General features: G+C 41.6%; 16 protein-coding genes and 1 long non-coding RNA gene across 37 annotated transcripts in view; 3 read left to right on the forward strand and 14 right to left on the reverse strand.

The window, feature by feature from the left end:
* Window positions 1-4,752: 4,752 nt before the first annotated feature.
* Window positions 4,753-6,857, reverse strand: LOC144525438 (uncharacterized). Its single transcript, XR_013502686.1, has 3 exons — window positions 6,756-6,857; window positions 5,924-6,013; window positions 4,753-5,424 (listed from the first exon to the last, which is right to left on the reverse strand). It is a non-coding gene; the product is annotated as an uncharacterized LOC144525438 (long non-coding RNA).
* A 1,039-nt stretch (window positions 6,858-7,896) lies between these two features.
* atp6ap2 (ATPase H+ transporting accessory protein 2) lies at window positions 7,897-14,834 on the reverse strand. Of its 2 annotated transcripts, XM_078262256.1 has the most exons (9): window positions 14,726-14,834; window positions 12,556-12,686; window positions 11,824-11,952; window positions 11,613-11,708; window positions 11,363-11,500; window positions 10,961-11,014; window positions 10,717-10,866; window positions 10,501-10,620; window positions 7,897-8,783 (listed from the first exon to the last, which is right to left on the reverse strand). In XM_078262256.1, exons 1-9 carry the CDS (start codon window positions 14,799-14,801, stop codon window positions 8,589-8,591), a joined length of 1,089 nt encoding a protein of 362 aa, XP_078118382.1. In that variant the 5' UTR covers window positions 14,802-14,834; the 3' UTR covers window positions 7,897-8,588. The 2 variants fall into 2 exon arrangements, with proteins under 2 accessions (XP_078118382.1, XP_078118383.1); XM_078262257.1 differs by lacking the exon at window positions 10,501-10,620.
* Window positions 14,835-19,316: 4,482 nt separating this feature from the next.
* bcor (BCL6 corepressor) lies at window positions 19,317-57,125 on the reverse strand. Of its 3 annotated transcripts, none has more exons than XM_078262260.1 (14): window positions 57,027-57,125; window positions 43,110-43,191; window positions 39,652-42,816; window positions 38,155-38,211; window positions 37,528-37,687; window positions 36,127-36,468; window positions 34,739-35,026; window positions 33,037-33,350; window positions 31,563-31,847; window positions 24,912-25,078; window positions 24,320-24,465; window positions 21,198-21,275; window positions 20,907-21,060; window positions 19,317-19,916 (listed from the first exon to the last, which is right to left on the reverse strand). In XM_078262260.1, exons 2-14 carry the CDS (start codon window positions 43,110-43,112, stop codon window positions 19,586-19,588), a joined length of 5,490 nt encoding a protein of 1,829 aa, XP_078118386.1. In that variant the 5' UTR covers window positions 43,113-43,191; window positions 57,027-57,125; the 3' UTR covers window positions 19,317-19,585. The 3 variants fall into 3 exon arrangements, with proteins under 3 accessions (XP_078118386.1, XP_078118385.1, XP_078118387.1); XM_078262259.1 differs by lacking the exon at window positions 57,027-57,125 and adding an exon at window positions 52,552-56,966; XM_078262261.1 differs by lacking the exons at window positions 38,155-38,211; window positions 57,027-57,125 and adding an exon at window positions 52,552-56,966.
* Window positions 57,126-60,514: 3,389 nt separating this feature from the next.
* LOC144525441 (cyclic AMP receptor-like protein A) lies at window positions 60,515-105,681 on the reverse strand. 4 transcript variants are annotated; one of them, XM_078262262.1, is made up of 13 exons: window positions 105,515-105,681; window positions 102,297-102,349; window positions 99,996-100,050; window positions 98,853-98,909; window positions 98,692-98,752; window positions 96,330-96,417; window positions 93,507-93,596; window positions 92,996-93,034; window positions 88,023-88,101; window positions 84,883-84,930; window positions 80,422-80,504; window positions 69,299-69,446; window positions 60,515-62,657 (listed from the first exon to the last, which is right to left on the reverse strand). In XM_078262262.1, exons 1-13 carry the CDS (start codon window positions 105,593-105,595, stop codon window positions 62,490-62,492), a joined length of 1,050 nt encoding a protein of 349 aa, XP_078118388.1. In that variant the 5' UTR covers window positions 105,596-105,681; the 3' UTR covers window positions 60,515-62,489. The 4 variants fall into 4 exon arrangements, with proteins under 4 accessions (XP_078118388.1, XP_078118389.1, XP_078118391.1 ...); XM_078262263.1 differs by lacking the exon at window positions 98,853-98,909; XM_078262265.1 differs by lacking the exon at window positions 69,299-69,446.
* Window positions 105,682-107,999: 2,318 nt separating this feature from the next.
* LOC144525442 (mid1-interacting protein 1A-like) lies at window positions 108,000-109,586 on the reverse strand. Its single transcript, XM_078262266.1, has one exon. It carries the CDS (start codon window positions 109,359-109,361, stop codon window positions 108,870-108,872), a length of 492 nt encoding a protein of 163 aa, XP_078118392.1. The 5' UTR covers window positions 109,362-109,586; the 3' UTR covers window positions 108,000-108,869.
* An 8,286-nt stretch (window positions 109,587-117,872) lies between these two features.
* tspan7 (tetraspanin 7) lies at window positions 117,873-139,149 on the reverse strand. The gene is made up of 8 exons (XM_078262268.1): window positions 139,016-139,149; window positions 131,337-131,525; window positions 130,934-131,008; window positions 130,725-130,820; window positions 130,311-130,466; window positions 129,978-130,061; window positions 122,888-122,973; window positions 117,873-120,704 (listed from the first exon to the last, which is right to left on the reverse strand). The coding sequence occupies exons 1-7, from the start codon at window positions 139,079-139,081 to the stop codon at window positions 122,905-122,907; spliced, it is 735 nt and encodes a 244-aa protein (XP_078118394.1). The 5' UTR covers window positions 139,082-139,149; the 3' UTR covers window positions 117,873-120,704; window positions 122,888-122,904.
* Window positions 139,150-143,875: 4,726 nt separating this feature from the next.
* katnal1 (katanin p60 subunit A-like 1) lies at window positions 143,876-158,977 on the reverse strand. Its single transcript, XM_078262269.1, has 11 exons — window positions 158,890-158,977; window positions 158,177-158,350; window positions 157,528-157,688; window positions 154,466-154,634; window positions 154,212-154,333; window positions 153,999-154,104; window positions 149,345-149,503; window positions 149,102-149,228; window positions 148,685-148,819; window positions 147,445-147,571; window positions 143,876-144,581 (listed from the first exon to the last, which is right to left on the reverse strand). The coding sequence occupies exons 1-11, from the start codon at window positions 158,893-158,895 to the stop codon at window positions 144,383-144,385; spliced, it is 1,485 nt and encodes a 494-aa protein (XP_078118395.1). The 5' UTR covers window positions 158,896-158,977; the 3' UTR covers window positions 143,876-144,382.
* Window positions 158,978-161,126: 2,149 nt separating this feature from the next.
* LOC144525445 (ras-related protein Rab-33B) lies at window positions 161,127-163,792 on the reverse strand. 2 transcript variants are annotated; one of them, XM_078262271.1, is made up of 2 exons: window positions 163,517-163,792; window positions 161,127-162,159 (listed from the first exon to the last, which is right to left on the reverse strand). In XM_078262271.1, the coding sequence occupies exons 1-2, from the start codon at window positions 163,772-163,774 to the stop codon at window positions 161,719-161,721; spliced, it is 699 nt and encodes a 232-aa protein (XP_078118397.1). In that variant the 5' UTR covers window positions 163,775-163,792; the 3' UTR covers window positions 161,127-161,718. The 2 variants fall into 2 exon arrangements, with proteins under 2 accessions (XP_078118397.1, XP_078118396.1); XM_078262270.1 differs by having other exon boundaries at window positions 161,127-162,165.
* A 3,004-nt stretch (window positions 163,793-166,796) lies between these two features.
* Window positions 166,797-169,494, reverse strand: kbtbd7 (kelch repeat and BTB (POZ) domain containing 7). Its single transcript, XM_078262272.1, has one exon. The coding sequence runs from the start codon at window positions 169,105-169,107 to the stop codon at window positions 167,236-167,238; it is 1,872 nt and encodes a 623-aa protein (XP_078118398.1). The 5' UTR covers window positions 169,108-169,494; the 3' UTR covers window positions 166,797-167,235.
* Window positions 169,495-170,817: 1,323 nt separating this feature from the next.
* Window positions 170,818-171,629, reverse strand: LOC144525845 (p53-induced death domain-containing protein 1). The gene is made up of 3 exons (XM_078262909.1): window positions 171,609-171,629; window positions 171,318-171,481; window positions 170,818-171,052 (listed from the first exon to the last, which is right to left on the reverse strand). The coding sequence occupies exons 1-3, from the start codon at window positions 171,627-171,629 to the stop codon at window positions 170,818-170,820; spliced, it is 420 nt and encodes a 139-aa protein (XP_078119035.1).
* An 805-nt stretch (window positions 171,630-172,434) lies between these two features.
* Window positions 172,435-184,840, reverse strand: slain1a (SLAIN motif family, member 1a). Its single transcript, XM_078262286.1, has 9 exons — window positions 184,194-184,840; window positions 182,342-182,478; window positions 179,532-179,639; window positions 178,017-178,127; window positions 177,658-177,807; window positions 175,825-176,169; window positions 174,711-174,899; window positions 174,212-174,545; window positions 172,435-173,321 (listed from the first exon to the last, which is right to left on the reverse strand). Exons 1-9 carry the CDS (start codon window positions 184,643-184,645, stop codon window positions 173,246-173,248), a joined length of 1,902 nt encoding a protein of 633 aa, XP_078118412.1. The 5' UTR covers window positions 184,646-184,840; the 3' UTR covers window positions 172,435-173,245.
* Window positions 184,841-185,699: 859 nt separating this feature from the next.
* On the reverse strand, window positions 185,700-195,466 carry scel (sciellin). Its single transcript, XM_078262287.1, has 24 exons — window positions 195,349-195,466; window positions 194,018-194,049; window positions 193,057-193,129; window positions 192,673-192,735; window positions 192,456-192,527; window positions 192,332-192,364; window positions 191,782-191,817; window positions 191,541-191,603; window positions 191,387-191,455; window positions 190,519-190,587; window positions 190,359-190,412; window positions 189,519-189,587; window positions 189,363-189,416; window positions 189,227-189,268; window positions 189,059-189,133; window positions 188,908-188,970; window positions 188,761-188,811; window positions 187,794-187,862; window positions 187,655-187,705; window positions 187,492-187,554; window positions 187,323-187,394; window positions 186,821-186,929; window positions 186,233-186,335; window positions 185,700-186,108 (listed from the first exon to the last, which is right to left on the reverse strand). Exons 2-24 carry the CDS (start codon window positions 194,034-194,036, stop codon window positions 186,092-186,094), a joined length of 1,389 nt encoding a protein of 462 aa, XP_078118413.1. The 5' UTR covers window positions 194,037-194,049; window positions 195,349-195,466; the 3' UTR covers window positions 185,700-186,091.
* A 2,264-nt stretch (window positions 195,467-197,730) lies between these two features.
* On the forward strand, window positions 197,731-261,739 carry mycbp2 (MYC binding protein 2). Of its 12 annotated transcripts, none has more exons than XM_078262273.1 (83): window positions 197,731-198,451; window positions 200,716-200,791; window positions 205,931-206,146; window positions 207,625-207,778; window positions 208,047-208,243; window positions 208,863-209,105; window positions 209,786-209,857; window positions 210,730-210,826; window positions 210,974-211,047; window positions 213,238-213,376; window positions 213,569-213,645; window positions 215,190-215,394; window positions 215,509-215,673; window positions 215,873-216,031; window positions 216,173-216,377; window positions 216,500-216,645; window positions 218,162-218,272; window positions 218,633-218,737; window positions 220,898-221,017; window positions 221,150-221,231; window positions 221,576-221,693; window positions 221,874-222,232; window positions 222,447-222,619; window positions 222,981-223,106; window positions 223,638-223,765; window positions 224,130-224,221; window positions 224,324-224,458; window positions 224,616-224,699; window positions 224,806-224,902; window positions 225,026-225,218; window positions 226,081-226,364; window positions 226,901-227,122; window positions 227,327-227,518; window positions 228,851-229,057; window positions 229,179-229,316; window positions 229,480-229,658; window positions 229,752-229,894; window positions 230,017-230,117; window positions 230,217-230,435; window positions 230,557-230,779; window positions 231,729-231,847; window positions 232,029-232,116; window positions 232,276-232,325; window positions 232,444-232,616; window positions 232,839-232,983; window positions 233,109-233,315; window positions 233,839-233,894; window positions 233,988-234,103; window positions 234,323-234,420; window positions 235,642-235,758; window positions 236,493-236,633; window positions 240,943-241,167; window positions 242,238-242,370; window positions 242,454-242,579; window positions 245,926-246,126; window positions 248,529-250,163; window positions 250,281-250,450; window positions 250,784-251,031; window positions 251,139-251,306; window positions 251,918-252,075; window positions 252,168-252,367; window positions 252,581-252,730; window positions 252,831-252,991; window positions 253,212-253,368; window positions 253,511-253,735; window positions 253,834-253,899; window positions 254,200-254,439; window positions 254,538-254,627; window positions 254,723-254,803; window positions 254,886-255,152; window positions 255,864-256,147; window positions 256,287-256,383; window positions 256,993-257,112; window positions 257,210-257,311; window positions 257,398-257,526; window positions 257,664-257,796; window positions 257,901-258,004; window positions 258,832-259,020; window positions 259,113-259,220; window positions 259,427-259,636; window positions 259,718-259,825; window positions 260,109-260,274; window positions 260,400-261,739. In XM_078262273.1, exons 1-83 carry the CDS (start codon window positions 198,180-198,182, stop codon window positions 260,513-260,515), a joined length of 14,205 nt encoding a protein of 4,734 aa, XP_078118399.1. In that variant the 5' UTR covers window positions 197,731-198,179; the 3' UTR covers window positions 260,516-261,739. The 12 variants fall into 12 exon arrangements, with proteins under 12 accessions (XP_078118399.1, XP_078118403.1, XP_078118406.1 ...); XM_078262277.1 differs by having other exon boundaries at window positions 240,943-241,059; XM_078262280.1 differs by having other exon boundaries at window positions 240,943-240,978.
* Window positions 261,740-262,295: 556 nt separating this feature from the next.
* fbxl3a (F-box and leucine-rich repeat protein 3a) lies at window positions 262,296-271,074 on the forward strand. Of its 2 annotated transcripts, none has more exons than XM_078262288.1 (5): window positions 262,296-262,376; window positions 263,655-264,036; window positions 264,193-264,315; window positions 265,043-265,214; window positions 266,183-271,074. In XM_078262288.1, the coding sequence occupies exons 1-5, from the start codon at window positions 262,297-262,299 to the stop codon at window positions 266,821-266,823; spliced, it is 1,398 nt and encodes a 465-aa protein (XP_078118414.1). In that variant the 5' UTR covers window position 262,296; the 3' UTR covers window positions 266,824-271,074. The 2 variants fall into 2 exon arrangements, with proteins under 2 accessions (XP_078118414.1, XP_078118415.1); XM_078262289.1 differs by having other exon boundaries at window positions 262,309-262,600.
* Window positions 270,007-278,302, reverse strand: cln5 (CLN5 lysosomal BMP synthase). Its single transcript, XM_078262291.1, has 4 exons — window positions 278,097-278,302; window positions 277,232-277,406; window positions 276,392-276,617; window positions 270,007-274,015 (listed from the first exon to the last, which is right to left on the reverse strand). Exons 1-4 carry the CDS (start codon window positions 278,198-278,200, stop codon window positions 273,528-273,530), a joined length of 993 nt encoding a protein of 330 aa, XP_078118417.1. The 5' UTR covers window positions 278,201-278,302; the 3' UTR covers window positions 270,007-273,527.
* A 535-nt stretch (window positions 278,303-278,837) lies between these two features.
* LOC144525454 (glutamine amidotransferase-like class 1 domain-containing protein 3, mitochondrial) lies at window positions 278,838-283,562 on the forward strand. The gene is made up of 4 exons (XM_078262294.1): window positions 278,838-279,077; window positions 279,991-280,162; window positions 282,514-282,712; window positions 283,048-283,562. Exons 1-4 carry the CDS (start codon window positions 278,883-278,885, stop codon window positions 283,241-283,243), a joined length of 762 nt encoding a protein of 253 aa, XP_078118420.1. The 5' UTR covers window positions 278,838-278,882; the 3' UTR covers window positions 283,244-283,562.
* acod1 (aconitate decarboxylase 1) overlaps window positions 283,210-287,110 on the reverse strand; it is a 42,116-nt gene continuing 38,215 nt past the window's right edge. The window contains exons 1-5 of one of the 2 annotated variants that reach the window (XM_078262292.1): window positions 286,566-286,653; window positions 286,211-286,372; window positions 285,654-285,743; window positions 285,350-285,549; window positions 283,210-284,662 (exon numbers count right to left, since the gene is read on the reverse strand). In XM_078262292.1, coding sequence (XP_078118418.1) covers window positions 283,702-284,662; window positions 285,350-285,549; window positions 285,654-285,743; window positions 286,211-286,372; window positions 286,566-286,577 — 1,425 coding nt within the window. In that variant the 5' untranslated portion in view covers window positions 286,578-286,653 and the 3' untranslated portion in view covers window positions 283,210-283,701. Of the gene's footprint in view, window positions 284,663-285,349; window positions 285,550-285,653; window positions 285,744-286,210; window positions 286,373-286,565; window positions 286,654-287,110 lie in introns of those variants that run through there. The other variant, XM_078262293.1, reaches the window with a different exon arrangement.

The following is a 287,110-nucleotide window of genomic DNA, read 5'->3' on the forward strand; positions in this document are numbered from 1 at the left end:
TTTGGAAGCCATTGTTGAACTATTTACTCCACTACATTTATGTGTAACTTTTATTTAGGCTACCTTTTGTTACTAATATAATCAGATTAATAATACAAAATATAATCAACAAACAAATTAAATTTATATCAAGATAAGGTATTTTAAAATATATTTTATATAAATACATTCAGACTCTTTAATACAACATCATAATGTAGCACTGCTAGCTGTTTCTGCAATATGAGCCATCACTGGACAATATTCTGCACTACACTTTATTATTTATTACTCTGTGTTACCTCCAACTGTGCAATATTTCATTTCTATTCATCCGCACCTTACTCATCTGTATATAATTTATACATCAGAACGTATGTATCTAGTTTCAGTCAATTAGCTCAGTTATGCGATATGACTTATACTTTTGACTTGGTGAGCTTCCAAATGACAAGAGTTCCACATCTTCCTCCATTCGCTTCCCTGTTTAACATTCTCCACATTTCTGAGCGAAACACAGAGCGAACCACTTTTTTAAATCGCTGATATACCCACATTTTTAAGTTTATCAACATAAATTTTATATGGATACGTTCACAAAGGCCTTGCGGTGGTAACGCTTACATCATTTGACTGATACCCCTTATCTGTCTCTGTCTCTCTCTGTCTGTCTCTGTCTCTCTGTCTCGGTCTGTCTGTCTCTGCTTGTTTGTTTGTCTGTCTCTGTCTGTCTGTCTCTGTCTCTCTCTGTCTGTCTCTGTCTCTCTGTCTCTCTGCCTCAGTCTGTCTGTCTCTGTTTGTTTGTCTGTCTCTGTCTGTCGGTCTGTCTGTATCTGTCTGTCTGTCTGTTTCACTTTCACAGACAATTGAATTGAATACTACTGGCAGTAATATGAACATTAGTCTATATCTTTTGCGTTCCACTTCTGTCTGTCTGTCTGTCTGTCTGTCTGTCTCTGTCTCTCGCTGTCTGTCTCTGTTTGTTTGTCTGTCTCTGTCTGTCTCTGTCTGTCTCTGTCTCTCTCTGTCTCTCTGTCTCGGTCTGTCTGTCTCTGTTTGTTTGTCTGTCTCTGTCTGTCTGTCTGTCTGTGTCTGTCTGTCTGTATCTGTCTGTCTGTCTGTTTCTGTTTCTCCCTCCTTCTGTCTGTCTCTCTCTCTCTCTCTCTCTCCGTCCTTCTGTCTCTCTCTCTCTCTCTCTCTCTCCCTCCTGTCTCTCTCTCTCTCCCTCCCTCCTTCTCTCTCTCTCTCTCTCTCTCTCTCTCCCTCCTTCTGTCTCTCTCTCTCTCTCTCTCACCCTCCTTCTGTCTCTCTCTCTCTCCCTCCCTCCTTCTGTCTCTCTCTCTCTTTCTGTCTCCCTCCCTCCTTCTGTCTCTCTCTCTCTCTCCCTCCCTCCCTCCTGTCTCTTTTTCTCTCCTTCTCTCTTCTCTCCTTCTCTCCTTTCTCTTCTCTCTTTTCTCCTGTCCTTCTCTCTTTCCTCTCTTTATTCTCTTCTCTCTCTTTCTCTCTTTCTGCTTGTTTGTTCTAATGCAATGGATATGGCCGATAATAAGTCTTTTTAGTCAATTTATTTGAACTTCCACTTTTGACAGTATTACAGTTTAGCTTCCAGCTTTTCTACAAATGTATTTCAGCTCTTAACTTATGTGCAGTTCAGCTTCCAACTTCCAAGTTTTTCAGCACTGTATTGCAATGCATTTGAGACTTTTCAAACAATTTGTTCTATATTTCTGCATTTTCATCAATGTTTCTCACAGCATTTGTAAGTCTTCCATACTTATTCATAATTTCAGATAGAAAATAAATTAGTTTATACATTAGTGGTGTTATTCAACTTTTTAATGAAATTCATACTTATTAAACCGATTTCCACTTTTTCAACTATTCTCACTACTTCAACTTCTTACTGATTTAAGCTATTCACCCAGTTTAGCTTTAGCAATTCAGCTATTCAGCATTCCCACGCATTTTCTGCAGGAAATGCATTTTCTAGTTCATTCATAGTATTGTGCTTATGCTGCCTGTTCTGTTGATTAAATCCATGCTGTGTAGGCCTGCGTGTAGCAACTAAACTTAGCAGAAAAAGTAAGGAAATTTGTGTTTGGTAGATTATTTCTCTGTGGTAACAATGCTTTTTGGCAATAAATCTTATACCGTTGGAAAGCCTGTTTAGTCCCCTTTCAAATGGTGCCCCATTTTTAAGGAACATGCATTTGTGGGATGAGCAGCAGCGCTGAGTATGTGGGTTGCGCCCATTACAAATTTGCCAAATCTTCTCTGCCAATGCCAAACAGCTTATTCTGCCATTGACTCGTTTGGTGTTTGGTGGATTGGATGATTGAAGTTTGAAGAAACAAGACATATTGGCAATTGAACAATTTATTCATTTCACAAACAGGAGCCTCAGTAGCGTGTGGAAGAACCATACACAGCCACAACAGCCTGGCACCTCCTCCTCATGCTGGTCACCAGCCTGGTCACACACTGCTGTGGGATGGCATCCCATTCTTCAACCAGCAGTCCTGACCTCAACCCCATTGAACACTTGTGGGATCAGCTTTTTTTTTTGTCAGCATTTTGACAATACTATACATGGATTTCTCGGCAACGTCATCACTGCTTGCGCACGCAACCGGGGGGGGACAGAAAGAAAGACGTGTTTCGTGTAGCTAGTAGTAGTAGCAGCATAGCGTAAATCAAAATGCCAAGGAGTTGTTGCGTGGTTAATTGTACAAACAGAGCCAGTGATGGGTGCCTGATATTTAACATACCTAGTGGGGAAGCGTGCTTTTGCAAATAACCTCCGCCGGTTTTTGGCTTGAATCCATAAAAAGGGCAGATTGGGGTCATATGCAAGAGTCAGGCTCCCATTGTATCAATCAGAAAAATTGCAGGTTGTTCAGTTAAGTGATATCTACCTGTCAGGGCTGGAGTACTCGAGTCCGGACCATAGACAGTTAAAGGTCCGGACTCGAGACAAGTTTAGACTGCTAGCTAAAGCTACGCCGATGTTTTGCTAACGTTAGTGCAACAGCGTTAGCCAGGTGCTAGGTAAATATTACGACTGCCGTTTTTTATATCTGCGTCCACGTTGTCAACATAAGACCTGTGGCGTTAGTGCTCCTTTCGTACCATACTTTTATTGAATGAAATATTAAGCTTCGCTCCTACGAGATGGGTGGGTTTTTATTACGTTACACACAAAGCTAACTGGCTATCGTTAGCCTGAATGTATGCTAGCGGACATTAGCTAACGTTGCCGAGACAGCGACAGTAGAGTTTCGGGAAGCTAACCAGGATAGTGTTGTCGCCCTCTCGCCCACAATCAACCTCTGCTGCTAAAAACAGTCAACCTGTAGTGATGTTTTGAAATGGAGACACGCATAACGTACCTTTTCCGTATCCTTGCCATTATTTTAAGGCATAAACCAACCATAGGGGTACACTCAGGGGTAACCCTGCTGCTAACATTAGCTATTAAATTAGCCTAAAATGATAATTATAGCCATACATGTATATCACAGTAACACTGCAAAATTAAAGACAGAGATCCAACTAAAATCAAGTTTTATTGAGTCAGCAGTTATATACAAACAATAAGGAAAGCTTTAATACTTTGTACTTTGGTTGTTGCAGTAGCGGACCAGCTCACCAACCTGGCTTTCTGCCCCTGGTATGCGCACGCACCCTGTAATGTTTGTAAACAGGAAACCCGTGTATTGCAACAAGTGTTGATTTTGCACTGCCCCCTAATGGCCAAATATAGTTTCCTGTTGAATGTGTCACCTGATTCATTAGGGATAGCTTCAGTGCATGATGTAGGGGGTGGATTGTCCTAATGTGGGTCACTGCCTGATATGCGGCACCTAAGCAAATGTACTGGCTTAACATGATCTGGCTTAACTATTTTTCTATTTTTAAGATCTTAAACTGGATTTTATCACATATTATACAGTAGATCTGGACATATGGGGCATCAATGGGAGAATCGGGTGAGGCATTTTACAGGAAACCATATATGACCCCCTATGGGCAAGGTCAAGTCTGGAATTTCTATTGCTATTCTATAAACCAAATTCTGGATATTTTACAAAATTTTAAATTGTTATATTTGTTGTTAGCTGGGTTTTTAATCCAAAACTGTACTGTGGATGTTTGCAAAGGGGTGTCATCTTCACCTCACAGTGTGGTAGGCTACAGGCCCTGCGAATTTGTGACTTTTTAAAATGAAAGTTACTCTGATCTGCAGAGCTGTCATTTAAATACACAAAATATGCACAAAGAAAGCATAACTAGGCAGAAAAGTTTGCAGAACACGATCACTGTGGACAAGCCGTGTGATCTGCACTGATCTGCAGAATGGCTCGATGTTGCGATAAACACTGCCACCCAATGGCTGAAACAGGCATTTTTTAAGGTGGAATTGAAACTTAAGGAGACTTGGAGGCGAATGTGGAGCCAACTTCATCTTTTTTAAAAACCCTTTTTGCAAGGCATGCTTTTAAATCAATCAACATACCAAATACATAAATGCACATTGGATAAATGTACAATTAGATAATGTGTTAGTCAGAACAGGAAAGGCACAGATGTAATTAATAACATTAATGATGGATGAATTCCATTTAAGTGTACCTAATCCCTGCTATATTTAGTTACAGCTGTGCCTTTTCTAGTATAACAAGTCAAAATGTCATGAGAAATGTTTTTTCATTTCTTGATCATTAGCCTAATAACAATTATCTAATGCAAATATGCAAACATCACCCCTGTAGCAACTTTTTGTATTATTCATTTATTGATACAGCAGCAGAAACATCAGGCCTGCTCAGCCCCTGGAGGGAGGTTGGTGAGTTAGCCTTCAAACACTGCAATACATAAATACAGGCCTTTCTCATCGAGAACATGTTGACTAACCAAATAAATGTAATAACAAACGGCTCCATTACAATCAGGTGCCTATTATACTGTGTGTAGCTCACCAGGAAACCTTAATGTAAAAGAGAAATTGTTATTGGTCGCACCTGTTTTTTAACTATGGTAAGTCAAAATGTCTGCTGTGAAATAGAATGTGTTTCATTGGGACCTGGACATTGGCCATTGAGTACAGCATGGACACTGGAAAGCAGTGGAAAATGTTCTTTGTATTGTAGTCAATAAGGGTGTGTTTGTACAATTTTTGTTTTGACAAAATTAATGTTGACCATTGCATGTAGATGGTTCTGTAGGCTATATAGGCCTACATGAAATCATCCAGGATAATGTATTGTTGTGGGGACCAAAGGCCCAGTGTCCAGCATAATATTTAACATCAGGAGCCACATTTCTGCAAAGCTGTCTCCGAGGACTTCCCTGAGCCTGCTGCTCCACTGACACCTTCATCAGGGTTAGGGCTCAGTGCAACCGCTGGGGCGTTTCCTCTCGATTCATGTCCCGCTCTCGTTTCAGCTAAGTAGAAAAGAGAAACCCATGTGATGCAGTGACATGTACATGTATTTCTATACAGGTATAACATTGTGGAATAATCTGCTTTCCCTCAAAATTTTAAATATCAGAGGGGCTTTTAGACATCAGGTTAAGGCATTTTTATGGAATAGAGTAACCAATCTTTTTAATTAGAGTAGACTGATTATTTTATGTGATCTGTGATTTTCTGATTTTAGAATGCTCTTGAACCTGTTAAATGTTATTGTCTTTGTCCTGCAATAGGTCTTTGTCATGTGTTAAATGTTCTAAAACCAAGGACCATGTTGGAAATAAGTGTTCACACTTTAACATGTTATCCTTTGGATTATGTTGTCTGTCAAATCCAAAATAAATCAAATCAAATAAAAAATAACATAACATAATAACAGTTATCTGCATATTCTTCAGATTTTTCATACAGGGTTTATTCTTTTCAACTAGTCTTTAAACTCTTCCCAAGTTATTTCCGTTATTGTCTTACCAATAGCACTACATGGTGTTATGATGGGCTTTTCCAGTTGCTCTCCTGCAGCAATGGAAGCCTGAATCCTCCTTACCACGTAGATGCTAGCTGGAATGTGAAATAAAAAAAAAGATATACTGTAAATAAGATAATGCCTTACAGAATCATTATGAACACATTACCTGTCTTCACATAGGCCTACTGTATTCAAAGGTGAAGGAAGTACTCAGTTCGTATAAAAGTAGCAATACCACATGTAGAATTACATAGTCATGCATTGAAAATTTTACCTACAAGAGTATTAGCATCGAAATATAGTATACTTAATAAAAAAGTAAAAAGGGCTAATTTCGGTGTAATTATTGATGCATTTATGTGTGTAGGTTATCACTTTAAAGATGCAGCTGGTAAAGATGGTGCTAATTTTAAGGATGGAAAGTAACTAGTAGCCTAACTAAGGTTTTAGAATAAATTAGTGGTGTAAAAAAGCAGACTACAATAGACTATTTCCCTCTGAAATGAAGTGAAGTAGAAGTATAAAGTAGCATAAAATAAAATTACTCAAATAGAGTAAGCCTACAGGTACATCAAAAATGTACTTAAGAACTTTGGTAAATGTACTTGGTTACTTTCCACCACTACTTATATTTGCATCTGTTCACATGACAAAGCCCGTAAACATACGTAGGAAAACAAAGCGATAGATAGCAGTCTGTAATGCTAACCTTCGGTGGAATACAATGTAAACACCAGTATCTCCTCATCGTGGGCGCGGTCATCTAAGGTTTTAATCATAGACTGTAATGCAGTCTATAGTTTTAATACACAAAAAACGATAAACAAATCCTACCTTTTATTAGCAGTCAGACCATGGTTGTTTGTTTCCTGTTATAGGTAAGATAACCTCGTCCGTTGGTTGAAGCAAAAGCATACTACTGCGGATAATACGAGGGGCGGGACTTAAAGCCCCGACCTGCATTCTGATTGGCTGAGCTGTTACACAATATATCGTGATGGACATGAGTTTTATCCATAGAAAAGAGAATGAAGATTAGTCAGGAAGGTTAGAAACCTTATCAATGATTATATAAAATAAAATAAAAATTCTTGGTAACACTTTAACAGGTCCGTAATTTACTTTGGTACTAGTAACAGAAAACAAACAAGTGATACTGTTTGCATCGTGTTTTTAACAGTCTTTAACAGTGTAACATTGTGAAGATATGAGTAAGAAAAAGGAGAAATAAAATAAGAAAAACAAGTAAACAAAGGGATTTAGAAATTGAGTGGAAAAAAACAGACTGCAATCAAGGAGAGGACTCTAAATGGACATCAGGGATAGTCAGGGGACTCCAAGTTAATATACCATCGTCAGATCAGTGTCTTATACATTTTATAGCTTTTTGTTTTCTGAATTATTGTAAAAAAGAAAAAGGGGGAATGTAAGTACTCAGAGCCTTTACTTAAAATACCACAATTTAAAAATGACTCCATTACAAGTAAAAGCCCTGCATTAAAAATCCTACTTAAGTAAAAGTACATTAGTATTATCAACATAATGTACTCAAAGTATAAAAAACACTTTGTAGAATAATGCATGTTACTGTTGTAGCTGGTTGAGGAGGAGCTACTTTTAACTACTACCTATATACAGTTTTGTAGTTTACGGCAGTGGTTCCCAATCTAGGGGGCAGGCCCCTGCATTAATCATAAGATTAATCTGAGGGGTCAGGAGATGATGGGTAATGGGTGAAAAAAACTAAGCTTTTTTGTGAAACATTAACTAATTTTACATCAAAGCATTTGAGTTTGGAGGAAAATGTCTCTTAGGTGGAACTGCTTCTAAAACATGACATCTAACTACACTTGTAAAGGTTTAGAAGCAAAAACAAAGGTTGTGAAAAAGGTTAAAAGTTATTTTGAAAGAGTACAAATAGGATTTTTTCCAAAACCAAGCTAATGCTCCAATTAATGAAATGAAACACTGCTACTTTAAGTGAGCACAATTCAGAGTGCTCCATGTAATCATTTATTGTCAGGCATTTTATTGCAATTTACAGAGCTTAATTTATCCTTGTCCATTCCTAACAACCCAACAGAATGATCACATTCATGTAATCCAATATGCATTTACCATTTGGAATAGAAAGCAGGGTGAAACCTACCTGGAATAAACACTGCACAAATCTTTTTCACAATTACAGTACAGCCGTTTCTTACACGGTTGCATTTCAATATATACACACAGATTTCATTTAACTTAAAACGGTTTCACACAGCAAGACAAGCACAGCAATTTCACACAGGAACCAGACTCTTTCATATTATTACAATAGCTCTTTACAATAAAAAATACAGTTATATAGTTGCAATCACCAGGGGAAACAAATGAAACTTAAGTTAGTGAGAAATTAACGTAGTAAGGAATGATGTAAGCTGAGGTTGAAGGGAGGGAGTCAGAATTCTTTTCAGTGGAAGATATATTTACGTAGGCAAGTTTAAGAACTACTACTGTAATGTTGATGTTTTTTGTACGTTATCCTGCCAGCATTGTAAACAAGAGGTGACTCAGTATTACGCTCTTCCTCCCATCAAGCTTTTTTCACTAAACAACACCTCACACAAAACACAAACATTCACTAGAAGGATCTAAGAGGATAGCTGGAGTGTTGATAGTCAGGACTTAGTCCATCCTGATCTTCTGGTTAGTCATCCTGTAGATGATGCTGTCATATCCTGGGTCCATGTTCCACAGGTTGTAACCGACAACAATAACGGCAAGGGCCAGAGCGATCATCAGCCACAGCACAATGTTGAAGACCACAGCATAATGGAAGTTGTACTTGTAGGCCAGGTTGTAAGGGCTGCCAGGGTTACTCTGCAAAATGAAAAATCCAGAAAGGTAGATGCATAGGTTAATAAATGTCAAGGAGGGCAACATCTAATAAGATCCATTCACAAAACTATTAGGACTCACCCCCTACCAACTCACCCCTGTTCCCCTTACCCCTTTTAACTAGAGTGGCTGATCAAAGCATTCTTTGGTTCCAGACCTAAGTCATAAAAACCAAGAAGCATGGATTGAAACTGGGACTATACTTCCCACAAGGGGTTAACAGCAGTCCTACCTTAAATATGAACGACTTGGGTTTTGATTTTTTGGTTCAGTGTCAGATTTCACCCGTTGATAACACCACCACAACTCAAGACACACGCATTGTACTTGATCAGGCCATATTGTAGTTTAAATTATGCTTCTCAGAGTAGGAGACTACAGTTGTTGAATAGACTCCTTTTGCAGCAGACATTTTTGACTTGTCAAAGTAGGAAAAGTACAAGTCAAACAAGTTTTTTAACATTGGCTCAGTTCCTTCAAGTGTCCTTTTAAGGCATGACAGTGAGCCAGCAAATACTATACCAGAGCCGTGAAACTAGCTCACCTGTGCTTTTACTGCTATGACATGTCTGCTGAGGGAATTCATTTTACTAAAGCGTTATACACCAAAGGGGTGCCCAGCCCTCATCTTACAAGACTCTACTTCCAATTACATACAGAGGCAGGAGAAAAAGAAAGCAAGCACACATATAGCACGATATCCACATAAGCCAAACATCCACTCAGTTGCCAGTTCATTAGGTACACAAAATTTTCATATGCGTTTTTTCGTACCTGTCTTACTAAAAATTTGTCACGCACAGAAGTGCACACTGAGTCTGATGCATATTATTTAATCTGTTGTGAAAAAAATAAAAAATACAAAATATGACGCTGCTGTCGCTCTGCCTCTCTCTCCTTCTCCCTCACTCCATCCCTTGCCTCGCTCCGTTGACAGTGACGTTACCTCGCTGGCTGTCCTGTCCTCTCTGCCTGCGTCTTGTTGCATTGCAGGCACCCCGGCAACCTGAAAGAGTTGCGCTGCCCTCTCTCTCTGTTCTCTGTTTTCTCTCTATCACCACACTGTTGCTCTCCTTTTTCTGTCTGTGTTCTGATATTCCCCTCTTCCATTCTCCCCATCATAATCCTACTGGATATTACCATCTGACCTGTTGACAGTTATGAAATGATACGTTGCACTCTGCAAGCGTCTTTCTGTGGTGCATTTCTGGATAGGATCATCTTCTCCTTGTCAAAACACTTTTTTAATGACGGACGAAATTGTCAGAGGCAGTGTGTAAACATGATTGCCACAACAGTGAGGTTGTATTTATTTTTTAACGTCCGAAAATTTCGGACTCAGTGTGCAAGGACCTTAAAAGTTGTTTCTAACATTCAGCTAACTTATTTATAATGCGTTACAAATCATAACTAAGGGGCAGCCTCTAGCTCACCCAGTAAGAGCATGCGCCCCATGTAGGCTGAGTCCTTGGCAGCGGCCCGGGGTTAGAATCAGACCTGCGGCCCTTTGCTGCGTGTCAACCCCTCTCTTTCTCTCCCCCTTTCCTGTCTATACACTGTCACTATCAAATAAAGGGGAAAAATCCAAAAAAATTATCTTTAAAAAACCCCCAAAACAAATCAGAACTAACGCCTGAATGATTGTATTTTTTTTTCTGATGTCATTCAATGAAGTTCAGCAAACAGTTAAGTGGCTTACAATCTGTTTGGATTCCAGGATCGAACGGGACTTCCTGGTTAAAGGAGCCTCAAAGGTCTTAACTGTAACAACCTCCACCACAGCGCTGTTGCCATAGAGACCATACACATCCTCTCCAAACTACAATAAAAAAGACACGTATTATTATATACAGAAGTTAAATAAAAAAAACTGATAAGATTCTGTAAATAAGGCCTATAAAGACCGTCTCCTTACTTTTTGCAGAACAGAGGCGAGAATGGCAGTGGCATCACGGTACTGGGGAGAGTCTTGGCCATAGAGTCTGCTGAGCTCCTCCAGACCAGATAACTCCAAGGAGTACAGGTCAGGAGAGTGGTCCTTCGCCAAATGTCTGTGTCTCTGCAGCTACAAGAAGGGAAGAAGACAAAGACACTGCAGCCACAATGCATGAACTTTTTTTTCATTTTCAGCCTGATATCAGCAAACCCTGACGACTTACCAGAGCTGTGATATCATGCAGCACTTGGACCTCAGACAGGAAGAGCAAATCAGCCTAGAAAGCAGAAACAGTAAAGAGGTAAGAAAAGGTAAAACAGACTTCCAGTGGGCTACTTGATACATTTCAAGGACTCAGGTTGACAAATAAAACAATCAGGTAAATCTGGTCACTTTATTTCCAGAACTCCCAGGAATCCTAGGTATGATATATTTGATTAAGTATACTAGCAACATATGGTGAATACTGTGTGCTAACTGCACGAGAAAATGCATTTTAACACCCTATGTAGCAGGTAGAGTGATAGTTTGTCTTTGAAAAGTACATGAAAAAAGAAAAATGGTGGTTGTGTCTAAAAAGTCAGTACAGCCTTGTGTGGGTACGATGTTGCTGTTTGAAACTGACCTCTGCATTTCTGCTGAGGGAGTTGAGCGGCAGGGAAGCCAGCACAGAGCCATCCTGGGACAGACGGGCACGGATCTGCTGCAAGGTGACTGGTAGGTCCTCAAACACAGCATTGGCCTTGCCGAGCATATACAACCTCTGAGAGAGAGAACAAACAGATTTTCTTTTTTTAAACAACCAGATGAGCCTCTTAAGAGTGATGTCACAGATGGTGAGTATGCCCTGTTCAGTCTCAGTATATTTGCATTACCTCTTCACTAGGGGCCAGCTGCAGCACTACAGGGGTGTCCTCCGCAAACAGAGAGTGTACTGTCTCTGCAACACTATCCAAGTTGAAGGGTACCGGCTGCAAGGAAGAACAAGATCCAATGACTAACGAAGCCAAATTACATTGCATACTTCAGTAACATATTCTATTTGATGTACAAAACATCATAATGCCACAGTGCAGTCTAACTCACATTCTCCAAGGGGTAGGAAGCCACACTCTGAGGCAGAGCCAGGCTATCAACTCCTCTCACCACCACCAGTACGTTAGCCCGGGGACGCTGGAACAATGGACCAGCCTGAAGGCCTGGCCAGGACAGATCCTGTACAAATGAACACACGTTGTAAAGGCTAGGCCAACATAATCATAAGCTTACACCTGTTATAACTATTTATTTTGGCCGCCTTAAGCAAGTTGTCAAAACAACACTGACATATCATCTTTTAAGTTGATATGGTGAACTTGTAAGCAAACAGTTGCTTATTTACAGTTACGGAAAAACATTATCATTCATTTGGAGTTGTGTTTCTGGCTAAGTGGCAAATGTAAGTCCACCATTAACTCTCTTTTAGCTTCGATTTAGGTGTCTATCAACTCCTGAAGGAAACATCTGGCTCTTTAGCTGCTCTAAATGCTCCACTATGTTCACCAGCTATTTGCTAACTGTGTATGTCTACCGTTTGGTGCTGAGCAGGTAGTGTACAGTGGGCTTTTTAGAGCTATTTAACTAAAAAAAAAAATATATAAGATGCCAAAAGAGTAAAAAAAAACAGATGCCATGAGAGTGAACCATAACTGTAAAGTTGCGGGTCGGAGAGCTAAACAACAAGCTTAAAAGGTATTTTAAAGCTCGGTAAAGCTGAGAGGAGCTGCATATTTGCAGAATGTACTAAACTTGTTAAGCATTCAATAAATAAAGAAGCACCTCTTGAACAGAAAAGCCCATGGTTAAAGCCACCAGGTCAGGGATCTTCTCTCCAGAGACAGGCCAGTCTCCTTTCTGGAAGGACACAAACTCTGGAGACTGCAGCACCGTTAAACTGTCTCCATGTACACCTATGACAAAAATTAAAACTGTCAATCCCAGTAAAACATGTGGAAAATTAAGAATTGACCAAGAGTACAAATACTTCACAACCTAACAGACTTGCAAAAAATATTGCAAGTTCACAATTTCTCAGTATAAAGTAGTGCCCTCAAAAATTCTCACGACAGGAAGAAAAAGTAGTGTCCATGGCATGAACAATACTTTTTGCTTTCAATCCCACTTGCAATGCTTTACCATTGATAGATGTGAATATTACAGCACGTCACCTGCCATCGATGGTGCAATACGATAGTGACCCATTAAGTGTCCGAAACCTCTGTGTCCTCCTCACCATAGAGTGAACTATTGATTATTTATTATGTAGGGAATAATGAATGACTGAAAGAGGAGGTGAACACAGCGTTGCTTTTGTGGAAACTTTGTTAATATCTATTATTTTCCCAGAACTCTGGCTATTCAAGGTTTAAAGTAATAATAATAATAATAATTTATACTTTATTAATCCTGCAAGGGAAATTACAATGTTTTCACTCTGTGTTGTTGTTATTATTATTATACACAGGCCTGAATTACTGTACACACACATGCTCAGTACCTATACATGCACTGATGGAGAGATGTCAGAGTGAGGGGGCTGCCCATGGCGCCCCAAGCAGTTGGGGGTTCGGTGCCTTGCTCAAGAGCACCTTGGCAGTGCCCAGGAGGTGAACTGGCACCTCTCCAGCTACCAGTCCACCACCATACTTTGGTCCATATGGGGACTTGAACCAGCTTAACATACCCATAATGAAATCGTATGACAAAAGATATTTTTATTTACCCTTTTGACAACTCAACTTTATCAATAACACTGGGAAACATAATCCACTGAGAGATATCCATTAATTATAATGACATGGCCTGGGTATTGTTCCATATTTTATTGTTTATTTTTCTAATAATTTTTCTGTTTCCTGACTTTTGCAGTATTGCTTTTTATTTTACTTTCTCTTACTTTGTTTATTGTTATGCCAGAACACCAAGGCCAATTCCTTGTATGTAAAAACCTGCTTGGCAATAACCCTGATTCTGATAATGCTCTTCCCCTTTATCCTCATATGCTGTTTGCAATAATAGAAGTAGGCCTTTTAAATGAGAAGCTGTCACTTATGTCAGTGTAGTGTTATGAATAAAATGTTAATTTTACATTACAGCAAGCACCAGTCACAGCCTGACTGGATTTTACGGGCCAGACTAGAGAAAACACTAACTTTAAAGCGACATGAATTGAGGCATAAACTCGTGACAGAGAGATGATGACTGTTAAAGAGGAACTACCAGTTTACAGCCTCTCACATGACAGCACAGGCTTTCGTGAATTAGTAACCACCAACCAGTACCGAGGAAGCAAATAAATGTACATTTTCTTTCATTTTTTACATGACCACGAACAATTTGTGAACAGTCCGAGCAAGAAAGTAACGTTACATATTCTCATCTTTACTGCTAGCGTTCACAGTTTGAAAGTTTCTTTTTTTCCTAGGATAGCGAAGGTATTGGGAAGGAATGACCCGCTCTATTCTCGTTGTGATTGGCTGGTATTCATTGTCTGCTCTAAATGGGTTGGTTAGGTTTAGGCAAGAAAAGTGGGATTGGTTAGGGTAATGTCAGGGTAAGCCAATCAGAGGCAGAGTAGGGCGGGACATGCCTTCGCAATCCTGGGAAAAGCAGTTTGCTAATGCGTTAAGTGTTAGCAACAAGCTAAGAGTATTATCTTCAGCTTTTAACGGCTTGTTGAAAGCTCAAGCCGAACCAATGGTCCAATACTACAAGTATAGTAATATTATCTCATACATTCCCATTCATTTACGTAAGGCAGTATTATAACGTTACCTAGCATAATGTTTTATCAGTAAGCTAAACGGCGATGCTAACGATGTTCCAAGCTAGGTTGTCATTTGCAAACAGAGTGGATAACATTACATGACTCGGTTTATGTTATATGTATGTGAGAAAAAACACATCCCAAACCGTGAATCTTAACCACCCATCGTTGTACATTTCTTACCGGTTGTGACAAGGAAACAGAGGGAAAACGCCGCGGAGAAAACAGCCTCCATCCTTCGCCAGCTTGTCAGCGACATCTTTCTCCTTGGCGCAGCAGAGATCAGCTGACCTGATGTCACAATACCACAAAGCACGATGGGAGAATATTTGTGTGTATATCTATGTGTGCTATTGTTGTTTACCAGTATCTTTGTAGCCTATATTACATTTTGTCAATAAAATAAAAATGGATAGTACTACACATCCAGGGTACTATCATTTTTTATTTTTCTCTGTAACTTAGTAGTTAAGTGCATTAACATTCTTTATCAGAATCTTTTAACTCAAATATTTTTAATTTATCAGACAAAATAAGCTTATTTTTATGGCAAAAATACAACATCCAAACCAAAAATAAATGTATGAGAGAGTAAAGACCTGTGACTTAACAATAGACATACAAATGAACTATAACCACAGGAGAAGATAAATACTGTACTGTAAGACCACCACCATTGCTATGGTATTGTGCAGGGCTCTCAAATGTATGTATTTGTATTCCTCTGATAGGATGTCAAGGAGCAGTTCAAATGTAGGCTACTTTGACAAGGAAAAAGTTACAAGAAAAAAGCATCGGCTCGGTTGGTGCCCTGAAATAGTCCAAACTAGTTGGGATCATTTCAATCACAAAGAAATCCCCAACTGATAACAAAAACTTGTCTGTATGACTGAAATTGTTATTGTGTTTTGGTAGGTGTTTATATGGACTGGAGCAGCACAGCTTTATCAACATTTTTACAGACTAGTATATATTTTAATATGTATTTATTGACTACAAATCTTTAAATCTCATACATCAGTTAATTCACCAAAGGTTTTGTCTGGAGCAAGTTAATAATGCAGAGAAATCTACATGAACTATACACTAACAACCACATGAAGCTGCACACAAACAATCCTTTTTAGGTCTACCTGCTCCCATTCTGGTGCATTTTACTGACTATTATAGGAGAAAAGAAATTTCACAATAGAGGGTGGGTGATGATGACCATGAAATGTAATCCTCACAATACCTCACCTATATGATATCCATTTAGAAAACCATAATAGCTGGTTATAAAGGGCTTGTGTTCTGAACATCCTGCTGTTCAGTAAAGAGGGAGGTTAGTCAGAGAGGCACTCTTGAGGTTAAGTGTGGCGCTCCTGCACCTTCTGCCTTAGTATATTGTTTTTGTGTTTGGACTGAGAAACTAATGTCTGCCAGACTGAACTATTTTCAGCATCTCAATTAGATGTGTGACAGCCTCTTGTCACTCCATAACCTTTACCTGGTATGTGAAATGGGCCAACTCAGCTTAGACTTCACTCCCTAAACCTCTCTGAACTTGGCTGCTAAATAAAACAAAAATTATTGGGGCACCCTGATAGCTCACCTGGTTGAGTGTGTGCCCCATGTGCAAAGGATCAGTCCTTACAGCAGCTGCCCAGAGTTCAATTCCACCCTGTTGCCCTTTGCTGCATGTCATTCCCCATCTCTCCACCCTTACATGCATCAGCTGAAAAAAAAATCTTTAAAACAAGCATTCTTAGTTGTTCTCAACATTTAAAAAAAATCTTAAAATCATCCCAGAGCCTAATGATGATTTTAGTCTGCTTTACCTCAGAGGATTTCTCCAGGAGTTTATTTGTGGCCCGAGGGGCTGGATTGCCCATGTCCCATTCTAAAGCTCCATTGTCAGCTTGTGGATTAGCTCAAACCCCCCTACATTTTGGCCTGGCTCTTGGCAGCCTGCCAGAGATCTCTTTGCATCCACTCTGCAGAGATAGAGCAGTTGGGAATTTAGTTATATTATACTTATGGATATCTGCCTTGTGTGGCTCTCCTTTACTTCAGTTTTGTTGAAGCTCAGCTATATCGTCATGGTGACAATTAGCTACTCATATAATGCATTCTGCAGAACCTCCCCTCTCTACAGTCCTTACAGCCACTGAAGTCCAGATCTTGAATGCTTGATTGAACAACAGTGGTGATCTATAGACACTGAAAGCATATTCAGGATGTTATGCAGACATTGCCGGATAAGCCTACTGAGGGGCCTTGGGCCAGTCTTGTGCCCCTCCCTAACTTTACGTTCCTCCCACTCTCTGTACTTTGTGAATGTACCCAGTCACACTCTTTATATGAACCAGTACTCCAAACTGGACTATACTACATGGCCCCAGGTTTTTCCTGTATTAAATTATGTTTGTGGTTTTGAATAAACCTGTTGATAGTCTATATTTTTCATCCCATGAAAGAACAAAACCAAAAATGCATTCCCGATTCTCTACCCTGTATGTGGCTCAAAACCTATTTGTTCCTCCACAGACAATCTTTTAAAATAAATGTTACTTAAACTAGAGTTAGAAGTTATTTTGTATATAATCAGACAATGGTTACACAGACAGAACTTGTTAGTTGGATCAATTCTGGGTTTTGGTCTTTCATTAGACATCATTTTAAAACTATATTTTGACACAGGGCCAAAAGATCCAGTAATAATCACCAATTTAAAGGGGTTAAATGTGATTGGCACTTAATTTGCAGTGTTGGGGAGTAACGGAATACATGTACCGGCGTTACGTATTCAGAATACAAATGAGTAACTGTATTCCGTTACAGTTACATTTTAAATAGTTGGTATTTAGAATACAGTGACATTGTTGAAATCAATGGATTACATGACGATACTTCTCTGTTTCACGGGTTTATTCACTCTCGCAAACCCCAATATGAAAACGAAAAAATTAGCTATTTGCGTGATCACTGATAGAGGTACAGATGGAGCCGGAACCGGCACAACAGAGTCAGGGCAGGAATGCGTTTCTATCTTGGAAATTCAGGAGAAGGGAGAACGAAATATAACTGTGCAGTGCAACCTCTGCTTGCCAGCAACCAACTTCCTTTCAGCGTCCAAATTACTCCACCTCCAACCTGAAGAAGCATTTTAAAGTTTTGTTTTTTTTTATTAGCCAAGGGTAGTCGTCTGCTGTAGTTTTACTGGTCACTTTGCTATTTTATAGTTGACGTGCGACTTTACATTCTCCTACGTGCTGATTTACTAGCCCCAGAGCCGTTAAAAGACTAGCCCCGTTTGACATGCTAGCTAACGTTAGCTAAAATTAGCTCGTGGTAGTTTAGACTACGGTTAGATTTTTGTAGTATGCAGTTCGGGACTACAAATACAACAATCTGCTTGTTCAGGTACACATTCAGCCAGTTGGAACAGAAGAACACGCCAGAATAGGCCTGTTTAGTCAGCTGTATGTGATGGCCACATTCCTACACTTATAAAATGCAATTCAATGTGGAAGTAATCCAAGACAAGTATTCAGAATACGTTACTCAGATTGAGTAACGTAACACGTTACAAATTACATTTTTTGGCTGTAAAGGAATACGTTTTGAAAGTGTCCTTCCCAACACTGTTAATTTGTACTTGACCAAACACTGAAACAAAGTGAACATGAGGCCCACTTTGCCTGCGGCTAATCCCACCTTGAGAAAACTTATTCTTTTGGTCAGTTACATTAAATAATAATGTGGGTATTTTAACATTTTAGTGATCGTGCCACATATTTAGTACTAAATAGGTATCATTTAAAAATAAAATCATGCCCTACACAAATGATTAAGCACTCATTAAGTTCACCATCCAGTTACAGCTTTTGCACACTAGAGGACACTGCAAGCCACAAGCTTTTCAGCATAGAGGGGCAGCAAATGGGAGTTGGGGATTTGTTCACTCATGGCTGTAGCAATACATTGCATGACACCAACAATACAAAAATATTCCAAGAGATGGCAATGTAGTATTGTGTTGTTGTGCACACCTTGGCAACATACAGGAGTTACATACAATAATTAGGCTAGAAGATTCAATTTGACAGAGCAACTGGCAAAACTTTAGTTCTCACTGCCCAATAATTCAACACTGACAAAAGAGGTGCAGAATACACGTTTCATCTTGCAGTTTGTATATTTATTTTAAAGCAACTTCTTTTGTAAAATATAAATACAAATGAGATATTTTAATTACAAAGTTAAAACAAAAAAGAACACACCAAAATTACTTTACTGCAGTAGCCTCCCTGTTATATACAAGCTCTGTGCCGAAGGGTAAATATCAATATTATCTTAAAACTTTATTATACAAACTGTTTTTTAGTTTTGCATGTTAAATTACAGACTAAACAGGAAGCAAAATTTTAACATTAAAAAAAAGATACAACAAAATAGCCTGAGGCTCAAGCGAGCGCTAAAGTCAGAAGAGAAAAAAAAGACTAAAACAGGACATCATGTGCTTCCTATAAACAAATACCACATTCAATAGCACAGTCTCAGTACTATCCTGTACAGCTACACACATGCACAATGTGCTGCGCGCTCACACACTCCATCCAATCGCTGACAACACGACTACACTCTGTTGCCATACAAAATCTTTCAGAGGAGTCGTGAGCAACATCCAAAAGAAGAAAAAAAAATCTCTTGATATTTTATATATACTTTATATATATATATATATATATATATATATATATATATATATATATATATATATATATATATATTTATTTATTTATTTATTTATACATATATTAATTTATAAAAATAAGACCATTATTAAGTCACAAATGTATTGATTCTCAGTTAACGGAGGGAAACTTTCAGCAGCCCGATCAGCCAGCAGGTCAGTCCATCTGTACAGTGCTGGTCCAGAGCAGGGTCGAAGCGTGCAAACTAAGAGTCAGGCTAAGGCATATCATCATAACCCCTGGTTGGTTTTTAAGCAAACTGCAGTCGTAAAGGATCAAGGTCCGGGTTTAGTGGCTCCAAGGGTCAGGATGAGCCCAACTTCCCAATAGCCTTGATTTTGTCCTTCAGTTTGTCCCCTGGGTGGTCCCAGCGGTCGTCAAGACACTCCAGTGTGGAGCCCAGAAGAGCAGCCAGCTCAGCGCTGTCTTCCACCAGGTCCAACAGGTCCTTACTGTCTGCATGGAAGCCTTCCAGCTCCTCTGGGCAGGAGAAGAGCTGTGACAAAGAGGCCTGCCGGTAAAACTCTGCCTCTGCCACTGTCACCACCTCCATGTGGGGGAAAGCCTGTCGGAAACCGCGACCAGACATCCGCAGGCGACGAAGCACGTCGGACAGTAGCAGCCAGTTTCTTGGCCTGAAAGAGGAAATCAAGCAATGTTTAGGTATGAGCAGTGTTGGGCAAGTTACTTTTAAAATGTAATTAGTTACAGTTACTAGTGACTTCTTCCAAAAAGTAACTAAATTAGTTACTCAGTTACAAATTATAAAAGTAACTAGTTACTTCAGAAAGTAACTATTGCATTACTTTCAAGTAAATTTTTAAATGCTCAAATGTGACCCCACCTCCACCCCTCTTTAACGGAACTTAAATACATGTGCATGTTCAATTATTTATGATAAATCTGAATATTATAATGAAAATGGACACTTAATACAATACATTATTAACAGAAACAATGTACACAAATCTAAACGATTTTAATGTTGCTGTGGTACAAAGTGAGACTAGCCTCCAATCAAATGCCATGTATGTAGATATTATGTTTATATAGTGGATCGATACAAATAACACAATAGATGTTTGAATTACTTAACACCGACGTGGATAGGCACTTTTGCCCAGGGCATAATGTGCATTTCACGATTACATTCGTTCCTTTAATTTCTTGGAGGGAAAAGTAATGGCTATACTTCCATTTAGAGAAGGCTACTTTTGGATTATTTGGGCTCCCCATACCCATCTCTCATTGACTGACTCGCTTGTGTTGTTCGTTGTGTGTCTGACTATGCATGCTTTCGAACACCCGCCCAACTCTACCTCTGATTGGCTTACCATGAAAAGTTACTCAACCTCAGCCAATCGTCAGCATTTATGCGCTTGTCTCGTGCACTGCCCACTAACCAAGGAAGAACAGTTAAAAAAGTATTTCAATTATAGTAACGCGCTGCATTTTTTGGCAGTAACGGCATTATTAAGATGGGAAGAGTAATCAATTAGATTACTCGTTACTGAAAAAAGTAACGCCGTTATTTATAACGCTGTTATTCCCATCACTGGGTATGAGGGCAGACAGAGAGGCACATTTCTTTTAAATGGGAGTTTGCTCTCGAGATAAAAGCTCACCCCTGGGAGAGGGACACCTGGATGTTGTAGCAAGGCAGCAGAGGGCGGTCAGAGAACTCAAACTCAAACACCTCCCTTTTATCATCCTCATCCTCATCCTCTGGGCCCGGAGGGTTGGCCAGGATGTCATAGACACCGCCCTCCTCGCTCAACTCTGACACAAAAAAACAAGAATAAATATTAGTGAGCATCTCTATTATCATAAAAGACATGTATCACTCAAAGCTAGATGGCATTGAAGATGTGTAAAAAGACTGTGTAAGCACTAAAACAAACACACAGAGTACTCACCACACACAGCACTGCCATAGAATTCCCAATAAAGCCCCGGGTCGTCATCTGAGCGGCCCTGAAGGTCAGCAAAATAATCTATGGAGAGAAGAAAGAAGCGAAGCCTGTTATTCAAGAGCTGGAGCCTCCGGGACAGGCAACGAGGCAAATACAATTGCCCTTTAAAACTACAGCAGAAAAATGGATAAAGAGCACAGTAAAATAATAGAGGAGGAGGGGCGGTGTCAAGATAGAAAAGAGAAACAAACAGAGCAAATGTTTTGTGGAAGCAGGGGTGGGGGTGCTGATGGTCAGGGGCCAGCGGCTGTACCACGGGGGAGGAGAGTGACTGTCTCCGCTGGGTTGAGCTGGCTCAGTTCAGAGCAGGGCTGCCAGGAATCAAACAAGAACCACACACAGTTGCTGTGTACACACACACACACACACACACACACACACACACAGAGCGAGAAACAAACAAGCAGAGGGAGCTGGACACACACACACACACACACACACACACACACACACACACACAGCTGGGCTTTGTGCCAGTGCTGAGGCGTCTGGCGTGTGTTTGGAGGGATTAACGGCCTCCAGATGAGTGGGACCAGGTGGAGGGAGGGCAGAAATCGCTCGCTCCACTCATTTTCTACGGTGCTCGATCTCCTGCGCTCCCTGCTCTGTCAATCTAGCAGCTATCGATCTATCAATCCAGGGTCTTTTCAAAATTCTACACCAGCTTTCCAGCTGTCTACATATAAAATCTCCCTTTTGCACTAAACCTGTTCACCCTTCTGTCAACTGTGAACTTACACCTGTTCATTTTCACCCTGATCTACCATCTTTTCTCCTGTGTCTTGTCTCTTTTAGCCTCTGGTGCGTCTCAGATAAATCGGTTTTAACTAGCTAGATGTTCATGTAATATTAAGCAGCTGGCTACAGAGGAAGCGCGTGCCTGTGTATGCTTTTTATTTCCTCCTCCTGTACGCAAACTCGTGTTGTCACAACTTAACTGCAAACATTCAGACAAGCCCTCTCCACCTTCACGGCCCAAATACAGACGACGTTAGACCGTAGCGTGGCAGCCTTGTGAAAAGACACACTCAGGCGCTCACACGCACAAATACAAAAGCAGAGTCTCCAGCCAGAGTGAAGCCCATTTCCGCACGTACACTGAGCAAACACAGTTGGCGTTGCTAAGTAACCAGATAGAGGAGCTCAGAGGCAGCCGCACGCACCCCGGCGGGCTGAGACTCCCTGTCTAACAGGTGGTCGAAGGAGGAGGAGAGGAGCAGGGGGGAGGGTGCCGGAGGGGAAATGGGATGACAGAGACAGACATGTCTCGTAGCGACGGTTAGGAGGTGGAGGATGAGGATTTACAGAGAGGGACTCATACCAACAGGTTTGCACAGAGGTCAGAGCATTGAAAGAACAGCAAACAGTGAATAAGGCAAGATTTGGGCATTTTGGAACTCCGTAACGATCTTTTCAACAATTTAATCTTGCCCCAGCTTGATATCCACTCTTTGGTGTACCTGTTGTCCAAAAACCCTTTCATCTCATTTAATTCACTTTTTTCTAACATTTGTGATTTTATAATTTGTGGTCAAACATACACATTAATATTTAAATGTCCTGGCTTTTGCATTCCACTTTGTCTGCACAAGGGAGGAAACCTTCAACAACTGCACTCATTGCAAAACAGTTACCGCATAACATTAGTGCATCTAATAAAGCAAGACGTATCAGTAAGTATGTATGTGTGTCAGTGTTTGAGGGGGAAGGTAACCTGCACGTCACACGCCACATGCAGAACACTTTACAACCGTTGACTCTTCTCCTGCTTCTTAGCTACATGATTGCTGGATATACCAAACTAACTTTTCTTCCTTTTCCTGGAGCACAAGCGGATAGCTGAAAGGAACATCACGACTGTTGTGTGGAATAAGGTTGGCGGAAAAAAAGGCCCTACGCTTTTCAGTGTCCATTATTAAAAGCCAGACACTGTATAGTATTAAGTTGCTGTGAGCTGTAGCCTACATTCGCCACTTCTAAACAGAGGCAGAACATAACGTAATCTCGGAGATTATTCCTTCACAGCGCTTCGCAATGCGAGAAAATCTCAGAGCTGAACCGGGCAGACACAGCAGTTTTCATCACACTCACCCTGGGTTGGGTTAATTAAGTCTACTGCTAACTTTTAACGCTTATAACATTACCGTCGCCAATATACCCCCGCGAATCAAATCCCCTACTTCACCGTTAACTGTCAAGTAGGGCTGCAGCTATCGATTATTTTAGTAATCGAGTATTCTATTGATTATTCCATTGATTAATCGAGTAATCGGATAAGAAATACTTTTGTTTAATTGAAGAGCAATAATATACAATAGTTTGGTTTAATTTTCGGAAAAAGCTACATTTGTATTGCCTATATTGCTTACAATATCATCTCTCAAAAAACTAAATCTATTTAGTGCAGTTAAGTGCCATATTACATTGTTTTTAAAGAAAACATTTTCTGAAATGCAATAACAACCTTAAACTAAGGCATACATTAAACATACATAAACATTACCTTAAATTGTGCAACTTAACTTTCAGAACTACAAGTTTCAACCTGAGACTGATCTGTATATAGGCCTATATGTAAATATTAGTTCTACTCAAACAGTTTTCATTTATATATTTGATTACAATGTCACACAGTTGCACAGTGGTGCGCAACAATCAGCTGATTTTCTGAAGGGATAGTCAACAAGTCAGCTCTTTAGATCAAATTGCGGTCACCACTACGTATTTTCTTGTCTTTGTTTTTGGTAGTTGTTGTGTTTGGTGTAGTTTCATCGTTCATACGACTCTGTGATTTACTTTTGTCGGGTCCGCTTCGTGGGACGGATGATTAAGTTAGACTCAATGTTTTCTGTTGAGATGCTGAAGCATTGACGTCGTGCTATTATTGTGGTAAGCTAGTTCGATTTCACAGTAGAACCCTGTACAGAGTTTTTTTTAAATTACATTTGAACTGATTCCAAACTTTGGACACTTTCGGTCGTTTTCTCCTAGCCGTCAGTCTTCATGGCATGTGTCACCAGCAGCGTCAGCCCGGTACTAGATTGAAAAGCCAGCAGGGATCTTACCAGTGAGGAAGCGCTCCATGCTGTCGCTGTGGGTCATCTTGAGCAGGCCACGGCCAGAATATGTGGCCAGGGTGGGGTCAGCACCATAAGACAGCAGGACTCGCACAACGTCCAGGTGGTCATTCTCCACAGCATCGTGAATCGGTCTAGACACACAAATGTACATTCACTTTAACAATAACCAGGAACAGCACTGACATTTGTATGGGGGGGCACGGAAGGCTTGTATCATGTGGACGCGCCGACAATTTTGTTGTCATTACTTAGAATTCCTCATGGGGGCGGCAGATACTACGCACTATAGCTTTAAGACCCGTGCACACGTTTCCTAAAACAGACCCCCTACTGTACATTTTAATAACACAGCGATGAAAGCCCTAGCCTTCCCCATTTAAAACTGCAGCTCAAATCAGTGCCAGAAATGTTGCTATGCGCAAACTCAAGTGACTTACCTGATGACTAAACCCTGGCTTTCCCTATTAGAATATGCCGAAAAAAGCCACAATCAGTGTTTGCATTGTGGACGAGACGCGGTCATGCAAGCAGAAGTTTGTGTAATTTTGTGTGCATATGATTGAATGCGTTTGTTTACCTGGTGCCGTCCTGTGCACTGCAATTGATGTCGGCCCCGTAATCCAGCAGGTGTTGGACTATGCTGAGCCAGCCACGTGCGCATGCCTCGTGGAGAGCACAGTAACCGGCATAGTCTCTGTGATTCACCTCACATACTCTGTTCTCCAGACAGTACAGTACCACCTCCTAAAGAGAGCCAACACAGAGAGAGTAGGGTTTAGTGTGTGAGATTGTGTGTGTATGAATTTATGTCTGGCAACAACCCAAGCAATACAAGACCAAACACACGAGTGAGACGAAGCAGACACATACGCAAACAGTCCTTCCCTTTACAGTTCCTGTGGGAGAGAAATTAGGGAAAGGAGGAACTGAGTGTGTTCCTGTGCCGGACAAAGACACACTCACACACAAATGCTCGATAATACTAGAGCTGGTGCCAAAACACATTGAGGAAACTAAGTGTGACTCAACTGCATTTAGCCTGCCAGATTCTGCTCGTGCACGTATGTGTGTAAATGTGTGTCTGTATACCATGGTTGGGCTGGGACGCCACTGTGGCAGCCAGTTACGATGGTTGGGCTCTGAAAACAGCATAATGGAAGCGGAACAAAGAGATTTGATAGAGGCGCTCAAGAGCTGGAAGCGTTTCCTCTGGTCTAGGGCTGTGACAGTTGGGCATCCAGCACTAAGTAGTCAGACTGGTTTTTATTGGACAGGACCAGCGTCTGCTGCAACCAAACAGAGAGGAGATAGAGAGATAGGGAGCAGTCCAGCAGTGTGTTGATATGGGGCTTGTCCGAGTCAAACAAGTCTGTTTCAACACTGCGGGTATGTGTTTGTATATGTGTGGATATGCAACTGTGTGTGTGTAGTGTATATATATATATATATATATATATATATATATATATATATATATATATATATATATATATATATATATATACACACACACACACACACGACTTATACACCCAGACACAGTCATACTCCGTCCTGCTAACAGTCCTGTGCCGAGGGGAGGAAAGCTGCTCATCTGAACCTGGAGAATGACTCCAAACTTCCATTTCTATGCTAATTCTAGCCTGCCGTCTAGTCCAAGAGTCTCTCTCTCTCTCTCTCTCTCTCTCTGAGGAGGGACGGAAAAGGCAGGCAACAGAGAGAAAACAGGCTGACAGAGGGATAAGAAGAGGGCTAGAGAGGGCGGAAGAACGGGCGAAGAGAGAGGCAACACCCTAACAGATGACAGATTAATTTATCCGTTGATGAAATCTGCCAGAGCTGTCCTCTGGGCTGCAGCTGATAATAACAAGAGATGAAAGGGTGGGGTGTAGTCGGTGGTATTGCGAAGTGTGTGTAGGAGAGACAATGAGGAAAAGGGGGAGAAGTGAAAAGCGGGATCGAGAGAAAAGAAATGAGCAAGTGTGAGCAAGAAAAAGTGCGAGAGAGAAAGAGAAACGTGGGGGAGCGGGACAGCGCTCCAACTGGTTTTCGCTCGCTGCCAACACTCCCTTTGCCTGCTGGAGAGAGATTCAGGAGCGCTGTGCCGAAGCTCCCCTCTGGGGGATTCCACTCGCACTGTGTGTGTGTGTGTGTGTGTGTGTGTGTTTGTGTCTGCATGAGTGTGTCTGTCTGTGTGAGTGAATGAGAGCAAGTGTTGGAGAGACTGACGGGTAGAGAGAGTTGATATGCAGCTTGCCTAAGTGTGTGTGTTTGCACGTGTATTTTTGTGCCCCTGACGAGTATGTGCGTGTGTGGCTGTGGAGGAGGCGTAGCGCTAAACCTCCGAAGCCATGTTTAATATCGCTGGGAGAGAGCGAGGAGCTTAGCACGAGAGCCCCGGCTACACACACACACACACACACACACACACACACACACACACCACTCCCCCCCTCCTCTCTCTCGCTCTTTCCCTGCGTCCTCTAATCTCCCCCTCTAGAATGCTTCCCTGCGCTCGCCTGCAATCAATGCATCACTCAGACATTTAACCCCTTGCAGCGCTGCCTTGTACGTTTCTAAAATACAACAGGTGTGTGTGTGTGTGTGTGTGTGTGTATAAATGCATATAACATGTGCAGGCGATGCATGACTGGCTTTTCCTGTGCGATAAAGAGTCAAAAGTTTAAGCAGTAAAGTCGATGCGTGCCTAGACAAGTGAAGTGTGTGGATGTTTGTGTGGATGTGAGAGTGTGTGTATAAGAGTCAGCCTGCTATTGAATGACTGCTGTGGTAACAGAGCAAGCCCAAGAATGTAGCCTGCGATGATCTCAGAGTAAATTAATTCACACTGCCAAAAAACAGAATAATCACCAGTTTTTATATATAATATTCGGTCACTATAAAAGCCTCAGTCTCAATCAATAACCTGCTCTGCATATTAATGCTCATCAGATACATACAAACCAAATGATCTAACCAGCATCATTTAATTTGGGTGGGTACAACCTTTGCTGACTGTTTAAGTGTGTTGTCATACCAGAACGTTGTATCGCAAAATTAATTCAAATGTATTCGCGAATACAAGTTGCTGAAAGCTTGGGGACATACTCATGGGGCTGTGGTTGGCAAGCTAACCACTAACAGTGTTGGGAAGGATACTTTCAAAACGTATTCCGTTACAGAATACATGCCCAAAAATTTAATTTTACTCAGAGTAATGTATTCTGAATACTTGGATTAATTCCACATTGAATTGCATTTTCAAGTGTAGGAATGTGGCCATCACATACAGCTTACTAAACAGGCCTATTCTGGTGTGTTCTTCTGTTCCAACTGGCTGAATGTGTACCTGAACAAGCAGATAGATTTTTATATTTGTAGTCCCAGACTGCATACTACAAAAATGTTAGCTAATTTTAGCTAATGTTAGCTAGCATGTCAAACGGGGCTAGTCAGTCTTTTAACGGCTCTGGGGCTAGTAAATCAGCACGTAGGAGAATGTAAAGTCGCACGTCAACTATAAAATAGCAAAGTGACCAGTAAAACTACAGCAGACGACTACCCTTGGCTAATTAAAAAAACAAAAAAAACAACGTACTTTAAAGATGCTTCTTCAGGTTGGAGGTGGAGGAATTTGGACGCTGAAAGGAAGTTGGTTGCTGGCAAGCAGAGGTTGCACTGCACAGTTATATTTCGTTCTCTTTATTTAATGTGAAATCCTGTTTGAATTTCCAAGATAGAAACGCATTCCTGCCCTGGCTCTGTTGTGCCGGTTCCGGCTCCATCTCTACCTCTATCAGTGATCACGCAAATAGCAAATTGTTTCGTTTTCATATTGGGGCTTCTGAGAAATGCACGGAGTTGCCTTAATTTATTCAGAGTGTGAATAAACTCGTGAAACAGAGAAGGATCGTCATGTAATCCATTGATTTCAACAATGTAACTGTATTCTAAATACCAACTATTTAAACTGTAACGGAATACAGTTACTCATAATTTGTATTCTGGATACGCAACGCCGGTACATGTATTCCGTTCCTCCCCAACACGGACCACTAACATGTTACACACTACAGTAGCTTGCCTACTACTAATGTGATGGCACCAGCTAGCCAAAATAGCTCGCCCAGCTAGCTGGCTTGCAACCACGCCAACGAGTTAGAAAGCTAGCTAGCTCGGTCGCTAACTGTTAAAATGTTTAATTCAAGTGAATGTTTTTGTTTCCTCCACTGTTCTCGACTAGCTGCAGACCACAACGCATTTCTATTGTGTGGAGTCGTTAAAACTCCGGTAGAGCAGATTTACATGAACAATTTTAATGGGTTAATACAGCTAATATGATAGCTTACTTCCTATATTTTTTGTTCCCTCAAAGTTCGGTACTGTCAAGACTGCTTGCTATTGGTCAAAGGCGCAAATTTGCGAGTCAAAGTTCACCAAAGTTGAACTTGAAAAGTCAGTGTGGATTTACTTTACATGCAAATCCACTAACTGCTTCATTTTGGGTCCAGAATTTTGCTATCATGTCTGGTCTGACTGGGCACTTTAAACGCAATCTAGTTTTTCTCTTTGCTTGGATCATACATGGATTTGAGAAGAAAATCAGAAGCGATTCATCTGAGCAGAATTAATGACAGATTGCACCTTTATCTGAGCTTTCAATGGGCAGAGCTGAGGGGCCCCGGCACGAGGGGAAGAGGGATGAAGACATCCGCACAATCTCTCCTCATTACCATTTCAAATGCTCAGAGAGCGAGGCAGAGGAGGAAGAGAGAGAGAGAATAAAAGGGGAGTGAGGGAGGGGAGGAAGAAAGAGAGAGTGGGCTTTCATGTGCAGAGGCACGGATCGCAAAACTAAACGAACATGAAATATGCACAGTGTCGGCCGGGCATCGGGAACAGAATAGTGCGTGTGTTTTAAATTACATGCATGTGGGCATGAGGTGATTCTGCATGTGCAGGTCTGTACACAGAAAAGAATGCCAGTGTATGCGTTCACAGGGTAACAACCGCTGTTTCTCTGTATGTGTGTGTTTATAGTGAGGATGTAGGCTGTGTGTGTGTGTGTGTGTGTGTTGATTCTGAATTTGCATGTGCCGATCTGTGTGTGTGGGCGACAACAGCGAGTGTGGCGAGTTGTCTGTGTGTGCAGCATATGTTGGAAGAACACGTCAGGATGCCTGTGCATGTGCTTATTGGGTCATAACGGGTGTTTCTCTGTGCGTATGTGCTGGTGATCAGGATGTGAGTTGTGTGTGTGCGTGCCTCCGTCTCTCAGGCTCTCATATCTCTCTGCCTGTGTGCGATAAGCCCAGAGCTTGCAGCGCTAAAACACTAGTGTGAGACAAGCGCTCTGCGCATCTACAGGCTTGTATGCAAGTGTGTGTGGGGAGGTATGCATAAATTGATGTGTCTCTCTGTGCACGTCCTTGTGTGTGTTTGTGCGAGAGCCCCAGGGGTCTGCCCCAGGCTTATCACACACAGGCAGTGAGAGACGAGCTTCCTGTGTGTGTGTGTGTGTGTGTGTGTGTGTGTGTGTGTGAGTGTGTGAGTGTGAGAGAGTAGAGAGAGAGAGAGAGAGAGAGAGAGAGAGAGAGAGAGAGAGAGAGAGAGAGAGAGAGAGAGAGAGAGAGAGAGAGAGAGAGAGAGAGAGCGCGAGTTGTTTGCGCAGCGGTCAGTGCCTTGTTTGTGTAGTCTCAGGTTTTCTCCTCCCTCCACCCCTCTCCACACGCGGAGCGCAGGAAGGGAAAAATGCGAAGGGGCTACGAAAAAAAGGAGAGGGAGGGAAAAAAACGTTCGAGAGAGATGCATAAATCAGAGAGACGAGCCAGCTTCTCTCCAGCACGGCTGACTGAACCCTGCTGCTGCTGCGCTGCACCCTGTGCATGTACGTGTGTGTGTGTGTGTGTGTGTGTGTGTGTGTGTGTGTGTGTGTGTGTGCGCGCGCGCGCGAGGGAGAAAAACAGCCGCCGCCACTGCTAACCACAGTCACCACGGCACATTAGAGGGCCATTAGAACGCGATTATACTCCCAGTGCTTACCTCTCATTCACACTCTTGCTCTCTCTCACTCACACATATTTAAGGACACACACACACACACACACACACACACACACACACCTACCTCATCATCATAAATGTGTACAACAAACACACACAACCATAAAGCAACCGGTTAATGAGCAACAAAAGATACCCACACCTATTTACAGTTCTGTGAAGATACCTCTGCTGGTGATAAAAACACACACACACACACACACACACACACACACACACACACACGACAGGGTGGACACAAACAGCACAATCTTCAGCTCAAGTGGTATAAAAACCACTTGGATCAATAAATCAATTTGTAAAATCTGTCAACAAAAAGGGGGGGGGGGGAAGATAACATTTAGGCTCCAAAACAGAAACACAAGGGATGAGGGAGAGCGAGACAGCGGGCCATCCAACTTTAATTAAAAGCTTTCAGAGCAATAGGAGTTGAGAGATTCAGTAAAATATATACCAGTCTCATTCTTTCTTGTATGTGCAGAGAATGAGAGGATCTGCTTTAGGAGCGAACGATCGGCAGCTACACACAAAGAAAGAAAAAAAACCTCCCGATGCTAGAGAGAGGCAGCAAGCATCAGTCTCCGTATAATGATCCCACCGATCCCTCATGCTGTCTGCGCACGCACTTGTGTGTGTGTGTGTGTGTGTGTGTCTGCGTGTGTCACACTTCGCCCCACAGAAAATTAATGAGATGTGAGAGCGAAGCGAGGCAAGAGGAGGGGAGGCAAGGGGAGTGTGCGTGCGAGTGTGCACGCTCGCGGGGAGGAGGAGGAGGGGTGCCAACGACAATCTGAGTCACAAAGAGAGGAAGAGAAAGAGTGCTGAGAGGAAAGAGGGGGGAGGGAGAGAACGGAAACCTGAGAGAGAAAGAGAGAGTAGCGGGCAAGAGGAGCAAAATATATGGAGTATAGCGAGAACAAAGCGTGAGTAAGGGTGAAATAGAAGGAAATGATGCAAAAAGCAAAAGAGTAAGCTAGAAAGAGAAAGAATAGGACAGATGCAGGAGAAGAATCAGATAGAGAAAGACAATTTTGGAAAAAAAAGAGCTGTCACAGACAGGAACAAAGTAGGGGGAGAAAATGTGTCGAGAAAAAAGTGACGAAATGTAAAATGTGAAGAGAGAAAGAGATGAGGAGGGAGGATGACTTTGAGCGAAGCCTATTACCTCGTAGCCCAGCCGTGCAGCTCTCTGGAGCAGAGTCTCTCCGGCGTTCTTGTTCACGATCAGCCGACGAGCCTCTGGCGGGATCGGACGAACAGCGGGGGGCTCAGCAGGGGGGATCCTGTGCACCCCCGCCAGCTCTGGTGGCACACCGCCAGCTCTGCTGTTAGCCTGGGGCTGCAGGGAGGGTGGACAGAGTGTGGTGGGGGAGCAGGGCTTGACTGGAGAGTAGGGATAATGATTAGGAGAGGCGGCTCCCTTCCTCGGAGCGCCACGCTGCTCACTCAGCTGAAGAGAGAGGGAAAGAGAGGGAGAAAGTGTTACAGCCACTGTCACATAGCAGACGGGACACACGTTCACAGGCACACATGGACACTCAAGGGCACATGGATAAGATTATACACACACACACACACACACACACACAAGATGCTGTTGTGTGAATTTGCATGCACACAAACACAAAACTGGTAAAAGTATACAATCAGTGGTCACTATAGAGCAAAATCCATCCAGAAAGAATAATCATATTTTCAGATAGAATTTCTCCTCAAAAAGCAATTTCCTCTTACTTATTTTTTTTTTTAACACCAACTCTTTACATTCTACCCACATACAGCTTAAAATATAGATGGATACTTAATTTACAATATTTATATTTATGTATGATTACTGTGTATGGAAGACACAATATGCATCACAGAAAAACACACACGCATACAGCTTTCACACCAACTGTTCACACCCCATACTGCAGGTTGGCACGCCACTTTTTTTTAAACCGCTAACCAACAGAGCCATCGGAGGGCAACACACGAGAGGGAGTTGCCTGCCTCTCTCTGTGTGTGCACGTGTGTGTGTGCGTGTGAGTGAAGTGCGTGCCCTCAGTGGAATTCCATGTCGAAGCAGCTGTCAGGCTGAGGAGGAGCAGGGGAGGAGAGCAGCGCGGGCGGAAAACAACTAGCCTTTTTTCCCCCTCAATTTTTCCCCATGCTCATTTTTTTTCCCTCCTCTTTTGAACTTAGGCGCTTCATACGCTCGACCATGGCTGCCACATTCCTCACCGTGTGTGAGTAAGTGAGGGAGTGTGTGTATATGTAGCCTTGTGTTCGGCACTGAGAGCGATGTATAATTGCTCCAGGGTTTTGTTGTTATGTCAGGAATGCTCACGAACACACAGACACTCACATCCTTGGCACGCACTTACACACAAAACAGTGTTGATGACACACGTTCGACAATTAAGGCCAGAGACAAACACACATGCATGCAGGCGCTCCGCAGGGAGTCAATAAGGGAACGAGGAGGTCAAAGCTCGAGCAGCCCTCTAAACATTTTAAACATACTTTCTTCCTCTCTCCTTCCCGCCCTCTCCCAGCTGCATAATCAGAGGCGCCGACCGGCATACTGAAACAGACTCCGCTTTTGCAAACATCCAGACTCCCGTCTCACGGCCAGACACCCTATAAGCACTCACCTTGTCATCTTCAGCTGCTTCCTGATCAGCCACACAACGCTGGCCCGGGCAGTTAGCTGTGGCCTCTTTCCTTTTCTCCCGCTCTCGCTCCCTCTGACTGGTGTGTTTGGTTTTGCACGGCCGCTTGCCCTTGGGTTTGTCTGTGTCACTATGGCGACGGGGCTTGATGGGAGGGGGGGCTCCCATGGACGGCTCTGGGGCCAGAGATGGGGGGGCCCTTCTGGGCTCCTTGAGACCACGGTCACCTGAGAAGGGGCCCGGCGGTAGCGCTCTGTCCTTCAGTTGGCCGGGGGGAAGGGGAGAAGTAGCTACTCCTGGAAAAGGAGGAGAAAGAAAAGGGAGGCAGAGTGAGCGGCTGATAGTGTGAGAGCTCAGAGGAAGGGGAGGATGGGAAGGTATTGCAAGGCCATCTCTCACCCTCTGTTGGTTTATTAATGAGCGCACAGAGCTGTCTGGGAGCGCAGCATGCCTGCTCGCTCAGGATGTTTTTTTTTCCCTTTTACACACACACACACACACACACACACACACACACACACACACACACACTTCTTGTGCCCCACTCATTTACTGCAGCAAGGACTCTTCTATGTGTTAAATCCTTTAACAAATGTGGCACCGTTTGGTTTTAGCCTCTTATGGTATATATTTAAACAAAAAATAAAAACATGCCTATAAAAGGCAAAATATCAAAAGCTGTTTCATAGCTAAATGGAAATACATTTCCTCCTAAGGATCATTGCAACGCATTTCTAACTACTTAGGAATGTGGTCTAGGTCTGATTTGTGTGACAATAGAACCTTTAAAATAAACAGTCCATTAAATCAGTACTAGGCTGAGAACCAATGAGGAGGAAAGTGAAATTATATATTTTGCTGATGCTTAAATATATACAGCCACTGTCAATGTTACCCCTGTTGCAGAGGAAACCTTTTAGAATACGAGACTAACAAAGATGAATGTGTTTTATCCAATTAGTGGAGTCCTGAAAAAAAAGGAAGACCACAGCCCTGACAGACACACAGTGGAATAACATTCATTGTAAAATCACAACTGTTGCCAGGGTGATGTTATCTAAAAAGGTGAAAGCAAAAAATAAAAAGAATTCAGTGGCCAATCAAGGCCTGTGGTTTCTGCAGAAAACATGAAACCAAAATCTCTCTTGCTTTATTCACTTCCTTTAATCTCTCTCCTGCGCTTTTATTCTCTCTTCAGCTAGAACTCCCTCTGTCTCAGTTTGGGCACTTGAATAAGGGAAAGCCCTGGTACACACACTCACCCCTCCCTTTTCCTGTGACTGGTCTTTAGGGGAAAAAAGAAAGAAAAATCATTGATCACACATTAGTCACACTACACCTGCCCACGCATATCTCCACCAGCCACTTCCCTCATTCACACTTTCATCGTTCTTACAGAGCCTGCTGTTGACCAGCTCAACAAAAAGCCCAAAACCACAGGGGGGAGAAGTACTTTAGCTTTTAGTCCCCTTGTCCCATTTCTGATTCCCTTGCCTTTCCTCTGGCAGGAGGAAGTATTCTCTACCTCATTTCCTCTGCCCCCTCCCAAAAGGATCACGGGAAATCCCCCAAAAGTCAGACCGCTCAACAAGAAAGTGAAACGTGAGCCAAAGATAGATTTCCGTTACCCTAGCTGAACTCTGAGTTACAGCAGCGGTTTGCATGGCTGGCGGTTCATTCTTACCATTAAGAAGCTTCTCACAGCCCCATTTCCTGTTGATCTCGGCTCTATGCGCTGCGGCTCGGTCCTCTGGCTCACCAGGCCTAATCTTGCGTTCCCGTAGGCTCTGGACCGGGGCTACTAATCTGGGCTGGGGCCATGCTCTCTCCTGTTTGATTAGGGACTCGTCAGGGGAAGCTGCGCCGGCAGCGGGCTTGCTGAGTCGCAGTCCCTTCAGCTCGATGCAGACCTTGAGCTTCCGAACCTCGTCGTCGTCATCATCTTCATCAGGACTGGCCTGCTCACGCTCATCTGCAGATAAACACGGACTTTGCATTGCTTGCCATATCTAATATACAACTACGGTATATTGCCTAGAAAGGCATTGTCCTGTGAAAACCTTGAAATGTTTAAGTTTTAATCAAGATTAGATAAAAGAAAATGATCATCCCTCACTTACAAAGTTTATGAAAACCACAATAGATAAACTCAGCAATGCATTGTGGGCAAGCTTAAAGAACTACAGTTTTTCTTCAAAGTGTCTATGAGTTGACATTTTGGACATAAAAAAGGTTTTCACTCTTTCAAAAGACACTACTCATCCTCTGCAGCACAAAACACTATTGTATGTACATATCTACCGACCTGCAGACAACTGAGCACAAAGGACTAAGGCCATTAATCACTACATTCTTATGGCTTGTAAAACTATCTAAGCCTTACATTTAACACAAATGCAGAGAGGCAGGGAGCTGGATGCGAAACAGACAGATTGAGGAGTAAAAGGGAAAGAGGAGTCAAGAATCGGGCGGAGAGACAAAGCAATAAAGACTAGAGAAGCTGAGGGAGAGTTCTCCCCCTTGAAATTCACTGGGGACGGGTATTTGACTCGTCTTCCAGTGCCGGGGAGAGCAAGCGCGATCCCGCATGCCAGAAAAAAAAAAGGAAACCCAAACAGATGAGGGAAAAAAGAAAGGAGATGAAAAGAGCAGCTTTGAAGAGGGTGGGTAAGCGCAGCGGAGGAACGTCAGAGCTGAAAGAAGATAGAGAGAATGGCTGTCCTTCTTCCTCACTTCTCTCTCGCACTCCGCTCAAAGGCAGGATTAAACACTTCTCTGAGCTGGCTGCCACACAGAGCGAAAGACGGGACAGAGAGTGGTAAGGGGGAAAGAGTGGGGGTTGTGATGGAGCGGGTTTAAGGTGGAATTCATTGGGACGGAGGAAGCGACAAAAGCAATAGAAAGACTTATTTTTAAAGAACAAGGGATGAGACAGTGCTCAGCATAACACAGGATGAAGGGGAAAGAATGTGAAGAATTAGAGAGATGAACGAAAAGCAGATGAAGGTGGGAGAGGATTTGAACAATATGGAAGTGGCTGTGGGTGACGATGCATGTTTAAGAAATTATTACCCGTAGAAATCTTTGCTCTTTTCTCTGGGTGGGACAGCCTCTCTCCTTCCTCCCACTCTGTGTCCTGCTTTTCAGCCTTGAGGCCGAGCTGGCGTTTCCTGGTGGGTCCAAAGCCAGAGCTGGCCTTCTCCTCAAGGTATCCTTTTGCCGCTGTCAAAGTGGGGGGTAGACAATGACCTCCTTCTGACTCCCTCTTCACCTTCCTGGCTCCGTCATTTAGCCCTCCTTGGCTGGCACCTATGGCCCCCTCTCGAGCCCCATGCCCTGGGGACAAAGGCTCATTCAGGCCCCCACACCTCTGGAGGACTGGAACTCTGTTGTTTGTGTACACTGGCCGGACACCTGAGCAAAGCAAAGACAGACAGATGGAAACATGGGTAGGTAGGGAGGGAGGGGGGGGCAGACACACAGAGAGAGAATGCAGACAGACAGACCGCAAACCAGACAGACAAACAGAAAGAGAGCAAGAAAACAAGGGGTGGGGGTAAGACAGGGTGGGGGATTGACAGAGGGAGAATGCCAGTTAAACACCAGCCAGCTTTTATTCTGCTTTAAAGACAGGCAGTAAAACTTTGATGGGGTAAAGACTTTTTAATCTGATGTGAGCCGAGCCAACGGGCTGACGGTTCAGTGCAGCCGCTCTCACTTCCAGCAAGGAGAGGCAAGAAAACATCCTGCGCACTCGCTGCACATGGAGACACCACCACCCCCCCCCCCACCCCCCTTCTCTGTCCTCCCCCACGGCATGACCGCACCACGCCCTTCTCACACTGAGCGTGACTCTTCCCCCCTCTCCTCGACTCCCTCGCCCTCTCTGTCTCTCTCCATGCCATAATTAGGCTCACACGTCAGCCGCGGCCTCGCTCCAACACACAGCTGGGCTCCCAGCCAACGTAACTAACCCCCCCCCCCCCCCTTTCCGTTGCGCTCTCCCATCCGCTTTCACCCACCAACTCTCCCCCCGCTTTCACTCTCTCACTCAGGCAATCTCTGCCCCTCCTTCTCTTGCCCTCCCTCTCGATCGTCTCTATGCGCAGATAAGCACAAAAGACTTCTTGAAAATAAAAATCCCCCTCTCCGTCTCTCCTGCTGGCTTGTTCACTTGCGCTGCCTAGCTTGTGTAAAAGTGCGCGCGTGTGTGTGTGTGTGCGCGCGCGTTTGTGTGGAAGAGCGTGTCTTTTTTTAGAGTGACCCGGTCTTGCCTCAGCATTTGCTGCAAGTGCATGTGAGTGTGCAAGCACACCTATTGTTTGTGTGTTCCTTTCTGAGTGTTCATTTGCAGAGTGTATGCGTGTGTGCGTATGCGTGTGTGCATGTGTATTATGAGAGAGAGAGAGTGTGTGTGTGTGTGTGTGTGTGTGTGTGTGTGTGTGTGTGTGTGTGTGGTGCTGGGTTACTCACCCTCCCTCTCTCCCTGCCTGGTGGTGTGTTGGCAGTGTTCCAGCACTCGCTCTCTGCGCTGGCCGTCTGCCAGCTCCCGTCCTGCTGCCGAGGCAGACACACACACACCGCCGCCCTCCTTCTCCTTCAGCTCCAGCTCCGAGAACCGCATCATTGCCCGCTGTGCGCACACACACACACAAATGCAGAGAAAACCCATGAAACCCACTCATCGTCTGCCCACGTCGCACACACACCTCTCTAAGCCTCAATCTGGCCTCAACAGCTACAGAAGCAAAAATTGCATCAGAAATCACATCTTAAAATCAAAGAAAAATGCCAAAGAAATTAAACCCACACACAAAACGCACACAGGACAAAAGGGTAGACAGATAAATCACAAGCATGGCATCAAGACACAGATTAGACTACTGCAGCCACTGTGAGTCCATGCGCTCTGGGGCTTAAATCCCTTCCTGAAACATAAACATGGCTAGGAAACATATACATCTAAGCCCTGAGGCAGAGAGAGGAGATGAAAGAGAGGAAAGAAGGGAGTGGGGAGAAAAAGGAGTGTGCAGCGATACAGAGTACAAAGGAGACAGAGCCCATCAGAGGCAGATGTGATAAGAAATGTAAAGAACTGACCTCCCAGTTAGCTGCAGGTTGACTTATATTACTCCCCTCTCGTGATATGACTTCCATCTAAGCAATTAGAATGGGGGGGCTCAATATATCTGTCCATCATTTCATCTTTTTTTAAATGAATTTCTCCAAGTTTGTTTACACACAATAGGCAGCCACAATCCCACAAAATAACACAATCAAATTAAAGTGACTCAACAGGTCAATTAACACTGCATCAAAACTATCAAATACTTTCTGAACTGCATGAATGACAAATTTGAAAAAGACAAAACAGTATGTTCATTTTAAGCATGATTGATAAAGCTAATTCAGTTTTAGCGGTCTCGTGTTTTTTTCCCAAACAGACATCTAATTTTTTTACATGTCCAGAAATAGAGCGTTTGATAGCTTTGTGTTGCAGCTGTGCATTGACAAGCATGACAGACAAAACCACAGTTTTCTAGGGCGTGTTCACAACATACACAGACATGTGCAACGTATAAAGATATCTGCCTCTGAGCCAGTGGATAATATAGCGTAGGGTTTGTTCGCGTTTCTATGCTTAACATTGAGCACATAAAGGAACCAGAGGTAAACGTCTAAAATGAATAGCTCAATGTGTGTATTTGAGTGACAGGGGATAATGGCCAAGTGTAAGGCACACCGTTGTAATTGTGCATTCATAGAATGTGATGTGGGTTAGGAGAAAGGGACTTTTAGCCAATGGGGTGAGGAGAATTATGACCTTGGACAGTAAGCAGGCAGGGCAGCATAGGCCATCAGGTGGAGGAGGGTTAGGGGAGGATAGCGACTGGCAAGTGGGCGCATGCAAAAAGCCTAAGAGGAACCTCAAAAAGGGTAGCTGCTGGTTTTTAACCACACTGCAAGCCCTTTACTGCCCCTAACCTTCAGGTTAAGCATAGCCAAAGGCAGTGTGAACTGTGAGGCTGCCACAGTCATGCTCTGAAACTACAGTATATGGCTCTATAGCACAGTCAGCACTAACACATGCTTTAGCCCCAAGGCAGTCACACAAGGACAAGCACGTACGGACACACAAACACGCACAAAATGAAATAACCTTTACATTGACTGCTCACTAATCAACATACAGAGATGGCAGCCCTGGTTAACCTTTGAACTGCCCTCCCTGATAGAAGGCCTCAACTGGCCTTGCACCAACTCACTATGACTAAGGGGAAGGTCAAGCCTATGGCCATGACAGTAGCATGACAGCATTTATATTATTCTGTACTGTGTTGTAAATGCGGAGTATGCCAATTTCATGCAGGGTTTATTCTACAGGCAGTTCTTAATATTGCAGCAAGGGAATAAAGACAGTTGCCCCTGGGGGTTTATTTCTGCGTGGATGTTAGAACTTTAAGTATGTTTGAAATGTATGCACGTAAGAAACATTGGTCATAATGACCCTTTCTTCAGCCCATCACCAATATATCCTGTACTGTATATACACACACACACACACACACACACACTCACTAGGGGTAATGGCCTTACCTGCAGGGCTCTCTGTTCACGGCTCAGCTTGCTGGAGTCAGCATACAGCTCAGTGGTGACACATTTAAAGCGGTCGCCAACGTAGCCTGAGGAGTTAGCGATCCTCTTGGCCAGACTGGATCTACGACAGCCTTTAGATGAAGTCAGGCCATCCTCTTCGTCATCCTCATCCCCTTCTCCTTGAGACTCCCCTAGGTCAACAATACTGTCTTCCTTTTCAGTCTCTCCCTCACACACTCTCTCCTCCTTCACCACATCTGTGCAGTGCTGAGAGAAGTGAAGAGCTCGGCAGTCTCTGTCCCCTTTGTCCTTGCCAGAGCTGCGTTCCCCAGATGTGCGGGCACAGCGCAAGGTGCTCTGGTCTTGATCTTCAGGGTCTGGGCTGGGGCTCTGTTCCTCCAGGCTCTCCTCTGCTTGGGCGAACTTCCCTAGAGACGTTGGGGATGTGCTAGATGTCACCCCAGGACAGCCCTTGTCCTGGAGAACCTTTGGTTTCCCAAAGGGATCAGTGTGATTGGGCTTCAGGGCGGGGCTGTGTCCGGAGTGGATCGGATAAGGATGGGAAAGGTGGTGTTGGTGTTTTGGCTCGTAGTCAGTCTTTGTCAGATTTTGGTTACTATGACAACATTCATTTTGGTTAACCTTGCTGCTGGACTCAGCACAGGGTTTGTGGACTGTTGGGGTAGACTCAATATCTGTGTCTGAGTGTACAAGGTCAATGCAGACAATCTTTTCTCTGGACGTTACAGAGGAAGAAGGAGTTCTGCTTTGATTGCCACCGTGTCCTTGTGCTCCTGCTTCCCTATCAGACTTAATTTGGCTTCCTTCGCCTATCTCTTTCCCAATGTTGTGATCTCTGTGGCCACCGCATTCTTCAACAGTTCCCCGGGATTTCTCCTGTCCCCGGGGCTTCAAAGTAGCATCTCCTCTTTCTGCCAGCTTGTCTGAGTGAGTCTGCATCAGGGGATGGACCATCTCCTGTGAGTTATAAGTGAGGTATTCCCCTCCCGGACCAGCTGGCAAGTTATGGTAGGGTAAAGGGTGTTTTGCTGCCAAGTGGGTTGGGTAAAGGCTGTTGCTGCCCAGTAATACTGGGTGAGGGTAGACTGGGCCTTTCCCTGCAATTGGCAGGGAGTGTAGCGCCATGCCATCAGGGATAGGGTAGTGCAGGTATCTATTGGCATAGGCCAAACTGTGGTTCAGGTAAGCGTCACTTTGAGGAAGGTAAAGGTGGCCAGGTGGGTGACCATTCTCTAAACATGGCCTCTTGTATGAGGACACCTCTGGAGTCGTTTCACCTCTCTTAGTGGTCTGGGAGGATTTCTCTGTTCCCTCTCTGTGGTGGCCCAGATGTTCTGAATGGCTAGGGCTGTGTTTGACCCACTCCCCATTGGGTTTGGGAGAAAGAGCCCTGGAGTTGACCAGAGAGGGGTGCTGAGTTGAGGAAACATTATGGTTGGGCTCACCTATCCTTGGACACGATGAGCTACGTTGCTGAGGGAGTACTCTCTCCAGACCCTTATGTTTGATGACAGAGGGTGAGGAGCCTTTGGCTTGTGAAAGGCCCAGGTCTGTGTTAGGCCTTGGGGAGGGGGGCAAGCCTGGTGTGTGCTGTGTACGGGAAGGAGACGGGCTAGGTACAACCCAGGAGGAGTGTAAAGTGCTGATCATTTCCGGCCTCTCTGGGACCTTTGAAGAAGTGCTGCTGACCACAGAGTGCAAGTGGGAGGATGGAGAGTGGGACAGGTTTTCCTTTAGTAGCTCTCGGCTAGAGGGCAGTCCATAACGTGGGCCTGATGCTATAGTGTCCATCTTAACTGGGAATCCATTAGGGGGCAACCCAAATTCCAGCATTCTTCCAGACAAATCCAAGGGCTTCTCTGCTGAGTCTTTGGTTGCTTGGGGTTGGTGAGCTGGTCTTTCAAAATTGGGTTTGGAGGGTGACCTGCTAGGTCTCCTTTCAACCCCTACACTTCTGTGCTCAGGTGCCCCATCTCTTGGCCTAGATTTGTGGGGGTTGGGCCGGGCTGGAGAGGGCTGCTCTGATGCCATGCTGCTTACAGAGAATGGATGAGAAATGGACTGCGTGGATGAGGAAGATATTGAAGAAGTGGAGGAGGAGGAAGTGGGTGGGTGTCCTATCCTAGCAACTGGCCTTTGTAAATCAAGTAAATTTTCAATGTTAGCAGGAGGAGGGGGAGGTTGGGGGAGGCGAGAAGATGCATGAGGTGAAGAATCAGTAGGCAGATTATTATTATTCCCAGTACTGGTGCCACTAGTGCTATTGCTACTGGTATTATTATTGTTGTTGTTGCTGCTGCTGCTGCTGCTGCTAGAGCCCTTCCTAGAGGGAGGTCTGCTTGGTCTGCTGCTCCTGTTCGGGGACCGGTCCCTGTCTATAGCAGCCTGATGGTGCTGAGAATGAGGGGAAGGTTGGTGAAGCTGCTGTGCAAACTGAGGCGCAACACCAAGCCCCTTGTCCTGGCAGTGTACCAGTGCTGTGGGGGCCACTGTGACTGCAGGAATCCTCATAGGGGGTGCAACCAGGGGAGAAGAGATGGGAGGAGGAGGAGGATAGGGGGGCATATAGTAGAGCCTCTCAGCAGCAGAGGCAGCAGCAGGGTTAACATTGCCCCCCTGGGCTGCACACAGAGAAGGGTAGGCCAGGTGCTGCGGAAGATATGGGTTGGGTTGGCTGAGCAAGGAGGCTTTGTACATGTTTAGAGCCGCATACTTGGATGTGTCCATGAAGGAATACATGCTCGCTTCAGGGTAGGGGCTGAGCCACGGCAGGCGGAGGTAGCTGCCACCAGCACCTGCCAAGCCCAGTTCAGATGCCTTTTCTCCAGGCCCGACTCTGCGTTCCAAGCCTAGACCTTCAGCTCCAGGAACCAGCACAGGCTTGTGGAGACCTGGAGGGGTGCTCTTGTAGAGGCCCAGGTACCCATTCGTAGGCTTACGGCTGTCCAGAGGGCCATCAGGCTTATAGATGAGCTCTGGGAGACCATCCCTGTTGTAAGTGAGGGAGGGCATCTCTCGGCTCTTATCCACTGGTAGTGCCCTGATGCCTGGGTATACAACCCCACCATGGAGACGAAGACCATCATGCATCAGAGTGCCTCGGTCCAGCCCCATCGCTGCCAGGGGCGTCAACCTTGCATCCACCTGAAGCAAAAAAGGGATGGCAGAGAATGAAATGTGACTATCACAGCAATCAGACCCCTTAAACAAATTGGAAAATATGTTTAAGGGAACTTAAAAAAAAAATTAAAAAAAAAAAAAAAAGTTTAAAACTACAAAAACAATTACTGCCAAACAAAGCACAAAAAGATTTCTTAATGTTCTTGGTTAGTTTCACACATGCACAGTGAAACAGACCACATGTTTTGTTTCCAGGTAATAGGGACTAATGTAATGAATGAATGTAAACAGTTCTTAGGAAGATAACAGGGACTTGCCATGTTTCGTGTGATGTGGTTCCCTTGTCTCAGTTCCAGGTTGGTTTGTGTCTCAGCATCGACATCACGAACAGATGTTGCCCTGTGGAGATGAGCAAACAGTTAGCAGTCAGTGTCTACACACACACTAGAGTTTTGTGTTACAAAACACAATTTCTGGGTCATGTAAATTAAATTAATATATCAACATAAATATAAACGGCGTAGGGCATAGGTACAAAGAAAACAAAGATAACAGCATTGTAAGCTATAGTCAGCCTTACTTTCATTCTCACATGCACCCACATCTCCACTGAGTGGAGATGAAAGTGCTGTGTGGGCTCCCCTCCTCCCATCCGTCAACACCCCCCTGAAACTCCCCATTCTCCAATCCTCCTCCCCTGACCCCCACCCTGTGGGCTAGACTTTCATTGTGGGGCTGTGTCTATTCACACACACACGTTTTTCTGTGCCCTCTTTGACCTGCTCTCTCGGCTGCCTCAGCCAGTGGAGCGAGGGAAGATTATACATCAGAGACCACTTCGGTGGGAGAACATTTACCGCCCGCCAACACAGAGCCACAGATCAACAAACACTCACACCCTCGAACACAGGCAATAGTATAGTATGGAAGCGAGAAAGAGACTATGTACTATGTAAAATTTACAATAAACCGTAGATTCAGTTTGAGAAGGAATAACATAAGAGGACAGGTATAAAAAGGTAAAGGTATAAGGTTTTCTTTGGGGGTTTTTAAAATCACAAAAGAAATTACAATAAGCAAAAACATCAAGATACCTTTGTGTCTAAACAATATCTGCAAATGTTTTGTATACATTTAAATTTAAGAATTTCTTTAAAGCACTGGAGCATAACAGTTGTTATTTGATGTTAAGGATTAACATCAAGGTTAAGTTTTAGGAGATGGCAAATTTAATAATAAACATGCTGTTTATGTTGTGGTGTCCCTTTAGTGGAATCTACTTTTTAAGAAGTGTGACAATACTTTTCTTCTGTGTTACTGAGTGAAGGATATCACAATCCAGTGAGAAAAAGTTCCTGAAAAACCGCACAAATTTGGTATTTATAAAATCATTTTGTACGGCAAAATTGAGATATCACTGAACACTTATGAGCCTAGGTGAGTCAAGTGGCATCTTAATACTAACAGAGGGGTCTGTAATTTCAAGAGGCTGTTTCAAAATCCTCAAACAGGTGTAACAACAATAGGAAAAGGTGAAAAATATTGCTTCCACTTTGCAGATTCAAAAATACTTAAGTTTGAATATATTTGACTTGTGTACTCTTAACATTTCTGCAAGACAGTGGGGCAAGGTTAGGGGAGCTAGTGCAGAAATGAGGTGGGAGAAAAGTGCCTTTAAATAGTAAAAGTAAAGCCTTGCCGTGCTCGGCAGAGCCTCAGCTCCTCGATCATCGCAGAGAAATGCCTCTGAGCCTCACCGCTGGCTCGCCACTTTTATTGCCGTGACCTGGGGCCCATTAATCAGCCTGTTGCAGGCCCCTCAGCATGGCTCCTCCCTGCCCCAGTGCTCCCATCCCCCAACAGCTCCCCTTTCCCTGGCTCCGAGAGGCCAGTCCTGCCTAAACAACATCCGCATCTGACAAAACTGAAATCATGTGAGTGCGTGGGTAAAACTGATAGTGTGCATACAGCCATGCATATGCGTTTCTGCAAATTACACACACCATTGAGAAATCACATCAGTCCCATTTCCTGTATTTCCTTGAGCGACACATGCACCTTTGTCCGTCTCTCTCTCTCACACACACACACACACACGTGCTCTGAAACCTCTGCACTCCATGAGACCGTATATGATAATGAACAAAATAAGCCTCTAATACAACCGCAGATATTCTATGACATGCTGCCTTTATGGACATTTCCATTTAACCTAAATGCAATCTTCATTGCCAATATAATGGAATATCTGTCCTTGGCATAAACATAGCCCACATACTGTATGTGTTCCTTTTATGGGGAAACAAACAAAGCTGGGAGAAAACAGAGAGAGGAAATGATTTGTTTTTGTACAGATCAGTACAACAAAGACACAGTCTGGCATTATTACTTCACAAGGTGCACACACTGTGCTGATGACCGAGTAGTGTGCACAACCACGGTACCGCTCATTTCCATGAAATTAATGGTAGTCCAAAAAAGATGAGAGGCTGCACCGGGCCTCAAGGTCAGGATCGTGCACTTGATGGCACCCTGCATGCACCGCCGGGAATACAACTCAGCCTTAGGATGTCTGGACCTCTGTAGGTTCTGAACTACTACACACACTCAAAAACTCGTTAAAATTGTGCCTAAACACAATGGTTGAAAGTGCTCCATCGGTTACTGTACTATCACCAGCCTGGAAATACTTTTGTTAAATTCTGTGCGTACTTTAAGGAGGGAAATGGGTGCACAATACTGTTGTTACAGTCCCAAGTAAACATCTTGGACAGGCTTCTGATATCCCTGGACAGGTTTTTTTATTTTTTTATTTAGATTTTATTTCATACATTTCATTTAATACATGTATATATTGTTGGATGGAAGTGATGAAGTCAATTTGTGAAAAGTTGTTGCATGATGCAAAATTCACAATGTTCTTTCGATTTTGTTAATTCATGCACTTGTAATTTAGCAAATAAAACCACATTACAGATAGACTTAGTTACACTTTTGTACAGGACTTTCAAAAGGTCCTTACAACATTGTAAATCACATCCTGACAGCTCAAGACCAGTTGTTTCTTAAAGTGCACTTTCCACAATACTCAATGATTTTTCACATTGCAGCGGACGCATCATTTGTTAATGAGTCTCATTTGTTTCTTTTTTACCTGAAAATTAATTTTGGGAGGTTGAGAGGTGGTCCCCACCTGGGGACAAGCCTTATAGTTAAATAAAGTAGGCTTGAATAGACACATTTTAGATGCTGGAAATAGTGTTCATGTAACATTCACATCAACAACACACCCTGAAGTCTATGAAAGATTAAGCCTATATGTTAAATCTCATGTTTATAATTCCAGTGTTGCCTGTGTGCTGTCTGATAGTAGTAGCCTAGAAACCGGATGCTTTGAGAATATTCTGGGATGAAATCCTTCCAAAATGTCACATGAGTGGAAGGATGGGGAAGGAGAGAGATAGGAAATGAGGAAAAGGCAGTGTGTTGACGCTCATCCCCGCTGCTCAGAATAGTTTGCGCAACAAACAACTCCCGACGGCCGTCCAATCCATCACAGTGGTCGGCAGCAGCAGCAGGCAGGCAGGCAGGGGGAAGGGGGAGCGCAGCGGTCGGAGCTGCGTTTATACACCAGACTGCTGGAGCGGAGCCCCGACTCGCACCATTAAACGGAAAACCATCGGGTGTTTTTAGCGGAACCTTATATAGCTCTGTATTTCAGCTTTTTGGAAGGAAGAGCAAACAAGGACAGGAGAGAAACAAACTCGCTTCTCCCTCTTTTCCCTTGTTTCCAGTTTCTGACGACAACTATTTGAACTTCCTGCGACCCACGGCATACGCGCCGGCACTGCTCATCATTTCCTCCAGGGCTGAGGCCTCTCTATTCTATTCCCCGTGCAGCTTAGTGTTTGCATGCACACCGTTATATTGTGTGCGTGTGTGTGTGTGTGTGTGTGTGTGTGTGTAAGAGACTGAGGACGATAGAGTTGGGAATGTGGTTGTATTACCACTAGCAGCTTTTTTTCTCTTTACAAATTGATAAATGCCCAACTAGAAACGCAGATCCACATTTAAAAAGAACCCAGGGCCATCAATCATTCATAAACACCCCCTGTGTTTGGTAGTGTTAACGAGAAACCGGGAACGTGGGTCTTGCTGTAGGCTACAACGCGAGTGCAGGCACCCTCTCGCTCTTTGTCCCTGGAGCTTCGCCAGGCTCTCTGAAGCGCAGAGCTCCGTTCAGCTCTGAAAAAAATGCAGTGTGACGCAGGATAATCTCCGCAGCGACGGGGGTGGGGTGGGCATAAACAGGGATTAAATGCGGCCGCGCGCACACACACACACACACACACTACCTCAATGCTCTGTGTGTGTGTGTGTCCCCAAAACGAAAGGAATTCGTTGCCGGTGAACAAAATAGAAATCAGCGGGAACAAATCTGGGGGGAAAAAAACAAACAAACACACACACACACACACACACACACACACACACACAAGAGAGCGTACCAAAACTACAGCCTGACTACTAAGTGCACAGCCTCAGGGCCTCGCACTCTCACCAGCATCAACAACCAGCATCATAAAGAGAGAGCGTGCGGAAGACAACGCGTGCCCAATTTTAATTGTTATTGATAATCAGACTGACGTGTGCCAAATGGTCCAATTGATCAATGTAGACTCAGAGTCCATATATGGAAGGTATACGTAGCCTACTGCTTCTCAGTGTAGTTTCTGGTATAACAGAAGTGTGTAGCTTGAACAGAGACAGGAGATAAATGCTGTAGAGAGGCGCGGAGAGCGCGCTGCTGGAGCGCAGAGCTGGAGGAAGCCAGCGGCGTCTCCTCAGCTGTCACATTATTAGCGACCGAGCTGTAAACAAGGGGCCCCTGCGTCCTCCCGGGCCGCTGCACAGCCGCATGCAAGTCGGTTCACGGTTCAACCCCCCCTCGGCAGCACGGGCGTCAACAACTGCGACATTGTGAGCCCCCCCCGCGCTGTCACTAGGGCCCAGGCGGCGGCTGCTGAACTCTCTATTCATCCCGGGCCAAATGGGGACTAAATGGCCCTTTATGCCACCAAAGGACCCGATTGTAATAGGGATGCGCATGCATGTGTCGACCCGCGTTTACTGGAGGTTTCTTGACTTTTCTTTGAAATGCTGCCGTTGCTTTCATGTGTTACTAATGAAAGCACATGACGCTGAAGGACTGATCCCCCTACATATGACCCCCTCCTATAAATAGGATGAATAGTCTGCTTAAATAGGAGGCTTAATTATTGGTGGTGTGTAAAGACGTAAATTAGGCTAAATGAGTGTCAGATTTAACAGGTTCCCAGTCAGTGTCAGGTAAGCCGAGCTTCCACACCTCTGACATGGCCTAAATTTCTGGCTTTTTAAAAAGGACACACGTTAAGGTGACATATGAGAAAATGATACGGAAAGGCCTAGATCCCATAACTTAAAAACAGCCTGCATAATGTATTCTCTACTTAAAATAACTGTAGGTGTTTATTTGGTGGTTGGAGCCTGGTGACGATCCCCAACTCGAGGTCAAGAGCTTCGTAACCATGAACTCAGTGATGTGCCATGCAGACAGCAGATAATACATTCCTGCTTTGGTTGCTGTAATAAAAACTCCTATCGCCATCACCCTGCTGCACTGCCAAGCGTCTGTGGGATTTCGTCAGATAGATAGATGCCTGAGGCACCGACATCTGAAAACAGACGAGGAGGCCTGATCAAGACTGAGCCTGCAGAGACTCCGAGGAGGGAGGTGAGGTGTGGCATCACTGCTATATCAATCTTCCGATAGGCCAGAGCGAGGTCAGTAAACTAGAATACAATCAGTGAGTTTTCGATTTTAATAACAATCCCTGTATCCATCTCACATGAAGTCACTGCATCTCACATACATCAGCAAAACCATTCAAGTCTAAATGTTACTTTTGGAGACGTGATTGACAAACATTACGAGAGAGGAACTCTTAAAAACTGGGCTTAAACTAACATCTGTGCCTAATCGGCTGCAGAAATATCAGTGTTAATATGCAAGACAGTTGTTAGAGTAGAGAATAATGTGAGATGTGGTTCTCCGTAAAGACCGCCTCTGTGCCGGCGAAACAGTACTGGGGGCCGACACATCTCTGCGGGGAAGTGATCCGTGCGCTCCAGACCTAGTCGAAACAAAAAGCTTTGTGGAGCGCAGAGAGAGAGAGAGAGAGAGAGAGAGCGAGCGAGAGAGGAGAGGGGGAGGAGACAGCTCTCCCGTTTCATCGCGAGGTCCCGGGAGGCCAGCACGGAGCATAGCTTCAATCAAACCGTGACGTCTCCTCCGGGAGCTGCGCAGCGCCTGGAAAACTGATCTCTCCTCGGCTCTCTGCCGTGCCTCCGCTTTTGTTCACACGCACCTCGCTTCAGCAGCGAGTGCAGCGCCGGCAGCGACGAGACTGTTGTTTTATATCCAGGCGTGAGAGAGGGAGAGGGGAAAAAAAACACAAAAAAAACAAAAAAAAAACAGCGCGACAACAATAAGACAGCTCGTGTCTCCGACTGGATATAAAACAGAACACGGGCATTTCTCTTGATGTTTTACACATTTACCCCCTGCCTGTTGTCCAACACGTTAGAATAGGTTTAATATGCAAAAGTGGTCCTCCTGTGATTTTATTGACATGCTCTCTGTGCGTAATATTCCCTGCGTGCTCTTTATTGATTCCAGATAAGAAAAGAGGACAAACAGCAAGTTAATGGGTTTAAAATGGAGGTGGTGTGGTTGTCCTTATACACAGCAGCCCCCCCAAGGAGAAACCACGCTGACACATCCACTGTCATATATCACTCAGCATGACAATATGGCCCAGCAGGCACCAGGCAGGTGATAGCTTCAGGTGCGCCTCCCCCCTCAACATGCAGATCCTTTTAAACTCTTAATAACTCTGGATTTCGTCACAAAATGCCGTAAAATGGGGCTCCTCTGATGTTTTAATGTTACAAACACCTATTCATATATGGATTGTGTGTTACTTACGTGGAGAGAAGAGGCTGACAGAGGTGAAAGGGAATCAAGCCAAGCGCCAAATGAAAACCCTATTTTGTTTGGGTGGCCACCCTGGACCCCCACTTTGATAGCTAACGGGCCTGAGCAATAAAACACTGTTTTAGGAAGAAGTGTGAAATCATCTCGCATGGAGGGAGAGAGAGAAAAAAAATCATATCAATCTCTGGTAAGCAGCCCTCCCCCTCTGTGTTTCAACACCTGGAAAACAGATCAGCCCAACACTGACTTCAGCGCACAGTGGAAAAATGATGCGCAAAACAGTCGACAGGGTACACTATAAATAAACTCGGCCCACACAAAATGTGAAGTATTTGTTTTACGTTTCCACAACGCACTTCTTGGGGAACATGCTTTATTACCAAAAGATCAGTTAAAAAACAGCCAGCCATGAACAAGGCTCTCTTTGCTTTACAGTTTATGGGTTATTGAGAAAGAGGCTGAAGAAAGGTGGGGAGGTATCTGTAGGCAAGAAAACATAATTCTTATGGTATAGCTGCATAATTCTATTTTTTTGTGAGAAAGTCCCAAGACCAATCAAGATTAAAACCCACTATTGTGGTACAAAAAGGCCCATCCAAACCTGAAGCCATGCCTTAATACACATGAGAACACACAAACTAAGCTCAAGGTAGGCTAACAAGTGGAGCAATGCAGCATAACATGTTATTTTGACAATTTGGTAAATAATTAGCCATATAGTTTTATGGATCACTGTTCATAATCCTCAAATTAGGAACAGTGGTCCAACTTTTCAAGATCTCCACTGGTTTTATTTGGTTTTTATCCTTTAAAAAGCAGTGACAAGAGTCATACCTCAAAGTACCTATGGGGGCTGAGGTTGCATTTACATGTAATGAATCTTTTATTTTGCATCAAAACCCCCTGAAGTAGCCTCCACCAGTTAATCCCCCTGTTCTGTTCCCTCGAAAGGTCCCAACACGAGGTCCTGCTCTCCCAACCTGCTCGAGCGTCAGCCGACTGCGTTATGAGCGACTTTCTACTTTACAGTATATCGTGCGCGGATTGGCTGCCGGGGCAGAAGTGGTCTTTTAGTAGCTGCTTCCCCCACTAAGCTCGTCAATGAGCTGGAGCCAGCCAATATGAGGCTCATCGATCCTGCTAAGAGAGCGTCCCCTAATTAGTGCCTGTGTGGCTCCAGGACAGGCAGCAGGCGTAGCGGAACGAGGAAAACTCCCGCGATATGAGCCGTTCTCCTGCGATGGAGTGTGGCACTGACAAAGTCATTTTAAGACAAATGTGGCTTTGCTGTTCGTGAAATACCGGCTACGCAGCCCACCGAAGAGCTTTAAAGAATTGTTTGGAAAGACTGTTTAGTTTGGAACAAATCCAACACGCGCTGCAGCACTAATTAAACAGCAACTTTATACGATGTTTTTCGTAGCCTACTGATCGCTGCCGCCCACAAACTGGTGCAGGGGAAAGATGACGGTGGAAGAAGTAAAAATGAATGATTTAATGGCAGAGCATAGAAATTAGTGTAGTGGATTAAAATGCGAATTGCAATGAAGAAATTATAGTGACAGAAATAAGTGCCATGCACTTTTTTAACTATTTGAATAGCCTATTTAGAGTTTGGAGTGTCACGTTCTCCCTACAAGAGGAGCGCGTATGGTAGCTGCGGGGGAAGAGAGTCCTAACTATCGCTACATGAATCCTCCGTGCGCATAGGTTATTCCCCTGGCAATGCAAAGACTAGACACAGCAAGACTGCGTGCAAGAGTGGAAGACAACGTACTGCAGCGCAAAGTCATATCGGAGAACACCTGCAAGACATGACGTGTGTGTGTGTGTGTGTGTGTGTGTGTGTGTGTGTGTGTGTGCGTGCGCAGGATGCCAGAGCGGTTTCAATCAACTAGACAGAAAGGTGAGCAGTGCAGCCCCTTCTCTCCCCCCTCCCAACATTGGGGCTGATAAGCGACTGATCAACGTCCACTCTGTCCAAACAAAGCCCCCCCCACACCTCCCCACGAACACACACACACTCAGCTGCCACACCAAAACACACACACACACACACACACACACACACACAGGGGATGCCCTCCAACTGAACCGTGTATAAACGGAGCAGCACCGCTCGCTTTCCTTTGGCAGGGCGAGGCTGGATTCCGTAACCTTGTTTAGCGCAGAAGGTCCGTGTGCGCGCACGCACACGCGTACATACACACGCTCCCACCCTCGCCCCAGAGGCTCTCACACACTTCGTCACTAAACGGAGTGCGAAAAGCCTGAATATTCACCATCAAGGACGGCGCCACTTTCAAGTCCGCTAATCTCTGGGACGTCCTTCTCACCTCCCTCCGGTTGACAGGACAGTTGTAAAAAGGCCAAGCTCAGGGTCGGATCAGTGTGTGTGTGTGTGTGTGTGTGTTTGTTATTTATCAACCACATGCCACTGCCCCGCCGAAACGCACAAAGACCACCCTATGCGCTATTCTTAGAAGTGGCCGATCCTCTCCCAGTCTCTGCGCACAACACCGGGTTATCGCGTTTACATTCAACCCTATGAAGACAGTCTTTGATTTGAAAACACTGGATCTTTTAAAAGCATAGAAAGCAGACTACAATTTAGAAGAAAAAAAACAAAGCACTATTCGTTTTCTGTCCTTATGCAGGAAATTTCACATCGCCAGACATGTGAAATAAAATACATTTCGATTTGTCATTGATTGCCTCACCTGGTTAATTGGTGCTAGTTCCAGCCGTCGTCCGTGCGCCCCAACTCACGCCTTTTTCCTGTTTTTCCAAGTTAACTAGAGGCACAGCGATCCGTGCGTACGTAGACTAGCCCGGTTACGATCCTGTCTACTGGAGACACAATCCCGGCCAAAGAGAAAAACTACTAAAAGTGTCAAACAGGTTATCCACTTGTCAAGAAACAAAACAAGTCTTACATATAAAGCTCTCGGTCCTTATTCTATTGTCTACAGGCAACTCTCATCCATTACCCTATATTTCAAGCTGACTTTTTTGCTGCTGCAAATGTCAGTTGTGTTGCCAGAAAGCACCAAAAAGATCCTGCGCGGAGGAAAAACAAACGTCAGGATGTAGAGAAATCCACAAAAGAAAATCCGTTAAGGTCCTTTCATTCGGAGAGCCAATGCGCCGTGCGGCCCGGGCCCCCACAGGATACAGGTGGCGAGGTCGGCGGACTCGCGGAGAAATTAATTCAGCTCTGCCGTACCTCGCAGCAGCGCCATGTTGGGTTTTAGCGGAGCACGCTGTCCTCGGAAAAAGCCCCTTTCTCCCGCTCTCCGTCACTCCATGTCCTCTCCGATAACGGATTCTGTGTCTCGTAAGGTTTGCTGAAGGTTATTCCGTGTAGCTTTTCGTCCCGCGTCTTGTTCGAGAAGCGTAGAGAACACCCCGGTTCGCACCGAGGACGCACGGAGCTGTACGGGGAGTGCCGCACAGAATGGATGAAGGCTGCCGAGACCGAGAGACTCGCTCCACTCCCACTCGCGCAGACTCTACCCAGAAGGCCAGTCGGGAGACCGCAATTACCATAAGCCTCCAGCGCACGGCACTGGCTGCGCGCGCACGCACACACAGAGACACACAGAAAAACACACGCACGCACACACACACAAGCTCCGCTGAAACTCCAAAACAGGAATAAGCGATGTTTTAACAACAGAAATAAGGCAGTAAATAAAGAACAAAATATGATAATAATATTTTAAACGTTTTTCAAAATAAGGAAACAATTAGCCTAGATATTTGAAGGAAAAGTGCACAAATCCAAAAGGTATGTTGACAGAGAGACACACATATATATTACCATATAAGACATACAGTTTGCTATACATTGAGTGTAGGTGATGCTGGACGACAGAATGTACACTATAACCAACTGGGTGTTGGTCTTATTTATAATAGTACAATCACTGGTGTTGGTTTTGTACCTTAGCTTCCCAATTTTTAGTATTGTTTGTTGTTCATTTTTTGTATAAAAAATAGACTGTGAGTACAGATACAAATTAAATGTCACTTCTGTTTTTTTCCAAACCAACAAGGTAAATCTGTGAAGCACGAGGCAATAGAGAGGGGGAGAGAGGCGGGGGGAGAGGGAGAGGCAGCTCAAGGCTGGGGCACATCTGTTAAGGCTCCCATGTCAAGTGAAGGAGGAGGAGGGAGGCTATGAATATCAAGCCTGAGGGGTGTGTGTGTGTGTGTGTGTGTGTGTGTGTGTGTGTGTGTGTGAGTGTGAGTGTGAGAGAGAGAGAGAGAGAGAGAGGGGGAGAGAGAGAGAGAGAAGCCAGCAGACAGACAGAAGCAGAGTAGGAGTAGGAAAAGAGAGGGGGACTTGGAAATGGAAGATCTGGCTGCGTTCGCCACAGCTGTTGAAAGTAGGAGTTAGACCAGACTGTCATACACAAACAAACACAAAGCACTCACATATGGGCACATTAAAAAGCAAATCTCATCTTAAAGGGCAAATCATCCAAAAGTTTGGAGACAGTCACTAAAAAAGTGAGAAGAAGAGGGTCTGTGAGATGAGAATAAAGGGAAGAAGGGTGGGTGTATTCATGTACAGCACAGAGCGAAAACGCCACACAAAACTGAATCATGCATATGACTTTCTGTGACAAACGGATTCTAAAGCTTTTCTTCAAACTTGAATAAAATCAGGGTGAATTGCTAGGCATGCTTGCTCTAATCAGCCCCACCCTCTACTGTACCTCTCATAACTGGGAGAGCCCACTATGACCACAGCCACTAAACCATGAGGCAACCAAGGCTACACAATTGTGAGTCACAGCCAACGAGCTGGTTAAAGATCTGTTCAGTTCTCCTGCCTGCTCTTTATGATCACATAAAGTACATAAAGTTGAACCCGGCTTAAATTTTGCTGGACTGCAAAGTGAAATCACCTGACAAGGCGCTGCGGGGGCCAATCAAACAAGTGCCAGTGTTAACTCCTGTGCTGCTGCACCAAGACATCAATCAAATCATTATTTTATTTATGATTGCACTGCCTGACAAAATAACCATGAATGCAGGTTGATGGCAACAGCTGTGCTATGTTATCGGCTGGGTTTATATTTTAAATTAGGGATCTTAGTTTTACTGATTCAAGTACCTTGTCGGGGGCTGACAGTATGTATAGGCACAGTGTAACAGGATTCAGGTTACAGAATAGGTTACAGAACATAACAGGTTTCAGGATGGTGACAGTGCTTTGGATGTGGATTGTTAGTATAAATAATGGGTCATAAAGACATTTGATGTGCCCCTTTCAGAACTATCAGCAGGGAGGTTTTCAGATGCAACCTGATTGTCTCCAAGCAGTCTGAGAAGCTGCTCTGTTGTAAGCCACAATTTAATTAATTATAAACTACCAAATCACCAAGAAGTCAGTCAGGATGATTCTTTCTAAATGCTGAAAACTCCTATAATACTCAGGTCCTAAGCAGTTAAAAACAGACTCTTACTGATGTCACACACAACTAATAATCACATTGAAATGTCAAATAGGTGTTGGAAAGACAGGCGAAATCACAGCACAAGACACCAGGTCTTCCTCTCCCTTCTGCTCTGACTCAGAGGCAAACAGCTCTCTCCATCACTCACTGGAAAACTGGATTAGGATGAATATTGCTCTGAGGAACCGCAGGGCGAACCAAGTTTCTGACACTCAAACACAAAAACACCCAGTTGTAGGTACAGAAAAAACACCTATGCTGAGAGTCTAAAGGAGACACAAAAACTCAGGTCTGGAGAGCGAGCACAGGCCTTTTTATGGTTGCACTTTTACGACTGTGTGTGAACTTTGTGGTTTGAAAAGCCAGCCCGAGAACAGCATGTGACTTTGAAAACACTCATGTAAGATAATATTGATGAAAAACGTGCTTAAAATCTGTGATCTCGTCCTCTAAATGTCATTCTATATCACGCATAGGTGTGAGTGTCTTGTATAAACCAAAACAGCATAAATACACACGTGCGTGCACCCAGGTGTAGAGGGAGCCACACTCTGGGAGGTCACAGTGATCCAACCATCTGCTGTTGCAATCAGACACTGAAGGGGTAGCCTGACAAACACACACACACACACACACTCAAAGTATTCATGACAAGTTCACATAAGCACACAAACATACACACCTTCCACACACATTAACCAAATATACACGTGATGTCCTCAAAACAGACACACATTTTGAAGGGGCTGACTGCCAACACACAAGCAAGCAAGCAAGCAAGCAAACACAAACACACACACACACACACACACACACTCGGCAGGCTCAGATTTCAGGAAGCTCTTTGCACGCAGCTCAGTCCACAGCAGCCGGTACTAATCAGCACAATCCACCTGCAGATCGTTATGGATCGCTTACTGCAACTCACACAGCCACAAACACACACACACACACACACACACACACACACACGCAAACTTTCCTGAACAATCAGCATGCACAGGCTCAGACACGTGCGCACGTACAATCATGAACACACACTTTTAAAAACACTCATGATGCTGATTAGCCCACGCATTGTTCATGGTAGTCTGAAAATCACCCAATGTTCAAATAAAATGTTTATGGGAACTCATTGTGTAGGGTATTCATGATAGTCAATGGTGACTTTATAGTGAGCGTATTAATTGTTTAAAATCAATTTTCCAATCTAAAATTCATCTCCAAAGCTCTAAAAGGTTGAAAATGCCTTGATACGGCTACTGAAATTTCAGCACAGCATTTTCTCCCCGCGCGCGCGCGCATTTATGCACCCCCCACCGGTGTTGTGGCTAACCGGTTCCCCACAGGCGCGCCACGCTGCGTAGCGCGGCCTCACCGGGGATAATTACAGCCTGGCGCGGCAGGGCGAGGGTGGCTTCGAGCCAAACACTGCTGCTCACGAGAGAGAGAGAGAGAGAGAGAGAGAGAGAGAGAGAGAGATTATTGGAGCAGTGAGAGACATGGACATATAGATTAAACCCTAATCAATAGGCTGCTAAATTCATCGATGCAATTAATCAGTGGGCCCGTGACATAAAATAACCAACACGATCAATCACACTTCATTCCGACCTTGGGGATCACAAGCTGCAACCCCCCCCCTCCAAACGCGCGGACAAAAACGTTGAACAGTCGCGTCTTTTTTTTCCTTTTTAGAGAATAAAGATTAAAACCTTCAAACGAACCTTATCTGAGAGGAAGGAGAAGCGGTGGCGGCTCTCAGCGCAGCACAAGAAAGATCCCCCTACCTCCTCCTCCTCCTCCCCCCTCTTCCCTCCTCTCTCTCTCTCTCTCTCTCTCTCGTCTGTCGGCCTCTGTCGAGTTCCGCTCATAACCTCTCCACCCACCCTCCCAGTTACCCGCCTCTCCCTGCTTTCCGCTGCTGGCGGGGAGCGCACACACATACACTTTTACACACAGAGCGAGGGAGACAGACACACACCCACCTCTTTATAGCTCTCTCGCTCTGACACGCACACACAAGCATGCACAGCCTTGCACGCACGCACGCACACACACACAGAGGCAGGCAGCGTCAATAAAAAGCCCAGCGCTGTGAGAGGCCGCCGGCACTCAACTCCCCCCTCCTGCCACTGCGATTAGCGGAGGCTGGCTGGCTGGGGAGAGGCGCCCCTCTGTTATCTGGGGCGGTGGCAGCCTGTGTGTGTTGAGAGAGAGAGAGAGAGAGAGAGAGAGAGAGAGAGAGAGAGAGAGAGAGAGAGAGAGAGAGAGATATTAATTTAACTCTGTCGGGGCCGGATCGCAGCGCTTGAAGCTCCGCTCGCTGCTGCACACCGCTCAGGCAGCAGCAGCACAGCCGAGCTGTTATTAGACAGGGCGCAGGAGAAAGAGGGACATTAAACAGACGATTATCAAGAAATACAAATGTAATGTTAATTTAATTTAAAAAAAGTTAATTACTATGAGGGGCCATCTACGACATTATTCACAATTACCTCACACACATACAAGTGAAATTCACACACACTACTGAAATGCTTTAATATAAGCCTACACTACTGAAAAATGATACGCTCACATACTATACTGAAACCTCACACACATACAAGTGAAATGCTCTCACACACTATTGAAATGCTCTCATATGCAGAAACATGTTGTACATTCATGTTTGGGTTAAGCAGAATATGGAACGTGTGTTTTTATTTAATACTCTTGCACTGAGTTTAGTTGGTGATAAGTTAAAAAATCTCTTCAGTGGGTGGGGGGTTCTGCCGGGGAATTTGGACTCATGTGTTCAATATTTCTAAAATGTTGCCTACAACCCTGAATGTAGGGCGATGGCTATATCTACCTTATAAAAAGGCAAACATCTGTCCAGGAGCCAATATTTAGTGAAAAGCAGCCTGAGTGACATTTTCATCTAAACATGGTCAAATTGATATTATTTAGATTTTGTCAAGCTGGGACATATAAGAGTAATAAAAGTATAATATTGCCACTTTTAGACATATTAGAAACTCACAGTTGAGGCATCTAAGATATATCCAAAAGAAATTTCTCATTTAATCTACTGCATATCATGTTGGTCGCAGGCAAGTAAGCTATAGCCTTGGAACCATTGGAATTCCTTCACATCACAAGCCTTTAAAGGTCTTTGGAAACCACATTACCTACTTGTACAATGTACAAAAACATACTGATCCTGTACCATTGAGGAGCTTTGTTTAGCTCTGCTCTGAGAAAAAAAACCACAGATTCAAGCTCAGTGTCAAGAGGTGATTGAGAAATCCTGAGAAGCACCTATAACCTGTCTTTTACAGCCTTACGGCCACAGTGCAATAGAAGAAACTACCTGATCATTTGAAATGCGGTGTTTGTATGGTTGATGGGATTTATTGTACATTCCAGTTCATTTATTGTATTTTGTAGTGTTTGTTTAGTCCTTTTGAAAATAGTAGCTAAATCTGTTTTTTTTTGTGCACAGAGCATGGCAAATGCATTCAATAGAATCAAAAGTGTATGGTTGTAAACGGCTGCATATCTGATTATTACTAATATGCTATGTTTTTCTTATTGTCAACAAACCTATGTTGTTGTTGTTTAAAAACACATCAATGAGCCACACAAGATGATGTTTTTTCATTACAATGAACATGACCACTGTAGTTTATTTTGAGGCAATCGCACATACACCAGCCTGCTGCCATAAATACTCAATATGGCACCACATGTGTATTAATCCACAACTGAAAATAGTCCCCAACTAATGCTGTATAACTCCTGTTTGAGTATGTTTTCTAACTATACAGTGCCGTTTTTTTTTTTTTTTTTTTTTAATTACTGAGCTTTGAAAAAACAAAACTAGGCCCTACATATACTGTATTTGGGAGCTGTTATTAAACATTAATTTCTTCAGTAGGAACAAATGGGCTGAGTGCCACAGACAGAGAAGGGAAGTTGGAAGATGGTTTTAGTCTTTCCCAGGATTTGTTGACAATAGGAACAGTATAGAATAACAATTTTAAGGCTGAAGCACAGGGGCTAAATCTTAGATCTCTGTAAAATATTAAGGTTTACGTTTTGAACATACAATTAACTTTAGTATTTCAAGTTTTGCATCTGTTCAAATGCCACTCTTTTATGTCTGCATATCGGCAAAAAAAGAGGGTAATTTGACACATTCTTGCAGGCCTGTAAAGCTCCAGTTCAATACAAACAGCCTAGAGCTATCTAATTAAAACATTTGATGTAAAGGGCTACACAAGAACTTCCAGTCAATTGCTTATACTTTTAAGACATCAGTCATGCAGGCTGTAATCTCCCCATTAACCTTCTCCAGCCTTATATTTACTGTAAGCGGCGGGTGAACAGAGTTTAGGAGGGGTTATACCCTCCACCACATCCCTGCCTGTAAATACTGCTGGGGCTCTAATAAACAGCAGACGAGGCAACCGGTGGAAGCCGCGCAGAAGAGCAAACACCCATCGGGCCTGCCTAGCTGTCGCTCCGAAGTGACAGAGCTCCAGCTTGTTTTTCAGCGTCTGGGCTGCTGCTGTCGCCTCCCTCCCTCCCTCCCTCTTCCTCTCTCTGTGCGTCACAGCTAGGTCATGGCCGGACTCCAACAATGGCTCCGGTTTCTCGAGCCACATGCACAAACGCCCCACACAGACGCACAAGCGCCACACACACACACACACACACACACACACACACACACACAAATGATAGGGTGGCGAGGCAAGCTAATAGTAGGCAGTGCGCCTGTCGACATGCCCGTGGGCCGCGGGTGTTAAATTGTATCCAATTACGGCGCATGCAACGATATGAGGGGGGGAATAATAATTCTTCTTGCGTGACAGGGAGATTCGCTTATTTCCCGGGCTCTTTATATGGAGGGGGTGCGGGGCTCGATACGTTCAAGGGTCTGCAGGAGAGCTATGTAGGTACGTGTAGGAAAAGTCTGGTTTTCTGGAGGACATGGCGCACATATTTCATTAATCAAAATCCAGTTAACCAGATTTGGAGACACGGCAGGGGCCAACAGCGTCCGACCAATAATTAATATCCATTATGTAAGCAGCCCAGGTCTTAACGCACACACACATGCACACACACCATCAACGGACACTTCACAGGATGCAGGGAAGTGACACCAGGGAATGAGGGATTGCATCAATGTGAAAATGAAATAAACACGCCCAGTCTCAGCTTTGTTATGAAATGTCTCTCCTGCTCATTTATTTGATGGAGTGCACAGTCAAGTAAAACCAGTAACAGTGCCAAAAGAGGGGTAGAGGGGCATAGTACAAGTGTGTGTAATCCAGTGGTGGGGCTCTGTGAACTGCAAACTAAAGTTGCACTCTAGTGTCATTGACGCCCAGCAGAAAAGTTCAACAACTCAAGGGTAAAAAGGGTCAAGTGTCAGTTCATTAGTTCAACTTGTCAAAGAGGCAGCTGACGAAACCACCTCGATGTGTGGAAAAACCAAATGGGCTGAGTTTGGATATAAAGCGACTCCATTATCCTGCCAATCACACCTTAGCTTTGTCCCCTCAAAGCACCACTGACAAGGGCCATGAGGTGATGAACCCTCAAAGGCTGTTGCTATGCCATGTGTGTGTCCTCGTTTTCAACCTGTTTTGACAGGCACCTTAAGGCCCTGACACACCAACCCGATAATCAGCCATCGGACAGTCTGGCGAGGTCAGTGACTCGAGTCTGTTCGTTGTGTTCCGTGCTGTTGTCCATCGGAGGGGCCGTCTGCCTTCATTTTGGCCGATTTGACATGTTGAATCGGAGGGCGGGCAGTCAGACTCAATGACCAATCTGATTGGTGGAGTGCTAACATGACGACCGACTATTTTCGTAAAATATGAGATCGTATTCCGAATGAGCCGCCATTATGACCGGCTGGAGAAGCCAGTCCCACGTGGCACGTTCGTCATTTCCGCGCCGTCTGCTGTTATGGAGACGTATTACGTCTCACGCACGCGCAGAACGTATGCTCAAGTCGGCGTCGCTTCGGTGTGTTCCGAGGCACTTTTTGGACCTCGGGGAGCCGACTGATCAGTCCGACTGCCTTTTCTGCTGACGGTCGGCCGCCGGGTAGGTGTGTCAGAACCATTAGAGAAAGCACGTGTTAACTGATTACATGTTTTTTAGTTGTTCATAAGGCTATTCGTATTGAATCTGCTCGACTGTCACATGAGAGCAGCAGGTTTGGACTGGACTGCACATTCAAGTCTGAGGCACGTACAAAAATAGAGTATACACTTAAATATATACAGTGCATTGATAAATACAGTATAACAAACAAATGTGGTATTTCATAAAAATACAAAAACAACCTTTCAAAGTAATACTTGTGCGACAATTGCAACAACAGTAATGCCATATAAAAAGGAAAAAAAGGACAAACAGAAAACAAATACTGTCTGAGGAAGGAGAAACTCCTTTAGGACTTATTTGCCCTACCAAGTCATCTTCACTGTTTTAAAAAAAAAAACTCCTATATCTCCACAATACCTCACCTCCCCTCACCCCTATCGCGAAGAAAATTGTTCAGAACTGGGATCAATCTCAGCGTAGATGCTTTCACGTCTGACACACAGGGTGCTTTTTAAAAAGACCTGTTTTTCACCTCCTCCCCTGTAGAGAAGTGAAAAGGTAATTGCTCTGAATGCTAAACTAACACCTTGTTATGATTGCCTTTCAGCCGTTCTTTATGGGTATTTTTCCCCCTTTCATTTTGGTGGTATGCCAAAGTGCTGCAGAATGCAGGAGTCAAGCAGGCAGCGCAGAGAGGGGAAATCGTTTTAAGACCTTTGGGATGCAGCAGATGCCTTTAACATTAGGAGGATCTTTTGAGCCGCTCCTTTCTTCCTCCACTCTCGTGGTAGTATTGCAGGGAGCTGCAGCTCTGCCTAGTGTGTGTGTGTGCGTGCGTGTGCGTGTCTGTGTGTGTCTTTAGGATATTAAATAGTAAAGGATGGGGATTAATAATGGAACCTGACAGCTCATCTCCGCCTTCTATCTGCCTGACTGTCCCCCCCAATCTTCCCTTCCATTCCCTCCCTACCTCTTCTTCCTCCCTCTCAGTTTCTAATCCGCTGCGTCTCTTTCTGGCTGTGACCTCCAGCTCTTCTCCCTCTCTCTTTCTCTCTCTCCCTCTCCCCAACTCTCTCTCAGGGCCCTCGGTCTTTCAGGGTCATGTCAGGAGAGTAGAAGAGCACGTTGGTGTCATCGTCGTCGTCATCGCTGAGGTCGACCAGGTCAGCCTGTGTGTAGCGCACCGCCCCAGGGTGGTACTCTCCGATCCTTGTCCTGTCACACAGCCGTGACTGCAGAGCCAGCTAGAAAACAGACACATGCACAGTTTGAAATTAACACACGTGTGTGTACTGGTGTAAAGAGTATGTCCACATTAAACCGTTTTGATGAAAAACAAGAATTTGAAGACGTTTTTCTCATTGTTCTGGCCATCCATTCACACTATGATTGCTGTTTTACACACACACACACACACACACACACACACACACACACACACACACACACACACACACACACACACACACACACACACACACACACACACACACACACACACACACACACACTACGCTGACCGTTCAAACAGACTGTAAACTAAGGTTGAATCTCATTTCTCTGTCTTACCCCTTCCCCTTCCCCCTACCCCTTCGTCTTACCCCAAATGGCAACCTGGTGCTGCCATTTAGGTCACAAAAATCAGAGTGCCAACCTGGAGAAGTTAAGAAATGTCCAACTTCATGCTAAAATACTCTAACACGCCGGAGTGACAATGCTTGTCTTGATTCCCACTGGAAACTGAAGCACAGTTGCTTTCATTTTTTACTCCGCTAAACTACATAAAAGTACCATAATTAAATAAAATGGAGGAAAGGCATTTTGTCACAGTCAATGGCACTCAATATCATATAACTTAAACTATCAGCATTTTATTAAGAAAAACTTGAACATGAACTGCTTTGTGGTGCACCAGTACAGTAGACAAAGGAGAAAATATCTGTCCAGAGCTACTTTAAGTGTAATTTACATGCTTAATGCTTAAAACGCTTGCAAGCCCCAGGTTGTTGAGAATCAAGAGAGAGCCTGCTACGTTCAGTCCGTTAAGGGACCCCACACCTTTCTGACATTAAATTAGGGGCCGTTGTGTCCGACCATTTCTGCCATTTTCTGAAACCGACAGTCACACCCACTTCACGACATGATATGTCAGCTGAGGTGAGAAAGGAGCCAGGGTTTGAACTTCAACCTCTAGCTCTCTTTTTTCATTCTTTATTCTTTACACATCTATTTCTGTCACTTTCCGTGCAAACAACCTAGTGCAACACTATGAATGTAATATAAATATTAACTTTTGTCTTCTGGCATGGTCGAACAACACATCTTAGAAAACAAGTTTTGTGTAGCATAACTCAATACTTGAGTTGAGTCATGCAAGAGACACCCTGTTCCGACCTGGTTTAAACATCCGTCCTGAGTGATCCGATCACAAGTAGAAAGCTCTAGGTACATGTGAGAAATGTGTGAAAACGCTCTCAGGGACGCATTGAGATCGGATCTCAAAAACCACAGTTGGAGGTGGTTTGAGACGCATGTGTCCACATTCTAAGAGCAGTGAAAACGGGAATGTGTCCGGTGTCCACATTAAAGACCGCCTACTCAGCTGTGAGCGGAACTACGTAGCCTACTCATTCAAAGTATTTCTCATGTCACAGAAACTACTGAGTGAATCGTGTGTTTTGGATGATTTTGTTTCTGTGCTGCCTGCTCTTGGCTGTCTGCAGCGCTGCTGCCTTGAAAAGGTATACAATAACGTTATTTTTAGTTTCATAAAACGTCCCTGAATTCACGAATATGTAGGATATTACTACAAAACTTCATTTATTGTTTAGCATTGCCAGAGGTACGCAGCGCTGTCGGCGAACCGAGTGGTCAATGCAGCGACTGTGAAACGTAGCGCGTGTGCTGCTGTGCTCCTGATGACTCCTAAGCGAACATGAAACGTAAAATAAAGCAGTTATAATATAAACTAAACTTCAAACCACAGAGATACAGCTACAAAAGTACTGAGAGCTGAACACAGAGACTTTTAAAAACCGCCCGCCAGTAGACATCCCTATGTTGGCACCCTTGTACAGTCTATGGTCGGCACACAGACAGACTGTGGGCAGCACTTTTTTCATTTTTCACTTGATTTATGTGAGAGGAACAACTGACATTTATAAACACACAGCCCATGCAAATGGAAATGATGTCTGTGTTTATTTGCATATAGAGCGGGGAAGTGAGATCCGATCACAAGTGGTCACTCAGGACGCATTTGGAGACACATTCTACTGACAGTTGAAAACACTTGTACCTAGAGCTGTCCACTTGTGATCGGATCACTCAGGACGGATGTTAAAACCAGGTCGGAACGGGGCCAGAGAGTCTGCTACTTTGAGTTTGTGTATGTGTAAACAGGGCAGTAGAGCCGAGTGGAGCATACTGACACCTTTAGTGTGAAACAATGATCTAAGCCTGATCATGAACTGTACAGCAGCTAAGTTAGGAAGACAACTCTTTGTCACCTCTAACTTTTTCTGGTCACTTATTTCAAATGTCAAACTAGTTGAGTATGCAATAAAGGTGTGATCAACCTGTATTAATGCTGATTTTGTCAGAACTCCAACTGGTTAACAGGTGACATTTATGACCTGCAATCAAATCCCTATTTCATGCTCATTCAGTTGTCTGACAGAAACAGAAAATATCTAAACGTAAATAACAAAATAGTGAATTTCAGCCATTTTAAAACACAGTATAGGTGATCACAGAGAGCGCAGCATGTTTAAAGTAAAGCTGAGACTCAGCAGAGTAACCAAAAATAGGAGGTCAAAGAAGAGATCTTTATAAAAACGTAGACACAAATTGTTTTCACATAAACAGCATTTTCAAAAGTAGCTGGCTTAGTGTGGACGTACTTTAAGATTGCAGCGATACCGAGACACATGTTTTTTCCTGCATGCACACTGCATACACACAGAAAAAGTAAGAGGTGAGCTCATTGCAGAGCCACAGGCAGTTCAGCTGTGTGGCTAGAATGCAGATCAATATCAGGGAAGGAAAGAGTGGAAGAGGGGGGAGAGAAGGAGCGAGAGGGAGAGTACACAGGTGGGAGGGAGATGCAACACAAAGGAGAGCGGCAGAAATAATGTAGCGATAAATGCCAGAGATGCTGTAACAGGGTACAGGGAACAGAGGAGGCATGGGAACAGACACACATCCAGAGAGATAGAGATAGGAAGAGAGACGGAGGAGGAGAAGAGTCAAAGAACGCAAGGAAAAGAGGAAAAAGATAACAGAGGAATGGATCAAGCAAGAGATGCGAGGCAGAGACAGTTTACATGCACAAAAAAAAACATAACTGGCAGTTAGCGTGGCTGGTCGTCATAGCGACGCCGTAGGAAACTGCCGTGACCTAACGCGACACACACAGAACGTTGAAGGTGTGTTGTTTTTGATTCTCGGCATGTGGCTGTTGCCACAGCCAGAAGACACATTTTATTTCAAAAGAAGCTGGAGGCAGCAAAAAAACCACCGCTGGCTAAAATATTTAAAAATGGCGGGTTTGTTCAGGACACCCCCGTCTGTGGCTAGCAATGATGACACAGTGATTAGTGACGATTCTCTCCGACTAATCAGTAGTCTTCAGGTTTTCACGTCACCTTTTGGTATCGCCTCAGCTCGCTTGGAACCTCGACGGAGGTGACACTAAAAAAAGTACCTGTTGGCAGGTACCAGGGACTTTTTTTCATAATGGAGAACCAAAAAAGGCGAGTAGAGTCGAGGCAAACAGGTACCATGTAATGGAAAAACGCCATAAAGTTAAAAGGAGTTAAAACATTGCAGAGCACTGGTTGGTCAGAAAGAATTGTTACTTACATAACACGGGACATCCTGCACAAACCGGCTGTTTTAAATAGCCAAGCCAGAGCCCGTCTACAGAGAGCCTGTTCACTCCCTATTTAGCCCCATTGTACCAAATTTGGTTGCAGTTCCACCAGAGTTCCACTGGGGGTGATCGCAGTCCAGTGCTAAATGAATGGGACTCTATGGAGCTAGACGGCTAAATTTGTCTCTTTCGCCTGATTGCTGTTGAGAAATCTCAGATTTGATTGTAGTTTTTGCAAGTTCAACATTATAGGTCAAAAGTTGAATGAACGAGTACTTATGTCTTTTCGATTTCTTACAGGTTGAGTCGTTGTTGCCCATAACATGCTAGCATTCTGCTAATGAATGCTGATTGGTCAGTGAAGGACTGATTACGACCAGAGATCCCGCTTCATGGCATCCGAAGCGGAACCAGAATGTCAGAGCGAATATTTCGGCATGGTCTTTAAAACATTAGCAAACCTCTTTCTAGCACTTGTATTAACAGGGAGAGCCTAACATGTCAGCTGTGTTGTCGATGCCTCGACCTGGATGGTGACCTAATGGAACCAGAGTGGAACTGCAACCAGTTCAGAAGCCGGAAGTATTGCGAGAGTGGAACTTCTCCCTTTATTAGAAATTCTCTGGCCAAACTATCCGTCAATAGTGACTGCAATTTTTTTCTTTCACTCGACTCCGATTAAAAAAACATGGCAGCACAAAACAAACATGCCATGGTCTATTGAAGAAGTACAGACGATCCTCTGTTTGGCTGCAGATGAAAGCATCCAGCAAGAGAACACACTGTATTTGTGTTACGTTGAAGATAATGTCACGGCAGTTTTCAGGTGGCGTCTCTATGACAATAAGCTAAGAATCCCGCCTAAATTGAGGGGGTACTATCTGTACTGGAAAACTAAATCGAGAAGAGTACCAAATGCGACTCAAGTTGCGCCGAGCCGAACCCTGCGGTGGATATTCGGCATACCTTTAGTTTCTGAGTGATGGTGTACAATTTATTTATAAAATATGTCACCTTCATCTTGCAAAATTAGTTATTCAAGTATTAAAGTGCTTGCCTGCATTCAAGATGCCTTACATTTACAGTTTCAACCTTTTTTCATTATGCCAATATAGTGGGAAGAAACACGTTATTAACAACGTGTAAAAGTAAGAATTGGAATGAGGATCGTAGATGATAAGGTTACTGATTCATATGTTAACAAATTGTTCTTACACTCAAAGAAACAAGGACTGTGGATTTTGTCTCCTATTTGTTACACTGTTGTCACATCAGGAGTGCGATCCTTTAATGGCGAGTACGGTGAGAAGGGATCGAAAACACCTTCAATGTACAGACAGACTTGAAAACATCAGAGCCAATCGCTTTAAATGCATGCAAATGCACCACAGGCAAACAGCGAGAGGAACAGAAAGAGAGCGCCAGTGAGTAAGGTAGAAGAGGCAGGGTTAGGAGGGGTGGGGGTGTCTGGTACGAAAGTGCAGATTTGTTGCGTTGAGGGAGGAATGCCCCCACCCCTTCAGCTCCTTCTCCCCCCTCCCCCCTTCAGCTACTTCTCTCCCTTACCCCTCCTCTCCCGCGCCAATCTCACACCTGATGTGTGGGGGCTGCTGGGAGTTGCATGCCAAGATGAATAACAACCGGCTGTTAGTCACGATAGAGCACGAACACACACGCCGCCGCCTCTCTCTCTCTCTCTCTCACCTTCTCTCTCTGTCTTTCTCTCTCTGACATACATAAACTGCATTTTCTCTGTGATTTACAAACACATTGAGATTCCATTTCACTCCTCTGTCTCTCTCTCTCTCTCTCTCTCTCCCGACTCACCACAGTGCTACATTGACATTTGGGTTGAAGGTCATACCACACATTCCAGTCTTCCACATTGTGCTCATGACCTGTTATCAGCGTGGTTGGTGACACTGAGTAGGTGACAATATGTGTGTGCGAGCGTGCATGCGTGTGTTTGTAGATTGAGACAAACGTGTGGAAAACTGTATTGATTGTGGTGTTTACTGAAATGCAACCAATGAGGTTTGCGGTTCAAATGTAAAAACGTCATCAACATCAATTTTGTCTTCATTACATTTCCGTAAAAGCTCGATTTGTGAAAGAGATTAAAAAAAATGAAAGTCTTGTTGATTTGTAATTTCACTCTTTAATAAGGGGATTTTGGCATCAGGCCCAACAAATATTTCCTGTGTAGGTGCTTCATGAACACCTGTGACAGATGGAACCAGTCGATTTGGAAAGTTAAGTAGTCTAATTACAAATTCTGAAGCGAGGTACTCGGAAGAAGGCTAAAAACATGAACAAATAAATAAAAAAGTTAACTTAAACTTATAAGAAGTATTAGGGTTGGTTAACCTTTTTCTTCTTACATAGTGACTACATAATACAGATGCATTAGAAATATGTTTAGGGAAACAACTAACAGTTATTTTTATTATCAATAAACTCTTTAAGGGTTAGGCTGATTCTCGATTAATTGCTTATTCTATAAACTGTCAGAAAATAGTGAATAAGATCATATAAATCAGATCGTATAAAACTAGAAAATTTGCAGTATTCATACGGGTGGATTTTTGGCATTTTTACTTGACAAATTACTTACCAAGTTTGTTGTCAATTCATTTTCTGTCAATCGTGGCTGTATACTCTTATGGTGCCTTCACACCGAGGCGTTTTCAGCGGCGCGATTACATACAATATCAATGCAAAGATGCAAAAAGAGGGGCGGCGTGAATGACGCGACACAAATATTCTTCGTGTGGATTTGCTATTAGTGTTGTTGTCAAACAAATATCTCCATAATGTAAATGGAAGCGTTACGGAAATGTTACCAGGTCTGACCTAGTCAGATTGGCAAAGCAACTTTTGTTGTTGTTATGTAAAAATGACTTGGTAAAATGACGTATTCCGACATGATCAATAAGTTATTTTCCAAACACATTCACATACTGATTTGCATGTCTGAATGGGGCTATAGATGTGTATGTGCAGCTGCTGTACCTGCATGCCAGTAGGGCTCAGTAGGCTCCACCAATCCCTATCCAGACCAAAAACAAAGGCATTGGCCAAGCCGTGGAGTGGTGCTGACAGGACGTGCAACAGAGTGAGCGAGAAGGATGGATCCTGTGGGTAGAAGGCATTATGGAGCCTGTTGGAGAAGAGAGGGGGGAAAAAGGAGAGAGAAACAGAAGTATTGAGTTCATCCATAAAAAAGTTGTAAATATAGAAACAACCTGCATTAGAGCTTCAGGGGTGAGGATGGAGTGATTGAAGGAGAAGTCAGAAGGAGTAGAGAGGCAGCAACAGGAAAAAAAAGGGGAAAGACAGAGAGTGAGATGGTTGATAGACAGAGTACCAGAAAGAGGGAGAAAGAGAGGGAGAGGATGTGTGAGTGACAGACTGAGGGACAGGGTGAGAACAAGAGGTAATGAGAGTGAGCAGCAGAGGCAGAAAAAGAAAGGGGGAGAGAGAGGAAAAGGGGAGGGCGAAAGAGCGAGTGAGCTTTATATCAGCGTTTAAGAGCCCATTAGGCAGCGTGAGACGGCTGGGCTGACACATTCTTGGCTGCCGCCTCGACAGCACGCAGCACTTTACAAGGACAGGGAGAAGTGTAGCGCTCAACTCCCTTCCTCTGCATCTCTCCCCTTTCTTTCATCTCAGTTTCCTGCTTCTCCTGACCACAATTTCACCGTCCAATCTTCTCCTTTTTTTTCATTCCATGCACGTTTCCTACACATTGCCTCCCCCCTTACGATATCTCTCCCATTTCTTTGCATTCGGTTTCATCTGTCTGGGTTACTCACTTTCATCTTGACTCATGAGGGTGATCCTCGATTCTTTTCAATTCCCCTCCCTGTGCCTATCTCTCTGGGAGCCTGGGGCATGACTAGAAGGAGAACCTGATATTGTATGGTGCGGCTGCAAACTAATGGGTGCCTCCGAGAACAATGCCGCTCAGCCATTAACCCTGGATTAACCCTGTATTAGCGCTGCTCGTCGGGTTAGCCTGCCGCTAATGTCTTTTATTGATCTATTAGCGAGAGAATCAAACCACACACAGCTCACAGCGTTTTCCCTGTGTGCGGTGGTCCTGGTTTGGGTGTGCAGAGTGAACTAAGTAGCAGTGGTGGTTGACCTCGGGGTCGGAAAATTCATCCCCAAGCTACTTGTGCCCCGCAGGGAAGGAAGATACAAAACCAACCATTTGAGGAAAAGAAAAAAACACTGTGGTATTGTGGTTACAAGGAGTTACATAAGACACCACAGTCACTCATCTCTCCATGACTGACAGTCAGAGGATGAGAGTCTCCAGTTACTAAAATTATAATGATTTTGTTGAAATCATTGGTAACAGCCCAACTGTTGTTTTGAACTTTTCTCTCCATAATCACTTCACAAAAGTGTTGCCAATAGTGTGACATCATTGTGCACCACGCTTATCTCTTACACTCTCTTTCCACAGCGCTGCGGAGGAAGGTCTGGCGAGTCCACACAGCATTCCGTGATGGGAGAAAAACGTGCTGTGGTTTATTGGCATTTCTTTAAACCAATCACAATCGTCATCGTCAAGTGCTGGACAGAGCCACGGTGCCGCAGCAAAATAGCCTCGGGAAGGAACTTGTTTTGGTGGAACATGTGTACGTTATGTGTACGTAACGGTTGTTTCAGTCGTGCAACAGAAAACTCAGATTCAACAGATAGTCTAGCTAGCTGTCTCGATTTACCATGCAGAGATCTGAGGAGCCGTTAACCATAGTCCTCACAAATACACCGGAGTTTGAAATTCCAACATAAAGAAAGCGGAAGGTATCGGACATCCGGCTGAAAAGAGTCCCAATCCCGGAAATGGAACGTCGTGGATATAGACTAGTGTCTAGTGTCAGAGTAACTTAAGCTAATAGCATTAGCTTACCATCGCTCTGTCTGCAGCTCTCCACTCTTGGAACAGCATTTTTTTTTTAGGAAATTGTGCTTTGGTATAGGATTTCTTCTCCTCTTTGGCTGGCAGTAACGTTAGTCATACAGGTCAAAATGGTGCTTATCTATTCTGTTTAAGACTGACCCATCTCCCAGAACAAATAATCTTGGGCTGAATGGAACCTGGGTCTCTGCAATCTGACATAGGTTATCATGTATCCCGGACCAAAATTCCTGGACCTTATCACAGGACCATAGGACATGAAGTAATTGGCCGTTCACTGTCTTACATTTCCAACAAGTCGGTGTGTCTTTCAGACCAATTCTAAACAATCTGGAGGGAGTCCAATAGAAGTGATGCATAATCTTGCACTGAATGAGGTGCACCCTCACATCGCGTGACATAGTGTAATTGACCAAACATACCGACATGACTTTGGATGACTTCAGTTTTGGTAAATGTTTGTTCTTTTTGCCCAGGTTTTCTGTGAATGTCAAAAATGTTGCACCTTGAAATTACAGGTTAGAGGCACTTTTACGTTGTCAAACTAAGCAAGCACATCATTATGATCATTTCTTTTTCCCTTTAAAACCCAGTGAGAACTGCAGGTGAACAGCACAGAAGATGATTATGGAGATTCGTCCACAAGTCTGGTTATAATCCTCTCTGATCCTCTTTTGCAGCACAAGGTTGCAAGGTTTATTTGCTACTAATCTGTCTCCATTTACCTTCCAACTACCCTTTACAAAGTTGTGACAGGGAAGAAACCACAAGTTGGGTAGGTGAAGGTTGCGGACCAACCTGTAATGAGAACTGCTGTAAGTCTTTTGGGGTAATGGTGTCAACTAAATGCCTAAATGCAGCCTAAAATAAAGCAAAGAGTGCAGCTAGTGGAGCGTAGAGTGGCGTGTCCTGGCACTTGTCGGAGTAAGGACCATTTCAGAGCGACGCTGCCTATTTTCTGGGTTAGCCTACTGCTGTATCTCTGAGGACCAGACCAGCTGCTGCTCACATTCATTTCACTTCCCATTAAAGGTGAAATAAATCAGGAGTCCCCACACAACCTCCTTAGAGACACAGGAAACACACACACACACACACACACACACACACACACACACACATACATGCACACGAGAAAGTCGGACACAAACGGCCATGCATAAACACACAACACTGCCTGTGCATGTGCGTAGAGGTGTGTACATACAGTATAACTTAGGTCATATGCATTGAGGATGTCAGGTGGAGAGGAAATGCAATCGATGTGTGTTTGTGTGAGCGTCTGCCTGTGTGTGTTTCTGTGTGTTTCTCTGACAGCGCAGCGGTGAGAGTGAGTGGGTCTGCGTGAAGGGGGGCTATTCCTGGCGTCTCTTTTTTTTTTTTTCCTGCTGCCGCAAAGAAATGCGATCGGCGTCCGGGAAACGAGAGCTGGCAGCAAGCAATCATCTGCCTGCCACACACACACACACACACACACACACACACACACACACACACAGAGCACCTCGCAGTGCCGAGCAACACGCGCCATGGCAACGGAACAGCCGCAATTAGAGGCAAGAGCCTTTCCCCTCCATCGAGGGAGAGACGGAGAGCGAAATGAAAGGACGAAAGAAAGAGCAGGCAAGAGAGAGAGAGAGACAGGAAGAGGGGAGGGGGCGAGACGAGTGTCAGAGAAACAGCACCACACAGGAAGGAGAGAGGGAGAGTGGAAGAGGAAAGGAGAACACGATAAAGAGGTGAGAATGTGCAAGAGTGAGGCTGCGAAGGGGAACGAAGGCCGAGAGCAATGGAGGATGAAGAGGAGGGAAAAGGGCTGAAGGCGTGAGGCTAAATGGAAAAGACCAAAAAGCAGAGGAGGCAGAGAGCGAGGAAGAGGAGGAGGAGAGATATTCAAAAAGACAGACTGCAAGACATGAGTGAGACAAACAAAAGAGATTACGTGCGAGAGAAACCAAGATAAGACGAGAGGGGGGAAAAAAGGCAAGGAGGTTAGATAGAGAGAGAAGGGAGAGATGAAGAGACGGATGGAGGCGCGTGGAGGATGAGGGGGATGAGGGGGGCTGTTTCTCCTGTGTGAGCTGGGCTAATGAAAGATGAATGAGGGAGGCAGTGGTGGGAAGGAGAGTGTGGCTGCGGGCGATGCCTGGCTGAGCTGCTGTGTGTGTGTTTGTCGGGGTTTGTGTGTGCGGCGCAGTCGAGCGAGTCTCACAGTTGGCTGACTGGTGTTGGACAACAGGGATGATATTGTGTATACTGTATGACTCAGGAGCAAATGGTCAACAACAATAAACACACTTACACGCTAATACACACATAGAAGTAGACATATCTAGCTTTCAGTGGAAGCCTGCTGCCACCTGTAAGCATGAAGTCAATCATTAGTACTCACACAGTGTCTCCGAGCCCTGCTCACTTACTCAGACCTTCCATCTATCATACTGTCAGTCACTCTTTGAACCCGTCTCTCTCTCTCTCTCTCTCTCTCTCTCTCTCTCTCTCTCTCTCTCCAGATTCTGTGTAAAAGCCTTCAACCGCTGCCTCTCCCTATCTCTTCCAATATCCCACCCTGCCAGTCTATACCACTTTCCAACCATCAATTTCCCTCTTCCTTCCATCAGAGTTCTTTTTGTCTGCCTCTTAATTGTTGTGCCGAACATCCTCAGAGCTGTGAGAGAAGCGTACTGTGACCTGCTTGGACAGAAACTCCCTTCCAAGAGTGGAAGGCAGCCAGACAGAGAAGTCATCCTGACCCTGATCGCACTTCTTCCTCTGCCTGACTTCTTTTTGGTTTATTTTTCCTCCAGACGAATCACATGCTTTGCAGTGCCATAACAAGGCCCTAGTGCTCTGACTAAAAGGGATAATTCATTTCTGAGAATAAATCACTGCTACTATGGTGCACTGTATTGGGAGGATTTATATACTAGAATTTAAAAAAAGTATGACCACCTGTGGTGATACTCACTGTACAGCTTACCAGCTTTTAGGGTTATTACAACAATTTTAATGCACCTAAAATTAAATTTAGGTCCAATTAGAGATATAAATTTTAACACCAAAATAAAAAAAGACAAATATTTTCCACAAAGAGACACTAGGAAACAATAACTAGAAATTGCCAGAGTTCATTAAAGTCTTATTATGCTTCATGATACTTTAGGGCATGATAACCCTTTATCGAATTTAAACCAAATAGAACCAACTTATTGAATCCAAATCCTTCAAAGCATGATCAGATGTGTGCAGTTTTAACTCGCAACAATTTTAAGGAACAAAGTTATAAATAACTACATTTTTTTTTAAAGAACTTAAACCCAATGATTGACATTTAATCGGGAGAAAACCTGACCTGTGGATACACTGACTGGATTAAAAGGTTCTGTTGGTTGTTTACTTGTCTATTGGGCATGTGTGGCAGCCTTTAGGACAGCAGAGACAGAGGACAGGCCTTTCATTGTCCAGTGACAACATGTGATCAGCCACTCAAATGTGCATAAAGCTGTAATACTTGTGAACTATCTGCAGGAATATGGTGTACTCTATGGCTATGGACATGTGAATGATTTACTTTGATCATAGGGTCAACATGGGGATTACTGTCACAGTTATGGGTATGACTCCCCATTATTCACACCCACCCACAGATGTGTGCACGCACACACACACACACACACACGCGCACACGCACACACTACTTGTCAACACTGTGAAACACACGCACACATACAAATAGGCAGGCATGTTGTGCAGAAACAAAAACACATACAAACATGTAAGTGCATGCACACACGCAAACATACACTAACAGGCAAAGAGGCACACACAGACCTTGGGGACCGAAGCTGCTAACATTCACCAACAGAATAAAACCCAAACAAAGAGACATCCTGTTTCCTGGAACACAACACCACTCAACCCTCTGTGCTGGAAGCAGCCAGTAAACAAACACACACACACACACATATATATATATATATATATATATATATATATATATATATATATATATATATATATATATATATATATATATATATATATATATATATATATATACACACACACATACACACACACACACGCACAAAATCAGTTGTCCAATGCCGCACATGTGTTTCCTTGCGCCCCGATTCATGTACCGCTGTGTGTCTGTGTGTCCAGCGATGCCACTGGCTGTGACTTAGAGTGTTGGTGCACGTGAGTTCATGCTTGTGAGAGGCTGTGGCCAGAAGTGTGTGTGTCTTGTGTGTGTGTGTGTGTGTAAGAGAGAAAGCGAGAGAGAGGGAGGGCGAGCAGATGATAGAGTAGGCTTTAGCGATTCCCTGGAGTGTGAGGCAGCGTTTACGGCACTCTCAGAGCAGCCAGAGTGATGAATATTTAAAGACGTGCCTGAAAGAGCAGAGGGAGGGGGAGCAGGGTGCGTGTACGTGTGTGTGTGTGTGTGTGTGTGTGCGTGCGTGCATACATGTATGTGTTTGTGTTTGCATGCGCCTGTGAATGTGTGCACATGCGTGCATGAGGCAGGTTATCTAGTTTCTCCTTCAGCTTTTGCATGTGCTTGTGTATACTATATGCATGTTTATGAATGTATGTGCCTGTATGTAGTTTGTATGTCTATATAAGACTATATGTATCTATATAGCTTATAGGTAGGTATATAGGGACTTGTATATTTTATTTGCCTGTACATGTGTGTTAATGTTTGCACGTCTATGGGCATGTACATTTGCCTGTATTCTATGTGTGTTTAAATATGAGCTTTTTTTTTGTATGTATGTATGTATGTATGTATATATATATATATATATATATATATATATATATACACATGTGTGTGTGTCCACTACAATATTAAATCCAGAGCCTCTGTGTGTGTGTGTGTGTGTGTGTGTGTGTGTGTGTGTGTGCGTGTGTGTCCAGCCTCGGCGTAGATGCCTGCCCTGTGTGTGTGTTTGCACTTCACACAGCCCTGTAGGCCAGCTCTCTGTCTCGCTAAATGGGGATGAATAGCAGAGCGTTGCTGCTGCTCAACAGGAGACAAATGGCTACGGGGCTCTCCGCTTCCAGTAACACACCGATCACTGCCTGAGACGCAAAAGTACACACACACATGGGCACATACAGTAGGCATGGCCAAATATCCACCCAAATATTATCTAGGCCACACAGCCTGATGTTGCTAAGCTATCACACAGGCAATCAGGGTGTTAAAAGGGCATGACATGTGACACCACAGACATCTTTGATTTACAGGGAGTTTTGTTATCTGCGTGTGAATAACAGTCAAGAAAACGTCAGAATAATGAGGACATAATTAGAGCAGTCATTCTATGTGCTCTCTTAATGTGCTAAGTTCTAGTGTATAAAATTATACTCAAATTTAGCTAATCCTGACCCCCTGGAGCCGTGTAATGGAAACCTGGAGAATCACTCCTGCAAAGATCAGAGATCATCATGACAGTTTGGCCTCCGAATATATATATATATATATATATAAAACATCACATACCTGCAAGCTATATCAAGCTCAAAACTTATTTTAGTAAACACAGTAAATTGAATGTGAGGAGATAGATAAATAAAAAAGGCTTGGAGACAAATAAAGATGAGAGTTGGAATATTGCAATCTGCATTTCAGCATCTGAGGAGCTCTATGGTTCAAGTAAACAAAATACACCACAAAAGATATTAGGGTATACAGTACAAACCACACATCAGCCTACACACACTCAGGCACAAACACACATCCCTGAGTGCTGAATGCAAGGCGTACAGGCGAGAAACGGAAGGAAGGGAGTGCAGAAAGGAAAGAGAAAGCAGGAGAGAGAGAGCGAGAGAGAGAGAGCGCGCGAGAGAGAGAGAGAGAGAGAGAGAGCGAGAGAGAGAGAAAGAGCGCATCCTGGGATGCAGAATGCCGAATACAGTGAGATAAGAGTTAATGTATCCCCCCTACCCCCTCTTCATCCCTCCCGTTTGGCTCTCTCTTTCTCCCTCCCTCCATCCCTCCCTCCCTCCTCCTCCTCCGCCCCGTTTGCTTTGAGGGATGAATAATAACTGCTGCTCTGAGATTTCCTCCCTCGTTTTTCAAAGCGCAGAACGGAGATGGGGAAGGTCTGCCTGGCCCGGGTTGTGTGTGCAGGCGAATGCAGACACACACAAAAGCACAGACACGCACTGAAGCACACACAGACGCACACGCACACACACACACACCGTCTTGTTCTCGCTGCTTGCCTGGAGCAGGGAAATCAGATCTCCTCCAGAGAAAGGCGGGGGGACTTAGGCACTGTAGGGAGCCCATACAAAAATCCCCTGCAAGCATGTATAGGCCTATACACACCACAAAACCCACACGCAGCATCGAGGGAAACCAAGAATAACTAGGAGGATGCAAGCTGCCTCCTGGAGCGACAGGGTAAACTCAAGGTTAAAGACACATCACCGGTTCAAGCCCCGCTGCTAGGGCCAATCCATCCATACTAAAGCACCCCTCTGCAGGGCACGTAACCCTGATTGCTCGAAGGCAACCAGCTCTTTTGCCATGTGCCTTGCTTTGGAGGTTAGGGCTTCTAGAGAAGAGGAGAAAAAAGACCGCCTGGTGTCAAAAGGGGAAAAGACGGGAAGTGTTTAAATAGAGCGAAAAGTTATCGTAAAAGACAAGGAGCAGGCTGTCCAGGAGGAGCACTTGCACATCAAGCTGCGATGCGCCACAGAAATCGGCAGCTAGGTTCCGAGGAGAGGGCTTATTTATGCAAACAGGCATACAAGCGCGCACAGTAGGAATCTAGACAAGCCTTGTAAACAAACACACACCCACACCATAAAGCACACAGGGGAGGCGATGTGAGAAGCAGACTGTGAAAACTCTAGTCGTGCCCGGGCAGTGCTTCCACACGCACATACACACATACAACGAGCTGAGAGAGAGACTGAAGTGGCGGAGAGAGAGGGAAAAGAAGCACAAAGAGAGAGGAGGAGAAGGAGGAGGGATAAGTGTGAAGGTGTGAGTGTCTGGTGCTACTTTTGTGTTGCCAAATGAGGGCAAGTGAATGGGGGAGAGAGAGGGAGAGAGAGAGAGAGAGAGAGAGACTTGCGGTAAAATTATGTATAATGACTTGTTCATGCATGTGTGTGAGAGCGCGGGTGAGGAAAAAGTAGGAACGCTTTCCCATTTCAATTCGCAACAGCTGGTGTCGAATTAACACATTTACCAGTGTGCATTTGGAACAGATTAAAATTGTGTGTGGCGTGTGACTGTCTGTGTGTGTGTGTGTGTGTGTGTGTGTGTGTGTATATGAGTGCGTGCGTGTGTGTTTGTGTGTGTGGTAGCAGATGAGGGCCAAAAACAAGAGTGTGTTTGTGTGTGGGAGTGTCTGTGTATTAACGCAATGGATCAGGGCAGAGAGAAAAGGCACAGAGAGAGCGAGAGAGCAGCAGGGATGGATGTAGAGTGAGCGAGCAAAGGGGGGAGAAAAAGAGAGAGAGACAGCGAGAGAAAGAGCTATACCCGAAGGCTTTAGCTGCTGCCCTGGGCCGTCTCTCTAAGCCCTGTTTAGGAGGCTTTGGAGCTCAGATAGAAATAATCCCCCACTCAGACACACACACACACACACACACACACGCTAGGCATGTACACACAAAATAAAAACGCACAGATATACACAAACACACGGGAATGCGCACAAAAAGACACACACTGAAGTCGAGGCGGACAAACAAGTGCGCACACACGCGGCAACAAGCAGCGACAGCACATTCGCCATGACACGAAACAAACCAGCCGCCTACACACACACGTGCATGGAGAAACACACACACACACCAAGGCTGTCTGCCGTGCGCTGCTTCCGCACGACAGAGCACAGCGACATCAGCACGGCACCGTGACAAACACTTTACACACTCCAGCACTCAGCAGAGGGGAGGGAAGAAAGGAGGGAGAGATGGAGAAAGAGGGGAGGAGGCGGAGGAGGATATGAGCCAGGGGGAGGGAGGTGAGTGAGTAGAGGAAGGGGGGAAAGAGGGAGGGGAGGCTAACAAATTAATAGGAGCCGAAGATATACACAGCCAGCGCCGCTGAACGGGGGAGGAGGAGGAGGTGGTGGTGGTGGAGGACGACGACGAGAGACCAATTCATTCCCGTTTTCTCCTCGTTCGCTCTCTGGAAAAAGGCGGAGCGGAGCTGAGCGAACGAGAGCGTGTTTGCTCAAAAGAAGGGGGGAGAGAGAGGGCTTTGTGTGGCATAGGGGAGGAAAAGTGGAGGAAGAGGAGGTGGTGGTGGGGAGGTGACATCAAAACACAGAAGTAGAAAGACAGAGCAAGGAAGTGTGGAATTAAAAGGGGGCTATAACAAAGATGTTTTGAGCGTAAAAAGAGGAAGAGAGGAAGAGAAAGTGACATTAAGGGAGGGAAGGAGGGAACGGGGGAGTGAGGAGAGGGAGGAAAGGAGAGGAGGGTGGTTTGGGGTTTGCACAGGATGCAGTTTGTCATCTTCATCAGCCGACAGTTAGGGCACGGGAGGGAGGAGGAGGGGACTAGAATGGATAGAGAGGTGAAGGGAGGAGGAGGTGAGGGGGGGGTGGGCAGTGTTTAAGCGGAGCCTTTGAGACGTTGACCCTGTAATTGACCTGTGTCTCCGCCTACATTGCCGTGGCGACAAGCAGAGCCGCTGCAGCTAATCACTTAGTAACCCTGACCTGTCAATCACACCGGGTTCGAGTGGAAGGGGGGGGGGGGGGGGAGGGAAGGAGCGGTAGCAAATAAAAGAAAGAGGGAGAGAGAGAGCGAGGGAGGGAGGAAGGAAGGGAGTGAAGGAGTAATAACAGCACCGGGGTTATCATTTACTGGACCACCCGCCTCGTTCCACCAACCCTCAGCCGACGAAGCCCTGGTTTTAAAAAAGCCAATAAAAAGCGCTATGCCTCTAACACACACACACACACACACACACACACACACACACACACACAATCTCCTTTAGTGTTTGGGATGCTACAGAGAGAGCGAAGCTTTCTGAGAGTTCAGATAAGAGAGAGCAAGGGAGGAGGACAGGAAAGGCAAAGCGGGGAGGAGGGTGAGGGTGGGAGGGGGTGACGGGTTGAGAAGAGATAAGATAGCAGAGTGAAGCCAACATGCAAATAAAACAACGGAGTGCAGAGTTTATGTGCTATACAGGTGTGTGTGTGTGTGTGTGTGTTACCTGTTGATGAGGGGAAAGATGGACACCAGCAGGTAAACAGAAGGATACCACTTCAACGGCTTGATCTCCTCAGCCAAGGAAACCTGGAGGAGAGAAAACTGGCTACTGACCCACGTAGAGAGACTGAATGCTCACATTAACAGTCTTTTGTGTGTGTGTGTGTGTGTGTGTGTGTGTGTGTTAACTGGAAGGAAGATCAGTGCACTGAGGCAAACAACAAAGGCCAATTAAACCCTAATAAAATATTAACCTGCTGATAATACGCAATATTCACACACAGTTATGAGAAGAAAAGGGGATTCCAATTAAACTGGAAGCCAATACTTATGCCGTAATGTGAACAGGATGAATTCAATATCTCGTGGACAAGCAGAAAAGCAGGAAGGCAAGAAGACAGAGAGATGCGGCAGCAGCTAGAAGTCGAGGAGGGGGAGAGCCAGGCGGTGGAGAGCTTTTACAAGCTGTTATCTAATTCCCCAGAGAAAAGGACTCCTGCGCCCGGAAGAGGCTGAGAAGCGCGGCCCCTGGATCGATTTTCTGCGCTGTGCTGTTTTTCCCCCTCCTCCTCCTTCTTCTCCTCCCCCCTTAGGCTAGGACACAGTAGCAGCGCAAAACCTCTCTCTTTCTCTCTAAAACACACACATAGTCGGAGCCAGCAGGCAGGCCCACAAGCTCTGGTCTCTACCCCCACATGCTGGAAATTAATTACTCACCAGAAAGACCCTGAGGCGTGCAAGCTCTAACGCAGGCATTTTAAACAATTCAAATGAAAATCACGTGAACCCCCCCGGTGGTATTTCATCTTATGTATGTGTGTGTGTGTGTGTGTGTGTGTGTGTGTGTGTGTGTGTGTGCGCGTGCGTGCAAGTTGAATATATTGAATATAAGAGCCAAGTTTCCACCGTGTAACGTATGCTGGCTGTATGTGATCAACTGAACAGAGATAGGTCGTATTTCCACATCACAGTCTATTACAGCATAAACTCAAAGGCAACCATTAAGCTTAGCCTTATTAATGTCTATCATGATGGGAAGCCCTGACATCACTGGCCATGTCAAGCTCTGCCTATTGTCATCTGTGTGTGTGTGTGTGTGTGTGTGTGTGTGTGTGCGTGCGTGCGCGCGCGTGTGCATGCGTGTGCATGCGTGCCGGGATGAATGTGTCATTGTTAGAGGAAAAGGGCAAGCCGGGAGCCTGAAGGATGCTAAGTGGAAAAGGAGATTTGCGGGTGTATGAGCCAGTAATCTCAGATAAAAATTTAGGTGAGGTGTAGAGGCAGGCATTTGAGGAATTTCAATGCGCAAGAGACAGGATGTGGAATAGGAGGAGTGGAAGAAGGAGGAGGAGCGCGGCTAAAGAGCCTGGTGTTTTTAATCACAGTCCTCCCGTGTCAGAGGCCCCTGCGCTGCTCGGGAAGCAGAGGGGAATGAAACCGTAATTATGTGCGGCGGACGCAGTGGTCCCAACGTTAATGACGCACGCTAGATTACAGATGGTTATCAGGGAAAACCCATCCCCTTCACCACCCACTGCACTCACCCTCACTTGCAGAGAAAAACCTACTCATAAAATAGTAGCATCAGGTTTCCCGAAACAGACTTGTACATGCAATTCAAGGACTTTTCAAAAAGGTCTTTTTGTGGTGAACATTAAGCACTAAAACGTATTTAAAATGTAATACAATTTCCAAAGAAATGTTCTTCCATGAGACATTATAATCATCCGCTGCAGTATTAACACAAATATCCATCATAGGGACCATGATGAGCTCATGATGTGAGGTACCAATTCTTTTAAGGAAAAAGGTTCAGAGTGTATTAGTAAATTATTATGTTATGTATATATTATTGACAACTAAAATGCCGTATTTGAAATACTTTGCCTAATTTGTTTTTCTTAAATCCAAAAACAAAGATTTTTAGGGACAGTTGAAACCCAATTGCATCCTATCAAGAAGCCAGAAGTAATGCTGGGGGCTCAAGGCAACTCACTATCTGGCAGCTGGGGAGTCAATCCCTACAAAAGGAGGTATATGTTTTTTGACAAAGCCACGTGTTGTGCTTGAGAGACAAACCCAACTGTCCTTATAGCCTACTTATACTAAGGATGTTTCTAAGGATGTTGGTGACATGTAAAAAGTAAACGTTGGCACATAAATGAGGATACACACATGCAAAGGTAACAGCCAAGAAACAAGGTTGCGCATGCAGGCGCACACACACACACACACACACACACACACACACACACACACACACACACACACGTATACAGACACATGAGCAGAGACACATGGCATTGTGACTCAAGGCAAAGCTTGTGTGGATCAGTCAACAAACATCCTGGGAAGATAACGAACAAGCAGCACACTGTTTGCTCAGCCAGCTTTGTTGCTACCCGATGGGACTGAGCTACTGTGAGTGCAGTTGTGCAAATGTGTGTGCGCGGCCTGACTTAAACACCCTCTTCTGAATATCCTCCCGCTGACCTGTGCTGCTACAAGACCTTGTGGTGCTTTTGTGTGTGTGTGTGTGTGTGTGTGTGTGTGTGTGTGTGTGTGTGTGTGTGTGTACTGGTGCATGACCACAAACATAATGCTCGAGACACACAGAGATGTGTCACAACCATGTGACTGACGGCCCTGATAACTGCCAACAGTAGTTATGTACGTCATCACTCCAGCCAGATACACACTTACACAGAGGCACACACACAAAAACACACACACACACACACACACACACACACACACACACACACACACACACACACACACACACACACACACACACACACACTGACTAACAGAGAACATGTGAGGCGCAGAAGGAGGGAGATGTGGAGAAGTGAATGGAAATAACCAGAGCCAGCGGTCTTCAGACACCCAGCAGGAATCGCTTTCTCTAGTTTTCACCTGCCCCACACACACACACACACACACACACACACACACACACATCGCTGGCTTGGCAAGCACAATCGGGGAGGCTGTTGTTGTTGTTTTAAAGCATCGCAGCGCGTGCATAAACTCTCATAAATATTCATGTCCATGAACCTGGCTTGCTGCTTTATTCATGCTGGGTGTACAAGAGTAAGAGAGAACGAGGGAGGGAGGAAGAAAGAGAGAGAAAATGAAAGAGAGAGGGAAAGAAAAAGAGAGAGAGCGCAAAGTGAAAGGCATACAGAAAAACAGATGGAAACGAGGGGAGCGACTGGGAAAGAGGAATACGAGAAAACGAAGAGTGTGATAAAAACCACTGCTGACTTATTTACACTCTGTGCTACACATAGCAATTAGCCCACATGAACAGTGTGTGTGTGTGTGTGTGTGTGTTTGTGTGTGTGCTGCCACACATTCATGCACACACATCACTCATCAGGGTTACACCAGTTCAGTGTGCAGTAATTACATCTGCCACTTAGGGGCAGCATCTACATAACCTTAACCCTATCCTGCCACCCCCCCCCACCCCCCCGCAGGGTGGAGGTTTAACAACAGGAGGTAACTTTTCATCACTATGACACTGATCACCTTTGTGGAGGATGCTTGGTGGATTGTTTTAGGCTTTACATTTTAATGATTTGGCGACTCAATAGTTATGCATGATGTGTGGGAAGGTAAGGGTTTAGTGTCTTGTTGGAGGACACTTGAACAAGATGCAGCGCCTGTAGCCAGTTTTTTACAAGAAATCCAATGTTTAATTTAAAGGGCCCCTCCAACAATTTAGTACTGTACTTCCATAAAGATATGGGACTCACAAGACACAGATTTCAAAAAGAATATTTTAAATCAAAGGGCAGAGGTCAAGCTATCCCAACTTTTAGTCCCTAGTACGGGTCAAGAACTAAAAACTAAACATAATGCAATAAGTCCAATAACATATTTTTGTTAGACCCTTGCTGCCCTGCTTTGGCAAGCTGAGTGGGACTACATTGTTTATTTCTGTCGGGAACTACTTCTGTTCGAGCATAACTCGTCACATGTAAAATCAATGGAGAGCTCCTTTAAGCTAAAAAGAAAAGACATAATTTATACAATTATTATGAATTAGTTACAATTCATTTTCTCTTTCTCCGTTTCTCTATTTCCCTAGTCCTCATGTCCTATTTCACAATCTGACTTCTCTAGATATTCATCTATTTTACAGATAGCTTCTCCTGTCCCCTTCTGTTTCAGTAAGGTCAGGAGCAGAATGGAGAGCCACCACAGCTCTTAAATTTAAACACATGCACACGTGCCCACCCACATTTAAATATACATGCACAAGCACACACACAGTGAGAAGCGTAGGTGTCACAAGGTCAAATTGCTCCCTGCTGTTTGACACCTACCCAGCGTGACCACAAAAGCTAATCCTGCACACACACTAATCCTCACGTTCTGTGTGTATGCGTGTACGTGTGTGTGTGTGTGTGTGTGTGTGTGTGTTGAGAAATGTGATGGTCAGACAGGCCATTACCTTTCGTCTCTCTCTCTCTGGGTTGAAGGTTCCCAACCATGATTGCATCTGTGCAGAAAAGACACAAAAGACAGAAAGAAAAGGTCAGGGCAGTTACTTTGACCAAAAAAAGCAGAATAGTGGTACGATCATTTAAATCAGTTGTTTTTTTTCCTGGAGAGGAGTGGCCTGAAGTTTAGAGGTGAGTGCCAGCAGTGACCACCTGAAAAAAATGTCATATTGGCTATCACACCAATGCAAAATCCCTCCACTTTCTCACCCCTGCAAAATTGCCTAATTCACAGCAGAGGGTAGAGCTTAGAGGCAGAAGACAGCCACAGACACTTAAGACCACTCCCAGCATCTCAGTAAAAAAACTGGCAACTGATCAGCTTCAGTGCACACAATATATGAAATGAGGAAGAAGAAGAAGAAGAAGAAGAAGAAGAAGAAGAAGAAGAAGAAGAAGAAGAAGAAGAAGAAGAAGAAGAAAAGGCAAAGGCTGTAGAGAAAAGGAAGACATTTTTTGAAGAAGTGTTGAAGAAAAAGAAAAAAGTGGAGCAACATGGCAGATCTGAGATCTCCAGAGAGACTGTGGGAATACGTTTCGCTCTTCCTCTGTCTCCTCTCCCGGGGGAATGCAGGGAAAATGTCAACAGACACACGCAGGAAAACACACGCAGGAAAACGCACACAAACTCGCATGCACGCACACACCCATGCAGAAGACTGGGATTAGTAATGGTGGGATAGGGCGGGGGGCAGTTGGAAACCAGAAGGTTTATGTAACCCAAGACATCATAGACAAATCTCTGGAGGCCCAGTGTGAGCTTCACATGCACGTACAAAGAGGCAGCATGAACGATATGCACTAACAGCTCTTCTGTTCTGCAATTTATTAACTCAATGTTGCCATGGTTTCTCTGCGCTGACGTGATTGTCATTGTAAATCTGTGTGACTGTGGTGTGTTTGTGCAGTGAAAAAAAAAAACAGCCATTTGGTCATTAGACTGAACTTGTTCCAGAGCAGCACTATTCATCAACATCAACAAACACTAATAATAAATGGAATATCATTAGGCTTCGGCCAGGTCTCTAGTGTGCGTATCTGGCTTTTGTTGCAATCTCTTTTAAGCCGTGCTACCGAAAGTCGAGCAATTCAGACAGTTAAGTGTTGCGGCGCAAGTCTTAAGAGGGAAGGAGTGGGCATGTACAAATCACAACAATAAAACAAACACCACCACACTCTCAGAACTCTCTGTCTGGCCTGATAATGACTCATTAGCTTTCAAATCCCTCTAGTTAGTATGAGCTCACAGTCACTCTGACTTGGACTTGGTAAACTAATGAGCTACGAAGTCGTTTTTACGCACGATCCTCCCTCTCTCTCCCCCCCGTCTGTCTCTGAAAAGCGGAGAAACTTCTCTGTCCAGCTAACATCCCACCTCTCTTCACTCAGCCTCCTCTTCTTTATCCCTTTCCCCGATGCGTCGCCACCTACCCTGCTTTCAAAGCTTTTAAAATTCTTTCAAGTGAGACAGCCTGCAGCTGAAAAGAGATAAGGCTTGAGCTCTTCATAAATATGATAGAGAAAGAAAAACGGCAGAGTGAAGGAGGAAAGAGACAGGAAAGAAAAAGAGGGGAAAGGGAAAATGAGGGGAAACAGAGACACAGAATGAGTGAGGGAGACAGATAGATGTGGAAAACGAAAAGAGAGGGAGAGGGAAAACAAGAAAGGTGGAAAATAGAGAAACAGAGCGAGACAGGAGGTTGAGGGAGGGACAGCTGAATACTGTGAGCTGAATGAGTTATGAGATGCAGGTTGCAAACCAGCTACATTGAATTTATTCTCTTTATCACATTCATGATAAAGAGCTGTGTAGTCTCTTTTCCTTTCCCTTCCCTTTAGCTACCTGCTGTCCGTCCGTCTGCAGCCCAACTATCTTTAAATCTGTCTCACCGCCCCATCACTCACTCTGCCACCCAAACAAAGAATGCTACTAACATTAACGATGGCAATTTATTGTGAGCCTGATGTGGCTTTAATCTGATTCTCCATTGATGAAAAACATCCGAAACCCACAAACCTGTTGTTGTAACACATTACTGCCAGCACCTTTCCACTGGCAGTACAGCCACATAGTGTGGTGTTGTCAGATCAGGGGAATTAAAGCTATGTGAACTGTGTGGAATGCTGCCTCTGGGCTCCAACTGCACCCTTACAATGGAAAATCACACAGAGCTACGAGCCAACATGGAGAAGAGATCAAATAAGTGGTAAACCAATAAATCACCTACAAAAAAATTTGACTTTTCTGAGTAGCTGGAACAAGCGACCGGTGGACATTTTTGCTTAACAACATAAATTGAAGCCACTACGCATAATACTTGAATAAGAGTTTCTGACTTTTTACTGCCTCCCTGTATATGAAAAAAGACCCCTAAAACAAATGCATGCACATGTCCTTTCTACACACAAATAGTTATGTGATCTGAATAATTAGTAGCTTTATAGAATAATTCTGGCTGAATGTTTTTCTGAAATGTTGAAAAATAGTGAAAAATACAAGTGCTAAGAGGCCATGATGATTTCTTCAAATTCATTCATCATTTCTTCACCCGCTTGCTTTCAGTTTTACCTCCCAATCAAATAGCTTGCAACTTGGCTAAACTGTTGGCTTGTTTACGACCTGTCCGATTGTCTGAACAATTGTGTTTTTTCCCCCAAAAGTATGAAAATAAGACCCAAGTTGGAATAAACCAGATGTATCCTTTAAATTATTATTGATCATCGGAACAGCATTGTTTCTGCATTCATGTATATAGCAACTGTACTACAACTATGACAAACTAAATGATTGAAAACACAAAATCTAATTCTATTTTAACCTTAGACCCACTCCTAACCCTAAAATAATATATCATACAGAAAGTTCTTTCGGGGTAATTTTTCGTGACTCTATTTTTGTGAGAATCTTTACAGTAGTGCTCCCATGTAGAAAAATATGAGACACACAAACGGCAATCCTGTCTTATTTTCTGAAAGACGTCAGCTTTCACTAATGTCACTTTTCTAAACGGTCACAATGCACTTGGATTCAGCTAAATTGCAAGTCGTTGGGCTGCTGCCGCGGCTGAATGCACGCATGTTGAGCACTCACCCTCGCATTGGCCACGCAGATGATCCTGGCGTAGCAGCAGATCATCAGGAAGATGAGGCTGAACAGAGGCACGTACCATCTGCAAAAGAACAAACAAGAGCAGGTCGTAAGAAAACGCCAAATGCTATTAAAAAATCATTCCTGTTTGTTTTTCTTTGGCCTTCTTGTAGTCCTGTTTTAGGAGCAGCAACAAGAGGTTTGGAATACTCTTTAGGCCAAAAGAAAATGTCAAATGAAAAAGAAAAAACACCCAGGATTTAATTAATTTCTAATTCACAAGTAGAGTGTCATATATCCTAATGGAATTTATACCACGACAGGACGTAATAACATACTAGGTGTCCAATGTTGAGATATTATGGCTGTCTAAATTTGATTAGAGAGAAACTCATTTAACAAGATTTCTTCTGCAGGACTGCAATCTGAGAAGGCCATCGTTGTTAGAAATGATTTGGTGTCTGGACAAAAGCTTGTTCTGATTTGAAGTTTCACTTAAAATCATTGTAATTCAGCCTGTAAATTATCCTGCTGCTCTATTTTCACCATGAAACATTCGTAATTTCATGTCCTCCCTAAAAAAAAAAAAAATCTTACTACCACACATTTAAGAGTGTTGTTTAGGTAAGACTGTTACGCTGGTGGACACTGGACGGCATTATTCTACATAGCTGATGCATAGAGGACCAAACAGTTCTACATACAAAGCACAGAGTGGAACAGGCCTGACTCTGCACCTCTGGACCATACTGCACATAGTTTAAGGGAGTAGAGAGAGAGGTAGACAGTTTATGTGAGTAGAGAGAGAGGTAGGCAAAGAACAAAAGATAATGCCAGCAAAGTCACAACTCTGGAAATGCATGGCATTCCTATGGAATGAAGGGTTGACAATCAAGGGAGGTTCGGGCGAGAATAACATGTCAGGTATTTCTGAGCGGATGAAAGAGAGCGAGACAAGCAAAGAAAACTGGGGTGATGGATTTGTTGGAATGGCAAGCCTTGTGTTATGCAACCTCTTGGGAGGTGATGTAAGCTCGGAGGAGTTTCAACCTCTCCCTGTAATCATGAAACGGGCCTTTGTCTCGCTTTGATAGACAGGTTTCTGGCCACTACGTCTCTGTTCAGCCTCAGTAACTCTTGAGTAGTCGAGACTGTGCTGTGCGACACCCAAGTCCTCCTGAGTACCTGGCACAGGCAGGAAGACACCGGCCAAATGCCCCTTCGTGATAAACATATTAGGTAGAGCAGAGGAAGAACATCAAGGGTAATCACAGGCCTAATCGTGATCCACAGAAGAAAAGAAAGTTCAACTGACATTCAAAACAGAGACTGAATCTTGTCTCTGACCCATAAATATAGGGACCCACATGATTTCAAAGGAAAATGGATTGGGAATAAATGTCCAACACTGTGCCTGAAAATGTGTGCTACAACATTTATAAGGCAAATAGTAGGTCCTTGGCCTAATTTAACTTTGTCCACACTTGTCTTCCAAGCCTGCAGGTGGAAAAAATAACTGACTGAGCCTTATCAAATTAAACTTTTTATTGGCAGGGGAATCCGAGATGGTAGGCGTTTGTTTCACAGCAGGAAACAGGGGGAGGGAAAGGCTGCTTTACACATCGTGTTACTTCACGCCTTGTAGGGAACATCAATATACAAAGAATACCCTCTTTGAACATGTGTGTGAGTGCATTTGTATTTGCGCATCCACGCAGGTTAAAAAATGGCATGGGACAATGATGAAAGCGTTTCAGGGGAGACCTGCGCAATCGTCACCTCGTGTGATTTAATAACCTGCTCTCCGGAATAAACAGCGTCCAATTACGCCAGCGCACGTCTCAGTAATGATGGAGAGACGAGGTGGGGGGTGGGTGGATTGTTGGAGAGGGGAAACGAGGGGGGGGGGGGGGGGGGCGGCTTTTTAACGATAGCGTGGGGGGCTGCGAGGGGGAGAGAATGACGGGCGGCAGCTACAAAGTGCTCTAATTAGCATGATAATGATCTGCCATTAGAGTCCGCTCTGCTCTACAGCTGAGCACTACCCGGAGAGAGAGCGAGAGCAAGAGGGAGACGGGAGGGAAAGAATGAGAGAGAGAGAGAGAATGAAATAGAGGCATCGAGAGAGAGAGAGAAGACTGAGTGGGCAGGGGACAATAAAAGTGAAGATAAGATTAGAGGTGAGGATGGAAAGGTGGATGGATGACGTCAGATTGTGGGTCAGGACCAGAAGGAGCAGAAATAAGAAAGAAACATTGGGTGACTAAAAGAGAGGGAGAGGGATAAGGTCATAATGAGAATGAAAGGAATAGCAGAAAGAGGCTGCAGCCAATATAGATCGACTAGAAAAGGATGGATAGAAAGACGGTTAACCACAGAGGGGTTTTGAGAGGACAACAGTGAGCCAGGATGGAAGCCTGAAACTGGTAGAAAAAAAAGGTTATCACCGACGCCCAAGATTCAATCTCACAGCCTCAGCCGGGCCCTCCCTCCAGTACCACTCTGAAGTGAAGAATGCGGCTTGGATGTAAGAATCCTTAATTTATGTGCTTGGTAGGAGATGAGAGTACTGTAGGGACCCGGCTGCGCGGGTTAGTGCTCAACTTTGACAAACAAGATCCTACTGCTGGATCACGATCTACCTGTTTAACCACTCAGACAGTGACAGGACACTGCGAGATGCAGAAAGGGAGGAGGAGACACAAAGACTAGGAAGAGCAGGGTGTGTAGGGTGCGTCTCACCAGACGCACTAATGTTAAAGTTAAAAGGAAACAAGACTAAGATTCTACAGTCATGCCAGTGGCTCTGTGAGGCTGAACTTTTGAGCTAAATGCTACAACCGTCAACATGCTCACAATGACGATTTTGAAATAATGATGTTTAGCAGGTATAATGTTTACAATGTTCATTGTCTTAGTTGTGTGTTAGCATGCTAAAAATTGCTAATTATCACTAAACACAATGTAGCTGAGACTGATTGATATCATTAGGTTTGCAGGTATTTAGTCAAAAGTATTGGACAAATTACCAGCAAAGTTATTACAATTCACCATGTGGGGAACATGAATGTGTGACCCCAATTTCATGACAATCCAAAAGTTGTCGAGCAATTTCACTCAAAACCACAAAGGTTGGGCGCCCTAATGGCCAAAGGGTTAAGGTGCAGATCAAGCTGGGGACCTTTGTGCATGTCATTCCCCATCTCTCTCTCTCCCCTCATTTTCTGGCATCTCTCTACTTTGAAAAAACAAACAACATAAATCCGAAAAGGTCAACTGTGACATTTTTAAGCATACATCTTCTGGGAACCATGAATGTCTAAACAAAATGTTGTGTCAATCCAGTAGATATTTCACTGAATAAGTGAAAACTTTGACCTGCTGATGGCGCTAGATGAAAAGTCAGTTGAGTAAAAGTTGAATACTAAGTCATTAAAATTCATCCCCTGGACACCATAAATATCTGTAATAAATGCTGTGGCAATCCATTCAATAGTGGCCAAGACATGCCAATAAAAACCAAAAATGTGGATCAACAAAGTCATTAGCATTCATTCTCCGGGGACCATGGATGTATGTACCAAAATCCATGACAATCCATACAATCAATGTTGAGATATTTTAATCTGTATTAAAGTGGTGGACGGACCAACAGAACGGATTTACCCTCCCTAGAGCCACCTTTGTTATTATAAGCTTTCATTTGTGAACTGCATTTTCTCTGTTTTTCTGTGCCATGTCTGACTGCGGCCCATGATACACACCAATGGGGCTCTCTAAGAGCGGTGACTCAGCTAAGCTCGACTGCTTCCAATTGCTGACTCAACCCCTGAAATTCTGCACCTCCGTCACAAAACGCTGTCCTCTGCTTTTCATTCTCCTTCCTCTTTCATCCCCTTTCACACTGTCCTCCTCCTCCGAGCCTCCCCCGCCTGCTCTGTCCTGTCTGAGCCGCTTCGCTGAACTCTGATGAAGACACACTATGGGGCGTGGGCAGAGACGAGGGCAATCTATTTCTCTCACTCTCCTCTCTCCTTCCTGTCCTGCTATGCTGCCCCTCTTCACTTGCTGAGTAATTCCCCATCTCTCTATCTGTACCCCGTATGTCTCCCCTCCGACCTTTTCCACTTTTTACCTTAAATACTAAAACCTCTCCCGCGTCTTTCCCAGAAAGCTGTAAGCAGGGTGTGTGTGTTTGAGTGTATGTGTTTTTTCCTTGACGGGTGCTGCCTTGGCCTCTAATCTCCGTCTGGTTTGATGTAATTAGAGCTAATGAAGATTCCCTGATCCTCTGAGCGACTCGTCCCCCTGGGCTACGGCAGCGTGGAAAACTAGAAAGTGCCGGGGAGCAGAGGAGCACTGATAAAAGAGACACAGGCTTGTTTAGCGCAGCTGATAGCTATGTGTTGTTCTGCATGTGTGCGTGAGTCTGTCTGTGTGCGTGCATGCTTATTTGTTTAGAAAGATTGATTCCCTGCTGATGCTGAGAGCAGCAACGCGATTACCTTGGCTCATTGCAAAGTGTTGTTGTGTGCATTTGCGCGTGTGTGTGTGTGTGTGTGTGTGTGTGTGTGTGTGCTGGGGGATTGGCAGAGCCCTTGCAGACTTAGGGCCAGTTGCAGAAAGCAGTAGACAGGCATAATCCTTCATAGCCGTCCTAAACACTTAAATACACAGTGTAGCAACTCCCCTAAATCTGACAAGGCAGAAGCAGACACAGGCACACCCACATGTGCGCACACACACGTCATGTGCGCACACACACGTCATGTGCACACACACACGTCATGTGCACACACACGCACACACACACACACACACCTTGGCCTTACACCAAGAGGGGAAAAAAACCTGCAGGCTCCCCTGACAAGTAACCCTTCACATTTCCCCGCAGAGACAGCTTTCTTCCCCCTTCCTCCTCCTCATCACCCCCAGTGGGGGAAGCTTTGATGCCGGCGCTGAAAGGGTCTACTTACATCCCAAATCTCCAGGCTACGTGATCGTCTGTGATCCAGCTGGGGGGAGAGAGAGAGAGAGCGATGAGGGAATTACAAAGGAAAGGGAGAGCGTGAGCGGAAGAGAGACTTGTGTGACTGCGTAGGGGAAAAGCTGTGCAGCTGTAGCTATTAATAAGCCTAGAGTGGAAAGAGAGAGCCGAGCCTGGAGATTAGGGCTCTGTCCCAATTCTCATTCCACCGCCTCCTCGCCTCGGCCTCTTCCTCACCTTTTAACTACCCTCCAAACAAATAATGCCTTTCACCACAAGAACTGGAGAGGCTGAAGGGGCCTTTTACTGCTTAAAGATGTGCTGATAATTGCCAATTTTGATCACATAAAATGTTATGAGGGAAGGAGCCTGTCTGGAACTGGAATGAGGCCAGTGCTGTGGCCCTCCTTAAAAGGAAATACATTTAACAGAAAATCTGCAGTGGCTTGCTGACCAAACATACTATGCTGTAGCAGGACAGTTGGCTATACAGTACTCACCACCAGGCTCCTGCGGGTCCATAGTAACCCTTTAGCAGTGGCAAAGAGGCCATGACCAGAGGCACCCCCCACGCCATCAGATGGTACGACCTGATAAAAGGCAGGCATTTATTTCATTATAAGCACAGAGGCCAGGGAGCTTTCCCCTGAGAAAAAAAACTTATGACTAAATCAATTCTTTTCATCTTCAGTTCATCCCTTTGTTGGCACTTACATCGGGGTCATTTTTCAGGTGCAGACAAATGCCTATACAGCCAGAGTGCCAATTACTCATGGTAATATAAATAATAATTATCCTCACTGTTGATTTACAGATGATATGTCTGCATCGAAAACACAAACAGGATGCAGATTCTCACACGACAGGTGCTAGTGACAAAATTTGCAGACAAAGCTGGCTTAACTGAAATTTATTGCACGTATAGCCTATTTTTAAAGGAAAGTGGTAAGGAAACCTGGAGAGGCTAATACTGGCTTTCAATGAAAAATTATAGGATCAGTGACAGTCTTCTAAGAAGTTCAAAAATCTCTATCACAGAACCTCGCTATGTGTGTGTGTGTGTGTGTGTGTGTGTGTGTGTGTGTGTGTGTGTGTGTTCCATGTCTTGGGCACCGGTGTGGGTGTCGATACTTTATAGAGCGTACAGTGTCGCTCGGTCAATAGTGTCCTGCCCTGACTTGTTCCAAGTGTGGTCAATCGAGCGGTGGCGACACAGCTGACACAGACTTAATCCCTCTCGACTTGTACACACTTTCTCACTCTAATTTCACTGGGGCACACTGTGGTGGATGCGCTAAAAAAGAGAAAGAAATCTAGCAACTGAGGCAAGGGAGGTAGTGAGAGTGAGAGAGAGAGAGAGAGAGAGAGAGAGAGCGAGCGAGAGAGAGATCTACCCTGTGTCTGTGTGGTGGTGGGAGGATAGATATAAATAGTGAAATCAGAGCTGCCAGTCTGTGGCGTGACGATTGGTACGGGGGAGGGAGGGAGGGGGGGGGGGGGGGCGCCTTGTCAGGAAATCAATGTCGAGAGCTTGCAGACCCGCAGACACACACACACACACACACAGACATGCTGCAGCACATACACCACACACTCGCAGCGCTTTGAGAGGAAGATGACGAGGTCCGGAGCTGCGCACAACATGGGCTTAATGAGGCACAGCAGGACTGCTATGCACTCTGTATTTCACACACCTGCACGCACGCACGTGCGCGCATGCGCGCGCACACACACACACACACACACACACACACACACGCAGACACAAACACACATGCAAGCTCATATAGAAATCTCTCTCGAGGCTCAATCTCATTTCTCACCGCCTCACACCACTTCTCCTTTTTCTCCCCTTTGCCTGAATCTGTCCTTCAAACACACATAAACACACATGCACACACACTTCCCATCCTCTCTTGCATCCACTTCAATCACTCTTAGATCATCTAGCCTCCGTTCTCTGTCTCCTCTGGCGATTTGTTCATTCATAAACCATCACACTGTGCCGTCTGTCTGCCTGTGTGTGTGAGAGAGAGGGTGGGAGGTTGGGTTAAGGGGCTGAGGGGTAATTGTGCATGCATGCAAAGCCCCATACCCGCCTGCCGAAACACATAGAGCTTATCTATGCACAGTCAATAGATATATATGATTCCCTGTCTTCACTTCGCTCTAACCTATTAAGTGCCAGGTTTTTTTTTCTGTGTGACCAGCCCCACGCAAAAATACAGACGCATAATCCTCCCACCTAGTCCCTCTGGACCCATGAGAGGTATGCAGCTGACAAGGCTCTGAAGCGAGCCGATTTTGGCCCCCTAGCCTGCCCCGTTCCCTGCGCCCATAAAGCCGTCTCCTTCTGAGTTATAACACCATTATATCGTCTGGCTTATTGCTAATCAATGCAGGGAAACTCCCATGGGGAGGGGGGCACCTCCCTTTACCAGCCCAACCCCTAACACACAGATGGGTAGGAGGGGTGTGCACACCTAAGCACATTTACAGGATACAACCATGAACAATCTACTTGCAAGAGAGACTTACAGAGGTGCTGCTGCTGCTTGTTAAAGCTTTTTTTTCCACCCACAGAGTGCATACTTTATTTTGGAATGTGTATTTGTGTCATGGAAAATGAGAAAAGATCTCACCAACACACGCAAATTCACACTCGCACTGTGGAGAGTGCACATGGGAGTTTGAGCGACAGAAACACAGAGCCACAAAGCGTGAAGATGGGTGCACACACACACACACACAAACACACACACACACACAAACACACACACTTAACGGCTGACACTCACTCCCTTTTCAATTAGAGTGTCGGCTGGAACAGAAAAGAAGGGGGAGGAGGGGGCTGTCAATGCTCTGCGGGGAGACACATGCTCTGGCAGACCAAACACATGCACATACACACACATAAACACACACACAGAGGGAAATGACCACAACAACAAAAAACAAGAGACAAATATAAATTTAAAGGAATATACAGAGGAAAGAAAAAAAGAAGAAAAAAAGAAAGACAAAGAAAAAAAGACGTTTGTCTCACACACGAGGGACGAAGAATTGAAATAATGTGTCGATAAATTGATTAGTGGATCGTAAATCCCTTAAAATTTAGGTCATTTAAAAGCCTATAATTCTCTGGTTCCAGCTTCTCCAATGTGAGGACTTACTTACTCTCAGATATAAAATATTGTAAATTAAATAACGGCGTTTCAGACAAAAAAAAAAAAAAATATATATATATTGACAAAAATAATCAGTAAATCAACCAATCGATAATGGAAATAATTGTTAGCTGCAGCTCTAAGTCCCTGACTCACATCTCATATCTGTTGGTGCTGATTTCTCGGACCAGGTTGAGATACAGGTTCACTGTGATGAGGCAAACCCAGGCCAAGGCACTCCAGTCTGCAGAGACACACACACACGGAAAAACAACAAGGTCAAATTACAACACAGCTTCCCCCATCACACAGCATGCACCTGCAATTGTGTCCAAACACACACGTATGTATCATAGTGTGTGTGTGTGTGTGCGCATATGAGTGTGTTCCACTTTTTGATAAATGAAGGCCCATTCTGCAGTAATATGAGGGAAACCTGTGGATTAGGGTGATGGATGAGAGGGGGGAGCTCAGAGACAGATAATGATGAACTGTGGAAAAGCAGAGGGAGATAAGCAGGAGTGGGGGCGAGAGAGGAAGAAACGAAGGGGGGGTCAAACGGAGTGGACTAGAGCGAGTCTAAAGAAACTGAAAAGAAAAGAAGAAATGAAGAAAGGAAGGTGAAATCAGCAGAGGGGAAAAAATGTATATACTTTACAGAGACAAGGAAGATAGTCTAGAAAGCTCACTTCCCCTTTTCTGCCCTCGTATTCAGCCCTTTTCCTTTTGTGTGGGTGTGTGGGTGTGTTTGTGTGTGTGTGTGTGTGTGTGTGTGTGTGTGTGTGTGTGTGTGTGTGTGTGTGTGTGTGTGTTTCTGTTGACAGGACAGGCAGTGTCGGTCGTCACAATGATGGATTCTCACAGCCACATACTCAGCTTACTCAGTTTCACACAACAAACCCTGCACACATGCACACACAAATATACAAAACACACACTCCTTTTACCTTCAAGCAATGTTTAGGAATAGTGTGCAGTGACTTAGAAAGAAGGAAGCTGGCTGTTTATGTCATGATCTCAATAAATCACTGTCACAACGTGTCTTACATAACCAGACAGCAGTCGACGCGTCGCTTTAACTCGACACGCACAGCTCAGCTTCACTACCTGTCCTGATGCTGGCCCTTCAACCATCTTCCTCCATTTCAAACACATTTCATAAAATTTTATTGGTTGGAGTTCAAAGCAGAGCTGTGATATGAGGCTCCCACTAGACCCGGCGCTTCGCAACAGAACAAAGTGCCTGCTCCATCAGCCCGCTTTATGTACAGCTGTTTGTCCTAAGCGTAAGTATTCCTAATGATAAAGCAAGATGACAGGCAACAACCCTGCAGCACTAACTCACTGCCCATTACCCTGTATCCGAGTGTGTATGTGTGTGTGTGTGTGTGTGCATGTGCGTGCTTGTGCGTGTGTCTACCTGCGAGACCAATGAAAATGAAGATTGGTGGAGTGTTGTATTAACATCCAGTCCTAACTAAGAATCCGTATGCTAATCAAGGCTAAAGGAGCTGTAATTGCAACAAATGCAACCAAGATTTTGAATGTAAACACAATCCTTCCTCATCAGTCCGAATCACACCTCCCCACGACCCCCCAAATTGAGAACCTGCAGATGTGCCTAATTCACTTAAAGGAAATACTGCAGTCCTACACTGTCATTGGAGGAAAATCACCTCCTCGTACAGAGGAAGGTGATCAAACACTGAGGCGTCTGGTTTGAGCGAGGTATACTGAATGGCTGCTGCAATGGGCCAATAACTACAAAAGCATGGTGCTTGAGTCCCAAGTATTACACCATCGTATGGGTGTGTAAATACTACTAAACGTGATGTGCAAGTTTTACCAATGCGTTACCACCCTTGACAACTGGTGTTTATCCAAATGGCAAGTAAATATCCTTCCCTTTTTTCTTTCAGAACTTCGGGACAGGATGCATAGGCGAAAGACAAGAGGATAGGCTTTTACACATATAAAACAGTCCCTACATTAAGATTATGGCAACCCATAAGAAAGAATGATTATAAACCCACTGTTAAATAGAACAGAAGATAGAGTAAGATATGATAAGAAAAAAGGATAAAGCTTTAAATAAAACTGGACTCATCAGCATTTCTGAGTACTGGAGTGATTTGGGGACACTAATGTGCATTTTCTAAATATACATCTGCAAGGGTTTGGTGGTCTTTTGACCAGTAGCAGTGGTTTAACAATTTCTTATTTAAAAGCATTCATCTATCTCACTTTCTAGCCCATATATCCTCCAGAAACAACTCCCCATGTTGCATTTCAAACAATCTCTGGGTGAAAAATAGTGCTATAAGCTGGAGAAATCAGTGTCAAGGCACATTTTGTTCTTATGCCAAAAAAATGAAATGACAATGTAATATTATTTTCCACTGTGATATATGACCTCTTCAACAGATGTTTTTGTTGAACCTTTGCTCATTTCTTTGCTGGCTTTCCTAAGTTTCTTTTGAAATTCTGCCAGTGAATAATTAATTAAGTTTTGTCTTACCAAAGTAAGTTAGCCAGCAGGCCTGGAAGTCACAAAGCAATCCCTCTGGATGTGAATCACCCTGGGTGGAAGAAAGAACAACACAGGGAAACATTTTCACAAAGCACCTAAAAAAAACTCTGCTATGTGGGTGTTTAGTGAAACACACTTGAGTAACTCACCATAACATATCCTACGCTATCAAAGAAGGCAGCTACAGTCAGGCTGAGAATCATCTTCTGTACAGTAAAAATCAGAGGAAGACATGAAGAGGGATTTGCCAGGGCATTTATATTTATTTAGGGCAAATTCAAATGATGACTGATGTGAATGACAGCTTGGCAAACAACTTCCCTGGTGACAACCCTGTGAAAATATCACAGGATGGAGAAGAGAGTCTCCTTAATTCCTTCTACACAAACTGAGCTCATTGTATTTTATCTGAAATAAAACAATAATGGGTAGAGGGTAGTTGTTATGCATGCCCACTGTCTATAGAAGTGGTTACAAACTGTAGCAGTGGTAGGACGCAGACACATGCAGGCACACGCAGACACGCACGCATGCGGGCAGGCATGCACGCGGGCAGGCACGCACGCGGGCAGGCACGCACGCACGTTATTAATTTGGTGCCAGCAATGACCCTTCCAAGGCTACAGAGAAAGAGGAGGGGGAGAAGGTGGAGACAGAAAAAGCCCTAAAGAGAGAGCACTAAAGACTATTGACTGTCAGATAACCTTTGTGAGGGGATGGAGGTAAGGAGAGGGTTTATGTGGTGTGAGAGGAACAGCGAAGGAGGAGCAGGAAGAGCAGGAGGAGTTGAAGCCACTCTGCGCGACCTGTTCCAGAGGTAATAGGATCCATCATATCCCCACGTTAAGCTGTCATTTACTTCAGATTAGGAGCATAACGTGGAGGGCTGCTAAACCTGACAGACCTGCTGGACTGGCTTCAAAAACACCATACAGGCTGCACACTCAAACAAACACCATGAACAAACACTGACTTGCTTTAGACATTTGGAATTATTTTGGATAAAAGAAAAATAGCATCATCTAATATTATCCAGTGTATTGTCAGACCGTAGTATAATAAAGTATAATGCCAACATCCTCATTTGGAGAGAGGAACGACAGCCGTCATTATCAAAGAACAACCACGAGTCAATTAACTCCACAACTGATTAATCTTTGCATTTTAATTGGGTTCAATTATGCCAAGATTTGCTATGGCTAATTAAACATATTTCTGGTGGCAACGAAGCAGACTCAGAAATTGGAAAAAAAAGAATAAAAAATATACTGTACATTGTAGTGGAAATTTACCTGAGCCAAAGAGTGATACCTGCGAAGCAGCCAGATCACAAACAGCATGAAAATGCTGTGGAGAGAGAACAAAGACAACAGTGAGATATTTCTTGCAAACTGCAAGGGCAACAATTTGAACAGGACCGGTAATTTGCTGTTTTGACGATGATATGATGTCTTACTGCACATAAATACATCATGGCAACTCCAACACTTGTCCCTGCAGGCTCTATTGTAGAGCTGCAAAAATTTATTGATTAATCAATTAGTTGTCAACTATTAAATTAATCGCCCTTTTTTAATAATTGATTAATCGGTTTGAGTCCTTTTTTTGTAAAAATTCTCTGATTCCAGCTTATTAATAGTGAATATTTTCTTTACTCCTCTGTGACAGTAAACTGAATATATTTGAGTTGTGGACAAAACAAGACATTTGAGGAAGATATCTTGGGATATTTTTCAGCATTCTTTTGACATTTTATAGACCAAACAACTAATCGATTAATCGAAAAAATAATCGACAGATTAATCGATTATGAAAATTATTGTTAGTTTCAGCCCTACTCTATTGTAACCTTTACTCTAACTACTAGGCCAATGCATTCTTTAGCTTATACTATGATTACTAACCATAAAAGCAATGTCTGTTTCGACTAAACTAATGAAACGTGCAGAAAACCTGCTAAAGACCTGCTTAGCAGCATTTGAAGAAGTAAAGTCCCCAGCCAAAAAGTAACCACTGCAGCTAAGAGTTGAAGCCAAAATGTTAGGATTAGGGTTGGGCATCGTTTGGGGTTTTTTCCGATACCGGTGCTAAAATTAGACTTTTAAAACGGTGCCAGTGCCTGAACCGGTCCCTGAACCGAAATATATATAATATATTTATAATGTATATAATATAAAATACAGAAAAGGAGCACAAAACGACAGTTGGCGACATTAAAGATTGGCTTGTTTATTGCTAAGGCCATATGGTCAAAATTAAATAATTGATTAATAATGTAATAACAATAACTTATAACAATTACTTATTTCACCAGTAAATTGCTGGTAAACGACAAAAACGAGCACCAGATGGGGAAAAGGGTATTTTAAAATAACTTAAAATGCACCACAAGGCTGGCGAGTTTCAAGTGAACGCACAGTTTGTGTTGTTTTTCCGACAATGGCAGCTGTAGTCAGACTGTTACGTCCCAGTGTTGGAATCCTCTACAGGGAAATACAGTCACACTTTACACTGCTTAACATAAGCTGTCAGCATGTTAACCATTGTGTTTAATCCAGCTACTAGCTAACGGTAACTTAGCATCCCGTGCAGCGATGCTTCTGAAAAAAAAAAGTCAGGCACCGAAATTTTCGTTCTTATTCGGTCTCGTTACTACTGTTTACGTCGGAACCGGTGCCCTATTGGGACCGCATTTCGGTACCCATCCCTAGTTAGGATACAGTTCATCATTATGCCACTAGATGCCACCTGCAAAATCACAACTGACTATTGAAACAAATGGGAAACCTCCAGTGACTTCTTTAAAATTATAAATGTGCTTTTTTCCAAAAGAGATTAGGGTCCCAACATATTAATTTCCCTTGTTTGTTTCTATTAAACACTCTAGTTATTAGTAGTACACGCTATCCCTGGAACTGGCTTTGAGAAACTTTGAAATAAATCATTTAGTTTCACTATAAAACAAAATGTTAGTATAGTACAATATAGACTTCAATTATGTTTCATTTATTGGACATACATTTCTGACATACAGAGTGTGGCCAATAGAACAACACTGCAAATCACAGCTTCTAAAATTAACACAAAGTTAAACCCACATATCTCAACACAGCCTCAAGAAAAGGGGAATTTTACAAGCTTTCCAACGATTGTATTTATTACAGGGTTACTGCAGTGGTCACAGTTTGCACAGGTTAAAGGGACCCTGCAGTTCTTTTCTTGTAAACAAACAAAAGTTATGTTGCCATTCAGTGTGTCCTTGAGGTCTAACAAACGTGTCAAGTGCATTTCCTTCCCCATAAAACATTTGCGAAACCAATTGTTATGTATTTTAAATCCACCACAAACAAAATGGGGACCCAGTCATCGAAAAACAGCTCCATAGGGCTACTAGAGATCTAAACCTCTACAGGGAATCTGTAATATTACAGTTAACTCTTCCACCACCACTGATATCATATACAATTGTAGATATAACTCAAATATATATTAGTGTATCCCTATAGCTATGAGCAGTTAAACTACAGTATCTGGTGTGAAATAAAGGTCAAGGCTTATCATTTGAGAAAGAAATTATTTGAGGAAATATTTACCATCCTACTAAGGAGAATGTTCCTGTGGCTCGTTTTACTGTTAAAATCACCACCTGTAAATCAAAAACAATTCATTACTAAACGAATATGTATTAAAGTGTATAGTTGACATATGCATTACTTACATTGTGTAATATTTTTGTTTTGAGTAAAGCACTGTGCAAACCTACTGAGAGGTGCAATACAAATACAGTACCGCCATCATTATAATCATGAGCTTAGAAATGACTGGGTTGACAAGACTGCTGTTTGTTCAAGCATGTCTTTTGTGTGTCTTTGTGCAAGCATGTGTGCAATTAAAGGAAGTATAATGAAAAGGAGTTTGCATACACTTCAGGCAACCAATGCATTAGAAATGTGAGTATTTGCAATGTACTGACACCACATCTAAGGTGTTTATGGACATCACCTCCACATGCATTAGACACATTTAAACATGCTATAAAACACAGAGGGCTGCTAAATGACAGCTAAGTGAAATGAAAAACATTCAAGCTGAAGCTGATCGAAGAGCTACTCTGAGAGAAATGAGAGAGGAAAGAACAAGAGCAAAGGAATGAAAAAAATGAGAAATGTGTGAGTCAGTCCTAAAAGCTTCAGGGAAAATGAAGGGGACCGGTAGCAGTCTTGCATGCAAAATAGAGACGGACATGTCCACACTATCAGCTGTACAACACTTCTGCTGTGATACACCTTTTTCCTCGGTGCAGTCACAACAACAAACGACTACCTTCGGTCAGGCTGACAATCTGCAATCACATCACGTGTCCCTATGCAGAAAACAGGGATTTCTATTCAAAAAAGCCAAGAAACATGACTGTTTTTATTAAATATATAGAAGTGGGTTTGAAGTTTTATATAATAATTTGTTTTTGCAGTAACTGCACTAAATAGTGCATGAGTGATCTTGCTTTTTGAAAAGTTTATTATGCTATTTTTGGGTGTGGATTTTCCTTCTCAAGTCACACAAACATCTGTATCATGGTTTTCTTGGGCAAATACATTATGATGAGTTACCCTTGGAATGATATCCCAACGTAACACCGAAAAAGGATGAGCAATAAACTTGAAGTCAAGAACAAAGAACTGGCTGTTGACTTCAAATGATTAAAATAATTAGAGCTGCAACTAATTATTTAGTATCGATTAATCTGCCAATTATTTTCTCGAGAAATCATCTGGTCCACAAAATGTCAAACAGTTGTCAGGATAAATGACCCTATGTCAATGACACTCAAAATCTAAGAAATATTCAGTGTATGATCACATAAGACAAAGAAAAGCAGCAAATCCTCACAATTAAGAAGCTGTAACCAGGAAATGTTTGTTTTTGCTTGAAAAATTACTTGAATGATAAATCGATTATTAAAATATTGCTGATTATTTTTCTGTTGATTGACAAGTAATCGACTAATCACTTTAGTCTATGTAATAGACTAAACATAGCCTTAAAAAACACTATAGAACTGTAATAACACAACCAATTAAGGCCCACTCACTCAATAGCATTGAGCAGACTTGAATATCCCAAGACAAAATCCCAAATAGCACAAGATTATAGTATTAATCTTGGACAGCGCAGATTTATAGACATGATATACTTCCCTATCCGACCAAAAAATACAACACTAAATTATTACTTAAATCTGTGACAATCTGTTGTTCAACTGACAAAGAAAAGAGGATGATGTGGGGAACAAAACTGACTACAAGAATGCATGAATAGTGCAGAATGGGAGAATTCTGGGGAATGGATGAATGTATGAATACTTAAGTTTTCATTGAAAGTGTGACACCAACTCAAACTGATGCTGGCTTAGTCGATGCGGGCCATCTGTATCTGGGTTAGTCAGACAGTATATGTGACCCTGTGAAGATCGCTTGCAGACATGAGCGATTGCTTGTCGTAAAAGGAGAGATTTGGGCTCAAGGCAAGTCAGCATTACTGCAGCATTCTTAGTTAGGCCAAGAGAGTGGATGATAACCTGAAGCCAAAAGCTGCTGGCATGCAAAGTTACACCTACTCACATTAACACATTCACTGCACCAGAAACAACACTGTTTCTAAACTAATCTGTCCATATGTCAGCCTTGATTCAGCGACAAGCTACAACTGATCCAAGCCGGGTATTTCCTAACAAGGTTATTCTGAATATAAGGAACCTATTGACAGGTTTATCATCATCTTACACAATATCCTCAGGGTTTGGACTGACTACCCCAACCACATGTAAATTCAGTGCAATATAATATGAATCTATTTGTGAAGGTCATGATGTGCAATTGTTGTGCTTGAAACTTTGCCAGAGAGGTGTTGAGTCAACCTCTGGGTAGTTTCCAGTCTACGGTTGGTGTTGTTGTATTGGATTGCACGTTGTACAGTGCTCCTGTTGGTCTGAACAAAATAATAGGAATAGCGTACAGTAAAATGCAATCAAATACAACAACATTATAAACCATTACATTAATTTGGCTGATGCTTTGTCCAAAGAAACTTACAATAAATATATATATATATATATATATTTCACTCAGACATTTATTGCAATAAAGGTATAAAATAGTATACAGTACAATTGAAATACTCAAGTACAAGCACTTCGGTAAGAAAATGAGTAAATGTACTACTCTATCACTGAGCAAACCTGGTGAAGCAGGTTCACTTATCATTTCAAGATAAGAAACCCTCTGCTTATCTTTATTCATATTATCCATAACAAACAGACTCTTTCCGCATGCATGTCTGAGGCGCAAATCTAAAACAATGGTGGTAAACATTGTTTCATTAGCTAAGTAGGAGTAACAGCTAAACTACATAAAGCTGGTAATGTTTATTAGCTTTAGTTAGCTTGTTACCATGTGAGTAATGTTAGCTCTCCATTAGCAGGTGAGCCAGTAAAGCTATTAGTTTAACGGTCTGTTTTAATTAGTTGCACTATAACGTTAATATTCGATGGGGCCAATTAATGCAGCTAGTTAGCAACGTTAGATTACTGACGGCTTTTACGGTTACAGTTTAGCATTGGGAGTTATGCAGGTGTCAGGCCTCCATACATCAACTTATCAATCGATCAATCAATCAATCAGGTCGAATACATTATTACCAACGAAAAGCAAGATAACAGTGAAACGTTATGTAGCCAACTATCGTTAGCTAATTAGCTAACAAAACTTAGCTAAATACTGAGTTTACGCTTACGTTAGCTAACGTTACTTACGCATCGATAGTCTTCTGAATCTGTATTAAAAAATACGCAGCGTGAATCGTTACTCATTGCCTCTGGGTTTTGACTGTTCATGTTTGAGTCACTATGACTTTTGATAATTTTGCTTTAATGTGTTTTTGTTTTGCTGGAGCTTTTGCTTGTAGCCTACTTCCGGTTTCTACCGTGCGCACAAAGGGACATACAGCACCAATGACAGTGCTGAGTCAAGTGTCAACGAACGGACAAGTTTAGGACACAATCACTGTGTTTACAACTTAATTAGGATCTCATTATTACAAACAGTAACAGAAAACCTCAGGAAGACATTCAATGATAGCCTCTGTTATTCACCTAAGATTAATGAAAAGGTTATCTCAATGACTAAACCTGAGAAAAATATTTTTTTTAAAGATGTTTGAGGATCTCTTTGTTCGTTTTGTTTGCTCTCTTTGTTAGACTTTATCTGGATAACAGAGTTTGTAAGTTTCAAATTTCTCTGAAAAGAGACAGACAGGACAATATTAAAACCAATAGTCATTTTATTAGGTTTTTGGTCATTTTACGTAGGCCTATTGAGTGAATAAAAATCAGAAAATTAAAAAAATGTTAGAATGGATCATACATTTTTGACATAGCAATATTGTTTGCTAGCATCTATTGTGAATACATCTTACATAATAGAATATATCAGGTTTCGGTTACCCGTATAGGTACATTTGTTGCGCAGTTAAAAAGCGAAGGGCATCCATGCCATAGAGTTTCAGACACCACAGACAACATATAATGGAACAGTAAATAACAATACAATGGGACAATTAATTAAATGCTTAATGCCCCAGTGCTAATCAAGATGCTATATATAAATATCAATGAAAACACTTAAAACTGACCACCATAAAATCTTAAAACCAATGAATCAATAACTAACATATAGGCTTACACAATTACAGGCTGTGCAATTTTTCTTACAGCTTGTTAATCAGGGTGATTGTCGCTGGAACAAAGCTGTTTTTATATAATACAGTTGTACCCCAAAAATGGGTATTTTGAAGTATAGCTGAATGACATTAGACCATTTAATGTCATCTATTCGCTGTAGTGTTATGTGTCCACTATGGCATGCATATTAAGATCTATTAAAGTAACCTCTGCTATTGTCTTTCAACTAAAAAGAGGCAAATTAACAGTATCAATTAGACATTTTTGCATGTGCTCTTCTTATTGTATGGGGTTTAATGCACAATTTGTGGGTGTGAGTCTGGGTGTGTATGAGAGAGTGAAAGAATGAAACTGGAAAGTGGGTGTGTTGCAGCCTAATGACCTATTGTGACACTGAAACCCCAGCTGCACCTATTTCCCTCGGTGGCCTTTGAGGCTGGCGCTGACAGTTAGTCAAACATAGGGAGAAATGTTAGTTTTTTCCACTGGCAATATAAAACAACACATCTTTCTTCAAAATATATATACATTTCAAAATAAAAAGCAAACTTAATTGATTCCAGTACATACTTGTAATTGCCATCCCCAGACTGCAACATAATTTACAGTTAACGTTTTTACTGTTTCGTTCTATGATGACAGCTACTGCAGTGTATTCTGGGACATATTTACTTGGCACAAAAAAATATGCCTCAATTAAATTGCCTCATACATGTTACATTATTGAACAAACAACAGTGCAAGGTGTTGTCACTTGAAGCTTGTAGCAACATTCCTCAACCTGCAGGTAATTTTGAATGCACTTCTCCCTTTTAACACATTTAACATTGCTGGTGGCTAAGTGGAAACTGAATCTGAACCCTATGAGGTGTATTACTACGAATGCCAATAATACCGCAGTGTCATAAGCTGTTGTTGTTGTTCAAACACAAATGATAATATGTTTTAGGTGCAGTGATTAAACAATAAAACTCTTGAACAGCATCCACTTTACAAGAGGAGGACAACAGTTGAGACTTTGCAGTGTTTACATGCTGTTCCTGAACATCTGTTTTCTAATCTAAGGGGAAAGAACTGAAGACACTCTCAAGAAGATACGCAGAAAATAACGTTTCTGTCCTGATACTTTATGTTTTGTCTAACTTTGGTCAGTTTATACTATTTACCTCTGCCCTTTCAAATTTCTGAATTGCTGGCCAAGTCTCAGATTTTTTTCAGCATTTAAAAGTAAAACGTCCTTGGTGCTGAAGAAAACATAGTTCATTTTCAATAATATGTGTATGCTTTATACTCAGTAGATGTTCTATACCACACAGACTTTACAAAAAATGCTTTTTGACAAAGCACGGAATATGTCAGGTATTCCCTGTACTAGTCTAACACTGCACATTGGAGAATAGGGATATATGCAGAAATGTATAAATTGGTCTTGGCCTGCTTATTAAAAAGTTTTTGTTGTCTGAATAGGCCAAATTCAGTTTGTGAAGTTGTGCTGTCTGTTCTGTAATGTTCTTAATGTCATAACTGCATTCATGAAAAACGTATACAAACAAATAAAGTCAGTTCATATAAAAGTTTATTTTAGAAACATCAGTAAAAATGGTGCAGAAGGTGCATACAAAAGCATAAAAGCATTTGCTTATTTTTGACAGATTGGCATGTCCAATAATCCAATGATAGTAGCAAATACATGACAGTACAGTAACAACAATGCATCTTGTGGAAACCCTCATTATTCTCTATGCAGAAGCATTATAGCAGTTGATTCTGGTTCATTGGTCATGTAGGGCAATGTGAGATCACAGGCAGCTATACAGTGCACATCTGCCTCCTTCCATGCAAGCACAATTTAAAGACACAGACACATCAGATTTGAAGGAACACTGGTCATACACAGACAAATGCATCTGAACACACTGACATCATCAGCAACACAAACAGGAAGCTAAATCTTTTGTCAGTATCCCCCTCAGAGGGGCGGTTCAGACGACAGGTCCTGTAGTTCATGCAGTCCACTTTTTCTCCGACTTTGAAATAACATTTGGCTCTTAAACAATACAGTGCGAGGTAATAAATTATACATTAAATAAAGGTTTTAAATATGTTTCATCTGCGTATCACAGGAGCTAAATGAATGATGTGTACAAAACTTTGGAGTGCAAAACATAGGTTTGGTTTAAGTACACAAATGCATTCATCATGATCAACACATCTACAGTCAATAATACCACAGAGTAGACCAACACCGTGCAGGCCTAAAGAGAGAAATAGGCTAAGCAACCTTTTTTTTCTCTATCATTCAAATGTTTGTCCACAAATTTCATCAGTAGTAACAGCAGCAGCAAAAAAAAAAAGACCAGTTGAGAGAAGTCAGTTCAGCCAGTGCAATAAAAAAAATCAGGGCTTTCAGTTTCTGTAGGCTCCGATCTTAATGGCCCCATCCTCCAATCTCCTGGTTGTAGCGCTTGGTGAGAGAGTTGGCCTGCAGTGTGAGCTTGGACAGCACCCCTTGCAGCCCGGTCAAGTGGTACTGGAACTGTTTCTGCAGATCGTCGTCCTCTTCCTCTTCCTCCTCGGATGATAATGATGCGGAGGAGGAGGACGAGGAGGTGGATGCGGACGAGTTCATGCGGGTGATCTTCATGCCCTCCTTGCGCCTCTCATCGGCTGCTGCGCACCTGACCCCCCACTCGATGTCCCTGCGGATGGACTTGAGCAGCTGGTAGTAGCTGTACATGTCCCCCTCGTCCTCGACTGATTTCAGGGAGCTCAACCCCCTGTCCTCTTCCAGCGGGACGTCCCGCAGCAGGCTGGGCACCATGACGGTCTGGTCCATGTTGTTGACGGCACCGATGAAGCGGTTCATGGCGTTGAAGAGGGAGTTTTTCTGGGCGCGGGTTTCTGGGGGCTGCATCATCATCTTCCTTTTTTTTCTGTAACAGAAATAAAGAAGATGCGAGTTTCTTGTCTTGTTTGTTTCTCTCCTGCTCTGGGAGTGTCCCGCTTTAATTCCGAGCCGATCGGCTTACAGGCGCGTCTGCGTGTCTGTAATGCTGCAGAGGGGATTGGCTGTCCTGTAAATCAGGCGAGTTGAGGTCCCCCCTTGATGAGTGTTTGAGCCCTTGTCGTAGTTTCTAGTTTGCGGGAGGAAGGATGCGCTTTTATACACATCCAGGTGGTTTCGTAATTTAAAGGCGGCCCCACAACCGGTTTGTCAGGTTCTCCCACTCCAGTTAACCAGACAGGCGACCTGAAATAGCACGCAGCAGAGGAGAGGTTTGACACTGTTTCTAAAAGAGGAGTGGCTTCAAATTGACAGCGAGTGGTGAATCCAACTCCACAGAGTGCAGATCTAAAACAATATATATATATATATATATATATATATATATATATATATATATATATATATATATATATATATATATAGAGTATACGGCTTTATATGCTTTATCACTCACTTTTTAACACCCCTCTCATCCCAAACTTAATGCTGTCCTATGAATCTTTGCTATGAGTTGTCTTCCGAAATGACTCATATTAGGCTACATCGACACATCCCACATTCTGTTCCGATGACATGTAGGGTGAGGCCGGGCCTGACCGAACAGGACCGGTGGTATGAATATTCATAACCAAGCCATCAGCCCACTGCTCGGGCCTACAGTACAGCCAATCAGATGGCCGTTTGGGTTCCCTCGGAGACGGGACAAGTCGATGTTGGACCAATGACGACAGCCATTGTTGACTCACTCACATATGGAAAACAGAGGCGCCACGTGGTCGAGCACCAAAGCTTTTAAATAATTATTGATTTCATTCCTAGACTGAATTTCAGTGTGTCGCCTACAATAGTTGAAGACGTATTCTATAAGTAAATTTACCAATAAATGAATGAATGTAAAAATACTCCATTACTAATTGAACTTATAAAAGTACAAAGGTAGCCTAGCCTATCAGCAAAATATAGCCTATCTAGGCCTACTTAACTATCAAAAGTAAACGTATTCCTTCTTGCAGACAGAATAGCCCTTGCTATATTAAGTGACCTAACTGATATATTATTAAATATGACATTATTAGATTGTAAATGCACCTATTTTTAAGCAGACTTTTTACTGACATAAATGGTTCAAGTGGAGTTTTGACCACAGTGGTTTCCAACCTCAGGGTCAGATCACTCCAAAGGGTCACAGGATAAATCTGAGGGATCAAAAGATGATACGGGGTAGGATGAAGAAAAAACTATTTTATATCTGAAAACTGTACTTAAATACAGCAGTTAGAAAATGTATATTATATATATATATATATATATATATATATATATATATATATATATATATATATAATATATATATTCCACCACTGGTCACACCTAAAACTGGGTTTAGTGTTTCCTTTGTTTAACACATCAACGTATTAAACTAACTATGAAAACATAGCAAGAATCCAGCATGTCCTAAATCGTGTAGTATGTAGTAAGTAATTGGTGCCACATCATGGGCATGCCCAAAAATTCTATCCTTATTGCAACTGTCCAATTTTAATGCAATTACAGTGATACAATGGGAAATAAAAATGTCATAAGAGTACAAGTTTACACTTTACTGAGTACCACGTCCACACTGAGATAAAAAGGAAAGTTCTCTGCGCTTCTGCAGACCACAACAATCCGGTGCAACCAAGGCAGGACAAAAACGGTATAAAGTAACAAAAAATAGCCGGTGCAACACAGATGTCTTCTTACTTGATAGTTTTATTACTTAAGGTGCAAAACAGTGACTAACATTTCGATGTAGAGCTACATCTTCATCAGAGTCCTTGGCGAGAATGGGCAATGAAGCCCTTAATAAGAATCATCAACAGGTGCGTAAGGGGGGCGTGTTAGCTGCCTGAAGATACACCCATCTCAACCAAGGTGTTACACTCAGTCATTAAAGGGCAAATTCCCACACACAGTTCAAAAGTAAATTAAAAAACATTCACAGGGACACTTTAGAAGGTCTAAAGTGTCCCTGTTGACTGGCTTATATAGGCCAAACAAAACATCAACTCAAACTAAGAATATCTGAACATAAGACAGCTATTCGTACCCAGAACTTAACATATGCCATGGCGAGGCATTATAAGCATGGCTCCCCTGCATCACTGAGGTTTTGGGGAATCGAGAAAATCATACCCCCATCCAGGGGTGGAGATATCATTAATAAACTTCTATGCAGGGAAGCGTTCTGGATACATACACTCGGCACTTTAGAACCTCTAGGTTTAAATGAAGAATTTAATTTAACTTGCTTTCTCTAAAGTCAAAATACGTTAAAGTATAGTATTTAAGATGAATATACTTTTATTTCCATTGTATTGTGAACATTTTATATTTGTTACGTATCAACATTGTTACCTATCAACATTGTTTTTTAATTCACTTTTGAACTGTGTGTGGGCATTTGCCCTTTAATGACTGACTGAGTGTAACACCTTGGTTGAGATGGGTGTATCTTCAGGCAGCTAACACGCCCCCCTTACGCACCTGTTGATGATTCTTATTAAGGGCTTCATTGCCCATTCTCTCCAAGGACTCTGATGAAGATGTAGCTCTACATCGAAACATTAGTCATTGTTTTGCACCTTAAGTAATAAAACTATCAAGTAAGAAGACATTTGTGTTGCAATGGCTATTTTTTGTTACTTTATACCACGTCCACACTATCAGTCCCAGCAGGAATATTACTGGCCTGTATTTCCCCTAAGGGTAACTTTAGTCTAAGCCAGTTACAGTACTGGCAAGCTTTTCAGATTACACTTTCAACCAAACTGTTGCACCAGCCAATTTCAAGAGGTGATGCTGGATAGCCAATTTCCCCTTGTACCTTTCTAACTATAGGCCTAGCTGCTGGTAAACAGGGGGGACTCACACACAGCCCCTGCAACAGAAATAGCCCACCATAAGCATTGCATGAATGTGCACTCATGGAAGTGCTCAGTTTGAAATTGGAGCTTTGGTAAACACTTCTTGTCAGATTGAAACTATAACAACATGTTTTTTACTGTGTGGCCATCAACAAAACATGTCTGACTGATTCATTGAATGTAATTTAAAATAGATCCACATACTTACAGGAATGATTGATTGATAGTCCATGCTCCAGTTTGTTCTAGATACAAGCAAATGAATCACTCTTTAAGAATTGTTGCTCAGCAAGAATGGAGAGAATGCGAACATGGACGGCAAAACCTGCTGGTTGAGTTTCGGTCTCACAGTTTCTGTCCCATCCTACTTCCGACTCCTCTCTGTTCTCTTTTTCTTTATTTTACCTCTGTAGTAATACCACACTGTGAAAATGCTCCATTAAAATCCCTCCTTTACAGATAATATTGTGTGAGCGTTATCTTACTTATATTTTATTTTAAATTATATCTTATTTATATTACCACTAATGGATTAATATGTAAGCAGTACTGTAACTGGTCGATGTGAGGCTATACTTTTGAATATTTTATATAGTGTTGGGTAGAGTAATCTATTGTATTTGATATGTTTAGATTTTTAGCGTCTTTATCTAAGTAACTCGAATCATAGCTGTCAAATAAATGTAGTCAAAGTAAAAAGTACAATATCTCTGTTGTGTATGTAGTGGAGTTAAAATATGAAGTGGGTCAAATTGAAATACCCAACTAAAGTATAGAAGTACCTCAGAGTTGTACTTAAGTACAGTTCTTAAATGTAGTTAGTTACAGTGGTGGAAGAAGTAGTCAAATCCTTTACTGAAGTCAAAGCAGCTAAGATAAAAGTAGTGAAAATACTCCATTACAAGTAAAAGTCCATCTTAAATTTTACTCAAGTGTAAGTATCAAAAGTAAAAGTACTTAAAATGCAGCAGAATGGTGCCTGTTAGAGTTACATTATTATAACTGATTTCATTGGATTATTATTACTGGTATGTAAACATGTACTCAGCATTTTTTTCCACACATATGGTTCTCATTTTACTGTAACTACTATTTTTATACTGTTGGGTTAGTATAATCTTCAACAATTCATCATATATTATAATTACTTAGTTTTGTATCTAAAATACTCTGCAAAGTAACTACAGCTGTCAGATAGATGTAAAAAGTACAATATTTTACTCTCAACTGTTGAGGAGTGTAATATAACAGCACAAAATTTAAATACTAAAGTAAAGTACCATGGAGTTGTACTTTGATAAAGTGGTTAGGTTAGTGCTATAATGTAATTCCCCACTCTTCACACATCCCCACAAATCTGCCTTGGAAGCAAAGCTATACACAAACACAAACTGACTAATCGTATTCCCCCTCTGAAAATAAACTGATCCCAGATCCAGTTAGAGGAAGAAAAAAAAGCGGGTCAGCAGAGCAAATGTACACCGCTGCTGAGTAGAAATCAGATAGGAACAGGAGCAGGTTTTTACTTTCTCAACAGGGCTGTCAATCATGGCCCCACCTCAATGGCTTCCACTCTATTCTCCCGTGAAAGGCCTTTCCACTTGTCAGAGGACGCACTGTGCCTGAAAGCAACAATGAAACCCGGATCAGTTTGGAAGGGTTTCTCGATTGTGTGTCATGTCAGAAGCTGAGCATCCACCGATTACGGCGGGTGTCATCATCATCCCACAAGGCTTCAAAGAGAGAGAGGAGGAAGTGGAGGAGGTGGTGGTGGTGGGGTGGGGTGGGGGGCTGCACTACATGAACAGGCAGCTAGAGTGGGAACTCTAGTACTTGTCATCACGACTGCATGTTACTAAGAAGTGTGAGGCATGTGTGAGTTCAGCAGGGACGCTGGAGGCGAAGCAGCAACAGCAATTAGAACAACAACAGCAACAACTCACATCACAAACAGATGGATGGAGTTTACTTCCTAATAAAGTAATATAGCAGGCCTGCTATATTTTAATATATTAGGAAGTAAATGAGGGGTTATCACTGTGCATTATAAGACAGTTGTTGTTGTTGTTGTTGTTGTTGTGTGTGTGTGTGTGTGTGTGTGTGTGTGTGTGTGTGTGTGTGTGTGTTTGAAAGAGAGAAAGCTTAAGTACTCCTGTACGTTTTTGAAAATGCAATTTATAATGAGATCATATTAAAGAAGTAAAGCAATTCATGTATAAGATTTCTAGTCTGATCAAATTGCCATTTGGAAACACATTTCTTTTATACTGAGCCACATGAGTCACTTAATGTTATTATTTGAAGCCACTAATCTTCACTAAAACATCTTCTTGATGAGCAGCAATCGATGTAGCACAGCGTGATTAAATGTGGCACTGAAATGGCCCTTTCCCTTTAAACAAACAACATCATGGTTCAGATTATTTATTGGTTCATCTCATCTTCTGGGTACTTTTTTTCTGGGAGTTTCGGAGATTTTAGCAACCTGCTGAAAAGTTTATATTGTTTGAGTATTGAATTGGTTAATTCCACTGTTTATAATTCCACTAGCTTATAACACTAGTCAGCCTCAGGTGCCCATATGAACGTTGAAATAGGTTAGCTACATTCCCACAGCTCTGTAACCAGCTCCTCATATCTTCTTGAGGCTAGCAGCTCAAGGCTACATTTACAGCTACTATGTATAAGCCTGAATCTCTAACTAAACTTTCAGCGATTAAGTTGCAATGTGGGTAATGGTAAAGGTGACAGGGAGGAAGATGAATGCATGAAATAAAAAAAAGTTTTTGTTTTTTATATTGTCCACTGGGGGAGCCCGACAATGTTATCAGGGGTGTCGGACTGGGGGTGTAAAGGGAACTGAGTACCCAGGGCCCTTATGTGACGAGGGCCCAAAAAGATGCTAGAATGAATAGCTGTGGATATGGGTTGGGGCCCATAGAGAATTACTTTCTACAGGGCCCAGAATTTTGTGCTACACCCCTGAATGTTATAGTGCATTGTTAAATCTGTGGAGTACTCTTTTAAGTTGCTGTGACTTTAGTTACATTTACCCGCCACTTTTATGTTTAAAATTAAGTAAATACCATTTTCTTTTAACTAGCTCAACAAAAAGATGTGAACATACAGTAGCCTACCTAACATAATACCTACATTTAGCCTACCATTGCTTTTTTCAAGGTAATTTGGTTTCTAGATATTTTAAATAGGCCTAGATTCATTTTAGTACGACCTTACTTTAAAACTGGCTCCAGACAAGCCAGCCCTCAAGTTCATAGGGACGCACAAACCTTTCCGCCATGATAAGTGATGGAGCCACCTAATTAATTTATGGTATATGGGACACATTTCAATCTTAGTTAGTCTTTCTTTATAGGCATTTCTTGCAAAAACACATGCTTGAAGTCAGAAATGAAGCTAAATTGTATTGTTAAAAATGTGTTTGCAACCAGACTTTTTCATGATAAGACAGGCTGCAGTTGAACGTGTCCGTGCGCTCTTGAGTCCAGGTTCGTGTGTGTCTGTGTGAGTAATAGCGCTTCCCAGTTGGATGCCTCCCTCTAGCCTATAACCGATTAAGTGTATTCGGGAGGCGGAGGCGCAGGGGGGATGGGGCGGAAGCCAGTGGCACGCACGCTCCATTAGCGGACCCACTGCCGCGCCGCTCTGCCGGTAATTTGCGTGACGAGATTGGAGCGAGTCGGTTAGCGCGATCTCCCCGAGTCCGCCTCTCTCTTCTCACCGCTTTTCCGGCTTTGTTTCCGATGCAGCCCGCAGCAGCGCAGGAGAACAAGCGGACAGAGAAAGACAGAGAATGTGTGTGTGTGTGTGTGTGTGTGTGTGTGTGTGTGTGTGTGTGTGTGTGTGTGTGTGGTGCTCTATTCCCCCCACACGCGGCTTTCCCTTTTTTCCCCTCCCTTCTCCACAGCTCCGTTTTCCGCTGATACCCAAGCGCCATCATGTGGAAAAGGATGGTACTTAGTACTTAGTTAGGTACTTAGTGATGTCATAAAGTAAAACAGCCTCGGGAAGTTCAGAGGAAAATATATACTTTTTTCTTCTTCTATTATGATTAAATATATTATAATAATAAAAAAAAAATGAATTGTTGCAAACAAATAATTCAAAAATAAATAAATATGCCTAGGCCTATATTTGATACGATGAGATTGAACATAATGGCAGAGAATGCAAAATCAATTTATCTAAAGTAAAAAGTGACATTTGTTTTGGCCTGAAACTTTGTCAAAAGTATATAAAAGTCTTTTATTTTGGTAAAAGAAAAATGTGGTTCCTATGTCTTCACACAGGCTGCAGAAGGCGTTGCTTTGTCTTCACTTCTTGTTGGCAGAACTGACTGTTTTCTCTGATACTGTGACTCAGTATCAGTTTGTATGTGTATGTACACAGTCTGTATTATGGTGTCAATCTGTCTTTCTCAGTCTTTTAGGTTGCACATCGTAACCAAGATAATTCGCCACAACATCTATTGCACGACAGTCCGTCCTTGAAAAGGGATACCTCCTTGAGGTTTCTTCCTGTTTTCCCCATCTTGTCCAGGATAGAGGGTGTCATATGATGTGCAGATTATGTATTATTTGGTTTGTCATCATTGTGCAAGAGCTGCTCAGTTATTTAGCTCTTTATGAATCCTATATCATTTATAGCATCAATTGGTTGTTGTGTTTCTGTTGACTTTGTGAATGTTCTTCTCTTACAAGCATTTAAACTGGGAGTTTGCTACTGTATAATAACACTGGTTTAATTGTTAGTTTGTTAGTTTGATTAAAGTATGTATATTATCTTACTTTGTCAATCACAGACAAGTTGAAATTGTCTGTAGACCTTATTTTTTTTAGTCCTAAATATTTATAATTATAGTTAGGGCAAATTGGCTATATCAACAACTCAAGGTGACTTTTGTTTTAAAAGGGAATCTTCATTTGAATTTTTGTCTCCTGCATTGAGCAGAGGGAAATCAAGCCCAAGCATATTGGCCTCGCTGCATGTGGTGCTCTGTTACCTGACAACTCGTATGCAAACCTAGCAGTCTATTTCTTAAGTCCCATGTTGTTATTATCCCACACCAAACTGATAAAGAGTACACCTACACATATGTTTATCCACACTTAGCCTACTCTCAACATTACTTAACTTTTAACCCAACCTCTTCTAACACTAATCCTGCAGCTAAAAATATAATTTGTCCTGATTAATGTGTGGGATCAGCCCAGTAACTTCTTTTTTACATTCTCACATTGATAAAACAGTTAATAAATCAGTAAAATATATTGTTCAAATTACAAAAAAAAGACTAATACAGCAGCCCTTTGTAGTAGTCTCATAATTTAGTAGGGGACTGAACTAGGAGAACACTTGAAGTGACAAATACCAGTGTAGATTAGATAAATACATATAATACAACACCTGTTTAACTCTCCGTTTAAAATGTACAGAGCTGTCTCCATCGTAGCAAAATGAGCAAACGCTAAACACAATTGTTATTCTGTATATTTATTGATAATAAGACCACTGATGGTGACTTAGTCAATAGTAGACAGCATGGTGCTATTCTTTTTGAGTGTCTGGTGACCCCATGTGTAAGCAGGATGGTATTACAATTTAGTATTTACAGGACAACATCAGTTTGGGGAAGGAAAAAATAAGTTTCAGTGTTGGAAAACATACATTTACTAAATAAATGTTCAGCTTTAAAAGCAAAAAGGTTTGAAAAGCCACAACCAAACACAGACCAAAATTGAATATAACATGATCCACAAAATCTAGACGCTCTCTCACGCAGACACACACACACACATGCGCACACACACACACACACACACGCACACGCACGCACACACACACACACACACACACACACACACACACACACACACACACACACAGAAAATACACACTCAAGGTTAAGGACACAGTCAAATAAAGACACACAAAAACCCCACACACTCACATTGAAAAAGAGAGAGAAAATCACTTGGTAAAACAAACTTAATGCCAACCAAACCATAATAAATATACAGCTAAATTGAAACATCTACATGTGCATGTTATTTTCAACAAAACGTTGGCCACAATTATTTTTCCAGTGCGAGTCCTATAAACTATAACAAATACAGATTAACAGCACAAGGTGCGGAATCAAAACTGTGACACAACATTTTTTTACCGATTAGCTTATTAGAATGAGAACCATTACATTATATAAATTACATTTCCCATAAATATCTACAAGTGATGATGAGGGTGATGATGGCATGTTGATGCACTACATAGAATACTGTAAATACTAGATGAACACTGTTGGAGTCCTGCGTATCTCTCACGTCGACTTCTGTCACTGTCAACACCCAGCTGGCATTATATTCCAGGAGAAAACAATTGATATGATTTGATATCACCCCAACAAACTGAAATCTGTGTTTCACTGACCCCTTCTGGTTAAAAAGCTTGTTATTAACACCCAGAATCCTTTTATTGTTGTACCTGTAACCACGCCCAACAGTGATGTCAGGTACACCTGTACATCACTACAACAAAGTGAGAACTTTAACCATTGGAGATCGACAAAAACAAGATTCTCAGCTGTTGCTTTTTAAAACTTAATCTTAATTTTATTTTTTTTATTTAGTCAGTTACTTTTCCATAAACCAGAAAGACAAGTACTGAAACCATAACTGAAACATTACTAAGGTGTCAGTATGCTTCAAATGACGTGCTTGTTGGATCATCAAGCAGCAAGCTTAGTTACATTTCATCTAACAATGGGTGTAACATTATGAATGTGTTTGACAAGAAAGAGTGTGAGCTGTTGTCCCTATTTGTATGATTCACTGCATCTTATCCCTTTCTAAGTTTTTCATCTTGCCTTCAAGTGTGGCCATTCCAAACAGCTATAAACACTTCTGCCTTCAGACGACACCTCATAGGAACTACGTGGTTTGAAGCATGCAAAATTCAGTTAAAGTTTGTATTGAGTGTTAGGCTTGATTTAGAGCCTAAAATGGCACGGTCACACCAGCATTTGAACCTGGATTTTGTGGTGAAATAATGGCGAATTATATTAAATGAAATCTAGATTAAATTAGACAAAGTAAATCTGCATTGAGTTTAATGTTGCTGAGCTATGACAAGCTAATTTGCGCTGTTGACCAATAACAAGTCATCTGGACAGATGTATTACCAGAACTGACCTTTAGGGGAACAAGTGAGTGCCAACACTGAGGAAGTTATTGTAGCATTTTAGCTGTGTGTTGCATGATCCATCTTTATTTACCCTTCTGAGTATAAACTTCTCCATGAAATGGTCTCGCAAACAGTTGTGAGACAGGAGTCGATGGTACAACTCCGTCTTTTGAATAAACGGTTTGAACTTATCATGTCTTTAGAGTCAGAGATACTGTAACATTACTTTCTGGTGTGACCCGGCCTTCAGTCTATATTGTAACAGATTTGTGTCTCAACTGACATTATGTGTTTGTTTTTCTTGAGGAATACAAAATCTCCAAAAAGAGATTAAGTTACATTAAGTATCATAAGTGTATGTAGGAGCTGTAAATTAGGGAAAGTTGAGCGTTATTTTAAGTTACTGAGGGTGTTTGACAGTTCATTCAGAATCTGTATTCTTGTGTATTTATCCCATTAATTGATACTGAATTATAATTTTAACACATAATGTACATCATAATCTGCTTTTGGGATAAAATATCCAGTCAAAGAAATAGTGTACCTCGTTTACAGGTAAAAATGCACTAATCCTTCCACAATCCTTCCTTTTCTCTCCTTTGTCAGTTTCCTTATTTTTCATATAAACTTAAACTATCCACCTCAGTACACAAGATCAGTTAAAAAAAATGTCACAACCATAGGAATATACAATGGTGAGCAATAGCAAAGTTAAATGCAAAACTAAACCTATCTATTACATTTTTCAAAACTTTCAAGCTTTAGTAACGTCATTCTGTACAAAGATGTGCAGTGGTCTTCTGATGACAGTCGGTGGAGCATGCTGCAGCCAACAGAGAAGCCAAGTTTCACCCAAACGCCTATCTGAGACCAACACCGCCGTCAACACAAACAACTCTGGTCTACCTGCTTGTTGTAGGCTGTATTGATCCGAGATATGTGCTAATGAGCAACTTATACATCAAGCAGCGGTGGGATGTGTGGTATAGAACAGCAGTGAGTCAAGGAATGGTGCTTTACAGTAAGATACATTAAGATATTACATGAAGATCACAGGCAGAGAGACGGAGGGAGGTCAATTCCAATTCAGACGTGTGATAGTGTTTTGGGAATTTACTCTCGTCATGTGTCTTTGTCTCTTCTTCTCCTTAAAAGACAAAATCACAACAGAAAGAAAGAGTTACTTGTGTATTAAAGGTCCAATATGTAATATATTTACTGTATTAAATCAAAAAACTACCACAATATGTCACCAAGCAGATATTAAGGAAACATGCTAAGTTGAAATACTATCTTCTCTGATAACAATGCTAAAGCCAGCATTTTCTTCTTTGAAATTTCCTGTCCAGGACGGAATGTCAGTTTTTATTTTGGCCTCTGTGTTGTTGTCAACTGCCCATTTTGACACCTGGGTTTCCAGACATGAAACGCAAACACGCAAAAACAACATGCTGCAGCCGTGGTAGCAGCAACTGGATTGATGGAGAAAGATTCATTCTACCCGACTGAAAAGAACTCTGCATCTTTCTAAACAGTTGCATGACCAGAGATGTGGTAAAACACAGGTAAATATTGGAGATGCATTTAAAAGATGGCTTACAGCCCAAAAGGACGCCGAGTTGGCTAATTTCCTCCTGAACAGGTAAGCGTTGAGCTTTAAGCTAATTTATCACTGCTAACGTTACTCGTAGCCGGGATGGGCATTTTCATTAATTTCAACATTTGTGTGCTCGCAATAAATAATATACAGTACTTGAGTGAGTTACTCGCAAAAAAATTGAGACACAGCCGGTGAAATTATCCTGACTGGTGCAGGCTAACGCCGCTATGCTAACACGCTAACTGCTAACATTACCAGAGGACCGGGCAAGCTGTTTACAACCACAGTGACAGACATATGACAGAAACCGCAAGTTGGACTTCCTCATAATGGAAACATGCAGTTTAACTTTGGCATAACAACCTTGTAGCCTGAATTGTTGAATTGGGACAGAGCTTACGTTCTCTACAGGTCGCTCTGCAATGTATGGTATGTTACGTTATGGAATATTCTTGTGGTTAGCGTTACTATCGCCAGCTTCATGGTTATATGTTGGACAGTAAGATGATTCCCACTTTGTTACAAACTGAATTGCAACCATAATGTGTAATGTACAGTGTATAGACAAGCAGTGTAGAAAGGCTATATGTTTATTTAATGTTTTACATAACGGGGTCTGGAAAGTAATAGAAACGAAAATCTCCCCCCTGCCTAAATTCTTTCCCCGCTTCTGTTCAGAGGCCATAGCCAACAAATAGTGACTGTGATCTGGGTACAGACGACGGCGAGGTCGCTGTCTTTTTAGCGGTTGTTGTTATGTTTAGCCGAGAAAGGGTGGCTGTCAGCCGTGTACAGAGCTCCGCGAGAGCATGGGCTTTCATGGCCGTCAACATAGCAGCATCTAGCTATTCCGCTGCACTGTGAAGTAATGTCTGGTAATGCAAGACTAGCATCTAGCTAACATTGACATTGTGGGACATTGTGTTCAGCGTTCTCAACCTGGCAACCCCCGTGAACTTCGAGCCTGGGGAGGAGGGGCCTGTGGAGAAAACTCTCTCCAATATTTTGAATTTGGACTACATTAACCATTTTAAACGCCAGCTGTCAGTATGACATATTGCACCTTTAATTAAACCAGCATTAATTAATTTTAAGGCCACTTGGGAGCAGCAAAAACACTACCACTACTACTACTACTATCACCTTAGAAAACTGTGCTGAAAGGCTAAAAACTCTAGCCTGGGAAAACCCTGACGAACTTCCGGCAAATCTGAGATTTGTTCTGCCAGTCAATCTGGCCAAGTGCCCATTCATGCCCATTTCCAATTTTTCCAAATCGAGGCACCAATCACAACCGCTGGGGCAGGCTTTACACGATGATGATAGCGCAGCGACGGCAAGCAGCTTTTTGTTTACATTTAACATCGAAGCGCAGCAACCCATTGATGCCGCTGTCACTGCTACGTCACCTGGATCGTTGGTCTGATTGGTTGAAGAACTATCCAATTGTGCATTGTCCATTTGAGCGCCGTCTGTTGGTGACGCCCCTTTGGAAATGAGCTGTGAATGAACGTTCCCCAGACCCATTTTCAGTTACAACTGAGAAGGGTCTGGTGTCAACCAGGCTATAGAGATGTCTGTAGAGTGACACCTTTTACATTATCTTAGCAATTGTATTCATAAATATAACAAATATTGATTATTGCAGCTGTTACTCTAAATGTGTGTGTGTGTGTGTGTGTGTGTGTGTGTGTGTGTGTGTGTTGTGCATTTATTTAAATGTCTCTCACCTGCCACGTCACATCAGCTAAACCATCTCATACTGATTGGCTGTGATGATCCTGGACAGACAGCAGGCCAGCAACATGCCAATCAGCTGAAAGATAGACAGAGAAGGCTTTTGGTTTAGTTCATGTTTGGGATTCAAAAATATACGCATTAACATTTTCTCAAAATGAAGACATAATTTCCTTTGACTACTTTGCATTCCTGTTGTAAGAATGATGGTGCTACTAGTATCTCTTTCCTCCCTCTAGCATTGTTATTTGGTATTTCGTATCACTGTTACGCTGATGATATCCAGTTCTATGTCTCTTTTAAGCCTGAGCCTGACAAACTGACTGTTTGGCACAATTGTCTGACTTCAAATTAAGGACGAAAAGAACAACTTTTTACAGTTCACTGCAGATAAGACGGAGGTCCTTATCGTTTTCCCTATTTGTATCATTCACTGCATCTTATGCCTTTCTAAGTTTTTCATCTTGCCTTCAAGTGTGGCCGTATCAAACAGCTATAAACACTTCTGCCTTTAGACGACACCTCATATGAACTACGTGGTTTGAAGCATACAAAATTCAGTTTAAGTTTGTGTTGAGTGTTAGGCTTGATTTAGAGCCTGAAATGGCACGGTCACACCAGCATTTGAACCTGGATTTTGTGGCGAAATAATGGCGAATTATATTAAATGAAATCTAGACTAAATTAGACAAAGTAAATCTGCATTGAGTTCAATTTTGCTGAGCTTTGACAAGCTAATTAGGGACCGAGCGTCAACAGCGGTGAAGGCCCTATTGAAACTGAAGGAATTATTATTTTCCCGGCAAATGAATTGCCTTTTTGAGGGGCTTACCATATTCAAAAACTCACCAAATTTGGCGGTCGCATCAAGACTGGTGAAAATTTACGTATTTTAAGGGTTTCGGGAATAGGCGCGCAAAAATGGCTCGCTAGCTCCCCCTACAAGATTTAATAAATTGAGCCCCTGCAGTACGTTTAACGTAGACTCACGAAACTTGATACACATATCTATCATGTCAAGACGCACAGAAAACGTCATTGGAGCCATACCCTAAACCCAACAGGAAGTCCGCCATTTTGAATTGAAAGTTTGTGCGTTTTTGGCCATTTCCACATCGTACTTTAACAAACTCCTCCTAGAGATTTCATCCGATCAACTTCAAATTTGGTCTGTACCATCTTAAGACGTTAAAGATGAAAAGTTGTTAAAATAAAAAAATTTCGTCATAGGGCGTGGCCGTGGCGGGGCGGCCATTTTGTGCGTTTCGCCATCAAAACAGGAAGATGGTGTAACTCGAGTGTACATTGTCCAATTGCCTCGAAACTTTTCATGATTCATAAGACTCTAACTCTGAGGACATTTACCCGACAAAATTAACTCAAAGTCATAGCGCCCCCTAGTGGCAACAGGAAGTAGGCCTAAAAGTCAAGGTGCTATACTTTCACAAACTCCTCCAAGAGATTTCATCCGATGGACTTCAAATTTGGTGTGAATCATCTCAACACCAAAAGTTATTAAAAGAAAAACTTTTCGTCAAACGGTGTGGGCGTGGGGTGGCAGCCATTTTGAGTGTTTAGCTTTGAACAAAGAAGTTGTTGTAACTTGAGTGTACGTTGTTGTATCTGCCCGAAATTTCTCACGATTGAGAAGGGTCCAGGCCTGAGGACATCTACAGGCCAAAATTGACTTTTGGTCAAAGAGCCCCTCCGCTGGCAACAGGAAATGCGTCTTATACAGAGGTGTAAAAAAGTACTAGAGACCCATACTTGAGTAAAAGTACAAGTGCTCTTTAAGCACCCCACTTAAGTGGAAGTACTAAAGTATTCAGCATTTTTTGTATTTTTTGTAAACTACTTTTAGTATTGCAAGTAGTTTATTTTAAAATTGACTACTCAAATACTAAAAGTAAAAGTACAAGTATTGTGTTATGTAGTTATTAAAGAAAGCAGTCAAATTTTGAATATCATATTTTTGGAGTTCAACTTTTTATTTGTTATTAAGACGGTGCATTACAGGCAGTCACAAGCTGTACGTTGCTGGATATATGAAGGAAGTTTCTGAAATGAACCCAAAAAGGTACATTAATGTCACAGCTGTTATAACTGCTATTATCTGATACAACAGTGGGTTATTAATCACTTATTAACAAATACTGAAATAAAATGTGTGATGTAGCCTAGTGGAAAGTTAGCAAGCTAGCAAAACACAGATAAACTAGCAGCTTCACATCACAGGATGAAAACATTCAGTACTCATTTCAGACTGAAACAACTCAGGAATAGCTTAATCTGCTGCAACAATGGCTAAATAGAAAGAGTACAAATTTACATTGTCTCTGACTTCTGAACGGGTGATCACCATAATGAAAAGAAACATGACGCGATCTCGGGGATTTTTTACGTAACTTACGTTATTAGCGTACGTAACTAACACTACTGTAACCTACAGAGTCTCCGTAGAAGTGAGGAATTCACAACGGTAACGAGTAACGATGCAGCACATAAAAAATGTATCGGAGTAAAAGTATTAAACTCATCGAAAATATGTACTCAAGTAAAAGTGGAAGTAGGAGAAAAAAATAATACAGATATAGCTTTTTAGTACTTAAGTACAGTAGCGAAGTAGTTCTACTTCGTTACTATACAGCTCTGGTCTTATATGACAAACATCATCCGATTTACATGAAACTTATAATGTGTGGTCTACATGTTATACTGAGCTGCCCCCTATACGTTAACCACGCCCACTCACTCAGGCCACGCCCCCTTTCATAACATTTGAACCGTTTAAGGTAGTCTTGTGTGAGGTGTCATTGAACTCAGCAGAGAGTTCCTTCTTCATTGGTCATTGTTTGGTCCGCCCCCTATGCTTAAGCCACGCCTCCTTTCATAACATTTGTATCATTTAAGGTAGAGTATTGTGTGAGGTATCGTTGAACTCAGCAGAGACTTCCTTTTTCAGTGGTCATGATTTGCCCCGCCCCCTATGCTGTAGCCACGCCCCCTTTCATAACTGGTGACCCATTTAAGGTAGAGTCTTGTGTGAGGTGTCATTGAACTCAGCAGAGAGTTCCTTCTTCATTGGTGATGGTTTGACCTACCCCTTATGCTTAAGCCACGCCGCCTTTCATAACTGGTGAACCATTTAAGGTAGAGTCTTGTGTGAGGTATCATTGAACTCAGCAGAGTTTGTTTTTGATTGGTGATGGTTTGGCCCGCCCCCTATGCTTAAGCCACGCCCCTGTTCATAACATTTGAATTGTTTAAGGTAGAGTATTGTGTGAGGTATTGTTGAACTCAGCAGAGACTTCCTTTTTCAGTGGTCATGATTTGCCCGCCCTCTATGCTGTAGCCACGCCCCCTTTCATAACTGGTGACCCATTTAAGGAAGAGTCTTGTGTGAGGTGTCATTGAACTCAGCAGAGTTCCTTCTTCATTGGTTTTCATTGGTTTTACCTGCCCCTTATTCTTAAGCCACGCCGCCTTTCATAACTGGTGAACCATTTAAGGTAGAGTCTTGTGTGAGGTATCATTGAACTCAGCAGAGTTTGTTTTTGATTGGTGATGGTTTGGCCCGCCCCCTATGCTTAAGCCACGCCCTTTTCATAACTGGTGACCCGTTTAAGGTAGACCCTTATGTGAGGTATCAATGAACTCAGCAGAGACTTTCTTTTTAATTGGTAAAGGTTTGCCCCGACCCCTATGTGTTGGCCACGCCCCCTGTCACAGCTAATGAACTGTATGACGTAGAGTCTTGTGTGAGGTATCATTGAACTCAGCAGGGAGTTCCCTTTTCATTGGTGATGATTTGCAGTGTCTGATTGCCGCCCAAATGCACGGTCGCAAGGAGCGGCAAACGCCGGTAACCCCGACGCGCGCAGAGGAGTGAGGGCCCATCCATCGCTGCTTGCAGCTTTAATTTAACTTATCGTTGCTTCAGATTAGGGCTGAACGATTAATTGCATTTGCAATTATATTGCGATATGTTAAAACGCGATTTCCTAATCGCAAAGGCTGCGATTTGGTCACGTGACTCAGGAGAGCAAATCAGTCTACACTCTGCAGAGAAAGCGTCAACTTAGCACGCTAACGCTACGCCGTACCTTGAGTAGATTTCGGTCATTCAAACAACTTTTAGTTGCAACTTTTACAGCCATTTTAATAAAATGAAGGGTTTTATTCGGGCTTGAATCCATACATGCAGTTAATGGATACAGGCACGCAGAACTGAAGGCTCTGTTAGCAACCATTAGCTCTGATTAGCGGTTAGCTCCAGTTAGCTAGCTCCGTTATAAATCTATGGAGTGGAGGAGAGGGGTAATAACCAGACTCTGATAAATGACGTTCGGGGAGCTTTCACAGCAGCGTGGCTGCGTTGTTTCAACGGTTTTATTAGTACAGTTAATCCCACGGCAAGAACACCAGCAACATGCTACTACTAACGTAACGATAGCCTCTCTGAGAAAGTGCAATGTTGTGACGCTGTCATGCACGCAGCACGCAACTTCATGAGAGGAGGGAGGGGCTGGAGACAGTATTTAAAATGTGCAATCAACTAAATAATCTAAATACTACTAAGTGTGGTAAAGCTACATATTTGTTTTTATATTTCTGCAATCGGCACTTTAGTGTGATTTGTTTCTGACTTTCATATGAACAGGGGCGCCGCCAGGAATTTTGGACCCCATGACAAAAACTCAAATTGGGCCCCTTCTACGCAGCTGTTGTCACCACATCTCTAGGACCTAACTGTCCCATCAAAAGCTTTACATAACTCTAATTAAAGGCTTGCAACTGTCTTGCTTCTTGTAGTTCAATACAGTTAATATTGTCTGTATCTTACATGCAGGCTCAGGTAAGCTACTCCCTGTTTCCAACTGTCCAGCATCCAGTACAGACAGTAGGTATTTCATAATGATCATTATGTGAGAAAATAATTGTTATTAATGTGTTTGAATTAATAACTATTGAATTTCAATAGTCATTAATAAATATTTAATTTTCTTTTTTGTAATGGTAAAAAGAGCAAGAGAGACAGAGAAATCCCCACAGAGTCCCTGCAATGATGCTAACTGGCATGTCATTGAACACAATGTTGCTCACCTTCTTCACTTGGACAGGGAGGGGCAGAGTTAGGGGGAGACTGGGGTGCTGCTGACTCATCTGTTGTTAAGTCTACTAAAAGGGGCAGGGACAATGATTTAATATGAATATCTTGCTAAACGTTTCCCTGCACTGTTTAAATGGTGATTAAATGTAGGCTAACACTAGTCTGTAGCTAGCTAGCTTATTTCACTATGGACATTAAGCCTACAGGTTAATACCACTCACAGACTATAGGCTACCCACCTTTCTTGGTGAAAAACTGGGTTACAGTTTGACACCCTTTCCTTTGTCTTTCCTCTCTCTCTTTTCTTTTTTGAAAACCAGATTTTGATTTAACGTTACTTGGCAACATTGTGGTCACTGTAGTTCTGGCGCGTCTACTGACTGCAACTAAACACCGTCACTGAGTCTGAGTGCTCTAAGGCAGGACCAAACCATTTCATGCAGATACAGGGGGGTGGTCGGTCAATATGGATGTTTACTTTTTGGTCAATGGGGATATTTAACTTTTACTGCCAAAAACAAGTAAAAACAAAGAAATCATTAATTTTATTATTATATTTGAAATATATATACTGAATGATGATGGTTTAATAATTTTATATTAGTTTTTACCTATTTTTTGGGGCCCCTGTCAGTCATGGGCCCTTGGAATTGTCCTAACTTTCCCCCCCTATATGGCGACCCTGCATATGAATGTTTACACCAGGTGGTCAGTGCGCAATATACTACTGTGATTGAAGTAGTTAAATAAAAGATGTCATTCATATAAATTCATGCATCACCTAATTTCATCATCACATCGAGGCCTGGCCTCCAGGAAAGAACAGTTAGTTTAATCTATCTAATCTTGTGTTGTTCATACTATACAATGATTTATTGCTTGTCTTTGTTGAATAATACAGAAGACAAAGAGCTTAAAAAATAATCGCATATTGAATCATCATTGATCATTCACGCTTTTGTATAATCCCGGGCAGTCTGCAATTCCCTTTTCACCTGTCTCAGCAAGTTGTCCCTGGACCGTCTACGACTGGTTAAGAACGCTGCTGCAAGGCTGTTGACCAGGACCAGCAGGACGACTCACATCATTCCCATCTTATCCTCTTTACATTGGCTTCCTATCAAGTTCAGGATTCATTTAATGTTTCTTGTTCTGACATATAGAGCCTTGCATGGTCAGGCACCTGTGTGCATCTCTGACCGTCTTCACCAGTAGGTCACTTAGGTCTTCTGACCAGGGCTTACTGGTTGTCCCTCACGCTCGACTAAAACCAAAAGGTGACCGTGCCTTTGGAGTGATGGCTCTGACACTGTGGAACGCCCTTCCTATTGTTATACATTCCGGGTCTCTGTTGACACTTTTAAAAAGCAGCTATATAATAATATAATATAATATAATATATGTGTATGTATATATATATATATATATATGCATATATATATATATATATATATATATAAATATAATTATTTTTATTTTACTCAACACTTTTACCCTTGTGACATGTTCTGTAAAAGGTACTGTATAAAAAAAACATTATTATTGTAACAAAAAAAAGGATATGAGCCTGTGCATTTTGACTAAACTATAGTTGTCTATTTCTGGCAATTTAGACAGGTACTTGTTTCATGCAATTGGCCTTTTTCGCAGCAGAGATTTTGATCGGTCATAGTTATAAAAACGCAGGTGTTACTAATAACATTAACTTGTGCTTTTCCTTCAGGTCAAAATTTCTTTCACAAAAAAGGCAATTTAAATAATATCTCTTCTTTTTTTCTATAAAGCAATCCATCAGATTTCCTGTAGCGCCAAAGCTGGCAGCACACAATGTTAAAGGGATTAGAAGATGTGTCTGTTCATCTTATTAGCAATTGTCTGGCTTGTTTTCAGTAATCATGTCTCTATATTAAACTTGTTAATAATTTATTAATGCTAAAAAACATCATCACCTGCAAAACATAAACTTCTCTTACCTGTGAGAAGGCAATCCCAAACGTCACTCCTGCAATAATGGCCATGTTGGTCTCCATGAATGAAGTGACCCGCTCGTAGCAGCCCTGAAACACAGGGGGCATGTTAGTTTGCAGAGGAAGGTACAGGGACGTGTTATATGTTATATGTGCAAATTAGGGGCAAGATGAATATCTGGGAGACTATCTGAGGCAGTTGTTAGTGTATGGAGGAGGGAGATGGTTTTAAAAAGGTGAATGAGTTCCTTCTGTCAGATGTAAATACAGTTATGTTCTGAATGGTGAGATTCATAAACTACATAAAGTACCTAGCAGAAAATACAATGACATACTGACCTGGTGGTAGACCTTGTTCAAGGCTAGAGTTGCATTGCGGAGGTCTTCTGGTTTGCAGTCAGAGGAGTTAAAGCAGCAGCTGGCAGGAATGCCGTTGGATGGGTAATACACACTGCCAAACCAACTAGTGTAGTTATACACTCCACAGCAACGCAGCTTGAAATGCACAGAAAAGAGAGAGCATAGAAATTTAAATGAGGATTAAAAGAGAAGGCTGGTAGTATTTTTATATGTTTTTTTAAAGAATAAATACATTTTAGTTTTTGGTCTTCATGAGATTTGTTGACAATAAGAAAAAGATTTGCTATCCTTTAGAAAAATCAAACCTTTAGTGTTCAGGGTTGTTTTTTGGTGTGCTGCTGATGCATGTATTAACGGTTTCACCTTGATGATTTTGTGTCACGGGGGACTTACCGTGTGCTGCAAGTAATCAACAGCACGGCTCGCCTCATCCTCAGCGTTGTAATTCAGAACGGCGTCAGTGTATGTCCTGTGAAAGGTTCCCTTTATCTGCAGAATGCAAACAGATACGCACAGAATCCCACACATTAACAGCATAAGAGTGCTTTACACAGCTTTAGTGTGAGACTTGTTGTCACGTGGTGTGTTGCATGCATGCTGACCTCATGGCGAAACACAAATCCAGAGATCCCAGCCACTAACTCAGCGAGGAAGACGAGCGACAGAAACATGGCATACTACAGAGAGAGGAGAAGGAAGAGGGAGATTTGCATAGTTTGCATGAAAACCTTCTGCCTTAGTGCATCATTTGCCTGTGCTCACACACACACACACACACACACACACACACACACACACACACACACACACACACACACACACACACACACACACACACACACACCATTAACTGTAACAAGTGTCCTGTAGCATCTATTGGATTTCTGATCCCTCTCCACAGGATAGAGGTCAACCATTATTCCCTTTATAATGTGGCTTGAGGCTAATTAAGCAGCATCTCTCCAAGCAATAATGCACCCCACCCTTCCCCCTACAGCCTCTCACCAGCTTCAGCATCCATGGGCTTCCTCTGCAGGTGGCAAAGCATCCAAACAGGCCAAAAACAATGATGACGGTCCCGGTGCCGATGAGGACGTACGGGGAGTTGGTGGAGTTATCGGCTATCAGAGAGATGTACGGGCCCAGCATCACCTTCCCCCATATTCCCACTGCCAGCAGGATGGCTCCTGTTATCTAGAGGGTGGGAGTTGGAGAGATGGATGTAACAAGAATGACAGCAGGGAACAGGCCTTTATCTCTGCACTTCTGTGAGATTACAATAGCTGTGTTTTAGCAGCCGTGGCGAGGGGGAGGAGAAGAAAGTGGATCAAGGTGGAACAAAAAAGCAGAGCAATTAGAGTAAGGAGGAGGAGACGGCAGGCAGGAGACACAAATGTATCTGCCGTTTGGGATAGCAATCACCTGCTATCCCCTTTATGAATATGCCTGCACAAACACACAGACAGAAGAGAGAGAGAAAAAAAAGGGGGCATATCAAAGAAGCTCTTTGATCAGAGGCGAAACGCTTCCTCCTGTTGCGCCTATCTTAGCATTTCAAATGAAGGCTGCGGATAAAAGAGGGTGTTGTACGAAGCAGCTGAAGCGGCGTGTGTCTCAGCTGGGTATGTCTTACTGGCATTGGAAAGAGAGCGGGGTGTGGAACGGCTGCTGATGATCTGACTCTGGTGAGGGCCAACTCATCATCCTAACCTCCCTCCTTTCCAAGAAGAGGCTGTTCGCCGTCCTGCTGCCAGCCCTTCTGACTAGAGAGGGAGCCGTCTGTACAAAATGTCTCTGTGCACCCTGGAACCTCGAAAACTGATGACAAGAATGCTCTCAGCTCTTAGCAGAAAATGAGCCAGTATGACTGAACATCAGTTTTGCTCTTTGAATAAATGTTCCCTCTTAACAATTAGTCAACAATGTCCTGAGGCTTAATGTCACGTTAGGAAAAAATGACAATAATGTATGATTAACAAAAAAAAACAACACATTATATACTGTATTTGCATAAACTTAGGCTGTCATGCTTTGTTTAAGCTCTGACTATAGCTTACTGTAAACAGGTCTCAGCAGATTAATGACTGTGTTAACAACATTTGCACTTTGCCCCGTTGGCAGAGAGTGTACATAATGACTGGGCAAAGGTTTCTGACCATGACAAATCATCAGTCTGTCCTTTGCTGTATTGTTCTGGATTTGGTCGTGTTTAACCACAGGTATAAGTAGCCTTTTAGACTTTACCACAGTGAGAGAGGTTTGAGAATTACTACTACTAGCTGTGTAAATAAATCATGCAAACATCCACACACAAATTTCCATATCAACACTAAGACACACAAGGACGATGAGTTTCAGCTGAGGGTGAAATGATAAAAAGGGTTACCTTGAGAAAAAACACACATACACACTGGCAGCTCCTGAGGAAACCATAAGCTAAAAGTAACTATGTTTTGAAATTACATTACATGGGTTTAAGGCCGCAACTAACGATTATTTTTAGTATTGATCAATCTTTTTTATGTCTTGAAATTATGTATTTATAACATAAACATGTAGCTGTGGTTTCTATTACGTAAGCAAAACCTGTAAAAATGGGTATTATTGACGAGCTGTGGGTAGTTAGATGCGAGGTAGATAAATCCTTAGTGGCACGACATTTGATGGAGCTAAACCACATAGTGAGAACTGAAAGTAGAGTCGATTTTGTTTTTGAGATTATTTTTGGCATTTTAGGCCTTTATTTTTTAACAGGACAGCTTAGACACGAAAGGGGAGAGAGAGGGGGAATGACCAGTGTTGGGGAGTAACGGAATACATGTACCAGCGTTACGTATACAGAATACAAATTATGAGTAACTGTATTCCGTTACAGTTACAATTTAAATAGTTGGTATTTAGAATACAGTTACATTGTTGAAATCAATGGATTACATGACGATACTTCTCTGTTTCACGGGTTTATTCACTCTCGCAACTCCGTGCATTTCTCAGAAGCCCCAATATGAAAACGAAAAAATTTGCTATTTGCGTGATCACTGATAGAGGTAGAGATGGAGCCGGAACCGGCACAACAGAGTCAGGGCAGGAATGCGTTTCTATCTTGGAAATTCAAACAGCATTTCACATTAAAGAAAGAGAAGGGAGAACGAAATATAACTGTGCAGTGCAACTTCTGCTTGCCAGCAACCGACTTCCTTTCAGCGTCCAAATTCCTCCACCTCCAACTTGAAGAAGCATCTTAAAGTAAGTTATTTTTAGCCAAGGGTAGTCGGCTGCTGTAGTTTTACTGGTCACCTTGCTATTTTATAGTTGACGTGCGACTTTACATTCTCCTACGTGCTGATTTACTAGCCCCAGAGCCGTTGAAAGACTAGCCCCGTTTGACATGTTTGCTAATGTTAGCTAAAATTAGCTCGTGGTAGCTTAGACTGCGGTTAGATTTTTGTAGTATGCAGTTCGGGACTACAAACATAAAAATCTATCTGCTTGTTCAGGTACACATTCAGCCAGTTGGAACAGAAGAACACACTAGAATAGGCCTGTTTAGTCAGCTGTGGCCGCATTCCTACACTTATAAAATGCAATTCAATGTGGAAGTAATACAAGTATTCAGAATACGTTACTCAGATTGAGTAATGTAATGAAATACATTACAAATTACATTTTTGGGCATGTATTCTGTAACGCAATACGTTTTGAAAGTATCCTTACCAACACTGGGCATGACATGCAGCAAAGGGCCACAGGTCAGAACCGAACCCGCAGCCGCTGCGTTGAGGACCAAGCCTCTGTATATGGATGCACACTCTACCAGGTGAGCTACCCAGGCACCCAAGTAGAGTAGATTTTCTATTTAAAATAGTCTCAAGAGTTGTCTGTTTGTTTTTGTAATCTCTTTATCTGAATCCTCATCCTGTTGTTCCCTCTACTACTGTAGCTGCTGTGTACACGGATTACATTTTCTATGTGTCTTTTGTTTGTTCAGCAGTGTAAAAACTCTACACACTAGTGCTGCACTAGAGGCTCTAGTCTATATCCACAACGTTCCACTTCCAGGATTGCTCTGTTGCCGCTGGAAATTCTGCCAAATTTCTTTCTCTTCTCTGCCGGATGTCCGTTACCTTACGCTTTCTTTGTGTTGGAATTTTAAACTCTGGTTGATTTATGAGGACTATGGTTAACTGCTCCTCAGATCTCTGCAGGGTAAACCCAGACAGCTAGCTAGACCATCTGTCCAATCTGAGTTTTCTGTTGCACGACTAAAACTACCTTTGAACGTACACATGTTCCACCAAAACAAGTTCCTTCCTGAGGCTATTTTGCAGCGGCACCGTGGCTCTGCCTGGCGCCGCCCATGACGATTGTGATTGGTTTTGGAAAGAAATGCCAATAAACCAGAGCACGTTTTTCTCCCATCCCAGGATGCTGTGTGGACTAGCCATCATCCGCAGCGCTGTGAAGGAAGGTCTGGCAAAGCGAGACTAGTGAGGATCTGTCTACTGATTACAAATGCTAGAGTCCAAGCATACTTACTAAAAGAAATTATCTTAAAAAATATTAAATTAAATATGGTAACAACGTGGTAAACATGGTCAAAGACTAAGGTACTCTCCTGGCTCCACAGGTTCATCTAAACCGACAAGCACAGATGCAATTTGCTTAACTTTGTAGCCACTTGGTGGCAGTAGTAAAACAGCAATATTAGCATTGACTTGGAGTCATGTTTCTGGTCACCTGATACATGTAAGTCCAATTTTCACTTTCTTTTAGCTCTGTTTTGGTCTCATCCAACTCCTGAGGGAAATATCTGGCTCTTTAGCTACTAAATGCTCCACTACTATTGAAAACATTGATTAGTGCTGCTTTAACTAGTCGGGGCTATCTTAGGTTGTTCTTGGTCCTTATTACATATTTTACAAGGGCAATATAGACCTACTTATCCTTAGCTAATTCAATTATACAGAATATTAGTTTACAGATATTCCTCCAATGAATGAACACATTTAATAGTGAAACTGAACAACTTTGTTTGAAAGGGATGCACCTTTAGTTGTTATTGTAAGTTTCTTTAGACTAGGGATGAGAGGCATGGATGAAATTATCTATCACAGTACATTAATTGTATTTTTTTTATCCCAATATGTATATACATATATTGTGACAAGGTAAGATTGTATTGACAAACTGTTAATGGATAACAGACAGGAATGTCTGTTTATGGCTAATGCAGTAAATTAAATACCTGACCTTGCAACCTTGCCCACAATTTGCTAATACAGTGGTTCTCAAGCTGAGGCTTGGAGCCCCCAAGCAGTCGTAAAATAAATATGAGGGGTCAAAAAATGAAAAACAGAGAAGCAGAACTCAATTTCTGCTACACAAATTGTTAATTTTTCTGACTTTTTACTAATCTTTGCTTTTTGCTTGTGAATTACTGGTAAGTTTTACATCTTCAGGCCACTAAAAAGTATTAATATAACACAATTTGAAAATTTGATTGAACAGGCCACCATGTGTAGACACCATTATGTAGACATTTTATTGCAACCTGTGACGAGAGGTTGGCCTAAGACGCAGAGATATTAAAGGGATGGATATTGAGGTATTTAAATGGTACGTCAAAATCTCTGACGATAGACTAATTTATATCGGTATGTATTGTCATATCGCCCAACCATACTTTGGACCAAAGTGTCTGCCAAATGAATATAATGTCAAGTAATCAATTGATCATTTCGTCTATAAAACGTCAGAAAATTAAAGTAGTAAAGTGTTCATTTTGAAGCCAACAAGGAAATGAAGTCCAAGGAGTAGGGGCAAGTCATCTAGACTTCATGTGTGCTGCTGAATCCCAAACAGCTTCAGGCCTCCTTTCTCCTCCCTGGAGCAGAGAACCCCCCACCCTCATGCATGTTTTGTTTGAAATTCAATGCTAGGCCGGCCGCGCTGAGAGTTTAAAACAGGTCACCCCTCTTCCCTCCTCCTCCTCCTCCTCCTCTTCTTCCTCCCCAGGCCTAATAAAGCAACAGAAGGTGCGATGACAAAATATGCTGGCGAGGACACCACACAGACTCTACCACCTGCTCTGCATATGACCGTCCAGTGTGCAAAGTATGGCGACGTAGCTATTCACACTTAAGACATTATTCGCCACGACAAGCTGATGACAGTGAAACCATGGCCCGACATTAAAGGCAGCTCTCCCACTGCCAGCGAACCGCTCCATTGCTTCACCCCTCAGGGTTGAATGGAGCCACAGAGCTGTGAGACCCTTCTGCACTTTAGACATCTGAAACCTGATGCTGTAGATGTAAGGGAGCGCAAAGACACGCTCCAATCCTGACTAAATATAAAAGTGCATATCAGTGACACTGGCACATGTCTGCAATGCACGGAGATACACAGCACAGCTCTGCTTTTTAAGCCCTTGTAAACACAGAACTGAAAGGCTGATTTCAACTTCTGTGTTTCCACCCAGACGTCTGGGTTAGTTTAGGAAAGCAGAGAAGGTACTCTTCAGATTCTTAACACATTATGGACAGATAAATCTCTTTCACGTGTTCTCTTATAAGCTCATCCCACTCTGGCTATGCCTGACTGCTATCAGAAATTGGCCTATAACCCGGAATTACTGAAACTGTCAAAACCGCACTAAATTAATCAATATGTTTGTCAGTCACACAGTATTGTGGTTATATGTTGTCTTACGTATTCATATTGTTGCTTGGCCAAATGCTAGATCATATGTGAAGACTCAGCTGGTAGGCTAATCAAAAGGTAAACAAAGACATATCCAAAGCAGCCAAAACCAAACAGTGAATATGAAAATACTATTTCACATCTCAAGTAAATCTCAAAAGTAATTTATCCCAAAATTGGAAGCAGATTTATTTGGTTTGAGAGAGGCTTTCTGAAGTGCTGCTGGCTCAAATATTGAGGACACTTACTAAAAGGAGCTTTTATTACAGTGAAAATATGAGCAGAATCTATTCTTCAAATATTATTATTTATATAAGCTACTGCATGCTCAGCATTGTGAACACAGCATTTTTTATGAATTTCAAATCAAGTAGTCCACACACACACACACACACACACACACACACACACACACACACACACACACACACACACACACACACTGATAATTGCAAGGTCCACAAAACATGTTGCCTGCTTTTTGTTCACATGGATGTTTGTACACTAAAAAAAAAACTACCTTTGTAGACAGAATATTAGAAACACTGGCAACTATTTTGATAATCATTTAAGACATTTATCAAGCATAAATGCTCACAATTGTATTGATCCAGCTTCTCTAATGTGAGGATTTGCTTCTTTGCCTTGTCTTACATTATAGTAAATTAAATATCTTTGGGTTTTGGACAGTTGGTCAGAGAAAATTTGTAGACGTCATTTTAGGCTTTAACAATGTGAAAGGCATTTTCTAATCTAAAACTGAGAAAACCTTTGAAAGATCAATCAATAACACATATTGAATACAACACAACCACAAAGTACAACTTCAACATTTTGTGTCAGCAAACATACAACTACAATAGTAGTAGTCTCTTTGAGGTACTTGAGTATTTCTATGTTACTTAAATTTCTACTCCATTACATTTTGGAAGCCTATATTGTAGGTTACTATTTAGTCCTCTACATTTATCTGAAAAAGTGATGCTTACTCATTAATGTATCAGTAATTATAATCCAGTGATATAAATATTCTTCGGAAATGGGCATAATGAGTACTTTTACTTAAGTATACGTACCTTGATGCTAATATAGCCTACTTTTACCTAAGTAAGGTTATGAATGCAGGACTTTTACTTGTAACAGAGTATTGTATTGTATTTTTACACTGTGGTATTGCTACTCTCGAGCAGCTACAACATAAAAATGCTGCTTACATCTTAATGCATAAATAATCATCAAATATAATATGTACTCACAGTGACCATTATGCTGCAAAAAAGGTACTTTTGCTAATAATACTACTTTTACTTAAGTAAGATTTTGAATGTAGGACTTTCATTTGTAATGGAGTACTATTTTTACACTGTGGTATTGCTATTTTTACTTAAGTAAAACCCCTGAGTAGGCTACTTCTTGTTTCTGTTTTTCTGGACACTCAGTTTAAGGCACTTTTAAGCATTTTCTATAGTGTTCGAATCAATAGGTGTGCTGGGGTATTGGCATTGTATATGTATGGGAGTATATATAAGGGTGCAAGGTCCCTTTAAGAATCTATAGCAACGACCCCAAAATGTAACGTTACATTATGTGGTGAGAAAATGGGCTTAAAACGGGCCGTATCAAACAGACTAGGCCCTTAACGTCAGACAGAGTTAAATCGTTGCGGTGATGTTCCCATCCTCTTCCGCGCTGACTGACAACAACCATGATGCTATGTGTGCTATGTAGTCACACCACTGACCGCACGGCAGCCATACATTTGTGTAACTTTAAGCTTTACACAATTAATAGAATACAAGACGATAGAATCCACATTTTAAACGTTAAATTGAGAATGCGATTTTTATTTAGCGTTATAGTCACACAACAGCATGATGATTCCGTCGATGATGCTGCCACTGTCCACCCCTTCATCACGCACAACAATAAAAAAAACACATTATGGTGCAATATAAAAAAACAGAAACCGAAAGGCTACGTACCCAAAACACGAAGGAGTATACGATGAGGAGGGTTTTAAGGCAGGTGATGACAGGTTTAGTCTCCATTCTGGAACGTACGTTAGACCCACTGTGCGATAATAACGGGAGAAAAAACGTTCTGCGAACTGTCGCGTTGCAACCGTGCGCTGATGCAGCCACACTGCGCGTCACTGGAGACACGCACCACTCAGCCAGAGCGTTACATTATCATATATTTATGTCGTATCAAATGATAGTATCGATTATTTTAGAGACAAATCAATGATGTGCCCATTATGTTTTCCCCCAAAAGCATGATAAAGGTTCATCAAGGTTTTTGTGTGTAGGCCTAAGAGTAGCAGTGGTGGAAAGTACATTGACTCTGTACTGCAAGTACTGCATTTAAGTATAATTTGAGGTACTTTACTTGATTATTTCTATTTTATGCTACATTATGGTTCATCTCCACTACATTATGGAGGCCATAAGCCTATGTACCTTTTACTCCACGACACTTATCTGACAGTAGGCTAGGCTATAAGTTACTATAGTTATTTTGCAGATTCAGATTAATACAAAATATAATTAGCACATAATTATAATGTAATTAGCCCCACCTTCACCAGCTGCAACATTACAGTGACGCACACATGAATGCATAAATAATTATAATGAAATTATTATTCTGAAATATTCTGTATAATAGTAATTTACATTGGGTACTTCAAGTACATATTGATTCTAATACTTTTGTACTTTTACTTAAGTAACTATTTGAATGCAGTAAAATTGAATATAAAACAGAATATATCTACACTGTTGTATTGCTACTTTAGTAAAATATCGGAGTATGTTGCACTTTAAAATTGACATGAATTTGGATATCTTAATACGTGATAGTTTATAAACCGGTTATAGGTTTGTATGTACAATTTTAATCTGCAAAGTAACCAGTAACTGCAGATGTCTGATAAATGTAGTTAAGTAAAAACTACAATATTTCCCTTTTAAATGTATAAAGTAGCATACAATGGAAATACTAGTAAAGTACATGTACCTTTCAATTGTATCAAGTGTTGCGCTTTAGTAACTGTATTTAGTTAATCTTCACCACTGATACAGGACCACTATTGGCCTCCAAAGCACTAATACTAATTACTTAGTATGCAGTATTACCAGGTCTTCTCACATCGAAATACTCAAAGTACAAGTACCTAGCACAATAACAGAGGAATCTTTGTATACATTTAAAGTTGGATACCTTAAGTGTAACATATGTTGGGACATTTCTATGAAAATAATAGTCTACCCACAAAAGAGGCCTAACTCAGTAGTGGTAAATTGTGTTGTGTATTACATACAGGAAACCTTTTTTGTACTCATGTCTTTGTATTTTGTTGCCTTGTCTATTTGTATGTTGCTTCAGTGACTGAACTGAACTAATTCTTATTAGTCCTTACCTTTCCTATTCAGGTCTCGTGGCCCTGAGGGGTAAGTCTCAGTCCACTGCACATGATAAAAAAAAACATCCACCACTTATCAAAATCACGACAACACAGACTCAAACCCAGTGTTCACCTCTCATACCCGTTGAAGGTCCTTCTCCATTATCTTCAAGCCCTCCAGAGTCTGGAGGACCTTCCTCCCCACCCCGGTCTTGGAGCCCACGCTGAAGTGAGATCATATATTACATGGACAGCTGAAATGAGGTCTTGAGAACTCCAGGAGTGGCTGACATGGTTACAGTTGGTTTCTGGGAAATATAACCTCATACTGACATGTGTTTCTATCTATTTATATCAATGAAGGTAGGCTAACAGATGATAGAAGATAACAGAAACACCTCTCCGTATTATGGAATACAGTTTAACAGAGCCACAGTCTCCAAAATGAGCATGAAGTTAAATCAACACCTCCTTTCAACAAAAACATAATCCTCATAAATAGAGGATATATATATTTCAATGAAGAAAAACAGGTCTAACAACAATGGACAAGTGTATCGTTACATTCTACAAACTCCTTCATTAGTAGCCTGAAGTCACCAGGATACATTGTACACAGGATAAAACCATTTATGTTACCATGGGTCGGGTCCTGTGCTGCAAATGTATTTCAAAATACATTATACATACAAGCAAAAATGTTTAATCACACTGCAAACTGATTAAAGGCTTTATGGGATACTGATAACAGACTGAAGAGCTCAACTTGAGGTGTGTTATATTATGGGGACAAATCCGTCTTCATTTAGGGGTTTTGGAACAGGTTTAGCTTTCAAAACAGTAAAACCAATATGTTATAACAGCCTTACAATGCAATGCAGTGCAATTAGGGGATACATAGGACCGCTTGTCCTGCAGTAAAATCCATTTTAGATTCATCAAAAGGACAAATCATCAAGAGGGGTTAATAATTTGAGAACCAGCACATAGAAGAGTGCTCTGTACAATTTGTCCTGCATTTGAAAAGTAATAAGCAGGTGAAAAGCACTTCTGTTGACCTAGAAAGTGTTTGAGTGCTACTGAAGAAACAAAAACAATAAAGCAACATAAGAGTGCATCTCACAAAATCTTAACCCTTGTGTTGTCTTCCCATCAACCTTGAAAAAACCCCACTTTTTTCACGTTTGTTTTTGCTTTTTCCAACGTTTTAAATTGTAAAATTTTTCTTCTACACATTTTCAGCGCTTATTTCTAAGTCCCATATTTTATGATATAAAACAAAAATTGAAAACGGGTCAATTTGACCCAAAGTCAACACAAGTTAACAGTGACATCCAATAGTAAAGGGTGCACAGTGTATTCTGACAAAACAAAGGCACAGCCTGCCAGGATGATACAACAGGCTGATGTACATACGCTGCTGTTTCATTCATCTCAAAATATACACAAACAAATATACACATTGTTTTATACAATGTCACTTCTTAATGTTTTTGCTACACAGCTGCTACAGATCTAAAACCATGAGCAAATCTCTAAATTACTTTATAGCCAAAGTACTGATCATACTGTCAATAATTAATTATTTTGCAAGTATCAAGTTTTTCTAATCTTGTAGCTCACATCACATTTAATATATCAAAACAATAATTCAATAGTTTGACAAAATAATCCCAACTCATAGTCAATTTACAAGCTTTTTACTGCGCTTTTAACCCCGTCACATAGTCTTAATGGAGATGGTTCAGTTAGAGATGTAGCGATTATGAGGTCATCCATAGCACCTTGGTGTTCATATTTCTGAAGATCTGACTTGGACCAAACATGTTGATTCACTGGTGAGAAAGGCACGCCAGTGTCTTTTTCACCTCAGACGCCTGAAGAACTTTAGGCTACCTCAGCAATTACTTAAGAACTTTTACAGAGCCACCATTGAAAGTATTATTACTGGGAATATAACAGCTTGGTATGGAAACAGCACTCAGCAAGACCGTAAAGCCCTAAAGAGAGTAGTGAGATCAGCTGAACGTACCACCAGTGCACTACCCAACCTAGAGGGAATATACATCAGGAGAGTAAAGTCCAGAGTAAAGGAAATCACCAGAGATCCCAGTCACCCCAACAACTGTTTCTTCTCTGCCCTACGCTCTGGGAAACGCTATCGCTGCCTGAGGACCAACACAGAGAGAATATGGAAAAGTTTGTATCCCCAAGCTACCCGGATACTGAATGAGGACTGTAGCACGAGCACAAGCATGTTGGAAACACCTCATACACTTTAGACATTTTTTCTTCTGCTTCTCTTCTTTTTCTATTCATTTCCTTATTATTTACACACTGCACAGCCATATGGAGACAGTGGACAAAGCGTTTCACTACATATACTCTGTATAATTGTATGTGACTAATACATTTGATTTGATTTGACCTTTAAGATTTCTTGTCCACACTGCTGAGTTCATTCTAAACTCAAATGTCAACAGATCCATCTCCATGACAACAGAGCAAACTCAATCTGCGGACGTAGACGGCGTGACACGGTTAAAAACTGGAAAAAGCTGGGCCTTCAGTTGGGATTGTTTTTGGTCAAGCAACCATTTCCAAGAATTTACTTCCATACTATTTTATATATATATATATATATATATATATATATCAAAAACATCATGGAATCATTTTTTGTTTGCTTTGAAAATGCGATTAACAAGATATTTAAGAACCTGACTCACTTTTGGGTGATCAGTTTAGTAATTTTATTACATAAAAGGAACCATTAAGTAGGCAAGATGTTTTTTGACAGTATGCTTTAATAAAATATTCATGGGTCCAGCAGCCATGTTCTTTTAGCTTGCCTACATTTGTCTGTCTCAACTGAACTAAAATTAAAAACAAATATTAAAACCAACAAACAAAATGCAAACACATAATTAGTCACGACATAAAACACAAGACATTGTGGTTCTTCAAGTGTGTTCAGTCAGTAGTAAGTACATCCTGAAGGAAAAACATTAAAAGTGCTCAAACATACAGTTCTTTAAGAGAAATTGCCTCGTGCAAGAATCCAAAGTACTGACAGATTTGTCAGTATACCTTCAGAATACCTTAATCTGAATGATCATCACCATCATCATGGTTTGCCAATGTACTTCAGAGGTTCGACTGCAGGTTTTACTGGCATATATTGACATGTCAGCCTAACGATTCAGCGTATGTTTGGCGACATCTGCCTCAAGGTGTTTAAGCAGGACGCTTTCCCTGTGAACATCCTCTGTTGTTGCAGCTGTATTTCGATTTTTTTTATTATTTCAGGTCTCTTAATACGACTTTGACTGCTAAACTTGTTATGTTTTCGACTGCTGATTTCTGACAGCAGGATATGAAGCTCAGCGGTGTGAAATTCTTTTTAATCTTTGGATTTTTTTATTTTTTTTTCTTTCCAATGAAACTTGCCCAGAAACAGGGACTCTTTTATAGCAATTTTAGGGGCATTGATTATCCAAATGATCAAATCTCACGAACGCTAACCTACTTGTAAACAGTTGGCATTTATCAGGTTCAAACGGATAATTTACGAGCAAAGTTTGTTTGGTGAAGTGGATGTGGAACACTCGTATAACAAGCTAACATGTAATAAAACTAGAGTGCATTTCCTGGTCTACCTGTATCTATTAGGCTACTTTACATTAAAAGTTCCCCCTTTCTTTCTCAGTTCACTTAAGTCAGTCAGTAGCAACAACGAGGGGAGAGTATGTGAAAGGGCAGGAGTGCTTTCTCAAAGGCACCAGTCTTCTGATGTGAACTTGAGCCCCTGTAAAATCTTGATCCCGATGTGCTGCCTAGAGTTCACTCCACTCCATGACACACACACTCCCGAGTCCCTCGTCTTCAAGGCTTTCATCATTTTTATAGTCCTGGTCCCTCTGGGTCTAAACGGTGCCGTTCTCTATACTGACCCAAACTCAGCCATCCAGGCTACGTATTTCTCCAGGTCTGCAGAAGAGACAGACTTTGAGATCTTCTTGAGTGTCAGGGTGAAGTCCTCCATGGTCACAGGCATCTGCAGTTCGTCTTTGGACAGAGCTCGGATCTCCTCTGGGCTTAGGCCTTGGATTCGACGACGCATTGCCATCATGGACGCATCCCTGATGTACATGTAAAGACAGATGCAAAGAGGTAGACTGGGTAAACCCAGCCCGATCTGCCGGCGATTTGATTTCGCCCTGCAGCTCAGGCTGGAAACCTGTACATTTTTCTATCCTGCTTCCGTTACAAATCTGCGGGGACCAATCACAAACTGGCGTATCCACCTGCCGTGCTATTGGCGGGTAGAGATGCACCGATTACAATTTTCTAGGCCGATTCCGATTTTCTTTGAGTTAGGCCAGCCGATACCGATTTTAGCCGATTCCGATTTCATTTTTTCTAACCACTTTACAGCACACACAAATATTCATTTTCTATCTTTTCTTTAGCAGAACATTTTTTGAACAGATAATGGATCACTATAAAATAGAACTATATAAATTACTCCTGGTGTGGGAAATTCACACACATCTAAAGTGCAATGTTAGAACCATTTCTTTCTTTTCACATCCAATATCCAACTAAAAAAATGTGATTTGGGTTTTTGGTGTCGTCCCTCCAAGCCCTACTTTTTCCTTGCAGGTGTTGCATATTGCAAACTTGTTACCTTCTGCACACACGCTGAAGAATTTCCAAACAGCTGACATGTTGCAGGTTAATTCACGAGGTTCCCTACATAGAGAATAGCGCGGACACGCGCTTCACACCGCAAGCAGGTACGCGCGACAGACGGCGGAAAAGTTGCGAGAAAGGAAAAAGAGACTGTGCCGTCGCGTCCGTGTGTACGTGCGTCCTTGAGAACTGTAACTCGTATAACTTATGTTGTCAGTTAATTGTAGCAGTGACCGGCATTAAATCGGCATATGTCAGACTGACCTACCGGTCGCCAGTCATGGCCGAGCACGTGAAAACCGGCCAATTCCGGTCACCAGCCGGTCTATCGGTGCATCTCTATTGGCAGGTTTGACACGATGACGATAGAAGCGACGGAAAGCAGCGTTTTGTTTACATTCAACATGGCTGCCACCGAAGCGCAGCCACCCGCTGTTGTCGCTGCTGTTTTAAAAGATTTCAAAGGCAAGTTTTCTCTGAAAACGGAACAGAAACATGCCCTGGAACAATTCCTACAAAAGAAGGATGTGTTTGCCTTACTACCGACCGGCTTTGGTAAAAGCCTAATTTACCAGCTTGCCCCGCTGGTGGCCAAAAGAATGGAGCAAAGTACGTCACCCGGATCGTTGGTCTGATTGGTTGAAGGACTATCCAATTGCGTACAGAGTCATTTGAACTATGCCCGTTGATCACGCCTCTTGTGCAGTAGGAAAACCAGAGCAGACTCCCCAGACTAATGGTCAATCTTAAAAGACTGAGCTTGGTCTGGTGATAGCTAGACTAGCAAAGAGGGGCATGGGTGTTCAAAACACACTTATACATAACACTGATCCCTAAAACATAGTTGTTTAGTTAGAGTCTGGCTGAAATCCTGCAGGCTACAGGCTGTGTGTGGATGACACAGACACACACAGACACACACACAATGAAACAATGCAAGCCGGAGATAAGCAGAGACAACTTGGGCAACATAAAATACCTGCCATTCCCAGCATAACTACAGTAGAAAGGACCAGACCAAGGACACAGTGGTGAGGAGAAGTGTTCAGCTAAAGCAACTGTTAGAAATAATGTTCAGCATATAAACATATTGCAATAATCTTTGCATACTATGAAATAATCATTGGTATTATCCGTCTATATTTAGGTGTGTGTCACATGGTAATGAGGATGCTACATAAGTATCAATCATCATCATCTCACCGTTTTAAAGATCTGAATGTGTATCTGCGATTGTGTCATTTTGTTTTGTGAGTTTGCAAGTGCAATGATAAAATCAATAAGCATACATACTAGGGGTGTTGAAAGTAATCATTGATGCATCGCGATGCGGACGATTCTGCACCGATGCAGTGACAGACCATAATCGATTATTGCCTACTGATGTTACTTGTTGCTTTTTTTGTTTTTGCCTTTTGTCTGTTGTCTGTGGTGTTAAAACTCTGCTACATTCAGGAAGTGTCTTTTTTAAGAGCAGATACAATAAAAAGGGGAGTTCATAATATATCTGACTGCATGAATTTGTTAATGAAAACCACGTGTCGCAATAAATGATAATATTGAGGAGGTGACGCATCGGGATATCGATTCGAATTGAATCGTTGACAGGATAATCGTAATCAAATCAAATCGTGAGACCAGTGAATAGTCACACCCCTAATACATACACAGTTAGAGCCGGTAAGTAATAGACAATAGGGCTAGTGATGCCTGCAAACTTCACATTGTTAGTGATTCAGGTTCAGGGCCATATGCAAATACTTAAAAGATTGCAATCTGTCTCCCTCTCTCATGCGTGCACAAAACACGTCTATGGTTGCTCTTGTAATTTCAAAATGAGTGAAATGGCTGTACTGTCTGTGTAGCCTCTGTAGTCACACTTCATCTCTTTACACTGCATCTACAGTATATTATCGGCTGTAGTATTTCCATATCTGATTTACAAAATCAAACAGCAGTGTGTGCAAAATTGCAATTTCTGTGCCTCCAATGCTGCCATTTAATGTATCCCAACATGACCAGCACAATAAAAGAATACAGAAACGTTTCCCTGAAACATATGCACTCATGATTGCTGATATATAACAACCATCATTTGGAGGACAATCTGTAGCTGAGTAGTTTTTAGAAAATCTAGAGTCAGAGGGGCTGAGACACTTCTCTTCAGGTCTCTGCCTCTCCCTTGTCTGTCCTTAGTCTGTCTTTATGAGTGCTATTGTATTAGGAGGTGAAGGGAATGAAGGATGAACTGATTATCAATTTCTCAATTTTTGTCATTTCGCACAAGTGCTCACACTACCACACACACACCTGCAGACGTTGGTGATGTCCGCTCCAGAGTAGCCTTCGATCTTCTCAGCAATGAAGTCCAGGTCCACATCATCAGCCAACTCCACCTCCCTCAGGTTGATCTTTAGAAGCTCTACACGACCAATCGCTACACACACACACAAAAAAACAAAAAACAGCATTGATCAGATATTAGGACTGTTTTGTGCAGCCTCGGTTAGGCTAGCAGCGGCGCCAGAGATTTTCTTTTGCTGGTGCTATGGGATTGCTCGATGTTTCAGTTAGGGTGCTCTGAAATTTAGAGTTCCCTTTGACACCCATAGCCTACAGACACGCGCGCGCATATACGCACCCACCTCCTCCGCAGTTTAGGCTAAGCGAGCGAGCGAGAGAGAGATTCATTTATGTTTTTTTATGCACAAAAGTTGCCGATACAACAGCACCATAAAACTCTGTTTAGCCCACCGCACATATTTCAAATACCAGCCAAGAAATTTTAAATATTGCGCTCTTCTTCTTTAGAGTGCGAATCAGGATGCATTTTTCTGTCCGAGCCCGGCCCGCGTCCGACAGGCATTAAGATATTTATGTCCGAGCCCGACCCGAGCCTGGCACAGTTAAAGTCTCATTTTTTTTCTCATACTAATGACACATGTATGTTTGTTTGTGCGGAAAGCCCGCTTTTATTAAGCAACTGTAGGAAGGCATTCGGAAATGTCAACAGATGAGCGTATCAGCGCACACGGGGCAACAAGCTCACGTTAATAAGCTGTTTAATTTAAAATGTTCAATGTGTTAACCTTTCCTTGCTTCGTTTCCGACCTTGGTCAGAAAACCAGGGGAGACTCGTTACCTCCAGGGCCGACGTTATAAAATGTATAACGTCGGGGTAAAAATCCCGTTTCAGGGCTCAATCCGAGGGGCGGGATAAACGGTTGTTTTCGCTGCCAAAGCCAATTCGAAAGACCGCTGTTCGCCAGCAGCAGCAGCAGCAGCAGCCATCTTCTTTGTTTTCAAGTAGCAGGGAATTCACGCGGAACCGTTGCAACTCTGCCGTCATTATGTTAAGCCCGCCCACCGACTCTATACACGATGTGATTGGCCTGACTAGAATTTGGTTTTTCCAGCTCGCAAGCCAATGGAGAGTTGCTAGACGACCCTGGCTACAAATTACATTTGGTGCCGCTAGGGTGCTAAGGATCTTAAGGATCCTAACTAGGATCCTAACCCTCTAGAGTTCTAGGCTATGTGAAGAGGTCACCTGTGGGCAGGGATATGTAGATCCGCTTTTCTAGCCGTCGTCGTAACGCCTCGTCGATGTCCCATGGGAAGTTGGTGGCGGCGAGGACCATCACCATCTTAGAGGGGTCATCACTATCCAGAGCCCCCCCGACACCTGGTCACAAAACACACACAAACAACACAATTGAATAAAACATGCACACTGCCATATCATTCATGCGACATGTGATCTTGGAATCGATCTAGGATACCTTACTGAATTCTTTCATTTTAATGATGGGCATTCTGTAACAAAGATTGTATCCCAAACAAGACTTTTGATATCAAATGCCATAAGAAAAGCAGGTCTGCACTGTACAATTTATGATTTTGATTGTATTTCTGTTAACATTAAATAAAAAATAAAAAATCCTTGAATGCACTCTACTCCACTCACCATCCATCTGAACCAGAAGTTCTGATTTGACCCTGCGGCTGGCTTCGTGTTCATCAGATGTTCCTCTTCTGCCACAGATGGAGTCAATCTCGTCTATGAAGATGGTTGTTGGTGCATAAAAGCGAGCCTAAGTAAAGATAGTTTAAGAGACTTTTTCTGTGCCAGATAACAAAAGGTTTTGATCTTTAGTTTGGTATTGTGAGGTTTTTGCTAAACAGACCAAATACACGTAGATAATCGTACCATTTCGAACAGCAGACGAACAAGTTTTTCGGACTCGCCCCTGTATTTGGAGGTGAGGGTGGAGGAGGACACATTGAAGAAAGTAGTCCCACATTCTGTGGCCACAGCTTTGGCTAACATGGTCTTCCCTGTCCCGGGAGGGCCGACCATTAACACGCCCTAAAACAAAACGTTAAAAACTTAAGACACATAAACTCACGTACACAGACAGTACACTGACGCAAATCTCTTCAGTAAACATCAAGGACCATCACTGCCGCTCTGATGTCTGACATTTCTCTATCTGGTTTGTGTCTGTTGCTATGGAGATTACATAAACCACAAAGGACCAGTGACACAATCCATAAAATTTGTATGCATTTGTAGTCCCTGCTGCCTTAGAATCCATACGGGCTAATGTGTGTTATATTTCCTGCGGGATGGGGCAGACAGATGTGTTATATACAGTCCTTCCAGTAAAATTAGAGTTTTTTTGTGATTGTTGCGGGCAAAAATCCTTGATAATGCGGCACGTTTTCTTAAAAAAATGCGATGGAATATGCGGGATATTTATGCAATTTTACGCGATGAAATTGCGGGAACTTGCAAAAATTGCGGTTTCATCATGGCTTCATCGCGGGGTTTGCAGCTTTTCGATGATGTTCACGTCGCGTAATTACGTCACTTCATAACGTTCCCATGGCAACAGGGGAAAATGGCTGCTCTTGTGTGAAGTAAACGCAACATTTTTCAACTTTCTGCTATGATATATGTGAACTTTTTTGCAACGAAAATGCGGGGATTATGAAATCATGCAAGCCCCGCATATTTCGCGCGGAAATCGGCAATTTATGCGGCCAAAGTGCGGCGTATTTGAAAAAATGCGGCCCCCGCATAAATATGCGGACTTTGGCCGATTATGCATTGAATTATGCGATCGCATAAACGCGTTTTTCTGGAGGGACTGTCTATAGAACACTGATGCAGGCAGGATTGATCAGAATCTCAGCAGGAGCAGGTGGGAGTGGGATGGCTCATTCGGCAGTAAGCGTGGAGTGATAGTTAGAAATCCTGCAGTAGAGGGTTGACAAAACAAAACTGCACAGACCTCTATACTGAATGTCAAACAAATACCAAATACCTTCAGCTTACCTGTGTGCCGACAAAACAATCATGAACTTCATCTCAAATTAAACTAACTTATTAATCATTGGCCTAGTCATTTTACTGCACGTTCACTTTTCTAAAAAAGAGCTCTAACTAAATAAAGAGTTCAATTATGCATGCATGTATCAGACAAAAGGAAAGGCACTGTGCTGCTGTAAAACAAAAGTATTGACCTTCACATGGCGGGCCTGAGGGGGAAGGGGCCTCGCATGATGAAGTTCAACAGAGGCTGGTATGAAGAGTCATGTAGATACTGAGAGGCAGCATGACTGAGCGGGCCCGTTAATGAAAGATGTTAGTGATGCAAACATATGTAAGCATTCACATTAATGTTGTGTTCATATTTGAGCAAAAGAACAGCAGGCCTGTTGTTCCAGGTTCACAGGTAATGTAGCTTAGTTTGAGCGCACTGTGGGAGTTAAACCCTACAAGTTAGTTACGCCGTAGAGTAAAGAATGGTCTCAAAATGTACACCTCCCTGAGCAGGGGTCCGTTTCAGAAAGCAGGTGTAGTGAAAACTCTGAGTTTGTTAACCCTGAGATGAGGGGAACTCTAGGTTTTCTGTTTCAGAAAGGGAGGTTAATCAAACCTGAGAGAGAGGGGTAACTCCAGCCCGTTTCAGAAAGAGAGGTAACTTAACCTCAGAGTCAGTTACTATGGTAACTACGACTGTGAACCTAACCTGGTCGGGAGCAGGTTTTCTTCAATAAACCCAGAGTTTCTCTCAGTCTCCTCCCTCTGACACAGCGTTCTTTCATTTCCTCATTCATTCATTCATTCAGTCAGTCTGTATCAGGCGCATTTTAGCGCAGTTTGTTATCTGCATGAATAAAAAAAAAAAATCAGGGTTAGTTTATTAACCATGTTAGGCAGACTATTTCTTTCTCAAAGCATGGCATTTCCTTTAGTCGACGATCCCGTTGATGGAGAAACTGTATTACTTCGTTAGTTAAACATACGTCGGGAGATGATATTGAGGCCCCGACTATAGATGTATTTTCATTTCCAGATAACTACCCATTTGAGAGGTATCGTTTTTCTCCACAGTCGATCAGATATGTAGATAACCTTATCTGTCCTCATATCACTAACGTCACCCATCGTGGACATGCTTTTACATCCCAGCAGATTCTTTGTGTCGCATTATGTTTTTTGCAAACGGCAGTTTTCTTTACAACATTGGTGATGCGGAGCATATTAGTACAGCCACTGTATGCAGAGCCGTCAGAAAAGTGTTCCTTGCTCGGAAACGTTTTTTTTAAACATTTTTGTAGTGTTCCCTGGACACAAACCAGTGAGAGCCATTAAAAAGAAATTAATGATTATAAATTATAATTCTGTTGCAACCTCAGAATGGGATTAGTAGTAGCTTCCTTTTTCGCCCGCAGGATTGCACCTAAATGAAATTATAGGTGTAATACCATTCCAGTTTTCACCAGTAATATTATAGGCTACCTGTGATTAAATATGAAATGAATACACTATATTAGAGCTTACGCATTGACTCGAGCTACAATTTTCTCCCACACCAATTCTCGCTATTTTGCAGCATCAGCTGTGTTGCTTTTTTAAACAAAATATGTGTTAAAAACCTGGTTCAAACTCGCTGTATGTGCGCATGAGTAGTTCCAATTCCAGAGGGGTAAAGTATGCCGACAGACTTGTGTGGTTGTTGCCATGGTGAATCGTAGTATCATGGCTCCATTCATGCTGCCTTTTTATTGTTGTGGTGCACATGCTTAACTCTGAGTCAACCTACTCTTTGAACCAACTCAAATCAGCTGTTCTGGAACCGAAAACTCAGGGCCAGATGTACGTACATTTGTGAATGTAGCGTTATCAGTGCCATGGCCCACCTGAGAAAGCGCACGCTGTGATACTTCAGCTGACGTCGTATTTACCAAACCTGCAGTTCATCGGGTTATCAGCGCCTTTCTCCGTCCACTATACCGTAAATTGCGTGCATCTTTCTATCATGGATCAGCCACCAAGTCAGTCAAAACAGGGAAAATAAAGATTTAGTGATAAAAAAGTTGATCTGCTTGTTCATGAGGTAACAGCTTGATGCGTGTTATTTTAGCATTGGTGGTGGGGAAATATATGTATGCTGGAATGGAATGTGAACGCTGAGTTGGAGATTCAATGTCATCTTTGATTTCTTCCAGTAACTGTAATATTGCATGGCTGCTTAATCTGTAATGCTTAATGATTTCGTGTTCGCTCAACTGAAAAAGTGTGATCCTTGTGGCAAAAATCTTTTCAGCTCGTCTCCTTGAGCTATGTCTTCGTCTTGCTCGGATTACTGCTGCCATTTCACCAGGAGGCATATGCGAGGAAACCCGCTTGCGGCTGGTTTACCCCTGCTTTTAAGAGGCAGAAAATTTTCACCGCAAAATAGAGGCGCGCTTTCACGGACGGTTTTTGTACATACCGCAGAATACATAATTAGGCACACTTCACGCTTCTCCTCCCATCTCTTTATGGGAAACTCCCACTTTCCCCTTCACCCTCCCATGAATGTATATGTGTTAGAATAATTTCATTATCAAATAATAGACAGAGACCACTGAAGAAATATTAAAGTTCATTTTACTTGAGAACCCAACAAGGAGGCAGTCGCCGCACTACAGAATAGTACAGACAATGACCTAACGAAAAGCTCTCTACAGCTGATTTTTATAATACCAAGTGAAATGTAATAAATCACGATACCGAGTAGACGTCGTCAATTGTTATCTTGTCAGAGTCGATGACGTCTCCCCTATCTGATCTGGGAGGGCATGTATGCCCTCAGGAACACACCGTGCTTAGACAAGGACAAAACAGTGGCTCCCAAATACCAGATGGTGACAGCAGCAACAGTGTTTTGTCTTGTTATAATGCAAACATTATGTATCAGTATACAGTATGTATCATAATTTTCCCCTAACAATATGCATGACACGAAAAAGCGCAATTTGCCATTTTCAGTCCCTGCGACAAGCAGTCTGTGCTTTTACCTCAGTGCGGCCTGTTTGTACATACCTCGCCATGCTTTTACGCGCACGTTGCTAAACAAATACGCCTGAAGTGGGCGCAAAAGCGTTAGTACATCTGGCCCTCAGAGTTTCCCATCTCAGGGTAAATCAACTCATAGTTCAGGGTTAGACTCAGAGTTTGTTAAACCTCCTTCCTGAAACGGGCCCCAGATCAGCAAATGATCGCTGAATAATGAATGAGGTAACAAACAAACACGCGTAGCCTCATGCAATATACTCTATTAGCTAGTTTACATGTGGTTGCATACATTACTTTCCCTTTTTAATAAAACAATATCTTGTAGGTGTCTTATTTTCTTTTTGTTTTGTGTTTTAAAAAGACTGTTCTTTGTATTTTTTACAGTGTTGCCATTAGTGTTGACTTTACACTTTGTATTTCACTTTCTTTCAGCTGGTGCAACAGGCTGCAGGACTGTAAAGGGGTGTGTGTGTGTGTGTGTGTGTGTGTGTGTGTGTGTGTGTGTGTGTACCTTCCAAGGGCGACGAATGCCCTTAAAGAAGTCAGGCATCCACATGGGCAACACCACCGCTTCTCTCAGCAGCTTCTTAGCATCTTCCAGATCAGCAATGTCGTCCCTACAGTTCATCCAGAGAACTCAGTCAGCAGTGCTAACAAAAGAAACTTCCCGACAGCAAAACGTATAAAAGAGTAGGTATGTAAGAATCTGTGTATGCTACCATACCAGTGCACATTAGGGTTGCGGGACACGATATCTCTCTCTAGTGAATCCACGAGGTCGCTGTCATATCCCGTGCCATCAAACTTCCTCTGCTCTACATCCCCTTCTCCACCCCCTTTCTTCCCCTGATGAAGAAAAAAAGAAGGAAAACAGATGAATAAATCCAAAAAAACAGGTGTTTTTCAAAGAGAGACCGACTCTTTTCTTAAGAACCTCACAGATCCACCTTTCAGTCCACCTAACTGCAGTGGTCTAACCTTATCGTCTTTGGCCTTTGTGCCTCGGGCGTCTCTCAAACCCGGCCGGTCTGGTTTAGGGTTGGCCTGACTGCGGCCTCCTGGCCCGGCCCCTCGATGCTGCAGACCAGGGGAGTCCTTCCTATGCTGCCTCGCCGCACTGTTGGGGCGCTTCACTGCAATTAGATTCCTACAGAGACAGACAGGAATAAAACTATACACAAAATATGTCTCTTTGTACTTCAAAGTATTTCCTTATAGAGGCATTTTGTTTTACAGTCTTTTTGGGTAGTATCAATAACAATCAGTTCTGCCAGAAAGTGAAGAAGTTCCCTGGACCAGCGCCTAAGCAGGTGTCTGAAATAAAGAAATCAAAAATAGCCACACACTGCAGTCTTGTTCCCTTGTTCTTTTACTCCACATATAATTCATTGTTTTAGGTATTGTGCATATTATTAGAGGTGCAACAATGAATCGATTAATCAATTAGTTGTCAACTATTAAATTAATCGCCAACTATTTTGATAATCGATTAATCGTTTGAGTCTTTTTTTTTATAAAAAAAAGATTTGTTAAATGTGAATATCTTCTAGTTTCTTCTCTCCTTTGTGACAGTAAACTGAATATCTTTGAGTTTTTGACAAAACAAGACATTTGAGGACGTCATCTTAGGCAGGAACCATCACCTTATCGTGGTGGAGAGGTTTGTGTGTCCCTATGAACCTGAGGGCTGTGTTGTCTGAAGCTTTGAGCTCCTGGTAGGGTCTCCCAAGGCAAAGTGGTCTCAGGTGAGGGGCCAGACAAAGAAAGGTTCAAAAACCCTATGAGTGACCGAGGAAAAGATGGAGTGACCCTGCCCGGAGGAAGCCCGGGGCCCCCGTCTGGAGCCAGGCCCAGATGGAGGGATCGTCAGCGAGACTTTCGGTCGGCACCAAGGTGCTTCTGGAAAACCGTTCGCCACCTCAGGAGGGGGAAGCGGAGGATCATCCAAGCTGTGTACAGTAAGGATGGGACACTGTTGACCTCAACTGAGGAGGTAATAGGGCGGTGGAAGGAGCACTTTGAGGAACTCCTAAATCCGACTAATACGCCCTCTATGGTAGAGGCAGAGCTGGAGGATGATGGAGGATTGTCGTCAATTTCTCTGGTGGAAGTTGCTGAGGTAGTTAAACAACTCCACAGTGGCAAAGCCCCAGGGATTGATGAGATCCACCCAGAAATGCTTAAAGCTCTGGGTGTGGAGGGGTTGTCTTGGTTGACACGCCTCTTCAACATTGCGTGGAAGTCTGGGACGGTGCCTAAGTAGTGGCAGACCGGGGTGGTGGTTCCCCTTTTCAAAAAGGGGGACCAGAGGGTGTGTGCCAATTACAGGGGTATCACACTTCTCAGCCTCTACTTCTCAGCCTCTAAATCTACTCCAAGGTGCGGGAAATGAGGGTTTGGTCGATAGTCGAACCTCAGGTTGAAGAGGAACAATGCGGATTCCGTCCTGGTCGTGGAACAACGGACCAGATCTTTACTCTCGCAAGGATCCTGGAGAGAGCCTGGGAGTATGCCCAACCGGTCTACATGTGTTTTGTGGATCTGGAGAAGGCGTATGACTGGGTCCCCCCGGGAGATACTGTGGGAGGTGCTGCGGGAGTATGGGGTGAGGGGGTCCCTTCTCAGGGCCATCCAATCTCTGTACGACCAAAGCGAGAGCTGTGTCCGGGTTCTTGGCAGTAAGTCAGACTCGTTTCAGGTGAGAGTTGGCCTCCGCCAGGGCTGCGCTTTGTCACCAATCCTGTTTGTAGTATTTATGGACAGGATATCGAGGCATAGTCAGGGTGGAGAGGGGTTGCAGTTCGGTGGGCTGGGGATCTCATTGCTGCTTTTTGCACTCACTGGATCGGTTCGCAGCCGAGTGTGAAGCGGCTGGGATGAGGATCAGCACCTCTAAATCGGAGGCCATGGTTCTCAGCAGGAAACCGATGGAGTGCCTTCTCCAGGTAGGGAATGAGTCCTTACCCCAAGTGAAGGAGTTCAAGTACCTTGGGGTCTTGTTTGCGAGTGAGGGGACAATGGAGCGGGAGATTGGTCGGAGAATCGGTGCAGCGGGTGCGGTATTACATTAAATTTATTGCACCGTTGTGACGAAAAGAGAGCTGAGCCAGAAGGCAAAGCTCTCAATCTACCGGTCAGTTTTCGTTCCTACCCTCACCTATGGTCATGAAGGCTGGGTCATGACCGAAAGAACAAGATCCAGGGTACAACTGGCCGAAATGGGTTTCCTCAGGAGGGTGGCTGGCGTCTCCCTTAGCCGCTGCTCCTTCGCGTCGAAAGGAGCCAGTTGAGGTGGTTCAAGCATCTGGTAAGGATGCCCCCTGTTCCAGGCACGTCCAGCTGGGAGGAGGCCTTGTGGAAGACCCAGGACTAAGTGGAGGGATTATATCTCCAACCTGGCCTGGGAATGCCTTGGGATCCCCCAGTCTGAGCTGGTTAATGTGGCTCGGGAAAGGGAAGTTTGGGGTCCCCTGCTGGAGCTGCTACCCCCGCAACCCGATTCCGGATAAGCGGACAAAGATGGATGGATGGATCTTGGGCTTTGGGAAACACTGATCCACATTTTTCACCATGTTTTGACATTTTTAGAGATCAAACAACTAATCGATTAATCTAGAAAATAATCAACAGATTAATCGACTATGAAAATAATCGTTAGTTGCAGCCCTACATATTATTGTAAAGAATTAACGGATGCGCTTCCTGGAGATTGATTGAAATCATCCCCAGAGATTAGGCATTTATTTTAAAATGTGTGAGTTTGGAGTACAGACAGGCTGGTAGATTTCAAAATATAACCCAATCTCTTCAGGAACATAGTATGTATTTCTTTACACTAATACCTCAGCCAATTTTTGTTTTTGCAAGCGCACATTAAAAACTTAACCTACTGTATATGTTTCAACTGATAGTAGTTGAAAAAAGATCCATGAAGTTTTATTTTGTTGTGGTGGACAGACCACACACACACACACACACACACACACACACACACACACACACACACACACACACACACACACACACACACACACACACACCTGTGTTCTGCAGGGGTAGGAGGGGGCCATACTGCTGGATCCTCAGGTCTCTCCTCAGATTGAGGGGCAAGAATGTCAACTGGCCTCTCTGACTTAAAGCTTTCGAGTGTTCCCATGATGCCATTCACCTGCTCATACTCCTCAGTCAGTTCCTGCCTGACCTGGTCACAGACAGAAGAAAAACAGTATTGTATCTGCATGGCATCACAGAACATCCTACTGAAAAAATACAGCTCCATCAATCAATATCAATCCAGTTGATATGGATGTCTGTAAAACAACACAGGGTTTAGAGTAAAGCTTTAATCCTCCAGAAGGGCGTTATGGCTCACAGAGAGGAGTCAATGGATAAACAATTCAAAAAGTCCAGCAGTTCATAAAAAAAACGATCAATAAAAAAAAGTAATCTTCATCAAAAACATCTAACGAAGCCAGGCACCAGAGCACCACCCTGTCACACCCACGGCTACTGACAGTAGCCGTGGGTGTGACAGAAACATGTTATATATGTTAGTGCTACCCATGGACTATCTGTGGTGCCAGAATGGTTTTCGAATACTTCGGCAATCAGAGCATAGGCTGCCCTGTATTGGTGGTTGAATAACTATTGGTGTAAGGATGGCATGTCCAGGGATTTTGGGGAACTCACCTGTTGCCATTTGACTTTAATTGCAGGGTCTCTGAGGGACTGACAGTGCTTGTGGATTTGCTGAATGACGCCCTGGTAGTACACAATGGAGGAGTCATAGTTCCCCAGCAAAGCATACTCACGGCCCTTCTTGGCGTTGTCACATATCTCTGCCAAATTCATGCTGAATAACAGCTATATGGTGAGAGGGGAAACAAACAAGTAAGCTAAGTACTTCGACTGAGAACTGAATCAATGCTTTGGCTAATGACAACATTTTAAGTTAGGTCAAACCCACATTTTCATCAACGAGCTCGGTGTCCTCTAAATCCTAACGTTACTTTGACATAATGCTGCGGCTCTAACGTCAGTTGCCTTTTAGATATAATAATACTGCTAGACACCCGGCAAAGCATGCCAGTTAAGCTAACGCTAGCTGCTGTCCCAGACTGTGATTTTAAATGCATTTTGTTTTTAAATCGTAAACGGTTAAATCAAGCCACTATTCAAATGATCTTCTTTTCTTGTCTACACCCTGTCATCTTGCCGACGTTAGCTTTTGCTAGCTTGCTGCTAGGCCACAGACAGAAAACAAAACGAATCGTGTGGCAATAAATAGCGTAAACGCCACTTAATCCTCCTCTCAGTAACGTTGTGTTGATCATGCATGTGGACAAAAACAAACTAAATTTTATTCTTCAACTACATTTGGAACATGGAAATAATTCTCATACCTGCATGAAAAGCACTTGTTTGTGTTGTATTTTTGAATCAGAGGTCCAGTGTTGAGGAAAGTGTTACCATGGCCGCAGAGAGACGCCGTGTGAAGAATATAGGCGGCTCGATTACTGTGCTGCATTCATGGACTTGTTGCAAGTTGTTAAATATGGCAACCGTGTTAAGTTATCTTCGAACACCAAATAGAGCCGTTGGGGAGCTGACATTACTCTAGCAAAATCTCGCTATCAATTTTGTTTTATTGTCGCAGTTGAAAATCCTCGTTTCGGAAATTGCATTTCAATGTATATTTCACAATAATATTAAAAGTTGGCGACACATACGTTGAACTAGATAATTTGCTAGTTTACAGGATTTATTGAACACATCATCCGAGCTATAGCTATGTAAACATTGGCCACTAAGCGTCGCTAAAATCCAGTCAAATATAGCGAACTAGTATGAAGGATGAGGGAATCTATCTCATCGCACGGGGTGCATTTACAGTTTTTCTCAATTGCTAAAACACTAAAACCCATTGGCTGAACAAAGTTCTCAGTTGCCTGAACTCATTTAGCTAATTGTGCAGTATGTTGTCAATACCTTAAACCATTTCACATGGTAAAACACAATTTGCAGATCTCACTTAGACTTTTCAGCAAAACTCTACACATTCTCATTCTCAAAACACATTCTGCACTCTAATTCACACGTCATCCATACTGGTAAACACAAGTGGCAACAATCAAATACAAATAGAGAACACATGTCATTGATTGAACACAACCACTCAAAATTGATTTCACTTGTTTCAAATGATGTGACACAACCAATATAAGCCAGTTCAGAGAGCAAACAGGTTGTTGAAGGTGGGAAGGAGAAGTCTGAGAATGGATAGAAGAAACAAGTGCGTATGCGAGATGTCAGGGCCGGATACAGCACACAAGTGTCTTCTTCCCCCGTTGCCTCAGGAGGGACAATATTGCTTGAGATGTCAACGGAGTGCTCTGGCCTGACCCAGCCCAAAGACAAGAAGAAGCACATTAATCACATATTTACTCCTTTGATTTGTGTCCCTTTTGGTATTGTATACTGTAGTACAGTGCATTGTAGGCTGTATACTGTACAATAAACAAATTGTATGGCCCTGAACATTGTGCTTTCCAACAGTACTGACTGCTCAATAGATTTTGACTGGTTGCATATCAACAAAGAACAATAATTACAGTATCACAGAGACAAAGGACAAGTTTGTGAGATGCAGGGTACAGTACTGTAAAAATAGGGGTACAAGGAGGAGGAAGAACAAAAAAATTGCAAAGAGCAAAGCAGAGTAGTCATTTCTGATCAACTTTGAGCTACTATGATAGAACATGTTTTCGTTCATCTAAAGACAATGACGGAAAAATAAGAAATTAGTTTTGAGATAAAAAAAGTGTACTTCTCCCTGATAACTATATGTTTTGAACAATGTGTTTGGTGTATTGTTTACTGACTGCTTGATAGTGTATATCATTTTGATCACTTTGTTTATGATTTGAGAGCAGTGTTTGATTTTGAACACAGGTAAAACTGTTTTGAGACAAAAGTTTCATTTTGCAAGAGGAGTCAGAGGTTTTGTAAATAGGGCTTGAAGATGAGGTTTTGTGGAGCCATTTTCAAAAATTGTGTTTTAGCAATTGAGAAAAACTGTAATAGCCGTTTTGGAGCTTTCACTCATATCGCATGATCTTCATAAGCAGATGGAGTTAGCCTGGTTATAATGGAATTGCAGATATTTAAATATCCATGTTTTTCTTAACACTTCTTGGATGGATTAAGTTACTGTTTTTCACCAACCAACCAAAATATATATTTTTCCTGTATTGTGTGTGTGCATGTGTGTGTGTGTTTTATCATAAATAACACAACAGAAACTTCAAAAATCCAAGTTTTACTGATAAAACCACTTTTATTCATTTGCAACTTAACATATTCACAAATATCTGGAAAGTATTTGCATTATTATACACATGCAAAAAAGTCAGTTGTGATTTTATCTCATACCATTAAATACCTTACAGCATAACATTTTTTCAAAGACAGCTGAGCATGTGTTCACTCATGCTTTTTAAGTGAACTATGTGGATTTGCATTTTGTCCCAAAAGACAGCTACATTTTGTCATTTGCGAACTCTCTCCAAAGAACTGTGGAGGCGAATGAGTGAACACAAAGCTGGTTATGTTCATATTTATATCTGAATATCTGTATATCTGAAATACACATTCAGCAACAGCACCAAAACGCATGCTGCATTTTATTTTTTAAGAACTGAAATATCACTTTAAAACATAACTTAAAGAAAATGATTGCACAGTTTTTTTTTCACAGTTTCAATTTACCTTATTGGTCCCTTACTTACTTCTATTTTGTCCATTTACTGTCTGCATTGAATACTGTAGGTAAGTTGTGTACTATAGACGGCTGATTGCATATAATTTGTCTACGAATTAAAGTGCACTCTGCAATGCTCTGTTCTTTGACTAAAAGTGATTTTATGTGCAGTTTGAGCTACATATGTCTGGCATACCTCCATTTCCATTCATGCATTTCATTGAAATGTTGATTTAATATTGTGAAAAACGTATAGGATCATAGTGTCACAAGCTATGCCTTGCATCAGGCAGGGAAAAGTGTAAAACCATAGTATGTTTCTTCATTTTTCTATCTCATGATCATAAGAGGCCTTACTGAATTCAGTCTCAGAGTTAGCAATAAATGCTGATTTCCTCAGCACCATTATTGATCCTAAAGGCTGTAATGACCTACACACTCCTGAATACATCCATACAGGATGGAGGTGATATCAGCATTGGCAAGTTGCTGCTTCCTGCTCTCTCTGGTTCCACAGATAACTGACATTACTCTCACTTGGCTGCTTCAGTCTCAGGGGTTTGTGGCTCTTCAGTCTATAAGCCAAAGTTAGAAAGATGGCATCAACATGTTCCTTCTCAGCAGGTTCTTTGGCTGAAGTCTCAAAGAGTGGGAAGTTGTAGCTGTCAGCAAGACACTGGGCAGCCGTGGTGGGGACCTCCCGGCGGTCCCTCAGGTCGCACTTGTTTCCCACCACCACACGGGGCACAAGGGGGCCCACACAGTGTCGGCTGCACTCTTCAATCCACTCAGGTATGCTCTCAAAGGAGGAGAGGCTGGTCACGTCATACACGAAGATGACGGCATGGACGCTGCGGTAGTAGTGCTCCACCATGCTCTTCCTGAAACGCTCCTGACCTGCCGTGTCCCAGATCTGCAACTGGCACAGCAGAAACAAATAATTTGATGTGACTAAATAATATGTAAAGGTTAGTGCAATTCTATATTTGTATTATTGTCAAGAAATCCCAAGCAAATGCTACAATGCGTTAGTCCATCTCTCAATACTTTCTTTGTGACTTCCCTACCCTGTCTCTGGCACTCAACAATTGGTCAGAGATATATAGTTTCATTTTTTTTAAAGGCTCAGTAATGTCCTAAGCTGGGCACTGTAGTTTTGAGCAAATATTACTAAAGCAGGAGTAAATGGTGCAGTTGTTGAGTCTATTCTACATTACTAGGTGGCAATTGACTCAAAATAAGGTACTGTGTGTAGTAGTGAAGGAAAATGGCACCCAGTGCAACATTGTGGCTCAATGATGTGTTTTCATTAGTTTTTGGACAACACAGAGGAATATGCAATACACAGACAACACTTGTTAGTGGGACCAATTCATTGTTGGTTTTAGTCTTTTCGTGGGATTTGTTGACAATGAGAGAATATAGAATATCACCTGTCACAAACTGGCTCAAAGGGTGTGACAAGAGGGTGGCAATGAATGTTTTATTAGAAAAAATAGGGAGCCTCTGAAAGAGATTGGCCGTGTCACAGTTGGAAAAGCACAGGTGTAAATAATTAAATTAATGTTTCAGGGCACTGGTATTGTTAATGCTGGCTCACTGTCACACAATCATCATGGCTTACTAGGACACGAATAGAAAGAGCCCCTAGTTGATGTTATTAGGAACACTTGTGCTTTTCCTGCCATGACAAGTGCTGTGAAAAAAAATGCCTATTGGGAAAGCAGGGATATCTTAAATAGGTAACACTACGGTAATGACCCTTAACTCTCCTGAAAAAGGGGGGAAATCCTGCAGGTAGAGAGAAGACATTACACACCAGCCTTATACTTTATAGTATTATGAAATGCTGTAGTACAATTAGGGAACATGTTGGAAAAAGGTTTATCGGACTGGCAGATTAAAAGGTTAAATCTAATTTGTAGGTGTTGACAAAAAGTCCACAGAGATGTAGACTTGCTCCACTTTTGCTGTACATATTTTCGTCAAGTGTTATGACGTCATCTAGAAGTGTTTATCTATTTTATTGGAAGATTGTAGGCCACCAGCTGTCCATTTTAAAGAGTTAGGCCTATGTTTTGTAGTGGTGCCATCCCCATGCACAGCCTTTGAATGTCTGATAACAGACTCCAGGTCAGGCTGTGTCCACGAATGAGCCGTAGCTAGATCAGACAGATCCGTTAATCTTATCGGAAATGAAGGCGTGTGTGTCTGTGTGTGTGTGTGTGTGTGTGTGTGAAGTGTAGGTGTGTGTTTGTGGGTCCTCTCACCTTGATAGTCTCCCCATCAAGCTCTAGCGTCCTCTCTCTGAAATCGACCCCGATCGTTGCCTCGGGGTTTTTCAGGAAAGTGCCCCCGCAGAATCTGTAAGTCAAACACGTCTTTCCCACATTTGAATCTCCTATGACTATTATCTTGAAAATCCGAGCGTGTACAGTCTCATAATCGTGGTGCGAAGACAGCTCTAAGGAGTCATTTTGACCGAAAACGGTGTCAAATTCGTCCCCAGGTTTGTTTTCTGTTGCCATCGCTCATCTTCTCGCGATCTGGATGTGAACGGCACTGAAACATCGCGAGATCGCGATGAATCAATAGATAAACGCTATCCCTCACTTGAGCCAAATCTCTAGAATATGGTGGTCATTTTTCTATTTTATTGAGGAAGCTCTTCGTTTCCACACCTCCTTTTCCAAAACAATGAAAAAGTAACAGGTTCTTAAAACAATATAATAATATAATATAGATATCCAACAAATGAATTGCCTTCTTGTGTTTCCTTATCTGCAAGTTTTTTTTTAATTTAATTAATTTCAAATTGAATTGTAATATTTATTTATTTCATTTAATTGTTATTTTATTTATTTTAAAATAATGAATGAAGTTTTATTTTCTTGTCTGGCCATTTACATGACAAACTACACGCTGGAAATGGCAACTTTTGAAGACAATTTGGATCGTGCTATAAGGCAGGACTGCTTGGTTCTTTCAGGGAAGGATTGTAAAGATTTACAAAGAATATGTTCACAGCATTTACTTCCTAACTAGGATCTAACTGAAAGGATGGGCAGGGATTTCTGCAGACGAAGTACAAACGGTGATACACTGGTAAGAGCAAATTACGTTTAGCCATGTATATAGTAATTTTAAATAGAACATGTTACTGTATTTTTTTCAACAGTTAACTTTATTATTATATGTGGTGTTTTCATTAGCGGGGTGCAAATGTTCCACCAAAACAAGTTCCTTCCCGAGACTATTTTGCAGAGCGACCGTCGCTGCGTCCAGAGCTTAACGTCGCCAAAGATGATTGCGATTGGTTTAAAGAAATGCAAACAACCAAGAGTGTTTGTTTTTTTTCTCCTATCCTAGAATGTATCCGTGTTGTAGCCAGCCAGACAGTCTATGTGCCAGACCTTACTTCAAAACCCTGTGGAGCTAGGTCTGGCAGTGCCAGACTAATCCCACTGTAACCTTCAGTTTCAAGATGAAGCAGCAACATAAATACTTGTTTACAATACTTGTATTGTGTAAGTTTGTACTTCATGTGTTACACTTGTTGAATAAAGTTTTGGAGAGAAAAAAAAATACACACAAATGCTCTTCTGCATCAGACACATGTTTATTTGACACATACACCAAAACATCTTTATAAATCAGACCAACAACTAGTGGAAACTAATACAGCCTCAAACAACAGCCCTGTAATTAATCCTACCTTCATGAAGGATATAATGTTCAGTGTTACAGAGGTGTTGATTCAACTGTATGTTCATTTTGGAGGCTGTAACTTGTGATATTGCATTCGCCTATATACTGAGAGGCGTTTGTCTACAGCATTTATATCAATGAGAGTAGACCCTTCTGTGTTCACAGCTAATAAACTGGTAACAGTGTATGGGGTGGTTGGGGAGGACGATGGCTTTGCAACAGTTTCACTACATGTAGACAGAATGTCCTCAAATTACAACAACTCATCAGGACCAAACAATATTCAAAACTAGGGCTGCACAATATGTTTTTTTTTTTCTTTGTTTTTAAATCGTCATCGCAATATCAACTGGCGCAATATACACATCGTGAAAGACTGCAACATATCGCAATAGTGTTAGTTGAAAGAAAATATCAGTAGAAAACTGCACTTTAAAATGTAACTGTCACTCTTTTTTAGTGGTGCATTTTATATTCAATATAATGTTCAATTTGTCCATAAAAGAATGTTGAAAAAGGATTTCCTTGTATTTGTTTTAAATACAACAAAGCAATTTGTTGTAGTGTAGAAGAATACTGAAAGCAGCAGAACTGAGTACATTTTAATATCCGTTTATGTATCACGAGTAATGTTATCACGATATTCAACATTATCGCATATTTTCCTCATATCGTGCAGCCCAGTTCAAAACATTGTAAAATAATTTTTGATCCGTGATTGTAACATATATGTTAAGTTAAAAATCATAGATAAGAAAAACACATACATTAACGCCGTACAATAGTTTCAAATAAATTTGATAAGATGTATAATTTGTCACCAAAATCATCAATTTTACTGCATCTCAGAAAAAAAGTTAATCATGGCATACAGGCTTTCGCTGAAGCCTAAACCTGAGTGAGCGTACAGTACATTGGCTTCTACATTTCATACAGTATTTTTCACAACACCAGGTGTGTGTGTGTGTGTGTGTGTGTGTGTGTGTAGTCTTGATGTGCATCCAACAACAGAAACAGTACAGAAAATGTTAAAGCCCTGTAAATGCCCAGTTGTGTTTGAAGTCATAAACATGAGGCACTTGAGCTGCCCAATGTCCCAAAAATCAGTCATGATTTTACACCAATCATAGTTGCTGCTCATAGTAGAGCAGGTGTGCTCATTTATTCAAGCTAAATAAAAGTTAAATTTCTGTCACAAACGTGTCTTTATATAACAACAAAAGCCAAGAGCATTAAAAGGTGCCCTCACATCAAATCATTAACACATCAAAGCCAATTTACTAGTCACGGGGGGGTAATATTTAGTTAGTGTTTATAGTTCTGGAAGAAAATTACCAAGTATAAAGAAATTTGCAATTTGCAATATGGCAGTGGTCCCCAAACATTTTTGTTTTTTTTGCCATACACCCCTTAAGAAACTGAAAAGAAAGTAGCTAACAGGGGTGTTACACACGAAAAAGACACTCTTGCTTTATTGACAGTTAACTCAAGAGCAAGATATTTGGCTTTTGTATTTTGTATTTGACTGATGCGTTTGCTTAATGAGCCTTGGCAGCATCAGAGCACTAATTGCTGGAACGACCGTCCAGCAATTAGTTATCTTATTAGTAACGCCTGTGTTTGACAAGTTAAAATGTCTCCGCAATGAAAATGTAAACTTCAGATTTTTTCCTCTGGTCTTGTGCATCTACCCTGCAAAGGCTCAGTTTGGAAACCACTGCATTATAGCGTAGGATGACTTTAAAGACAAAATGTCAGGATATAACAGCCTCTGCTGCTTCACTTTGACATTTTTTTGTTTTAATCTGTCTTGCCAGTTCCCCCAATTTTATATTTAAAAAGTGTAATACTACATCTCTGGCGTAACCTTCATTTAGCTGCCCTTATAAAAAGGGCTAAAGTATGACTTTAAAGTATGAAATTGTTGTTGAACAGCTATAGTTCGATCATGTCTTTGTCTTGTTTTTGTGTAAACAAGACTCTACATCATACTGTCCTTCATGCTGGCAGCACATGATACAAATTAAGCAGCAAAGCCCTTATCTTTTAGCATTTCTGAAACCAACTGTGCTTAGTTTCTTCTCTCCTTCAGTAAATTAGCCAGACAGGTGAAAAGAAAGGCGTCCATGTAAATATTTTGATGGGCTTGTGCTTCCACTGTAAATGGCTGGCTTAAATACTAAATGGAACTGTGATCTCTCCTGACACACAGAACCATGTACTAAAAATCCACTCAATTATAAATAAGTTAAACCTTTCTTTGACACAGTAACACACTTCACTACCAGTTCTCGTCTGAGAAAGAGCTAGAGCTGCCCGAGTCAGAGTCTGCGTCTGTCAACCCATCAAAGTCCCAGTCGGCACTGGAGCCACTGTCGTCATCCTCCTCTGTAGAGAAGCTGTGGGCAGAGCCAAGGCATGCCGGGTACACGCGTGTTGAAACACACACAGGCCCCAGGGTGGACACATACACTGCCATGATGTTCTTCCATGTGTCCCTGGCTGGGTCGTATTCATGGATGAGGACCCTGTTTTTGTTGTGCTGCAATAAAGTCTGGGTGAGGAGGAGCAGCTTGTTGTTGTGCTGGATCACCTGGTAATTTAGAGCACGGCTGTCAATGGGAATGTCACCCAACCTCTTCCACTCTCCCCTGGTGGGGCTGTAGGCTTTCACCACAGGGATGTCACACACACAGATGATCTGGTCCTGATACACGCAGGCCTTGTGAAGCTTGTCCCTTCTCAGTGACCCACAGTGGCGCCAGCGGTTCCTTTTGGGATCATAGCAAAGCATTCTCCTTTTGTTCACCACATACAGGTGGTCATTTAGTGCCACCACCTGCATTTTACCCAAAGAATGAGGCAAAGGAGCCACAAATGTCCACTGGTTCCTCTGGACACTGTAACACTCCACCTCCTTAAGTCTGGCATCCGTCACTGGATTTCTTCCTCCCAAAAGGTACACATGACCGTTGAGGTAGCCCATCCCAGAGTGCATCCTCCCCAGTGGTCTCTCTGCCAACTCCTGCCAACTGTTGAGCACAGGGTTGTACAGCCAGAAATGTTTAGAGAGGTGGGAGGCTAGGTACAAGTTGTTTTCAGGTGTGGCACAGGCGATTAAAGACTCCATGGTGGAACGTTTGTAATCCTGACTGCTGAGGTCTTCTAAAGGAGGAGCCATGAAATACAAGTCCTCTGAGTAAGGGTCACAGCACATTATGTTGTCATTAGGTAGGCCGAAGAAGAGAATCATTTCTTTTGCACTTACACCTATTCTGTGTTTTGGTATGTCCAGAGTTGCAGACATTCCACAGCCATCCTCTGCAGACCTGTTAAAAAAAGATGCAAGGTACTTCTCAATTAAAGGCCTTGCCATAAGGCCCTCAAGGTAACACTTGTCCTTCTCTGTAAACAAGTTCCAGCGCACACACTTCAGTGCCTGTAGTGCATCCTCCCTTTTCTGTGGTGCATTCGCCTCTATCCACTGCAAAGCAGCTGAGCATACCTTCCTTTCACAGTCCACATCCAAAGTGTCCAGAGACAACATCTCCTTCAGCTGCATCAAATCCAGCTCACAAAGCTCCTCTCCAATACACACCTGGCTGAAGTTCCTGGCTATGAAAGCTTGAGCATTCTCCTTCAATTCAGGGTTGTCATATGTGTCTGCAAATTTCAGTATCCCCACACAGTTTGAGAGGTCCAGCCTCCTTGTCATGAAACTGGAGCATGCTTTCCTGATGTACTCAAGCTGGAGCATATTGGCCGCTGCGTACAGCCTCTGGACGTTGCTCTCCGTGATGGTCACCCTGCCAGTGTAACAATAGTCGATGATAACAGACATGGACTCAAAGTCCACCCCGCGGATGACCACTCTCTGCTGCATGCTCTCATTTAAACCCCCGGTGAACATGCTTTTGAAGTAAGGGCTGGCAGCGGCGAGGACGTTGCGACTACACAGGAAAAGTTGGTCAACGTCACCTCTGGCTGACTCCCCGCTGTGCTCCAGTGACTCCTCTTCCCACTCAACTCCGATAGTTACGTCCCCGAGCAGCCGGCAGTTGTACAGTAATTTCAACTCGTCCATCAAACCCCGAGCGTGATTCACGTCCTCCAACACCTCGGGACCACTGAAGCAACTCAGCGCCGAAGCCATTGCTGCAAACTCAGTGAGCAATATGCTATTTTAGGTCGGCGAGGGTGTCAATTAAACACGCTGTCATGCGGTTGGCATAGTCAATAACGCAAAAGGGTCTGTACGCTGATAATGACACATCCGTTTATAAAAAAAGAAAATACAAACATGCTGTGAAAAATAACGTTAAGTTGCATTACCAGCTGAACGGTCGGCCGTGTGTCTCAAAGCCAACAGTTCTCGGCCTCCAACTGATCATAATGTCGCGTTTAAACCCACAAATTATACCCCGAGAGTCGCTGTGACAGTAGTGTACATTTTTCTTAAATTTTTCTGATCAATGCTGAATTTGCTGATATCTGTTTTGAGTGTCAGAGCTCTCTAAAAATGTCAAACGGTTCTCTTGTTCCGGGGGGTCGGAACTACATTTTCCGGGAGAAGTTGCCAAAATAAAACCCCATTTGATGTACAAGTGTTGAGCGAATTTTCTTTGTTTTTACTCCATATACAATTCGGTATGTTACCGAATGATTCTGATACCAGGCCTCACGTTTACCACCTTTCACTACATAACTTAGTATTTTTAACCCAGAGTGGAAAATATGAAATCTCTTACTTTGAAGGCAATCTTACCTGGCTTCCGCTCTGGCTCACACAACCTTGCTAGGAAAGGCTTCGCCTCTCTGATTGGTTTGTGTCAAGTGGGTCAAGTTGTTTGATTGATCGGGATTGATTCCATTATTGTCAGTACCCGATGGTACTGACAATTATACATCATCCATGATTGATTCAAAATGATGTATGAAGGACCATGAATGCCAATATTAACTTTGAACTATTTAGTCCAAATCAAATGCATTTACTTTCATTTGGTAAGCATAGGATGTATTATAAATTTCAAATTGGTTATTATTATTATAATGCTCACTAATTAACATGGTATATCTTGTTTGTTTCATCTGTAAGGGATGTGTAGAAAGACACTGTGTATTTACGGGTCCCAGGAAGTTAATTTTCCCGGTCAAGGAATAGTCCAATACATAACCCTGCATCATGTCCTTTTAATGCCTATTGTTCCTGTGACTAAAAAGATGAGTTAAACTCATTTGCAATTAATATTCAAGTCCGATACCACCACCATATCTGCAATAGGCTATTTCTATTCATTTTATTCTGTAGCCAAAACTTATTTCAGCTTCTCCCCTCTGGTAGACATTACAGAGCACTGTACACCGAAACAACCAAACACAAGGACACATGCCATCATACTCTGATGTCTGAACACAATTCCTGCAAACAAACCCTGTAATACCAAAACTTGGCAACCATACCACAACCTTATAGTCTACAGTTTACAGTAACAGTTGACTTGCATATAGATATTGTTTGTTGTCCACTGCTGTTAATATCTACTTATCTTTTTTCATAAAGCTGTATGTTTATATATTTATCTATCTTTTTTGTTTGTTTATTGTTGCCCTATGTATATATTTCTTTCTGTATACATGTTCATGGCACATACAGATTCTGTAATGTGGACTTCTTGAACCAAGCTAACCACAACCGTATGTGCCCTGTTATTTAAGTGAATAGTTGATTAATTTAATCAACAATAATTTTGATTATTTCAGTACATTTTTTTGAGATTACTTACAGTGTGCAGTATATCCTACTATATGCTCGTAAAATAAAAAATATGGACGTAACCACATGTGCATTTTCTCCCAGCTTTTATTTGTATCGACGGTTGAGGTCGTTGATCCTGCGTAGTGCATCTTGGTTGTGGATGGTCTTGTGGACTGTGATGAGGTAAGGAAAGGCAGAAGGCAGCTCAACCCTTTGGCTCAGCTTCTGGTGGCCCCAGTGGAGGCAGCGTAGTCTCTCAGCCAGATCCCGTCTGCCTACTCGCTCCAGTCCATCCTGCAGCACCTTAGTCTTATTGGGCTTGTCCCATGACTTCTCATACCTGTGAATATAGATGGACATCTGAGAAATAATTGAGATTAAGGAAGGGAAAAGAAGAAAGTCAAAGATGCGTGGGATGTAATGAAACTATTTGAAACTATAAAGAATGTAATTGTTTCAAATGATCAATTCTTGTTGATTTGAAACAGGTACATGATATCCTTATATGATGTTAACTCAGGAAACACCCCTGTATCCACCATGCAGAAATACTACGTAGGTAGAATGACACATAAATATACAGTCTCTGCACAAGGACACTGTACCAGCTTTCCAACATGGTCCTAGCCTGGATACTCTTCTCTGTAGATCTGGTGTGGAACCGCCTTATCTCGGTTCTGTTGAAGCCAAGTTCATATGCCAAAACTGTCCACTCAAAACCAAGCTGACTGGAAATCTCCTGCAGTGTCTTCAAGTTAATTACAGCATCCTAAAAAAACAGAAAACAAAACATGCAAAATAACCTAAAGATACAGTAAATGTATTTAAATTAAGGTGTCAATGAAATAGCTATGCTAATATAAGACACATTGAAAATAAAAACAGATTACACATACCTCTTGGGCTTTGTTTGGCATTATCTCAAATTCCAACAGATCAGTAGTACAGTCACACTCTAAGTAATTGTCTTCATAAACAGAATTTAACAAAGTTACAATTTAACAGAATTGGTATGCACAAGTATCGATTACTATATAATAAACATACATTTACTGTCCCAAATTCTAAATAGCAGCAGAGATTTTATTCCCTCACCCTAAAGTACAGTATGCCAAAATGAGTGTGGCTGCACTGTTACTGGGGAGATTCATCATCAACAACACACTACTCTGTTAAACATTAGTCACTTTAGCTCCAGGGTCCCTTGTGGAGCTAACAAAATTAAACCACTCTCACCTGCTACCAGGTAAACAAGTGTAAAGTGCTACAATTAGAATCCTCATCATTAGATTTTAGAGAACTCAATATGGCTTATCAGTAACTGAAATGCTGTTTGCTCAAGGCGCTTCACCACTACCTTAAATATTTTACAACCTTGGACAATTAGAGTGAATGGTCTTTAACTTCTAAATTGCATGCGGGGCTAAAAGTTAGTTGCCTTAGGATATATGTATTTTCAATTGAGCATCTTGCCTCATTAAGTTACTGTTAAGAGAAACTGGTGACCAAAGTTCAAGTTTAGCTTATTTCTGCAAATTTACAGGAATTCTTTTTTAACCATCAATTGTTCCTTTTAAATAAGCAAATACATAAGTAACTCCCTTACTCAAAAAGCACATTACTGACAAATTACTATTATTGGAGTAACAAATGCCATCTGCAGTTGATCATTTAAACCACCATGTGAACTAACTATATTCAAGACAGACACAAATATTTTGAAAGGCTTTTATTCACTTTAAAAATTCACCTCCTTTTTAAAGTCTTGTCATCCATAAAAAGCATTAGGGCTCTTTGTGCAATATCATTGCAGCGATTATGTTTATCAAAGAACATTACAAATCTCAGCTCTTATCTAAACAATAAGGAAAAGAAAAGGTAGTCATGTGTGTGCTCTTACTTTAACGAATGTCATACTTTACTTAAGAAACAAAGCAAATAATTTACTTTAATGCGTTAATCATAATTCTGATAGTGAAAGTGCTGCAAGGTCCAGCCAATAAATATTACATGGATTACACTACTTTTTAACAGGCACAGGACGTAAAAATCCAGGTTCAACTTCATATCTGACACCGCAGTCTGACGAAAATCAATAATTGCAAAATTAGTCAAATCATTAAAAGCATGTGCAAAAGCGTGGACTATTTCTTTTCCTAAGCTTTAAACTGGAGAGACATTTTCATTCTGTTGAATGAAAGCCTTAACTATCTACAATGACAAATAAAATAAAAACACATATCAAAGAAGATCCAGTTCACATTTAACAACTGATTATTTGAATATTGCCAGGTTGTTTCATAGTGTGTCAGTCTGTGTTTCAACAGGTAGTAATGTGAAGATCCAGCCTGCTGGACCCATACTGTTCTCAGTCTCTACTTTGTTCTTCAGTGAAGAGTAGTGCACTTTAGAAATGTTAACAGTCACTCTCTCTTGGGTCACAGCCCAAGACTGGGCCCTCCTGACAGCAACATTTAAGTCAGTTGGGTCCCATGCAGCCTTACCCTGTGAACCTCTTGAACTTCATTTGGGTTCAGTAGCAGCCATCTTTCCAGCTGCCATCCCTCAGGGCACTCAGGGCAGCCACACTCTTTGGAGGAGTCAGCAAACTGTAGACAGAAAGTTGATTAAATACCTAAATTCATTAACTGAATAAAAAGATGCATCAACCCCTCATTCATCATAAACAAACTGATTTAGCGTGCCTTTCAAAATTTAACTATAGCACCTCCCTTCAGGACAATCAGTGTAAATGTATAAACACCTGCGCTGTGTCCCAATTCCATACTACATATATAAAGTTTGGTCTATAAAACATTAGAAAACAATGAAAAAGGTCCATCTCAATATCCTAGAGCACAAGATGACATCATTACATGTCTTGTTGGTAAAGACCAACAGCTCAAAGCCCCAAAATATAAAATTTACTATAATGTAAGACCAACAAAAGCAGATTTCTGATTAGTTTTCTTTCAATCAATTCATTGATTAATTTACTAATAATACAGAATATACAATATATTAATCGTTATAGTATATTGTTTTTGCTGTTAGTATACATGAAATTATCATTGAACATATTTAACCCTTTTCATTCAATATGCAGAACAGTCTGACATAAATCAAACTGCAACTTTAGAATGTAACTTAAAATGAACAAAGACACAGCAAAATGATATTCTAACAACTATTATTGTTTTATTTGTATTCATTTTTTTCCCCATAAGGTGTTCCTGGAGCTGTTTCACGACAACATCAGCTGGGAGAACAGTACACGCAGAAATCAAGTTTTTTTTAGTACTCATACTGACTATTTTGAGAACACTTGTCACTTTGTATATGGATTTGGGACACAGCTTAGAACCCAGTTTCAAAACATATAATGCTTTACAAGTTTTACAGCATAGACTGAGATGAGATGTCAAACACATGGACACAGTCACATTAAACTCACTTACTAGTTAGTAAGTTAGTTACTAGTTAGTCTATCTGCCCTTACCTGCGTGTGGGTTGGGCGATTTTGCTTGCACGTGGAACTCCACTTGTTCCTACAAAGGAGGCTGGGCGAGGAAGGGAGCTGCGAGTGACAGCCGGTTGGTTGGCGCTAGCTTTTAGGGGCTGCGCTACCAAACTGCTGCTCGGTTTGAGGGGCTGAGGCAGTGCGGCACTGCTGGGGATGGAGTGTAGACTGATGGAGGTCGACAGGGAGCTGGAGGTGGGGCCCTGCTGCACTGTGGGGCTAACGTAGGCTGTGGCTTTTAGTGGGTGTCGGGGAGTGGTAGGGAAGTTTCCCACGCTCTGGACTCGCTGAGTGAGCTGGCCTGGGGAGGGAACTAAAACACAGCAAGAACGCAGTTAGTTGAAAGTAAGTGACAGAATTGCAATTACGGCATTTGAAATTGCCATGCCTTCAGAAAACAGTGCTCAACATTCACTCATGAATAAAAATGAGCTGTGTACGGCTGATTTATTCATAGCCTAGAAGAAAAGAGTCTTACTGGCGGACTGGAGTCGTGCAAGCCCACTGGAGGAGTCAAAGCTCTGGCTGCTCCGGAGGGAGGATATTGTTGGCAAAGAGGAGGGGCCATGGGAGGGTGGGTTGACAGGGGAAGCCAGGCATGGAATGCTGGGAACACTGGGCATGCTGGGAGCTCGGATTAGGTTGGGCATGCTTCTCCGTAGCTTGTCTATGCAACCATATCAACAAACCAGATCAGGTATTATAGGTGTCGACTCCATTTGGAGCCTTGAAGGTTTTTCACTCACATTTCCAACATTAAAGGAATAGTAGACATTTTGGGAAGTACACAAGTCACTGCTGCCGGCCATGAAACAATTCTGCACGTAACCTCATGTGAAACAACAACTTGCCTTTTTTTTTTTTTTTTTACAATTTGGTTTTTGTACCAATTATTAAACAAAGATATAACGTGTTAATTAGTTAGATTTGGAGGTGCTGGTATGCGGATTGAGTTACCTTTGGACATCGCCAGACTAGCTTTTTCCCTCTTTTTCCCTCTGTTTCCCTCTGTTTCCAGTCTTTAAGCTAAGATAAGCTAAGTTAACTGGCTGCTTGCGGTAGCTTCATATTTACTGTACAGACATGAGAGTGATATCAATCTTGTCATCTAACTCTCTACAAGAAAGCAAACCATATTTCCCTAATTTTCCAAAACTATCTGTCCTATTCCATTTGCCTTAATTACATAAAAAATGCATAGCATGTGAAAGTCCTAATAGGGAGAAGATTTCAAATATATGCTCTTCATTATGACAGTCAAATGTCTGTTTTAGACTACATCAGTCAGTCATGCAATTGATAGAACAGAGTACACTGACACACTGACCCTAATTGAGGATGCTTAAATAAATCCTGTAACCAAGAGCACTCTTTAAATCCTTCTTGGCACACACAGAAATTGTCTGGTCAGAAATTAGGGACGTCTGGAAAGCGGGTCATTCTGTCAAGATGCTTTCAGTCTGAATTTGGACATTTATATCAATTTCACTGAAAAAATAAAATAAAATCTAAACCCATGAAGTCACATCATTATTTAGGATATTTAGTGATTGTATAACTGCAAGAGGACAAGGAAGTGATTCAACACTCACCTGTGCTATTCCTGTATCCTGTGTGGGTTTCTGTGGTCAGGCTGGAGGGTCCAGAGTATTGGGAGAGTCCACTGAGTGAAAACTGAGGTGTGATTGAGCTGCGTCTGCAGTCTCTGATACTGGAGAAGGTGTGAGAATGGGGCAGGCCGCCCCGCTGCATAGACCCTGTGCGGAACAGTCGAGGCTGCGGAGGAGGGAGCTGGTCGTACCCCTCGTCCTCATCCTCATCCTCATCCTCCTCCTCCAGATCCATGTCACTGCGCCTGAGGGAGTGCAAGGAGAAGCTGGAGCTGCGACGGCTGGCTGTGGCGGTGTGTGAGGTAGAGGCGTAGTCCTGTCGGAGACCTACAGGGTGACGGATTCATTTAAAGCTTTTATCTGTGGAAAACATGAACCTGAAACTCATATGGTGATACATTCCCTCATCCATTATTCAGTTAATGAATCGGTAGACCAGACGGATACGTTTCTTCTGAAATCTCCATAATTCGACAACACACATCAAGATAATACTGTCAACTCAAGTTCACCTGTTCAGAGGTCAAACATGTATCTTAGTTTCAGCAATACAACAGAAACGTAACATAGAAATCTATTTTTTTGTCTCTCCAGAAGGCTTTGCATCAGTGTTTTATAATATGCCATTCACTTGTATTATCTTAGGACTTAGGACACAAAAACGTATAGAGAAAAGTATAAATACACAAAAGAAGTACAAAATAATACAGTCATTTCCATCAAGAGGCAATCATTTAATAAACACCTCCTGGAAAAGGACTTAAAGTCTGAAGTTCTAAACCCCAATTACCGGAGATGTGGACTTGAGACTTGGTGACTTCGACTCGAGATGACTTGAGTCACCGTTTTGATGACTTGCGACTTGACTTAACAAAACAATAAATGACTTGAGACTCGACTTGGACTTGTAAGTTAATGGCTCAAGAGTTGACTTGACTTGAGTCAAGATGACTCGGATGACTTGCATGTATTCATAAGTTTGAATGTTAGCTGTTAAATATAAAATAATATAATTTATGTTGTCACGTTTCTTTTTTAAAGATTATTTTTTGGGCTTTTCCGCCTTTATTTGACAGGACAGCTAGGTGAGAAAGGGGAAAGAGAGAGAAGGGGGAAGACATGCAGGAAATCATCACAGGTCGGATTCAAACCCTGGCCTCTGCGTCGAGGCATAAACCTCCAAGTATATGTGCACCTGCTCTACCCACTGAGCCAACTATCAAGTATGCAATGCAGCGGCAGCAGCACAAACGGTGAATCATGATTGGATGACTCACAAAAGCTTCCCGGTATGTGCTTGTCATGATTTGATGACTGGCTGTCAGTAAATCTCCTTGCTATGGCAACACGTAGCAGCAAAAAAGACCACTTACCCCTACCTTGTCTTTTCTCTTTATAAAGACCGGATACTACAGTTAAGAGTGCTTTATCTTGGGTGTAATAAAAGTAACTTGATTTGGAACTTGACTTGCCTTAACTAAGGACTCAACTTGACTTGACATAACTTGACTTGCCCCTAAAGAAATAACTTAAGACTTGCTTGAGACTTGGACCAAATTACTTGTGACTTATTTGGGACTTGAGCAAAGATGACTTGGTCACAACACTGACAATTACAAACACTGTTATGGAGGTGGTTAATATTAGGAATGCCAACTATAAAAGAGGCCTGGCGCTCAGCACTTTGATATATTAGTTTTCAAAGCAACATTCATACTTCAAACTTCAGGTCCTTTTTAATCAAGGGTATATTTTGTTTTCTGTAGCTGTAGTTTACCCCCTGTATCGCCTGCAAGACATTACGAGTCGACTCACTCTCCTCCTGAAGTCGTGCCATGACCTCCACGTCTGTCATGTCCTGCAGTTTGTAGCCCATAGAGATGGAGTCATCCTCCAGCTCTGTCACACCAACCTCACTGTCCACGGAAGACTGGGGGCTGATTGCTGCATGTCGGCGACCCATGTCTAGAACACGCACAAGAGAGCCACATCTATACATTTCACTCGATTAGTTTCAAGGACATGCATGTGATACAGGCACTTAACAACACAAAGAGATGATGTTTCCATAACAGATTACATACAGACGTTTACGTGTTTGTAATCATCACAACAGATGAAACTGCGGACATGAATGACAGAACAGAGAAGACATATTGTTAGTGAGGTCTTACTGTGGAGAGTAGTGTTTGATAGGAAGGTGGGCGTTCGGTCACTGCGGCTGCAACTGGCCCTGAGTGGGAGAGTCGGCTGGAGAAAAGACTGAGCAGGTGATGGCAATGGAGCTTGGAAGGAGAGAAACACAGAAAAAGAGAGATTCAATCACTGAGCCTTAGCACGTAAATCAAAGCTCAACCTGAACTCAGTCACATTTGTGTTATTAGAAATGATGTAGCACAGGAAGAAGTTTTTTTTTTTTTCTGGGGTTTGCCTGTCCAAGGCTATGAAACTGATAATCTTTTCCATGGAATCTGCTGTAATCTGATTGTAAACTGCAAGTAACAGGTTGTTTAAGAATCTGGGTTATGTTTATACAGTGAACTCGAAAAAGTATTTTGGAAGCAACACATGCTTTTGGCTCTATGTTCTTATTACTTTGGATTTGAAATGTAGAGATGACTACAAGGTTAAATGAAAGAGTCGTTTTTTAATTTGAGCAATGAAAATCATTATTTTAGGCCAAAATATAAGATAATTAGCCTTCATTTGCACTCTCTGTGAACATTTCTGTTATTTTGTTATTTGCTATTTTGTTATGTTGTTAGATTTTTGGGCAGCAGTGGCCTGGAGGTTTGAAAAGTGTGCTTGAGCCCTCAATCTGGCAGGATAAAACTGGGTGGGGAAAATACAAAAACAGTACTGTTCAGAGGCCAAACAGATCAGACTCTGGTTTTACTGAGCAGTTTCAATGTGTAACTGAGTGAATGTGGAGAAGAGCGTTCCAAAAAAAGACAGCACTCCGTGAAACTACCCTGATTAAATAAAAATTAACAAGAGTCAAAAGCCATACTAGCCACCCTGTGAGGCTGTATTTAGGCACAGCAGTGCTTTGAGCTAAATGCTGATATCAGCATGCTAACATGCTCACAATGACAAGGTAAAATGCTGATATTTAACAAGTAATGTTTACTATTCTCACCATCTTAGCAAGCATCTTAGCATAATATTTGCAAATTAGCACTAAACACAAAGGACAGCTGAGGCTGATGGGAATGATGTTAGTTTGTCTGTACCAAATTTTGTACCAATCCATCCTGTAGATGTTGAGATATTTTACGGGATACTTTACATGTTCAGCCTGCTGGTGGCTCCAGAGGAAGAAAAAAACAATGTTTGTCCGTACAAAACTTCATGGCAATAAGTCTAATAATTTTGGAGATATTTCAGTCAAGACTACTGTGGTGGACCAACCAACAGATGGACATTGCCATCCCTAGAGCCACAATGCTAGCAGAGCTACAAGTAAGTTGATAAGAAACATAACAAAACATAACAGTTTAATACTACTGTCCGAGTAATATTAAACCAACAAATAATAATGTTTGGCATTTGACAAATGATCAATCGATCTGAATGAAATAGTTACTGACCAGTTCACTGTCAATCAACTAATCAATTCATCGAGTGTTAGAATGACTCTTTTGTGGTTAGCAGGAGTTATATGCATGTGCAGTATATATTTGTGTTACCTGGGGACTCGGTTAGTGCAGCAGGTTTAGTGTAAGGCAGGACGGGGCAGCTCAGGGTGGAGAGCCCCTCTATACAGCTGTATGGACGGATTCCTCGCCATCGCTTAGCTGGACACAAGATTTTAGCGAAGGACATGTTAGTCTGATTGCTTTACCATGTAACACACACATACACAAACAACCCCACACACATAGAGTACATCAATTATAACTCTGGCCAAATGTTCATCAGCTTTTTACAGATCAGTATTGATGTTTTAAATGATTACGTCACGGCTTGGACAGAAGAGGCTGATACGGTAAGACGAGGTTTAGCTTACCCCCGCAGCTTAATGGGCTAAACTACAGATTTTTGGAGGGATTTTAGGATAAGCAGGGATTGTGCATGTAGGCTACATCCCATTCCCAAAATCAGAACTAGATATACTACGGTCTACCTTGGGTTGTGGAGGTTACATTTATACAGTACTGCTCTATTTTCATGGTACAACACTGTCATAACATATACTTAATTAAGGGTTTATTAGGTGTAACTTATGGCTTTAATAATAGTTAAAACATAAATAATTAAGTTTATAGCTCAGTAGTAAAGCATTGATATGGAAAGCTTGACACCCATTGATTTTAGGTTGCCATGCTTTGTCTGTCAGCTCAAATATTGTCCTTATGAATGGCTTAATAATAATATATTAAGCCTTAATAAATAACAATTAGTTACAACTCTTAATAAAGTATGCCTCATTAGAAAGTGGTTCTCTTCTTTTTCACTAATCAATGCTTGCTAGCAATGGGTACATTTGGCTTGGAATGACATGACTGATATGTATTGTGTGTTCAATGTCTAAACACTGAGTCCACCCCAACTGATTGGGAGTCAGAGAGGCACACACCTGAGAGATTGGAGCATTTGGCATTCCTGACACAATTAGGCTCAACTGCTACTAGATAAAACTAGCATTCACAGCAAGTTACACACATAACAGCTAGGAGCTTAGAGACAAGGATGTATTCATGACCCAAAGGAACAGAGCCAACCTTCACTGAATACAGCTTTTAGAGAAAGAAGAGGACCTTGAACCACACACACACACACACACACACACACACACACACACACACACACTGAACATCCAAACAAACACTAACAAATCTGCATTACTGAATCACAGTTTGGACATAACAAATCCACAATATGAGGATAATTGATCTCGTTTTTAAATGTTAAAATCAAAGCATACACACAGGCATGTACACACTGTATATACCCAACAGTACAAGAGTCGCTTGTACAGGCTGTTTGAACGGCGAGTGCTGAGCAAATCTGCTTAAAAAACCCAGTTAATGTAAGCATGGTTTCTATGGCAACCATATTCCCGGCCATACATGATTGTAGAAACTGTAAAGCACCAAATCTCAAAAACTGTGTCAAGCAGCAAATGTTATTTAGAAGCACACTAGTATCCTGGTTATGAAGGGTTTTTGACGTATTCCTGGTAATGTGTTAGTAGACATGAACATCATATCCTTGTTGTAGAAAACCCCAGCAGCAGCATTAATAAAGTATAAATGATTATAATTATGATTAAACCGGGGTATTGTGGCATACAAACACCGTATCCAGGTCTGCTGTGAGCGTAGGTGCATCCTCAGCTTGAGTTATGTGGTTTTAAGTCAGAAAAACATCAAAATATGATGATAAATTTTGTAACAGTAGTCTACATACTGAAATGGAAATTAAAGTGGAAATACGGTATCTTTACTCTCGTCCTCCATTACTGATGATTCAATGTAGAAGAAAAATCCAGCTAAAATGACAGATCAGATGGATGAGTCAAAGCATCAGCACCCTGGGTAATATTATAATCATGTATACAAGGAGCTAAATAACCAGGTTTTACTATGTTCCATGTACATGTTCCAGTATATTCTAAATATAATCAAAACCAGGACAAGACTGAAAACCAGCACACTAGTGTACATGTAAATATACTTTGTAGGAGCCATTTCCTCAAGAGAGATCAGTGTAATATTTTTTAATATCTCAATTTTTGGCTGTGAGGGGGGGTTATGTGGACTATTTATTGGCTGGAAGCAGTGACTTCCTGCACGCTCCACGGATTACCTGCCAGGCTAGCTGTCTACCTGTTTCTTTTCATCGAACTCTCGGCAAGAAAGTGAATAAGCATTTTTCCTAAAATACATTCCTTTAATATTTAAAAAAAAAATTAATTTGAATTTAAAATAGATTTTTTTATTATTACTTCAACATTCCTTTAAAAAGTCGATGATGGAGAATATGTGTATGTTGAACCACTTGTTGGTGGTGCATTGTAATGGTACCGGTGATTGACTACAGCTTTATAATCCTCTCTACACTGTTTGCCACTTAACATGGTGTAATGCGATGCAACAGCACAGCATGAGTTCCTACAAATGGAATTGTGTGTTTTATATCAGCAGACTAGCAAATCCCTTTAACGGATCTTAATTGTTCTCTGGAGATACTGGTATGTGTAAATGGGAGTCCTTCCAACTACCACAGAAAATAATCACCCTATGGGAAGTTGGCTGAGGTACTTAAAAACCCATGAATTTAAAGAGAGTGATTTAAATGGTTAGAAACGAGTGAGCTGGGTGCAGAGAAATGCTCCCACGGCTCAAAAACTGCTGCTGAAATCCTTCTGCACGTGGAGACATTTTGTGGGTGAAGTGTGTCACAGCTTATGATCACATGTCAGTAGCCAGAGAGACAGATGTTCAGATGTGGCCGCAGATGAAGGCCGTTAATCTGACTGGTAAATGCACGGTACCTTGGTCCAGTCTGTGACAGAGGGTCATCTTAGCCAGTTCCACCTCAGGCCCTGGGTGGTCCAGTACCTGCCTGCACCACTTTAGAGGGCTGAGGACACTCTCAACCTGGAGCTTGGCTTTGGGACTTACATACAGCCTGCAAAACACAGCACAACCCACAATTTAGTCCTGAAACCTTTACAGCATAGCCCACAGTGTTACTGTACCGAAAGAACTGAAGTTAAATAAGCTGGAGGCAGCTTTACTGTATATCTTAGAGATCTGGAGGGACAGGAGTTTTACAGTGGCAATACTGTATTTCTCAGCTGAAAAAAACCCCATTATGTTGCAAAGGTAAACCCATGGCTGTGTAAAGGGAGTGATTTTCATAAAATCCAAATCCCAATACACCGTAAACCTTTCCAAAAAGAGCAATTGCCATTTTACTGGCAACAACAGTAACCCATTAAACCAACAGTGTATAATAAAAAATTCAAGTGACAGCTTCATTCGGTGCAGTGCTGTATAGCATGTGAGTACGTGACTGTTACAGTGAGACACAGAGCGATAGTATCTCTCCTCATTGTGGGTGGGTACATGAAGCACTGTAACGATCAGTCAATTAATACATTAGACAATCAAGACAGGATTAATCAGCGATTCGGATAATCGATTAGTCATTTTAGTTATTTATTAACTAAAAATACCAACTATTCTCTGCTTTCAGCTTCTAAAAATTAAGGATTTGCTGCTTTTCTTTGTTATAAATGACAGTGAATTGACAATTGTGTAGTCCTGGATGAAAAAATGTATTTGAGGATACCACCTTGGCATTATAATAGGCAATTTCCTGATATTTATACACCAAACAATTAATCGAAAAAATAATCTACTGAAAATAACTGTTCATTGCAGCCCTATAAATACCTAGGTACCTCAGCGAGACAAAAAACTAAAGAAATGGAGTTATAACCTGGAAACTGGATCTCCATTTGCAGCTGCTTCTGACCACTTAATAAAGAGGGTAAAACAAGCTAGTTGCTTCTGAATTTTGCTTATAATGACAAAATGGTAAAATACATCAATACTATTAAATATATAGGTGTGTGTGTGTGTGTGTGTGTGTGTGTGTGTGTGTGTGTGTGTGTGTGTGTGTGAATATACTACACTGGAATGATAGATTCTTAACAATAAATAAATAATAAAAAATAAAAAAATTGATGTGTCGCCTACACACCTCGGCAACTAGGCCATGGTGTTACACAGACTTGAGGGTCAATTAGTTATGTTAAATGAAGTGAGGATATATGCTGGTGCTACATCTGTGTGCTACATTTTCCACATCATCACATCAGATAGGCCTACAGTACATTAAGCTGGAAACGGTTCAGTAGTCAGCATGTATGTGTGTGAGCTACCTAAGTCAGCCGATACAGCAGATACAAAGTAGTTCAGCCTGGGGCTAACCACACACACACACACAAAGCCGAGCTGTTTGATCACAGGCTAAAGGGGGTCATTGTTTTTAATTTCATCCCAGTGCTGTCTTCCCGAAAAGACATCTATGTTGCATGCACAGTGCATTCTGGGATACCCACAGCTCTGTGTCAAATCAATTTCTGTTATTTTTCCTCCTGTAAAAAGTCTCTGTTTGCCGGTGTCCGCAAGTCTAGGAGAGGAGAGGAATCACTAATGTAATCAATAAGAGGATACATGGCAGGGTAGCATTATACTTATGTCACAAAATCATATGGCTAGTTGATTGTGGCCTGTGAAGAAGATGATATCTATGACAGAGAAACACAACCACTGATCCTTCACTGCAAATTCACAGGCTATGGCTGCAGTGGTGGATATAAACAGAGTAGTTACCAGCTATCAGGCTTTCCAAATGGGAGCACGGTGTTGAGGTCCAAAATATCAACCTCATCCAAAACAGTTTTCGCTCCAGCGGCGACGCTATCCTCCCCAGCGGCGTCAGGAGACACCGAGCTCGGCTGAAAATACGCGAACGGCTCCTCCGTTGAACACTGGGCTGCGGGGGCACACAGATGCATCTGTGTCGGACTTGAAATACCATATTTACTGGATAAATTGTCACTCGGACACGCTGTTCCCCCGTACAGACACGACAACGAGGTCTGGAGATGAGGGCCGATTGAGCAATTGTTTACAGCGTTCGCTCTAGTCCTCAATTGTTCGTTTTGCTTCTCCAATTTTCGGACTAATTCCTGAAGCTTTATCACCTCCAGCTCCGCGTTGGTGATTTTATTGTTGCCATTGACGTCTGCCATCATCTGGGGGTTCAACACCTCTGCTTCCATTTGGTAAAAAGCACATTGAGAGAGGAAGAAAAGCACGGCCTGCCTGCAGAGGGTCCTATTCAATTCAGAGAGGGTGTCCAGATTCCCCCCCGTCTAAAGCTACTATACACACACACACACACACACACACACACACACACACACACACACACACACACACACACACACACACACACACACACACACACACACAGATGCTGCTGCTGCTGGGATGATTTTCACAGCCTTAATCTCATTGGTCCGCAGCTTGGAGTTCTCCCATCACACCACTGAGAAAGTATTTCTTATGGACACAAATGGAGTGCAATTAAGAGAAGGCCTATATGTACTTTTTTTTTTTTTACTTTTCCACGTTGTATTTATGTATCTCTACAGTCTGAATCACAGTGTATGCAATCTTTTCTACGTTGTATTTATGTATCTCTACAGTCTGAATCACAGTGTATGCAATCTTTTCTCTTTTTTTTTACAATAATGAAAAATAATCATTTGAAAAACTATTAACATGAAATAGCCAGACACACCTAAATCATTATTTCCCACCAAACATCCCCCACACCACCAACAAGAAAGTCTAGTTGGACTTTAAAAAAATATCTATTCATCCAATTCCAAAAGATAACTTACATATTGCTTAAAAATACTGGAATAAGACTATTAAACACCTATCATGTAGTTTTTTTTAATTGTAGAATGTAAATTTCTCCCAGGAGCAAGTTTTTACAATATTAAAAATGTATTCTCTTAAATTAAAAACAATCTATTAAAATATCAATAAGTATACATTATTTAATATAAAGTAATTACCAATTCAATGCTGTAGAATTTCAATTCAGTTAGTACAATTTGAGAAATATTTAATATTTTATGGTTTGTTATATTTACTTTATTCCATTTAATTACATGGCAGTTTAAATTGTACATTTCATGACAATAAAGAGAAATAAAACATACCTCAGATCACCATTCATCATACGTATAAATAATGACAGAGTAAACAATGACATGAACAAAGAACAGGGCAACTAAAAGAACTGACACATTAAGATAAAGATATATTGATTGCATTTATTGCACACAGAAAAAGCCCCCGGCCCTAAATATTGCAATATCTCCTTTTATGTTACACACAAGAGTCCCCCTAAAGGCTACAGACTAAAAGACAATATCAGAAGAGCTATATCACATTTCTGAAAAAGGGGTAAATACAGAGACAGAAATATCATGATGTCAACACCACAGTTACAGCTAGCTGCAATGGTGTGTGCATGATACTAAAAACTTCATATTCATTATATGTCATGTGTCAAAACATCTAGATAAAGCTTTGTCAGCTTGTAAAAATAAAAGTACAGGAGAACCCATGTCACCCAAAACATATTGATAAACAGCAATCTCCATTTTATCTGTAATAACGTGGATCTCCAGTGAAGGCGTAGGAGAAACTCAGCGTCGCCATTTTTCTGTGGAATAAAAATAAGAATATTACCTGTTTATTCAAGGTGTTTTTTTAAATCAATTTTCAGCAAAGAAATATATATAAACCTTTCTCATTCTTGTTCATTCTTTTATTTTTTATTTTTTTACCTCTGGTGACCTCAAAGCAGTTCTCACAGTGTACCATGCGTTTGTAGATCCACATGCTGTCCCCAGCTTTCATATTACCAAGATTGCTGTTACACACCTCGCACTGCCAAAACATAAACAAAATGAGGACAGAGGAAAGAGATACACACAGTTCACATCATGTTGCCAGTGTTAAATGTAAAGTACATTTACTCAAGGATTATTCACCTAAGTATTTCCATTTTATGCTGATTTAAAATTCCCTATTTTAGAAGGAAAATACTGTGCCTCTAACTCCAATACATCTGACAACTTGTTACTTTGCAAATTAACACACAGATGTTTTTAATTAGTCTAATTGATTAGGCTTCTATGTCAGGCGTAAGTTGGAAGGAACAATTCAGGGAATTACCCCAAACTCTACATACTAATAAGAATTTCACAGAAAACGTAGGAAAAGCCCAGGTGTAAATATTCAAATGAATGATGGTAGAGTATTTAGTAATGGAGTATTTTTACAGTGTGATATTGCTACTTTTTACTTATATAAAGCATCTAAATACTTTGTCTTCAACCAGTGCTTGTTGTTGACTTTTATCGAAAACTAACTTTAAAGCAGGAAGCGTGGCAGTTGATCTTCATGTCATCCAGGACCATTTTTGCATCACCAGAGAAGGGTTTTCGGCAGTAACTGCACAGGTCTTTTTCAAGCACAGCCCTGTATGGGACAGAAGTTGATAACATGTTTAAACAGTATGTTTAAAAGTATTGTATCATATATGTATAAGTTCATTATTGACCTTGGAAACAGTAGTTTGGCAAAAAACTAATCTTCCCCCATGCTTCATAATGTATATGTGGGTTGAAACCTCTAGGAAAAAGCCTTTTTTTTTTTCTTTTAGCACCACCAGCAGGTTTATATTTGATGATAACTATTGAATGGAATGGCACAAAATTCAGTACAAACATTCATGGTCCCCAGACGAGGAATCCTAATAACTGTGGTGATCTCCTGACTTTACCTCTGGCGCCACGAGCAGTTTAGGCACATTTGTGGTTTTAATTTAAATGTCTTAACAACTGTTGGATGGATCGCCATGAAAATTCCTACCTCTTAGGAGCTGCATACACACTCTTCATTGAGGATTCACGGTAGATTGAATCTACTATGTCATCTGACCTGCTGTGAAAGTAACACAGATCAGTTTTGAGAGTCTTTCTTTACTCTCATATAATGTCCACCAATATCAAACCCAGCCATATTTAATATAATTGAATACCTGCTGCTCCTGTATGATTGTGAGGTGTAGACAGTGGGACTGGTGATACTGCTGTACTCATAACTATACAAAGACAAAATTAACCACATATGGCATGTGAGATTTAGAATGTTACTTACTGTCTGTACACACAAAGAGAATAAGAAGAAAAATAATGATGTACCTGGAGTCTGGTCTGGAGTAAGAGTAGCTTTGACGGTCGCTGTAGTCGTCACTGTGTGTGCAAATACAGAACAGATTAGGGATAATAAAGCAAGACTGCAGACACATTTTCAAGATGTTGATAATAGACAAATGATTACCTGGGCTGGGTGCTAATGGTGTAGGAGGTGGTGCGGGTGGAGGGAAGATCATTAGTGTACGAGCTGTAGCTGTGTGTCGAAGAGGCAGACACAATGTTATAAATACTTGTAAAATGTATGACATTCCCATCAGCCTCAGGTGTATTTTGTGCTAATTAGCGAATGTTAGCATGCTAACAATAAATTTTGATAGTGAACAAGCCAAACATTATACCTGCTTAACATCAGCACGTTAGCTTTGTGATTCTGAGCATGTTATTGTTAGCATGCTGATGTTAGCATTTAGCTCAAAGTGAATTGTGCCAAAGTACAGCATCACAGAGCTGCTAGAATGGCTTTAGACTCATGCGTCATGGTTGTTGATGTGTAAAAACGAGTAAAAGATACAAATATCATGATATCTGACACACATGAAAACATTATGTCATTTTTCATAAAGAACCGGAAAGCATCAGAATGCTGCTAGCTTATTTGCTCACAGAAAAACCTTAATGCTAACTACATTTAGCATTTAGATTAAACAAAATATAGCCCTAACCCTAACCCTAACTATAACCCGTAGTTTTCGACCTCTCCTATAAACCTCCCATAGACCTTTAAAATGTAATTGTGTTCAACATAATTGAAATATTGTTTGTTGTTTGGTTTTGTTTGTCTCCATATACTTTTTTAAGCTAAACTTGATTAAAGTAGCCTATTTAACTAAACTTGGCCTTTAAGGAAGATTTTATTTCAGTCACTGTAAATGAAATGAATGATTTCATTCATTAAATGATCTTCATTAAATAGTATTTTTATGTACATTATACAATCTGTAGCTAAAATCTAAATAACTTATATTTTGGATATGACATTGACAACACATTATCACCTAATCTGGATTGGTTTATAGACAATCATACTGTTAGTCTCTGTAAATAGACAATGTTCTTCAGATGGCATCATCCCTACTAGTCAGCATGTTTACCTGGTGGTTTTGCTTTTGGAGGATGGAGATGAGAGAGTTGGGGTTTCTCCTCTAAATGACACAAAAGACAATGTCAGAAGAAACTGGGATAACTATATTATACAAAGAACCATTGCACCATCTCAGTTATTCAAATCCAGTACTCACCCTTTGCTACTCTCCACTGTGATGATCTCTCTCTTTGTGATGCTGCTGCTGTTGTTGCTGCTGCTGAAACAATGACAATGTGATTATTTCAATGACAGGATGATAAAAAGGTTGTTTTTCGAAAGGTTATTCACTGACTGAGACGCCTCACCTGACAGAAGAAGACGGATTAGATGCAGATGTAATGGATTTCGGCAGGAGGGTGTCATACAGGTCATCCTCAGCCCTGTAAAGACAAAAATATTGTAAATATATGGCGATTATGAGTGCAAAAGTATATTTATTCAACAACAAAAAGATTGATGAAGGTTTATCTTACGCAGAGGAAGTCTTTGTCGTGGTTGTAGTTTTAACACCATTTCTGGAAAAACAAAAAGAACAAGACAAAATATTTTGTATCTGTCTGGTAATTAATGTCAGGGTTACTGTGTAAACGTTAGTCTGCAGTAACTTACCCATCAGTGCTGCTTTTGACTGTCACAGTCTTAGTACTGGAGACAGTTGTTTTGCTGTGAAGAAGAAAATATACCTTATTGCAGTATATAATTATTGATTTCTTGTCATTATTACGAATATAATTCATTTTTAGGTTTGATGAATGAAAATATCACCTGTCTATGGGTGAGAAATCACCCTTGATCGATGAGGGGATGAGTGTGTCGTAAAGCTTGTCCTCCGCACTGCACAGAAATACAGTGTAAATTGCAAGTGTAGATTTTTGTTGATTAATTGTAAGGGTACTTTTTATTGCGTATGAATTCAACTTTTCTAAGACGAATAGTCTGTTATCTGTTCTTTCAAAAGTTACATAGTCTCCCTTTAGTGGAAAAAAGAAATAATATATATAATATATAATATACTATTACTAAAAAAAACTGATTGTTATATCTATTGTTATCCTGGCTCTAAGGCACAGAGATACACTGTAGGGGGCACCATGCAAGCTTTGCAAAACCACATTATACATTCACACACCAGTCACACACCTCTAATTAGCCTACATGTCTCTAGAGATAGAGATGAAAATTCATTAAGGGCTCAGTGACATTACAGTAGAGGATTAAAACCTTATTGAAGTCAAAGTTTTAAAGGATAAGACGAACATTAGTTTATATTTCACTTTTCAACAAATCCCATGAAACCAAGTACTTTGTGACTTCTCTACCCTGTCTGTGGCACTTAGCCCCAAGCCCATTGCTTCCTATTGAAAATGTAAATATTGATTTAATTTCATTTGTTTAAAAAGCGCAACAATTTCCTTAATCAGTTGGACATTGTAGACATTACTCAAACAGTAGTAAATAGTGCATAAATAGTGCATTTGTTGGGGTTTATTTTCAGCAGCATACTAATACACATTTGAGTATTTTCATCTGGCTATCTTGAATATAATTTCACCAAGATATTACGCAGCCTCCCCTGCATTGTACACACTATGGGATGAAACTCACCTAGTGTCAGTACTGCTTTTTACTGTCACAATCTCAGTCGTGGAGACAGTTTTTCTGATGTAAAGAAGAAAACATACCTTATTACAGTATATAATTACTGATTGCATGGCAACATGATCAATGTAATTTATTTTCTAGGTTTAATGAATAAAAATATCACCTGTCCCTGGATGACAAATCACCCTTGATCGACGAGGGGATGAGTGTGTTGTAAAGTTTGTCCTCCGCACTGCACAGAAATACAGGTTAAGTTGTAAGTGATGTATAGATTTAAATTGTACTGTGATTCAATACTTTTTTATAATGTTGGATATCTACTCTATATCTATTGCTGGTAACATTCTCAGTCACTTTGGTTGTTCTGGTAGGTGAGTAGTGGCCCGTGTAAAAAAGTTGTTCAGGTACATTCACTCAAGTACTACTACTTTATACTTCAACTCCTCTACATTTCAGTGTAAAAACTATTGTACTTTTTACTCCATTACATTGATCTGACAGCTTTAGTTACTTCTCAGATTAATATTTTACATGAAAACATTGGATTGGTTAACAAAACACAATATAATGTTGAAGATTAAACCAGTGGTTCCCAGAATTTAGAAAATACAAATTATCCTATATTTCACTATCATTTTTTTTCACATTTGTGTACAGTTGGGTAGTTTACCAATAACCGTGCATCACATTTTATAAACTAATCAAACATGTAGTGGAGTAGAAGTATAAAGTAACATAAAATGAAAATATTTAAGTAAAGTACAAGTGCCTCAAAATTGTTTAGTACTTGAATGTCACTTTTCACCACTGGCACTGTGATAGCCTATAATATAATAATATAACACGCAGGGCTATTTTCCTGCAGAACGGGTACTTTAAATACTTACAGTAGGATTTTGAATGAATTCTGAATGCAAGACTTGTTTTTTTAATGGAGTATTTTTCCATTGTTGCCTACTGGTACTTTTACTTAAGTAAAGTATGGGTATACTGTTCTTCTTCCACCACTGATTAATATAGTATATTTTTACCCCTTGCTTGAAGACTTGACCCGCTCAGTGAACGTCTCAGTCTTGGTGGAACCTTTTATCACAGGGGATCTGCAAGAGAACTCAGTTGTCTTTAAACTGACACAGACTCAATGTGTGATAAGGTGATACATATTAATGCTCTAATGTTCTCCACCTAAGACTGGTGGTGGTGGTCTCAGTGGTTGTGCCGTCCTTGGAGACCGAGGTGGTTCTGGTGCTAAAATAGAAGAAAAATAACTTTAAGAACAAATTTACAAAAATGCTCAGGAGTTATATTTTTCCTTTTTGTTTTGTTGCAACTATTTGTTGTGGTTGTGGTGCTGTTTTGACGATAAATAAATACAAAATGACACATTAAATTTATTGTTCTCTATTGAATTTTTGCATTTACATACCTTCTGGGAGAATCTGACTTCAGGGTTGAGTATGTGCTGCAACAAAGAGGCAGATTATTCAGATGATTTAGTTTAAAAAATAGTTAGATAATGTATCATTAGTTGTATTATTATGTAAATGATAAATGATGAAGTCTTGCTGGAAGGGAGCTTGCTGCTAAAAGAGAAGCATTATTTAGCTACAGTTCTGGTTAAAGTTACTGAAAGTGCCTTGACTTGGACAAAGGAGCACAAATTAACAGTGTTACAATGCTGCACAATGTGTCTGAGCAGCAAAAATACTGTTTAAATACTTTGGTAAATTTACAGTTTAAGGTAAACTGTAAGGTGAAAGGTAAGGCAAAATCTACTTTTTGGTGTAAGAGGATGAAGTCTTGCTGGAAGGGAGGGTGCTGCTACAAAAAGAGAAGCATTATTTAGCAACAGTTCTGGTTAAAGCAGCCTACTGAAAGTGCCTTGACTTGGATGAAGGACTGGAGCACAAGTTAACAGTGCTACAGTGTTGTATTGTGTATCTGCACAGGAAAAATACTGTAAATACTGTACCAACCTGCTCCTCAGCTCATCCTGACTTCCGCTGAATCTGCAATGACAGAAATCACAATCAAAGCTTCTGCTCATTCAAGTATTTAAAAAAAGAAATAACTGCTAACATGATGTTTATAAAATGAGACCTCTTGGAGAGAGCCTGCACAGATGTTGAACTGCTTGTAGTTCTGGTGGTTTTTATTTCTTCACCCTCTGAACTATGAGCAAAGGACAATCAATTATATTAGGTCAATTTGATTAATGACTCAAACTATAATTTACATTACTCCCAGTCGCCACTGTAAATTATAGTTTCCCATTATTTGTCCTTTATTTGAGTAAAAGTTGAAATGTTTATTTTACCCTGCAGGAGTTCCATCAGTTTGGTGCTGGCCTAGAACAGATTTGCCAAAGTTTGGGTCGTGGCTGAAGGAGGAAAAAAGGATCACAAATGAATTCACTCATACTACCAAAGATGACTCAACACTGTATTCTGCAAAAGGAATGTAGAAGGACCCTTTTTTTTTTCTTTTTTTTTTAAAGATGAAGGTAAACTAAGATATGAACTACAAGTCACACCCAGCACTTCTAAAATGTCATTTCAATTCATTTCAATTAAATTCAACTTTATTGTCATTGCACATGTCACAAGTACATAGCAACGAAATGTAGTTCCTAGGTGTATGTGTGTGTTTCCAGTGTGGAACATTGCGTCTGTGTTTCAGCCATTATGTTTGCACGACTTACTCAATGTTTTCATCCTCATCGTCCAATTTTTTGATCCAGCTGTTGTCTTTCAGGAGAGAGGTGCTCTTGACCGCTGTATACACAAGACAAGGAAAACTTGAGTGTCTCCAGCTCACATTTTCAAAGCAGTTACACACATTTTGAGCCTGGTAAAGACTTGACTTAATTGAACACAATAGAGCCTATTAGATATGACTCACTGGCATGTGTCTTTGCTACAAGAATTAGCTCAATGTTTGTGGAAAATGAGAAAAGCTGAATGAATGCATTTTTGAACAGTTATGATTTAATACTGTTTTATAATTGTTCATTTGTATATTTGTGCCTGAGCGTCTACAAAATGTTACTGTTACTGTGACACATACATTTTACATTTTAGACTATGTACTGAACAATCGCATGGCCAAAAATACATTTCAGGATTTTAATAATTTTATTCTATATATTTTTTCCTTGAATTTTATTCCTTTACATTTCTTTTTCTAATTCAGATGTATACTCTTATTTTAATGTTTTTGTCTTCGTTGTACACAGGCCTTTTCAGCACAGTCTCAAGAATATGTTGTTTTTTTAATACATTTTATTTGTTTTGTTATTTCATTTTTCATCATTTCTATTTCTCCTGTACATTAATCTCAAATTGTTTTACTGTTTAGATTTTGTCTTATTATCAGCGTGTTCAGTCATCTATAAGGCACTTTGACTTGCACTAACCTGTATGAAAGCTGCTATAAAAGTTTAAATGATTGATTGATATGACATCATGCAACTGTTGCACATATTCAAAAATCAAAAGATTGTATTTGTCACATGCCCAAACAATATGTACAGTGTAATGCAGGGTGGCATTCTTTTTAGGCTGTGCTAAAAGACTAATGTGCAATAAATAATAATGATTAGAATAAAATGTGAAATAAGAATTAGAGATAAAAATGTGAATGTGATATTTCTCAATACTTACTGGAAGAATACTTGCTCATTTTGTTACTTCACCTGTAAGTTTGAAAGAGCAAGACGAAAATCATTACATAATGAAACGACACAGTACATTAGCCACTAGGTGGTACTGTGAGACCTTTCATATACAATGCATGGCATTTCATCTGAGACCACTACATGCATTTATGAATCAATGCTTTCATCTACAGTATATTTCTGTCATTTTTCTCCTCTTAGACACTTTCTCATCAGGTTGCTTTTGTGAGCATATCATGCTAAGTTTGTCACTGTGCCTAACACATATCAACTAAAGTTCGGCTCAACCCTATACACAATCATCAAGCCCTAAACTGGTTTGTCTTGATCTGCACAAGTCACACACACCCTCCATAACACACCTTCTGCAAACACAATAATGTCAGCAAAACAGAGGGGTGTACCAGTGACATGCCATTAGCTATTCATTATAATGACCTTGCCCTTGCGACTACATGCACGCTCCAGCACAAGCCTTCCATATCAGGAACCTTACGGCAGATATCTACAGCTGTGAAGGTAGTTATACTGTAACTGGAATTGGAACATTTGTCGCACAATCTACTGTGTGATGGGTGCCATTAATCCAAAAACACTGTGTTTAGTGTTGGGTTTGTCTATATTATTTTGGCTTGTGTGAAGTAGTTGGCAGTAACAAATGTCTTGAGGCTAAAACAGAATGTGTCTTTAAACTTTCTGAACTGTTGAGATTTATAAACTAAAAAGAAAAGTAACTCTAAAACTAAATTTGAGGATTACACAGTCGTAATCCAAATGTACTGTCCAATAACACACTGGTTCTGAAATCAGTTATCATTTGTATTTCTACAGATTTTTTTTAAAATTACATACAGTAATATCATGATCGTAATTTAGTTTAGCGAAAACTCTATCAAGGCATGTTGTTTCAACTAAACACATCAAACAGTGCTTATCATTTATGTTTGCTAAGCACCATCAGTATTCAGGTAAAAGGTTCATGTTAAGCATAAGAGTTAACAGCAAGCTTAGACATGAAATCCTGTGTGCGTATGTGTGTTTGATGTATCCCCAATATCAGTAAAACCCCAATATTCCTTCCTCAAAGTAAAGTCACTCAAAAAGTAAGTAATAGTACATCATTACATAATTTACAATATGATTGTGTTTCTATTTATCCAGGACCATTGCACCATCTTAAAGAACTCCGTATCACACTTAAAAGCATTACAGTTTTTTTTTCCAAGCACACAGTCTTTCAACTAAAATATCATTATACAAAAATATAAGGGTAATCAGGAAACTGACAAAGTATTCAGAAAGAGAAGGAGTACGTACCTTTACAGACGCCTCTGCAACTTGTTTGACAGTTTAGTCAATAGCTAATAGTTAATAGCTCAGGTCTTTCCACCTGTCTATTACAGTTTGCAATCACACCCTTGCCATTCCATCTGCTTTTAACCTTAAGGGAGGAGATTCCAAGGCCACCCAAGGGTGTGTCTTCAGACAACAATCAAAGAATACTCTCTCTCTCTCTCTCTGGGTGGAGGAATTGGGTGGAGTGCGGAAGGACCTGCAATTCAACTTCAGCTGTCAAGGAAGCAGAACTGCAATGTGGGTGTGTGGGAGTTATGCTTTTTTGACCTTCTATAGCCTTTAAATAAATGGAATTATCACTGTTTTTAATGCATAAATTAAAGGAACTGACAGATTAAATTTCACTGAAATTGTATTTTTACATGATTTTACTTTAATACAATACTTGGCTGACAGTGGCCTTAGCTTTTTACACATGTATGCTAATAAAAGTACTGAAAGGAAAGGGGGTTTCAACTTGATTTTCAGTCTCAGGTTATGTGATTGATTATCACTCACTCAGGTCTGATAAATAAAGAATTTACACCTTCACAGTCCTGTCACAAAGGTATAGCAGGGTACATATCACACAAGTGGCTACTGATGCCTAAACAGGTCTCACCACAGCAATAAGCACTGAAACTATAAATAGACTAAATGGTATTTCATATAATGTATGTATAATTGTATCGATTAAGACTTTGTGACAGTTATGGGAGAGTTAGAGTTCCCTGACACAAAGAAGTTCAAAATCATCAGGAGTACCCATAAAATGTAAGTGACAATCAGACTTGAAATGTCATATCGTCTGCGACTGTGAGCTTCCTCATTGGGAGCGCCGTGTTATGTATGATCAAAACTAGAAAAGGTGCATAGCATGCAGGGGTGTGACAACATGATACTGAGGTAAACTCCTAGTCACGATGACAACACGAAAGGAATGCAGACTACTCCGCACTAATCAAACTACTAGGCTAAATGTCAACAGGCTGAGGCAAATTTTTAATAGAAAGACATATCTGTATAAACATGAACAAGCACGGCTGAATATCACATTTTAAAAGATTCACAATAAAATCAACCATGTTCACTCTAACTGAGCTAGCAACATGCTCAGTACATTTAAGGCATATAACATTAACTTTAAGTTACAAAATAACTACAATCAAATTCTAATCTCTTGCCCTCTTTATGGATGCATAATGTCAAGTGGGAATGTCTGACATTGGGTGGTGCTAGAGCTATAATGATGGAAATGGACAATACTGGTTGTGCAACTCTATTATAATAGATACATATAACAAGTTGCCAATATTTCATACGGAAATCCCTCCGTTTTATGATAGTAAATTCTTCTCTTATTCTTAAGAGTCATTTTTCATCACTGATACATGCTGGCACTCTGATACTATGCATGATAATCTCTGAATGCTTCCTGGGTTGCTATGAGAAGAGACCTTAGACCATTCCCTCTCTTGTCATTGGGCCCTTGCAATGCCTGGCAGCCAATAAAGCACCACTAGGGCCTTTGTAAATACATTTCTCTATTTCTCTCTACCTCTCTCTCCATAAATGTGCATGCACATCCACACATAAATACATTTATACAACATTTAAAAATGTTTTAACTTCGACATTAGGGCGATTCAGTATAATAGAAATTTACTAACCATGCAATTGGATTTTTAGGCATCGATAAAGACAGAGTGCATCTGCTATCTTGCCAAATGTGAACCACATCATGTATATTCATAAAAAGGAGCATCTTATGCTGCAGATTAAGCTATGTTAGGCCTCCGCTGGGGCCTGATCAGTGAAGACCACTGTACCACTGATCTAATCAAAGGATGGCTGCAATCATTGTGCAAAACTTGACTTGAGTCATGACAACATGAGTCTGGAGAGGGAAGTGCAATACTAACATTGAGCTATTTATGGAACAGTAGTAAATGGATTGTAAATGATAATAACAGAGAAGAAATGTTGAGCTATAAAGTCAAAATAGTCTCAACAAAATGCAACGCTGTTTTTAAAGGTCAACCTGGAGCTTCAGCTTCTTTCTGCGGGCAACACAGCATTTAATCGCTTTTAAAAGTATCTCAGTGTGCCAATTTTAGATCAAACTGGGATGGGCCCTGGATTTACCTCTTCAAATTAAATGTACAGTTTCCAACTGTGCACACTGTGCATTAAAGCCCTATGTTTTTATCTCCTACCAATCACGCGTTATTTCCCTTCCACGATTGTTGATATGTGTTTAGAAATTAACTACATTAGAATATGTATATGGAGGTAATTGATAATCAATGATAGCATCGCCCGGTTTTAGTCATATGAAAATATCCCGGCATGCTAGCGACGCAACACTCAGCCAGGGAGGGGAGGGATGATGGAGATAAGATGGCAGCCCAACTGAGGTTGCTGCCTCTCTGGGGTCAAGAAATATTCAAGGAACGTATGAAACCGAAACACGAAAAAGCGTTTTTTGGAAATTAACGTTGCCGTTTTTGCTATTTTACAAGAACATTTGTAATGGCTTGAGAATATATATTTTCAAGAGACAAGCACCGTGTTGACGCTGTGGCCGGGGATCGGAAGACCGTAGCTACGTTGTAGTTGCACCACCAGATAGGCTACAATTTGCGCTTATAATAACTGGGGACCGTGGATGCTAATTGTGGTATTTCTGCAACCTGGAATGGACAAATAATGTGACATGTGCCGGATTTTACGACAAGCGGATTGCATCTGATGGATAGATATTGTCTAGCTGTGGTATCTTTTGTGTGATATATGCATTGTTCTCCTAAACGATGATGTGTGCTGCTGCGGCAGCGGCCGCCGGTGGAGGGATTCTGCCCTCCTCATCGCCGTCGATGGGGCTGGGTGTCAGGGTCATTTCTGGAGCAGGAGCCGATCTCTCCACCATCGGTTCGGGAATGGGTTCTTGTCCGACACCTGGAGCCCAGTCGGATTGTCGGACTCGGTACCAGCTTTTACTCTCAGGGAGAGCTCTGGCCGAGAGATACAGACGGATCTATACCACCGCTATCAATGATAAAGAGCAAGGGATAAATCAAGGAAGGTGAGTGAATATCGCAGAAGCTGGTCTGTCATTTGTGGGGCTAACTGAGCTAACGACAGTAGGCTAACATTATCCCTTGCCTAGCTAGCGGTAACGTTACATCGGTTAACATCAGCTACATCTAGGTTAATTGTTATTTATGGATATTGAGGTAGTCGGAATTTGTCATACAAGTTGTTTAACTACAAAAAAATGTGCCAGGAGCTCCATAATGTGGGTGTACCCTCTTGAAGGGGTCGGCTTGCTAGGTAGCATTTTGGGTTCGACTTCCCTAGCTTGGAGCCAGCTAAGCTAACGTTAGTTCACCCTTGCTCGAGTTGTTTGCATCCCGGGTGCTCAGGACATGTTTTCGCTAAACATTGACACATTTTCACTGAATTAAATCACTACCCACCAGGGCCATAACGACTCGAAACGCTGCCCTATCGGCTTATATCCTAAATCAATTTGTTTTGAGCAATAGCCAGCTATATGTAAACAAACGGACTGCTCGTGTAATACTTACATTTTGTTAAACATTACTGATGAGTCACTGCTTGCGTTGTCAGCATATTCTACTTTACCTAACTTTAGTCATTTCATATAATTTGATGTAGTGAGCTGTGTGCATCTAGGCCCAATGGCGTCACTGTTTCGATTGCTAGCTAACGTTTACTAACGTTGTAGTATCAGCCCTTCCCCAGGTTATCTTTTAACGTAACGTAAACCCGGCGATTTATTTATCAAGAAACCTGGAGCTGATAATCACCACATTTAAATACAAAATAAATAGAGCATATTTCTATCTTACACAAAATGGCCTAAAGCGTTAACGTTAGCTAGCTAGATATGTATGGGTGAGGATGTGTTGGGAATTGGATGAACTCATTTGCTTTTATGGCATAAGCGAGTAATACAGTTACGTCATTCAATCAGTCAGATTGTAGACTGAGTAGCTGGATCATTGCAGTGTCCTTCCTCACAAACTGAATTGTTATTTTCACCCCCTCTCAATGTACAATACCTGCTTTAAGCATGGGGCAATATTCTGTTGAAGTGTCTTAACAGTATGCTGTTTTTATAACCAACTCCTGAATGTATAGGTCTATACAAATGAGCAATAAATCGAAAACCAAAAAAACAACAATTAGTGTTTCAACCTATCCATGTTGTTATTTTGAACTACCTTCTTATTTGACGCTAATCTTTATTTGTTTATCTTATAGTGGAATATGTTGCTTGTACGTAAGGTGCAGATTGTACTCGAGAGATACACAGCTGTTTTAGCTCCTTAAAGCTAGAACCAGTTAGTATTTTCTCTCTTGTGGATTTGCTGATATTTACATAACATTGAAAACATCAGATAGACATTTTTGTCAGCCTGATTTAGTTTGGTATTTTGATGAGTAGCCTAATAATACCCAGCATGTCACTGTGCTCAAAGGGTTGCAGACTTTGAAGCTACTTTTGTATGATGACAACCTATTAGAAAACAATATTGAGCTGCACTCTTGAGTAATAGAATTAAGCTGTACTTTTTCCCCCTGAAATTCCAGGCTTGACTGTGCACTTGACAGTACTGTACAGAGCTGTAGTGAAACAAAACATATAGTATGTATAGTTGGATCTTTTCAAGCAAGAAGTGTACAGAACTATTATATCAACCCTTTTAAAACAGCCAATTTAACATGTATTGCTTTTCTGCATTTAGTAGTGAGTAATACGTTTTTACTAATTCATGCATTGGCTTTATTTTTTATAGTAGTAGTAATTCTATTTTTGGTTCCTAGCACTTGTCATGTGCCGCCTGATTTGAAATTCATCATAAAAAGCCTAAGCAAAACATGGATTTCATAGAGAGTTCAAAAGCATCAAAACGTCAAGATGAGTGACACTGAATCTGGTGACACCTGGTACACACATCTGAATGGTATACTGCACTTCAAAGGACATACACTTTGCCAGCTGCATAAGATGTAGGCTGAAAGTAAAAGTGAGATTACCAGTTAAGACACCTGGAATAGATTCAAGGTTTTACCTGCTATTCTAAACAAATGAAAGGATGAAAAGAATGATGAAAGATTAGTTTTTTCTGGCTTGAATAATGTGTTGACGACCAGGAGCTTTACATCCCATTCTCCTCTCATCATCATGTTTGTAATAAAGATTTTGATAAGATAAACCCAAATGTCTTAAATGTTATGCTATGTGTTTGAATGTAACCATTGCCTAAGCACGCGATACAGTATATTTTGCAATACTGAGCGATCACTATATGCTTTCAGGGGAAAGAAGGCTTTAAGTAAGAAGAAACTGAAAAGGCGACAGAGGGTCAAGTCAAAAGTCAAATCAAGAACAAAGGTAAGATATGCATTGTCTGACAATTGTTACAGAATATTACACTTGTTCTTCTATGTGATGCTACTAATTGCTGTATATATATTTGGATATGTTTAATACATATGTTCAGAGGGTTTATAAAACCAAGGCTACATTGTAAAATGGCCACTGTTATTAAACAATAACAATATTTATAAAATAATCTAAATTGTATATGCCTCTCGATAAATACACAAAACTATAGCACCACACAATGTTAATAGTTGCAGTGTTAAATCACAAATAGGTCCAATATTTATTAGTGGGGCGTAGTCATGTCTAACATTCTCAGTACTGCTTACAACATTTTTATTAAATATCTACATGTAGTATTTTGTGTTTTCTCTTTATATTAACAAGAACAACATGACTGACTTCATTTGCAACTGTCACAGCCTCAGGTATGCACTGATAAATCCTTGCAGCTGGTTTTTACTCTCTACTGAATTAAATTTAAAAGATTGAGGATAAGATTTCAAGATAAGGTAAGATTCTTTGACATCCTGAAGGTGTTTGGCAGAATCATTATTGTGATTGGCTGTGGCTGGTCCGGTGCCAGAAAGCCCATCCACACACGAAGCTGGAGAGGTGGATAGGCAGAAAGCGAGACACATGGGAGTGGTTCTGGCTAGTGCATGATGGCCTGTTGCCGAGCGACCTAATGTGTTCCACATCTCCACGGCAACAGTTGCCTACCTCCTTCGTCAAAAAAGGGAACCTAGTCTGTATCACTGGATGCTGCTGTGTTTTTGTTTCTGCCTGGACAACATACATTTACTAGTTGTCTTAAAAAAAAAACAAAAAAAACATTTATGATAACAAAACAATCCACTCAGGTTATAGTGACTCATTTTCTTGCTATTTTTCTCGAAGAAAGAGAGAGTAGCCTGCTCTGTGGTTGGTCTGTAATATTATTAGCCAGTGTTTGGGTTTAATTTTATTACACTGATTTGTTTTCCAGTTACTTGGTAGGCAAAGGCAAGAGAGATTAATGTGATAGTACCATAGAAGGACAGAGGCTCTACTGCTTGTTATCTTTTACCTCAAAACTATTCCAGAAAGGAAATATAAAGTAGAGTGTGCTCGTCAGCTCTCTTCAGGTTGACTTGTTCGGTGAGTTAATGTTCTCCTGGATGAGCAGAAGATCTTCTATAGAGATAGAGAATGGAAAAGGCTGGCAGGCAGGAAGGCAGGCAGGCATAAAAACGTGGGTAGTTACACAGGCTGTGATGCTGTATTTGTATGTGTTGTGCTAACTCTTGCTCTGTCACGCCTCTCACACCGGCATCAGACAACAAGAGTGTGGTTTGAAAGAGCCTCTTCTCCCCGTTTGTCTGCTTCTGTGCTTTATAGCATGTAAAAGTGGAGTCAGAACAAAAGACGGAGCATAAACGCTTATCATCCTAATGAAGATGGTGATGTAACATCTTGTGTACGAGCAGATGTGTAATGTGTCTTTTCAACTGTAATTATAATAACTACTTAATGGTCCAAAATGATACATTCAATAGAATAATATCAGAAAACTATATAATATCTTTATCTAAAACCTACCTAGCAGCTAAAACCAGTTAGAAAAAGATTTTTGATGATTAAAAAAAATTACCCATTTCTAAACTGGCAACTAGTATGTAAGGAGATTCAAAGCTGGGACAGCAGTGTTGACAGGAAGTACTTGTATGCCTATCCACCACCCTGATCTGCATTACTTTTATTCTACTATAGAATATCTCTCTCTCTCTCTCTCTCTCTCTCTCTCTCTCTCTCTCTCTCTCTCACACACACACACACACACACTACTCCCTGCATATGAACATAATATGTTTCAGAGACATTGAATGTGATGTACTCATAACCTATGGTACACAAAAAGCCATGCCTGGGTAAACTGAAACGGATATGACAGAGAACAACGATGTTGTGGATTAGATGGCAAAATAAATATGTCAATCAAGTACAATTGTACAGCATTTCACTTTATAAAAAAATGATTAAAATGGAGAGAATAACTACAAATTAAAAAGCATTGATTGTGGAATTTAAATGAATTGCCGTTGTTAAGTATGGGTGATAGTAGCCCCAGTTTGTGCCTCTCAGCTATTAGCATTAGTGTTTCACTCGAGTCACAGCGCTAAGCATCAGTTTATCTGAAAGATAAATATACAGTGATTCACCCATCTCATATGGTGGTGCAAACTAACAATCACTCAGCTTGAGCCTCTGCTTTGAAAGACAGCACTTTTCTTCTTTTTTTTCCTTATTTTTCCATAACGCCAGCAGTCTAAAATGTGTAGCTGTCTGCGGTCAGGGACTCTATACCAGCCTTCTATAAAGCTTTTAGATGACCATTAAATCATCAGTGAACTACAGACATTAACACAAAAGAAACCATCAGATGAGCAGCATGTGTGGGTTATGGCTTGGTGCTATTACAAAGTGATAAGAAACCATAAAACATCAGCACATCTTTGGGCTTTGCATATTTGTGTCTGCCTTTGCTAATGTGTATCGTGACATAGCTTGAAAGTGTCCCTTTCAATGACAAGTTTCTGATGAGGTGTTCAGTTTTAAATTGGGAACTGTCCGCTCTAGTGAAATCTGTCAAATCAAATGCTAAGCTTGATCATGCAGTATTTTGGTCTCTACTCCACCCTTTTGTTTTGCTTTCATGTCCCAAGAAACTCATTTTCTCTTGCTTGCTTTATGGGTTTAGGTTATTATAGCATCTCTAGTTTTAAAATTGTGTTTCCAGGAAAAGTGCTCCTTTGTGAATGCTGTCCAGTCACTTGGTCCCAAATGCTACTCTAGCAGCAAGGCAGAGAGCAGTAGACAGTACTTTTAGATGAGAGCTAATACCCTCCCCACTGGTTTGAGCTGAGAATGAATGACCTTTCTCCCCAAATAGATGACATCACCCTCTAAGATTGTGATGCCAAAAGCGCAACACTGCAAGAGAGGCACAATCGATCAATATGATTCTCTAGAGATTGCCTCAGGACTGTATGTAGTTAAAAAGGCCTTGCTTGGATGGAGAGAGCTTAGAGAAATTAGTTACTTTATCAAGTTTCTCTGATCATAATGACTGTTTGGATTTAAGCACTTAAGCTTTGCTGTAATGATTTTGTTGTAAATCATTCCTTGTTCTACATCATTTATATTTAAATGAGGGTAGACTCACAATGTGCAAGGGGTTGATGTAGTGATGAACCTTTAGATCCCAAATTTGAATTGGCCCAAAACTAGCATTTGTCCTATTCGTTTACAGTCTGTGCAAAATGCTATACCCTCTATCATTAAACCCTCAATTCGGATAAGGAACAACCCCACAGAAAACCATTATTAGGGGGAAAAATCTCCTTAGATAGCTAAAGATTAGCTCAAATTTGCCATGCTGGTTAATCAGTTGTCATTCACCTGCCTTCTTATCTACTAAAACAAAATCAACAGTTTAATTTTCATCTCATTGCTTGTTTTATAGTAAATATTTGGTACCATTTAGATTTCTCTTAAATAAGTATTTTACCACTGGAAAGTGATTTTTCTCTCCATAAAACTAGGCTGTCTATGCAGTACAATGGGGCAAACCTTTTATTAATTGGTGCTACATGGCCAGAGAAAACTGAGAAAAGAAGCTGTGATATTCCCTTTCGCTCAAAAGGTGGAAAACCTACGGACCAACAAATGCTCCCGCTGGTGGGTGACATAATGTGAGCGCGTCAAAGAAAGCAATGCGGTGGCCGGCTGGTAACAAACGATCCTGTATTACAGTTTAATGGTAGACTAAAATAAAATATGAGAAGTAGGCAATACAGTAACAGAATCTTGGTTTATATTTGATCAGCACTTTTAGTTTTACTGTTCATTCTGAGTTCGGTTTGAGAGAGAGAGAGAAAGACAGGGGCGTCTCTGCTTTTATAGGCTACTCGTTGTGTTGTAATGTGAAAGTACAATCTGTAGTTCGAGCAACAGCCCTCGCGTCATCCGGTGGCGTTTCGCTGGCAGATAAGAACGGAGAACTGGGTGCTGGCAAGATGGGATGGGGGGTGGGGGGGGGGAGTTTACCATAGTTTATTTTCTCATACACAACCACATTGTTATGATACAAAGCTGGTTATAAATCAGCAAAGTATCCCTTTAAGTATAAATTGAACACAACTCATTTTTTTCAGCATTAGTTATGTTAAATGTCGGGTAAGCCATTTTGTAACAGTGAAAGCTGTGTTGAGCAGATCTTGAAATGGGTAAACACTTGCCATTGTGTACAAAAGTGAGCTTTCTTAGGAGTCCAAGCAAAAGGAGGAGTAATTTGAATGCCACAAATGTGTCACTGACTAGACATGAGGATGCAACCAACTGTGTAAAGACTACCTGTGCTCAACAGAGGTCTTACACTCCCAACCTATTGCAGTTATATTACTTAAGTGAAATGGAAAGGCTAACATTTGCCCAACGTCCCTATGGTTTAGGAACCTATGCCTTTTAGATATTCTAAGATGTGACTACTGACTTTCCTCGTAAAGCTAGTAAAAAAATCTTCAAAATTGGGCGCCTGGATAGCTCAGTTGGTAGAGCGGGCGCCCATATGTAGAGGTTTACTCCTCGACGCAGCGGCCCGGGTTCGACTCTGACCTGCGGCCCTTTACTGCATGTCATTCCCCTTCTCTCTCCTCTTTCATGTCTTCAGCTGTCCTATGAAAAATAAAGGCCTAAAATGCCCCAAAAAAAAAAACAGGAATTAAAATTCCAGGATACAATGTTTATAGTAAGAATGTAATAAAATAGCTCAGCCCCTGTCATGATACCAGATCCAGCTTTTTGAGTCAGTATCTTCCCAATATCAGTATTGGATCGGTCCATCCCTGCTCCTAAAGAATTGGCATTGATGTTCATAAACGACGACCTTTTCACAGATGTAAACATAAACATTCTAAATGGACTCAAGTTGATTTCCTGTTGCAGTGTATGTGAATGGCATCAACTGACAGGAAGTTAACAAGGGGCCAGGCTGTTGTCTAGCAGTGGCATTCCATTGAAAAGGTCTATAGGGTGTGATAAATAGCTTATCATTGTACCCAATGATATCATACTTGCTGACCAGCTCCACTCTCTGTTTTTACACAGGCCGAGAGTCTAGATGGAGCCCTCTGCGTGCCGGACATCAAGCTGCACAGCAACCCATCTGCATTCAATGTCTACTGCAACGTGCGGCACTGTGTGCTGGACTGGCAGCAAAGAGAGGCCTCCCTTGTGCTGGCCTCCAGGAGCTCGGTGCAGAGCGGCGACTCAGACAGTGAGGAGGAGGAAGAGTATCGCGAGCCAGCCGTGAAGCTGCCAAAGGTATGAACAGGGAGTGTTATTGGCTGCTGATGTGGTGCTGGCAGCGCTTGGTATCAAGGCGAGAGCCAGCCTGTGCCCTTTATCTAAGGGATGCAACAATCCTTCATCTCCCTGGGCATATGTGTACGGCTCATCTATTTTATTGTTGTGATAATTTGAGTCACTTTACCAGAGGTTTGATACCCCCTTCCTGTGAGGATTACAACCTCTGCTCTGTTGAAGAAAGTAGTAGCAAGCCAGGCTGAACAGATAACACCGAAGCATCTAAGAGGCAGTGTGTCAAAGGATTTGGGTTCTATTCCATAATGGCAGAATTAAGGGATAATAAGTGTTCGCTCACTTTGTAAAAGGTAACAAATCTAAGGAGTCACTTGTTAGCTTGACATTCAAGTCAGGCAGCAGGGGCACTGTAAATGAGCAATTGTACAATGTAGTTTAGGATTAGGCTATAGAGATGCCTTCAAATTAACTAAATTGTGCCCCACTTTTCTTTATCTCTCATGCACTCAAACCCATTCTTTTTCACTCCAACAGGACAAACCTTCCTACAGTTTGACAGCACAGCATGCACATGTCTGTTCAGAGAATTGTGCGTTGATTTCAACCTGTCTTGTGTGCTAGCTGTACATATTGGTTAGCAGGTATATACTGGAATGAATGTCACAGGTGGATAGGTTTAACTTTTGTTGTTGTCATTATCGTAAACTTGGAGGACTGTATCCATTTTATTCTCTTTTAGACAAATTAAACAGGACTACTGTTGATTTATGTTGGGGATGATTTAGTTTTAATTTCAAGCCGTGTGTGTGTGTGTGTCTCTGTCTGTCTGTCTGTGTGTGTCTGTGTGTGTCTCTGTCTGTGTCTGTGTGTGTGTGTGTCTTTTCCAATTGGCATTATCTTATTAACTGTTTCTCTGTATACACTGATGCTTTCATTTTACTGTTTCAAAACAAGTTCTACTCTGAGATAGGAGGGAGCATTGGAGCATAATTTGATTCACTAACAAGCCATACTGAGAGTAGGAGAACTGCATCCTTTTCTAGGCCAAACTCCTTTGCCAGCCTCTCTTCTCCTGTGGGTCTGGTCTGTCATTATACAAAATGTTAATAGTGGATGTTGAAGTCAGCGGTAGGAACTGTACATGCTGTAAGCCCCCAGCTAAATGTAGGTTGTTTTACTGTTGGAAGATGATGCCTTACTGTTACAAGAAAACATCCAGTCCAAGCCTATTTTATAAATTTTATTTAAAATACTTCTTTTTTTTTTTAAAAAGAGCTTTTTAATCATGAATATTAACAAGTGTTAAACTGGAAAGTGATGGTTATTTATAAAACTGAATTTATCACAATGTCAATATGTTTCATCTTTATTTGCTGTATAAAGTGGCATCACAGCTTGTCTAGCTAGACTTAGGCTGTGGTATGAAAGCATGGTGTTCATTACCTCATAGAAATGTGCTTCTTTCTGTGTGTGCGCAGATCATTGGCATTGGCCTGTGTGGGGTATTTGAGCTGATAAAAGAGACTCGGTTCTCTCACCCCTCACTGTGCCTGCGTAGCCTGCAGGCCTTGTTGGACATGCTGCAGGGACAACAGCCTGAGGGCTTTCAGACTGAGCCTCCCGATGTGCTGGGTAAGGCTGAAAATGCATGCATGTGTACAATCCAATGCAATAATAAGTCTTTGTTTGCGAAGCTTAAAATGTTCCGTTTTATTTTCCCCTGTCAAAGATATGTTGTTGCAACCTAATGATCATTTTTAGGCTGTAGTAGTTAGTTGCTGTGTTGTATTGGACTGCATTATATTTCCATTTGTTTTGTTCAGCCTGATTTACACACAGTACTCTCATGTTTCAATTTTCACAAATTTCTAATCTGCCCACCACTTGTATGCTTCTTTAGAGTCTCTTTTCCAGTTGTTGTTGGAGACCACGGTCCGCAGCACAGGGCCCAACGACCCGACGGGACAGGCCATCACTGCTCTGTCCTGCGCCTGCCTCTTCAGTCTGGTGGTGGCCTGGGGAGACACTGGAAAAATCTTGCAGGCTGTCTCTGCCATCCTCACCAACAACGGCAGCCATGCCTGCCAGACGATACAGGTAATTAACCAATTTAAACAAGTTAGACTGCATTAGCCAGTCTTCTGTTGGCTTTGATGTTAAGCTTGTCCTCTCTCTGTTTCTTTCTCTCAGATTTTGTTATTGCTTCTGCTTTATATCCAAATGTATGTTATTGTGTGGGAAGGCTTTGTGACTATAAAAATATTTCACCTTTACCTGCATACAGATAAAATTACTACACTTGGCCAAGGCTGCAGAGAGACTGTTCAGCCTCACACATTTATCCCCTACAGACGTAGGCCTGTGTGTGTGTTCCTTCATCTTTTAGGCATTGACTGGACTGTGAATCATCACAGTGTGATGTGTGTTTGTTTGCATGTGTGTGTGTGTGTGTGTGTGTGTGTGTGAACGGTGAGATAAAGGATGTGAGGAATGTGTGTTAAAAAATGCATTCAGGCAGAGTGAGAAGAGGGCAAATATGCAGGTACGGTAACCACTGTCTCCGTCACTAATATGAAAATTTGTCTTAATCAGCGGTAAAGCCAGTTCCTACCTGGTGCGTGGTCTACTTCACAAAATGTAAACCCACTATGTCACATTAAAGGTTTGCAGTTCCGCTAATTTTCATCACCTTCCGTGTCCTCCTAAATCTCACCAGGTGCCCACCATACTGAACGCACTACAAAGGAGTGTACAGGCTGTCCTGGTGGGAAAGATTCAAATCCAGGATTGGTTTGGGAATGGCATCAAACGCGCAGCCCTGATGAACAAGTGGACCCTTAAAGAGGTGGCCATTGACGAGGATGAGCGCTGTCTTCTACAGACTGATGGCTCCTTCCTGTACTTGCTCTGCAAGGACGGACTCTACAAAGTGGGCTCTGGATACAGTGGCACTGTCAGGGTATGTAACACTCTAAGCTGCATGCTGTGACTGTCAAGTAATAACCCCATATCTGGTGATATGTTAATTTGGTGATTTAGATGGGTTTATGGGTTGAGAAAATGGCTCAGCAAAAGATGAGGTTTTAGAGATACATGGGTTTTCACAGGACAGTATCTGTATACTCTGTTGCCAGTTTATTAGGTACACCTAGCTAAACCTAATGCAGTCGGAATTCAGTCCTGCAATAAATCCTTCCTTTCATGACGATTATAATGTGAGGTATTTGTTGAAATCAAAGTTTTAGAGATGTGTTGATTCAACTTCATGGACATTTTTTGAGGATGTAGTTTGTGGTGCTGTTCACTGTGTTTAAAGAGGTGTTTGTATTCTTTTCTCAACCCATTTATATCAATGAGGGTAGGCTAAATAACCTGAAATACCTCCAACAGCAGTAGTTTTGTGTTAGAGTAGAAAACAATGCTACTGGACAGCCATAATACTGCTTTAAAACAAAATGCTCTTGCTTTAAATAGGTTGATTACTTAGATAGTAGTTAAATAAAACCTTTTTTGTGTGTGTTTTTGCCCACATCAAATGCCAATGTTTGTAATTGTCTGCCGATGTTTCATTTGCCAAAATTACCTTAAGGGTTTTCAGTGTTTGTGGTTGTCTGCTCATGTGTTATCAATGCCACACAGGGCCACGTGTACAACTCCACGTCTCGTACCAGGAATCGAAAGGAGAAGAGATCGTGGCTGGGCTTTGCTCAGGTATGTAGTAGAGATGTAGTGGAGATGTTCCGATACCGATACTGGTATCGGTTCCGTTACGGCCTAAAACACTGGTATCGGTATCAGGGAAGTACTGGAGTTTATACACTGATCCGATACCACGTAATAAAGCCCAAAGAAAATCTACGTTAAAGTAGTTTATTTATGTTGTTTTTCCGTTATAACGGATTGTCAAACTGCAGAATAAAAGAAAGTCCTGGGGCGTTCATTGTTCATGTTTCAGAAAGAGTTTAACTTGAGCCAGACTGACAACAAAGATAGAAATCATATCACATCCATACAGGGATAGTAGTATACAGCTGTTAAAACATAATAAAATATATGACACACTGGTATCGGATTGGTACTCGGTATCGGCCGATACGCAAGTTCAGGTATCGGAATCGGTATCGGGAAGCAAAAAATGGTATTGGACCATCTCTAGTATGTAGTGGCGCTTTCATCAAGATGAATCTCACATACTGTACATTTGAGTGAAGTGGCTTTGAAAAGGCTTTGAGTTTGTAAATAATTCAGGCCCCTTTAAACTAAGAATTGACGGTGACTTCAGTTATGTTATTTATATTATAGTATTATTAATATTATATAATTATATAATTTTAGTCAGCGCTTACTTTGGTGTTGGACTCATGAATCTTAACAGCTGTACACTTTGTTTTTGAAACTGCTGATGTGTTCTTGATGACTGTGACAGGGAGTACATTTCAAAGTACTAATACGGTAACTTGTTTAAATACAGTATCATCTTTATCATTATCAACAATATGTCGAAGTAAGCTAAGCTAAGGCTTCAGTTAGGGATAGTCCTTACTGATGGTCGATCAGCAGCAGTGTTTGTTTTGTGTCTTCAGGGCTACTTGTTGTATCGGGACACAAGTAACCACACAATGTCGGCCATCAAGATCAACCCTGAGACTCTGGAGCATGAGGGGACTGTCCCCATGCCAGGTGCCAAGATAATACTCTTTTTTTTTTTATTCATTTTTTTACTCTCTTTGGCTTGTTGTAAAAAACATCTCCTTCGAGTTAAGTTATCACTTAGTTCTAACTAAGAAAGTATTGCGTATATTCACTGTCACTTTGCTTCTCTTGTAGGTCAAAATTCAGATGGACAAAACATAATTTTCACAGACGGAGAGTACATCAACCAGATCGCAGCCTGCAAAGATGTAAGTTTAATTTTCCTGCTAAAACTCCTCATCACCATGAATATAACATGCATTGTCTTTCGTAGGCTCTTCTTGATATAGGAAGAACATTTTTAAATGTAAAATCAGTATCAGTTGGGAAAATCCTCAGTGTTTTCAGAAGTTCTTAGAAACTTTAAAAGAACTTAGAAATGAAACTCCCCTGTACTGCCCATGTCTGCTGGTAGCACGGTGGAAGGAGATCAGTTTCTTATGCACTTCTGTGCATTTATCGTCTTATAAACTTCCTGCAGGCAGTCCAGCATGTCTGTCAGGTTTAAAATACTTGAATAGTCATTGATTTAGTCATCCTGAACCACACCAAGTCATGGGCTGATAGAGTTAATCTCAATGTCACAGAGAGGTGTTTGTCAGCTTTTGTAGTCCATGTTTGAGACAATGTTTGTACGTGGCTATTCGTTGTTAACACACACACTAGTGCATTTGAACCGTTTCCTGCTCATCATTTGTCATCTTCTTCATATTGTGCAACTGAGTAAGCTCTCTTGTGTTGTTTCCCTCATGAAAAACTAATATTTTGTCAGTACAAATAAAGGTAGTTGTTCCTCTTGCACTGCCCTGGGAAGCATCTGTCACTTCCCCTGCTGTAGAGGTCCCAGCCTCACTTTGGAGGACTCTCAGCTGATCACCAGCTGTGCCACAGAGGGGGATATAGCTGTGTCTGAGTGTGTGTGTATATATATATTGTGTGTGTGTGTGTATGTGTGTGTATATATATATATATATATATATATATATATATATATATATATATATATATATATAGAGGTGTTTAAATTAATCAAATAATCGATGCATTGAATCGTGGACATGGACGATGCGGCATCGATAATTGACGGGCCATAATCGATTATTTCTGTTTACAATTTAGTATGCCTAACAACCTTTCTGTTTACATATTCTGTTATGTTTTGCACATTCAGGAAGTGCTGTAGTTTTATGTATCCAATTTATTTAGTATTAGAGCACTGCAGAATGTTTTGTTTTTTGAAGCTTGAAAACCTATGAATTAAATATCCTATATGGCTTTAACAGAAAAATGTATTTGATGCATCGAGATATCGAATCGAATCGCTGACATGATAATCGTAATCGAATCGGGAGATCAGTGAAGATTCACACCTCTAAAATAAATATATATATGTATGTGTATGTGTGTGTTTTGTATATGTGGGTGTGGCAGTGAGGGCAGTGGCACCAGATGTGGGTATTCTCCAGAGAGCTTAGTCTCTTAAGCAGTTAACTGCATAAGCACTGTGTAATGCGAGTGGGGGGAGGGGAAGATCGGAAATCCATATATCTGCCGTTGCAGCAAGCCTGATAGCAGTTTCTAGGCTAATCAAGGTGGCAGGATACTGTATGGGGGGTGGATGGGGGAGTCCTTAGAAGCTGCATGCATTTTTAGTGAGAAGCCAGCAAATGCAACCACAGCGCAGACCACTTAACGGTTGAGGAAAACCATGGGAGACACACAATGAGGGGGTTTCAGATGAGGGAAGATGAGGCAGAGGATGATGTGGGTAAACTGTAGGATGTCAAGGGGATAGTCAGAATAAGAAGGTAACATGTAGGGAGGAAAAGTCAAGGGGTGGGGGTAGTACTGGCCACAGCATAGAGGTGCTTATTTCATGATTTGAGTGGCTCTGCTCTCCAGGAATCAAAGCACAATGGATGAGTGTGTCATCATTACCACACAGTGGAAACCAGACCATCCCCATGCTACCCTTCATCCTTTTTATATTCCTGTTGTCTCCCAATTATTTCCTTGTTGTGTGCCCCTGTATTGAGTAAAAGTGTGTGAGTTGTGGAAAGATGTCACACCCTTCATGGTGTATGTTCTATATGATAGAGGTATATGCTATTAACACTGACAGGGCTGAGGTTTAAAGTTGCCAGTAATATTAAAAATATGCATGCACAGATTTTGTTTGTGTATACACGCCAAGCCACACCCTCTGTAGATTGATAAATCTTATCTTGTCACTCTCTACAAGAAAACAAATCCGTATATTTGATTCTGATTGTCACGTTCAGTCAGGTGACGCAGGGATGTTTTTTTTTTATTGTTGGATGAACCCTAAGTGCCACTGTAGCAGTGTTAAGTTGTAAAACTAAACCTTGTTTCCTCCTGTTGGCCCCTGAATCCTGCAGGATGGTTTTGTGGTGCGGATCTATACTATGAGCTCAGACCCGGCCCTGCAGCAGGAACTGCAGCTGAAGCTGGCAAGGAAATGTCTGCACGCCTGCGGCATCTCTCTATTTGACCTCGAGAAGGATCTGCACATCATAAGTAAGTGACAAAAAATGTACTTGTATCTGTATGAGGCTGTGGGTAGTATGCATACATACACCTACGACAGGCATTCCATACTATGTGTGTGTCTACCAGGTTGTAAATGTGTCACAAATTATTAAAAACACAAAACACAAGGAACAACCTTGTATTGTGTATTTGGCTCTAAATAGTATGTTGTTCTCTTAGGCACAGGCTTTGATGAAGAGGCAGCATTGCTTGGAGCAGGCAGGGAGTTTGCTTTGATGAAAACTGCTTCAGGAAAGGTGAGAGTGAAAAATCTTCTCTGGTGTTGTGCCTAAAATGTTTAACAAAAATTAAAGTTGGAACAGATCCAACCGCTGAGCTTTAACAGATTTTGTCTTGCTAATGACAGCCCAGGTGATGCCTTTTCTTCCTTCTTTGTCACACTGGCCACATGAAGCCCATTGTACAAAATTAACATTCCCTTTGTTCCTAACATCTGTATGTAGTTAGCTATAGTCAGATTTTCCTAGGATCAGGCTGTACTAAAGCTTACCAATAAGACATGTATTTTAGTTTGGGATATATTTGGTGGCCCTCTAGGCTAAATTGCCTTTAAATAAAAGAGCTGTGTTTGGATGGTGTTTTTGGATGTCTCATGGTCTTCGCACTGTTTATTGTGCTCTGAACCCAACTCTTGTTAGTGGTTTTACGCACGCTGAACTGATACAGTGATATCTCTGCTTAAATAACTGGAAAAGTATATTTCACTCAGCGAAGCAGTAGGTCTGACCTAAAGTATAATGTCCACTTTCACCAGGACCCACTGCAAGTCAAGCTTACTGTGTTTGTGAACTTGTATAATACTAGAGACACAAACATAAAATAACAAGTATGAACACATTTTAATGTAGGTAGAGTAAACGGCATAGATATTTTGTTTGTGTCTGTGTACAGACGGATCAACTCGGAATACTACTTGACTCAGTGTTCAATTGCAGGGTCTGTAATCGAGCAAAGTAGGTCCAAGCAGTGTAGGGAAGCAGTGCCTTACTAAAGAAGATATGACACATGTTTAAGCAGACTGTCTTTGTAAAATGAAAATGCTAACTATGTCGTTTGTGGGTGTGTGTGTCTGTACTGTAGGTGTGGTGCAGCGTGCCTCTTTTGTAGATAGCAGCACAGGGCAGTTGCCTGTGGCACATTTTTGTGCCTGTGTAGAGGCCTAATCTCACAGCACACTATCTGCAGATTACCCTAACCCAGACTGGCTGGATGGGTAAAAATAGGGGAGCTGACCTGTATCTTGGCTCAAAGTTCACTCATCACTTTGGCTGGACAATATGCTAGACATGTGCTGTAGAGAAAAGAGTCAAAGGTCCAGTGTTTATAGTCAATAAGTTACTGTTTGTTCTGTATGCAATGCTGTTGTGATTATGTAATTTAAGTAAGTGAATGTCAGATGATTTGAGTTATAAACAGCAGCCTTGTACATGTATTATCACAATTTACCCATGCTGTTTGAATTGTTAAAATACTATAGACATGGACTAAGGCCTGAAAATAACTGCTTAATAAAAAACCATCCTCTCATCCTCATCCATTTCACCAAGAACACTGTGATGGTGCAGCAGAGATGTTGGCTGTCACAGTGGGCTTCAGCAAAAGATTTTGGGCTGTCTGCCGAAAAAAGTAACCCTAAACTTTTGACACAGCGTAGTCCAACAAAATGGATATACTGTAGATCCTCAACTCCTCATAAATGACTACTAAGAAAACAGTTTCTTATTCCTGATCCTATTTCAAATTTTGTGTTTGATCTTCTTTTCTCATCTTCCCCTCACAGATTTACTACACAGGAAAGTACCAGAGCCTGGGAATAAAGCAGGGTGGCCCATCTGCAGGGAAATGGGTGGAATTACCCGTTACAAAGTCTCCCAAGATTGTTCAGTTCTCAGTCGGCCACGATGGCTCTCATGCACTGCTAGTGGCCGAAGATGGAAGTGTGTTCTTTACAGGCTCTGCCAGCAAGGGAGAGGATGGCGAGTCCAGTAAGACAATCTCAAACTATCGGCAAACATTCAACAATTTAATCTATTGAACTTTTTAATCAAAGCCATCTCAGTTGAAGTCCTAATGGTGATGTTTGTTGTTTCTCTTTGCAGCTAAAAGTCGCAGACAGCCCAAGCCATACAAGCCCAAGAAGATGATCAAATTAGAGACCAAGACAGCAGTGTATACAGCGTGTAACAATGGCAGCAGCAGCATTGTCACCAAGGATGGAGAGCTCTACATGTTTGGCAAAGATGCTATTTACAGCGACAGCACTTGTGAGTTGAAAGGGACAAGGCTATTTCAAATTCTCAACTTGAGGGAATTTCTATGACATATATCAGTCTTTGGTCTTGTTATTGTCTACATTGCTTTGATAAAGACAGATTAAAGACTAGCTATATACATCTATAAATATTTCTCTGTTGGAAACCATGTTATTCACGCTCTTTATTATCGTTACTTTTTTGTCCTCAGGCCAGGTGACAGACCTCAAAGGTCAGTCTGTAACTCAGGTTGCCATGGGTAAGGCCCATACATGTGTTTTGACCAAGAGCGGGGAAGTGTGGACATTTGGGGTGAATAACAAGGGCCAGTGTGGCAGAGACACTGGATCCATGAGCCAGGCAGGGAAAGGTGAGCAGATGGACAAACTAATACACATGACAACACACTGTATATTGTGTCTTACATTGCCTTTGTATTACACTCAAACTAATGGCTTTCTTTTCTCTCTCTCTCTCTCTCTGTGTGTGTGTGTGTGTGTGTGTGTGGTAGCGTTTGGTGTAGAGAGCATGGCCACAGCCATGGATGAAGACCTGGAGGATGAGCTAGAAGAGAAAGAAGAGAAGAGCATGATGTGCCAGCCAGGCATGCACAAGTGGAAGTTGGACCAGTGCATGGTCTGCACGGTGTGTGGAGACTGCACTGGCTACGGCGCCAGCTGTGTCAGCAGTGGACGGCCAGATAGAGTACCGGGAGGGTAAGAAGGCACAATAACTGGAAGGGGGAAGGTGGTCATTACAGTATCTGTACAGCACTTGTGTTTATCAATGAGTAAGTACTGTTGAAGTTACTGTTGTTCTTTCTGTGTCTGTCAACCAGTATTTGTGGCTGTGGGTCTGGAGAGTCTGGCTGCTCAGCGTGTGGCTGTTGCAAAGCCTGTGCCAGGGAGCTAGATGGTCAAGAGGCCAGGCAGAGAGGCATCTTTGACGCTGTGAAGGAGATGATTCCACTGGACCTGCTGCTAGGTATGCCAACTGATATCATGACTTCATGTCCCCCCTGTTTTGCTCATTAATACAATAATTACATCTCACCTGTATCACCCTTCACATTGTTTACATTTTGCTTAAAACTACAGATGGTAAATTTTATAAAAATAAGTTTTCTCATATTTGTTGAAACTGTCACTATATCCTGACCGTAGTACATGAGACAGATAATCTGTGTCCTTCTGTGTACCTGAGTCAAACCTTTGTTTAAAAGCATAATTAGGACTGAAACGCCACTTTTAAGATTCACCGTATTCTCGTTTTTGGTCGAATGGCCTTTTGAATGGGAGAGCTAGGGGCACTACTATGATAGCATCAAAATCACTATTTTTAAAACCCTAAGAAGGCTCAACACAACATGAAACTTTGCTTGAAGTATCACCAGGGGCTCTACACATGAACCTGAGCATTGAGACATTGTTTGTGTACAGAGTTTACTAAAAAAGGTTTTAATAACTCACTTTATCAGTTGGTTTTTCCGGTCACCGTCCATCTCGCCAGTTAAAAAGAGTCGATCTCCGAATTGCAACGTAACAGGAGGAGAGTAAAGCTGGAAAGCTCCTAAAGCTTAGTTCCATATGAATGCGCGGATAATTTGTTGTTTTGTCGTTAGTGAAAAACAATATTGACCTTGTAGTTGAAAAAGGAGCCTGATATAAGAATGACCTTTCCTCCTATGGAGTCCATTCATTCGCATTCAGAGATCAACACTTTTTGACTGGCAAGATGGCAGATAGCGTAAACAACAGCTGCTAAAGTGAGTCGTTCAAAACCTTTCTTTTTAGTAAACTCTGTGTACACAAACAATGTTCTCAATGCTCGAGTTCATGTGTAGAGCCCCTGGTGATACTTCGAGCAAAGTTTCATGTTGTTGAGCCTTCTTAGTGTTTTAAAAATAGTGATTTTGATGCTATCATAGTAGTGCCCCTAGCTCTCCCATTCAAAAGGCCATTTGACCGAAAATACGGTCAATCTTAAAAGTCGCGTTTCAGTCCTAATTATGCTTTTAAACGAAAGTTTGACTTGGGTACAAAAAGACCCTAGTTTGCATTGTGGCGAGAGTTATGCTTTAAAGGCACACAGTCTGATAAATCATATGCATGTAGAAGTGTCATGCACATACAGATGTGACATTCCAATTTTCAGTGGTTTACGGTATGTTAATTGATCAGAATAAATGACTGTCTTGAGCGGGGTTGTGTGCAGGCTATATATCCTTCTGAGCTATGCCAGCTTAGCCAGCGTGCTGCTAATGCCATGTACATCGCACACTGTCTGTTGCATTTGCTTGAATGCAGTATTTTGCACACTTGTCGTCGCTCATTCTTTGTTTTATTCTTGTGTTGTGCAGAGTCATTGCTTCTCCATTACGTCTTTCCATCATTCATTGATGTGTGTCTCGTTTTGTTCTGCTCTGCTCCGTCTTCCCTCCTCCTCCTTCTCCTGCATCCTTTCTGGGCTGTCTATACCTGGGGCCTTTTTTTGTTTTCAGCTGTGCCTGTCCCTCCCCCTCCAGGAGTGAACATCGAGGAGCACATCCAGATCCGTCAGGAGGAGAAACGGCAGAGGATCAATCGCCGGCACAGGCTGGAGGAGGGCAGAGGTATGAATCGGGGCTAAACAGAACAGGACTATGTTTAGGGAAGGGTTGTGTGGTTGTTTTTTTTTTGCTTTATGATATGCTTTCTATGATAGGCAATTAATCATAGGCACAGGGAGAGTTAGAAGGTGGAAGCGGAGGTTACCAAATAGGGTGAAGCTACAAACATTACATCCATCCCTTTTAAGTTTTGAATAACTTCCAGGTGCTGTGTGAGCTTGGGTCTTGTGCTTGGTGACTTTCCCCTGGCTTGTGTCTTTATAATTTTTTTGTGTGTCTTTATTGTTGTGGTAAAGTATTATCATGTGTTCTTTCCCGTTTGTGAGCATTATGCATGCATGTGAAAGTTTCTTTCTCCCCCAGGCCCCCTTGTTTTTCCTGGTCCCATTTTTATGAACCAGCGTGAGCAGGCCCTAGCCAGAATAAGACCCCTTCAGGCACTAAGGCATAAACGGGACAAGCACAAAGGTACTACGGTCTTCACTAACTCAAGGGGTGCAGAGACACCCTTTTGACTCCTCTCCCAATCTGGCTGTCCCGCCCACCTCCTCTCTCTCACTCTCTGAGGGCAGAGACTTTTATGTCTCCACCAGGCCTCATGGTAACAAACAATTGGTCAAAAAGACTGTGAAGCCTTAAGACCCATATCAGCAGGCTGGTCCATTTTGGAATTTGAATAGTTTTATCTAACCCTAACATTAGAAAAGGGCTCAAAGTACAAAATGGTCTGTTATGTTAATTCATTTTCTGTTTTAACAGTTCTAACTCACAGAGTAGGATGCGTGCTCTGCCCACTGCTGCTGTTTGACCTAAATAGAAATCAATGTCCTTGCCTAACTGGATTTGCCATCGCTCTCAGAGCAGCTGATTTGTCACTTTGTGGGTACAACTGCAGCATTACAAGCAGATGAAACAGCGAGCACTGGGGAGAGCAATTTTAATAAATGACCAGCTGTAAATATGACACAGAGGAAGGAAGCAAGGTTGTTTTTAAAAAAACAACAACATGTTTTTAGATTTGAAGCATTTCAGGGAAATGGCTTGGAAATCACTCACAAACATCTAAAAATCTATGAACATGGCAAAAGCTTTTCAGGCACTTGACCATCAGACAAGTGAGTGTACGTGTTCATTGTCTGGACAAACCAACCAACAACTTTATATGGAAATTATTTCAGTAAGACCCACATTTATATACCTATGTCTGTAGTAGCTTGTGTTTTGTGGGTTTTGTCCTCTGAATCTCAGACTCCTAGGGATTTTTCTTTGGAAAAACAAACCATCTTACTTTCCTTTCTATAGTAACCACAAGGAGGACAGAGGACACACAATGACACTTAAACGCTCTCTGTACTTTTATAGTATTCAGGTCAAAATATACTTTTGTTAACAAAAACTTAAAATATCAAACTATCACTCATTTCCTGCCCAAATATAAAACAACAGCTTATATATCGGTCTGTAGATTGGGCATGTCGGTAGGTCTACATCTGCCTCTCCAAGCAGCTGCTGCTGCTGCTGCTGTTGCTTTCCTTGCCAATAGGTGGTGCAGGTTGGAGTGGAACTGATGGTTGATGATATTGGCTAGGCTTGATTTTGGGTGCAGAGCATTGTGCCCTTGTTGATGTAAAGCATTCATTTACCATGTACAATTTGAAGGCCTTCACAATAGAAACTCATTGTTTTATTGTCCCACTGTTATATGTGGAAACAATAATGCCACAGTGTATTCTATTTCAGTGCAGTAGTGGTTTCCTTCTTAATGTCAGTAAAGAAATTGAGGCTGTTCTACTCTGCTGAATCACTTTCCTTTTGCAGAACCATTCATTGTGGTTGATAAACAGTTGACAGTTGTAAGGTTAGGTTACTTGGGGTACCTCCCCTGAGCATCCTTCTTCATGGTTTTACACTCATGAAGAGGAATGTGTGTTCCAAATTCCCCCCCCCCCCCATGGACAATACTGGTGTTTCAGATTGTGACTTCGCAATAAGCTCTAGTTGTGCTTCAGATGTAATTAAGAACACATCTGTTTTTTTTTGTTTTTTTTAACTTACATTGACAGTTGTCACTATAAGTTAAATTGTCAACCCTACCTTTTAAATGTTTGGGGCATTGAGCCAGTCAATAAGTATTTCACATTTATTGTGAAGTAGTAACCTAAAGCCGTTATCTCATGTGGCTGGCCTCAGATACAGGAGAAACCACAATGAGCTGGCATTGACTGTCATTGTATTTACTGTAATGCACAGGTCTCTATCTAACGTTTTCCCCCCTCACACACAACAACTGTGACCTCTACGCAGGGCTCAGGGTTAACCAGATTCCCTCTCATTGAACACAGACAGACGTTAAGAAAATCAAATTATTTGCTAAACAAACAATCTGTCCATCTGTAATGGGACTGGTTGCCAAAAGCCTTTCTGCTATAGAGGTGTTGTTACCTCCTTTCTATTTTGGCATGCTTCTCCCTTTTCTCGCTGTTTTCTTTTGAAACCTTTTTTTCCCTCTAGCTCAGTTTTCCAGGACTATGCAGAGACATCCACCTCTGTGGTCTGAAGTTGCTGCTGAACCTCACTCTCTCCCCGTTCTCTACTCAAATATGCTGACTTGGAGTGTTTGCCTTATAGATGGCAGCAGTGAGCGTGGAGAAAAGGATGCCAGCAAAATCACCACCTACCCCCCAGGGGCAGTGAGATTTGACTGTGAGCTGCGAGCTGTGCAGGTCAGCTGCGGTTTTCACCACTCAGGTAGGTTAATTTCCCTCATGGCTTCTTCTGGTCAGGCACCAGGGTAGAAAACATTATTTTAAGACAATCATTTTTAAAACTTCAACTAGAATTAAAGAAAGTGGGTATATGACAGTCATGGTTGTTTTGCAGTTGTGCTGATGGAGAATGGAGATGTCTACACGTTTGGTTATGGCCAACATGGGCAGCTTGGACATGGAGATGTAAACTCCAGGTATTGGTTCTGTTGCTTTACATGTTTTGAATTTAATGTGATACATGTTGAAGTAAAGAGAAATTATTTGTAACATAAAAAAAAATAGTTAATGGGATAATAAAATACAGTATTTTATTGTCATTTACACATTAAGTAATGGTAATGGTAGACTACATTAAATACTACATTGCCCATATTTCTACTGACCAGGAAGTTCAGGAAATTCTGTAATTGTTCTAGTAAAGATTGAAGATATAGGTCCACAGTCTCGCCTTGTCATTTTGAATTGCATTACAAATATAAATAGACAAACTGCACGCATGTGGACACACAACCTAAAACTAGATGTTTCTACCTGCCAGGGGTTCTCCAACCCTGGTGCAGGCCCTTCCAGGTCCCAGTGTACAGGTGACAGCAGGCAGTAACCACACAGCTGTTCTCCTCATGGATGGGCAGGTCTTTACATTTGGCAGCTTCTCGGTGAGAAAAACATCATCCCTGATACAATGTGTAATCAACTGCTTTTTTTAGAGGGTGCAAAATGTTTTTACCCATACAGTAATGATGGCAGTATTTTAAATGTTCTTTGCTTTACACCTGTTTTGATATAATTGACCATAAACTGCTCTAGAGAGTAAATATATATGCATTGTTTTTCAGAAAGGACAGCTGGGCCGGCCCATCTTGGACATGCCCTACTGGAATGCCAAGCCATCTCCCATGCCCAACATTGGTGCCAAGTATGGACGAAAGGCTACCTGGATTGGTGCCAGCGGAGACCAGACATTCCTTCGGATCGATGAGGCTCTTATCAACTCTCATGTTTTAGCTACTTCAGAGATATTTGCCAGCAAACACATTATTGGCCTTGTGCCCTCCTCTGCGTCTGAGCCGCCTCCATTTAAATGCTTGCTAATCAACAAAATGGATGGAAGCTGCAGGACCTTCAATGACTCTGAGCAGGAGGACCTGCAGGGATTTGGCCTGTGTCTAGACCCTGTGTATGATGTCATATGGAGGTCAGTCCAAGGACTATACAGAGCAATAAAATGAAAACATTTCGGTTCAAGTTATTTTGGTTAACCTGTATGTACCATATTGTGTTATTTCCAATTGTTCACTTTTTATCCCAAGTTTTAAGATTCAGTTGAGACACCCTACAGATAAGATTAATGTCCTTTTTTTCAATGTGTTCTGTGTGATCCCTCTTTGTTGCCCTCTGTGGGCTTTTAGGTTCCTGCCAGCCGCAAAAGAGATGTTGTGCTACAATGCAGTAATAGCTGATGCCAGGATGCCCTCTGCTACAGATCTACAGGCTCGTTGTAGCATCCTTAGTCCAGAGCTTGCGTTGCCCTCAGGATCACATGCTACCACTACTCGCTCTCACGGAGCCCTACACATTCTTGGTAATCCTCTGAACTAGCCATTCAGCAAAGTGTCTTTGGTCATATGAATCTTTTATGAATGTCTTGGTGTCCTATGAATATGTATATGAATGCTGCAAAAATCCTAATCCTTTTGATCAGGCTGTGTAGTCAGTGTAGTTCCTTTTTATTTTTTAATGTAATGGACCTTTCATTGAATGACTGATGCTTTCTGTTCTCCCATCAGTTCTCTTTCAATTCTTGGGAACATTGATTTAAGAGACAGATTTATTTCTAGATTGTAGCCAAACATATGAGTGTTTGCAGGAATGCTTAGGTTTTGCTTATGTTTATTATCATCATCATCAATGCTAAGAGGAGGTATACTGGGTTGTCCACTTAGGTTGCCTGGATACACTGGCAGCCATGCAAGAGCTGAAGATGGGTGTAGCCAGCGCAGAGGAAGAAACCCAGGCAGTGATGAAGGTCTACTCCAAGGAGGACTACAGTGTGGTGAACCGCTTTGAGAGTAAGTGGGCTCATTATATAGGATTCATGGTAAATGATGTAGGATAAAACATACTGGGGGATGCATTTGGCTTGTATATGTTTTGGTATGATGTTGTGACTATATCAAGCTTGACTAACCTTTTAACCTTTTAAGTCAAAGCTGCTGAATTTGTAAAACATAAATATTTAGTTCAGATCAGTTTGTCATTCAAGATTCAAGAATCCTTTATTTGTCATTTTTATGCAGCACATAAAAACGAAATTGTGTTTCCACATCCACTTGTCAATAAATAATTCAGTGCAAGACAAATGACTTTATAAATTCTAGGCTCATAAATAAAAACACTTAATAAATTAACCAAGATTATGCTAAAAAAAAGCATCAATTAAATAAACTAAGATTATGATAAAATAGGATAACATTAGTAGTCTAAAATGTTGCAGTTCACCTTTCCATCATCCACCTTAGTAAAGAACCAAAGTGGTTAAAAGTGGATAAACAACGCGTGTACCTTGCATAGCCTTATTGATTCCATGTGTGATGTTGTAGGTCACGGTGGTGGCTGGGGCTACTCAGCCCACTCTGTGGAGGCCATCCGCTTCTGTGCTGATGCAGACATCCTGCTTGGTGGGCTGGGCCTTTTCGGGGGACGAGGGGAGTACACTGCCAAGATCAAGGTGAGCCGTTGTGTGACACTTTTCTTTAAATACATTTTACATTAAATTTTTTTGCCCTTTATTCAATGTTCATTTCAGGCATTTTTTTATCATGGCTATAATTGGACAATTCACTTGCTTTACGCCGGGACTGATATTTTATCCATAGTGTGTGCTGCTGCAAATTGTCTATACAGGTAGCTCAAATGTACCAAATTAAAGTTACACTGTTAGTAAGTTTTCTGCTGTAAATCTTACAAAATATTTCAAACAATGAATTACAGAGCTGGTACCACTGGAGGAATAAACTCAATGGATTATGTAGAATCCTGGCCTTAAATGAAAGGCGTTTACATTATATTAAACCAGTCCTGTTGTTGTGCAGCTTTTTGAGCTGGGACCTGACGGGGGTGACCATGAGACAGACGGTGATCTGCTGGCTGAGACTGACGTGCTGGCCTATGACTGTGCTGCCAGGTAAAGTTAATGGATTCCTTACGTTTCCCTTCGGTTCTCACAACAATTTCTTGTAAAGAAAAAAGTTATGGAATTAATGTCGGTCTCTTATTTTATCTTTAGGGAGAAATACGCCATGATGTTTGATGAGCCGGTGCTGCTGCAGCTGGGCTGGTGGTATGTGGCGTGGGCCCGAGTGTCTGGACCCAGCAGTGACTGTGGATCCCATGGACAGGCCACCATTACTACTGATGATGGGTAAAAGTGATTTCACAATATAAATAATGCTTCTGTAATTATCATAAAGTAATATGTCTTACACATTTTCCATATGTATCATTTGGTTATATAATGTTTGAATGTGAATATTGGTCACAGCCCTTTTTAATTCGTCATTTTTTGTTTTTCTCTGAAGTGTGGTCTTTCAGTTCAAAAGCTCTAAGAAGTCAAACAACGGTACAGATGTTAATGCGGGTCAAATACCTCAGCTGCTTTACAGGCAAGTAAAATTCCTTTCATTGTGTTAACAGTGGTTCAAGCTTATTTTATCTCTAGGTTTAAGTAAAGTAAATGGTTTTAATTGCTTCTTTATATTTCAACATCAGGCTTCCTTCAAATGATGGCAATGCTTCTAAAGGGAAGCAGCAGACCAGTGAACCAGTTCATATCCTTAAACGCTCATTTGCTCGTACCGTCTCAGTGGTGAGTACTGTCCCTATGTTTTGAATAGTGTTTTGGCTCCTCTATATTTCTAACTGCTTAAATGTCTTGACAGGTAATTTGTTACAGCACCGTGTGGGACTGTCTAACTCTTTCTTTGTGTAGGAGTGTTTTGAGTCTCTGCTGAGTGTGCTTCACTGGAGCTGGACCACCTTGGTTTTGGGTGTGGAGGAGCTGCGAGGGCTGAAGGGCTTCCAGTACACTGCCACCCTGCTGGACCTCGAGAGACTGCGCTTTGTTGGCACGTGCTGCCTCCGCTTGCTCAGGGTCTACATCTGTGAGATCTTCCCCATTGCTGGTAGGAGCACAGATAACCTAACAGCACTTTACCTCAGCAATATAATGTCTCACTCTTTGCAAACAAGAAAACCACAGTGCCGCTGCTTTTAAGCTATTAGTCACATTGCTTTTTCCTATTCAATTATGAATACCTTTCTGAATGAAAAGCAATTGACAATATTCATCCTTATTAATTTTAGAATAAAATACTCAGTTTGCCAATACTTCTATGTCTGTGGCCTATAATACATTCAGATATTTACAGACTAGACAAAAGGGAAGAAAATACACTTACTCAGGAAACTAAACTCCTTTTCTGTCAGGCCAGTCATTTTATTCGAAAGCCTTATGACTTTTTCTTTTATCTGCTGGTTTCACAGACTCACAGTGAAATACAGAAACAGCCTGAACAATATAGTCAAAACCTGCTCTAAAATTATTGATGTGAAACAAAGAGATTTAAATTATCTTTGTAATCAACAAAGCATTTTGTCTTCTTCAGATCATGTTCTTCAGAGTGAATTTTCGCTGTTGCCATCGAGACGTCGTTATATTTTACCTGCTTTTAAAACTAATTGCCACTCTAATTCTTTGATCCCTTCTGCAATTCGACTTTTAAATGCAAAAAAAAATCTATTTTTTGATTATTATTTATCTACTCTAGGGTGTAGGCCCATATGTAGGCTTGTGTGCTGTTATGTATGTGTGTGTTGTCTGTAGCTGCTCTTAAGTAATTGCCCTTTGTGGGATTAATAAGGTTGTTGAATTGAATTGAGATTGTGTTTATATTTCAAAAAGTACATTTCAAATGAACTCTATTTAGAGTGTAGCTTCTGATCTCTCACAATGTTTCCTTTTTCTGTCTGATGTTTGATTTCTAGCCAGCACCAAAGCTGTGGTGGAGGAGTCGAGCAAGTTGGCAGAGTGCGTGGGAAAGACGCGCAGCCTGCTGAAGAAGATCCTATCAGAAGGCATGGACAACTGCCTGACCAAGCTGGACAACGACCCCCAGGGCTACTTGTCTCAACCTTTGACCCTGCTGGAAGCTGTGCTGCAGGAGTGCCACAACACCTTCACTGCCTGCTTCCACTCTTTCTACCCAACCCCAGCTCTGCAGTGGGCCTGCCTATGTGACCTGCTCAACTGCCTAGACCAGGTCAATAATGTAAATGGGACTGAAATCAGTTACAGTATTATTCTTATTAGCAATTAATCTATTGAATTTTTTCCCTGATTTATAAGTAGTGTATTTTAGTGCATAAAATGTCAACGCCCCAAGTTCCCAAAGTCTATGGTGATGTCTTCAAATTGCTTGTTTTGTCCAACCAACAGTCCTAAACCCAAAGATATTCAATTTCAATAACAGAAAACAAAGAAAAGCTGCAAATTTGAGAACCTGAAACCACTATGTGTTTGGCATTTTTTCCTGATGATTGACTTGAACAATGATTTCCAAAATAGTTATCGCCCAATTATTTAAGCTATACAGATGGTCAAGAGTTTTTTTTTTTTTAATTCAGCAGGTGTACTTTTACATCTTTAGATATTGAGGTGATACTCTTATGAAGACAACTCATCACGGTATCAAAACCATAACTCCCTTAGGAGTCTTAGGTTGTTAAATGGATATTGTAGAAACATTTAAAAAAGATGATAAAATCAGAGATTCATTCTTGTGCTCCCTGTTTGTTTGTTTTTTAGGACATTGCTGAGGCCAACTTTCGCACATCCAGCAGCCGTCTGCTGGCGGCCGTAATGTCAGCTCTGTGCAACACCTCAGTCAAGTTGACATCCATCCTCCCCATTGCTTATGATGGGGAAGTGCTGTTGCGTTCACTGGTCAAACAAGTCAGCACCGAGAATGACTCTGCCCTTGCTCACCGCTTCCCCCTTCTGGTGGCCCACATGGAGAAACTAAGCCATGTAAGTTTTTGCACGTCATATATACGGTATATCAGGTATTCTCACATCAAAAAAGTGGACATGGCTGCTTATGGGTGTGGTCGGTGACCCAGAAAATGTTTGGTAGATGGAGAACACAGTGGCATTTGATCATTACTGCATCCTATTCTCATCGAAATACTTCACTCTTTATCAAAACAGTAATATCATATTTTTCCCCATTAGACTGAGGAGAACCTGATGGGCATGACCAGTTTCCGGGAGGTACTAGAGAAGATGCTGGTGATTGTGGTGCTGCCGGTCAGAAAGAGTTTGAGGAAGGAGGTGGAGCTGTTCTCTCCACACCTGGTCTCCAACACCTGTGGTCTGCTGGCCTCCATCGTCTCTGAGCTTACCGCCTCTGCCCTTGGCTCCGAGGTGACTTAACTCACACCAATGCTCACATGCACCCTCACAAATGCACACAATAAGCATTTATGTAGGGCCACAGGCTTGGCAAACATGTACCCAAGTCTAGTTTCTTAAAAGATACTTAATCCTGATTTGCTCTCTGCGTGCTCTTGTGGAGCTTTTTTGTTCACATTGTAATCATTGACCTCTCTCACATTTGTTTTTGTTTTTTTTAAACAGCTGGGGTCACCCTCTGCTCCTAATTCTGTTTAACTCAAAATTGTCACAGTCCAGCTTTATAAGTTATATATAAGATCTGTCATCATCTGTATTTCCTCATTCTTTTTCTTTCCTCCTTCCTCGTGCCATATCCTTGTACTTAAAGCTCTATTGTAATTGAACTAACTTTTTATAGTGACAGCTTTTTGTTGGAACAAGGTGATGTTTTTACTGTTGCCAAGAAACAGTAATTGTTTTTACAGTATGATAAGTCATTAAGTGGCTGGGACAGATGTCTACCGCCCTCCCTCTCTCACACTCGTCATTCAATTATCATCACCCACATACCCTTGTACCGCATTCAGGAATTTTTGCGCTCTCGTTGCCATAGTAACCACCACTCGACGGCAGCCGCCGATACCACTGTTCTCCCCCCCCGTCTGTTGTCAGGGAAACAACTTTTCCTCCCATGAGCACCTAGAAACACACTGAGCACCTAGGTGGGTGGTGATGGCGCAGTGGATATGACACATGCCTTTGGTGTGGGAGACCCGGGTTTGAATCCCACTGCGATACATCAGTGTGTCCCTGAGCAAGACACTTAACCCCTAATTGCTCCAGAGGCGTGCAACCTCTGATACATATATAGCAATTGTAAGTCGCTTTGGATAAAAGCGTCAGCTAAATGACATGTAATGTAATGTAGATCGGGTACCTCTGCAGTTATGTCTGGCTCTCTGTTGTCAGCAGGCTTTTGTACTAGATTACTTAACACGCGTGCCAAACATGAGATGTTTATATTTCAGACATTTCTTTATTTATTTCAGACAATGTATCTTTTAGAAACCATCCATTTTCTCTCTCACTGTTTTTGTTTTTAAATAAAATACATTGCTGACCTTACATTTAGATGGCATCCATTACTTGTACAGCAATATTTGTGATGTTTTATATATATATACACAATACCTGGTGGTATGCTTAGAGGACATAGAACATGCTTTTTATTCAGGATTTCATTGTTTGCCCATGTTTGCAGTAAACCTTAGGTTAATGTCAAATGTGTTAATCAGCCCTGTGTGGTGAGGTAATTGGTTTCATATGTTTGGCTACATCTCAAATTGTGTCCTTGCTTATTAGGTTGATGGGCTGAACTCGCTCCACTCCGTGAAAGCATCCCCTAACCGTTTCACCAAAACGAGCCAGGGCCGGAGTTGGAACACGGGCAATGGCTCGCCAGATGCGATCTGTATGACAGTGGACAAGCCAGGCGTTGTGCTGGTGGGTGTCTGCGTCTACGGAGGAGGGGGCATCCATGAGTATGAACTAGAGGTGCTGGCTGATGATGTAAGTGATTATAAATCATTTTCCACTTTATATTTTACTATATTTTATGCATTTTCTGGTGTTGCTTGACTAGTTTTCAACCTTAGCGTCTTTTTACAACTTTTGTTTCCTTACCTTTTAGGCGCAGACGGAGCACCCAGGGGACTCAGCACATTCTCACAGGTGGACGTCCCTGGAGCTGGTAAAGGGCACCTACAGCACTGATGATTCTCCCAGTGATATTGCAGAGATTCGCTTGGACAAGGCTGTGCCACTCAAGGTACATTGTTCTCGAGAAAATTATTCATGCATGCATATGATTTGCTGTTGAGATTCCAATGTTAAGATGTGACATGCTGTAACTCTTTTCTAACTTTATACAATGGTGTGCTGGTTTTGGTTAAAATGCATTTAGTCTCACTTATGAATTTTGTCTGTTGCAGGAGGGGGTGAAGTATGCTGTCCGATTGCGGAACTACGGCAGCCGGACAGCTAATGGGGATGGAGGTATGACCACAGTGCAGTGCTCCGATGGTATGTCCTTCACCTTCAGCACCTGCAGCTTGAGTAGCAATGGGACCAACCAGACAAGAGGACAGATCCCACAGATTCTCTATTACAGGTAAACGCAAAGCCAGGATTTTGTAATATCTCATCTCTGAAGTATTTGTTGATAATTTTGGTTCTGACTTGATTTTTTTTCTCGTGGCCAAAGGAGTGAGTACGATGGGGATCTCCAGTCTCAGCTGCTGAGCAAAGCCAATGAGGAGGACAAGAACTGTAGCAGAGCTCTATCTGTGGTCAGTGCTGTGGTCAGAGCTGCAAAGGACCTGCTTCACAGAGCTTTTGCGGTCGATGGTAAGCACAACAAACGTGCACCTGTATAACCGAAGCATTGCTATAGAGCCACTTGTATTGAATTTGGGATCATATCGGTTCAGCCTCTCTTCAGTTTAATCTCTGTCATTTATTATCTCCAGTGGATGATATTCCTGAGCTACTAAGTTCCTCCAGCCTGTTCTCCATGCTCCTGCCCCTTATCCTGGCCTACATTGGCCCTGTGGCTGCGTCTGTACCTAAGGTAAGACGTCAAACCAGGATGGCAAACTCTTCATCTTGACTTTAAATTGTCTCTCTCTGATGTGGCATTGTGGTGAAATTCCTCCTCTTCCTCATCCAGGCTGCTGTTGAAGTCTTTGGACTTGTGCAGGAGCTGTTACCTGCTGTCTCTGCCCTCAACCAAAAGTATGCCCCACCCACCTTCAATCCCAACCAGTCAACAGACAGCACTACTGGCAACCAGCCTGAGCAGGGCCTGTCAGCTTGTACCACCTCAAACCACTACTCAGTAATTGAGAGTGACCACCCTTACAAACAAGCTGGCGTCACACAATACAGGGTAAGGTATCCTTTGGCATGCTAACTGCTTAGCAAGCAAAGTACATCTGAAAAAGTAAGGGACACACATATCATTTCATATCAAGTCTTAACTAATGTTGCTCTGTCTCACCTTGCCTCAGGTATCATTCCCAGACTGTGTCCGCTGGACCACCATTGAGTTTGATCAACAGTGTGGCACTGCACAGCCAGAGGATGTCCTACGCCTGCTCATCCCCAGCCGTACCCTCCACCTGTCCAGCCTGGGGGGCAAACCTTTGATCCATGACACCATCAACACCTGGACTGAGCTCAAGAAGTTCTCAGGCTCCACAGGCTGGCCAACCACGGTCCTAGTGCTGCCAGGTAGGAGAGGCCAACAAACTTTACGACTGTGTGAGACTAAGTCGATTTAAAATACAGTAGTCTGGTAGAATAATAAAAGTTTACCACATAAAACAATGGATACATTCTTCATTTTAAAATCAAGACATTAGCCTTTACCACTAAATTACAGACAACTTCTGCTTCCCAATATTACTGCTTTTTAACATCATCATTGGTTATTAAGTGATAAGCTAAATAGTTTGCACTTCTCTGATATTAACATCATCATCAGCACTAAGATTGCATGTAACAGTACTTTTGTTATTTGAAGTGCTTGTCAGACTTGAAATTGAAAGCGGTCATCCCAAACTAATTAGAAAGATCAGGAAAAGCCTGCATTTCAGTGAATTTGTCCAAAACAACTGCAATGAGGATACATTGTTTCTCTTTTTTATTTGATTACATTCTGGACAGGATCATAACATGCTAAGCTAGCATGTACTGCCCAACCAACTTTCTTGCCCTGAAGTCAGCCTTTAAATCAGCAGCAGAGTCTGGGATGATGTGCTACATACCTTAATGGGGAAACTGAGGGTAGAACATTTCAAAAGTTGCATTTACTGTGGTGACCAAAAAGGAAAGAAAGGCAAAAATCTATACCTAGCAAGTAAAACAGGCAAACACATATTCTTTATTGAGGCAATGCATTCAGTTGTAAACTGTGACAGCACTAGCAATATTTATGAAGAAATGTGTCATATGATTTAGTAATGATTAAGCAGTGACGCCATTCCAAATAGTTATTCTTGTAACCCAGATCTAGTTCATTGATCTTAATTGTTCTCATATGTGCTTTAATCTCCTTAGTAATGCTTCACTGAGCCACCTGCCACACTAGGCAGCCATTAGTTTGCCAGTGATTATCTACATAATTTTGCCCACCTGTCTCTCTTTTCATCTTCTATTTTTCTGCCCTCTCTACTTCCAGGAAATGAAGTTCTCTTCTCACTGGAAACCGCCTCGGACTATGTTAAAGATGAGAAAGCTTGTTTTTATGGCTTCAAGTGTGTGGCTGTGGGATATGAATTCAACCCTGGTCCTGATGAGGTACAGGCACTCTCGTATATTCCTCCGTCGTATATTTGTGTAGCGGTCTGGTCTTCCATCTTTCTGTAGAATGGGCGTTTTGTTTCTGAGAACTGTTTGAGCTCATGACGTGATGTGCATTGGTAGAGAAAATGTAAAATGTCGCAAAACCTTCCTGACTATAGCGTTTTGGACATTTCAGGGTATCATCCAGCTAGAGAAAGAGTTAGCCTTCCTGGGCAGTGTGTGTGCTGCAGCGCTGATGAAGAAAGACCTGGCCCTCCCTATAGGTATGGAAAACAGTGGAGGGATGAGTGAATTTGATGGGATGTTTTTCTATTATTATTCTACGATAAGTTAATAAGTTGTGTGTATGTTACTGATGGGAGCAAATTAATATTGTATAACATCTTGAGTAAATCATGCATCTGTTTTTTTTTTAACTTGAGGCAATGAATTGGAGGAGGATCTTGAGATTCTTGAGGAAGCTTCTCTTCAGGTCTGTCATCTTTTAAACTCAGATATTCTTTCAGACATATTGTGGTCTTGTGAAAAGGTGTTAATATTTCTTCAGCATTCTACCTTCCTTGATTCTTATTTCCTTTAACCTCACCCAGGTGTGTAAGGCCCACTCAGGGATCCTGGGGAAGGGCCTGGCCTTGTCTCACTCCCCCACCATCCTGGAGGCCCTGGAGGGAAATCTGCCCCTGCACCTCCAAACCAATGAGCACTCTTTCCTTGAGGACTTCATCACTTGTGTACAGACCTCAAGTGGAGGACGTCTGGCCAGGTAAATGTTTGTGGAGCCTGCACAGCTTTGTCTGCCTCTTGTCAATTCTAGTTACCTGACGAGAGCATAATATGCCCTGTGCATTTCCCTTGTTGAAATATGTGTTGGTTGTACATTTTTATTTTAGCTTTCACTCTACAATTTACGTTTTGATTGATGACTCCCTCATTACAAATTAGTAATGTTCTACCCTCTCTCCATTTGTTCTTTTCTTCCATCCAGGTGGCTGCAGCCAGACTCTTACGCTGACCCCCAGAAGACATCTCTGATCCTGAACAAAGATGACATACGCTGTGGATGGCCGACTACCGTGGTCGTACAGACCAAAGACCAGTATGGAGATGTGGTGCACGTTCCTCACATGAAGGTCAGGATATGGTTACTTTGGCTTTTCTGCTTCCAAGAGTTAATATTTTATAGAATTTGAAATAGAATCATTTTTCCTGCAATGGCAAATCTCTGACTTGTGTTTCTTATCTCTTACATGTCCAGGTGGAGGTTAAGGCTGTACCTGTTTCCCAAAAGAAGTCGATGCACCCTGAGAATGTGAAGAGGCTGCAGCGACTACCTGGAAGCTCTTCGCCTTTGTCTTCTGGCCCTGACCTAACCTTTGGAGGTTTGCCAATGCCCAAGCTGGAGGCCACGTACGAGCCCATGATTGTGAAAGAGGCTCGATACATTGCTATTACCATGATGAAGGTCAGCCTCATGTAACTGGCTCATAACTCATTTCACAACCTCACTTGTTTACTTACTGCATGAGCTCCACAAGGGGGAGCTATTTGGTCAATATTAGATATGTTGTGTACATGCATACAGAGTAATGGCAGCTGCAATATTAACATGTGAGCCGCTTGCATTTTTAATAGCTACTGTTTTCCGTGTTTGCATTTATACATTGAACACTTCTAAGGTGAAATAAGATAATACATATAAAATGTATTTTAATTGGAGAAGATAAAAGGAGGGTAAATTGACTGACTAAAATAAAGACATAAATATAAAAATTGTGCAATAACAGTAATTGAGGAAGAAATGTTTCAAAACCAGTAATGAAATCTGGCAGAATTATAAATAGTTCATAGAGTTCCTAAAAACTGAGATAAATATTATAGGCCCATTAATAATAGTTTGGATTTAGGGAACATCAAAATGGTTACCTATTCTGTAAAAAATGTGTTTTTGTTGTTCCCTTCATACTTGTGCTCTTTGTCTTTTGTAGGCATATGAAAACTACTCATTTGAAGAGCTGCGGTTTGCTTCCCCCACCCCAAAGAGGTAAGCAAGGTTAATGCAGAAACAAAACACATTTTCCAGTAAGATACAATCTTCTTAAGAAACGATCTTGATGATTGATCATTTCCCACACAGACCCAGTGAGAACATGCTGATTCGTGCCAACACTGACGGAACCTACAGCGCCAACTGGACTCCAGGAGCAGTTGGCCTCTATACAATCCATGTCACCATTGATGGCATTGAAATAGGTATGTCAACGTAAATGTCTGTTGGAGTCTGTCCTCTGTGGGAAGTATTTCCCACACAGTGAATAGAGGGTATCCACTGATGACCATTACCAACCCCCATCAAGAGACCTAATGCAGCTGCTATGCATATGGTTTAATTCATATTTTGAAAAAAAGCCTTTTCGAATAGACAGTAAATTACCGTCTTTTTTATGTTGAGCTGTAAATCTTTTCTTTTAGATGCTGGTTTGGAGGTAGAAGTCAAAGACGCTCCTAAAGGCATGATACCACCTGGCACTCAGATGGTCAAACCAAAGGCTGAACCTCAGCCTAGCAAGGTGAGCTTTATCTTTTGATTAACCAACCAGGGGGCATGAACATGCACATATACACACATGTAACATGCATGCACGCATGCAGTCACCCATCAAATACACCACAGACCAGAAGCAATGCGTCCTGTCTTGTATACCTGTCAACACCATTTTGTAACTTTAACTTAACTCTTACCCTAAAAGCCGCATTAAGCAATAATCTGATTAAAGCTGTGAAACAAGGAACTCCCTTCAATGTGAAAGGGTTATTAGTACTGCCCACTCGCACTGAGAATCAACATCTTATTTTGCACCTCTGTGCAGCTTTTAGCTTTTGTTTTACCTTGTTGTTTTGGTGTGCTGGTCTAAAACAAATTCTGCTCTGTAAAAAGCAATAGACACAAAAAGTGATAGCTATCTGTCCAGTGCAAGGTGATGGGGATCCAAAAAAACACTAGTAAACAAATTCAAACATTTAGTGAGGCAAAGACAGGCAGATATTTTTACCTGGACTTGGCAGACTAAACTAGGGCTACCAGACCTGGACCTCCTTTGCTTTCATCAGGTGATAATAGTGAGGTGTGATGTTGCTTTACTTTGTTGAATAAGCAACTAGCAATATCAGGAAGTCATATACTGTATTAAGGCAGAGCCCTGTGAGTTTGTTGAGTGTTTTTGTCACTGTGTGGCGAAAAATTTCAGATTTTATTATGGATATTTGCGGTACTGAGGTTACAGTGTGCCTGCTGACACTGTACAGTATCTCAGCCGTGTCATCCATTCAAGCTGCAGTGGTTGATTATTACTCATATTTTAAAAAGTAGTCAAAAGAGTGATTAGAAATTACTTCAAATGCAGATGATTCATCAAACTGATATTAAGCATGTTGTGCTCATCATCATTTTGTGAAACTTGGTATTTTGATTTTGCAATCCACAATGGGGGAAACAAGCAAAATAACATGTGTTCCAGGGTTTTTAATGCACCAGTATGAATGGGTGGATTAAAACAAAGTGCATCTAACTGGTGCTGCTGAAAATTGAGCTCCTACATTTTGCCTATCTTTGGCTGTTTGTATGTCTGTACTTGGAAGCCAGCTCTGTGTGGGTTAATAGATGCAATCTCCCACCGTCAACTTGTTCCGCTTCCTATTCTTTCTCCTCCTGCTGCACTTGTCTTTCTTTTTGTCTTTTTATTCTTTGCTCCTGCCACTCACAATCTCCATCTCCCCTCTGCTTCTCTCAGGTCCGCAAATTTGTGTCCAAGGACAGCGCAGGCCTGCGTGTGCGTAGTCACCCCTCCCTGCAGAGTGAACAGATAGGCATAGTGCATGTCAATGGCACCATCACTTTCATTGACGAGGTAATTGACTCTAGACCAGGCAAAATATAAGTTATGCCATAGAACTATACTAATTGGAGCACTATCCACTTTTATTCTATTTCCTTGCTTCTTCTTGTTTAAGTCAGTAAGGATAGAATCATAAGTATTGTAATCCTATTTTTTTGTCTAGATTGCTAGTTTGAAGTACTTTTGAGTCCTGCTTGGTGGCTTTTATGTATTTATTTTTTTTTTATTTTTTTTTACCTCTGTAAATGATAACTACTTTGCTTGTTAATTTGTTGCTCTATACTTTAATTTGCTTCACACTCTTGCAAGGCACTCTGAGGCTTCATGAAATGCTTGAGCGCCTGCACCATAAATCCAAAGGGTGTTATGCATTTAAATCCCAAATTACAATTGTACCACTCAAAGCATTTACTTAATGATTGTACTGTAATGCAACACATATTCATAATATTTCCCAGTCCTGCACAATATCTGCACTCCCACCCTTTGGTTACAGCACTAGTGACATGTCCTATATGTCTTACATGCACCCTGCTGTAACAATACAATACTGTCCTCTAATTTGACTTGAGAGTTTCCTGCAACCTCAGGTGTGTGTGTGTGTGTGTGTGTGTGTGTGTACGTGTGTGTGTGTGTGTGTGTGTGTGTGTGTGTGTGTGTGTGTGTGTGTGTGTGTGTGTGCTGCCCATCCTGTTTCCATAGTAACAGGACGGCATGGCTCTGCTCTGTTGCTTGTTTTCCCGTAGATCCACAATGATGATGGTGTTTGGCTCAGGCTCAATGATGAAACAGTAAAGAAGTATGTTCCCAGCATGAATGGGTACACTGAAGCCTGGTGCCTCTCTTTTAACCAGCACCTGGGTAGGAGCCTTCTGGTCCCAGCCGACGTAAGTAGAAGAAGGCCTGCTGAGCAGTCTGTCCCAGTTTAATAATGACAAAGGCTCCTGTGCTGTTCATTTGGGGAAAAGCTCAGAGATCATCATTATTGTTTGGCAATAATGTTTTTTCAAGGATTCTAGTGTTTGGCACCCTCTCCCCAAATGTACTCGAAGCATGGTAAATTGAGAACTTCATCAGAGTATAACTTGTGCGGTGTTCTCTTGCATGAAATATCTATTTGAGCAAGACTGAGTATGAAACTTTCACTAACAAACTGTACAAAGACACAGCAGCTGGGAGCGTGCATGCATTAACTCATGTTTAAAGGCAGAATGTTCACCATTAAGTGACAATGGCGTGTTTAGTTGGACACAGCACTTTTAAATGCTCACATGCTTAGGCAGTATATATATGTTTGGTTCATTGAAGTGAACCCCAATGCAGGAATTGACAGACAAGGAAAAAGATAGTAAAGGAACAATTTCATCCTGTGGTGAAGTTGGTTAGTCTGCACTGTCTAGTCTTCTTTTCCTCATTGTATCTCACTCACAATTCATAAACACTTGCACACCACAGCATGTGATACTAAGGGTTTCTATCACATTTTGTTTCATGCCACAAAAACCGCCATAATATGCAACAGAATAATAAAAAAATAAGGAATGTGACTGGGTATAATTTAAGACATAAATATTGCAGTAACAGGGAAAGTATCTGTAAGATGTTAACATCCAGGTGGTTTTCTGTCATGAAGCAATCACTGGTCCACAAAAACGTTTCAATAGGAAATGGTACCTCTACTGCTCTACAATTCCACCTTTGCGTTGGGATGCTTTAGGTGCTAGAATGCTTCCGTGTAAGGTTTCTGTCTGAACAGCATGACACACTACATCATCCAAGTGGGGAATTTTTTTGGAAGTTTCTTCTTTATACATGTATTTCATTTGGTCATGGATTTGGAAATAATGACCCTGTGGTGTTTTGGAGTGAACTTTTCAATTATTTTTTTGCCCCTGCAACTGGTTTTGTATTTTTCTTTTTTTTTTTAATGCATTTGATCTTACACTTATTGTAAAGTGCTCAAACATTTGACAGGCAATTCCTCTTGGCCCCTTTTATCAGTGCTCCACGATTTCACTAACTGGCCTATCAGATTCTGTTGTCTCTTCTTCACCTTCTTAAATAACCTCTGATGCTGAACTCCAGAGGAGCCTAGGCGAAAAATTATTTATTTCTTCCAAAAAAATACATGAGCGCCTTCCCCCAACCTGTTTTCTCTCCTTTCATGGGTCATCTACTGTTCCTTGACTGTCTCACGATGTGTTGCTCAGAATGTCTTTAACGCTAGCCAAGGAGTCAGAGATATCGGCTTTTTGTCGTGGACTCCCTTAACTATATTCCCGCCACAGGTGAGTTGTATGAAGGAGGGATACATAGCTTGACTGCCCCATAGCTTATCATCTATCTGTCACTCTACTTGTCCTCTTGAACCCCTTGTGACTTTGTAGTCTTCCTATCAGGCATAAGAGGTCAAACCAGAGTTGCATGGTTGTCTGTTTTGTTGAATTTTGACAGTACAGTGACAAAACATGTCAATGGCTACTGTCCAATAGATTCTGCAGTGATCACATTTGGGATTTTTTAATTATTACTGTTCAAGCTTGTATGTTGCATGGGGTTGAAGATACTAATGTCCAGTCTGTTGCATGAGGTCTTGTTTGAAAGGCATAGTCCTTTACCCTTGTGTGCCATAGCATGCCACCCTTTAGACTGTACAAAAATAAGTGAACATTCTACTTACTGTCTGTTGGCCATTTAACTGCATCACTACAATGTTGAATGACGTGTTGAATTAGTATTAATAATATGTAATATGAGTATTTGGATCTTCAATTATATTGAAGCTTAAAATGTATCTACAGAAATGTATTTTTTGAAATATGGGGGAATAAATGCAGCTTTGGAATATCACTTCTGCTGTTGAGGATGGAAGTCTATATAAACTTAGCGCAAAAAAGTAAGGAAATTTGTGTTTGGTAGATTATTTCTCTGTGGTAACAATGCTTTTTGGCAATAAACCAATTTATATTTTTATACCGTTGGAAAGCCTGTTTAGTTCCCTTTCAAATGGTGCCTCATTTGTAAAGAACATGCATTTGTGGGATGAGCAGCAGTGCTGAGTATGTGGGTTGCGCCCATGAAAAATTTGCCAAATCTTCTCTGCCAATGCCAAACAGCTTATTCTGCCATTGACTCGTTTGGTGGATTGGATGATTGAAGTTTGAAGAAACAAGACATATTGGCAATTGAACAATTTATTAATTTCACAAACGGGAGCCTCAGTAGCGTGTGGAAGAACCATACACAGCCACAACAGCCTGGCACCTCCTCCTCATGCTGGTCACCAGCCTGGTCACACATTGCTGTGGGATGGCATCCCATTCTTCAACCAGCATTTGTCGCAAGTCAGTCAATGTGGTTGTGTTGGTCACTCTGGCACAAACAGCACACCCAAGCTGATCCCACAAGTGTTCAATGGGGTTGAGGTCAGGACTGCTGGCAGGCCATTCCATCCTCTCCACTCCCACATTTTGGAGGTAGTCTCTAATAAACCCCGCCCTGTTGGGGCAAGCGTTGTCATCTTGGAGGATAGAGTTCGGTCCCAGACTGTGGAGATATGGGATTGCCTCTGGTTGCCGAATCTCATCTCTATAGCTCTCTGCATTGAGATTGCCTCCAATGATGACTAGCCTCGTTTTTCCAGTGAGGGAGATGCCGCCCCACACCATCACACTGGCTCCACCAAAAGGTGTTACTCTAACGGTGCAGCAATCGGCATAGCGTTCTCCACGTCTTCTCCACACTTTGACGCCCTGATCCAACTCATCACTGAACATAACGTTCCTCCACATGTTCATGTTCCAGTGCACGTGTTGCCGACACGAGCACAAATGGGCCCGACGGTGAAGGGCAGTCATGGTAGGACTCCTGGCAGCCCTATGAGACCGGAGATTGGCTGCGTGCAGTCGGTTCCGGATTGTCTGGGCAGAGAGCTGTCAGCCATATCGTCCTGCAAACCTTGACTGCAAATCTGTAGAAGTCAGCCTACGGCACCGAAGTGCTGACAGGGTGTAGAAATGGTCTTCTTGGGGCGTCATCTTCTTGGGATGCCCACTTCGCGGCCTGTCTTTGACATCCCCCGATTCTTGGAGCAGACACTTACTTACTGTAGCTGTACTTACAGTAGTAGGGCCCATGCTCACAGGTGCTGCCAATCAGGTAGCAATCAGGCACCTGATTGGCAACACCTGGGGGTACCAGAAGCTCAAAACAAGTGTCCATAGCAACAGCAAAATAACCTGTTTGGCAAAATGCTGCTCATCCCACAAATGCATGTTCCTTACAAATGGAAAGGGAACTAAACAGGCTTTTCAACGGTATAAGATTTATTGCCAAAAAGCATTGTTACCACAGAGAAATAATCTACCAAACACAAATGTCCTTACTTTTTGTGCTAAGTTTAGGTTTGCAGTTATCCATGTCATGTTATATCTAGTAATTGTAAAACAAGAGCATCTCTTCTGAGCATGACGCAACCCCTCAAAGTAGTTTTAGACATTTTGAAATAGTTTGACATTTTGGGAAATATGCTTATTTGCTTTTTGCAGTGAGTTGGATGAGAAGATAGAGAAACACTCTCATGTCAGTACTGTAAATATAAAGCTACAGCTAGCAGCTGGTTTGATTAGCTTTGCATAGAGACCAGAAACCTATCGGCACCTCTAAAGTTAGTTAATTAATTAATTAATTAATTAATTAATATATAGTATATTTTGTTTGTTTAATCCATACAGACACTGAAGGTTGTGCTTTTATGGGGGTTATGTGCTCGACTATTTATTTGCCGGGAACAGGAACAAGACGATTCCAGGAACTTATGGAACGCCCTGCCAAGAAAAAGTCCCACCATGACCCCCTTGTAAAACTGCAACTTGTTGTTTTTACACTGCTAGCTGTAGCTTCATACGTATTTTAATGGACAGATATGAGAGTGATGTGAAAAGTCTTCTCATATAACTTTTAGCATGAAAGCAAATGATTCCCAAAATGTCTATTGCTTAAAGGCCTTGCACATGTCCAGGTGACATATTTATAACTGTGCATACAGCTCTTTCCCTGTTACACTGCAGACAGTGGCTCTTCGCCATAATATTTCAGGACTTAGCTGTCTCAACCTTGTCCTGGACGTTTACATTTTTGCAGCCTGTTGTTGTGTTACTGTACTTTGGCTCTAATCCATGCTCTTACCTCTTGCAGGAGGTCAGGGGCCAATCGGAGGAGAACGTAAAGGAGGTGAGCAGCTGCCCTTCCCAAGAGGCCCCCATTCGGGTGCAGAACAGGGCAGGGCAGGGCGGCGGCCCGGGGCTTTATAAGGTAGTGAAGACCGGCCCCTCTGGTCACAACATCAGAAGCTGCCCAAACCTTAGGGGTATCCCCATTGGAATGTTAGTTCTTGGCAACAAGGTCAAGGCCATAGGCGAGGTACGCACTCACCCCAAATAATGCAATGTGTTTTTTTTTGTGGCTAGAGGTGAATAAATCAGTCTGTTTAGATCACGTAATGTAATATAGCTAATGTTGGTAGATTTTGGCCTCAATTCTCAGAAATTAGAGTTCCCTCTTTTTCCTAAACTGAATTGATTTTGAATGTAAAGAATGCAATCTCTCTTTCTAAGGGGAATACATCAGGTGCTTCTGGGTGTGTGTTGTGTATCTTTCCACTCGAGGTCTTATCAACTCCTGCGGCTGCAACGTTTCCGCGTGCTTACTGATTTACTAATTTCAGTTTGTCTATAAATCCATTGCCGTTTCAGGGTGTCATATTCAGCTGCCTCGAGACTTCTCAGTGGAAGTCTGATCACAAAATGCTGGAGCCTTTCTGTGCCTTGCCTGCATCTTTCTTGCACTTTTAACAATCCTGTCAATAACTTTGGTACTTTGAACTCTCTAAATTTTCTTTGGCGTAGCGATGAGTGGAGCCTCCCGTCTTTTGGATATGACCTGTCATTGGCTGCTGTGGTGTGTCATGCTGTTCAATAGTTTCCTTTTTGAGCCTGTACTGGAATGCCCTGTCTGAGATCTGAGAGGTGTAGCCTGCACATACTAATACTTCCATCTGTCTGTTTTTCCAAAATGATAATATTTCAGGGAATTGAGAAAAAACAACCTCATGCATTTACCTTTCAATAAGCTTCCCCTTTCTTAGAGTAAGTTTTTTATTTTTTATTTTAGCTTCCATCAGTTTTGTCACGCAGTGTCTGCTGATACACAAAATCAAATTCATGTGAGCTGTGGATTTTGTATGTGTCAATCAGATAAATTGAATGTTTGCATGTTAATGATCTACTGCAGTAGAGGTTCTGTCATTGTTTTGCCTGTGCAGTAATAACATGGATGTTCTGGGGTTGATATGGAAAAGGGCTATGACTTTTTTTTTTTTTTTTTGATGAGGGTTGACAAAGAGCGTGTGAATGTGCTGTGTGAGTGACAAAGTGTTCAGTGTGTGTGTGTGTGTGTATGAGTATGGATAAAGAGTGTTGTTTGTGTATCAGGTGGTCAACTCAGAGGGGACCTGGGTACAGCTGGATAAGAACAGTGTAGTGGAGTTCTGTGAGAGTGATGAAGGAGAGGCCTGGTCATTGGCCAGAGACTGTGGTGGAAATCAGTACCTTCGCCACGATGAAGGTAAGGCACACTCAATGGGGAAAAAGTTTTGAACCTCAAAATGTGATCAATTGTAACATACCATAATTTAATCTGCTTTATAGAACAAGCACTGCTTGAGCACGGGGCCCAGACCCCACCACCCAGCCCTTTCTCTGTGCAGGCCTTCAACAGAGCCACAACTTCAAATGGAGCGCAGGGCTTTGACTATGGCATCTCCAACAACAAAGGTGAGGTCAACTTGATGTAGAGTAGGTTTTTCATAGACAAACTTTCTAGAACATATCTTTAAACTGCATATCACTTTGCTTTCAACATCCACTTTGCTTTATGCTAATCATTCACGTCGAAGTTACGTTTCTGAGTCCTCAGGGTGTATTAAAAGATTTTGAGTGATGTTTTGTCATTACTGATGTATACCTCATCTCTGACTTCACTCTGCACCCTTCTTTATTATCCCCTGCTTTATTTTCTCTCTGACTTCTCCCTATGCTTTGAGACTTTTTCTCGTAAGTTGTTTGTTACATTACTCCATTTTAGTTGTAGGAATGTAGACACTTTCACCACCTTTAGTTATATAGTTATATCACAATATAACAGCAAGTCCGATTTCCTCTTTTATTCAAAACGAGGGAACTAAACGTCACTTGACCTCCACAGTTTATAGCAGCACATCCACAAGGTATATGCGATCCAGTATGGGTCAGTCAATCTCTTTAAAATCACAGGTGCCATCAATCACTAATCTATCATCTCTTTTATTTATGCATGGTTTTTATTTTGTTCACTGTTGTAATTTCATGCCTAACATCTCTGCAATGTTGGGCATATGTCTTTGTCTGTGTGCATGGGCCAGTCAGTGTGCTTATTTTCATTTTGACTACTCTGGGCTCTCTTTAGTTGGGCAATGTGGGCTAGCCCAACACAGATAACTGGCCCTGAACACGTATCTGTGATTTCACTCTCTCGCCTTAATTTAGTCGCTTAGAAAACATTTGATCATTTATATAATCCTTGTTTTCTTAAGACTATAGTTGAATACTGAAAACATCACCTGTATGAACTCATCAATTCTGCTACACCATCAAAGATTGGATGCCCCCAAACGTGTCTGTGTATCTGCCTGAATATCATGCTGACGCTGTGTCAATTGTCTTTCAAACGGCTTACCTCTTCCTCACTGCTTGAAAAAGGAGGCTTACCTGTTGAAACACTTAGCCATGCCAATCAGAGAGCCAATCAATTAATACAACGTTATTTTAATGTTTAAACGCATAAAGGCTCCATTCACACTTGTTATTTCAAGTGTCTGGATAAAAGCCAGATTTTACACTTGGCCACATATGTGTCTTTGTTGGGCAGATCACAAGTCTGATTGCCTCTAATGTTCTTTTACTGTGCTAAATACAAAGCTGTGTAGGCCTTACTCCAATCCAGAGGGTGATGGAAATGCACCTGGATCTGTTTGCTACACAATGTTAACATGCTATTAAGCCTTGTGTCTGATTGCAAATGTATCTGTTGCTTTAATATGATAAGTCAAAAGATGACAAATTTCAGTGTCACTTTGGCTATGTGACGACTTAATGTGGCTACATGGAGGGATGGATGCATTTATACCTTTTCAACATTTCTTCTATTCAACATCACCTTTTTTTCCGAGGTGTTTTGAGCAATCTGATGGCAATATATATCAAATGCTTCTTGGTTGCATTCACGCTTGGCTTTTGATGCCATGTGACCAATTTGCCCCAGAATGCATACATTGGCAAGGTGTATATTGGGTAAATGGAATAGACTCCATTCTATTCCATTTTCGAGACAAGCTGTCTTTTGAGTGTAAACCCCACACTCAATACAGCATTAGCCAAAAATAGTGCTGTGCCATTTTGAAACCTCACAAAGTTTGTGGGCCAGCACATGTATCCTGAATAGGAACGCTCTCTAAACAGAGAGCTACCACAACAAGTTGAATGTTTGTGCAAGCCCTTAGGAGGCTGCAGGCCTTTGCAATTCTAGGTCAAGGTGATTGCTCCTGCTGAACCATCTGATGGAAGGTTTGAATTACTAGCCACCTGTGTGATGGCTCCATCATGCTGTGAGGCAGCATTATAGATGGATCACCTTCAGACTGGTCTGCTTGATGGACCAGCCTCTGGCAAAACTCTTTGAGCAAGTTGGAGAGCAACCTTACTGCTAGGTCTCTCAGGCTTTTAATATTCAGCCATGGTGGTAGATTTCACCATCTCGGCTTCACCCAGGCAGCTTCTCATTTCTGGCTCCAACAATTGATGAAATGGCAACGGATTTAAACTCCAGACTTCAAAATGTCTCTTCAGAAACCTACATTTCAGACTCTGTCAATATTTGTTAGAGTCTATGCTCAAAAACGAGACAGTGACTGGGTTTTATATCTGGTTGACAACTAGTCAGTTGTGTCAAGAGTTTTTGAATGATTACTGATGCAGTGTCAGCTCTATATACATTATATGGAGAAAGGTCCAATTTCTCCCAGCACGTTTTTTTGGAACTTCTGATGAAGACACACAGGCTTTCTTTTCGAAGAGTGACGCTTGAAATGAATACATGAGAAGAGAACCATTTCTGCCCCTCCCTCAATATATCCTTTCCCCAAATACAGTTGCGAAATGGAAGGAGCTGCTGGTTCTGGAAGCAGTTTTTGTAGAACCCTGTTTGAAAGTTGATTTGTCAAACCCTGTTTGACAAATGCTCTGCAATATAGAAACACAAGAGTTTGCTGGATAATATCAATAGTATAGGTTTATGTTAATTGCTTTTGGCTGCTACAGCATACATATATGCTCTGTGAATCACCTCCTGTGTTCTCATTTGAGAAAAAGGGAGACATTTAGATATATTTTTTGGTTTCATGATTGCGCCCCCTAGATTTACATTAATTTGACAAAATACCATTAGGTATTAGTCTACATAAGTGGAGACCTTATTCCGATACAACCAATCAAATATTGCATGAAGCAGTAACATTAGTATGACGGACTAAAGTTGCAAAATTTTCCTTTTTTTCTAATTTACAAACACACGTCTTGTTCTGCACCTTAGCTTCTCGAACGAGCCACCAAACAAACATTCACTGCGGAAAAGTGCACTGCTCAGGCTAGATAGCTAATTAGCTGATCAGCTGCGGCACATTAAACAGCATTTGAACTTGGCTGCAAACGTAATTTGCAAATGTTTCTTGGGAGTTGTAGTTCACTTCTCCCCTTATGTTTTATCTGCCTGGGCTTGTACCTTTTCAACTTTTTAATCATACAGTAGGACCAGATGCTTCTTGACCCAGTTGCTCACCTTTTGGATGCCCGTCCAAGCCTTGGAATTGCTCCTGCCAATCCTCTTGCATTGTCTTTACAGAAAACGAATAGGACTTTTTACTTCTGGGACCCTGGCAGCTCCTCCCATTTCGCACATGCGTCGTTGTGGGACATGGCTGAATGACTGATAGTATATAAACTCTGAATGATCCTCACCCCCCTTTGGAAACCTCAAACCATAGTATAAGCTGTAGTTTTTCCCCATCCTCTGTCTCCATGTTTGCAGGTGACCGGTTGAGTGGCATACTGAATTCCATTCAGTCTGGGCCCCTCCTCTCAGCAGCTCCCTCCTCCTCCGTATTTGAGCAAGCCGCCCAACCTCCCTCCTCCTCCTCCTCCTCCTCCTCCTCCTCTTCTCTTGTCCACAGCCCATTTGTGTTTGGACAATCCCCCTCCCAACTGTCTCAGCCACAACCACAGCTTCTGAGTAAGTCTGTCCTGCTTTCTGACAGCACTTGCTTGCACAGGTGTTGATCCTTTTCCTCCCAGCTTTTAGTTTTCCTGATTTGTTCCTGATTCGTTCATTCTATTTTATGTATTTTCTCGAGAGGGCAGCAGTGATGTGTGACACATAATAGTGTAGTTATGTTCTACAGTGCAGTAATATCCCCAACAAGCCAATGTGTCTATTATTTAATGTTTAAATCTTGTTTATAAAAAAACAAATAAGGTGACACTGCCTTCATGCATTGACAGGTATTTTCACTTGTTTTTGAAAACAGATTTCAAACTTAAATACTGGACTAACGTTTGTTAAAAAGGATATTTTTGCCATTTGCTGAAGTAGTAGGCCAAGTTGCTTATTTTTCTGCTTGCTCTCTTGTTAAGTCAGCTTTTTCTTCTTTTCCTCATCATTTGCCGCGCTGATTTAATTTCCGATCTGCATCTTTCATCCTTGATTAACAACTTGTTTCATTTTCTGCTTCAACCAGCCCAGGGCTTCACTGCAAATGTAAACAACCGTAGTCTTAATAGTTGTTTACAGTCTACAATAATCTCCTAAAACAGCAAAAAAAACAAACAGCCAAGTTATTAATACACAGTAAGTAATATTACATATAACCCATACTAATATAGTAGCTTGTACTTTCAATGGATAATTCAAATACCATACCACAATACCATAATTTAACTGAGATTATTTTAGAACAGGATCCAATATCTGTTTAACTCTTTCAGCCTGTGTAGCTCTCTTTCTTCTGTATTGCTACTTTCTCTCTACTTGTGGTAATCTTTATTTTATTTTTTTAACCTGGTTGTCTAATTCTCACGGAGCCCGGGGGGTGTCTTGGAAAAACATTGTGCATAAATTAATAAATTGTGCTCTTAATTTAGCATATAGGTAACTTATCACCTTCATGCCCTCAGTCTTGTGGTGCATGTACCCTTCACACTCACTATGGATCACTTCAATAGATTTATGGTTTTGATTTGATCTTGGAGATATGTGGAAAAAATTAGGAACTTGGCTTTTTAAACCTATTTTACAGGATAACGGACTCTTTTGCTGTAAAAACTTGATCTACTGAGGATCTTCATAGAAACTCATCTACAACGTTGTGGAGCACTTCGTAAATGTTTTCTTTGTCGTCTTCTTTAAACTTCAAGCTGACTGAATGCTGAAAAAAGGGCTATATATATATATATATATATATATATATATATATATATATATATATATATATATATATATATATATATATGATATTACATTTCGAGCACAAATTACTATATTGTGTGCACAGCATAGTTTTTGTTTCCATGACACCTCCAGGGCTCTGTAATTTCTCTTTTCCTCTTCTATCTATTCTATCTTCTAAGTGTTTCTCTCCTCATGTTTCTCTACTTATCTGTTGATCTTCTCGTCACTTTAACTTGTCCTTTTGCCTCTTTCTATTTTCACCTTCTCGACTTGACCCCATTGCCTCTTTGTGCTTTCTTTCTTTCTCTCTGTGGTGGCCCCCTTGCGTTCCATGCCTTGTTTGTTTACCTGCTCCACTGTTTTCCGCTGTAGATGGTTCATCACGCCGCCTTGCTTCTCGCGAGCGTGTGCACAAAAGCAATGTGTCCGTGGCTGGGCATGGTACTGCTCTCTCATCTCTCGCTCTAAGGCAAAAGGGTGGGTAATCACAGCATGCATGCCTCCCTCAGACTGAACAGAGGGTGGGTAGGAACCCAAGAAAAAACAGACTGTTCTGTGATGAACAAAGGGCTTTGTATGTTAGCATGTGAAAAAGATTTTGGGCATCTTGTTTGAGTGCCAACCTTAACATCTGTGGCCCTAAAGTAGGACGTGGCCAAACACACTACTATAATAAAGAGGAAAAACTGAAGGTGCATAATAAACACATGAGTTTTCATTTAAAGTTCTGTTTAAAAATAGGTGGACCTTAAATTCAGTTGACTCTGATGTTTGTGGTCACTAGACTAATGGATATAAAGTTTCCACTAATGCTAGATCTGTATTAGTATGAGAGGTCCCAGGACTGGGCTGGAATTCATCTTTCATCAGTTCTTCCATGGTCCACTAGTTATCTTCATCCATATCAGAGTTTGTCTGGTACAGTAATAGACAGACAAAGCTGTGAGAGAAACACTCATCTAGTAAAGTAGAAAATATATCACTCATTGTTGTCAAGGTATAACATCTTTCACCTTCTGGACTTACACGTCTTTCGGCCCTTCATTGCATTCTCCCTTATATTTTCAACATTACATTGTTTTCCACTCAGGTTTTGAGTGTTATGCTTAGAGTTAAATGGTTACACCCTTACCACTGATTAAGTCCTTTTTTCTGGTGTAACTGTGTTTTGAATAATTAATGTTTAGGTGAGCGAGGGAACCTGATGCCTGGTGCACGGCCCATGTCCCCAGCCTCCAAACACCGTCAGGAGAATCGCTCGCCCAAACAGGAGAGTCGGGGAAGCCGCTCATTCGAACAGAACAGGAGCAAGACAGGGGAGGGTGGACTCTCAGCCAGCGAAGCCCTCATCCTGCGGTCAGACACAGCAAAACTGAGGTCTGACTCTCACAGCCGCTCCCACTCGCCCAATCACAACACTCTACAGGCCCTAAAGGCTGATGGTAGAACTCCGGGGCTTCGGGCTGAGTCCCCAAACCCTGGCTCTCGCTCCTCCTCTCCCAAACAGAAAGGCGTATCCTCTTCAGGCAGGTCTAGTCCCTCCAGCACCTCGTCTCAGCACTCCTCTTCAGCCCACCATGACAAGAACCTTCCACCCAAAGTTAGCCCTTCCTCCAAAGCCCAGTTGGACCCTCCCAGAGAGAGGTCCAAATCAGATTCATACACTCTGGACCCAGACACACTTAGAAAGAAGAAGGTTCCCCTTACAGAGCCACTTAGAGGCAGGTCTACCTCTCCCAAACCTAAACTGTCTCCCAAAGATCCAAATCAAGGCGTTATCAGTAATGCAGAGAACCGTGTTCCTTCTCCTCATGTGACCCAGGAGAACCTCCACAGTGAAGTGGTGGAGGTGTGCACCTCTAGTGCTCTCCTGTCCGAGGATGGCAATGATGAGAACGCGGAGGCTCATAATGCTGAAGACGGATCATGCAAGGTGCACTTTAGCATTGGCAAAGCCCCTGTCAAAGAGGAACTAGAGAGCCGCGCTTCACCCAAAGTCAGCCGCAAAAGCTCCAGTCGACACACGCGCCCTAAGAAGGACAAATCAGGGCCTCTGTTTAAAGGTGAGAGTATATCAAGGGCCACAGAGCCTGCCAAACAGGCCATGTCGCCTTCTGTGGCTGAATGTGCACGAGCAGTCTTCGCGGCATTCCTGTGGCATGAAGGTATTGTCCACGATGCCATGGCCTGCTCCTCCTTCCTCAAGTTCAACCCAGATTTAACCAAAGAGCACGCCCCCATCCGCAGCTCCCTGGGAGGACAGGGTGCTGAGGAGAAGGAGAGCAAGTTAAAGAACCGCCACTCCTTAGAGATTTCCTCTGCACTGAACATGTTTAATATTGCTCCACATGGCCCGGACATCTCTAAAATGGGAAGCATCAACAAAAATAAGGTGCTGTCCATGCTGAAAGAGCCTCCACTGCCAGAGAAGTGTGAGGAGGGGAAAGGAGAGGCCACTTCCTATGAGATGACTTCTCATCCCACTATGAGGGCAAAGTCAATCTTACCATTAACGTTACAACATCTGGTGGCATTCTGGGAGGACATTTCTATGGCCACCATCAAGGCAGCCACTCAGAACATGATCTTCCCCAGCCCGGGGTCCAGTGCCATCCTGAAAAGGAAGGAACATGAGAAAGACGGTAAAAAGGCAAAGAAGGAGAAGAAGAAGAGGGAAAAGGCAGACGTGCGTCCAAGAGGGAATCTGTTTGGAGAGATGGCACAGCTCGCCATGGGTGGTCCGGAGAAAGACACCATCTGTGAGCTGTGCGGGGAATCTCACCCTTACCCTGTCACCTACCATATGAGACAGGCTCACCCAGGTAGGAATTCAGAAAGTTCTGGTTAGAAGTTTTGTAATTTTAAATAAGGGTACTGTATTTTACTGGGTAAAGTACTCTGTGCATATTAAACACCCCTACTTGGTATTTCTGTGGCAGGTTGTGGCCGCTATGCTGGAGGCCAGGGCTACAACAGCATTGGCCACTTCTGTGGTGGTTGGGCTGGAAACTGTGGAGATGGAGGCATAGGAGGCAGCACCTGGTACCTGGTGTGTGATCGCTGTCGGGAAAAATACCTGAGAGAGAAACAGACTGCCGCCAGAGAAAAGGTAGCCTACTTTTGCAAGTGCTTAAATGTGTCTCCGTCTTTTAATGAAGCCAGGTCAGCTTCTTACATTACATGTCAATTAGCTGACGCTTTTATCCAAAGCGACTTATAATTGCTATACTGTATATGTCAGAGGCTGCACACCTCTGGAGCAACTATGGGTTAAGTGTCTTGCTCAGGGACACATTGGTTGATATATCACAGTGGGAAATGAAACCAGATCTCCCACACCAAAGGCATGTGTCATATCCACTGCGCCATCCCATACATCATACTGACTTTTTAGACTTGAATCAAAACTAATCTGCTATTCTTTCTGCTGTTTTTTTACCAGGTGAAACAATCCAGGAAGAAACCCCTGCAGGTGAAGACTCCAAGGGCACTGCCCACTATGGAGGCCCACCAGGTGATTCGGGCAAACGCTTTGTTCCTGCTATCTCTCAGCAGTGCTGCCGAGCCCAGCATGCTTTGCCACCACCCTCCCCGGCCCCTGCACTCCCAGCTGCTTCCCAGCCTCAAGGAGGGCGTGTCGGACGAACTCCCCAATAAAATTGGCTGCCTCTACCTTCAGACATTAGCTAGGTAGCTGACAGCTCAGTTAATAGTTTTTTATATAGATAAGAAAACCCTACAGTAACACGTGCTTGAATAATGATTTGAGTCTCTCTCACTCTGCTCTCATCCCTCAGGCAACACACTGAGAACTTTGGGGCCTACCAAGACGATAACCTTTTCCAAGATGAGATGAGGTATTTGCGCTCAACATCTGTTCCTGCACCTTACATTTCAGTCACCCCTGATGCCTGTCCCAATGTGTTTGAGGAACCAGAGAACAACATGAAGTCAATGCCCCCCAGGTAACACATCTTAGTACGATGTTTTTCTTACACTTATTAGCATGTTTACAAAATTAGTTATTATTACAGACTATTCATACAGCGTCTGTATACTGTTTATGCATGACATATACATACATGAATAATGTATGCATGATAATGAAGTCATGGCAGATCAGGTTGCTGTTACTTTTTGAGAGATTGAAGTTTTTTTCCCATGTTCAGAGCAGACCAGCAGGTAATGCCATTTTGTCATTGCAGATATACAGTACACCGTACAAATAGGTAGTTCTGTGACTCCCACTCTTTTCCCTGCACTCTACTGTACATAGTTTGACAGCAGGCATCTTGTTCAGAATGTGTGCCTTAATTATGCCTCCTTATCATAAGAATGACCAGCCTCATCGTATACTGTACAAAAGAGCCTGGCTGCTCTATTCTCTGGTTAATTTGTGGAGCAGTGAAAACTGTGACTTGAAATTGTGATATGAAATTAGTCTTTCTAAGTGGTCCACAATATCTCCTTTGCTCCTTTTAGTGCTATATTTAAACTCTGAAGGGTTGATGTCTTAATGGTCTTTGTGTTATAGGCTTAACTGTGTCTGTTTCTGTCTATTTATGCTCTCTTTTAGTCTTGAGACCAGTCCAATCACAGACAGCGATACAGCTAAGCGTACAGTGTTTCAGAGGTCTTACTCAGTCGTAGCATCAGAGTATGACAAGCAACACTCACCTTCTCCAGCCCGGGTCAAAGCCGTGCCCCGACGCAGGGTCCATAGTGGTGATGCAGGTAACCACACGTGATCGTTTGAGAAGTGATACTTAAGGATTAGTGAGCTCCAACATCATCTGTAACATCAACCTGCTCTATTCCCCATACAGAGGTGGGATCTTCCTTGTTACGGCACCCGTCTCCTGAGCTATCCAGGCTAATCTCGGCCCATGGCTCCCTCAGTAAGGGGGAGAGGAACTTCCAGTGGCCTGTTCTAGCTTTTGTTATTCAGCACCATGACCTGGAGGGCCTGGAAGTAGCCATGAGGCATGCACTAAGAAAGTCTGCCTGCAGGGTGTTTGCCATGGAGGTACAGGCTGCAATATCTCTCTGAATCTCAGAGCTCAGTCTTGCTTTAATTGTTGTTCTTTGTCCAGCAGTGACTCAGGGTCATAGGCAATTAGTTGGCTGGAAATTGTTAGTTAATCAATTAGATTTGTATGATTAATTAGCTCATAGTTGGACTTGTTTGTACATCGTAAGAAGACTAATTGGTATTGTTTCCTCTTGGTGTCCCTGTCAGGCATTCAACTGGCTGCTGTGCAATGTGATCCAAACCACCTCCCTGCACGACATCCTTTGGCATTTTGTAGCATCTCTCACCCCATCACCCTTTGAACCTGAAGATGAGGAAGATGATGAGAACAAGGGGAACAAAGAAAACATAGAACAGGTAATGAGTGGTTAAACGTCAAAAAAGCAAAAAGCCAACAGCATTACTTTTGCTTTGTTTTTGCTGTGATCTGTGAACATCTCTACTCTGCGTCCTATAGGAGAGAGACCTTGGCGTCTGTGAACACCCTCTGTCAGACATTGTTATTGCTGGGGAGGCAGCTCATCCTCTCCCCCACACCTTCCACCGCCTCCTTCAGACCATCTCTGACCTCATGATGTCACTTCCTAGTGGCAGCTCACTTCAGCAGATGGCGCTTAGGTACAGTTTCTGAATGATTTAAAAAATGATACCAGCCAACATTTTGTAGATGGATTGATTTCAAATTCCACTACGGTAATTCAGGTTCCAAGATTTCTGCTTTTTTTTTTTTGTTGTTGTAATTTTAGGAAATAGGTTTGACATTTTGTACTTAATTTAACTGCCGTAGAGGTAAGAGAGGAGAAGACCTGGTGATAACTATTATTGGTTTTTCCTTCAGGTGCTGGAGTCTCAAGTTCAAGCAGTCCGACCATCAGTTCCTCCACCAGAGCAACGTTTTCCATCACATCAACAATATTTTGTCCAAGTCAGATGATGGAGACAGCGAGGAGAGCTTCAACATCAGCGTGCAGTCAGGCTATGAAGCAATGAGCCAGGCAAGAAACCAACCACTTACTAACTTAAACATCAGATCTGTCTTCTGTTGGTCAATACGGATTAAACCAACAGTAAGAGTCTTCTTGTTTGTGATGCATCTGTGTTTATGACATCCACCAACCTCACTGTGTGTGATAATAGGATCTCTGCCTGGTGACCTGTCTGAAGGATCTGACCAGTGTAGTAGACATCAAGACGTCCAGTCGCCCTGCCATGATTGGCAGCCTAACAGACGGCTCCACAGAGACCTTCTGGGAATCTGGAGATGAGGACAAGAACAAAACCAAGAGCATCAGCATCAGTTGTGTGAAAGGCATAAACGCCACCAATGTGACTGTTCATGTGGACAACTCCAGAGACATCGGGGTAAGGGGGAAACTGCAGCATTGTTATTGTACAAATGCAAAGTGGAATTGATGACAATATATTTATAAAGTTTGAATTTCCCCCTGTCATATCCACAGAACAAAGTCACATCAGTTACATTCCTATGTGGGAAAGCAATAGAGGACCTCTGCAGAATCAAACAGGTATGGTCAGTTTATTTGGTAGTAATGTGGGAATACAGTGTAACCAGTATGTGCTTATGAATCCTGTTAAATGTTGAGTCTGAACACCTGTGGTGTGTTATATAAAGCTGTAGATGAATTCCCTTGTCTCTTCTTCAAATCACAATGACTCCTTTTTTAAAGTGCAGAAACAATAAAGAATGAAATTAGCGGGTTGTTCTTATAAGGTACACTTTGGTTGATCTAGCATTACATTAGACTACAGATGTACATGCACATGTGCCAATACACTGTGAACATCCCCATGCCTTTGCATCCCAGGTTGACCTTGACTCGCGTCACATGGGCTGGGTGACAAGTGAGCTTCCTGGAGGGGATCATCATGTGATCAAGGTGGAACTGAAAGGTCCGGAGAACACACTGAGGGTGCGTCAGGTGAAGGTTCTTGGTTGGAAAGAGGGCGAGAGCATCAAGATTTTAGGACAGATCTCAGCAAGCATGGCCCAGCAAAAGAACTGTGAGGCTGAGACTCTCCGAGTGTTTCGCCTCATCACCTCGCAGGTCTGTCTAAATTCTTCATCCACATGCCTTATAAATCACCTGACAAGTATCTGGACTCTCTTGGAAACTTTACAGTTTACTTTGTTGTGTACATTTAGGTCTTTGGAAAACTTATCTGTGGAGATGCAGAGCCCACTCCAGAGCAAGAGGAGAAAAACCTTCTTTCATCACCTGAGGGAGAAGACAAGGTCTGCACTGTGACAGTTTACCTGTACTGTTTAACTTGCTAAAATATTTAGTGACCTTCAACCTGACACTTTTTTTTTTACATTTTTATAAAAAGGTTACATCTGACGCAGACCTTAAAGAGCACATGGTGGGAATCATTTTCAGCAGGAGCAAACTTACCAACCTCCAGAAACAGGTAAATAGTCAGATCTTCAAACCATTCAACAGGACGAGTTATTATCTCAGCCCTCTAACTTAATGTGTGTTTCCATTCCCAGGTGTGTGCGCACATCGTCCAGGCCATTCGTATGGAGGCCACACGTGTAAGGGAGGAGTGGGAGCACGCCATCTCCAGCAAAGAGAACGCAAACTCTCAGCCCAGTGACGATGACGCCTCCTCAGACGCCTACTGCTTTGAGCTCCTGTCCATGGTCCTGGCTCTCAGTGGCTCCAACGTTGGCCGCCAGTACCTAGCTCAGCAACTAACACTCATGCAAGACCTCTTTTCACTGCTTCACACGGCTTCCCCGAGAGTACAGAGACAGGTGGGCGAGTGTTTACGCATACAACTAGAGGTTTAGTCATGTGCAACAGTTTCTCAACAAAATGCCTTGTGTGTATCCTGGAGGTCTAACAAACACATTGAGTGCATTTCCTTCATTGTAAAACATTTGCAAAGCAGATTTTCTTTTTTCTAAAGATATTTTAAAGCATGGGTTGTTTGATAGCTGTTAGTAGTGATGGTCAAATGAAGCTTCACGAACCACTGTCTTTATTTTCTGAGCTCACTAGATGGCACTCTCTGTTCAGATAAAAAGGTTAAAGGAATGGCAATTCAGTGTGTTTTCAACCCTTTGTTGAACAGAGAGCGCCATCTAGTGAGCTCAGAAAATAAAGACAGTGGTTCGCGAAGCTTCATTTGACCATCACTAGCTGTTAGTCTCCTTCTTTCCTGCATTTCCTGGCCTATTGCTATGTGTCTTGCCACATTATTGCCGACCAAGACGTGGTTTGGAGTTAGCATTCAGTTAAGGTGTAACGCATACTTTAAAATAATGTTTTTTATAAGCATTTCTTCTGTGTGTACATGTTAAAGCAACACTATGTAACTTTTAGCTGCAGCTGTATTTCCAATGAGACAACCTGTAGGGGGACCGAAGCGGGAAAAGTTGCATAGTGTTGCTTTTAAAGTAAATACCTTTGCGACACTATGCAAATTATGTTCTTGTTTGCCATCTGATCTTACCTCATCTCAGGTCACATCATTGCTTAGACGCGTCCTTCCCGAGGTTACGCCAGTGCGACTTGCCAGCATCATTGGGGTGAAGGCTCTGCCACCAGCGGACATCAGTGACATCATCCACTCCACAGAAAAGGGTGACTGGAACAAGCTCTGCATCCTCGACATGTTCCTGGGCTGCATCGCAAAAGCCCTCACTGTGCAGCTGAAAGCCAAAGGCACCACCATCTCTGGCACAGCCGGCATGGCTGCAGGCAAAGGAGTCACCACTGTCACGCTGCCCATGATCTTCAACTCCAGGTAAGTTATTTTCTGCTAGGCCTAATACAAATTTGGAGATGTTATTATATGAGACTTTAAACAACTCAAATCTAATTAGATACCGTTTGTGGCAAATGGCAGTATTTTCATACTTGTTGCCTCTTTCTGTCATGCTCAGCTACATCCGCAGAGGGGAGAGCCACTGGTGGATGAAAGGCTCAACTCCTCCCCAGATAGCAGAGATCATCATAAAGCTGGTTAAAGACATGGCAGCTGTAAGTTTTCGTTGTTTAAGTCTGCAAATTGTTCCCTTTAACTCTCTGCAAGCTGAAAAACTCAGGAGCAGCACAACTCATTTCACACACGTGAAGAAGGTTCGGGAGACTTTGATGAATTACACAGGAGCATTTAATGAATTCCCAAATTGAGGAGAATTTAGGATTATACAGTACAGTGTAGTGCCATCCCAACTTCTGAAGTTCCGGTCTTCCTGAAGGTGTATTTAAATTCGTGCCGGAGCGTTACGTTTAACTCAACCTTCTAAGTAAACACTGATATTGCGGGCGCCCAAATATCTCAGCACAGACAAAATGTGTTGTGTGTTTACTTTCTCTATGGCCTTGGCAGGGTGAGCAGCACTGTCTTATCATACAGCTGCTGTGTCTCCCATCTTTCATGGAGACACAGAGTTGAACTGTGAGGTTATGTTGGTCGCTGACCTGAATGAGACCTGGGGTACCACCATCTCAGTTTACATAGCATGAGTTGGAAATTCCACAACACAAGCCTAATTTGATGTAGAACCATATTTGCCATCTTTGTTATAAATATCATGTTTTCATGTATTGTATTACACTTGGAAAAGTACCTCTTGCTGTTTTTAGGGTCACCTTTCAGATGGTTGGTCCAGAGTCACCAAAAATGCAATTGCTGAGACCATCATAGCCCTGACCAAAATGGAGGAGGAGCATCGGTCTCCTGTACGCTGTATCGCCACCACAAGGGTATGTACTTATATGTCATCATATGCAAAGCATGTATCTATGTTTACAAATACTGGGTATTAGTTATTCATATATCATATCCTGTTCTGTCTCATAGCTGTGGCTGGCCTTAGCTTCTCTGTGCGTGCTGGACCAGGACCATGTCGACAGGCTGTCCTCTGGTCGCTGGATGGGCAAAGATGGACAGCAGAAGCAGATGGTGAGAACGATGTAAAAGGCCAAGAGCTACACTGTGTGAAAATAATTGACAGGAACAAATTGACTTACTCCTCCTTTTATCCACAGCCCATGTGTGACAATCATGATGACGGTGAGACAGCAGCCATCATCCTGTGTAACATGTGCGGCAACCTCTGCACCGACTGTGACCGCTTCCTCCACCTGCACCGACGCACGCGCTCTCATCAGAGACAGGTTAGCGTTGGTCGTTGGCATGATGTTTCTTCCAGTAGTGTTAACTGCTGATTAGTTGGATAATATGAAACAATCTATATAAGGAATATGGAGCAGAATGAGCAGGTGTTTAATCCTGTATTCATGGTTGCTTTCAGGTGTTCAAGGAGGAAGAGGAGGCCATAAAAGTGGACCTTCATGAAGGCTGTGGGAGGACCAAGCTCTTCTGGCTCATGGCTCTGGCCGACTCCAAGACTATGAAGGCTATGGTGGAGTTCAGAGAGCACACAGGTAACAGCAACAGAGCATACCTCTGTGCTTTTTTTGAGTATGATTTGCTGCACATTTGTAATTGATAAAACTGCTTAAGTTGTGTAATTAAAAGTCTTTTGCAGGTAAACCAGCTTCCAGCAGCTCAGATGCCTGCAGGTTCTGTGGTACGAGGAATGGCACCGAGCTTTCTGCAGTGGGCAGCGTCTGCTCAGACCCAGACTGCCAGGTACTGAACATCAACTGTTAACAAGACAACTTAACCGTTTATTATCTAGATGTCTTGTAATTTCTGGTCATCTGTGTAGTCATCTGTTAAAACTATAACCACCTGGTTCCTTTTTGTTTTGATAGAGAAATTAAAGCTCTAAAAATACTACAGTGTAACATACTAGAGTATACACATTTATACAAAAACAATAAAAGCAGTATAAAGAAAAGAAACAAAAAGCCTAACTTATTATGATGTTATTTTAACCAACATCTATCTATCCATTCTATAAAAACAGGTCTCTCTTGAGAATGAGACCCTGTGTCTCAATGAGATTACCTCTATAAATAAAGGTGCCTTTTTCTTTGTTCCTTCTATGCAATTATATTAAATTATATAATTATATGAATTAGTTATACATATATTTTATCAAAACAGAAAAATAACCTAAACCAGTTTTGCTGAAACACCGTACCTAATTCAAAATACAGATCCTATTCCCGAACCTAAGGATTTTGGTGTTAAGTGACTAGACTGTAATTCCTGAGGAGAAGAATTTGAGGTTTTGCTGACAGAGAAGATGAGTATGGATTCATGCACAGTCTGAGGGAGCTGATGCATCCCCTCCTTTTGAGGCCCTAAACTTCCTTGATTACCTCAAAAAGAATAGTCTGTGATGAGTCTTACAAATAAAGGATGTTTATTGCATTGTCCACCCACTTCAGAGAGAACCAATTTACACACAAGACGCCTATTAAGTAATGTACAGTATGTAGTAAATTGTATATTTTCTAAGTACTGTAGTTCCTAAGCCTCACCAGTTTCTCTGATTTTGTCTCCCTCAGGAGTACGCTAAACTGGCCTGCAGTAAAACTCATCCTTGTGGACACCCCTGTGGAGGAGTCAAGAATGAGGAAGCCTGCCTTCCGTGTCTCCATGGCTGTGACAAGAACACTGGCTGTCTGAAACAGGATGCAGACGACATGTGTATGATCTGCTTCACAGAGGCCCTCTCTGCTGCTCCTGCAGTACAGGTAGCTCTAAATATTATGTGTCCATTAGGCGGAAGAAATTCACCTCAATTTATTTTCCTCATTTAATGTTAAACTTTTTGTTCTGTTCTCAGCTGGACTGCACTCACGTGTTCCACCTTCAGTGTACTCGTCGTGTTCTGGAAAATCGCTGGCTCGGACCCCGAATCACGTTTGGGTTCATGTTGTGTCCCATCTGCAAGGTGAGGTGTTACCTGAGAGATTAACTCGGCAACAAAGAGGTTGCAAACTTTTTTCACCACGCCTTGAAGTTGATTCAGCTCAGTTAGTCTGACTGCTTTGTTCACTGCCATCGTTTACTTTAGAAATGCCGTTGACACATACAGTAAACTCTACAGAACTACCTTTTTAATACAATGGGCTGGTTTGTTTCATTGTTCGCCTCCAGAACAAAATCAATCACTTGGTGATCAAGGACCTGCTGGACCCCATTAAGGAGCTCTATGAGGACGTGAGGAGAAAGGCTCTGATGAGGCTGGAGTATGAGGGTCTACATAAGAGTGAGGCTATAACGACACCAGGAGCACGTTTCCACAACGACCCTGCAGGCTTTGCCATGAACAGATATGCATACTATGTCTGCTACAAGTGCAAGAAGGTACAAGTGCAAGAACCTAAAGTCATTTTTAATTTAAATATTGTTTTAGGGTTTGAAAATTGATGTTGCCCTTATTTCCAGGCGTATTTTGGGGGAGAGGCTCGCTGCGACGCGGAGGCCGGACAGGGAGATGACTATGATCCCAGTGAGCTGATCTGTGGAGCATGCTCAGATGTCTCCCGGGCTCAGGTGGGTAAAAGATGCCTGGGAGCATCCTGTCTTTACAATAGCCAATTTAAAATAATAGCTTGACATTTTGGGACATACGCTAATTCTATTTCTTGCCAAGAGTTACAGTAGATGAGAAGATTGATACCACTCTTATGTCTGAGACGGTTATCAATCTTTGCGTCTCACTTTCGGCAAGACGGCGAATAAGCATATTTCCAAAAATGTGTGACTGTTCCTTTTTCAAAATGATGCTTATATGTATGTACTCTTCCCCTGATGATTCTTGTTGACTTGTCACTAGATGTGCTCCAAGCATGGCACAGACTTTCTGGAGTATAAATGCCGGTACTGCTGCTCGGTGGCCGTTTTCTTCTGCTTTGGCACCACCCACTTCTGCAACGCCTGCCATGATGATTTCCAGAGGATGACCAGTGTCCCCAAGGAAGAACTGCCCCATTGTCCTGCAGGTGCTTAATGATTTTATTGACTACACTCTTTTGGAAAATGTTAAATTATTTAGACAACAAAGACCAGACCGAAATAACTATAAGAAAAACCATGTGAGATGTCACCCTTGTCCTTTCTATCACAGGTCCCAAAGGCAAGCAGTTGGAGGGTACGGAGTGCCCTTTGCATGTGGTTCACCCACCAACGGGGGAGGAGTTCGCCCTGGGCTGTGGGGTGTGCAGAAATGCTCACACCTTCTAAACAAGACTATTACTAAAAAACAGTTTGTCTACTGTGATTTCTGGCTGCTGCTGAAGCTCAGCCGTGAAGCTTGGCTCTTGCATTGTCAAGTCTCCTGGACACTGGACCAGGTTTCTGCCCTACGCCAAGAGTCCTCAGGTCTGCTCTTCTACTAACATCAGTATCCGGGCTCTGCTACAACATAAGCCATGGGCTCCTTCAGATTCTGAGTAACCTGAATGAAAAAAAGAACAATAGAATTTTAAAAAAAGAAGAAAAAAAGAAATATCTTGTGACGTGTTTGCATGCGGCCGTTGTATTCCCTCGGCTTCTATAGACGTTACACATCTCCTGATCACTGAAGTGGAACAATACAAGATTAAACATTGAATATGAAATACATTTGCTTAAAGGAAACCGTGGATCAGTGTGGGTTAAAAAACAAAACAGGAACAGGCCGTATTTCCAGCTTCCTAACTATAAATTTAAAATATTGTTGTATGTAAACTTTTTTCGTAATCTTGTACAGTATTCTCCACTGTCAAGTGCATCATGGGTTGACGGACAAAAAAAGAAGGTGGATAAGACTGTTAAGAATATTATGTTTGGGAGGAAAATAGTGTACGATTTATCTAATCTTGTATATAATGATACTATTCAAAATAGCTGTATTCCGAAGTTGCTACTCTTCACTTCAGTTTTGTTTGATATTCTGGGTTATGTTTTGAGCCAGAACTTTTAATGAAGTGCAATACTGGGTGTGCCTCCTATTTTGCAGCTGTTTAACCTATGGAATGTATGTCAATAAAGCCACTGTACATTTTTATACAGTTGACAGTCGTAATTCCCCCTCTTGTAAATGTCAGATCTTTTCTGTTGTCTGGAAATGAGAAGAGGAAGCCTGGCGCCTGCAGTGAATGATGATGGTGGATATAAATCCTGCAGCTCTGTCAACAAAAAAGTACCAAAATCCTACAGAAATACAAAAACAAACAAAACACCTCACAGAGAGACCGATTACAGCTGAATGATTTGAGGAGCCAGTCTTCACACCAAATAAAATTGTGCACCTGTAATGCTTTTCCCTAGTAGGAGGCAGGGGGATCGGGGGTCAGGGGAACAGAGTGTGGGGAAAAAAAGCTGCTGTTATATAAAAAAAAGCTTAATACTTGTGAATCTGCTCTGTAATATCTGTGGTGGATGGAGTTGAATGGTAATAAACCAGGTTCTCTGTTTCGCAAAGTATATACTGTGTCATTAATGAGTGGTGACATTTCCATTAAATGACCTACAGTCACTGTTGGCCTTTGGTTGTTTTATATTAACGACATAATGGTGCAAAATCGAGCTAGAGACTGGACTTAAATGGATCATGTATACATCATATATACTTTTTTTTCTGAATTAAAAGGCTGTAACTCTTGTGCAACTAAGCAGAGACTAGGAAAATATAAAGATGTTACTCTATTATCCTTTATTTCGTGGTGCCAAACTGCAAAACTAATTTAGTCAGGTCTCTTTGCATTTGCAATATTAAATTGACAATCTGAAACTTTAAGCCTTAGCGTATATATCAAATATATATAACAAAATTATATGCGTAAATCATTAAAACAGATCACATAAATAAATGTTTTGATCAGAAAAATCAGCAGCTGGTTGTGTATCTGTGAAAAAGTGAGTCTCTTTCATTTTAGGAAAAACAAGACAAGATATGTGTGTATATTTTTTTTGACTATCGGGTGAGTCATCGCGCGAACAAAGACGATCTTCACCAACAGCCATTTCGCATTGCATTTCCCATGGTGCACCGCTGCTGTCACAACAACAACATTTCGCCATTTCAGGTTCAGGGGGGCCTAAACTCCCGCGAAGGATTTAGGTAAAACGAGCTTAGGTGCCACGGTGTCCGTTCCTTCATTGACAACGTATCTTACCTCCTCTCTATCGTCAGACGGCTTGGTTATTGTGGTCCGATGCATGTTATTTGGTTGGTGCGAATGAGCTTTTCCAGCGTGGGCCCGGGCTGAAGTGTCAAGTGTCTGTTGTCGGATTTTCCTGCTAACAGCTAGCTAGCTAGTAAGCTAGCTGGGTGTAAACAAAAAGGTAACGTTATGATGGGTGGCGAAGCATGCTAGCTGTGTTGTAGTTAAATAACTCACTATGAAATGAGCTGTACGTCATTCTGTTAAAACGTATAAGTATAAAGTATAACATTTAACCAGTGCATTGATGCATTTAGGCAAGTTGCACAATCAGCTATTTGATACTTAGTTAAGTGTTTTGCCTTGCGTATAATATCAACATATTGACGGCTAACGTTACTTGCTTAAGCATGGCCTCCGGCTAATATGGCTCAACATATACAGACACTTCTGTGTCTCTGTACATATTAGTGCATTGTCATACACTTGATACAGTAGTATAATATAATTAAGAAAGTGAGCATTCATCCTCATGCATTCAAATTTACAAGTGGAAGCACACATCTAGATTATTAGGCTATATAATAAAATCCAATGTAGTGATTTAACCTTTTATAAATATTTTATTTAACCAGGTAAGAGCCTTTGAGATCAATAATTTCTTTTTACAAGGGTGACCTTGATGTTTTTAAATGCCCCGATTAAGGCCTTCCGGGATTTATAAAAACAATTGTTAACGACGAAGTACCGTAGTCCACCAAAGAGTGGTGCACCAGTGAGATTATTGTTTAGCTGGATATAATTATTTGATCTGAAGTGGTCGACCGTATATAGTCATTTTACGACATGAAGTATGTGAAACCCATTGTAAACAAGACGTTTTAACTGGTGTAGTGCTAGATCTGGTGTAGTGCTAGATCTATCAAGGTTGGGATAAATCAAGCAATTAAAATCCACGCCATAAGAGTTTGTGTGTCCATTGTGGAAAGTGGGAATAGATCATTTGCAAATTCAGCAATATCCACATTGATTGTATAAATGAAGTGTACAGAGGATTGGTGATTGGAACAGGCAACCCAAAACAAAGTGACTGTTTGGGTCTGCTTTCACATCAGTTGGGGGGGTTAACTGAATAGACTTATTAGTTATTAATCTGTATATTTTTACTGTGTAGCTAAACATGTCTTTGTTTTTCAATGCTGGACTATAACAAGCTTGTTACTTCCATTTTTCAGGATGAAGCGGATCAAAGGAGTAGAGGAGGACAGCAACAGCTCCTCCAGTAAGAGCCCACCAGAGGCTTGCAAGAAGGTTCGGAAGCAGACGAGTGATGAGTCAGTGGCAGTGGTGGCCAGTGAGTCAACAGAGAGTGACTGGGCACGACTGCCTCAGGAGCTCCTGCTACACATCTTTCAGTACCTTCCACTGCTGGATCGGGCTTATGCCTCTCAGGTGTGTCGCACGTGGAACCAGGCCTTCCACATGCCTGAGCTGTGGAGATGCTTTGAGTTTGAGCTTAACCAGCCAGCAAGCTCTTACCTAAAAGCCACACATCCAGACCTCATCAAGCAGATCATAAAGAGGCACTCCAACCACCTGCAGTATGTCAGCTTCAAGGTAAGGGTGAAAAGCTGTTGTGTCTGTGTCGAAATAGATGTCCCCCTGATTCAGCGCTTAAGTGTTTACAATACAATTTGCTAGCACCGTCTGATTTAAAATATATATGTTTTTATGTTCCTGAAGTGACATTCACTCTTGGTTTGTACTTGCCAGGTTGACAGTAGTACAGAATCTGCAGAAGCAGCATGTGACATCCTTTCACAGTTGGTGAATTGCTCACTGAAGACCTTGGGGCTCATCTCTACAGCCAGGCCCAGTTTCATGGAGGTTCCCAAGGTATATATCATCATAAACACAAGGGGTCAGGGTCAGATTTACAAGGAAAATCAAATGAACTATTGTCATTATAGTTTACCATTTCTTTTCATTATAGGCTACGTTGATAATGCCTTTACATGGTGGTATCTTTAAAGCTGTGGCTGATCGTGTTAGTAGTCGGTTAACAGGATAGTTTTTGCATTTGTTTTTCTTCTCATCTGCGGATGGGGCTGAAAAGCAGTCTCTGTTCTCATGCATGGCCAAGGACATAATTACTTTCAAGGCCTTAGGACACAGTATCACGTTGTAATGTTTGTCCTGTTAGTAGTTGTTGCCCCAAGCCTGAGGAGGCAGAGAGTGCTACAGCAGGTCCACTCACACAATGGACACAAAACCTTTTAGCAAAAAAATTGTTTGCCTTTTGTGTCCTAAACCTCTAAATATTAACTTGGAAATGTTCTAAATTACTTAATGTTAGTATATTATTAACTATACTTTGTATTATTAGTGAATCTGAGCCACTTGGTTTTAAAATCCATGTTACTAAACTGTGCATGTTTCTGTGTGACTGACCACAAATTAAATTTAATATGCACAGTACATATGGGCCACCGTCAATCCAAATATATAATTGATTCAGATATGCCCATCAAGAGCTGAGACCTGCCACCTTGGTTGCTATTTTATAAAAGGAGCTGTCAGGCTCTGAACATATAATTAATTATAATTATTTGTCCCTCCACAGTCTCATTTCATCTCAGCTCTGACTGTGGTGTTTGTCAACTCCAAATCGTTGTCTTCGCTGAAGATTGACGACACGCCGGTGGACGATCCGTCTCTGAAGGTGCTGGTGGCCAACAACAGCGACACCCTCAAACTGCTGAAGATGAGCAGCTGCCCTCACGTCTCCCCAGCAGGTATAGTGAGCGCAAATACTCCAGTCGTTGTTTCAGTGCATAAGCTGAGAGAAAGCATGTTTTTGTCAGCTTGTTTTGTATTGTGGTTGTTGGATTATATATATATATATATATATATATATATATATATATATATATATATATATATATATATATATATAAAAAGCAAAATATTTTCTAGCCATGTCTATGTTGCACTTTTAGTCATATGTTTTTGATTTCATTTTTGGTGTCAGGAGACTGTTGTTTCCAATCCAGTGGCTTATTGAAAGAAAGAAAGAAAGAAAGAAAGAAAGAAAGAAAGAAAGAAGATTTTCTTGTCAGCCCTTACACAGTATCATTTTTTTTTTTTTGGTAGACTAGCAGACTTTGCATGATAAATCATTAATGATCTGTATTCTGTTTCTCCCTGTTGCATACACTTTCCTGAAACTGTTTTTAATTGTCAGCTATGATAATGACTTGTCTGGCAAATGTGCTAGTCCTTTGTATTGCTTTGTAGCAATATTCTTAACCCCTGTTAATTCCTATGTTTTCAGGAATTCTTTATCCTTTTTAGAAAATGAACAACTAATAGGGCTGGGTATCATTCAAAAAAGATTTGATACCGGGACCGATACCAATATTGTGACTTTGATACCAGTTCCTAAGCGATACTTTTTTTGATACCAATTTTATAAAACAAAAAGAAATTACAACATTACACATTACGGCACAAATCTTTTTATTTTTCAGCTCCTAGTACTGTCTAATCTTGGTAGAAGCATGCTGCATGCTTATTGGCTCACTGACTCTGATGAAATGTACTCCTAAGGTATTGAAATTGGTTATTGAATGACAAGGCATTTTTCGATACTCAATTCTTTAAAGGCAATTCGGTCAATGCCTAAAAAGTATTGAATTCGGTACCCAGCCCTAATAACTAATGAGTTGATTTAAAAAGATATATTTATATTTTCTGTTTGCAGGGATCCTGTGTGTGGCAGACCAGTGTCACGGCCTGAGAGAGCTAGCACTAAACTACCATCTATTGAGTGATGAACTCCTGCTGGCCCTCTCCTCTGAGAAACACGTCCACCTGGAACACTTACGGATCGACGTGGTGAGTGAGAACCCTGGCCAGCAGTTCCACACCATCAAGAAGAGCAGCTGGGACGCCATGGTGCGACACTCGCCCAAATTCAACCTGGTCATGTACTTCTTCCTTTATGAGGACGAGTTTGGCCCTTTCTTTAATGAGGAGGTCCCGGTCACGCACCTCTACTTTGGTCGCTCAGTCAGTAAGGAGGTCTTGGGCCGCGTTGGCCTCCACTGCCCTCGTCTGGTGGAGCTGGTGGTGTGCGCCAACGGCCTGCGTCCTCTGGATGAGGAGCTGATCCGCATCGCCAAGCACTGCACCCAGCTGTCGGCCATCGGCCTGGGCGAGTGCGAGGTTTCCTGCAGCGCATTTGTGGAGTTTGTCAAGATGTGTGGCCGGAGGCTTTCCCAGCTGTCCATCATGGAGGAGGTGCTGATTCCAGATCACAAATACTCCCTGGATGAGATCCACTGGGAGGTTTCTAAGCACCTGGGCCGGGTCTGGTTCCCAGACATGATGCCGACCTGGTAAAGTGAAGCCAAAGAGGCACACATAATTTAAGTACGTCTAGTTTGTGGTGTGGAATATTCATGGCCTCCATGTTTGCATAGAAAAGCCTTTTTTAAATGCTCAATTGTAGTGAAATGTTTGCTGCTCACATGGAGAGCATGAACCTGCTTAACTCCTGTGTGGCGTCCAGGACAGGGATGTAATGTGGCGCCTGACTGCTACACAAAGTTACCAGGTCATGCAAACACCACAGAAATCTCTGCCTGATAGCTTCAAAGTAGACTGTAGAATCCTGCTTTGCCTAGTCTGGAGACAGATCATGCTAAGCATGCTTCTTCACATATTAAACACTCGGCACAGGTGGAAATATTTTACTAAAAAAACAATGTTTTTGAAACTGCAAATTGAGTTATACGGACATTGTAGCCTGGTATGATAATCTATATATTATGAGGTGTGTGTGTATGTAAATGGACTTTTCTAGTCTTAACGACTACTCAAAGCGCTTTTACATAGTACAGGAACCATTCACACACATTCATACACTGTGGCTGCCATACAAGGTGCCACCTGCTCATCAGATTAACATTCACACACATTTACACTCCGATGGCGCAGCATCCAATTCCGGGTTCAGTGTCTTGCCCAAGGACACTTCGACATGGGACTGCAGGGCAAGGGATCGAACCACCAACTTTCCGATTGGCAGGCAACCGCTCTACCACCTGAGCCACAGCCGCCCCATGTGTGCATATTTGAGTGTGTGTGTGTGTTTTTAATGTTTTTTTAACATGGAGTAATTTGGGACAATTAGGTGCACAATTGCATGTTGTAACACTATTACTTGGCCTACTTAAATCCAGCCTGCGATAGCAGCTCTGCACTCTAAAAGAATATGGCATCGGAGGTTTCCAAATGGCTGCGATGTTATTTGTACATAGTATGTGACAGAAGGTGTTGTGTAAGGCAGTGGTTCCCAACCTTTTTTCCTTGGCGCCCCCCCTACTTATGTCTAAGAAAAGCTGAGCCCCCCCCTCCGAAACCGAAGTTGAGGTAACTCTCGAGATAGAGCCTTACTTTCTTTTTTGATACAGAGGAGTTATCAGCACTTTTACGTTTCTCCTCCATGTTTCATTCATAAAATAGTGATGCCGTGGCGGCAGGAAAAACGAGAATGATAGCAGCTAGCAGCTGACCTGACAGGTTAAGAGGTCCCGGACGTTTGGCCTACTAAGTAGCCTGCCTACAATTTTAAGCGAGAACAAAAATATTGAGTTTTTATACAGACTTTTGTATACATTATATATTCTAGTGTATTATCATAATTTGTTTAACATGTGCAAATATATATTTTTTTTTACCTCAACATCAGACCAGATAAAGACTTGCGCACCCCCTGTGATCTTTGCCGTCCCCCACCCCAGGTTGGGAACCACTGGTGTAAGGGGTAGTCGAGGTGGAGGACTCACTTAATTTTGCAGAAGAGTCATTGGCCCTCATTTATCAACCCAACGTAGAAACCAGCGCAGATATGAGCGCAGAAATCATCTTACGACAGGCTTCACGTGTGATTCATTAAACGTTTGTATCACACCAGTCAGAGCGTAAGAACGGTCGTACATTGATCAATGCAGCGGCTGGAGACGATCGTAATTTAAATATCATGCCCCAATATATTCTGGGTTTTGAGGCCTCGCCCTACAATTTACTGAAATGGAGATACGTAATCCAGCTAAGAAGCGGCACTTTCCAGAGGTGGAGATTGAAACCCTGATATCTCAGGTTCACTTGCACTTACGTGTGTAGATTTGGCAGCCTGAAAACTGTTATTAAAGACTGTAGAATGAATGGGGAATGGAAAGAGATCACTGATGCAGTCAACAGTGTTGCCGTAGTAAATCGGACTCCAGCTGAAGTTTATTTAATTTATACATCCTTGACACATGTATACTATAGTCCTCATAGTAATATACAGGCTTATATTGCAATCTCTTAGGCCTACATGGTTTACGTATATATTTAAATAAACGCACAGTAGCAGAGTTTATGCAGTGTTTTATTTTACTCATGTTTTTTTCATGAGTCAGAGCCAGGCAACAGCTGTGAGGGAGAGCGTCTGTCTTTGTGACGTGAAGGTGTGCAGTGTCTATTGATACTTGTCATTTTATTTTCTCCAGGTTATGCAGATTCTCTTTCTTTTCTGCATCCTGTATCAATTGGCTTGACAAATTGATTTCTCCGTTTTGTTATAAAGAATGTTTCTGTACAGTCATAGATTTCCTAAGCACCTACCAAATGATAGCTAGGACAAAACAAGTCATTTTGCCCTGATGAATGCAAGGAAACAATCTTTATAATGTTCCAATTTTAGTTAATTTATTATTGGTTGGACCCAGATTCTAATGCTTATTAACACTGTACTGGGGTTCTGTTGAATCAGATACCGAGGACAGTATATAAAGTAATAAAGCTATCATTACTAATAAAAGAAAATGCGAAATAGTTCTATGTAAATACAGATTGTGTGTCTCAGGTGCATTTAATGAATATATTTCTATTAATAGGTTTCATTTGTATCTTCTGCTATTAGCCTGTTCAAGCTCTAAACTTTAACATGTTGTGAATATCTGCCCCTCTATTAGCCCACGTTTGCTCTGTATCGTGTTACCACATCATACATACAGGAGAGGAAGCAGTATTCATCTTGTCATTACAAACACCGTCTCTGCAGATATCGCTAGTGCTCCTGTCCAAAACATCCATCCATCCATTCATTTCAGTCAAAAGAGATTTGGCAAGTCAGATGAGTGAAACAATTATTTTTTTTCCTTTAAGAAGGAAGTCGAATGCATCTGTATATAAAACGCTGTGTGTTTTTTATTATGAATAGAAATGTACCCATTTCTTTATTTCGCCCTCTGTCGGGGTTTGGAGTTTTCTTAACCAACGGCTCGTGTCTTTTATAAAATCAGAGTGCGAGTTATCCCTTACTAGATGGATCTTTTTCATACTGTAGAACATACACTAGAGAAGATGAGCTGTGTAATCTATTGATATGGATACTGCTTTTGTAATTAATTTGTGTATTTCATTCATACAAAAGAAGATTAGTTCTTTTTTTGGGCTTTTGACACTTCCACCTCTGTCACTATGATTTTGTTTGTCCACTGCCACAAGCTTTTAATTATTCATGAACACAGAGGAGAGATTGTAACAAGTAATTTATTCCAAAACAAAACCAGCAAAACTGAAAGTTACACTTCAGTTAGTAAATCAACCCCTGATGAAAACAGTTGCTCTACGCCTGCTTGAATTTCAGGAAAAGAAAGTACTTGCTTTGCTTTGCTTTACTTTCTCGCCACAGTCACCCGTCTTCATGATGGAAAAAAAAAAGGAAAATGTGAAAGTTAGTTTATCATCAGAATACACTTACTTTTACTTTAGATTATAAAAAATCTGCAGAAATGGGGAGGTCACTCAAATAAGATATTGCTAGCAAAGTCACAATCAAACCATTAAAAGTGCTATTACAATAGGACATTAGAAGAGATATAATTTGACAAAAGATGTTTTCAAAAAAAGTTATCAGTAGTGGACAAACGTTTGGACAACACTGCATGATAATAGGATCTGTAGATAACCCAGATATATATATATATATATTTTTTTTTTCTGCCAGACTTCATTCCTTTTTTTCATGCCCTATTAGACATTTCATGTAACCAAGCAGTTCTGTAGACTAAAACTGAGACACGTTGCAGTAAGTGCAAACATTTGGATTGAACTAAGTCTATTAATTAGTATTGGTCTCTCTTATCACTGACGTTAGATACCTGTGCTGATTGTCTGTGCTCTTGTGCATTAGCATCTCCATGGTACAGTAACATATCCCGATTTCTTTTTTATTTGTAATGATTTGTGCTGTACATTAAAGGGTTGCCGTGTCAGCAGCTTTAAAGTGACGGCTGTGTCTCGTAACCATTTTCCTGTTGTTTTTATTGGCTTTCATTGGGAATTTCAGTAGAGTAAAACATGTTTCATTTTAAATACAGATACAATACATCATTAAGATGTCAGTAATTGTTTTAACCTCATTTGTTAGAGTCCTCCAGTAAGTTTTATTAGGAGTATACTGGTGTTGACAATGCTGTCTTTTTAGTTTTGCTTCTGTATGGCAAGTGCTTTGTCTACTTTGCTTAACTGGTCACCTGTCTTGAAATTAAAATTGTTTTGGACGTTATCTTATACCAGTAATAAAGATTTATGAATGTATTATTTGCATCTGTCATTTTATTTTTTAAACACTGTAGTCATGGCAATCAGTTAAATAAAATGCACAAGTAGGCTTCATGAAATAGAGCAATTATTAAAAAAAATAGATAAAAAATATTGGTAAACAAGAAGATATTAAACAATAAAAAGAAGGAAATCAAAATATACACACACACACACACACGGTCAAAAGTTTGGGGTCACTTATAAATGTCCATTACAGACAGAATACCAGCTGAGATCAGTTGCATTGTTTTTTTTAATCAGGGCAGCAGTTTTCAGATGACATTATGTGCTTACATAATTGCAAAAGGGTTCTCGACTGTTGTAGACAGAAGTGGCTGAAGAAACGCTTGAAATTCCATGCTTTTTGGTCTAAACATCATACCCAAAATAAAAGTGGTACAGCTCCCATATACTTTGACACTCTGGGGTGTGCCTGATATCATTGGAAAGGTGATTGATGTGGGTGTGTTTGTGTATTTGAGAAGTGTTGTATTTTGTAGTTTTTTTGGCTTGGAAAGCATGGATTTCAAGCGTTTCTTCAGCCACTTCTGTCTACAACAGTCGAGAACCCTTTTGCAATTATGTAAGTACGTAATGAAAACTGCTGCCCTGATTAAAAAAACAATGCAACTGATCTCAGCTGGTATTCTGTCTGTAATGGAAATGTATAAGTGACCTGAATTTTTTATATATATATATAAGTATATATATATTAATGTGGCACATCAATGTAGATTTACAAATAAGCTCTTACATTTGAAATGAAAGTGTAAAAACAGCAACAATCTGTTAAAGCTAGTATTAAAATGGATGTAATACAGTCTTTGTCATGTTGGTTCTAATCACTTCCCGTGCTTTGCAATACTTTGTATTGCTCAAACATCTCAGAGTCTGCTAAGAAATCTGCTCAAAGTTCAACTTGAAATGGTCTCAGTGTATGATATGGGATAATTATGGTATTTATGGCACTTGTGAAAAATCTAGAGAAACTACAGATATAGTTTTCTTTCCTTTAGTTGAAGATACTTTTTTAGTATACTGTATGGAACAATTCACAGAATCATTTTTTTTAAAAGCTCTATTGTGTCTAGGCTAACCTGTGTAGTATATTTACTGTGTAGTATATAAGCATCTGCAAGGGGTTAGGAGGTATTTGAGAAAAAAATACTTATAACACAGATGATAAAGTGCCTCTCATTCCATCTCATACATATAAAGAATAACTTTGTACAGATGTTCTATTCTGAGACATCTGGCATCTGTATAGAACCTGATCACATCCTTGATAAACAATACAGACAAGAGTAATCAATTAATTATATGATTGACAGAAAATGTATCAAGCACTATTTTGTTCAAAACAGACAAATAATCTCACCACAAGGTCCATTAAGTGGCCGTTTTGGAGCTTTTCATCATATAGCATGATCTTCATCAGTAGAGAGTTTGCTCAGTTGTCATGTTTTTCTGAGCACTCCAAACGAGTTCTCATTCACGTTGGCTCAAACTTTGAGATTCAAATGCATCAATGCACCAACAAAGGCAGGGGAGAAGAATAATGCAAGCTAACAAATGGATATAAACAATACATAATTTAAATATATATATATAAAAAGGTAGTTTTGCAAATGTTTTGCCTCATATTAATTCTTGATAATCAATTAATTGTTTAAAGGTCCAGTGTGTAACGTTTTTAGTTGTTCATTCTCAAAATTTGTGTTGCCAGTTCACAAACTTGTCATTTTTCATGAATATTTTACCACCACCATCAATTCCAAGTATTCCTTTTGGCTTGAAATTTTACATTTGCATTTTCATGAACTGGGGTAGACGCTCCATATTGATGCGCCATCTTGAAATATGTTAGCCGGTAAGGGACATACAGGACATACTGCTCCGCTATCGCGTTTTCCCTGTCACATGATAAACTCACAGGTGCTGCTAATGCTGCTAATGGGTATCGTAGCTTTCCGGCCCCGGCAAGTTTGAAGAAGGAAACGTGGAGGACTACACGTATTCAAAATCCAAATTTCAGGAACAGGAGTCTTCTTCTTCGCCCAGAAAAAGAAAAAAAGGATATTGAAAAGAGCAAGAGACCGGCGTTCATCAGAAAAAAGCGTGAAGGCTACCGTAGCTGTAATACATACTTTGAACTGTGTGGTGCGAGAGAGTTAATTGTGATATATGATCTAAACGCTAGATGGGAGAAATTCCTCCACATTGGACCTTTAAGTCATTAAACAATCCTAAATGGCAAACATTAGCTGGTTTCAAATTCTCAAACGTGAAAATATGCTGCTTGTTTCTTCTTAAGGTTCAAGGCTCTTTATTTGTCATGTGCAATAACAGTAGTGATTGTTGGCAATGAAAATCTTAATCTTAACAGATTAACCATTAATGAAAAATGATTTGCAGCCCTTAATGAAAACACTAGTAAACGTTTTATGTTAAGGCAAAGGCACCTCTTCATATGTAATCTGTACATAAGGAGGCTTCATTGGCAGATGCCAGTACTCAAAGTTGTAGTAGAGGTAGAAGCTCTTGTCCAACACAACCTTTTTATAAGCCTCCAACAGACTTATGGCAAAGTCTATAAATGACTGGTGTGGTCTAAATGTGTGGTAAAATTTACGGATGTCCACTGCCAGATTCTTCAGAGCAGGCTGTCCGAATATAGTGCTGTCGTTGCCAAGATAGATTGGCTCTCCACTGTACAGGTAGATCTTGGTGTAGTTGGTTTGTGATCTGCTGGATAGTTTGGCTCCGAGCTCTGTCAGTTTCCTGTACGTGCGGTGGACAAACTGGGAGCAGTCGTAAGACTCGAACCACACTGTGGCATTGGGGCTGGGGTCTGAGCGAACTGTCCACGTCTCATAGTAGATCCCAGTCTCATTGTCGTCCTGGACCCACTGAGCCATGTCATTGAACTGGCTCCCTGGACAAAGAAAAAGAAACTGTTTTAATACCAGAAGTGTCAGGAAGCAGGAAGTCCAACAAAGGGAGGGTGTAAAATAATTTTACCAAAGGGGCTTGAATAGTTTAACAAAACGGTTTTAATCATGTTGATATTTCATACAGTAGTTTTCTACATCTATGCAGTTTATTTCTGGCTCAAGAGAGGTGTTGTAGTCATTCACAGAAAGCTACACTATACACTACATTATGACTTTTTTCGACACTTTTTTCGACATACTATTCTATGACTTTTTTCCGACATACTATACTACGACTTTTTATGACATACTATAGTATGACTTTTACGACATACTATACTACGACTTTTTATGACATACTATAGTATGACTTTTACGACATACTATACTATTACTTTTGATAACTTTTTTCGACATACTATACTATTACTTTTTTAGGACATACTATACTGACTTTTTATGACATACTATAGTATGACTTTTTATTACTTTTCTAGGACATACTATACTATGACTTTTTTCCGACATACTATAATATTACTTTATGACTTTTTTCAACATACTATCCTATGACTTTTTTTCCGACATACTATACTTTGACTTTTTATTACTTTTCTCAACATACTATACTATTACTTTTTTACGACATACTATACTATGACTTGACTTTTTTCAACATACTATCCTATGACTTTTTTACGACATACTATATTATTACTTTTTAAAAACTTTTTTAAATTAATTTTTTATGACTTTTTTTCGACATACTATCCTATGACTTTTTTTTACAACATACTATACTATGACTTTTGACTTTTTTCAACATACTATCCTATGACTTTTTTACGACATACTATACTATGACTTTTTTACGACATACTATATTATTACTTTTTAAAAACTTTTTTAAATTAATTTTTTATGACTTTTTTCGACATACTATCCTATGACTTTTTTTTCGACATACTATACTGATTATAACTGATTATTAACAAGTCCATTTAACTCTCACATCAAGATATCTGAATGAGCTGTATTCGGCTTGGGTGAGAGTCATTTACAGCCTTGTCTGACACATCTCAGCTAGCTATAGCCTAGCTAAGTTAGGTTCAGAAACTAATAAGTGAAATAGTGACAATATGTTAATATTATTATCACATGTTCCCTTCCTTTTTTCTGCTTACTGTGGTAGCCTACCTATAAGTCTTGGCATTGTAGAAATTGTATGTGACTAAAGATCCTAAGAGCCCATTCATGTGCACTGTAACCATTTTTTTTATGTATGTAAAAATAATCTTTATTTAGCCCAAAAAAATCTTTATCTTTATACATTATTAATGTATTGTTTATACCTTATATTTTAATTTGATGCTGTGACTTTTAGATTTTTCCATTTATTCAATATTTGCATAACACCATTTTATATGTAATACCACCTCACCTTTGTCGTAATGGCCATGTGGCTCAGAATTAAAGCAAGTTTTCTCAGAATTGTCTTTCTAGTTACATAATTCAGTGTTTCCCCTACCATGATGGTCCAAATTATGTAAAAATGCACAGTTAGCACAGTAGAATAACATTTAAAAAATTACATTAATAGGGTGCCAGGCACCCCTAAAGCTGTGTTTCAAGAATTACCCCTGTATTATACTATGAGGTTTTGATGGCTTTTTTTTTTTCGACAAACAATAACATGACTGTTTTCCACCTATTTTTTCAGTGGCATGGTGGTTTAGTGGTTAGCCCTGCTCCAACAGTAATAAGGGATTGCAGACTCTGACCCTTGGTTTGAGTCCCAGTCCGGACTTGGCCTTTTTGTGTGGATTTTGCTTGTTCTTCCAGACTTTCTTTGACATACTATACAATGAATTTATTACTTTTTTTCGACATGCTATACTGACTTTTCTTTTAGACATACCAAACTATGACGTTTTTTTTTGACGGCTCTTTTCGACATACTAACTACTATAACTTCCCGACATGCTATACTATGACTGTTTTATCACTTTCTTCGACATACTATACTTTGACTTTTCAACATGCTATACTATGACTTTTCTTTAAAAAAAAAAAACAACTATATATATATATATATATATATATATATAGAGAGAATATAAAATATTCCACTACTGTTTATACATTATTGGTATTATTCAGCATTTTTAATGAAATTCGAAGCCTACTAATTAAAACCATTTCAACTATTCTCACTACTTCACCTTCTTCTTACGCAATTATGCCAGCAATCGAATTGAGCTTTAGCAAGGAAATGCATTTTCTAGTTTAATGTTGTTAGATGTCTGAGCATAAGTTCCTAAACAAATTCCCTCATACTGTATTCATATTTTTCTTTTGGCTTCTATGTGGAGTCTTACCTGTGAGTTCTCCTATTTTCTCCAAGGTGCCGTTTTGTGACCAGTGTAAGTCATCGATGCCTTCGAAGAAGCAGGCAGCTCCCTGGTTGCACCAGAAAGGCGCGTGCACCTCGGGCCTGATGTGAGGGAAGGTGCAGTTACCAAGCTGAAACAGCTCATACCACTCCATGGTGTAGTTTGCCCCCGTATCTGAACTGCTGAACCCAATGGCATCATGCATGATATGCTGTGAACCAAACAGAAACATTACATTGGCTCTCCACTTGTGGGTAGACATGGGGAAAGTTGTGTTTCTGTAAATATATCACAAGTTGCACTTCCATTTTAACAGCCCTGCTATCTTTAATTACCCGTCTGTGTCAGATATAACCCGTTTTAACATCTACAGCGCCACAGTAGTAGCTTCATCTCAATTTCAGAGAATATAATCATCAACAACACAAAAAACAAACTTTTATCAACATTTTAATCAGTTATTCTAACTACACAGGAGGAATTACTTTATGTAATCGAAACAAATGAAAAACAAAAACAAAATCCTCATACAGTGGCACATTTTTTATTTAATTGTTTAGATTTTTTGGAGTATAATCAAAACTACCACAAAACAATTAATACTAGCAATACATTTCATCAAAGTAGACAGTAAAATGTACAGAGTCCAACTCTCAATGAGTCCAAAATAAACTATAAAAGAACAGAAAGATTATGCATCTACAACAGCATCACCATGTTGTTTGATGCATTTCTACAAACTCTGGAAACCCAAACCCTGACCTCAATGTGGTGATGTAGGAAGAAATGTCAGTAACATGAAAACAAGACGATTCATGTACTTACAATTTTCCCCAGCAAATCTCCATACTTGAATTCCCACACAGGTGTTTGCAGTCGATAAACTGAGATGACATCGCTGTCTCTCATGTAGGGAATCCTTCCATCCCGGTCCCCAGTGGGACAGAACGGGTAGAGAGCTTCACAGTAGGAGTCCACATCAGGGCGACGATCAAACCGCCTGTTGATGTCGATTATTGATGCATTAATATGTACATCACTTTAATACTGCAACTGGTAAAGGGTGGGACTAATTTTAATTTATATTACATGATATATTTATTATTTATGCCCGGGGATCAACATTTTTTTTTTGATATCATAATATCATGTATTTGTTGATTATATTTTTAATTATTAATCCGGAAAGTAACCAGCAAGTTAAGTTATCAAAGAAATGTGATATAGTATAATATCTGCCTATCAGATGTAGTGGAGTAGAAGTAAGTAGCATAAAATGGAAGTACTCAGGTAAACTACAAGTACCTCACATTTTTTTTACTAAAGTACAGTACTTGAGTAAATGAATTTAGTTACTACCACTTTCTCTGATCAAATTCAAACCTTGTTGTATCTCACATACCTTAAATTAGATTTATCACGTGCACATAGAGGGGGATTCTCCAAAGTCCAACGTTTTTAAAGTCATGTGGACGCACCAAATGTAAATTGGTAAACTGGCTTCAAATCTGCTAAAATCCGACACCGAATAACAAACAATCGTATTTTAAGACTTAGTCAATCGGAAGTTGGCTCATAAACTTCACCGTTTAAACTTCCTCTGAACAGATGCTTTATTTTCTAGCTAGCTGTCTCGTGACTTTACAGCTACGGAGCAGTACCAGCAGAAGAAGGTTTACTGTCTTCATACCTGTATGGAACGGGCCACTGCTGCTGTCCATTATTCCTGAACTGAGCAACAACTTGAAGAAACAGGAGCAGGTTTAAACACAGAACAGCCTCTGTGTGAGTCATGGTAAACACGCAAAAAGCAGACAAAAAATGAAGAAGTTATGATAGCGTTCCCATGATCGAAATGATCCTTCCGGATCCTTTCCCTTATAACGAACTTCCTCATTACTGGTCACATGGTTTTGTTGATGAAACAAAATCACATGACAGTAGTTATTCTCGTGAGTGAAAGTAACGTTGTACAAAATCTGGAAATAAATCAAATTAAATAAATACAATTATTAATTCGTGGGAATAAATTAATAAATGTGGATATGATTTATATATAATAAGGAAAAAACAATAATTAATATAGAAAGAAATATATAAAGAAATACAATTAATAATGAGTTATAAAGTTAGTATTTATTTTTCTATTCTTAATCTATCATGCTCATTTACCGGTATTTACTTATTTAATTGCTGTGCTACTTTTGGGGCCCGATAACTATAGCAACTGGAAATAAAAATAAGAATCTACACTTACACTATTTGGTTTTACAAATGATGTCCTAGGAAAAAATTCAATTGAAGTTCAGAGGAAACATAAAATAATTAAAAAGATGAAATACTGCAGCTGCATAGTATTCATGGCAGCAGTGCTCAGGTTTAGACACAAGATGGCGCTGAAGCACCTGAAACCGCCGGTTAGTGCAGAATAATAAGAAGTAGAAGAAGGGGGCGTCCTCTCCGCTGACAGTCCGCCATGCTCACCCTGCTGCATCACTGTAGTCGTAACTTCTTGACATTCAGCACAATTCAGACAGTTCATAGAAGTTACTACACGACACAGATGGGTAAGCGCGTGGCTGTCGTGTTGGCAGGCTGCGGAGTTTATGATGGCAGTGAGATCCACGAGGCCTCCGCTGTTTTGGTCCACCTGAGCAGAGGAGGCGCAAGTGTAAGTTTGTTAAGTCAGCTTTGATCTGCAAGTGTTGCTGTATGTTGTGTAGTTACATACGTATACATGACATACATACATACATACATACATACATACATACATACATACATAACCTTAGTATCAGTAGCCTAAAATATGGCCTGATGCAGTGTAACACGTGGTAGAATTAAATTTGCTCTTACATTGTTGTTTTAATTGTGTGTGTGTGTGTGACAATAGAAGGTTGAATACACTGCTGCAGGCTTTGGGGTCTGGTCAGATAGACCAAGTTGCCATCCACATTGTTTGATGCACTCTGACTCTGGTAAACTAAGTTACACATATTGTGCATGACAGGCATGCATGATAGGTTCACTTTTTTGATACTAACATGCCCATATGAGTTATTGGTCACTGTTAAGTGTTTCTCCTTAGTAACTGACCATTCTGGCTGTAAAGAGCACCCTTCTACATGATTCCAGTGATGGGATGACCAAATCCACAGTCCTTGTCACATGAAAAAAGTAATGAGGCTAGACAAATTAAGTGTTCTTTTTAGTATGAAATACCTCTCTGTGTTACTATCCTTCTGCCACAGCTCGGCAAGGAAACCTCAGGAGAGAGTTTATTGTAAATCAAATAATGATCAACACTTTTTTGATAACTTTTGATAGCACAAATGCTAAATATTTTCTAGTTACAGCTTCCCCAATGAGAGGCCTGGCTGCTTTTTCAGTTTTATATGATTGTAAATTTAAAAAAAAAATGTATATGAAAATTAAATGTTGGTCCGACAAAACAAGCAATAGGCTAACGTAATGTTAAAGTTCAGGACCTTGTGATGGATATTTTCCTATATTTATTCACATTTTGTAGGCTGAAGAATTAATTAGTGATTAATTAGTCATCACCTTTGCTTCATCCACTGCAGGTAAACATGTTTGCCCCAAACATTGACCAGATGCACGTGGTGAATCACCTGAAAGGCGAACCGTCTGAAGAGAAGAGAAATGTGTTGGTGGAGAGCGCAAGACTGGCCCGTGGAGACATCCAGGACCTGTCTAAACTCAGTGTTAAAGACCATGATGCTGTTATCTTCCCAGGTTCGCTCACCACAACACAATACCCCGCTGTTTTACAAAGAGGATCCCATCCTTTGTTCTTGTGACATGATTTGTTGATTCAGTCAAATACACAGAAACATGTTTTTGAGGCACTCTTCTACGGTGGCCGACAGCGGCAAACGCTCTGAAACTTAAGAAAACACACGCAAATAGACAAAACACAAGCAAATTAAGAAAACAACTTCATTAATTTGACAACACATGCGCAGCATTCAGCAAACGCGCTGCAAATTCACACAACACAACCAAATACATAAACGCGCTGCAAATATGAAACGATGCAAAAAGAAAAGCACACAAACCCAGAAAACAAATGCAACAAAAAAACGCAGCATCCAGAACGGAAGTTCTGCAGACCTCTAGAGGGAGCAGCTAGTGGAACAGCTGGATTTTCGACCCCACGGGGAGGGAGGGAGAGAGGGAGGGAGAGAGGGAGAGAGGGAGGGGGAGAGAGAGAGAGACTGTAAATATTAAGTCTATGGTTGAGATATGTTTTCTCTCGTTTGGTGGGTGTGTCTCGGCTCAGGTCACAGGTGATACTCAATCAGCAGAGATGTCTGTAAACTCGTGGTAATAAAATATTTAAAACTGCATCAGCGTTTAACGTTGACGTTTGTTTAAGCCATATTACATGAGAGGGTTTAATTTTGAGGTCCAAAAGGCGCATTACTGAAGTATAGGCCTCCTCAAGTGTAATATTGTGATTATACAACAACGGTTACCAACAAAATAAGTGATCAATCTGTATTCATATTGTGGAGCAATTCGCTCTTGAAATACAAAAAACAGAGAGGATTTCTAGTCCCTCCCTGTTTAGTAAACCAGCCAATTTACCGTGGGATTTATCAATCTGAATAAATCCCGCTCGCACATAAACACAAAACTGCTTTGCTAACTCCAACGTGTTGTAAGTAAGACATCTGCTGAAAAAGTTATTGTGATCATTAGCATGATTGCCGTACTGTTTAGTTCACAAACATCCAACACACCAAAGTACAAACACATAGCGGACCAGACCGCAAGCTTTTATTTTGAAAAGCCGAAGTTCGGGGACGGCACCAGCCGGGAGGGCATGAGACGGGAGCATAGACTTTATATTATTAATATATTATGTTATTAATAATAATATGAAGTCTACGGTGTTCTCCAGGCTGCAGCCATACCCGACTCTAATAAAAAGGCAGAGCGCTCTCCCCCCGTGGGGTCCAAAATCCAGCTGTTCCACTAGCTGCTCCCTCTAGAGGTCCGGAGAACTTCCGTTGTGTAATCTGGATGCTGCGTTTTTTTTTTGCATTTGTTTTCTGGGTTTGTGTGCTTTTCTTTTTGCATCGTTTCGTATTTGCAGCACGTTTATGTATTTGGTTGTGTTGTGTGAATTTGCAGCGTGTTTATGTATTTGGTTGTGTTGTGTGTATTTGCAGCACGTTTATGTATTTGGTTGTGTTGTGTGAATTTGCAGCGCGTTTGCTGAATGCTGCACATGTGTTGTCAAATGAATGAAGTTGTTTTCTTAAAGTGCCCATATTATGAAAAAAACACTTTTTCTGGGATTTGGGGTGTTCTTTTGTGTCTCTGTTGCTTCCACACGCATACAAACTTTGAAAAAAATCCATCCATGCTGTTTTGAGTGAGATACGGTTTCTGAATGTGTCCTGCCTTCAGTCTCCGGGTGAGATGTTCAAAATCGGCACGGCTTGTGACGTCGCATGCCGAAACGAGCTGGCTAACCGCAACCGTTAGCTCGTAGCGTTAGCATGCTAACGCTAGCATGCTACCTCGTTCTCAGTAGCAAAGCACTGCTACAACACACACAAGTTCTCCATAATCTACAAAAGAACTACTTACATGTGCGCCCTCATTTAGAAGTCTTTCTTTTACTGTCTATGGAGCTAGCTAGCTGACATGATCTACATCTGAGCTACTGCACATGTGCGAGTGCAATCAAAGATAGTACAGAAGAAAAGAGGTCTCACTCTGTAGCTAAAACAGAGACCAGGTGAAAAGAGGATCTGCAGCAGTGAGAGAGAGCTGTGCAGTACAACAAAAATATGGTGTTTTTTGAAAATTAAGCCATGTAAACCTATTCTGGTACAACCTTAAAATACAATTATGAACCTGAAAATGAGCATAATATGGGCTCTTTAATTTGCTTGTGTTTTGTCTATTTGCGTGTGTTTTCTTTGTTGCAGGGCGTTTGCCAGCCACCGTACTCTTCGCTAGGTTTGATAAAATATTATGTCCATTTTGTTACCATTAATATCCCTTAAACCTTGCTCTACCAACGAGTGCTTGAATGACTTGAGTAATCAAATTTTTGCAACGTCTCGCAGGCGGTTTTGGTGCAGCGAAGAACCTCTGTACGTGGGCCGTGCAGGGGAAAGACTGCTCCGTTAATGACGAGGTTAAGGCCACGCTGCAGGCGTTCCACGGCGAGGGTAAACCCATCGGCCTCTGCTGCATCTCACCTGTCCTGGCTGCCAAGGTGTTTCCTGGCTGTGAGGTCACTGTTGGTATCGAGAAGGATGACAAGTGAGTCCAACTTACCTGAGCACCCCAAATGTCGTAAAGGGGAACTCCACTGATTTGACACATCAAAGTTAGTCTTAATTGCAGTATTGGCTGTATTTCCATTTCTGTGTAAATACATTGAGAGCAACAAAAACCCTTGCAAGTTTTTTTCCTTGAAATTTTTATCTTCACTTCTTTTTTGTTTTATTCTTAGTTATTTTCACACTAGTCTTATACAGTCCAAAAGCATGCCACATGTCTTTTCACTACACAAATTGTTTGTGTATGTGACAAATGAACCTATGAATCCTTATAAGCAGCTTAACATTGTGTGGTGCCTCTTTTATCTTTCTCAGGTATCCCGACACTACTGACACCGCAGCGGCCATCAACCAGTTGGGCTGCAAGCACGTGAGTAAGAGCGTCAGCGAGAGCCACGTGGACGAGAAGAACAAGCTGGTCACCACCTCTGCGTTCATGTGCAAAGCTCCAATCCACGAGATTTTTGATGGAATCGGAGCGATGGTGCAGGATGTGTTGAAACTTGCTTGAAGTGTAGTAGAAAGATATGAAGATATGAAGAAGAAAGAATGGGGTGCTGTTGTTTAAGAGAGCTTAATAGTTGCTGCAGCCTGCTGAACTGAGATAGAATAATGTTACAGTAACTCTTTGATTTAAAAGCACTTCCAGATACTCTTAAAATATACGTTTGTAAAAGTAATACATGGTCTGATTTATTTTGACTAAATCGTATTGGATTATATTCTAATGCAGTGGATCCATATGATGATGGCAATGCTAATCACGTTTTAGAAAAACAACAGCAACTATTGTACAAAAAAAATGCAATAAAATGAAACTGTTCACTTTTTTTAGTTCACTTTATTTCTTACTTCATGGAAGAAAAAGATGAATATAAAATATTGACTGACTCTATTATGATTCTTGTGTTAAAATGACTTCACACTGATATAACACTCCCTGCACTGGCTTTATCAAAACCTGAATAATCACAAACGCCTTGTGCTGTATAACTGCTCGTGTTGACTACTTGTCATTCTCAGATATGAACCCAAGATTGAGCATTCTCTCACTCTCTCAATGTTTCCTGTCACATCAATCACACCCTCCACTCCCTCTGTGCACAACACTGAAGAAGCATTAACACTGAACTTCTCCACCAGGTCCTTCTGACTCAGTGGCTTCCTCCAGTGGCCATAAAAGGTATCACATCTGGCTACATATCTCTGCCCCTGATCTGTCTCCATCTCAACCTCACAGTACATCTTGTCAAAGCTGGGTTGGTTATCTTTAGGGGTCTCCACCTCGACTTTGGACAAGAGCTCCTTCAGAGCAGGCCGGTTAATCTGAGCTTCACTGAAGGAAGATACTGTCACTTTGTTATCCAGCAGGGCGGAAGAGGCGTTGAACTGAAATGAGTGCCTGGCTTGGTGCTCTGTGGCAGGGAAGGGGCAGTCAACGTACTTAGATGGAGGCACTCGAAGTGTGACGTGCCTGATCTGGCTGAGGTCAAAGTTCCTGACTGTGTTTTCAAGCTTTGCGCGGGCTGCCAGGGCTGCATCCACAACCCAGTGCATCCCCAGGTGAGCAGGGATGCGCTTGAAGGCCACATCCTGATCTTCCAAAATCCATTTAAAGTCACTAGAAGCAGGAACTGCCATTGCTGAAGGACTGTAGTCTTTGTAGTAAACCCCAAACCCACAGTTCATATCCAGGATGGCTGGATTCCCCTCCAGTCCCATCTGGGCCAGCTGTGCGGCTTCCAGGCCTCTCCGAGCAGCATTTCCAATATGGAGAGGTTTGGTTTGCGTGGCAGCGTTGGCCAAAGGAGCCCCAGCAGAGGAGGCTGCGATAGCCAGAGCATTAGCACACTGCGCAGGGGACAGACCCAGGAGCTTAGCTGAGGCTGCAGCGCTACCCATCACCCCGACAACACTGGGAGGGTGGAATCTGAGAGTGTTGGAAAAGGTGACCAGAACATTAGGATCCATTTGAATTTAATAATGAATTGATTAAGATAAAAGCTGACGATTAGAGCTAAATATTATATAGTCGATTGGTCGATTAGTTGACAAATAATTGTGAGAGTAATTGATAGTGGAAATAACCGTACAGCCCTATCTGATACTTCTGGTAAAAATAAATAAATAAACCTAGGTTTTGAGACATTTGTCGCTGAAATTTCTGCTGGTACTGTTTGTGGTGCTCACATCATAATCAGTTCAAAAACAAATATTTGAAAAACTTGACAGCAACTTGTCTTTTTGTGAATAATCTACAGAACCAGCTGTTTCTTGGAAGTAATTTCTACGGAAGAAATATTCTTCATGAAAACTTTAGACAGCGAGGTGTATGGATTATCAAGGTGGGGGAGAGTTTCTGAAAAGAGAGAGGTCTCTATTGAATATCATTTTTCAATGCTGTGAGTACCACAAACTAAAATCCATGCACCACCTCCATCACTAAGACCATAAATAAACCTAAAACTATCTGCATGGCTAGACACCACTAGAGGTAGGTGTTGTACTTTTAGTGATTTGGGTGAATTAACCGTTTAAAACCTCAGATAGTCAAATATTTCCAGTGGACAGCAGACTCAAACAGTCTGATGTTGGTTGATGTTATTAAATATCTCACCTCTCAGGGATGTTGGAGGCCTCTCTGGAGAACCTCATGAGTCTGCCCTGCACCTCGATACCAACATTGAAGGCCAGCAGCAGGTCTAGACCCGAGGGCTGGCTGGGCAGTGTCTCTGCGAGGGCCAGCAGGGCAGGTAGCACAGCTCCTGAGGGATGAGTAGCAGGGTGCCAAGTGTCATCAAAGTCCATGGAGTGAACCTGTTACAAAACAATGTGTTACAAAAGATAATCAGAGCTCAAACTGCCATACCATGTTTATGTTTTCTATACATAATATGATGCATTTATTTGACTGTGCTTACCGCGATGCCGTTGACAAATGCAGCGAAATGAGGAGGAAGAGTTACCTCCGATTTACCCCAAACGCCGCTCCTCTCGTGAGACGTGAACAACTGCAATCAGACAATAACATGAGGATAAGCGTGCAATTAAATATGGATGTAACTGAGCTCAGTAGTGACGTTCCTAATTTCCAACAAACAAAATTATGAACAAATAGCAGCATGAAAGGGATTATGTCAACTAATTGGCCTATTAAGGAAGCCCAGGAAGCAGACTTATAATGTCAACATCTCATCCAAAAGGAAATTGGTAGTGCACAATAGTTCAATTAGTGTATTTGTCAGCTGTATTTGACAATCAGTAGCTTAGTATTTTAGTTTCCGATCAACAAAGACAACTTCTGATGAGGCCAAATAAGGACAGATTTGATGATGATCACAGGTTGACACTAATAAAAACAGAATTATAGTATATTGACAGATATAACTAATAAATATTTAGATTGTAATTATATGCCATATTTTTTTAGCAGGTGAAGAGTAGTATACCTCTACTTCAGTTAAGCAGTATATTGTACCTGGCTGTATGTGAGAGCCTTGTTAAAGACAGCTGTCCTGGTTCCTAACAGCCCAACACCCAGGGTGTCCAGCATCATCCTTTTGCTCCTGTTAATCACACCATCTGTCAGCTGGGTGGTGTTGAGGGCATGGATAGCAGCTCCAAAGCTCTCTGTAATACCCTGGAAAGGTGAAACAGGACCGGTCAGATGCAAAACCTCCCCAGAGAGAGAACAGTTGTTGAGGACCTATTCAGGCTAAAGAAGTTAAAATATGCTGCATCTAACCCAAACATACTCTCCCAAAAGGTGCCGGAATTTAATCTCATACAGTGAAACGCTGAAAATATGTAAATATAAAAGAACACAGCAATACCTTGCGCAGCATTGTTGTAGCTCAACAATGTCTTCAAGTGACAAAACATCTAAGGGCAGCTGCATTTTATAGGTAGTGACACTATCTGAAAGTTGGTCTTCCAAATTTCCAAAGTGGGTAAAACACACCATGGTGAGAAGTGGGAAGTTTCACAATGAGTGGACGTCGTCTTTGATTTGTCTGTTTTTTTTTGGTATTGCAAAATCTCCTCATAATTAAAATTAAAAGCATCACAGTGAACCCATGCTGTATTTTTGCCGTGAGAATATAAAAGTAACTATTGGCTGTCTTGCACAACCAGATTTGAGATGGCAGATGGTGGGAGTTCAGCTCTCTGCAACGGGAAGTTTTGAACAGGGAAATGACTCTCCACCATCACTCAGACAAGCACATGACAAGCTGATGTGTAATTTCAAACAGCTGGGGACATAATAATTACATGCAGAACTGCACCTTTCATTGAGTTATATTATTATAAAACATATTCTGTTTTTCATCACTAACAAATACACGTAAGCGCATTTTAATGTTGTAGAGATGTGGAG

The sequence above is a fragment of the Sander vitreus genome, chromosome 11 (genome assembly GCF_031162955.1).
Source record: "Sander vitreus isolate 19-12246 chromosome 11, sanVit1, whole genome shotgun sequence".
Classification (NCBI taxonomy): Eukaryota; Metazoa; Chordata; class Actinopteri; order Perciformes; family Percidae; genus Sander; species Sander vitreus.

Excerpts from the sequence above, each read along its gene's own strand:
- atp6ap2 (XM_078262256.1), bottom strand. The coding sequence starts at position 14,801 with ATGTCGCTGACAAGCTGGCGAAGGATGGAGGCTGTTTTCTCCGCGGCG. Across the intron at positions 11,709-11,823 it reads CTTCCTACCCCTTGGAGAAT|CCGGTACCCTTCAACTTGGA; the intron begins GTGAGTTAGACT and ends TCTTCCTTGCAG. Across the intron at positions 11,501-11,612 it reads AGCTGGCCCCTAGTGAAGAG|AGGTTGTATATGCTCGGCAA; the intron begins GTAATGCAAATA and ends TCTCTCTCTCAG.
- bcor (XM_078262260.1), bottom strand. Across the intron at positions 21,276-24,319 it reads CATGGAGCGCTTCCTCACTG|ATTATTTTGCTGACCTTCAG; the intron begins GTAAGATCCCTG and ends TTCTCTCCATAG. Across the intron at positions 19,917-20,906 it reads CAGGTGTCCCTCTCCCAGGG|GCCAAGAAACTGGCTGCTAC; the intron begins GTGAGCTTTTAT and ends TTCCTCTTTCAG.
- LOC144525441 (XM_078262262.1), bottom strand. The coding sequence starts at position 105,595 with ATGAACAGTCAAAACCCAGAGGCAATGAGTAACGATTCACGCTGCGTA. Across the intron at positions 102,350-105,514 it reads ATTCAGAAGACTATCGATGC|GTGGTGATTTTAACAGTAAA; the intron begins GTAAGTAACGTT and ends TTTGATTTACAG. Across the intron at positions 84,931-88,022 it reads TCTGCGTGGCCAATGCGAGG|ATGCAATCATGGTTGGGAAC; the intron begins GTGAGTGCTCAA and ends TTTTCTGCACAG.
- LOC144525442 (XM_078262266.1), bottom strand. The coding sequence starts at position 109,361 with ATGATGATGCAGCCCCCAGAAACCCGCGCCCAGAAAAACTCCCTCTTC.
- tspan7 (XM_078262268.1), bottom strand. The coding sequence starts at position 139,081 with ATGGAGACTAAACCTGTCATCACCTGCCTTAAAACCCTCCTCATCGTA. Across the intron at positions 131,009-131,336 it reads GCCCATGGATGCTGAAGCTG|TATGCCATGTTTCTGTCGCT; the intron begins GTGAGAGGCTGT and ends CTCTCTCTGTAG. Across the intron at positions 122,974-129,977 it reads TTGGGATTGCCTTCTCACAG|CTGATTGGCATGTTGCTGGC; the intron begins GTAAGAGAAGTT and ends TCTATCTTTCAG.
- katnal1 (XM_078262269.1), bottom strand. Across the intron at positions 157,689-158,176 it reads TTAAAGTCAAATGGCAACAG|GTCAGGCAGGAACTGACTGA; the intron begins GTGAGTTCCCCA and ends GTCTGTGACCAG. Across the intron at positions 154,105-154,211 it reads CGCAACCCTAATGTGCACTG|GGACGACATTGCTGATCTGG; the intron begins GTATGGTAGCAT and ends GATGAACTGTAG.
- LOC144525445 (XM_078262270.1), bottom strand. The coding sequence starts at position 163,774 with ATGGCAACAGAAAACAAACCTGGGGACGAATTTGACACCGTTTTCGGT. Across the intron at positions 162,166-163,516 it reads TTGATGGGGAGACTATCAAG|TTGCAGATCTGGGACACGGC; the intron begins GTGAGAGGACCC and ends CTGCTGTGCCAG.
- kbtbd7 (XM_078262272.1), bottom strand. The coding sequence starts at position 169,107 with ATGGCTTCGGCGCTGAGTTGCTTCAGTGGTCCCGAGGTGTTGGAGGAC.
- LOC144525845 (XM_078262909.1), bottom strand. The coding sequence starts at position 171,629 with ATGCCAAACAAAGCCCAAGAG. Across the intron at positions 171,482-171,608 it reads TGCCAAACAAAGCCCAAGAG|GATGCTGTAATTAACTTGAA; the intron begins GTATGTGTAATC and ends CTGTTTTTTTAG. Across the intron at positions 171,053-171,317 it reads AGGACCATGTTGGAAAGCTG|GTATGAGAAGTCATGGGACA; the intron begins GTACAGTGTCCT and ends CTATATTCACAG.
- slain1a (XM_078262286.1), bottom strand. The coding sequence starts at position 184,645 with ATGGAAGCAGAGGTGTTGAACCCCCAGATGATGGCAGACGTCAATGGC. Across the intron at positions 178,128-179,531 it reads TGCACTAACCGAGTCCCCAG|CTCCATTGCCATCACCTGCT; the intron begins GTAACACAAATA and ends TCTCCTTCCAAG. Across the intron at positions 174,546-174,710 it reads TGCACGACTCCAGTCCGCCA|TTCCCTCCCCAGGCCAGCTC; the intron begins GTAAGACTCTTT and ends GCTGTGTTTTAG.
- scel (XM_078262287.1), bottom strand. Across the intron at positions 189,134-189,226 it reads ACGACAAAGACTTCCTCTGC|GGCTGAGGATGACCTGTATG; the intron begins GTAAGATAAACC and ends TTGTCTTTACAG. Across the intron at positions 186,336-186,820 it reads GCCACGCTTCCTGCTTTAAA|TGCGAGGTGTGTAACAGCAA; the intron begins GTTAGTTTTCGA and ends ATGTTTTGGCAG.
- mycbp2 (XM_078262273.1), top strand. The coding sequence starts at position 198,180 with ATGATGTGTGCTGCTGCGGCAGCGGCCGCCGGTGGAGGGATTCTGCCC. Across the intron at positions 213,377-213,568 it reads GAAGGATCTGCACATCATAA|GCACAGGCTTTGATGAAGAG; the intron begins GTAAGTGACAAA and ends TTGTTCTCTTAG. Across the intron at positions 257,113-257,209 it reads GCTGTATCGCCACCACAAGG|CTGTGGCTGGCCTTAGCTTC; the intron begins GTATGTACTTAT and ends TCTGTCTCATAG.
- fbxl3a (XM_078262288.1), top strand. The coding sequence starts at position 262,297 with ATGGTGCACCGCTGCTGTCACAACAACAACATTTCGCCATTTCAGGTT. Across the intron at positions 262,377-263,654 it reads AACTCCCGCGAAGGATTTAG|GATGAAGCGGATCAAAGGAG; the intron begins GTAAAACGAGCT and ends TCCATTTTTCAG. Across the intron at positions 265,215-266,182 it reads CCCTCACGTCTCCCCAGCAG|GGATCCTGTGTGTGGCAGAC; the intron begins GTATAGTGAGCG and ends TTCTGTTTGCAG.
- cln5 (XM_078262291.1), bottom strand. The coding sequence starts at position 278,200 with ATGACTCACACAGAGGCTGTTCTGTGTTTAAACCTGCTCCTGTTTCTT. Across the intron at positions 276,618-277,231 it reads GAGATTTGCTGGGGAAAATT|CATATCATGCATGATGCCAT; the intron begins GTAAGTACATGA and ends TTTGGTTCACAG. Across the intron at positions 274,016-276,391 it reads GAAAATAGGAGAACTCACAG|GGAGCCAGTTCAATGACATG; the intron begins GTAAGACTCCAC and ends TTCTTTGTCCAG.
- LOC144525454 (XM_078262294.1), top strand. The coding sequence starts at position 278,883 with ATGCTCACCCTGCTGCATCACTGTAGTCGTAACTTCTTGACATTCAGC. Across the intron at positions 279,078-279,990 it reads TGAGCAGAGGAGGCGCAAGT|GTAAACATGTTTGCCCCAAA; the intron begins GTAAGTTTGTTA and ends CATCCACTGCAG. Across the intron at positions 282,713-283,047 it reads GGTATCGAGAAGGATGACAA|GTATCCCGACACTACTGACA; the intron begins GTGAGTCCAACT and ends TATCTTTCTCAG.